The sequence below is a fragment of the Phascolarctos cinereus genome, unplaced genomic scaffold, assembly GCF_003287225.1.
Source record: "Phascolarctos cinereus isolate Bilbo 61053 unplaced genomic scaffold, phaCin_HiC Scaffold_7;HRSCAF=346, whole genome shotgun sequence".
NCBI classification, from domain to species: Eukaryota; Metazoa; Chordata; class Mammalia; order Diprotodontia; family Phascolarctidae; genus Phascolarctos; species Phascolarctos cinereus.
Genome location: NW_027556180.1, coordinates 98,915,029 through 99,203,386, shown reverse-complemented (window position 1 = coordinate 99,203,386; position 288,358 = coordinate 98,915,029). Strand labels below are relative to the sequence as shown.

At 35.2% G+C, this 288,358-nt stretch overlaps 1 protein-coding gene and 1 long non-coding RNA gene across 2 annotated transcripts; one reads left to right on the top strand and one right to left on the bottom strand.

Moving 5' to 3' along the window:
- Window positions 1–121,659: 121,659 nt before the first annotated feature.
- PCDH17 (protocadherin 17) lies at window positions 121,660–234,542 on the bottom strand. The gene is given in 5 exon segments (XM_020970109.2): window positions 121,660–126,365; window positions 198,041–198,213; window positions 198,345–198,403; window positions 229,475–230,538; window positions 230,541–234,542. Coding segments are annotated over 5 exon segments (3,501 nt in total). The 5' UTR covers window positions 232,063–234,542; the 3' UTR covers window positions 121,660–125,682.
- Window positions 231,975–245,584, top strand: LOC144454856 (uncharacterized). Its single transcript, XR_013483421.1, has 4 exons — window positions 231,975–232,056; window positions 235,793–236,000; window positions 239,128–239,183; window positions 243,908–245,584. It is a non-coding gene; the product is annotated as an uncharacterized LOC144454856 (long non-coding RNA).
- The last annotated feature ends 42,774 nt before the right edge of the window (window positions 245,585–288,358 follow it).

The window sequence follows — 288,358 nt, the reverse complement described above, 5'->3', positions numbered from 1 at the left end:
CTAGGCTTGTACAATAACTTTAGATCCAATTTATAGAACCATATTCCCTTTTGAGGCTTGCTAGAACCTTGTGAATATTTGGAATAAATGCCCTTTGTAAATAAATATATTTAATTCTCTATGAAAGAATTAAAAGTGCCTCTTTTGATTTCATTCTCACTGCTTACCACCAAGGCCAGGTTTTTCTCACTTTATGCTTTGGGACTGACTTCTCTTTCTTCCACTTCTTTCTTCAATCCATCCTGCCCACTGCTGCCAGATTCATCTTCCTTAAGCATCACTTTCATCACCATACTTCAGCACTCAAAAGCCTCCAATAAATCCTTATTTCCTCCCACATCAAGTCTAGGCTTTGACTGACATTTGAGACACTCTACAATTAGGTCAAGCCTACATGGTCAATTTTATTTTTTATGGTTATCATATGCTCTCCACTCTACTTAGTCAGGCTACTTTCCTCAATTACTACGTGCCTGTCTTTACTTCTATTGCCACCCTTACCTGAAATGACCTCTTTTATCCTCTTTACTGACCTTATCCAATCATATCCAAGGCCAACTTCAATCCCCCTCTCCTCTCTGAAACCTTCCATGATGTCACATGACATCATTGACTGTCTTCCTCTGAATTGCTACATGTCATGCAATTTAGCATTTAGTTATGGACTATCTTTTAATATTGTTTATTTTTATTATTAGACTTCTGTTGCTATATTTTATGATCCTTTGTGGCAAGGACTGTGTTTTGTGCTTCCTTTACAATTGCTAGGGCTTAGCACATTGCTGAACATATCATAGATAACCCAGTAAATATTTGTTTTGTTTTGTTTTGTTGTGGTGGGGGGGGTTGTGATTGTGGTGGTAGAGTCCTTTCAGTCCTGACTCACTAATTCATCAATTGGTAGTGAATTCATAGTTTAAAAGGATTCAGTGAAATTAAGGGGCACCTTAGGATAGTGGGAAAAGTGTTAGATTTATAGTTCATTGAGACTTGAATTTAAATCTTGTTTCTCTCTTACTAACTGTGTGATATTGGGCATATTATACTCTCTGAAGCTTAGTTCCCTATCCATAAACTATATATCATAATAGCTGTTGTAACTACTTCATAGAGTTGTTATGAAGATCAAGTTAGATCATGTACATAAATGTGCATTATTAACATTAAAATGTTTTTCCATTTAATTCCTATGTGACATTGTGTCAATCACTTAATCTCTCTGGGCCTCATTTTCCTCATCTGTGAAAATAATGAAGACAGACTAGAAATCTTCACGGTCCCTTCCAGCTCTAAATCTATAATCTTTTGATTCTTTCAACTCTAAATCTATGACTTTATGATTGATCCTATTAGGTACTTAATGCCCATAGGATACTATTGACCATCTGGCCATATAGTAGTAGTTCATTATTGGACAGAATTATTATCATCCTAAATACCATTTCCATTCACTTGGGCTGTTCAGTTGTTCCTTTTTCCTGCTTCATTTTTGGGTGTGCGGCATGGCATAGGGGATAAAGAGGAGTCTTGGAGTCAGGAACACCTAAGTTTCAATCCTAACTCTGACACATATTAGCCAAGTGGCCAAGAGTTCATAATTTAGGCTCTCCACAACCTAGGCAACTCACTGAGACGTTAAATTGACTCATCCACACTGAACAAAGGAGTTATACACACACACACACACACACACACACACACACACACATACACACACACAAAATCAAGAGTACAGACCAAAACAATGCTTTTTTTAGCCTCTTGTGGGTATGAAGGCCCCTCTAAGGCTACACTTACATTCTTGTAGTTTGGGTAGCCTGAAGGACAACTATCTAAAATTCATGGTACTCTTATAGCTCAATAGCTTCCACCATCATGATCATTTCTAATAGCCAGAAGAAACAATTAGCTCAAAGCAAAGGCATCACTGATATGTCTTTATAAGAACAAAATGCACCCATAAAGCTGAGGCCTACTGTCCCACAATTACTCATGGTATAAGTGAGTAGAAGGAGTAAGTATATACTAGTAGTAAAGTAGACATGGAGTAAATACCAGTCTCAGGCAACCAATACCTCTTGAGCCATCTTAACCCTGGGCATGGTATCTGCTGTGCTTCTTGGACCTTTTCCTTCCATAGTTCAGCTCCTAATAGCAATGACTTACTCTTGGGGAGATCACACTGCCCAGAGCTATCTTCTTCCTTGAATGATTCCCTAAAAAAGTTTTCTTGCAGGGAGGAGGCAAGGGAATAACCATGTGTTAAGCATCTTCTCCATGCCAGGTACTATACTAAGAGTTTTATAGATGTTAACTAAACTGATCTTGTGAGATTAATGTTACTGTGTTTCCTTTTTTACAGTTGAGGAAACTGAGTCAGACAGGTGAAGGACCTGCCCAGAGTCATACAGCTTGTAAGTGCCTGAGGTTGGATTTGAATTATCTTCTTGACTCCAGATCAGCCACCAGAGATGTGGGTGATTCTTTTTTTGGGGGGGGGGGGGGGTTGGGGTGACTTGCCGACAGTCATACAGCTAGTAAGTATCAAGTGTTTGGTCTGAGGCCGGATTTGAACTCAGGTTCTCCTGACTTCAGGGCTGGTGTTCTATCCACTGCACCACCTAGCTGCCCCGTGGCTGATCCTTTGGCCAGCCAAATGTTATCCACCCTCTAATTCCATTAAGTTTAACCAAAGCGCTTTGCAGCATGTAAAAGGACAATGGACTGCAGATTTTTTTTTGTACTCTGTTGAAGACCTCAGCACTATGTTGTGGCTGATACCCATGCCTTTTCTTCAGTAATTTCAGTAACTGGGACTGGGGGATATCAATTAGTCTGGATTGTTCTGATCTGCTCCCTCTCTCCCACTGCAGAGGAAAAGCCAATGGTAAGCTTTTGTTCCATGATCACACTTACAAAAGCAACAACAAAACCAAAATTAAGAAGGAAAATAATTAAATTCGGGCCTGACTAGTTTTACTTCACTCTAAACACCTTCAAGGAAAGTTTAATAGCACCACATATACTAGGACTTTCTAGCAATATAAGGAAAGAATGCTGGATTTAGGATCCAAGGGACTGCAGTTAAATCCTATTTCTAAAATTTATTATATATAGGATATTGGAAAACTCATTTTAGATCATTGAGCCTCAGTTTCCTCATTTGTAAAATGAAGGATTTGGGCTGAAACATTTCCAGAGCTTCTTCTGGCTCTATTTCAGCATAGTAGCTTAGAAAACCTCACCAAGTGTTTCTCACTTTTAAACACAATGCTCTTACAGATAGCTCCTCTAAACAGATTTTCCTCTACCAAAATTCCTTAACTTTACTTAGCTTTTCCTTACTATATATGTGCTGCTGCCTTCATTTGTTTGGACCTTTGCAGACTCAGAATAACTAAGTAATAAACTTATCTAATTGTTTAAAAAGCTATTGGTGAGCACTTACTCTCTGCCAAGTACCATGCAAAGTATTAGGAATTAAAAAATAAATAAATCAGTGAGAAGCAAGGTCCAAATGTATAGCATGCCATAGCATCGTATATATAACAGGGTCTAATAAATGTTTGTTGAATGGAACGGAATTTAGAGAAATGTGACTATTGCTGAGCAGCAAAATAAGAAGTGGCAAAAAAAGAGAGAATTATCTGAAGTCCTATAATCAAAAACATCTTGGCTATTACAATATTCAATTTCATTCCATTCCATACATATATATCTATATCCATGCATATATGCGTGTATATATGTATATATATATATATATATATATATATATATATATACACATATATATACATATATACATATATACATATATATGTATATATGTATGTATACACGCACACACACACTCATGTGTGTGTGTGTCACCAATTTATAAGGCATTGTGCTCATGACTGAAGATTGGTTGCTGTCTTCCATTCTCAGAGAAGACCAAAATGACATCACTACATTAGAGTCAAGTTACAGTGTGTTCAACTATGGCTGATTGAATGATTCAAGCTCAAATGCACTACCGCAGATCAGGCACAAAAATTGTGAATACTTGGGGTCGATTCCTAAATTTGCACATCTCATGTTTCTTTTAAGCTACTTCAGTTCTGCTTTGCTTATAGAGCACAGTACCTTCTCTGATGAAAGCACACTATGTTGGGCAGTCCTGTGACAGTGTTCACACAATCAATTTGAAATTTCTTAAGAGAGACCTTGAGAGTGTCCTTGTATCACTTTTTCTGACCACCATGTGAGTGCGGGCCCTGTGTGAGATCTCCATAAAATACTCTTTGGCAAGCATACATTTGGCATTCAAACAATGTGGCCAGCCTATCAAAGTTGTGCTTTCTACGTGCATGTGTGTGTGTGTGTGTGTGTGTAATCACCAATATATAAGGTATTGTGCTCAGCATTAAATACACAGAGATGAAAAGTAACAGTTTCTGCCTATGAAGAGCTAACAATATGACAATAAATAAGGTATATGCATTCATAATATAACACAAACTATAAAGGACAAAAAAAGTTGTATGAGATATCTGAGGAAGGAATGGTCACTTCCAGATGAGGCATTTCAGAGTAAAGAGGTGTCACTAGAATTGGGAGGATTTCAATAACAGAAGGTAAGATCATTGAGGGAAAGAGACTGATTATGTTTGTTTTATCTTTGCATCCCTAGTTCCTAGTAGAATGATGGCACTTAATAAATGTGTTGATTGAACCTAATTGTAGTGAGGAGGTACTTGTGTGAAGGAGGATGGGGCTATGGAGAAAGCCATTATCTTATAGCAAATGGAATACATGTGTAAATGTGTAAAATCAGGAAAAGATATCAGGAAAAAAAGGGGTTCAACTAACCTGCAATATTGTATACATGTAGTGAAGCAGCATTGTAGGATTTAAAGAAGATGGGTCTTTGAGTCTAGAGAACCTAGGTTGAGGTCCTACCTGTGACATCTACAGATTGAATGAACCTAGATAAGTAATTTACCTCCTTCTTGTCTTAGGTACCTCTCTAAGATACCTATCTATATCTAAATATCTATTTACCAATAAATACATAGATATGTGTGTGTGTATATATATGTGTGTATGTGCATACACACACATCTATATGTGTGCATATATATGCATATATGTTGCACTATATATATATGCATGTGTGTATATATATATATATACACACACATATGTGTGTGTTGCAGAAGAATTGTTGCTTTGAGTTTGTAGAAGGGGTTTCTTCATTATATGTTACCTGAACCAATAAATGTGCATCATGTCCAGACTATCTGTCTGTCTCTTTGTCTGTGTGTGTGTATGTGTACATATATATACATATCTAAATCTACATATGTATAAATGTATGTGTATATATGTGTGCAGAAACATTTAATGGCATGACATGAGATAAAACTGCAAAGATACATTGCAACCAGACTACCTGAGTTCTTGGTTAGGCTGTTTATGTAATCATTATGACAGTAGGGAGCTATTGAAGATTTTTGAGCCATGCAGTGACCTGATCATATTGGTTTATCAGTTCCCTTTTCTGGCCACTATTTAATGATTAGCATCTATTGAAAAGTGCCCTTTCCTGTATCCACAAAATGAGAGAAAGTAAAAGAAAGAACCACAAGGATATTTTTTAATTTTATGTAGACAGAGAGATGGATATTAGAGGGATCCCAGGGCATATGCAAATAATGCATAGGCAGCAGATCTGTGTTGTTGTTGGGGGGTTTTTCTGCAAGCAGTAGAAAAAAATTAAAAAGAAAATTCACAAGGGTATTAAAAATCTCTATTAAGCATGAGCTGGAGTGGAGTTTTCAGTAAAAGTAATATAGGTGCACATTGCCTGTCAAAGTGGTTTAAGAGAAGGAAAAACAGCTTACAAAACCTGCAGGTCATATTTCAACAAGGAATTATATTTTTCTAAATCATATATCAGGTATCCCATGATTGTTAAAATTCTCACTGACATGCATGCAAACTAAAATATGGGTCAATTTGTCCTCCTTATTTCTATGTCTAGTAATTTCAATCTGAATATGAATATGATGATACAAAAGCATATCCTCTATGTATTAGTGTGTGTGTGTGTGTGTGTGTGTGTGTGTGTGACCTGATGATCATATACTAGCTCTTATCACAGCGGCTTTAAGGAGAGATGGAGTTGTATCTAGAAATGTGTATTCTTGGGAAAAATATGTGAGTGACAGAAAGACGTCACCATGAGTGCCACAGAGGTCAGTCCCGGATGTGATACAGTTTGGCCTGGAGAAAAGTTAGCCTATTGTAGAGAATATGAAAGAATTGGGAGAGAAGGCACTGGGAGAGAAATAGACTAGAAATAACGTGACAGAACATATCCAGGAAAGGCACTGGGAAGGGTGTTGCCATGGGAAGGAAGCCTGTCCCACCTGAAGTCAGTACCCTGGAACAAAGCCTCAGCCTCCCTGTATACATCAAGGCAATGAGTATAACTCTGTTCTTTTAGATCACAATAGTCTCATGTTGTTGTTGATATTGTTGTTGACCCCATTTGGGATTTCCATGGCAAAGATACTGGAGTGGTTTTCCATTTCCTTCTCCAGCTCATTTTACAGACAAGAAAACTGACGCAAACAGGGTTAAATGACTGGCCCAGATTCACACAGCTAGTAAGTGTCTGAAGACAGATTTGAACTCAGGAAAATGGGTCTTCCTGACTCTAGGCCCAGCACTGTATCTAGTGTACCACCTAGCTGCCCCTACACCTTCTCCCCACCCCATACTTACAACAATTACTGTCAAAACATTGAGCCATCTGTACCATGTTCAACCAATTTTGATGATTAAATAAATCAAGGTCATTTACTTTAGTATCTAGGATGTGCAAAACATTCTATGAGCCATGAAGGTGGTGACAAAGAAAAATAGAAATTTTCCCTGACCTAGTTTTATAGAAAACACATATAAAAATAGATAGAAATGCCACCTTGAGCTAGTTAAGTGTTTAATTTTTTTTCAAACTGAGTTCATCTCTCATCGCATTTCATCCCTAAATTAACCCTGTGAATTCAAGAACACATACTTTATTAACCTTATTTTACGAATGAAAAATTAAGCAACAGAGAAGTCATAGAATCATAGAAATGAGAGGCACCAACAGAATCTATCTCTTTGTTTTACAGCTGAGGAAACTGAGGCCCAGAGAAGTTACTGAAAGCAACCAGCTATTTGATGATAGAATAAGAATATAGTCTTCTGCTTCCTTACCTTGATGTCTTACCACCAGACTATGCTGCATGAAGCCATGTTTTAGTGTTTGTGTTACCAAAGTGATCCTGTCCCCGACTATGCCTATATGATATGATTTGAAAGGTATAAGGAAGGCCACCTTACCTGAAGTTTACTCCACATATTAGAATTTCCCTTGCAATACATGAGGAGTCATTCATTTACAATCAAAGAGATGATGTCCCTATCCCTACTATTTTTGACAGTTTTAGAAATGCTAGCTATAGCATTAAGGGGAAAAAAAGGAAAGAAAGCTATACATACAGAGAAAGAAGAGACAAAATTGTCCTTATTTTCAAATGACATTGTAGCATACTTAGACAAATCCACAGAATCAGCAAAGATATTCATTGAAATGATTAATATTCTAAGTAAAGTAGCAGGATACGGAAAATTCACAGAAGTCATCAGAATTTACATATATCCCTAACCATAATCCAGAAGAAATTCTATTAAACATACATACACATATACATTCAAAATAACTATAAAGTACATACAATACCTAGAAACCCATCTACTAAGACATTCATAGAATTTATATATATCCAACTAAAACCATTCTTTATAGAAATTAAAGAAAAATTGTCCAATTTGAAAGATATTTACTTTTCTTGGTTTGCTTTTGTCAATGTAATAAAAATGATGTCAATTATTGTCTTCAGATTTAGTGCTAGTAACCAAGTTACCAACGGGGTACTTAATAGAACTAGATATAGTAATAACAAAGTTTTGTTTTGTTTTAAACAGAAACAAAGGAAACATAACACTATAAGACTTCAAATTATATTGTTACAAAGCTATAATCATCAAAATTATTTGTTGCTATTATAAAAAATAGAAAAGCTCATCAGAGGAACATATTAGATAAGTAAGAAACAGAAGTAATTAGAAACAGTCGATTTGTGTTTTATAAACTAAGGGGCATAAATTACTGGGGGAAGGATTCCTTATCTGACGCTAACTACTGGGGAAAACTGGAAAGGAGTTTGGAAGAAATTATGTTTAGGCTGATGTCTTGCAGCAAATACCACAATAAGCTCCAAGTGAATATGCAAACTGAATATAATAGCAGCAGCCACAGAAACAGCTAGGATTAAAACCTATGTCCACTGACTCCAGAACCACATAGCAGTTGAATGAACTAATTCTGATTTTTAATTTTAGGTTTTCTGTTTTCATACTTTTAACCCTAAAGCCCACCTGCTTCTTAATTTTGCCTCATTGGAAGTATGACTGCTTGGATATCCATGACAATTGGTCAATGTCAACTGACACATTTACTTTCTAGTTCATTGAAGTGGGGACTGTCAATACTGCTTCTCTCCCTCTCCCTGCTTCGGCTTCCACTGAAGCAACAGATCTGAGAAAATTAGAGCTAGGTTGAAGTCTCATCTTTCTGAAGAGGAATAAACATAACCCCTTTTGATACCTAACTGGCTTCTCCCTTAAGGATAGTTACTCCAAGATATTATTTTATCGTTATTAGATCTTGGATCAGAACATGGCATTTTTCCTCTGAGCCCACGAGGAGTCAAAGAGCAGTCATTAGAGCAGCCAGCAAGGGAAAGGCAACTTTTTTCCCCCACTCTCTTTACTTGACTAGGACAAACATAAGCAAAGGTTTAATCTTTTTCAAACTCTTGGGAGGCTGATACAGCTCTAAACATTATACACACATACACACACACATATACACACATTTATATACACACATACATGTATTCATACATATGCATACATATATGCATATATTTATATATACATACAGCATATAGGTTCTGACAGCCTAGCTCATCCACCTTGTCCTCTTCTTGCTGTCTGTTGGACAATTGTTATTAAAAAGATTTCTCCTTATATTTTTTCCTTTTGTCATAAACATTTACACCCAAACTTTCTTCTATTTCCCTTCTGGCATCTACCAAATGAAATGCAGACCTTCTTTCTTCCCTTAGATATTCTCTTAGATATTGATTTATCTCTATTTCTATTTCTATCTCTAACTATCTATAGTAGAAGAGGTAAATTTGGCCAAATACACACGTGTGTGGTGGATATAGATCTATTTATATTTATATCCATGACTATATATTAAGGAGCAATGTCAAAAAATATAGCAATAGCTTATTTTGGTATTAATGTAGAAGTAATTATATTTTTTCACAGAACCACAATTAGTTGAATTAATTAATATGTTTTATAAGCCTTATGAGAACTAGTCTTTCAACTATTTCTTAAATACTCTTTTTTTTTTTTTAATTTCAGGGTGTTTTACACGTATTCATTGAAGTACAAGCTAGATTAGATGACTTCCAAAAGCCCTTCCAGCTCTGAGAATTGGTGGAAAACCAAATTTACCTCTTCCAACATTTTTTTTCCTCATTAGAATCCTTCCTGCTTAGCTCTCCATGGTCATATTATTTATCTATTCCTGTTTTTGTGTTGTGTATGGGGTGGGTAGGAGGGGGAAGGGAAAATTCAGACCACAGCTCATTTGCAATGCACTGACAGCTCCCCTATGCAGCGGGAATGTTCAAGTTCTGGGCAGCCAACTTACTCTGTCTTTAAGTGGACATCAGCCCAAACAAAAGAGTAATGGTGGGAAAAATGATTCCTCCTCTACAACAGGAGAATGAGCATTTCCCAGTGCAAAGGGAATAATCAAGTTCAGTATCCATATTTATGTAGCACCTGACTAACTGGAAAAGCTTTATAAAAGGTAATCATCACAATAGAAATAAAAGAAGAAAGAAGGTAAGAGATTCAATTGAGTTTGCTTAGCAAACAGAAACAGAATCTAAGTCTCATTGCAACTATACCATATCACCCTGTGGCATTTGCACAGCAGTACATCTATAAAGTGAATTAAAATCAATTTTATTCATTATTCCATTCCTCAAGTTTGTGAGGTAAATGGTGCTGCTATTTAACAGTTCAGGAAAATGAGATGTTAAAGAAGAGGGGATTAGAACTCACACTTCTTTAATTTCCGATTCACAATATAGGCAAGGAGTTAGTATTACAGCCCTCTCTATTTAGGGAACCGTGGTCATAAGACTGTGATTCCTAAAGGTTTTTTCCTTCCTTAGAAAAAAATACAAGTAAATACCTACTTACCCAGGTTAGGTACCGTAAAACCCTATACAGAGATAGAGCCTTGCTTTAGGTTTTTTTTTTCTTTTCAAATTTTTGAAGATTGCTTCCAGCCCTATGGAAGCCTTTCTCATTTGTGATTCTTTGAAAACTTTTAGGCTAAGAAGAATCAATAGATGATGGGCAGAAGCAATTTTTTTTTCATTTTAACATTAATAATCCATAGTTCCCCAACTTAAATGACGAGTTCCCGTCCAATTGTCCATTCTTTCTTCTATGGGATGCTTTTCATGCTTTTCCAGGTTGTAGGCTTGGGATGTGGAGCAACTTATGTAGTATTGGCCTATACTTTACCACCAGCTTCCCAATTCGTTGTCATACTTGAACAGGTTCGTTTCATTATGAAAGCTCATTTATTTATTCGGGAGAATGTTCCCCAGGTATTGGATGCTGCTAAGGAAAAATCATACCCCGTTCCGATACCCCAAGTCAGCCAGTACTTATACTTTTTGTTTGCTCCTACTCTCATCTATAGAGACAACTATCCCAGGAATCCCACAATCAGATGGAGTTACGTAGCTACTCAGTTTGCACAGGTTTTTGGTTGCATGTTTTATGCATATTACATCTTTGAAAGACTCTGTGCTCCCTTGTTTCAGAATATCAAACATAACATAAAATGTAGATGAGCAAAGAGACAAGGACAATAGATGTAACCTATAGTTCCAGAAATAATTTTCAGACTAGCTCCAATATGTCATCTAATAAGTCTGTATTATGCTACCTATGAGACCTAGAGAAGCAGCTTCTGAGTCAGGATGATATGAGTTCAAGTGTTATCCCTGACACATACTGGCAGTGTGATTGTGAGTAACTTATTAATCTTCTTCCACCTCTCAAAAACTAAGACTATAATGTAGAAAAGTTGTTGATCTGCACTGTTGGAGGGAAAACTTCTGAAAATATAACATCACTAGTCCAGACCAAAAAAACAAACAAAAAAAGTAATAAAATCACTTGGCTATTCCAAGTCTCACTTAACCTTGTACTCTCCTTGTATCATCCTTCTGATATCCCCAAATTGTTTGAAATAATAAAAGTCAATGCTTTATTTAACAGGAAATTCTGACAAGGAAAAATGAGCACTAATTATTAACACTTAACCTAGAGAGATCAGCAATGAGTGAGGGAGGTGGCAAACAGTGAAAAGACAAGCTAAAGGGGAGTTTGATCCAAATGAGTGAGCAATTACTGAGAAGTCTTGTTTGAGCAGGAAGTTTGGAGTCAGCACTTGTAGGGGGTATTAGTTGAACCAAGGAATCAGCACTGATTAAGAACAGCTGGCAGAGGGTGGAGCTGAGAGGTGCATAAGCAAGCTAAGTATTTCTACATAATTGAGCCAGCTTCCCTTAGTAACCTAAGTTACTTCCTGGCTCTAAGTAAGACACCTTTGAAACTGAATTAACTCTTTCCAGCTATTAGGCAACTATTAAATGGATTGTAGTCACATGGTCCATATATTGATCCAAAGGAGTTTCTGTGCCTGGGAATAATCAGATAAAAAATAGTGTAACAATAAAAGCAGTACTTTAAAAATCCAATTTGGTGATTTTATTTCTATTTTCCCCCAAGAAAATGACACAAATTCAGAAAGGTGACTGTAGTCTAAGGGATTCCATTACCATATTTTGTATTTATATTATATCTGGCTTCCAAGGACAGCACATCAATTTGCAAGCATGAGTTTGACAGTCCCTCCAATCCCCCACAGGGAAAATAGAAGCAATTATTACTATCCTCTCTGCACTTATGGAGAAACTGAGACACAGAAAAGATATGTGTTTGACTTGCAAAGGTTATATGACTCGAGGTCTGAACAATGGAGAAGAGTAGAGTTTCTCTCAAAAAGAAATATGTGTAGTGTGAACATTAAAAGAGTATCCCAAAGTTATTGGAAGCAATTTACTAATTTTAAAAACCTACTACAAAAGAAGAAAGTTAATCAGAATATGCTCTGAGGGAATTTCATTTAAAGAATAAAATCATAAATCTGAAATAATTTGCAAAGAAGAAATTTTGGGATACATACCAGCAGATTTTTTTTATATCAACTAGGACTTCTCAAAAGTAGAATGGGGTATTATGGATTTTTCGTCGTTAGCAGTGTTTGAGCACAGGTAGAATGACCACTTGTTCATCCATCATATTTCAGTGAAGATTCTTTTGGAGGCAGGTGTTAAACCAGTCTTTTTCCAAGCTGAACATCCCCTTTTCCTTCAATTATAATTCATATGATACAAATTCAAGAATTAGTTAAAGGAATATAAGACATTTAGCCTGGAGATGAGAGAAATCAGGGGAGACATGGGAATTGTATTCAAGTATTTGAAGGCCTGTCCTATGAAGGAGGGATTAGACATGTTCTGTTCAGTTCCCTGAGTGTGGAGTTAGGAAGGCCTTAGTTCAAATCCAACCTCAGTCATTTACTACTTACGTGACCATGGGCAGGTCACAAACCCTGTTTGCCCCAAGTTCCTTATCTGTAAAATGAGCTGGAGAAGAAAATGTCAAACCACTTCACTATCTTTGCCAAGAAATCCCCAAAAGGGGTCATGAAGTTTAAGACATAATTGAAACAACTGAACAATAATTTGGTTCTCTGGGACATAATCAGTCACAATGGGTGGAAGGTGCAAAGAGGCAAATCCAGTTTTGGTGTTAGAAAAAGGAAACAGAACAATACAAAGTAAAATGCTTCCTAACAATTAGAGCTGACAAAGTAGAAAAGACCAGCTCCAAAATTTTCTTCTTCCTGGTGCTTTTTAGACAAAGGACAGGATGACCACTTGGAGAGGATGAGATAGCAGGGATTTCCTTCATATATGGGTTAGACGGCATAGCCACTGAAGTCCCTTCTAAATCTCAAATTCTGTGATTCAGAGGTTCCATAACTAAATAACCATAAAAACCTTTTATGAATCTAAAATTTTGAGATTTTATGAATTGATGTGATACCTAAATCAAGACATAAGGTGAATGTCCTTTCCAGTTGCATTTGAAAGAGGGTTCAAAGAAAAAGCTATGTAAAATGTAGAAAGCATAATTATCCATTGTTCAGGATACTATTATAATGGGAAGAAAGACTGACTTCTGATGTGAAAACAAAGTCATCAGTAAAATACCATCAGTGAAAATAAAGTAATATTTGAGAAAGAATAACAAATAATTAGACAAATTTGATAATATATTTCTTAAAAGAGGAAAGAAATTGATAAGCCCATTCACTAAATCATTTGTTTTGTGAAAAAGGACAATGAACTTGGAAAATGGAGAGAAAGCAATATGACCCTAATTCTCTTTTAAGGAATTCTAGAAGTCTCTCGGATAAATTTTGCATCAATAAGGGAAGATGAAATAATGGGAGGAATATGCAAACACATTTGGGGGCACCATGTTAATGAAATGTAGTTGTACTCACATCTGTCTTCATCCATCATGATTAAATTGTCTTATGCTTACTATGCTAATAGACATGATGAAGACCAGTCCTATTAAAATGTTCCTGTGAACACAGCTGAAAAGGTCCATATTGGCCCAGAAATTTCTTCCACTCCACATCCTCTGATGAGTCATTACTGCAATTGCTACTTTGCCTTCTAGACTTGCCATCAGACCAAAATCTCTGCCCAAAAATAAATGATTACCTTCAGTGTATATCAAACCACTCTCTCAATGGCCATTGCCTCTCTGCCAACCCAACACACAGTAGCACACTGGTTTGAGGTTCTATATCCCTATGTGAAGTCTTAATATACAAATATAATATTGGGCAAGTCATCTAGACACTCTGACCTTCATTTCTTTATTTTTGAAATTGAAAGTTTGGAACTAGATTACACGTAAGGTCCCCTATAGCTCTATGAAATTATTTATGCATTTTATCACCCTCTTTCCTAAAGTTATATTTCAACTCACTATGCAACAACTATTTCTGTGCCTATTTAATAACGAGGTTGGTTTGATATGGTGGGTACTGCTCAGTGCGTTAGACTAGCCTTGTTCTAGGATGTTATTGCTTTTCTAACACCGTATACATCTGAAACTTTCAGGGATATGGCATAACTGGACAACAGAAATGAAAGGATATTCCTTATTGAAGTGCAATATGATTGATTATTGCCATCTGCACATCATGCCACCTTTGCTATAGCCTCCACCTGTGTTGCTGCAACTGAAGGTGCTACCTCTGTGATCCCGGTCTCTAATGTGCTACCTTGTCTTGGTCAGACCCAGGCACGATATGTCTCTTCCATGGACTCTCCATGCCATCTCCTCCTCTTACTTCATCCCTTTCTCTCACCCCACACCCATGCTTTACAAATCTAGATCTAAGAATAATAATCAAATCAACACTGCCATTCCTGGAAAAGAATGCCTTTATGCCTATGACTGTACTCACCTTTTAATCTGACCATTACTGTCAAAAACCCTTCTCCCTGGCCACCATTTCCTCATGTGTATGATTGTTATTTTAAAATAAGTTTTAAAGTGAAAAGATTGTCTCATTTGCTTATATTTGTATCCACAGCACTTAGCTCAATGTCAAGAAAGATCAAAGATTTTTTCATTCATTCATTCACTCATTTATTTATTCAAACTTTTAAGAAAGTGTTAGAAAGACAATTCTGGATTGAACTGGAGTTCAAAATTATAATATTTGACAATTTATTGGCAAGTGAGAGTTAAGAGTCAAGGATGATATCAAGGTTGTGAACCTGAATGACAATACATGGTCTTTCTCTTGACAAAAAAAAAGGGGGAAATTCAAACAAAGGTGGGTTTGGTGGAAAGATGAGTTCTATTTTAATGATATTGAATAAGAGATGTGTATGAAATATTCAGTCTGAGATGTTCAATAGAATTTTGGCTATATGTAACTACATGCAGCTCAAGATGGAAAATACAGCCGGATGAATAGATCCGAGAGTGATCTGTATAAATAGGATAAGTGAACCCATAGGAACTGATGAGTTCAACAGGAGAAAAAATCAAGAGAAGTAAAAAAGACTCAAAACAGGGACTTGAGTTTACACTCACAGTTAGTTGGGGTGACATGGTTGGTGATACACCAAAGAAAGAGATACAGATAGAAGGAGAAACTTAAGAATTCTCAGAAAATAAAGAGTGTCCGGGAGGTAAGAGTATTCCACGTGTAAAATGTAACAGAGAATTCAAGAAGACTGGAAAATGAGAGCCATAGATTTTGTCATTAAGAGGTCAAAGTAAACTCTGAATGAAATTTAATAGCAATAAAGATAGCAACAATAAATGTAAGAGAGAGGGAAATAAGCAATTAAACTTATGTGGCTTGGCTGCAGAAGACAGAAATAGGAATGATGTGTAGAGGTTAGAGGCAGATATTGGTTTTTTAGAAGGAAAATATTCCTGATGATGAGAGCTATCCAGAAGTATAAAAATGAAAGGTAATGAGGTCCCTATCACTGATGATGTTCAAGTGGATGTAAGTAATTAATAAAATTATATAATTATATTACCAAAACTAATGTATTTTGATAAATGGATATATGATCATGAGAGGAGAGGGCTCTAATAATATGCAAAAAGCCATTATCCTGTGCTACTCATCACAAAGATATGGATAACATATTTTACAAATCATAGATGAAACAAAGCTAGAGGAGGCACCTAATATTTGTACAGTTAATTATTTAAATACCTGAATTTAAATTCTGTCAACAGCACAAGGAAAAGATGGAGGAGATATAGCTAGACTGAAAGTCATCTGAAAAGGACCTAAGGGCTTTAGATGATTGCAAATTCAGTGTGAATTAACTTCATGACACAGCTGCCAACAGAGTAAATAAAATTGTAGGTTGCATTCATAGGAGAAATTTCTAGATGATAGTGAGGAAAAAGACTCATTATATTCCACACTGGTCACAAGACCTATAAAATGTTATGTTCTGTTATGTTTTTCACACTTTAAGGGGGGCATATGCAGAAAAGGATGAACAAAATGAAAAGGTGACTTGAATGAATACTTAAAGAGTATTTGAATTGGCAGGAAAGGTGGCATTTATTTCAAATGTTTAAAGGACAGTCATACTGAAGAGAAGAACAGACATATACAGCAATATGGCAAAATTAGGGTTACAGAGAGAGAAATGCTGCTTTAATATGAAGAAAGCAATTGTGAAAGAGTTGTCCAAAAGTAGAATGATTCATCCTCACTTACTTTAATTTTCTCTTATTTATTCAAGTTTAACTCATTATCTTCTCAGTGGTTCCTACATGTCTTGACTTTGCCAACTGCACTATGTTTGTGTGGTGTGTCTTACAGTTAATTCACATTGAGTTTGTAATCATCTAAATGCCCAGGGTCCTTTTCAGATGACCTACAATCTAAGTATGTCTCCTCCCTCCTTTATTTGTGCTGTTAACTGAATTCAAATTCAGGTGTTTAAGTAATCAACTGTATGAGTATTAGATACTCCCTCCAGCTTGTTTCATCTGCTGGATTGGTAAGTATGTCATCACATGCCTTAGACAGACAGAACCCCTAGGAGGCCCCTGGAGTCTCATTCTGACAACTGCCTTCAGTCCAAGTTTGGAATCTAAGTGCTCCTGTAACCTAAGTCAATCCTTAGTATGGTGGCAGTTGTCATTTGGGAAGGACTGGCAGTTTGGACTAGATAACCAACTAAGGTCCCTTTCAACTCAAAGATTCTGTAATTCTTCGCTCTAATCCTCTCTTGGGACACTTTATAGACCTGATGACATTTCTTCCAGAGCTGGGTGTTCTGCTTTAGGGACCTTTAGGTTTGTCTGGAGTTTACTGCCAAGTTGGCACCACAGTCTGTCACTTTCCCAAAAGTTCCATTGGCATTCAGCATTTGTTTCTCTGCTTCCTTGGCAATCATCAGAAAATGTGTTGCCTATGTAGCAGATTTAGGGGCAGCTTCCAGGTCTGCATTTCCAATGACACATTAAGCCTGCATCTAGCATTTTCTCCTTATAAGCTGGTATGTGACCTCAGGTTTACAGGATCACTGTAGATTAACTGTGCTGTTTTGAAAAAGAAGTACTTATTAAACAGAATCAAAAAAGAGTTGCAAAGGATTGTAGAGATGAATTGGTACTATTCTGTCATTTCACAGATCAGTAAACCAAGGCCCAGAGAAGTTAAATGATTTAGTGGCAGAGGCTACCGCCTTTGCCCAGTCTCCTGGGTCTTCAGTTCAGTACTCTTTCTGTACTTATCCTCAATAATAGGATAATAAGATAATAGAATTAAGGCATTTAGACATGGAAGAAATCTTAGAGATCATTTTAGACAAATTCTCTCATCATTTAATATACCCATCTACTATACCCTTTAATATAAGACTATTTTTCTTAACTAGAAAATAAGCTTCACGAAGGCAAGAATAATGTATTATCTTAACTTTCCATCTCTTCTAGCACCTAGGAAGTGTTGTATATACAACAAATAATAAATGTTTTTGACTAACAAATTACTAAATGAGTATTTTCTTACCTATGCATTTCAAGAAGGCATATATTCAGGACTGTTCCCATGACTTATGTCACTATTTCTAGTTAGCTGATTTGAAAGAGCTACTGGGAATTCAGCATGGGAGGTTTACTCTGCTCAAACATATAGGTAACTTATTAATCATTCTTAGGCATAATTACAAAGAATTGCTGAAAAATGTTGAGGGCACTCTGAGCTCTTTCTACCCTTACCTAGTGATTGGAAATTAGCCCTCTACTTCATTACTCAGTTAGAGGAAACCAACCATAGAATTAAGGTAGTCACTCATAGTAAAGCAAGTGAAAAATTAACACAAACATATGCATTATAAAAAGACATATTAGCATTATATAATAAATACATTGACACACCTACATACACACATATATACATATACGTATGTATGTGCATACATACACACATTCTCCAAGAAGAAGTGACCCTTACCTCATCATACATCCTAGAATTTAATGGTCCTTTTATGAAATTATCTGTGGAAATGTATTTTTTCTCTCTTACTAAAATATAGTTGTGATTTACCTGAAGGGAGAGAGCATGTCTCTTTCAGTTCTTCATATTTGTATCTCCCTGGTGTCAACAGAAATGCAGGCACAAGAAAGGCACTTAATAGTGTTTGTTGAATGAATGAGAGAATAAAAGAATGAGAGAATAAAAAAATTAATGAATGAATAATGACTACGGTAACAGGGAAAAAAAGGAAAAAACGACTCAATATATGCATTTATTTGTCATAAAATAGTATAAGTATTCCATATACTTTATTACATTAATTAATATAATATTATAGTTGCTGATAAATATACACATATTATAATGGTATATGTTAATTGGTATATACTGATAAAGATATACACATTACATAATTAAGCTTATGTACACACATATATACACATGCACACATATTCCAGCTTATAAGGAGAAAATGCTAGATATAGGAGATAGAGACAGAAACAGAGATAGTGGTGTGTGTGTGTGTGTGTGTGTGTGTGTGTAGGTATGGTATATGCATTTGTATATATACATATATGTTGCATTGTATGTACATGCATATATGCACGGGGATATATGAGAATGTATACATCTGTACATATACTATGAATGTACATATGTGTATATAAATATATGTTATATCTAGCATTTTCTCCCTATAATCTGGTACACAGACACAGAGATAGATAGATAGATAGATAGATAGATAGATAGATAGATAGACAGACAGATGTGTATACACACACAACAGTATATACACACATCAGCTTAATGGTATTTCTTGGTCTACACCAATTAAAATATATTACAAACATACATTAATAGCATAACATAATGACAATATAATACCATTACTAAAATTATAATTGCTTACAATTATATAATATATTATATGTCATACATGTGTTACATATATCAGTAATTTATCTGTTACCATGACTGGGAATGTGATAAGGCATATTGACCCTTGGAAAAAATACTTTTTTTTGTACAATATTGTTTGACAAATAAGTGCATATATTGTGCCCAATTCCTTCTTCCTACTGCTACAGTCACCATTCGCTCATTCAACAAACACTTTTTAGTGCCTCTCTTGTGCCTGCATCACCACTGGTACAAGGGAGACAACAAATATCAAGAAATGAAAATACAGACTCTCATCTTACATAGAGCAGGACTATATTGTAGCAATTGAGAAAAGAGACTTTTGCATACATAAGTTCCTAAAAGGAGCCTTAAATTCTAAGCTGTCTGAAGACATAAGTATTATTTCCACAGAGGGAATCAGGAAACACCTCAAAGGTACAAAAAAGTACCGCTTCCCTCTTAAAGAAAAAGCTCCAGGTGGCATAATGAATAGACTGCTGGACTTAAAGTCTAGGAAAGGTGAGTTCTAATCCTCCCTTAGACATGTATTTGCATCATAAGTCTTGGGAAATCATATAACCACTTTCAGCCTCAGATTCTTAAGTTCTAAAATGGGGACATAAAACATCCACCTTTCAGGGTCATTTTGAGGTTCCCATAAGATTTAACTTTTCAAAACCTTAAAGCACTTTGGAAATGCTAGCTATTATAACTGTTGTCATCATCGTCATCATCATCATCATCATCATCATCATCATCTTGCCTTCATCTTTTTTTGTTTGAGTTCAGATAAGAAATCCTGCAATAAGTTGCCATATAATTTCATTATTTTATATTTAATATTCTGTGAACTATTAAGCATGTGGATAAAACAATTGCTTTCTTGTAATTTAATCACAAATTTGGATAATTATTTTATTGCTGTTACTATAATAGTCTTAACTAGAATAGAGAATACAGAGTATATATATGTAGAATATATATATAATAGAGAATAGAGAATATCACTATTCTAAAAACCTAAAGAGAAATAAAAGAAAATGAATTAGCTAAGAAAGCGAGTGAGAGTTTAACAAAAGAGTGGGAAAATAGGCAGTGACACATCCGGAGAAAAAAAAAAGAAATTGAAATTGAAACATTCAATGGACTGGAGACAATTCAAAAGTAGTCATATGAAAGATGGACAAGAGGTGACAGGGAACACCCAACTACATAGGCACAGCTTACAGGTAATATACCATTGACAAAGCCTAGACTGACAGGCAGGGGGAGAGTTGGCTGCACAAGAGGATGGGAGATCATCATCAATCTGTACATGATTCTCAAAAGAACGTTCTCATCACCACAGCGGCTTTGATTTTGACATTTGCGATATCCCTGCTGCAAAAGCTGGCCAAGGCCATCACAGCAGGGGACAGGCTTTAGATTAGTAGAAGAACAACAACCACAGTTAAGTCTCAGCATCATAATTTCTAAAACCCTTCAGTAAGTTGCTGTATGCTTTTATTATTTCGTATTTAATATTCTGTGAACTATTGAGCAGGTGGATAAAATAATTGTTTTCTTGTAATTGAATCACAAATTTGAATAATTATTGTTGCAGTTGCTACAGTAGTAGTCTTACTAGACCAGGGAATATCACCAGACTATTTAAATTTAGAACTTAAATTGCTTTTGCAAAGATCAAGAAATATTTTTTTTTCCTTAAAAAGCCTTAGCACCTCCTCCCCTAATCAAGGGACAATCTACATTTCAGGTAAAGAACCACTGAAATGTTGATTTAACAATATTTCTTTTGTCCTGTATCTATTTTCATGTGAGAAATCTTGTGCTGCATGTTCCTTAATTTTAATTGCCCAATTAGCCTGAGCCTGCCTTGTTCATTCCTAACAGGAGCATGCTGGCCAGATCATTTTAGTCGACAGCACAATAGTTAGGCCTGGCAATTTACCCATGTGTAGCTAGAAAGCAAATTACAATTGCTGACTTTTAAAGTGGTATTGTGGAAGTACTAACGGATACAGCAACTAAAAGTAATGAAGAGAAGAGATTGATGCTAAGACCCCATTATTGATTTGCTCATTAAAGTATTTTGTATTATTCTCTTGAAGGGGACTTTGTCAGAATGTATCCTTTCATTGCTTGCTATGTGTCTCTTTGATCTGAAGAATCTACATGTTGGGGAGGAAAAAGCAAAGATATCTGAACACTTCTCTCTAATACAGTAGTTGCGGAAAATTAAGAAACACTGGTTGTTTCTGTAGGAGACAGAGACAGACAGAGACAAAGAAAGAAAAAGATAGATAGAGACAGAGGAGAGGGAGAGAGACATATAGCCAGAGGCAGAGATAGAGACAGTCAGAGATAGAAAGAGAATGAGAAAGAGAAAAATAAATCATAGATCTTTTATTGACACATCAGGTGCTATTATAGATTACTACATATTCAAGCATTCTCTTTCTGTGTGGCTAGCCTATTCTCTCTCACTATCTCATTCCAAGGAGTTATTATCCAATACGCCAGGGGCCTTTTTTCCTTTTTGGGGGGGCTTCTGAGGTTACAATATTATAAAAAAAACATTTTTAGTGCAAAAATTAGTGCTACTATTATATAAATTGATGAAATTCTTAGAAATTCCCCCACTTTTTTCTATCAATGGTGAGCAGCTAATCAATTCAAGGTCCACTTGATAAACTTGGTGGGACAGATCATGCAATTGTAGCTCCAGTGTGGATTTTTGACCATATGTTTGCCAGAGCTCTACTCCTATGTCCTAAAGAAGAAAAAAAAATGCCTCCAGGTGTTTCAGATATCATCTTATTAAATAATTTTCTCTTAAAAAAAAAAACAAAACAAAACCTCTACAGAATGTCTAAATAGTATTTCAAACCTTAATTGGCCATGTAGTGAATTTGAATCAGGTTAAAAGATAAAATAAAATTTTTCCCAAGTGGGGCTACTCATATACATGTGTGTGTGCGTGTGTGTGTTGTGTGTGTGTGTATATATACACACACACATATATGTATATGTATATGCACATACACACACGTATGCATGCATATGTATATACATGTATGTATGTGTGTATATGTATACATAATCAGTGACATGTTATAAGAATGTCACCATTTCACCTTGAAATTTTTCAGTTGCATATTTAATGAAGGCAACAGAAATAGTTATCTTTGAACATTGAATAGTTGGGAATACAGACTTTTGGTCTGTCTGATTCACTGTTGTCTATCTCTACAACTATGCAAGCCCAGGGAACCCACAAGCTCTAAGCCTAGCAGTTTTGGAGCACTCTTCTTGAGTCATGGAAAATGATCCATTCACTGATTCTACCATGACGATATGGTGGAGATCTTGTTATTGGAATGCCTGATGCAAACTTTCCCATTGAGGAAACCAATAGTATCAAGAATGGCAATAAGATAAGTCTAAGGATGTTTTGTAAAGCTAGGTCATTTATTATTTTTAACAAACATGAAAACTAAGTGGACTAGTTCCCATAAGGAGAGTTCTGCCTCTGTAGTGTGCTGTAAAAAAAAAAAAATTGCCATTACACTCTATTGGAGTAGCCTGAAGATTGCTTTATGCCTGGCATAACCATGACTCTACTGTAGGTAATGAAAGAATATACTGCTAGGAACTAAAACATTCACATAGTTTCAGATTTGGAAAGGAACTCAAAACATCTACTTCAGCCCATTCCTGAACAAGAATCTCCTTTACATCAAACCCAGAAAGTGGTCATAAAGCCTTGAAAAGTAATGAGCTGCAGTAATGGAGTACCAGAATCAGAATCTGGAAGGTTTAGGTCTGAATTCCACCTCATATCCTTATTAACTGTTACCTTGGTCACCTGGCATTTGTGGGCCTTGGTTTTATCATATATAAAATGTTGGGTTTGGGTTCTATATCCTCTAAGTTTTCTTCCAGATCTAAATCTACAAATATCATCTTCCTTAGTTTAAAAACCTCTGTTGAAGGAAAAACTGCTATCTTTTAAGGTAGCCCCTTTCTACTTTTGAATAAATTTTATTTAATGTTTTCCTTGCATCAAGTCAAAATTTGCCTCCTTAGTTCTCACTGATCCTAGTTCTGCTTCGTATTGCCAAGCAAAACAAATTTAATTCCTGTACTTTGAGACAGCCCTCGCTACCTGATGATGTGAATCTCCTTTCACTAAACATCTCACTTTCTCTCAACTGGTCTTTACATTGTATTAACTTGACATCCTCACCACCATGGTTGTCCTTGCTATGCTCCCAGCTATCAATATCCTTCCAAAAAATGTGGCATCTGGTACTGAATATAATATATATACTGATAAGACAAAGCAAAGTGAAGATGTCTTCTCCCTAGTCTGGGACACTATACCTCCGGTAATACAAACTATTACCCATAGCTTTATTAGTTGCCATTATCATTATACACTTATGCTGAACTAGCCTATCATGAAAATTCCTACATCTTTTGTTTTCAGATGGAATGCTATGTAGCCTTGTCTTCCCCTTTACAAGATATGTGTTGGCTTTGTAAAGTGGATTTTTTTAATCCAAAAGTAAAATTTTATGTTTAATACCACTAATTTCATTTTGAGAGTCAGTCTGTGGTACATTGGATAGAAAGCAAGCCTCATAATGAGGATGATCTGAGTTGATGTCCTTGCCCTTGGCACATACTAGTTGTGTGACCTTATGCAAATCACTTACTTTCTCAGTGCTCTGGGCCCAAAATGTCAAGCTTGCAGCGAGAACTACAAGCAGCCCACAAAACTCCCTAGTATAGCCTGAACCAGCTTAAAATAGAATTGGAAAATGTGAAATACAATAAATAAAAATACAATACAACCTAGATAATGGAAATTTCTAGTTTTCTAAGTCAATGTTTACCCAACGGGGATCCATTTCTTTAGGCAACTATATAATTCTATAAATTGCAGAAAAGGTGCCAACCTGCATTGGTAGGCAGTTTCCTCATAGGAATGAAATTCTAGATCCAATCACAATTCCTATACTAAATTGTATCTGCTTCAGTTTAGCCCAGTCTTCTAGCCTAGTATTTTTTTTCAATCTTAAATCTGTCATTCAGTATTTACCTAGCTCTCCCAACTGTCCTGAACTCTGTGAATTTGATAAGTATTCCATCTTTGCCTTTATTTAAGTGGCTATGGAAATGTTAAGTAGCACAGAACCCCAGGTTTCATCCTCCCTGGGTGAAAGTGGACTGGTAATGACTATGCTTTGGGTACAGCTGATCAACTAAGTCTGAAAACTAGATCTTATTATCATCTAGCCTACATCACTCTATATATTTCCACAAAAATAAAGTGAAAGCCTTTGTCAATTGCTTTGCCAAAATGTAGAGCATTATTGTAAACTAATAGGAACACTCTCAAAGGTGGAAATTGAGTTAGTCCTTCATAATATATCCTTGATGGAGCTATCTTGTCTCTTTATGTCTTTCTTTTCTAGTTGTTCAGTAACCATTACTTTCATAGTGATTCCTAGAATTCTGCTAAGACTTGAAGTTGAGTTTAATAGCCTGCAGTTTGCAGACTCCATTTTCTTCTCTCTTTTTTGAAAATTGTGACATTTGCCCTTTTCCAGACTATCAGACTATCTAGTTCTCCAGGATCTTTTCAGAGATCACTGACAACGGGTCAGCAATCTTATCTGCCAATTCCTTCAACATTCTAAGGCTTACTTTAGCTGGGCCAGGTGAAATGATCTCATCAACAACAGGTAACTTACTTTGGAGATCAGTTCCTTATTTGTCATTTTGTATTGTCTTCTTTCTAGTGGATAGTAATTCTCCTAGACATAGAAAGCAGGAAAAAAAAGTTATGCAGTTTTACTTTTATTCTATTGTCTTTTAACATTAACTAAGCTGTGTTCCTTTGTTTTCTTTGATAATTCTATTTTCCTTAATATCATTTAAGAAAACAAAACAAAACCTTTCTTGCTATCGTTTTCTTTTTCCTTGCCAGCCTCAGTGTAATTTGAGCTTTAGCATTCCTGAAAGTATTCTTATAGGGATATGACCTGCTTTCATATTCAACCTCCATTACTTTTTTTTCCCTTTAATCTTCTGTTCGTGTCTTTTCTAAAGTTTAAGTTGGTTGTTGAGTTTTCTCTCGGCAGTGCTTTTAGGCAACATTCATCTTCTCATCCTTATTCAATTGTTTCTCTTTGAGTCTTCAGAATTTAGGATAGCTTCCATACTTTCTTGGCTAACTTCCCCTGGAGAATTTTAGTTTATAGATCCTACCTATCCCTTTCTGAATTCTTTGAAATCTGTTTTCCAAAACTAAAATGCAAGCCGAATGATGTCCAGATTTCTTCTACCTCTCTAACATTTATTGCATGATATACTGATTACTTGTCAAAGTTTCCCATGGTTTCCACTCTAGAAACTAATTCTTCCTAATTGGAGTGTCAGATGGAGAACAGAATTTATTCTCATTGGTCCTCCATATTTTGAAGAAGGAAATTAAGTAAAGCAATTATTAGCTGTTCCTTGGCAGTTCAAGTGATCTTCTGGTATATGTTCATATAATTGAAGTCCTCCATCACTACTGTGTCATTCTCTGTGCTATGCTTGTGATTTTTCCAAAAGTGTTTATTCATTTCTTCTTTTTGCCTTGTTGGTTTGTCTACACTCTGATATGAATATCACTTATGTGCTGGTTTGCATTGTCCTTAAATATTTCCTCTATGTTTCCTATGTCTAATCCCTGAATTTCCTCACATTAGCATATCTTTTAAATCTGTAATGCTACTTCTCTCTACTCTTTTGACTTACATTATTCGATTTGATTAAGGTATTTTATGTTGGTGCTGTATTCTAAGCTTGAGTGTAATCTGATTGTACCAGTGATATCTATGAGGTCGAATTTGTGTTAAATAAATTTCCTTTCTTTTATATGTGAAAGTCTTTCTTGTGTTTGCTTCATGAATTTTCTATTTGTGATTTAAATTATATTTAGCCACTGCATGGCTTAAAGTTTACATTATATTTGGTTGGGTTTGTTATTTTTGTTGCTGATGATGCTGTTGTCATTTTCTTTCTAGAGACAATCTATAGACTCTTTTCATTGGACCATTGTTTTCTGTGTTCAAAGATCTGAGCAATTTTCTTATATTAATTCTTCCATTATGTTATTCGGGTTTTTTGAGTTATCATATTCTTTTGTGAGGCACATAATCTTTAAAATGTTTCCATGTATCCTATTTTTTGAGATCAATATGTTTTCCTAGCATGGATATCATATTTTCTTTTAATATCATTTTTTTTCCTTCTCTTCTCCTAGATTTTCCTTTTCTTCTATGTATTTGCATTCTCAATGAGTTTTTGTGGGGATTTTTTTTGTCCTTTTTTTCCTTTGGTAAGTTTTGCCGCCATGGATTCAAGAGGTTTTTTTATTTTTTGCTTTTCCTGTTCTGCCAATAATTTTTGCTGTGTAAAAATAATTCTGCTTTCACAAAGCTTATTTCTCTCTTAAATGGGTTTGGGATATTTTACTGTATCTCCATGCTGTTTAAGGCAGAGGTGGGAAACCTGCAGCCTCAAGGCCACATGTGGCCTTCTAGGTGCTTGGGAGTGGACTGAGTCCAAGTTCATATCCTTTGATCATTTATCAATTGGAGAATGATTTGTATTCTTATAAACTTGACTCAGTTCTCCATCTATTTTTAAAATGAGGCCTTTATCAGAGGCACTGATTGTAAAACTTCTTTCCCAGTTTTCTGCTTCTTTCCTAATCTTGGTTTGTGCAAAAACTTTTCAATTTAATGTAATCATAATTATCCATTTTGCTTTTCAAAATGTTTTCTATCTCTTGTTTGGTCATAATTTTTTCCGTACTTTATAAATCTGACAAATAAACTATTCCTTGTTCTCCTGTGAAGTTTGGATTCAGTCAAAGGACCATAATTGAGAACCTACAGGGCCACATGTGGCCTTGAGGCCACAGGTTCCCAACCCCTGTTCTAAGGAATCCAGAGTGTCTTTGCTTCATCAAGTGTTGATTTACTTTTTTTTTTTGTAATATTTATTCATACATATCTGGATTCATTTAGATGACTTAGGTGAGCTGATATCCCCTTCTGTTATTAATACCTCCCTGTTGTTTTATGTGCCTTTATTCAAGATCTTTAGGTAAATTTTCTTCCTCCTCAGATCTTTGGTAATTTCGTTTTTCCCTCATATAATACTTTATTGATACTTTTTTAAATTCCTTACCCTTTCAGTGTTGTTTCCCCTATCACTGAACCTAATGGTGACTCAACTTTCTCTACACTGGGGAATTCAACATTAATAAGCTTCAGTTTCTGTGCCGGTGACTTCTGGAGAAACAGATCTACCACAAGAGAAAACATCTAAGAAAGAGAGGAATCTGATTTGACAATGTAGATTCAAGGTTATAACAAGATGGAGGACTAGACATTTTTTCAATCCTTACAACCTCTAAAACCTTTCCAAAAGAAGAATTATGTGAAAGTGATAAAGCAATACAAGTTGTCTCCACTAAGACACTAAAGATTATAACAAGGTAACTCAATGAACTAATAACAGAGAAGATGCCTAAGGGGACATCAGGTGAGCCTGAATCTTATTTGAATCAACTACTATCAATAAGTAGAGCAGGGGTCATGTCCTGTGAGGATCTAACCCTACATAACCATAGGACAGCCCAGTTTAGCAGTATAGCCATTCTGTCAACATAGATGTTATGTTCATTCATGAACTATGTAAGGTCAGTTCTTGAGAAAAAGAAGGGACATGAAGGCCTACATTCACTGAGGTATGAGCTGCTCTGGCCTTCTGTTTCCCATATATGTGCATCATTACTCTCGTAATTTAAGTTTGTGCTAAATCTCTCCCAAGGACACATTGTACATTTGTGTGAGAATGTGCCTTAGTGTGGGTAGGATATTAAGTAATTGTTATTCTTACTTTGCTTTCTGTTTAGTAAATGTTTTTATTAATAATTAAAGGAGTCACCTTGGCTGATTCATTAAAGGGAAATATACCAGTGAGAAGTCATAAGCTACAGTTTTAGCAGGATATTTACCTACTATGAATATCTCTAGGATATTGAGAATAGAGAATTCTAGCAGCTGCCTTCCTGCTGCAAATTTCTAACCCCATCTCAGGTTAGGTTCATGTTGGAGTGATGGAGAGAGACAGAGAGAGAGAGAAAGAGAGAGAAAGATAGGTAAGGTCTGGGGTAAAGATGAAAGTGAAAATCCTGATACTTAAGCTTTTAAATATACAATGGTACTCCCTACTCTTCTGACTTATACTATTTAATTTGATTAAAGTACTTTCTTCTGAGTATTCATATATCTGTCTATATGTGCGTATGTATGTGTGCGTATTTATGTATTTATATATGAATGAAGGGTAGTTTTGCCTGGTAATTCACAGGGCAAATGACAGAAAGTGAGGAGGAATTAAGAAGCCTCTTGATGAGGGTGAAAGAGGAGGATGTAAAAGCTGGCTTGAAGCTTAACATTAAAAAAAAAAAACAAGACCTTGGCAACTGATCCCACCTTCCTGGCAAATAGGGGGAGAAAAAATGGAAATAGTGTCAAATTTTACATTCTTGGGCTCAAAGATCACTGCAGATGGCAATTACAGCCATGAAATCTTTAAAAAAAACTTTCTCGTTGAATGGAAAGCTATGGCAAATCTGGACAGCATACTAAAAAGCAGAGACATCACCCTGCTGACAAATGTCTATATAGTCAAAGGTACGTTTTTTCCAGTAGCAATGTATGGCTGTGAGAGTAGACAATAAGGAAAGTTTAGTGCCGCAGAATTAATGTTTTCAAATTGTGATGCTAGAGAAGACTTTTGAGAGTCCTTTGGTTAGCAAGATTATATCAGTTAATACCTTAAAAAAAATTAATTCAAGCTAATACTGAATACTGAAGCTGAAATACTTTGGCCACAAAGTAAGAAGGTGGGACTCATTGAGAAAGAACAAAGACAAAAGGAAAAGATGTGGCAGAGGATAAGAAAGATAGATGGTATCATGAAAACAAGGAAATGAATTTGGACAGACTTGGAGAGATAGTGAAGAATAGAAGGGCTTGGCATGCTAAGGTCCATGGGGTCACAAAGACCCAGGCATGACTGAATGACTGAACAACTCAAAAGGATGGTGAGTACAATAAACAGCTGACTGACACACCCTTTCCCAGAGGAAAGGAGATGAAGACACTTGGCTTGTCTCCAAAGCAAATAAATGCTGCTATTGTCTACCAGATAAGTTTATGAATTTTTGTGGCAAAAAAAATAAAAAATAAAAATCTGGCGAGAATGTTCTCCAGAATCAATTAGGCTGGTCCTTGGAATACAGTCCATCATTACAGTCTGTAAATGAAACCTTTCTAGGTTCATAGATCTACTTCAATTCTCTCATCTGTAAGTTGAGGAAATTGAATTTCAGGGAAGTTAAATCCTAGGTCACTCCTGTAGAACATAACAAGCAATAATTTTTGACCCATGCCCTCAGACCTCAGAGCCAATATTCTTTCCATTGTATTGTGCTGGCTAATAGGACCTGCTTTTGCTTGTGATTTCTTGGCAAAGCCTTTAGGAAGCCAAAGTCCTACAGGCATCATGAGGAGGCATTGGAACACATATTCATTAGAGAGTCAAATGTCTGGGGGCAGCTAGGTGGTGCAGTGGATAGAACACTGGCCTTGGATTCAGGAGGACCTGAGTTCAAATCCAGCCTCAGACACATAACATTTACTAGCTGTGTGACCCTGGGCAAGTCACTTAACCCCAATGCCTAACCAAAAAAAAAAAAGAGAGAGAGAGTCAAATGTCTAGCAGCCATGAGTCCCCTGTTTATGTGGAACAATCAATGGAATGGTGAAAAGGAAGTGAAAGATATCAGAATTAATTCATCTATGTGTAACATTTAAAATCACTTTTGTACATTATACTGAGTAGAAACAAAAACAAGAACAATCATCAGCCAGAAGCCCTGAAGCGAAAGAAGTAATACTAAACAAGAAAAGGTTCTTTCAAAGCCTGAGAATGTACTAGTAATTTGAAGGATTAAGGAATGAACCAGGGAATATAAAAGAAAAAATATGATAAGGAAAGGAAAAGTGGTAAATGAAAAGAAGATTGCAGAAGAAGTTAAGATAAATAATCAGACCTTTTTCAAGCACAGAAGGAACAAGAGGTCAGTGAAGAAAGAGTAGAGTTTCTTACAGATGGCCAGAACGATTTAACTGACTGGAGAAAACGGCATCTCTAAAACAGAAATTGAATAAATTCTTTGTCTTTCAGTTCCCACTGAGGACTGGGGGGGACAGAAGTCAGAAATAGACATAAGTCTCAGGGGAATGAAACATAAAATATGTAAGGACAACTGGATCATGCCAAAACAAGTGTCTGAAGAATTAGAACATCTGAAAGCTAAAGGAAAGAGGGGAAGGAAGGAAAGAAATAGATCCAGAAAACATTTATTGTCCAAGTGGTTAAGAAAGAAACAAAACAATGTTTAAAGGAAAAAGAAAAAAATATTAAAAATGGCTCTGAACCCTTATTGGCACCAAAGTCAAGAAAAGCCAGTTGCTTATATAATGTGATTTCAAGGGTAAGATAAGGTTACCAGCTCCCACGTGTTTTCCTTATTGACTGGTCCCTTTTTTGGGGGTGGGGATAATAATGATCATACTTATATTTGTATAACATTGCAGTTTGTAAGACATTTTCACAACCATAGTTTCATTTAAACCTCAGAAAAGCACTGACAGGCAAAATCCTAGAACCTGATGATTAGAAGTATGTGAGTTTTCCCTTCTGCCTCCTAAATAAAATATGGATTGCTTTTGACTAATTTCCAGACTCCTTACAGCCATTTTAATTTAAAACACTTAATTTTCATCCTATAAGTCAGGTAGAGCATATATGATAAAAAGGCCCAGAAAATTGGCTACTTCCAGGAGAATAACCTTGATGGGGAATTATTGAGGGTTTTCTGGGGAATATGAAATCATTGGGTAGTTGAAAGGGGGAAATAGAATTGCAGAAGAACAGAATGTCAAAAGTAAACATGAGATGCTAAATCCAAATTTTGCCTCCTTCACAGTTCTGTCTGGGGCTGATCTTCATCCAAGAAATGCAGCCGCAAACCCCATTCTAGCAACATGTGTCTAGTAAGCAAGGAGTGTTGCCAATATACATTGGTCTTCTTGACCTCATTGTGAATTGATCATTATTAGAAGCAACAACTTTGAACGCTGAAACAACTCAACAAGAAACATTCATTAGTCGCTCACTGTGTGAAAGTGTAGAGGTCAGAAAGACCTGGGTTCAAGTTCTTTTCACAGATATTAATTTGGTGAGCATGTACTATTATATTACTATAGTAATATAATTATAATATAACATACTATAGGGACAGCTAGGTGGCACGGTGGATAGAGCACCAGCCCTGGAGTCAGGAGGATCTGAGTTCAAATCCGGCATCAGACACATAATACTTACTAGCTGTGTAACCCTGAGCAAGTCACTTAACCCCATTGCCTAACCAAAACCAAAACAAAACACAAACAAATGTAATATATTATAATATAATAATATATAATATATAGTAATTATAATGTAATTTCTATAGTAAAATAGTATAGTACTATATTATTTAACTTCTCAGGGCCTGAGACAACCTGCTAGACTTGAGACGAATGGTCACTCTCCATCAACAAAATAGTATCCATGTTGAAAGTCACCCACTCTAATAAACACACAAGTCTCTCCTTCATTCCCTCCCTCCAAAATAAAAAGAAATATTTTAAAGGCACTTAGCTAGGTACTAAGGATACAATGAACAAAAAGTAAATCTCCTCCCTTAAAGTGAATACACTCTCTTGGGGAACACATTCATAACTCTGTGATGTTGGGATTGTCACAGTTTCTGGGCCCCAGTTTTGCCTGTTTCTATTAATAACAAAAACAAAAGCAAAAACAGAAGCCTACTTTTACCTAGCATTTTAAATTAAAAGTACTATGAATAAAAGTAATAAAGTGTTGGGAGGATTTTATGCTTCTTGTAGGATATTGTAATTCATTACTGCTGCATTATCATTAATATTAGATTTACCAAGATCTTTTATGATAGTAGCAACCATTCCATGAATATGGTTTGAAAATACTACTTCAGTTCATTTTGGGAAACTAATAGCTTAACCTAAAAGTTCAAATCCATGAAGAATTTTACAATAACAAGAACACATTACTTCAACCCTTACAAGTTTTGGTAGTAGGTGGTATTGTTATTTCTTTCCTCACTCAAAGATAATAATTCTAAGATTTTCTCAAGGTCATTCAGTACAACTACTAAGAGGCAGAATCAAGACTTGAACACAGACTTTCTGACCAAAAATCAATTGGTTCTCTAGCTGAATTTCATATTGGTTTAAGAATTCATTTCAGTTCAACTCAACTCAACAAATATTTGCCCCAAAGAAAATGCTAGGTACATTTGCGCAATTGAATTCTGTGCAGGAACTGTATTCAAAAATATCATAAGTGTATATCATGCTTCCATAGTAGGCAAGCAGATGTGTTAACTAGTTCCCAAATCATTGCACAGACATCATTCTTGCCCTGGCTTAGCAAACCAGTTGATCTAATCTAGTCATTCCAGCAAAGATTTACATAGATTTTATCAAAGAAATCTTCCAGGAGCAACACCTGGTAGAAAGAAGTGACCTAAATTTGTGACTACTGTACATTCTTAGCTAAAGCTCTTAGATACTTATTTAGATCTGGAGGCCTGTTTAGGTTTAGAATGAACTCCCCAAGGCAACAGAAATCTATCTTGGTCCCAATATAGAGATCGAGAAATGGTTTGGAAGGGACACAGGTGCAGTCACATTTTTTGAATATTAGATTATTAATATTAGATTAACCAGGTGAGAATGGCACACACGCTCACACATACATATATGTGTATTAGGACATTATATGTATATGGATATAATATATACATATATATTATATGTTATGATATATAATATTATATATAATATTACAATATATTGTGTTATTATATATTATATATTTTATATATATGTATATATACATATATATTTTTAAATAAATGAAAATTGTATAGGCTGCACCATTAGAAACGTTTGAAAGCTGGTATATTTGCAAGGCTGTTGTGAAATCAAAAAACTGGATCTAGTTAAATCTGACAGATAAAAATAATAACAACCACCACCCCCACAACAATTTTACACTGTTGTCGTTACTTGAAAACTTTCATGAGTATAGATAGTTTTGCAAGACTCAGTTTCTAGAGAACAGATTATAGTTTATTAAGGCACCAAACCTTGAATAAGGATTCTACCTCATTCAAGTCTTTATGATATGGATCAAAAACTTGAATTGGATCAGGTATGGGATTAATAGCCAAAACAGAGTAGAAGACTATTTCATAGTTCTGTAAGAAATACACACTAAATGATTTCTTGGGGTTTCATTCTAGTTTAAAATCATTTTTTTCAAATCTCAAGTGAAAATGCTTTACTTCTCTGTTGATGTTAAGATAATAAATAGTACAATGTACATATTTAATAACATTTGCCTTTTAGATATTCTCCACATACCACAGCTATGAACCAGTGTCTACTCATAAACAAGCCTCTTTGAATTTCATCTATAACTAGAAATTTTGAGCAAGGACATATTTATCAGCATGTAAACAACTAGAATAGTAATGGATGCCTCTGATCATTTTCAGGAATAATCAATGAATGTAGTAACATAACATCTGTCCACTGGTGCAGTTTCAAATGGTTCTAATCTCCTGTAAGCAAGCAAAGGGTCTGGATACAACATTGACATTGTAACCAACATTTTTTGGTTGGCCTTAGGCAGATTGCAGTAATTTTACAGTAGTCACAAATTGAGACTCCATCCCTGCTTACCAGTAGAGTTCTGAATGTACCTTTGGACAACTCCCTGGTGAGTTTCCTAGGCAAGCTGATATAACCTGTGTGGGAAATAAGAAAGTATCATACAAAAATGCCATGCAAAATTCAACAAATTGCACTATAACAGTTCTTCATGATGACAAGAAAAGGAAAATAATTTCCAAATGGTTATGTTGCTAATACTTTTTTCATTTTGAATTAAAGAAAAATAAGAATTAGAAGTAGGGAACAGATTTTTACAAATCTTATTTTGCTCTCTAGGGGACTACTTTGAAAGGCAGAATCTTGTGACGTATAATGTATTTTTTTGCATTTTTTAATATTTTATTTTTTCCCAATTACATGTAAACACACTTTTTAACATTTGTCTTAAAATTTCTTGAGTTCCAAATTTTCTCCCTCCTTTAACCCCCATTGAGAAGGCAAACAGTTTGATTTAGGTTATACATGTATAGTCATGGAAAACGCATTTCCATATTAGTCATATTGTAAAGCAAAGCACAGACAAAAAAAAACACAAGAAAAAGTTGTTTTGTTTTTTTAATGTGCTTTGATATACATTCACACTTCATCAGTTTTTTCTCTGGAAATGGATAGTATTTTTCATTATCAGTCCTTCAGAATTGTCTTGGACCTTTGTATTGCTGAGAAAAGCTAAGTTATTCACAGATGATCATCATCTGATCCTGCTGTTCCTGTGCACAATGATCTCCTGCTTCTGCTCATTTTCCTGTGCATCAGTTCATGTAAGCCTCATCAGGTTTTTCTGAGAGGATCCAGCTCATCATTTTTATGGTACAACAGTATTCTATCACAATCATATAATACAACTCATTCAGGCTTTCCCAAATTAATTCCCCAATTAATGTTTATCCTCACAGTTTCCAACTTTTTGCCACCATAAAAAAGAGCTGCTATAAATATATTTGTATATATAGTTTGCTTCCCTTTTTTGTTTATTTGTTTTTTATCTCTTTGGGATACAGACCTAAGTAACGGAATTGCTGGGTCAAAAAAAAATGCATGCTTTTGTAGCCCTTTGGGCATAGTTCCAAACTGCTCTCCAGAATGGTTGAATCAGTTCACAATTCTAACAATGGTGCATTAGTGTCTCATTTTCCCCCATCCCCTCCAACATTTGTCATTTTCATTTTGTGCGTATTAGCCAACCTGATAAGTGTAAGGTGGTACACCAGAGTTGTTTCAATTTGCATTTTTCTAATAAATAGTGATTTAGATCATTTTTATATGACTATAGATAGCTTTGATTACTTTGTCTGAAAACTTCCTGTTTCTGTCCTTTGACCATTTATCACCTGGGGAATGGCTCTTATCCTACTATCTCTCTCTTTTCACTCTTTCCATCCTCAAGAGTATGTTGCTTCTGACAACTGCTTCCCCCAATCTCCTGATCTGCCCTCCCTTCTACCAGCCCACCCCTCCCTGCCTTTTCTTATTCCCTTCTCTTTCTACTTTCCTATAGGGTAAGATTTATTTCTATACCTGGCTGAGTGTATTATTCCTTTTTTGAGCTAATTCTGATAAGAATAAAGTTCAAGCACTCTCCCCTATGTCCCCTTTCCCACTCCCTTATAAAAGCTTTCTCAGGTGTCTTATGAGATAATTTATCCCCTATCACCTCTCCCATTCCCCTTCTCTCAGTGCATTCCTCTTTTTCACTCCTTAATTTTATTTTTTCAGATATCGTTCCATCATATTCAACTCATGTCCATGCCCTCTGTCTATTTATACTCCTTTTAACTACCCTAATAACGAGAAAGTTCTTAGGAGTTACAAGTATCATCTTCCCATATAGGAATGCAAACAATTTAACTTTATTGAATCCTTTATGATTTCTCTTTCCTGTTTAGCTTTTTATGCTTCTCTTGAATCCTGTATTCATATGTCAGATTTTCTATTCAGCTCTGATCTTTTCATCAAGAAAGCTTGAAAGTCCTCTATTTTATTAAATATCCTTTCCCCCTCCCCGAAGAATTCTACTCAGTTTTGCTGAGTAGGTGATTGTTGGTTGTAATCTTAGATCTTCTGCTCTCTGGAACATCATCTCCCATTCCTGCCAACCCTTTAATGTAGTAGCTACTAAATCTTGTGTTATCCTAACTGTGGTTCCATGATATTTGAACTATTTCTTTCTGGCTGCTTGCAATATCTTCTCCTTGGCCTGGGAGTTTCACAATTTGGCTATAATATTTCTGGGAGTTTTCATTTCAGGATAACTTTCAGAAAATGATTGACGGGTTCTTTCCATTTCTATTTTACTTATTGGTTCAGGCAGTTTTACTTGATAATTACTTGAAAGATGATATACAGGCTCCTTTTTTGGGGGGGGAAGGATGAGGGGTAGGTATAGTCCAAATATTCTCAAATTATCTCTCCTGGATCTATTTTTTAGGGCAGTTTTTCAAGCGAGATATTTCACACATTTTATTTTTTTTTCTTTCTTCCAATTTTGTTTGATTGTTTATTGATATCTAATGGAGTCCTTAGTTTTCACTTGCCCAATTTTAATTTTTTTATTTTGTTTATTTTGTTTATTATTTTATTTTATTTATTTTTAGTTTTCAACATTCACTTTCACAAGATTTTGAGTTTTGAATTTTCTTCCCATCTCATCCCCCCACCCCAAGATGGCATGCATTCTGTATAACTCTTCCCCTAATCTTTCTTCTCTTCTATCTGATCACCCCTTCTCTTATCCCCTTCCCCTTCTATTTTCCTATAGGGCAGGATAGATTTCTAAACCCCATTTCCTGTATTTCTTATTTCCCAGTTGCACATGAAAACAAATTTTTTAACATGCGTTTTTAAAACTTTGGGTTCCAAATTTTCTCCTTCCTCCCTCTCCACCCACCCTCCTTGAAAAGGCATGTAACTTGACACAGATTACACATGTGTAGTCACGCAAAACACTTCCACAGTAGTCATGTTGTGAAAAAATAAGAATATTTCCCTTTATCCTATTCTGCCTCCCTATTTATTCTATTCTCTCTTTTGACCCTGTCCCTCCTCAGAAATGTTTGCTTCTGATTACCCCTCCCCAACCTGCTCTACCCTCTATCATCCCCCAGCTCTCTTGTCCCCTTACCTCCCTATTTTTCTGTAGGGTAAGATAGATTTCCATACCCAAGTGAGTGTGCGTGGTTTTTTTTTCCCTCCTTAAGCCAAATCCTATAAGAATAAGATTCATTCATTCCCTCTCATCTTCCCCCATTTCCCCTCCCTTATAAAAGCCTTTACTTTTCTGTTTTATGTGAGATAATTTACCCCATTCTACCTCTCCCTTTCTCCTTCTCCCAGTATAATCCTCTCTCACCCCTTAATTTTATTTTCCAGATATCACCCCTTCATCTTCAATTCACCCTGAGCTATCTATCTATCTATCTATCTATCTATCTATCTATCTATCTACATATATATATATGTGTGTGTGTGTGTGTGTGTGTGTGTGTGTGTGTGTGTGTGTGTAGAGATATAGATATATACACATATATATAATTTTTACCTCCAACTACCCTAATACTGACAAAGGTCTCATGAGTTACAAATATCATCTTTCCATGCAGGAATGTAAACAGTTCAACCTTATAAGTCCTTATGATTTCTCTTTCCTGTTTACCTCTTCATGTTTCACTTGAGTCTTGTATTTGAAAGTCAACTTTTCTATTCAGCTCTGGTCTTTTGATCAAGAATGCTTGAAAGTCCCCTATTTCATGGAATGACCATTGTCCCCTTGAAGGATTATACTCATTTTTTCTGGGCAGGTGATTCTTAGTTGTAATCCTATAACTTTTGCCCTCCAGAATATTATATTCCATGACCTCCAGTCCTTTAATACAGAAGCTGCAAAATCTTGAGTTATCCTGATTGTGTTTCCACAATAATTGAATTGTTTCTTTCTGGCTGCTTACAATATTTTTTCCTTGACCTGGGAAGTCTAGAATTTGGCTACAATATTCCTAGGAGTTTTCCTTTGGGGTTCTCTTTCAGGAGATGATTGGTAGATTCTTTCAACTTCTTTTTTGCCCTCTGGTTCTAAAATATCAGAGCAGTTTTCATTGATAATTTCTTGAAAGATGATGTCAAGGCTCTTTTTTTGATCATGGTTTTCAGACAGTCCAATAATTTTTAAATTCTCTTTCCTGGATCTATTTTCCAGGTCAGTTGTTTTTCCAATGAGATATTTTACTTTGTTTTCTATTTTTTCATTCTTTTGGATTTGTTTTATGGTGTCTTGATTTCTCATAAATTCAGTAGCTTCCAATTGCTGTAATCTAATTTTTAAGGAAGTATTTTCTTCAGTAAGCTTTTGGACTTCCATTTCCATTTGCCAATTTTGCTTTTCAGGAAATTCTCTTCATTGGCTTTTTGCATCTCTTTTGCCATTTGGTTTAGTCTATTTTTTAAGGTGTTGTTTTCTTCAGTATTTTTGGGGGTTTCCTTTAGCAAGCTGTTCACTTGTTTTTCATGATTTTCTTGCATAACTCTCAGTTTTTCCTTTACTCCTCTTACTTGCTTCTCAAAATCCTTTTTGAGCTCATCCATGGCCTGGGACCAATTCTTATTTTTCTTAGAGTCTTTGGATATAGGAGCATTGACCTTATTGTCTCCTTCTTGTTGTATGTTTTGATCTTCTTTGTCACCAAAGTAAGATTCTATAGTGTGATTCTTTTTGCGCTGCTTGCTCATGATCCCAGCCAATTACTTGAGGTATAAACTCTTTGTTAAGGTAGGAGTCTGCTTCCAGAGTAGAGAATGTATTGTCCCAAGCTTCAGGGATTTTGTGCAGCTGTTTTCAGAGACACTTCCAGGGACCTACAAATTTTCAGTTCTTCCAAGGTGCTATGATCAAGGGCAAGGTGTTTACTCCTTTCCTGGCCTGTGCTCTGGTCTATGAGTGACCACAAGCACTCTTTTCCGTCTTGGAACTGTAAGAAGGATTCTCTCTTCACAGGCACTATGAGTTCCACCACACCAGTGCTTCTCCTTGCCCCAGGACTGCAACCCAGAACTGTGACCCAGATCCAAGCACAGGCAAAGCACGAGAATCCTAGACCAGCAGAGAGATCCCTACAATCCTCCTCTGATTAGCCACTTGATTCCCCCTCAGTCTTTGGGCCACAAGCTCTGGAAGCAGCCACCACCCCAGTACAGAGCTCAAGACTAGGCTGGAACCATGCTTCTCTCTCACCACAGACACAGACTTTTCCCCTGACCTTCTAAGTTATCTTTGGCATTTGTTGGTTGAGAAGTCTGGAAACCACCACAGCTGCCTGTGATTCAGTCCTCTGAGGCCTGCTCCAGGTCTACTGAGGCCTAAGTGACCATGCTGAACTGTGTTCCTCTCCCAGTCCAGTGCAATATGACTTTCTGATCAGCCATCCAGGCTGTCTTCAGCTGGAAATTGTTTTACTCTGTCTTTTTGTGGTTTCTGCTGCTTTAGAATTTGTTTGGAGCCATTTTTATAGGTATTTGGAGGGGTTTGGGGGAGAGCTCAAGCAAGTCACTGCTTTTACTCTGCCATCTTGGCTCTGCCTCCCCATTTTAATTTTTAAGGAATTATTTTCTTCAATGAATGTTTGTAACTTCTTTTCTATTTGGACAATTCTATTTTTAATAATTAAATAATTAATTTTTGTGTTTTTCAACATTCACTTCTACAAGATTTTGAGTTCTAAATTTTCTCCCCATCTCTCCCCTACCCCACCCCAAGATGGCATGCATTTTGAATACCCCTTCCCTCAATCTGCCCTCCCTTCTATCACCTTCCCTCTTCTCTTACCCCCTTCTCCTTTTTTCCTGTAGGGCAGGATAGATTTCTATACTTTATTGCTTGTATATCTTATTTCCTGGTTGCTTATAAAAACAATTTTTAACATTCATTTTTAAAACTTTGAGTTCCAAATTCTCTCCCTTCCTCCCTCCCAACCCACCCTCATTGAGAAGGCAAGCAATTCAATATAGGTTATGCATGTGTAGTCATGCAAAACAGTTCCATAATAGTCATGTTGTAAAAGACTATTTCCCTCCATTCTATCCCACCCCCATTTATTCTATTCTTTCTTTTCACCCTGTCCCTCCTCAAAAGTTTTTGCTTCTGATTACCTCCTCCCACAATCTGCTCTTCCTTCTATCATCCTCCCTCTATTATCCACTTTCCCCCTGTTTTCCTATAGTGTAAGATAGAGTTCCATACCCAAGTGAGTGTGTGTTATTCTCTCCTTAAGCCAAATGACAGTAAGATTTACTCATTCTCTCTCGCCTACCCCCTCTTTTCCTCTGCTCTAAAAGCTTTTTCTTGCTTATTTTATGCAAGATAATTTACCCCATTCTACCTCTCCCTTTCTCCTTCTCCCAGTACAATATTCTCTCACCTCTTAATTTTATTTTTTAGATATAATCCTTTCATATTCAACTTACCCTGTGCCCTCTGTCTGTGTCTATGTCTCTCTCTCTGTGTATACATACATACATATATGTATATATAGATATACACACACACACACACACACACACACACATATGTATGTATTTCCTTCAACTACCCTAGTGCTGAGAAAGGTCTCATGAGTTACAAATATCATCTTTCCATGTAGGAATGTAAACAGTTCAACTTTAATAAGACCCTTATGAATCTCTTTCCTGTTTACCTTTTCATGCTTCTCTTGAGTCTTGTATTTGAAAGTGAAATTTTCTATTCAGCTTTGGTCTTTTCATCAAGAATACTTGAAAGTCTTCTATTTCATTTAATATCCATTTTCCCCCTGAAGGATTATACTCAGTTTTGCTAGGTAGGTGATTATTGGTTTTAATCCTAGCTTCTTTGACCTCTGGAATATCATATTCTAAGTCCTCTGATTGCTTAATGTAGAAGCTGCTAAATCTTGTGTTATCCTAATTGTGTTTCCACTGTACTGAATTGTTTCTTTCTGGCTGCTTGCAATATATTCTCCTTGACCTGGCAACTCTGGAATTTGGCTGTGATATCCCTAGTAGTTTTCCTTTTGGGATCTCTTTCAGGAGGTGATCATTGGATTCTTTCAATTTCTATTTCACCCTCTGGTTCTACAATATCAGGGCAGTTTTCCTTGATAATTTCTTGAAAGGTGACGTCTAGGCTCTCTTTTTCATCACAGCTTTCAGATGGTCCAATAATTTTTAAATTCTCTCTCCTCCATCTATTTTCCAAGTCAGTTCTTTTCCACTGAGATATTCCACATTGTCTTCTATTTTTTTCATTCCTTTGGTTTTGTTTCAAAATTTCTTGATTTCTCATAGAGTTATTAGCTTCTATTTTCGCCATTCTAATTTTCAAAGAATTATTTTCTTCAGTGACTTTTTGAACCTCCTTTTTCATTTGATTAATTCTACTTCTTAAGGCATTCTTTTCCTCATTGGCTTTTTGGACCTCTTTTGACATGGCTTAGTCTATTTTTTAAGGTGTTATTTTCTTTAGTATTTCTTGGGTCTCCTTTAGCAAGCTGTTTACTTATTTTTCATGATTTTCTTGCATCACTCTCATTTCTCTTCTCAGCTTTTCCTCTACTTCTCTTATTTGCTTTTCAAAAACCTTTTTGAGCTCTTCCATGGCCATGGTACCAATTAATATTTTTCTTAGAGGCTTTGGATGTAGGAGCTTTGACTTTATTGTCTTCTTCTGGTTGTATGTTTTGATCTTTGTCACCAAAATTAGATTCTATAGTCTGAGGATTTTTTTGCTGTTTGTTCATGTTTCCAACCAATTACTTGACTTTTAACCACTTTGTTAAGGTAGATCTCTGCTTCCAGTGTGGATGGTGTTTTGGGATGGTCCCAAGCTTCAGCGGTTTTGTACAGCTGTTTTCAGAGATACTTCTCTGAAATTTAAAGGAACCTATAAATTTTCAGGTCTTACAAGGTGGTATGATCAAAGCAGAGGTTTTTCCTCCTTTCCTGGCCTGTGCTCTACGTGTGACCACAAGAACTCTTTCTGCCTTGAAATTGGAAGGAGGATTCTCTCTGCACTGCTGCCCCAAGCTTCACAATGCTAGTGCTCCTCCTCGTCCTAGGACCACCACCCTGGATAGTGACCCAGATCCAAGCATGGACAGAGCAAGAGATTCCTGCCTCAGCACTAGCAAAAAGATCCCTACAAATCCCCTCTAATCAGCCATTCAATCACCCCCACCATTTGTGAGCCAAGAGCAAGAAGCAGCCACCATCATTACCACCCCCTCAGGACTGTGCCAGGGCTGGGGCAGGACCATGCTCCTCTCTCACCCAGGTCTAACAGATCTTTCCTACTGACCCTCTAATTTTTATTTGACATTTGTGGCTTGAGAAGTCTGGAAACCACCACAGCTGCCTGTGATTCAGTCCCCTGAGGCTTGCTCCAGTTTTGCTGGGGTCCCATGTTTTCCAGTGTGGCCCATGCTGAACTGTGCTCCTCTCTCAGTCTGGCCCAACAGAACTTTCCCATCAACCATCAAGGTACCTCTTTTAACCTTTGGCTTATTTTGATTTTTAAGGTGTTATTTTCTTCAGTATTTTTTTGACCTCCTTTAAGAAGACCTTGACTCTTTTTTCATGATTTTCTTGTATAACTCCAATTTATTTTGCCAATTTTCCTTCTACCTCTCTTATTTTCTTCTTAAATTCTTTTTTGAGCTCTTCCAGGAATTATTTTTTGGCTTTGGATGTAGAAGTTTTTACTTTGTTGTCTTCTTCTGAGTTTATGTCTTAATCTTCCCTGTTCCTATAGTGACTTTCTATCATCAGATTCTTTTTTTTGTTCTTTGTTTAGTTTTCCAGCATACATGCATACACACACATATATTATGTATATATACATTATATATGTGGGTATGTATGTGTGTGTGTGTGTGTGTGTGTGTGTGTGTATATATACTTTTTTAAGAAGTTAAATTTGGACTCCATTCCTGAGGTGAAAGGGTTCCTGTCCCAAGCTTTAGGGGTTTTGTGTGTATGTGTGTGTGTGTGTGTGTGTACACCTGTTTTCAGAGCTAGTTTTGGGGGTCTGTAAGTTTTTAGTTCTTCCAATGTGGCATTATCTAAAGAGAGGTGTGTTTACTACTCTCCTGCACTATGCTTTGGTCTGTAAGTTACCTCAAACACTCTTTTCTGTCTTGCAACTGCGACTAAGGTCCGCTCTATCCTATGTTTGCAAACTCTGATATGACGAGGTTCCTCCTCACCTTGGGAACATGACCCAAGACTGTGACCTGGATCTGCATATGGGAAATGCAACAGAGTACTGCAACCAATGCCAGCAAATGATTCCCTATAATCTCATTCTGACCAGTTGTCTGCCCCTTTTACCATCTGTGGCCTGAGAGCTCTGGAAGCTGTTGCTAATTCAGATGCTCCAAGGCCTGATGCTGTCTTGAGGGGAATTGCCTGGGGTGGACTGTGTTCCACTCTTATCCCAGTGAGACAGACATTTCTTCATGATCTTCTAAGTTGTCTTGGGCTGGAAAACTGGATCGCCTTTTCCTTTTGTTTGTTCTACTGCTTTAGAATTCATTTGAAGGCATTGTTTGAAGTTGTTTGGATAGGAATTGGGGAATAGCTCAACTGAGTTTCTACCTTTTCTCTGCCATGTTGGCCAATACTTAAGTATTGAAAAAACATCCTTGGTTTATGAAAAAGCTGGGATTATTGAATCCCCTTGACCAGGAAGTTGGAGAGCAGATGTGCTAGAGGAGAAGAGAAAGAACAATAAAATTATTTTATGCATGTGTACAATTAATAGATCATTCAACAAATCATTTTATTTGTAAATTAGTGAATCTATCTCAAATTGGTAAATGATAATTGAGCTCAGAAAAAATGTTTGACCCAGGATTTAAATTAATCCATCAATTGTTATACAATGAATATATTAATACAGCAGTATGTAAGGTTCTCTGACAGCTTCATATATAAAAAAGACACAGTTCTTACCTTCAAGGAGATTCCATCCTAGTTGAGGAGACAAGATATAACACAGAGATAATTAAGAATAAAAACCTATATATGACTACTCCTCTCCAAGGTCCAACTTTGATGCCTTATTGAGATTTGGAAGTGACTGTGATCTCTTAAAGGCTATGCCAGAGAAGTGAAAGGATCTACCACGCTGACAAGGCTTCAAATACACTACTAACTCCATGTACACTTCTGATGTTCTTGTCTTCTTTTCTACCTCTAGCTCAGAGTAATAATCAAACCAGTAGCTATCAAACCAACACTGTCACTCCTGGAAAATAATGAGTTAATCAACTGACCTATAGGTTCAATCACCATCCATGTGAAATCTCAGACAAAAATATATTCCTTCTTGGCTACCACTGCTGGTGAATGGATGTTCTTGTTTTGTTGTTGTTGTTGTTGTTGTTGTTGTTGTTGTTTTGTGGGGGGTTTTGTATTTTTATCTCCAGAATTTGGTACAGTGCCCAACACATATACATTACAAGCTTGTTCTTCATTCATCCATTTCTGCATTGTGCAAGAAAAATGGGAGAAAGATGTTATCAAAGGGAAATATCAACAGAAAAGAAGTTGGGCAGGGATTGTAGTCAAAGTGAGAATAGTTGATGATGGATGAAATTTGTTCACTGCAATATAAAGAATATCAAAAGATTGAGGGGAATGTTTATAGAAGTCAGAAACCCCCAACCCAGACAATTTATGGGAGTATATGGACAAGACTAGAATAAAATGAGAAGGCATTGATGGTTGTGATCTATATCGCAGAGGAGTTCCAACGTTATTGACAATACAGAATCATCAAAATAGCAATGTTCCAAGCAAGTGCCCAGTGTACAATATAATGAAAAGAGTTATTTTTTTTAAAAATACCAGTTAGCCTGAAAACAATTGTGCTAACAAAAGTTTCACTACATTTTATACTCAAAAAGCTTTTAAATTAATCTAATTTTGATTTCATGAAAACATTTAAAATCAGTTTGTCTTAATAGAAACAGGATTTTAATAAATGCTTTTTAATTATGATAAGACTATTGAATTGAATACTATAAAAATGCTCATTTTCCCCTGATCACCATGAGTTGGTTGGTTCTATGTGATTTGTTTTATAACAAAATTAATTATTTTCTAAAGCTTGAATAAAGGTTTGTTCTGTATTTTCGCAGATTTCAATCTGGAAGCAGGTCAGGTTTTCCTTATGAACATATCTATATGCTATAATTTTAATAATAATAATAATAGCTTGCACTTATATAGCACTTTAAAGTTTGCAAAGCACTTCACAAATATTATTTACTTTCATCCTCACAACAACCCTGGGAGGTAATATTATTATTATCCACATTTTATGAATGAGAAAATTGAGTTATGCGGGCCAATGTGACTTGTCCAGGGTCATGCAGCTGCTCAGGATCTGAGACCAAATTTGAATTCATGACTTCCTGACTCCATTCCTAGTATTCTTTCCACTACATCACCGGACTGCCTATACTCTAATGGGAGGTATATAGCTAAGCAGATACTTGAGTTGCTCTATAACTGGGTCATAAGGTCAAATGAAGTGACTATGAACTGCAATCCTCAAGACACACCTTTGCTTTGTATATCTTCTCTCTTACAGCTGCTTTCAGAGCTTTGAAATGTTGAATTGGCATGAATCAATATCAATAATATGATTTCAGGGGTCCTAAAAAGCTCACAAGTATATCACAAAGAAACAGCAATCAATCAACAAGTATTTAAGTATCTGTTGCCCTCAAGGAGATTAAATTCTACTGGGCAAGGGTTATAAGGATCTTACAAGAGTGAGCAATCTCAGGGGCAGCCAGGTTGTGCAGTGAATAGGGCTCTGGCCTTTGAGTCAGGAGGACCTGAGTTCAAATCCAGCTTCAGACACTTAACACTTATTAGCTGTGTGATCCTGGGCAAGTCACTTAACCCCAATTGCCTCACCAAAATAGCCAAAAAAACAAAGAGTGAGCAATCTCAGAAAACAATATTCACCAAAATCAGAGAATGCATAATGAAGGGGAAAAAAAAGAATAAGTCCGTGATTGAATCATGGACAATAGCACCTGAAATTCAGTTCAGATTAAGAAGTGCAGGAAGTGACTACATGAGAGATTTGTAATTGTGGAGTGGAACAGGATTTATTGGAGGGACATAGAAATGAATAGCAACCAGCAATTACAAATGTTATGAGTATAGCTGATTGTAGATCCTGAGTTGGTAGCATAATCCTGAGCCATACCAGATCCCTGACTCCTGCTTATCAGGGACCATAGAAAAACAACCTTTCATGCACTGGCAGCAGTCAGGACCATTACCACAAACAGTAAGTGACTCATCCCCCACAACTACAAACCAGGGGATAGATTTTATTATACCACCAGGAACTGATGAGAAAAGTCTTGCCAGAAAGGGTTTTTTTTTCACTGAAGGTAGTTCCCATAAAATGAATGTTTATAGCCAAGTCTATGATTCTTGACTTGGTGTTTTGTCACTCTGTCAATAGGAAATTCCCTCTTCATAGGACCATAAGAGAATAAATTAGGGGCTGTAATGGATTGTACAGACTATCTATTCCAAACCTCACCTTCACCCCCAACTTTACAGATGAATAAACTCAGAGAGACAAAGTAATTTTTCCAAGGGTCATAAAAATAGTAAGTAGTGGAGCCAACATTGCCACCTGGATCCTTTGACTCCAACTTCAATGCTCTTTCCACTCTACAATTGGCATCATACGAGACATCTGAAAAAATGGGAATTCTATAGATTAAGAAAATCTCTACAAGTATTGCCTATCTGATGGGAAAACCAAAAGCTACAAGGAATTAATTTCTGGGAAATAGAAACTTGGGCAGAAAAGCAAACTTAAGACATGAATAAATGTCTGCCATATAAAAAGTAAAAGAATCAAGATTTGGGACTTGAAAGTTATTATGACTATAATATTAGTTATCAAATAGACAAATATTATATTAATAAAATATTTATAGTAAATATATTAATCAATTACCATTTCACAGAATCATCATAGCAGAATGCTGATAGGGACCTTAGTGGTCATTTGTTATAACTGATACTTAAATAGTAATCTATATCACATCCTTAATAAATGATTATCAAGCCTTTAATTGAAGGTCTTTAACAATGGGAAACTCACTACCTCTACTGACAGTCCATTTAACTTTTAAACATCCTGTTGGGAAAATTCCCTTAGGAAAATTCCCTCATGAGATTCTGAAATTTACCACTGTGCCACTTATACCCTTTTCTCCTACTTCAGTTCTCCAGGCTGAAAAAAAAAATAAGCTGAGTACTCCTTTTGATGCAATTCATTTTTTAAATGCATGAATATGAATATTGTTCTTCATTTCCTCTCTTGTAATGAATTAATATTTCTGGTTCCTTCAACCATCCCTTTTATGGTATGATACTGAGTTTTCTGACCATCTTGGTACTATATGCTGGATATACTCCAGCCTGCAAGCATTATTCCTAAAATGCATTGTGTCTAGAAGTGCTTTCAATGCTATTAATGAGATCTGACCATAGAAGAAGACAACAGGAATATAATCTCCCTTGTTCTGGCTATTATGCTGCTCATGCTTCTCTGAACTCTTCATGTTTACCATTTTTTTACATTACAACAAACCATTAAATTCATGTGCCATAATTTGTTTAGCCATTACTTAATCAATGAACACTTATCCAACTCCTAGTTTTGTTTTTTTTTCTACCACAAAAACCGAACAGAAAAAAGTTCTTACAGAACTATACCAGCTGAACTAATCCTCAGTTGCTTTAAAAAAAAAAATCATGCTCTATATCTACCTTTTATTGATCTATGAGTTATCTGTAAAGATGCAAGTTCTTTCAGGCCAGGAACTGTCTTACTTTTCCACTTGTATACCTGACACCTAGTACGATGCTTTGGACATAGGAATTACTTAATAAATGCTTGTGGTTTGTTTCATTCATTATCCACACTGATATTTCCCACTTGATCATGGGAAATATTTGTGACTATGTTACCAGGATTTTTTTTCTTTAAAGCTTTTCAAACTGATGTCTTCTCTGTAATAGTAATTATGACCCATTTTAATGTAGTATTCTCAAATTTACTGAGCAATTTCCCTGAAGAACCTGACAGATGTTATATTAATTTCATTTTATATTCAAGGAAACTGAGTCTCAGAGAGCTTACATGACTATAATATATGTCCGGATAGTTGAAGCTACAACACATTTTTCCATCCTACCTATGGACCATTTTTGTGATGTGTTGATTCTTCTCACCAGGGACTATATTTTGTGGCACTGAATTACTTTATGTATTTCAAATAATAGTATAAATTGCTGTTGTTATTTTTTTTCTGTTTTTCCCTTTATTGCAGGGCTTCTTAACCTAAGATCCATGGATAAAGTTGAGAGTGATCAGTCATCTGGGATAGGGAGGTAAAATACATACGCACGTCCACACCTTGTTACATAGGTGCTACTATTATCCCCATTTTACAGTTGATGAAATTGAAACAGAGGGTAAGTGAATTAACCAGGATCCAACAGCTAGTAAATGTTTGAGACTGGATCTGAACTCACGTTTTCCTGACTCCAGATCCAGTGCTCTATCTACTATACTACCTAATTACAAAAGGAGGAGAGAGAAGACTGCCTTTGTATATCTCAAAACAAGTGATTGTAACTAACATAGTCAATACAGTATAGGAAGAACAGCAGACAGCTGTCCTGCAATCCATAGGAGAATATATCATGACTAGCTTTTAAAATAATAACAAACATTTACAGTGTACTTAAATGTTTGCAAAGCACTTTAACAATATTATCTCATGTGATCCTCACAGCACCCTTGAGAGGAAAGGGGTTTAATTACTTCCATTTTGTAGATGAAGAAACTGAGGTAGACAAGTTAAGCGCCTTATCAAGGGTCACACAGCTAGTATTTGAGATTGGATTTTAACTTGGATCTTCCTGACTCCGGGTCTAGCTTTCCAACCTCTGAGCCACCTACCTGCCATGTATAAGATAGAGGCCATCAATTAAACCTATAACCACAGATCTTTACACACTAGTACACACAGCATGGATACTGAGCTAGAGATACAAATGCCAAGTATCATTAGAGGTATAACTGAGACTTAGTGGGGTGGTAGCCTGTCTCTAGAATATAGCTCAAAAAAAAGGTATTTATTTAAAAATAACAGACAAATGGGGCAGCCAGATGGCACAGTGGATAGAGCACTGGCTCTGTGATCAGGAGGACCTGACTTCAAATCTGACTTCAGACACTTGACGCTTACTAGCTGTGTGACCCTGGGCAAGTCACTTAACCCCATTGCCTAGCCCCCCCACCAAAAAAAAAGTAACAGGCAAAGTAAAAGAGGAAATGCAGAGTGATCAGCATTGTATATTAAGAATATATATCGACATGAGGAAAACTAGAAATTAGAGGGACAATGGTGAGAAGCATTTTGGTGAAAGTCAATAGAAGCAGAAAGAGAAGTGATATTGTCATCAAGCTATAGAAAACCTAATAGGAAAGGAATCAATAAGGAATTTGAGAAAGAGACCATAAGCCAGTCATGAATGCATGATATTATACAGGCATCCTCTATTATCAAAACATCCACTGAAGTATTTCACTACCAAAAGCAAGGAAGCTAATTTATTCACTTTCCTTAAAGATAATTTGATGCTTAAAAAAAGGAATAGGAATCAACTATTCACTTTAAGTTGACACATGAACATTTTGTCCATTAAGAGGGTTACTATTCACCAAGACTTACCTCTTATTCTATACTAGATCTCTGCTCGATTTCTTTTCTTCTAGATGAATCTGTGGCTCATTACCTTGGGGATTACAGTGTAAATCATGGACCAGAAACAAAGCTCTGGATTTGATTGATTGGAACCTTGGGGGCTTCTCATTAATCTGATTATTTGTATTGTTTTTCAACACCACATCCCCACACTTAAGGTTTCCGCCTGAAACTTCAGAATTTGGCTCTTTTTCTGCATGCAGGATTTTCTCTGTGAGTATCAGAATTTGGCTTCAGTCCATGCCTCCACAAAGAAGGGAGAAGAGTGCTCAGTTTTCATACAAGCCCTAAGGCTAACTAAACCTGAAAATAGGACAAGCATCATTTATTACAGCAGCAACAACAACAGAATGCAAAATGGCTTATCCCAGATAAGCCACAAATAGTGGCCACAAACCTCCTCCCCTCCCCTTCCCACTTTGGAAAATGCAACCTCTGCCAGGTATTTATATATTTCTTCAGATTTTAACTGCTACCTAACCTGGTGTTGATCACCCACCCCCATCACTCTGAGGGGAAAGCATTAAGTATTACTAGAAAGCCAAGGATTCCTCCCCTCAAGTGAGCCCCTGTGAAATTCTCCAGACATATACGTCTCTAGGATGGAACACTCCCTAAAAGAGAAAAGCACTAGCAGCCGCTAAATAATTTATTCCCATACCTTACCTTACATGAACCACATAACCCACAATACCAGTGGAAGCAAGTTTCGAATTTCCTCCTCTACACAATGATTTTATCTCTTGCTACTCCTTGGCTTAAGCTCCTATTTGGTCACTCCAAGGAACTCCTTGGTCACTTCACCACTGCTATATCATAGCTGCTGCCTCTCATTACTGCTTTGCTATTCAGTCGTTTCAGTTGTGTTTGATTCCTCATGACCTTATTTGGGGGTTTCTGGACAAAGACACTGGAGCGGTTTGCCATTTCCTTCTCAAGCTCATTTTACAAATGAGGAAACTGAGACAAACACGGTTAAATGACTTGTCTAGGGTCACATAGCTAGTAAGTATCTCAGACCCAATATGAACTCAGGATAAGGAATCTTCCTGACTCCAGGCCCAACACTCTATCCACTGTACCACCTTCCTGCCCTCAGTACTACAGAGCTCAGGTTGTTGTTTTTTTTTTTAGGTAATCCCTGTAGCTAAACTATTGCCTCCATTTATTGCTTGTCCCTGAAGCAGAAGGATTCTTGGAACACATGGTTCCCCATGGGAACTATATTGATATTCACACTTCCTTTAAGGGAAATACATCATTCGATTGGCTTCTCTCCCAGATCTTCAATAAATTAATCAATCAATTGATAAACCACACAATCAAGAAATATTTATTAAATACGTACTAAGTACCACATACTTATGCTGCTAAAGGGGATACAAGAACACAAAGGAAACAGTCTTTGATGATTTTTTCAAGGAGCTAACCCCCTTCAAAAAGCTAATATTATATCAAGGAGAAAACACATGTTTAAGTGTATAAAATTATACAAAATAAATATGTCAATTATGGAAGATGTGCTGGGCAAGTTGGGAGAGATCAGAAAAGATGTCATGTAGAAGGTAATACTCGAGGTGAGTTTTGAAGAAAATAAGAGATCCTGAAAGGAAGTGTTGAAAAGAAAAGTTACACCACAGAAGAGGAACAATCTCTGTTAACACAAGGAGATGAGAGGTAGAGTGTTGTATGAGAAACAACCAGAAAGCATAGAGTAGAAGGGGAATGAGGGCAGTAATATAAAACAAGGTTGAAAATACTGGTAGAAGCCAGGTTTTGAAAGGATTTCAAAGCTAAACAGAGGAGTTTATATGTATTACTGGAGGCAAAAAATAGCCATTGGGTTTACTGAGATGGGAAATGGCAGAGTCAGATTGGGTTTTAGGAAAATAACTTTAGCAGCTCTGCCATATGTATTATGGTGAAGAGATACTTGAGTCAGGCAGAGTAATTAGGAAGCTATTATAACAGTCTAGGAGAGAGGTGATAAGAGGATCTTGTATGGTGGTGGGGTGAGAAGAGAAGAGATATAAGAGATCTCATGGTGGTAGAAACTGGAACATTTGAGGCAGTATTTGGTGCCAGTTCTTCCGGACTCCAAGTCCAATGCTTTATCCAGTATATCAGCGATGTCAAATTCAAATGAAATTAAGACTATCCACACATAACTAATCCATACATAAGGGTTGCTGAAGGCAGCACATTGACTTAGTTTTACAATGTAATATTATTGATGTTTTATTGTATTTTTATTTATTTTGTTTGATATTTCCCAATTGCATTTTAATCTGCTTTGGGCCACACTTAGGAGTTTTTGAAGCCCATGGCCTCTTGTTTGATGCTTCTCCACTCCATTATGCTACCTCTTCATCTTTACATCATCATCTCTCAGCATCTGAGAACTGATGAAACATGACAATACTTTGAATGGTATGATTAAAATGTTAATTCATATTTTCAGGGAGTTTCTAATGTAGAAATAGTGGGGACATCATTTAGTCTATTTGGGCATCTACTGTTGTTGTTCATCCTTGGATTTAAATAAAGCAGAGTTACACAAAACCATCAGCTTTATTCTCTTTACCAGAGTCATCAAAGTCCAGTAGGATGACAAAAGTCAACATGACTAGAGATGGACTATGATACAGTGTCTTCAATGTCAGACCAAGCTCTAAGCACTCCACAGTGCCTATGTTAGCCATTGCAAAAAATTGTTCTCATCTGCCCATTCTTTTGGAGGAAGTCTCACTTGTTTAAGGTAGATATGCCCCTAACTCACCAATGAATTTCAGGCCTACCAGTTACCTTCAACATGTTTCAGCCCATCTGCCAAGATGATTTTACCAGGATTCTAGTACATATACATATACATATACATATACATATACATATACATATACATATACATATACATATACATATACATATACATATACATATACATATACATATACATATACATATACATATACATATACATATACATATACATATACATACATATACATATACATATACATATGCATACACATACACATACATGTATACATACATGTATATATACATCTACATATATACACACATATGTGTGTATACATATACATATATGCATGCATACATAATACACATATATTTATATATAGTAAAAAGAAATTGATTTAGAATAATACTATATTAATGGCCTTAGAATCCAGCTCTGCTACTTGTTGCTTTGAGTGATTTGGGGAAAATCTCTTCACCCCAAGAGTCTGTGTTTCTTTAGTTACAAAATGAAAGTATTGAACTAAATATGTTTTAAGGAATCTTACAAATCTATGAAACTTTAATATGCTTATACTGCAATACTCTGATTAATGGAATGAGCAATCATGACCTGGAAGACTAATGATGGGACATGTTTCCTACCTCCAGAAAGAGATGAGCATCCACATATTTTTAAACATAATCATAAATGTAAGCATAATTTTAAAATGATGTGTGAATTTGTGTCTCTTGATTATAATTATTTGTTATAAAAGAGCTTTTATAGGGCAAGTAGAGAATGGGGGGGTAATTATACTGATGCCAAAAAAGGAGAAAGGAGCATAAATTAAATAGTTCTTTTTAATACAGAAAAAAGAACAGAAGAGAAATAATAAGGGATTCAATAAAGTTAAACTATTTACATTCTTACATAGAAAGATAATACTTTTAGCACCTAAGAATTTTATCACTACTAGGGTAGTTAGAAGGAGTATATATAGACAGAGAGAGTGGTTGTGAATTGACTATGGGCTAATATTAAAAAACTATAAAATTAAGGGGTAAGGAAGAAGGATGCAATGGAAGAAGGGGGAAAGGAGAGGTAGAATGATGTTAACTACCTCAGTTAAAAGAGGAATGTAATGAAGAGGTTTTAAATGGAGGAGAAAATGGGAAAGGTGACAGAAAACACTTGAACTTCACTTTCTTTGGAATTGACTCAAAATGGAAATGCCATACACACTCAGTTGGATATAGAAATCTATCTTACCCTACAGGAAAGTAGAAAGGGAGGGGAAAGAGAGAAGCAAGGTGGAGGGACTTATTTAAAATAGGGCAGGTTTGGGGAAGAGGTTGTTAGAAATAAAACACTTAAGAGGTGTCACAGAGTGAAAGGACAGAGAAGAATAAACATGGGGAAAATAGGATGGAAGGACATACACAATTAGTAATCATAACTTTGAAGTGAATCGGAGGGACTCACCCATAAAATGGAAGCAGACATCAGAATGGATTAAAAACCATACTCCTAAAATATGTTGTTTAGAAAAAACACACTTGAAGCAGAGAGACACACGCAGAGTAATGGAAAGGGGCTGAAACAGAATCTATAATGCTGCAGCTGAAGTAAAAATTTTGAGAAACACATTTTGCTAAAAGGTATCAGAGATAAAAAAGTAATATTAATGCTAAACATATATGCACCAAATGGTATAGCATCCAAATTCTTTAAAGAAAAGTTAAATTAGTTACAGAATGAAATAGAAAGTAAAACTATCCTGGTAGAGTAGCTCAACTTCTCCCTCTCAGAATTAGATAGTACTAACTATAAAATAAACAAGAAACAAGTTATGGAGATGAATAAAATTTTAGAACAGTTAGATATGATAGACTTCTTAGAAAACTGAGTGAGAATAGAAAGGAATACACTTTTTTTCCCCCAGCAGTGCATGACACCTACACAAAAATTGAGCAAATATTAGAACATACAAACCTCACAACCAATTACAAAAAGCAAAAAGCTTAATGCATCCTTTTTTAATTATAATGCAATAAAATTACATTCAGTAAAGGTCTGTGGAAACAAATAAAAATTTATTGGTGACAAAATAATCAAATCTCAAAGAATTAATGGATCAAAGAACTAAGCATAGCAATAATTTCAGTAAAGGAATGAAAACAATGAGATAACATTTATATCTCCAAACACCTACACCAACAAAATAGAGAGAAAGCAGATCAATGAATTGGGGATGCAACTAAAAATACCAGAAAAAGAACAAATTTAAAATCCTCAATTAAACATCAAATTGGAAAGCCTGAAAATCAAAGGAGAGGTTAACAAAATTCGTTTAACTAATAAATAAAGCTTGGAGTTGTTTGTTTGTTTTTTAATAATAGATAAACCATTGGTTAATTTGATTTTTTCATAAAAGTGGAAAACCAAATTATTAGGGTCAAAAATGGAAATGGTGAATTCAGTACCAATGAAAAGGAATTTAAAGCAATTATTAGGAGCTATTTTGCCTCGTTATGTGGTAATAAATCTGACAAACTAAGAAAATGGATGAAAATTTACAACATATATATGTATATATATATATTTTATGATGTATTATATATATATATATATACATATATAATATATATGTTGCCCAGATTAACAGAAGAGTAAATAGCATACTTAAATAACCCTATCTTTAAAAAAAAAAATTGAACAAGAAACTGAGCTAAGAAAAAAAAAATCTCCGGGGCCAGATTGATTCACAAGGGATTTCTACCAATACTTCAAAAATAACTAATTCCATTACTATGTAAACTATTTGGAAAAATATGCAAAGAAGGAGTCTTACCAAATGCTTCTATGACATAAGCGTGGTGCCTATATCTAAACCAGGAAGAGTGAAAATAGAGAAAGAAAACTCTAGATCAATTTCCCTAATGAATATTAATGCAAACTTTTTAAGTGAAATGCTAGCAAGATTGAGAGCAATATGTCACAAAGATCATGCATTATGACCAGGAACACAGAGATGCTTCTTTGTTAGAAAAACTATCAGCATAATTGGCTACATTAATAACAAAAATCATATGATTATCTCAATAGATGCAGAAAAAAAGCTTTTAACAAAATACAACACTCATTCCTATTTGAAAACACTAGAAAACATAGAAATAAATGGAGCTTCCCTTAAAATGATAAATAGTATATATTTAAAACCATCAGGAAGCAGTATCTGTAACAGAGATAAGTTAGAAGTCTTCCCAATAAGATCAGCAGTGAAGCAAGGATGCCCATAATCACCACTATTATTCAATATTGTGCTAGAAATGCTGGCTATAGGAATAAGAGAAGAAAATAAATTCAAGAAATTACAATAGGCAATGAAGAAAAAAAACTATCACTCTTAACAGATACTTAGAGAATCCTAGATAATCAACTAAAAAACTAGTTGAAACAATTAACAACTTCAGCACTGTTTCAGGACAGAAAATAAACTCACATAAATTGTCAACGTTTCTATATATTACCAATAAAATCCAGAAGCAAGAATTAACAGTTGAAATTTCATTTAAAATAACTGTAGAAAATATACAATATTTGGGCATCTACTTGCCAAGATAAATTTGGCAACTATAGGAACACAATTACAAAACACTTTTCAAAAAAATCAGATCTGAATAATTGGAGAAATACCAATTGCTCACATGTAGGCTGAACCAATATAATAAAAAATTACAACTGTATCTAACTTAGAGTAATTATTTAGTATCATACTCTTGAAACTACCAAAAATATATTTTATAGAGCTAGAAAAAAATAATTAATAAATTCATCTAGCACAACAAAAGGTCAAGAATATCAAGTGACTTAATGATAAAAATGTGAAGGAAGGTGGTCTGGAAATACTAAATCTCAAACTGTATTATAAAAAAAAGTAACACTCAGAACAATCTGATACTGGCTAAGAAATGGAGTGGTGGATCAGCGGAATAGATTAGTTATGCCACACCCAGTAGTAAATTGACCATAGTAATCATATGTTTGATAAACCCAGTGATCTAAGCTTTTTGGATAAGTCTAGTTATCTATAATTTAGCGAACAGATAGATTGAGAAGACTTTATCATTTAGTAGCAGATAATTTAGAAGAATAAAATAATCATAAGCTTATAATGTTTTTCAAAAGTCTTTTTCAATAAAGTTTCTCTAACAGAAAGAGTAGTTGACCAGATGCTGTTTCCCTTTCTGGCAGCTGAAGATTGGTTAGTCAGAGGTCAAGTTAAGCCCCTTTTTATCTTGAGATGGAGTCTAAGTTGAGTAGTGGACTATTTTAAGGAAGATGAGGAGTGACTGCTAGCCACTGACCACAAGTTCCTCTTTCCCAGTACACTTTTCAGTTACAAAAGGTACCACCTGGAGGGAAAGACAAGAGACATAGCATTAGGAAAATATGGTAGAAGCTAACTAGTCAGGTGACTTGCCTTGTCTAATAGAATTATGCTTAAAACAAGTTTCTATAATTTTTCCTATTTTTTTATTATAAAAACCATTTCTGTAAATCACTCTGTGTCTCTGAACTCTCAGGAATCAGGTGACCTTGTTTAATATGCAAATGCAAGCTTTGCAAATTAAATCATAGATGGCTTGGTAATTTTAGTATCCTTTTTATTTCAGATAATCAATTTTAACACAGTGCATCAAGGATTAGAAGGTAAGCAGAAAACAGGGGGAAATTACAGCACGTTTCTCTGATAAAAACCTCATTTCTCAATATATAGAGAACTGAATCAAATTTATAAGAATATGAGTCATCCTCAATTGATAAATATTCAAAGGATATAAACAGGTAGTTTTCAGATGAAGAAATCAATTCTACCTATAGCCATGTGAAAAAACCCTTAAATCACTATTGATTAAATAAATATAAATTAAAACAACTCAGAGGTACTACCTTATACTTATTAGGTTATCTAATATGACAGAAAAGGAAAATTACAAATGCTGAAGGGAATGTAGAAAAATTGGGACACTAATGCACTTTTGGTGGAGTTGTGAACTGATTTAACCATTCTGGAGAGCAATTTGGAACTATGCCCAAAAGGCCATAAAATTGTGCATACCTTTGACTTTCTTAGGTCTGTATCCCAGAAGAGATTTTTTTAAAAGGGTCTTTCTGTACAAAAATATTTATAGCAGCTTTTTGCTTATAGTGACAAAGAATTGGAAATTAAGGGGCTACTCATCAACTGGGGAATGGCTGAACAATTTGTCATTTATGATTGTGATGGAATACTATTATGTTACAAGAAATTTTGAGCAGAATGCTTTCAGAAAAACCTGAAAAGGCTTACATGAACTGATGCAAAGTGAAATGAGCAGAACTGTAATATCGTTCACAGAATCAGCAATATCATATAATGATCAACTGTGAATGACTTAGCTATTCTCAGCAATAAAATGACATAAGATAATTCTGAAAGATTTATGAAGAAAAATGCTAACCACCTTTGCTGAAAGAACTGATGGAGTCTGAATACAAATCAATGCATACCTTTTTAAAACTTCATTTTTCTTGTTGATTATTTTAATGTTTTCTTTTGCAATATGGTCAATATGCAAATATGTTTTTCATTACTGCACATGCATAATCTACATCAAACTACCTGCCTTCTCAATGAGGGGTTAAGGAGGTGAGAGAAGAAGAGAATTTGGAGCTCAACATTTTAAAATGAATATTTAAATTGTTTTTACATAGAATTAAAAAAGTTTTCAAAAAAATTCATATGAACTTATTTGTTACTGTTGTTTTATCTATCAATGACTGCAAGCTGAAAACTTACCTAATTTTGTATCCTGTAAAAGGTCACTTAATTTCAACTTGTTTTAGTTTTTTTTAATTTCCAAAAATGAAATAATTATGTGACTTTATGATGCCAAATGAAATCTAAGAGGAGATGGTATGCTAATCATGCTATATAAATGCAAGAAGTGCAAGATTATTTAATAAATAACATAAAAAACAGCACATGGCATTGTAGAATTAATAGGTCAAAGAAACATTGTATGAAGTTCATTTCAGGCCATCTTCAGGCCACCATGACAAAATCGTGGTCATTGGTTCACCAAGTAAATAAGTTTTCAGTACCACAAATACGGATATTATTAACTTTTGAAAATTACTTTTTCCTTCAAGCTTGAAGCTAAAAATGCAATATAGTTGAAATAAGATTCATCTAGAGCTTCCAGTTCCATTTTTCTTAAAGGCCTCTTGTTATTAAGACATGAGAACATAAAACAAGGAATGTTTTAGTCCTTTATAACATATATTTAGTATTGGTTCCATTTTAGACTCTAAATTGGGAGCCCAAGGAGAATAAATGACTCTGGGATGCAAGAAACCATTTTTCAACTTCTTCAAAAGCCAATTAAGGAGCATTTGCTGAGAAAAAAAATAGTGACTGGCTGGTGATATCTTCAAGTTTTCCACAACTGTTGGAAATCTGGGCAATGGTCAGTTATTTCCCAGAAGCAGAATTGTTCCACATGCAAGATAGAAAGGACATTAGTCATGGTTGCATTGTATATCCAGCTTGGCATTGTGCCATTATCTGATATCATGTGCTCAGCAAGAAGGAATATTTGCTATACACATTGGCATGTAGGGTAAAGGTTTTTTTTTTCCTAGGAAAATTATTGAGATATCCAAGGAATAACTTGTCATAGTGTATGCCTTTAAGGGGTTCAATGTTTCCCGGGACCATTCTGTGTAAGATTGTGTCCAAGATTGGTGAGAATATTTTTAAACTATTTGTCAGAGGATCTTGGAACCTCCATCTTCGAAAAAGCAACATCCTTGGCTTTAGGAATACCTCTGTCTATTTCAGAGTAGTCAAGTGCACAATGATCAAGAGATCATTGCTGTACAGACCCTGAAGTTCCCGTTTAGTTTGCCCCTACCTCCAGTCACAGTTGTAATACAACTACCATTGAGAGTTTATTATTTAAAAGATCTGAAAATTGAACAATAAATTTGTTGGAACATATACAAGATGCTTTTCAATAAATAAGCAAAAGTAGCTTGAGCCACAGCAGATTAGATAGATTCCCAACTGGCTGAAGGAATGTATCTGCTTCCTAAATCATGTTAAATTAGAACAAGGTCTTGAATGATATGCCGCAGGGCTCTGTCATCAGACATTTTCTGTTCAACATTCAATTACACTTGTTTGGAACTACGGGTGACATTTTTCTTTAAATCAAATTTATGTTATGACATGAAGTTTGGAGAAATAAGTAATGCATTAAACAAAAATAAAAGGATTCAATAAACTCTAGAGAATTTAGAATAATTGACTAAATTTAGCAAAAATAAGATGCAGTTATAAGAAATAAAGTTCTGTGTTTGCTCACATAGTAAAATTATTTCAATAAGTATAAAATAAAGAAAATATGAGTAAGTGGCTTATTGATTATATGACAGTTGAGTGAAAACTCTGTGTCAAGCAGCAGTGTGACATATCTCATTCCTTCCCAGGTTACACTCCAGACTTTTTCTACCATTCTCATTCTGAGTACCTCTCTCTAGCCCCCTCATTTTTAGTTTTACTTTATGTGTTATCTTATCCCATTAGAATATAAGCTCCTAGGGGCAGGCAGGTGGTGCAGCAAATAGAGTACTGGCCCTGAAGTCAGGACAACTTGAGTTCAAAATCAGCCTCAGGCCAAACACATGACACTTTCTAGCTGTGTTACCCTGGGCAAGTCACTTAACTCTGATTGCCTCACCAAAAAGAAAAAAAAAAAGAATATAAGCTCCTTGAAGTCAGGGCTTACTTTTCTCCTTTCTTTCTGCTTGTATTTATATCCCCAAAACTTAGCACAGTGCCTAGCACATAGAAAATACTTAACAAATACTTGTTAAATAGCTTATTTGATCTGAGATTATATTAATAACAGTATAGTATTCATAATAAGACATGTAAGAGGCACATTTATCACTGGTCAAAAGATAACATAATTACTGTGTTCAGTTCAGCTGTGCTTTAAGAGAGATATGAAAAAATTGAAAGTGCTTCAGCAACCAGCATGGTGAGGGGGACATAAAACCATTTTGTATTTAGAAGAGCCACAGAAACTGGGGTGACAAGATTCAGTGAGGGAATATTAGCTGTTTTCAAACAATCACAAAGTTATCACATAGAAACTGGGTTGATTCTGCTGGGCTCCAGAAAGGAGCAGCCAGTTGGAAGTTTAGAGGAGAGAGACTTAAGACTCACTCTACAACAGAATTTCCTAATAATAATCCAAGAAATGAATGGGGTCATTCATAATGTAGTGAGTTCCCACATACTGAAGTTGATCAAGCAAAGAATGAAAGAACATTTGTCAGGGTTGTTATAGAGGGAATTCACAACCAGGTAGAGAATCAGAATTAAATAATCACTGAAGTTTCTTTCCACTCAAAGATTCTATGATTCTTTATTCTACCTTGACACATGTTTTAAAACCCCTTGTCATCAGTTCCAGGTGATTGTTAGAAAAATCACTTTAATTAACACAGCATCATTTTACAGATTAGGTCCACATCTCACCTTACCCTTCCTATCCAACATTGCTTTACACAGGGATTGATACCTAAAAAATATTCATCAAATTAAATCATTAAATTTATACTTGAATGGTAGAGGGCTGCTTGTGATTTCCATTCTATCACTTATTATGTTTAAAACCATTCAATAATATTTCCCTTTGCTCTTTGTCGAGGTCAAATAAACCTCAATTCCTTATAAACACACTTGACTAGCTGTACATCATAATTTTCTTTTGTCCATTTCTATGACAGAAAAATATAACGTAAATCATCTATACGTAAAAATGGTGCTCTTTACAAATAGAAAAACCAATTCTTCACTGCATAGTGGTGAATGCCTGTCAACCTCATGCCACTTTGTTTTCCCTATGCATTTTCAACAGGTTCTATTAAATATCTACTGCATGTCCAACTTTTATTAAACATCTACTATGTGTCCAACAACTAACTTTACTCAAGAGGGAAAAGCTGTATATGTGTTAGGGGATTAATAATGGTTTCATGCCTTGACAATTGTTATGAAGTAGATAAATCTTGTGGAGTACCAGGGAAAGGGAAAAGTGTGAAGTTGATTAAAGTTCACATAAAAAGTATTGTGGATAAACATCAAAACTGGTGTCTTTGAAGAGAAATGTTTCTAAACATCTCAATAGATGCATTTACTGGGAAATTTTAAGAGGTTTCTCTTAGCAAACATTTCATAAACCTGTCTTTGTTTAATCATAATAAGATTTATATCAAGTTTATAATTTATATGATGGTGAGAAAAGAGGTGGTAAATAGCCTGGTTAAGTTTTCTAAGTGTATAATCAAAAAGCTTCCTAACCTGAGGTCCTCAGGCACTGCTCCTCTCCTGGGAGTCCATGGATGGACAGTGAGTCTGTGAACTTGGATAGGAGAAAAGACTTCATTTTTTTTTTATTAATGTCTATCTGAAATTTAGCATTTATTTAAACAATTAAAGTAGACAATAAAATATAATAATATTAATAGCATTTCTTACTTGTCACCAATATAAATCACAGATATTTTCATATTACATCATAGTTGTTGCACATATATTGATATTTCATTTGTACTATTCACTGTTTTTATAGTTATTAAATTAGTTGTTAGATCACACTTGGTTATAGTCATCTTATCTGCAGACTATATTTTAATGTAATGACTTTCCTTTGTTATCCCATGCATTTTATTTTATAAGTTTAAAAGCACTTGTGAAAAGGGGTTCAGAAGCTTCATGAGAATTCCAAAGGAATCCAGACCAAAATATAATAATAATTATAATAATAATAATAATCTCCACTGTAAACATTGGAACCCCTTTTTTTATTTATCCATTTAACAAATTTGTCAGGTCCAGAACAATTTCTGTAACAACAACAACAACAATGATTTCCATAATATTTCAAGTTTTTCTACTTCTTTTTAAATTTTTCATTTCCAAATTCTATCCCTCACTACAACCTTTCCTCTACCCATTACGAAGGCAAGCAAAATAACCATTATGCATGTGAAGTCACACAAAACATATTTTCATATTAGCCATATTGAAAAAAAAAGCAAGAAAATTAAAGTGGAAAAAAAACTTCAGTTTGTATTCAGTTCATTAGTTCTCTTTCTGAAGATAGAGAATATTTTTTCATTATGAGTCTTTTAGAAATATCATGGATTATTATATTTATCAGAGTAGCTAGGTATTTCACAGTTGATCATAGTTACAATATTGCTGATACTACGTACAATGTTCTCTTGCTTCTGTTCATTTCACTTTGCATCTGTTCATATAAACCTTCTTAGTTTTTTTTTTTTCTGAAACCAACCCCTTTGTCATTTCTCATTACTTGTCACCAATATAGCATAATAGTATTCTATCATAATGATATACCACAATCCCTAAGCATCCCCTCAGTTTCTACTCCTTTGCCACCATAAAATGAGCTGCTATAAATATTTTTGAACTTATAGGTCCTTTTCCTTATTCTTTGATCTCTTTAAAATACAGAACTAGTAGTAGTGTTGGTGGGTAAAAGTTTCCACTTCTCTTTTGGGACTAGCATTTGTCACTTTCCTTTTCTATCACAATAGCCATTTTGATAAATATGTTGTAGTAACTCATAATTGTTTTCATTTGCATTTCTCTAATTATTAGTAGTCAGCTTTTTCATATGACTATTGATGACTTTGATTTCTTCTTCTGAAAACTGTCTGTTCATATATTTTGGGAAATAGTTCTTATTTTTATAAATTTGGCTCAGTTCCTGACATATTTGAGAATGAAAACTTTGTCAGACAAATTTACTATAAAAACTTACCCAATTTTCCTGCTTTCATTCTAAATTTGACTGCATTGATTTTGTTTATGCAAAATCTTTTTGATTTGACATAATAAAAATTATCGATTTAATCTCCTGTGATCTTTGACATGTCTTGTTTGGGAATAAACTCTTCCCTTATCCATATATCTAACAGGTAATTTTTTCCCCCATGCTTCCTTAATTTGCTTATAACATACTTTGTTTCTAAATAATTTACCCTTTTTGACTTTATCTTGGCATACAGTGTGAAGTTTTGTTCTATATCTAGTTTCTGCAAGACTGCTTTACAGTTTTTCCCTGCAGTTCTCTCAAATAGTGAATTCTTGCCCTCAAAATTTAGTGGGCTTTTTAAAATTAAATTACTGTGGTCATTTACTTTCATATATTCTGTACCTAATTTATTCCATTGATCAACCAATCTATTTATTAGCCAGAAACAGAGTGTTTTGATGATTGCCACTTTGCAGAATAGTTGAATTTGGTACTTCTAGGCTGCCTATCTTTATCTTTTTTTTTAATTGATTCCTTTGATATTCTTGAACTTTTGTTCTTGCAGATGAATTTTGCTATTTTTTTTCTTGCTCTATAAAAGAATTCTTTGTTAGTTTGATATGTATAGCACTGAGTATTTCAATTTATTTAGGCAGAATTTTCACTTTTATTATATTGGTTTGGCCTACTCAGGAGCAATTAATATTTCTCAAATTATTTAAATCTTTCTTTCTGTGAAAAGTATTTTCTTGTGTTCATATAGTTCCTGTATGTGTCCTAGCAAGTAGACTCTCAAGTATTTTACACTGTCTATAATTATATTAAGTGGAATTTCTTTTTCTATATCCTCCTGCTTTTTTTGGGGGGGTAGGAGTAATATATAAAAATGTTGATGATTTCAGTGGATTTATTTTTTATCTTATAAATTTCCTAAAGTTGTTCATTGGGGAGAAGTAGCTTTCTTTTTTTTTACTCAATTCTCTAGGTTTAAGTACACCATTATATCATCTATGAAGAGTGATAGCTTTCTTTTCTCATTGCCTATTATTCCCTCAATTTATTTTTTCTTGTCCTATTGCCATGGCTAACATCTATAGTACCATATTGAATAATAATAGTGATAATGAAAACCCTTGCTTCATCTTGATCTTATTGGGAAGGGATCTAGTTTATCATGATTTTAGATAATGCTTGTTCTTGCTTTTAGATAGACACTACTTATCATATTAAGGAAAGCTTTCATTTATTCCTTTCAAGTGTTTTAAATAAGAATAAATATTATATCTTATTGAAAGCTTTTTCTACATTTATTGAGAGAATGATATGATTTTTGTCTTGTTATTGATATGGCCAATTGCACTTATAGTTTTCCTAATACTAAACCAGTCTTACATTCCCGGTATAAATCTCACCTGGTAGTAGTGTATTATTTGGAGCTGTTTTGTCCAATTATATGTTAATAAAGCCGACAGACTAAATGAATGGATTCATATTAACAAAAATATTACAAAAAAGAGTGATGGGTAGTGAGGAAGTGGAGGCAGTGAGTGTGAGTTATTTTTTTTAGGAATTTAGAAGTGAAAATCTTTCCTCTACTATTCTTATTTTATTTTAAACATCATTTTTTTAAAATCATGTTCTTTAATGTTTCAATAATTCTTGTTGGGCTTATGTCCAATCTGCATTTTCATTGAGGCTTTATTTTAGATATTTTCACATCGTTGTTTTCTTTGCCGTTTGTGCCTTGAGCTTCCCTATCACTATAGTAACTTTTTGAGGTTACTTTTTTTTTTGTTTGGCAGCTTTTTTTTTTACTTTGAACTTTATAGTAGAGTTGGGCTCTGTTCACCTGAGGGTGATCACTGTCGCAAACTATCAGTTTTTTGTCCTCTTTTTGCAGCTAGTATTGGAAATCTATAAGTTTTCAGGATTCCCAAGATGGAATGATCCAGAGTCATGACACCCCTGGTCTACCTTCTGCTCCCTTCCAACTAAGAGTGCTAATACTCCTCTGTGACCTGGAAATATGACTGGGGCTGTTGCTCTTTTGTGACCATAAGCACCCTGCTCAGCTCTGAAATTGCACATTGGGACTGGGTAATGGGCAATGGAGTTGCCAAACTGTGCCTTGTCTTTCAATCAGTCTTACTGTCACTAAGTGATGAGAGCTCTGGAAACTGCTGCTTCTGCTGTTATGGCTGACTCCAAGGCCCACAGATGGTATAGCTATACTGCACCCTAGGCCAGCGCCCACTTCAGTTTCACAGATCTCTCCTTTTGACCTCCTAAGTTTTCTTGCGCTAAAAAAAATGTCTCACCTTAACCTTCTGTTGGCTATGCCTCTTCATAATTTGGTGTAACACAAATTAAAGTTATTTGGAAGAGACTGTTGGGATAGTTTGGCTGGAATGCTCCCTCTCCTCTGCCACCTCGCCTCTGCCTCCAGTAATTATAGACTTTCAAAATATCCTTAGATGTATAATCTCACTGAGACATGTAGGGAGTGACAGTTTTATCTTCAACCAAGTCTAAACATTCTTCCAACGTCTCCTGATACTTTTTATAACTTATATAATAATCCACTCTTCGTATAATGATAGGTGGTATCAAGACATGTAGTTTTCAGAGTTTTATAATTTAGGAAATTTCAGCTAGTTACACATAAAGACAACTAAAAATCTTAAACCCATATTAATATACCCTAAAAATAATGTTGCTGAATGAACATATCCTGAAAAAGCTTCCTGAAAATCTAACATGTTATTATCTGCCAGGTATTTCTCCCTGGGACAAACTAAAGTGGAAAGTTGAGAGTAATTTAATGAATCTGGTCAGTTTATGCAGCCAGAAGAGATAATATAGGCCCCAAATTATTGGCCTTTTCGCTAATCAATTCACCTCAGTTGGGGATTTCTTTGCAGTAGAAAAACCTTGCATAGAATTAAAAGATCATCAGAAAAAGAATGTTAAATCAAGCCTCTAAACAGATCCTAGAGTGACAGAACCCTCAAAAAGACAGAATTAAAGAATTTTCCAGCCCAAGAAAACTTAGAAGGATTTCAGGAAAGGTCTGTCTCACTTGGGTAAAAGGGAAGTACAGTCCAGAATATACAGCATCTATGCAAGCCAGCAGGAGGCTCTTAGCCGCAGCAAAGATCAGCACCTGAGGCCCTGGGTCCTGTCTCAATAGGCCAGCTGTGAGGCCACGAGCCCCAGCACTGACAGCAAACTACCAGCCCTGAAACCTCCAGCACAAAAGGCATGACTAGGCCAGGATACTCCAGTACAGTAGGCAAGCCCTAGCACAGAGGCCTCGGCACAGAAAGCCAGTGACCAGTCCCTGGGCTCCTAACCCAAGAAGCCTGGAACAGTGTCTCAGGAGCAGAGGTCAACTTTAAAAGTCATGAAATAGTCTAAAATGAACAAAACACAGAAAATAGTCTCAACCATAGAAAGTTACTATGGCAACAGAAAAAATCAAAACACAAACTCAGAATGAGACAACAATGTCAAAATGCCTCCATGCAAAGCTTCAAAGGTGAATGTGAATTGATCTCAAGCTGAAAAAGCTTTCTTGGAAGAGGTCAAAAATAGATTTTAAAAATCAAATAAGAGAGATAGAAGAAAAACTGGGAAGATAGAAGAAAAACTGGGAAAATACATTAGTCATGCAAGAGAGAGTCAATAGTTTGAGAAAGGAAGGACAAAAACTGACAAAAGAAAACAATTTTCTTAAAAAATATAATTGGCAAAATGGGGAAAAAATTCACTGAAGAAAATAACTCCTTAAAAAATACAATCAGGGGCACCTAGGTGGTGCAGTGGATAGAGCACTGGCCCTGGAGTCAGGAGGACCTGAGTTTAAATCTAGCCTCAGACATTTGACACTTACTGGCTGTGTAACCTTGGGCAAGTCACTTAATCCCATTGCCCACCCCCCCAAAAAAAAAAAACACAGTAGAAGCAGCCAAATGGAAAAAGATAACTGAAGAAAGTAATTCCTTAAAAATTAGAATTCAACAAGTGGCAGCTAATGACACTGTGAAACATCAAGAATCAGTCAAACAAAATCAAAAGAATTTAAAAAATAGAGAAAATATAAAACATATCATTGGAAAAACAACTGACCTGGAAAAAAATAGATCCAAGAGAGATAATTTAAAAATTACTGGACAACCTGAAAGCCATGATCGAAAAAAAAAAGAAAAGAAAAGAAAAGAAAGAGTGTGGAGAGCATCATTCAAGAAATTATTGGGGCAGCTTGGTAGCACAGTGGATAGAGCTCTGGCCTTGGAGTCAGGAGGACCTGAGTTCAGATCTGGTCTCAGACACATAACACTTGCTAGCTGTGTGACCCTGGGCAAGTCAGTTAACCCTGATTGCCTCACCAAAAAGAAAAAAAAATTACCAAGGAAAACTGCCCTGATATCCTAGAACCAGAGGAAAAAATAGCCATGGAAAGAATCCAACAATCATCTCCTGTAAGAGATCCCAAAATGGAAACTCCAAGGAATATTGTAGCCAAATTCCAGAACTGTCAAGTCAGAGAGAAAATACTGCAAGCAGACAGAAAGAAACAATTCAAATATCAAAGAGAAACAGTCAGGATTACACAGGACTTAGCCGCTTCTACATTAATGGATCAAAGGGCCTAGAATATGATATTCCAGAAGGCAAAGGAGGTTGGATTACTACCAAAAAACAAGTATCCAGCACAATTGAGCATAATCTTTCAGGGGAGGAGATACACATTCAATGGAATAGGGAACTTTAATTTTTTCCTGATGAAAAAACCAGAGAAGAAAAGAAAATTCTATCTTCAAATACAAGATTCAAGAGAAGCATAAAAAGCAAAAAACTGGAAATAAATAAATCCCTATTTGGGAAGATTCTTGTAACTCTTGAGAACTGTATCTGTATCATGGCAGTTAGAAGGATTATACATAGACAGAGTGTATGAGTATAAGTTGACTTTGAGGTGATGATATGAAAAAAAATTAAGACATGAAAAAAGAAATTGACAAAAATATTAAATACATCCTTTTCAGGTCAGGATGCAATAAAAATTACATGTAATAAATGGCTATGAAAAGATAGATTAAAAATTAGTTGGAAACTAAATAATCAAATCAAAAAGAATTAGTGGCTCAAGTCATAGAAACAATGAATAATTTCATCAAAGAGAATGACAATAATCAGACAACACACCAAAATTTGTCTGATGAAGCCAAAGCAGTACTTAGGTGAAATTTACAACTCTAAATGCTTACATTAATAAAATAAGGAAAGAGGAGATCAATAAAACTGGGCGTGCAACTTCAAAAGCTAAAAACAAACAAATTAAAAATCCCTAATTAAATACCAAATTAGAAATTCTGAAACTCAAAGGAGAGATTAATAAAATTGAAAGTAAGAAATCTCCTGAACTAATAAATAAAACTAAGACCTAATTTTATGGGAAAAATAAAATAGATAAACCTTCAGTTAAATTTATGGAAAAAAAAAAGAAAACCAAATTACCAGTATCAAAAACGAAAAGGATAAATTCATCACCAATGAAGAGGAAAGAAAAGCAATAATTAGGAGCTATTTTGCCCAACTACTTTTTTGCCAATATAGCTGACAATCTAAGTGAAATGAACATTCAGAAAAATATATATTCCCCAGATTATCTAAAAAGGACTGAAGTACTTAAGTACCCTCATTTTAGAAAATGAAATTGAACAATCCATCAATGCATTTTCCAAGAAAAAATATCCAGATGACATTTACAATTTACAATTCTACCAAAAATTTAAAGAACAGTTCATTCCAATGCTATACAAACTACTTGAAAAAAAATAGGAAAAGAAGTCCTAATTCTTTTTTATGATACAAATATGGAGAACACAGAATAGTTTACCTGTCAGATCTATGAAGAAGGGAAAAATTTATGACCAAACAAGAGGTAGAAGACATTATGAAATGTGAAATGGATAATTTTAATTACATTAAATTAATTTTTTGCACAAACAAAATCAATGTAACTAAGATTAGAAAAAAAGCAGAAAGCTGGGAAATAATTCTTACTGCCAATGTCTCTGATAGAAGCCTCATTTCTCAAATATGTAGAGAACTGTGTCAAATTTATAAGAATACAGGTCATTTCCCAATTGATAATTGATCAAAAGACATGAATAGGCATTTTTCAGATGAAGAAATTAAAGTTATCAATAATTATATGAAAAAATGCTCTAAATCACTGTTGATTAGAGTAATGCAAATTAAAATACCTCTAAGGTACTACTTCAGATTAGCTAATATGACAGAAAACAAAAAATGATAAATGTTGGCAAAGATGTGGGAAAAGTGATACACTAATGCATTGTTGGTGGAGTTATGAACTGATCAAATCATTCCGGAGAGCAATTTGGAACTATGACCAAAGGGCTGTAAAACTGTGTATACTTCTTGATCCAGCAATATCACTACAAGGTCTGTATCCAAAAGAGATAAAAAAGGGAAAAGGACCTACATGTATAAAAATATTCCTAGCAGCTCTTTTTGTGGTGGCCAAGAATTGGAAATGGAGGTAATGCCCAACAATGGGGAATTGCTGCACAAGTTGTGATACATGAATATGATGGAATATTATTGTTCTATAAGAAATGATGAGCAACTAGATTTCAGAAAAGGCTGGAAATTCTCACATGAACTGTGGCTGAGTGAAGTGAGCAGAACAAGAGAATTTTGTACACAGTTACAGCAACATTGTGCAATGATCAACTATGATAGATAGTTTTTCTCAGCAATACAATGATCCAAGACATTCCAAAAGACCAGTGATCTGGAGAAAGAACTATGAAGTCTGAATGAAGATTGAAGCACACCATTTTTTTCTTTTTTTGTTTTTTTTTCTTTCTCATTTTTTTTTCCTTTTCATTCTTATTTTTCTTTCACAATATGACTAATGTGGAAATATTTTTAACATGATTGTACATGTATAACCTATATCAGATTGTTTGCTGTTTTGGGGAGGGAGTAAGGGAGAGAGAAGGAGAAAGAGTTGGAACTCAATAACTTATTAAAAATGAATGTTGAAAACTATCTTTACATATAATTGGAAAAAAATACTATTAAGTGAGGAAGGGGAGAGAGATTACCTTAAACCAGGTATTCTGCCAAGTGCTACGAATGCAAATGCAAGTAAAAAGTAACACAGTCCCTCCCCTCAAAGAACTTCAAGCTTAATGGGGAAAGAAAATATATGAAAGGCAATAAAAAATAATCAGGGCTTGCATGATTCTGTAAAGTCAGAAGTGGACATCAGAAAGAATTGAAGGGACTGAACATGGTTAGTATAGGTTCTTCCATAAAATGAAGATTCCCAGAGGAACTGACCAATTAGAGGAAGGGAGTATGGTATAGAAGGATTTTCCCATGTGAGAAGACTACAGGGGGAAAGGGACACTTCCAAATTAGAAGGCTGCTGGGATATGATGGCAGAGTTATTTTCCAAGGTGAGAAGGCTGCTGGCATATGGTGGAGAAAGATTTCCAGAGAGTTAGGAATAGAGTACAGAAAGAAATGAAGGACCAAATTAACATTGAATAAAGAAATAAAATCTTTAATTATAGATTATAGAAATAGAATATAGATTATCATACATTTTCAATTTCCAATCCAGAAACAGAATCAAAAAATCTCAGAGTTGCAAGGAGCCTCACAGTCTATTTCATTTAACCTATACCTACACAAGAATCCCTAAACACAATAGAATTGACGTATTGGGGTATTGAACCCCTTTAAACAAGAGTTCATCCAATTTTTGCTTGAAGTCTCCGGTGTGGAACATTCCACCACCTCCCAAAGAATCTCATTTCATTTTACCCTAGTTGTAATTATCAGGATATTGTTCTCACTCACCTCTTTCCTTCAAATCTTAGCTCAAATACTACCTTTTATACATAGTATTTAATAACCATTCCAACTTCTAGTGCCCTCCCTCCATAACTACATTGTATTTATCATAAAACATAACTACATTTTATTTGTTCAATATTTATTCCATATGTACATATGTATGCATATGTATATATGTGTACATATATTATATATGCATATAAATTTCTCCTTTCGTAGAATCTAAGTTTATTGGGAGCAGAGCATGCTTCTTTTATTTACCCTGTATCCCTATCCAACACCTAGCACAATGCTTGGCACATAGTAAGTGCTTAATAAATATATCCTCATTTATAATTTTATTGATTTTATAAACCTTCATTTGCCTTTTTGCAACTTCTACTTTTCATTTTAGTCCTACCCTTTACTGAAGCAGATGGTATCTAACCCCTGTTAAATTATGGCCCCTTAAATACTTGAAGGTTCTGAGTCTTCTCTTGTCCAAGTGAAATATCCCCATATGGAAGTAATTAATATCAACCAACATCATGGTTGCTTTCCTCTCAATATTCTTCAGTCTCTCACTTCCATTTCTAAATTGTGTCAATGAGAACTGAACAGAATAAACCATATATTGGATAACTGGATAAAGCACAGTGAGACTACCACCTGCCTATTCCTGGACACCATGCTATTCTTAATGTGGCCTATGATTTTATTATCCTTCTTGGCAATCACACCACTTTGTTTTTTCACTCATAATTTTCAATACATTAAAACCCCTTGAGATACTTTCAGTTGGACTGCTATGTAGACATGCACACACTCATCTTGCACTTGTGAAATAGCTTTTTAGAATACAAATGCATGACATTAGAGTTATCCCTATTAAATTTTACATTATTCTTGACTCATTGTTCCAATATGCCAAAAGCATTTTGAATCCTGACTCTGCTATTCTATAATTTAACCATTAATCTAAACACTGTGCCCTCAGGAAGCTTGATAAACATGTCATCTATGCCTTTATCCAAGCCCTTAATAAAACTGTTAAACGTCCCTGGGACATGTTCAGATTCTTTGGGCACTCCACTAGAAAACTCCTTCCAAGTTGACATTGAACTAATACTTTTTTTTTTACATTCAATCAATTCCAAATCTCCCTAATTGTGCTAACACCTAGACCACATATTTCCATATTTGCCAGAGAACAAGCATGAGAGACTCTATCAAATGCTCCTAAATTACTTTACCAAATTACTACTAAAATGTAGCAAACTCTAACTTTCCCTTGATCTACTAGTCAAGTAACCCTAACAAGGAAATAAAATCATGCTGGCATGACCTTCTTTTGACCAAAGCATGGTGGTACTTTATGATGCCTGCTATCTTTCCTAGATCTTCACTCACCTTCTCTGCAAAAATATGCAATGGTCCAAGAGCAGATATCACCACTGCCAGCAATGGAAACTTTCAGTAGAGCTGCAATTTCACCAAAGGTGCCTGGCATTGGGTACAGGCAATGTCAAAGATTTGCAATGTCTGCAGTGAGAGGCAGTTGTAATTTCTTGGAGAAAGTGGCAGGGAACTGGAGGGCAAAGGGAGGGGATCCAAGAGAGAGAAGGAAGAGGAGACAAAGAGATTTAGGATGCATCCTATTCCTACTGGGCTACCATTTGGCTTCCCTCTGTTCATGCAGTGCTAACAATTTCAAATGTTGAAACAGCAGCACCTTTTGGAAATTAGGGCCTTATCACTTTTTTTTTTTTAATGTGGGAAGTAACAGTGCCTGGACTCCAAGATTTTGCTAGTCCATTGTCAAGATATAATAGCATCCTAGACAATGAGTAGTCAGCATTCATCAATAGGGCAAGTCATTATCACCTTTTCTTTTCCCTACCTTTTATTATTATTGTTGTTCAGTTGTTTCAGTCATGTCTGACTCTTCATGACCCCATTGAGAATTTTCTTGGCAAAGATACTAGAGCGGTTTGCCATTTCATTCTCTAGCTCATTTTACAGATTAGGAACTGAGGCAAACATGGTTAAGTGACTTGCCCATATTCACACAGCATGTAAGTGTCTGCGTCCAGATTTGAACTCATAAAGAGGAGTCTTCCTGACTTCAGGCCTGGCACTCTATCCACTGTGCCACCTACCTACCCTTCCTTTTAGGAAGGTGAAAATGTGGTGAAATGGGACTGGAGAAATAATATAAACTAGCTTGAGGAAACAAGTGCTAGCAATTTTAATGCTTTTAGTACTCCTAGTAAGTTCTTAATTATTTGTTTCATGTTCTTTTCCCATTCCTAGACAGTTTGTATTAGGTTTATGAGATTTTCTTTTTTGCCTAGGCAATGGGGTTAAGTGACTTGCCCAGGGTCACACAGCTGGTACGTGTTATGTATCAGAGGCTGAATTTGAACTCAGGTCCTCCTAAATCCAGGGCCAGTGCTCTATCCACTGTGCCATGTAGCTGCCCCTGGTTGATGAGATTTAGTGGGAGTGTGTGTGTGTGTGTGTGTGTGTGTGTGTGTGTGTGTGTGTGTGTGTGTGTGTGTGTGTGTGTAGTGTATAATGTATGTGGGGCTGAGACGGGAGGAATGGCCTGAGCAGAGGTTTTGAATAGAAGATTGAACTAAACAGACTAAAGCAATCTGAATATGACAATAGGTAGTTCCATAGTTCCAGAATTTTTGGCAGGAATAATCAAAGTCAAGCTCATTCTTTTTTGGTTTCCAAATTCTTCCCTCCAAATCATTTTTTTTTGGGGGGAATAGAAATCAGGACAAGGCTTACTTTTCTCCTGTCATTCTGAACCTTTTTCATTCTTCACAACCTTTCATTGACAATTGGCAGTGGTTTACCAATCACAACTACTATTTCTTTGAGTCCTTAAGAATGTAGTTCTTTTGAACTTTAGTGATTAAGCTCATTAAAGGCAGCTGAGAGCTCTCTCATTGTCTTCCTACTGGTGTCAGATTAAAGAGTGTGAAGGAAATTTAAAGATCATCAAGGAGTTGCCAAACTTTGTAGCCCAGGGCTTTAAAAAAAAAAAAAGGAAACCTTTGCATGCCATATAGCTTTTGTAGTACTTGTAGCCTAGGGCTTTAAAAAAAAAAAAGTAAACCTTTCCTAGCCTTATTTATATGAAAGAAAATAAATTCAAGAAACTACCTTGCATATGCAGTTGATAAATAAAATAGATTATTCAGTGTTTCTTTTCTAAGGTTGCAGCAGTGTTGATGATGGTGATACTACAAGTAATAATAACATTTATAAAGCATTTCCAGGATCTGTGCTAAGAATTTTGCATATATAATTTCATTTTATCCTCACAACAATCCTAGAAAGTAGGTGATATTGTTACGTCCATTTTACAGATGAGGAAACTGAGGAAAATAGAGGTTAAAGTTACTTGCCCAGGGTCACACAGCTACTAAGTATGTGAGGTTCAATTCCACAGATCTTTTTTTTTTTCACTATACCACACCTTTTCCTCAATGTCCTACTTTGTTTTTAGTTTCAGCCTGGTCAACTGTTTAAGTCTGTTATCACTTTAAAATTTTTATTTAATTTCCAGCACTTGGAGGCTAGAGGTAATAAAACTGAAAATATCCTGTGCACTAGACAGAACATTATTTCCTGTTGACACCAGTAAGTTTCAAGCAGGAAACTCACAAAGGGGTCATATTTGTCCTGGGTAACTAAGAGAACAGGGCAGATGGGTAGTGTAGTGGATAGAGCCTGGGCCTAGACCCAGGAACATTCATTTTCAAGAGTTCAAATCTGGGGAGGGCGGAGCCAAGATGGTGGAGTAAAAGCAGTGACTTGCTTGAGCTTTCCCCCAAACCCCTCCAAATACCTGTAAAAAACAGCTCTAAACAAATTCTAGAGCAGCAGAACCCACAAAAAGACAACCTTCGGATGGTTGATTGGAAAGATATATCGTGCCAGGCTATTAGAAGAGCGCAGTGGGGCATGGGAGCAGAGGCCTCAGCGAACCTGGAGCAGACCTCAGAGAACTGAATCGCAGGCAGCTGTGGGCGTTTCCAGACTTCTCAAACATGAGCACCAAAGACAACTTAGAAGGTCAGTGGGAAAAGTCTGTTTCTGTGGTGAGAGAGAAGCCCGGGGTCCCAGGCCCATTCCCCAAGCTTGGGGTATGGAAATCTATCTTACCCTACAGGAAAATAAGGGGGAAGGGGAAGAGAGCAGGGAGTTGATAGAGGGTTGGGCAGATTGGGGGAGGGGATAATCAGAAGCAAACACTTCTGAGGAGGGACAGGGTCAAAAGAGAGAATAGCATAAATGTGGGGTAGGATAGGATGAGGGGAAATATACTTAGTTTTTCACAACATAGATACCATGGAAGTGTTTTGCATGCATCTATAACCTGTATCGAGATGCTTGCCTTTTCAATGGGGGGGGGAGGGAGGGAGGGAGAAAATTTCTAACCCAAAGTCTTAAAAACACATTTTAAAATAGAAAAAAGAAAAAAAAAGAGTTCAAATCTGGCCTCAGACACTTACTAACTCTGTGACTCTGGGCAAGTCACTTAACTCTGTCTCAGTTTCCTCATCTGTAAGAGTAGCTGGAGAAGGAAAGAGCAAAGTAATATCTTTGCCAAAAAGCAAACAAACAAAAAACCAAATGGGGTCATGAAAAGTCAGACATGACTAGAAAATGATTGAACAACAACAAAGAGAACAGAGCAAAATTCTACACAATTAGACATCTTATGTCCAACAGCAAATTTAAGAGTTCTATTTTTTTTGACCTAGGATAAGAAGACTATGCAAGAGTTTGTCTCCCAGGAATAACTTATTTGGCATGTCGCAGGCCACTAGTGAGTGAAATACAAGTTATGTATATATGTCTTCAGTTTGAATTTGGCTAAATCCAATTTTACCTGATGTGCCTCAGATAAAACAGAAAAAAACAAATGAAAAGAGAGAAATCATACACCAAAGCCCAACCCACAACACATCATCAAATACATTATAATACAATCCTTCAGGATATTTTTTGTTTGCCCTTACACCCTGGTGGTTTTTCAATTTTCCAGATAACAAAACCAGGTTTTAAAATTCTTCCCTTTTTTTTCTTATTGCCTTACTTTTTTTCTCCCCATAAATCCTAAGCAATCTCCTAAGAAACCCCAAGGAAGAAAGAAATGTGGGAGTTCCTTCTGTCAAAGAGAGTGAACACTAATGTATAAATAGAAAAAGAAATTCTCTTGAACCATGTTAGAGTGTCCAAAAATGTTTTTGTCATTTCACATGTATATGTATTTATGAAGTATGCATGTATATGTACATGTAAACATGTATGTTTGTATATATATACACATTACTGTTCAATGTATTAAAAATAAAGCTACTAATAGTGACTTATCTATTTGTTTAAAAACAATTGTATACTCTAAATAATAGTCCCTTACATGGGCTTCTAAAGACCAATGTATTTGGTCACTGCATAAGTTGTGGTCCTTTCATTGCATCTCTATCTGCAGTTGGGCTCTGTCAGTTTGATGCCCCCAAAACAAAGACATAAATAGAAAAGAAAAAAATAACTGAAAAGATTAGTCTATATGGCACTAACATAAATCTATTTTAAAAAGCAGAAAACTAAATATGATAATTGTCCACCAAATATGCTTCTGAAACATTGATTTGATCTCTGCATCCTCTATACCACCACTAGTACATTCTCACAAAAAATGGGGTCTTTGGTTAACTAAATTCAGTTGTCCAATTCAACTAGCTAATTGGCAAATTTCTACTTCTAGACCAGCCATTCTTAAACCTACAATTGTGAAATTATTTTTAAATATTTTGATAACTCACTATAATTAGTTTCCTTAGTAATCACGTGCATTTTGTATATTTTAAAACATTATTCTGAGAAATATGTCCATAGGATTCATTGGATTACCACAAGAAATCATGACACAAATATGGGTAAGAACTTCTTTCAATGGAATGCCAACAACTAATTTGCACATTTGAAGTGAGTTTTCACGTATGAATTGATTGTCTTAGGCAGATATAGTAGTATGTATGTAGACATACATTAAATTTAGATTAAAATTGTTATTCATTCTCTAAATGGAAATTGATTGAGCCCTTACTATGAGTTATGTGATTTAGAGATCATCTAGCCTAATTTCTTATTTTTCCAATGTAGAACTGAGGCATGCAAAGTTTCAGTAACTTCCACTAGCTTTCTACATAGAAAAAAAATGGATTTCAAACCTAAATTTAATGGTTCCGAGTCCATTTTCTTTTCACTAAAACACTAAATACACTTTAAGGAGAAAGCATGATAAAGTAGAAAGTGTTTTGGATTTGGAGTCAGAGAACCTATCCTTAAATTCCACCACTATATCTTATTAGCTGTGTGATGTGAGGCACATAACTTAACTACCACAGAACTGAGTCTCCTCATCTTTAATATGAAAAGCTTGTACTAAATGGCCTCTTAGGTCGGCTCCTGCTCTAAATCTAGCTTATGATCCTATGATAAGCAGAATTTGGACAAGCAGAGAAGTGGGGCGGGATGAAGTGGATAAGAATGAGAAATGAGATAAGCAAAAATATTGAGTTGGAGATGTACATGGAGTATTTGGGTAACCAAAGATTAGACAAGTTAGACTAAAACATAATTTATATAAGGAAATAGTGGGTAATGAATTTTAAAAGCCAGGCTATATACTGATTGTGGAGAGGTTCCGTAGCATAAGGAAATTGTATTTTATTCTGTATGAAATGGTGGGCCATTTTCAGCATGCTAACAAAGGTTTGTATTTTGAAGAATATTTTAGGAAAATACATATATATCAGCACTGTGAAAGAGGGATTGAATGGGTAATGGAAGAAAAGGGAGTCAGGAATTCTGAAGTATATCATAAATAGATGCCTGAAAAAAGAAACACACCAGATGAGAGAAGATGAATGGCTGGGCTAGGATAATGGCACTGAAAATGGAAGGGAAAAGCAATAATCCCTATGAAGGAAGATGTCAAGAGTTGGGACTTTGGTTGAAGAGGGTGACAAAGAAGGAAGACTTTTGATATGAAGATTGATGAGATAGGGAAATGAAGAAATTCTAGGGGTTTTTTTTGGGGGGAGGAAGTTAATGAGTAGCTTTTTAGTACATATTGAGTGTAAATATCCAGCAGATGTTTGGGGGTGTATTATTTAAACTCAGAAAAAGAGACCGCAGCTAGAAACATGAAGTCCACTGTGTGCCATCAGTATGAATGGCAAAAGAAGAAAAGAAGAAAGAAGTAGGAAAAAAAAAGAGGGTGAAGAATAAGAGGAAGAGGAAGGTGAGGAATAACAAAGAAAGAAGAGGAGGATAAGAACAAGGAGAACTAGAATAAGAACTAGAATAAAAAAGAAGGAAAGAGGATCAAAAGGAGGACAAGGGAAGAACAAAAACAAAAAGAACAAAAAACAAAGAGGAGGAGGAAGAATGCCAAGAGGAGGAAAGGGAAAAAAGAAGTAGAAAGAAGAAGAAAAGCAACAAGAACCAGACAATAGGAAGAACAAAGAGCAAGAACAAGAAAAACAGGAAGAGGAAGAGGATCAAGAGGAGGAAGAGGAGAAGAATAAACAATATCTAAGCTTCAAAGTAGTATCATGTTAAGAATGAATTGAATGAGTGGAAACTAGGATTGAGCTCTGGCCTTGGAGTCAGGAGGACCTGAGTTCAAATCTGGTCTCAGACACATAACACTTACTAGCTGTGTGACCCTGGGCAAGTCACTTAACCCCCATTGCCTTACCAAAAAGCAAAAAAAATTTTAAAAATTTTAAAAAAGAATTGAATGATGATTTGCTAACCAAGTTTTCATGTTGTGGAGACAAACAGGTAATCTGTATGGAGGTATTATATTCATAGCAACGAAAGACCTAGATTTAAACTGCAATAATGTTGCTTGGAATAGAAACCTTTATGATCTTTGTCTTGCAACATAATTGAACAAGTTTTCATCTTTCTTGTGTCATGATAGGATTTTAAAAGTTCTATTTTCCATCCTAATGCATTTTTGTTGAAAATGTTAATTGATATCTTTTGTTTTATATCACTTATATTTCTCAACATATCCCTCTCCTCTCAAGGGAGTGTTATTCAAGAGTACCATTTCTGATAACAGTACAAAAATACTAAAAGAGGAAGAAAAATTTAGCAAACATCAAGCAAGTTTGACATCATATGCAGTCTTCCACACTGCAAAGAAGAGAGGGAGATGCTTTCTCAAATCTCTTCTTGTAAATAATCTCAGGCATCACAATTTTATAGCAGTTGGTTTCAGTTATTATTTTTTGTTGTTCTTTATTCTAAATGTTTATAGTCACTGTGTATACAGGGTAGTCAAAAAGTCTTAGCTAAAACAACACTAAGATTTTTGGGACACCCTATATCAGTTTCCTAATTATGCTTAGTTTAATTTTTATTATGTGAATTATTCAAAAGTAAATACATTTCAAAATTTGTTTTTTTAATCTATATACCTTTATGTCAGTGCTTTTTAAAAAAGAAATAAAATCCTAATATAAGTCTTTAATATTGTACAGACAGCCATTTTTGTGTGTCCAGGATATCAAAAATAAGCATTTCTTAGTAAATACAATAAATAAATGTGATGAGGCAAAGCTGTATGGAGTCTGAAACAGACATCTTTGGAGAATGTGTAGAGAAAAACACAAGAAAACAAATTCAGAACCTTTTAACAATACCAAAATCTTGGCTCAGTTTGCACATCTAAGTGAACAATGCTTCAGAGGAAAATACATAATTTGGAAAAGCTCCTACGACATATCCTTGGCTCATTCAGATTGTGGAGAAACATTTTGCACAATCCTTTCTCCAAAGTCCAAGAGGTTTCATTGTTCGAGATGTTCTGGCTTCAGCAATCAGAAAAGATACGCATCTTAGCTTTTTACTCCAAACGAACTAGTTTGCATCCCTTCAGACATTTTTGGCAACACAAGAGTATTTGGATTATGTGAGATAGGAAGTAAACAATAGACCTGCATTTCATAACCATATCACATTCATATCTCTCACTCAGATTTGTTTTTATACATTCAAGCTGTCCTAACTTTATGAATGCTTTGCATTCTAAAAGCTAATCTGAATTTTTTTTTAACTCAGTAACAAATTTTCAGGGAAAAAAAAGTCACCATTTCTTTTTGCTTTTCAGTTTAACCCACAAAAGCCTGTTTAACTCGTAATATACTTGATGCATAGCATTCTTATAATATTAACATATTCAAATTCAAAAAATTATATAATCAAATAGCAAATATTTATTAAACACCCATGCTGTTAGATGTGTGCCTATAAAGACCTCAAGGATCACACATCCTCTTGAGTGGAAATATGTGCATATATTTAGATAGGTAAAGGATTGATTAAATGCTTACTATACATCAGGCATTGTACTAAGCACTAATAAAGGAAGCAAAACGGTAACTTCTTGAAGAGGAGTTTTCACTCTAAAAAGAAAAGATAACATAATAGAGAGCTAGGAGGGATGGGGTGGAAGCAGGGTTGCTATGGCATGAAGCTCTGGTTTAGAACATGATAAAGTGAAAGTCTATCAGAGCCCAGCTTGCCAGATTTTGGTGAGAGGGAAATGAGGATGATTTCCAGAGTGCAGGGGGCATGTGTAAAGATGATACATGTACGTGTGTGTACATATCTACACAGAGACAGAATAAATACAAGAGAATTTGGGAGGAAACCGTGATATTTATAATATGTTGGTAGCAATCAACAGATCTAGGGCAAAGTTTGTGTGGTATACAAGCTGAGTTTGGAAGGAAACTCGGGTTTCTAAAAAGAGATGAAGAGTGAGTTCATTCCAGGCACGTTGATGTCCTGTATGAAAAGGTAAGAAGATAGCAGATGTGTTGTCATGCATGAAGAATAGCAATAATGAATTTGGCTGGGCTGCAGAATGTATGGTGGGCAGTAATTTATAATAAGCAGGTCAGAGATAGGTTATAAATGATTTACGATGCCAAACACCAGTATTTGAATTTATTGAGCAGATGAATGATATGGGCAGAATTGTGCTTTAGAAAAAATCACTTTGGCAATTTTGTGGATTCTGGTTTAGAAGAAAGGGGTAGTACTGAGGCAGAGAGTCAAAATAAGGGACTGTTGCAATAGTCCAGGTGGGAGATGATGAGAGCCTGAAATTGAGTGATGGCTATGTACATGTAGAAGAAGAAAATATATACCAAAGATTTTGCAAAGATAAAAACAGCAAGATTTAATAACAGACTGCCTGTATGGAATAAGAATGAATGAGGGGCCCAAGAAGATTACCAACCAGAATGATGGGGAAGATGTTGGTTTTCTTTAGGAAAACTGGAGAGGAAAGGGTAACAGAGGAAAGATAATGTGTGCTCTTTTGGGCATGTTAATTTGAGATGTCTATCGAATACCCAATTCAAGATGTCCAAAAGGCACTTAGTGATGTGGGAATGGAGCTCAGGAGAGATGTTTAGGGCTAGATATATAGTTCTGGTGATCATCTGCATAGAGAGGATAAATAAACCCAGGGGAGAAGATGAGATCACAAAATGAGAAAATAGGGAAGGAAGGATAAGAGAACCCAGAGAGATCCTTGGAATACATCCATTGTTAGTGTGCAGAAGCTTAAAGATACATCAGTAAGATAGAGATAGAGAAAGTAATCAGATAAGAGAAAAGGAAAGAATAATGTCATGAAAATCTAAATTGAAAAGAGGATCCAGAAGAAAGTGATCAACATTGTTAGAGGTTGAAATGAGGTTTAAAAGGATCAGAATTGAGAAAAGGCCATAGATTTGGCAGTTAAGTCATTTCAACTGAATATTGAGGCTATAGCCAAATTGCAGAGGGTTTAGAAGTGTGTGAAAGGAGAGGAAGTGTAACCACAAAGTACACAAAGTATATGGTCTATGCATATATCAAGGGTTTCCTTGGTGAAAACATGAAATCACAGATGATTTTAAAATGTAGACTACATCTTTATAGTCACATAATTGAGAGGTATAAAAAATATGTGATCTTGCTGTTGTTGGTGACTTCTAAAAATTAATCAGGACAAAATGCAATCTTAAATTATCTCCTAAAATTAAGCATCTTTCACATCAAAATAGTATAAAACTATCACACATGACAAGGAAGGTGATTTTGTCCAATGATTGCTTAAATAACACATAATGAGGACAGGCTCAATGCTGTGAATGCCATAGGTGAGAATATGCCACCATGTTTTATGCCTGTGTTGAGTTTTTGAATGAATTATTCTGGTTTTTAGCTTTAATATAGCTTTAGCAGCCACTCAACTCCTATTAAGATGAGTGAAAAGCATCTGTTTTGTTTTGTTTTGTTTTTTATATTGAGTAGCCATGAATAATATAAGAGTGAATAGAGCACACTATCCTTTGTGTGTAAGATCTGAATTTTGAAGAAGTCTTGATGAAAATATTCTTAGTTTTATTATATCACAGTAGACATGTTAAGACATTCTAAGTCTATCGATGTAAAACTTGACCCTCAGTTCTGAGTTTTAATCAGAAAAGGGCATTTTCCATATCATTTCTAACATGGGTCACATCATGTCAGGGTCCTAGGGCCATGTCACTTCTTTCAAGAAGAAATTCCTTGTATAAACCAAAAAAGCTCCCATGTTGCTAATTTCAAATCTATTGCCTTTAAATATATTCTCTTGCAACAGAGTAGACACTTTATATGAAATGTAGAACTTACATATTTAATTTGATCTATTTAACAACAATATCCTATTTCTTGATAATTATCAAAGGACAGAACCCTAAGAGTAACTCATGATATGTAACAAGAAAAGAAGTATAAATTCGTGATGTGCACAATCACATTTCCTTTTTCCCAGAAGAATTTATGATTTTGGCCACATATCTACATACCTATGAAAAAGAAAAGAAATAAATGATGAGGAGATAAATAAGAAGCGATAGGGAGGAGGGGAAGAGAGGGAAGGAAAGGGGAGTGAAAAGAAGAGGGAAAGGGAAAGGGAGCAAGGAGGTTAGTAGAAGTGGAACAATACTGGATTTCAACACTAGACTAGTTAATCTACCAAAATCTAATTTACCTAAAGCAATTAAAGGGCAACTGCAATCAGCAAGTCAATCAACACTTATTTTTTTTTAAAGTGTCAATTATGTACAGGAACTATTCTAAAAAGTGGGATTTAAGAAATTGTTTAGTTGTACATTGAGATAGTTTTTTAATCATCTAAGGACATTTTTCAATATCTGAAGAGGAAACCTGATGATTTGGACTTTATTCATGTTTTACTAGACAGGACCCATGAACGGCTTTTGATAAGAAAAATAAGAGTAAATTGGTTTCTCATCCCAGTGTAATGGAAAGAAGACTGAATCTGGAGTCAAAAGATTCCAAAATCAGAAGAATCTGAGTTCTCCCTCTTAGTAATTATGTAATCTTGGCTAGGTTACTTTACTTTTCTCACTCTCAATTTCCTCATCTATAAAATCAGGATAATAATAGTTACAGTACCTATTGTTATAAGGATCAAATCAGATAATACATGTAAATTGCTTTATAAACTGTAAAGTACTACACATTTAAGAGCTATTATCCCAATTTCTGATCCTGATTCTGGAAGTTCATCATGACCTAGAATAGAGGGATCTACCTCTCTGCTTCATAGTATTTTCCCAGGACTGGACCCTCATAGGTCAGTCCTCCCACTAAATTCAGATTAATAATAATTAATGAAATAAGAACACTATCTTTGTAAAATAAAGGGAATATAGGTAGTCATTTTTAATTTGTAGTGGAATGCTAAATAAAGCCATTATTTGACCTTTTTTTCTTTGACTTTTTTTTTCTTAACATGATACCCACAATTATGTAGCACAGTAATTCCTACTTAGGCAATTCTCCTGTAAGAATGTGCATTCTGAGATGTTCACATGTTTTTCTTTCAGCTGTTTAAGCCACTCTGCATGGGAAATGGTACTATCTTCACCATATCCTCAGTAGTCTGAATCTAGAACAGTGCTTAGTTCATAAAGCTCTGCAGTAATACAAAAACCAACTGGAAAAGCCAAATGGGCACGAAAATGTGCCTAAAGATATTATTCCCTTCACCAGTGCAAGTCAAGCAGCCTATAATAACTTGTTGGGGTTGAGAAAGTTCATGCCAAAAGCTGCTGATTTCCCTTGGGCCAATCAAAATGATGGAAACATTGGTGCAAAATCACAGCTGAGCGGGTTTAGTCCTCTCTTCACTAGCTACAGATGGCATGTAATTTAGGAATGCCCATTTGGTGAAATTTACCAGTTCCTCTAGAGATCTCACATATGGGTTTGCATTTAAAAAGCAATTGCACTACGGATAGCTTTTTAAACAACAGATGTAAGTATTGACAGTAAAAGGATGTCCAAAAAGCAAAGTGTGTCCACATAAGAAAAGGGAAGAGTTTATGTTATACTTTATAGCACTCTGTGTGGCCTTTTAACTTCATAAAAGAGGACAGAAAATAACTATAAAATCAATGTATACAGTGCTTGCCAAACCTTCTAAATTAGATATGAGATTTTGTCTTTACACTTTATGACTTTCCGGCATTTTATGTTGTTGTTTTTTTTACCCTAACTTCATATATCACAACCACAATCTTAAATCTTCAATGTGTATAGATGCACCTTTAGAAGAGTGGGAGCTCAGTCCTTGCTTTTAACAGTGTTGGTTTTGTTTCCAAGAAGCACACAGTCAAAGAAACAGATCAGATTCCATTATCACTTTGGGATTTTGTATGTGTGTGTGTGTGTGTGTGTGTGTGTGCTCGTGCGCGTGTGTGTGTAAGCATGCACGTGCACCTGTTATGATTGAGCATATAATTCTGAGTATACAATTTGCTGAAGGCTAAAGGTTATTAGTTGTAAAAGTAGCCAACCTATACCTAACTCCCTTCCTTCTTCCTTCCTTTCTTCCTTCACTGTTTTTCCCTTTTTTTCTTTCTCAAATCAGTTGTGTGAAGTAGCCACACTGGTGAAGATGAGCAGACTGAAACAGTTGTATTGACCTATTCTAGCAGCAAAGCAGGCGATCACATCTTCAGTGAATTTTCATAGAAATACTTGATTTGTGCACCATAGAGCAATAAAGTTTCCTGGAGAACTTTGCACCTAATTTCCATTCTGGTATTCAAGAGTAGTTTTGCTGTGTACGTCCGCTGCGGTGTGCAAGCCCTTGTTGGTTTTTATTGAAGGATATCAACTGATAAGTCTCTCCTCTTCACAATAGCATACCACATGGAATGGAACTATAATTAAAAGGTTGGTTTTGGACATAAGGCTTTTGATACTGATTGTTTCTTGATTGGATAAAATACTATGTTACTTTTTCTCCCAGCTTCTGATGCAATGGACTGGAATACTAATAGCCATGCAAATGATGACATTAACAGGAAGATTCCATTTTTTCCTGGCTGCTTTTGAATAGCATCAGCTGAAAAATTGCTAGGGATTGGACAGCTTTTGTTTGCAAGGTGGAAAGCTGGGCAATTGGTGCTGTCCCAGAAAGCAAGGGAAAATGAAATCAGTTCTGCAAAGCGATGAACAGATTTATATTAGTACTGAAATATTTATAACACCATTATATCTGTATAGTGAGGAAGCAGAGTATGGAATGCCCATATTCTTCAAGTACATATTCAAATAAGAGACCTGTTGTTATCATGCGTCTTCTTCCATAGCCAGATGCATTTTTATTCTGAATATTTCCATAGAAATGACAATATTGCCAAAGTTTTAACAAGTTTTGATTATTGAACTAGTTCAAGTGGTTTCCAGTTTGACAGAAAAGTGTACATCAAAACGATGAATGTGCGTATGCACCATATTGATAGGCATAAACAGTTGATTATTAAGCCTCCACCTTATGCCAGATACTAAAGAGGAGAATGAGCACTATGGTCTGTGCATTTTAGAAATTCACAATTTTAAAAATAAGAGATAAAATGATTTCATTTATGTGATGTTTTAAAAAAAATAGCTCTATCAGAAGTTGGAGAATCTGTTCAGGTTTCACTTTGTAAAAGAAAAGGACTTTGAGGTTAGTTTTGAATGAGGAGAAAGAAGACAAAACACAAATGCAGCATAGATCCAGAAATACAGCCTACAGAAAGAGAACTTGTACTGCCTTAAAGAATGAAGGTTCTTTCTGAAAATTCTGACATTTATAGGGTGCCTCTTATCTACAAAGCACTTAACATACATTATCTCTTTTGATCATCCCAACCCTGTCAGGTAATCAGTGCACGTTTTTATTGAGCATCATGGAAATACAGAACAATGAAAAACTATGATTCTGGGATCCATGAATTAACAAGGTAGCTTGAAAAACTGAAAGAATGATATATAATCAATACCAAATTTGTATCATTGAGTCATTTCAGTCACTTGCTACTCTTTGTGACCCCCATTTGGAGTTTTCTTGGCAAAGATTCTAGAGTGACTTGCCCATTTTCTTCTCCAGATCATTTTATTGATGAGGAAATTGAGGTAAACAGTGTTAAGTGACTTGCCCATGGTCATGCAGCTAGTAAGTGTTTGAGGTCAAATCTGAACTCAGGTCTTCCTGTCTCCAGTCCTAGTGTTCACTGAATAGCATGGTGATGTACATGTATGTGTGTGTGTGTGTGTGTGTGTGTGTGTGTGTGTGTGTGTGTGTGTGTGTTCTAGGTATTTAGGTGAGGGACAAATCAATGAGTATTGAAAGCTAGGGAAGTTTTTTTTTTTTAAGAAGCTGGTGTCATTGGCCATAGGGCCAGACTACTGGCCATGTTTTGCTAAGGCTTCCATTGCTTTATCACTGACATAAGAAAGTAAAGAAAGTGGGCTACTTAGGCAGGGCTAGAACATTGCTTATTCTGACAGCTGCCAGGGTAGGTAATAATTATAAGTAATACAAGTGACTGTAAGTGACATAAGCTGATAATGAACATTATCAGCTAGTAGTAGTCACTTACACTATCCCCACCCCCATCACATCTTTTAAGATATTAAAAGTGTTTTCTTCAGAGTGATGATTTTAACAGAGGTTGTTGCCATTATACCTTTGTGGTAATTATCTTGCCCAGGAACTCTGAATGCTCACTGCTTGTATTGACAGTTTTGAACATTGTTTATGTACTAGCCTTGATAAGAGCTACTGACACTTCTCCAGGGTAAGCAAGTGTTGTCTTTCACATGCCTGAGAGAAGGATGTTGACTTATGGGACCTTCTTGGTTGGTATACTAGAGGGATTAATCTTAGAGTAATAGAGCCATGACTTGCAGGCCTGCCTTTATTCAGATTCCTGTCAGTTCTGAGAATATATCCTCATCCAAAGAGCAAGAAAAAGGAAAGAGAATCAATCATTCAACATGCATTAAGCTTCTACTATGTGCTAGTCACCACGATAAGCCCTAGGGATACAAAAAGAGGCAAAAGATAGTCCCTGTCCTCAAGGAGCTCACAGTCTAATGGGAGAGACAAACAAATATATACACACAATTTATATATAGGATAAATAGGAAATAAATAACCAATTCCTAACTAGAATTAAGAGGAGTTGGGAAAGGCTTCCTGTAGTTGGAACTTGAAGGAAGTTGGGAAAACTAGTATTCAGAGATGAGGAGAGAAAACATTCCAAGCATGGGATAAAACGTGAAAATGCCTGGAGCCTAGAGAAGGGGCATTTTGTCTGTGGAACAGCAAACAGTCCAGTGTCATTAGATCTAAGAATATGTAGCAGGGAATAAGTTGTAAGAAGACTGAAGAGTGAGCAAGGTTTTTGGTTCTAATGAACTCTGAATGCCAAATAGAGGATTTTGTCTTTGATATAGGAGGAGATAGGGAGCCACCGGAGTTGACTGAGTGGGGTGGGTAGGGTGTGACATGGCCCAAACTGAGCTCTAGGTAAATCACTTTGTTGGTTGAATGGAGCATGGAAGGCAACGGAGAATTGACTTGAAGCTTGTAGACCCACCAATTAGTTATTATAGAAGCCCAGGCATGAGATGATGAGGACCTGCACCAGAATGGTGGCAATGACAGAGGAGAGAAGGGGGCTATCACAAGTGTATTTGACCTGGGCCTTGATAAGTTGGGAGGATTTAGAAAAGCAGGCAGTAAAAAGTATGGATGTAGAGACAACATGAGCAAAATCATAGAAATAGAGATAAAAGTACAATCTGTTTACATGGCGGCAAAGACCATCCTGTCAAGAGCAGAGATCTCATGTTGTGAATACTGAGAAAGAAGGTTGGCTAAAGACCAAAGTCTCCCCCCACTTCCTTATGATGGAGTAAATATTACTTTTTTTTTTGTAAAACTATTCTAGCAGTATGCAAACTCTTGTGAATCCAACAAAAATGGGGAAAAAAAAATTTGATTATGGGCAGACAGATTATTTTTGTCATCTGATGATCAGTCTAGCTAAATTCAGAGTACCTTATAACAATAGGTTGGACACATCATCATCATCATCATCATGATCTTTATCATCAACATCATCATCATTATTATGTTATAGAACCTCATGAATTATCTACTAAGAATTAGAGAGGAAAATTTAAGTTGGAAAAAGGAATAACAAATGTTAGCCTCCAAGCCTGAAGTGTTCTTTCCCTACTTCTGATTCTTAGTGTCCGTAGTTTATTTCAAGAATCACTTCAAGTTCTAGGAAATGGAGCCTTTGCTGCTGTCCCCACTCCCACCCTGTTAGTGATCTTCAGCTCTTTGAATTAACTTGTATTTAAGTATCAGTTTGCACAGTGTAACAATAAAAACAAGCTTCTTGAGGACAGGGACTTTAGTCAACTACATCCTCAGTGATTGCAAAGAATAGAGCCTAATTTATATTTTACTTCAATTCAGTGGAAGCAATCAAGGATAATTCATGGCTAAAGTCAAATACAGAACCATTGAGAGAAAGGTTTTGAGGGAAACTATTTGATTTAACTCTTCACATTTTCCAAATTATCCAGGGAATGGGTTAATCATTCATTTCATTGTGTCCTTTGAAACTGGGAAAAAGTGTACTATAGTAGAAAGTGTAAGTTACTTAGAATCAGGGAATATCTGTAAAATGGGGATAAAATATTTTTGCTATCTTCATTTAAAGGGCTTTTTCAAGGAAATTGTTTTACAGAACTTAAAGGCCTGAAAGATGTAAGTTTTGTTGTTGTTGTTGTAGTAATTGCTTATGGGATAAAATATAAACTCCTCAGTTTTGCATTTAAAGTCCTTCACAACCTGGCCACCTGTCCATGGTTGTTGCATATTGTCACTGTTGTTGTTCAGTTGTTTTTTCAGTGATGTCTAACTCTTCATGACCCCATTTGAATTTTCTTGGCAAAGATAATGGAGTGGTTTGCCATTTCCTTCTCCAGATCATTTTACAGATCAGGAAACTCTATTACTATGTTACTTTAAATGCTTTACATTCTAGCTGGTCTACTCACTGTTTCTCAAATGGAACATTCTATTACCCATCTCCACGTTTCTCCAGAGACTTTCCCCCCCTTCCTCCTCACCAGTGTCTGATAGAATTTTGAGCTTCCTTTAAGGTTCATCTCAAGTACTATCACATACAAGAAGCCCATGCTGATTATTCTCCCCACCCTCAATTACTAACATCTTTTCCCATCCCAGAAATTACTTAATATTTTATATACATTTCACATTTATATATCTGTGTTCACGTTATTTATCTCTAAAAGAATGTAAGCTCCTTGAGGTCAGCAACTCTTTTATCTATCTATCTATCTATCTGGTCTTTGTTTCTGATATACATGACAACAACTAGGACATAAAAGGTACATTATGAATTGTTGAATCAAAAACAGAGAAAAATGTTGATTGCAGTTTTCTTTATTTGGGCTTGAATTCATCACTAACGAATCATTACCTAGATAATCAATGTTTTCTGCATTTTGTCTTTTTGAAATTATAACATTTAAAAAGTTTCTTAATTTTTTGTCATAGATATAAATGATAGTTTCTGTTATTTTTCGGAACTTCCTCTACTATGTGCCTTAACTGGTCTCTTGATAATAAATAAATAAATAAATGAATGAATGAATAAATAAATAAATAAATAAATGAATGAATGAGTGAATAAATAAATAAATAAATGAATGAATGAATGAATAAATAAATGAAGGAAAGAAGGAATAACAAACAAGTAAATAAATAAATAAATGTGGTGATATGTTAAAACAGTAATTCCATATGAGGTCAAATATGCAGTTGCTTGGGACAGATCTCAAGATATTTCCTACTTAGATATTCTTTACAAATAGGATGTATTTATACATTAAGTAACAAAGATTCTTCTTCCTATGTTGTGGAGATGAGCAAGGATCCTAGTGTATTTGGGGCGAAATGTGTAAATATAAGAGAAAACAGATTTTAGCAGAAAAATCTTTGGGAAAGGTAGACTCATACCTTTTGTAGCTGTGAATTGGTCAGACCATTCCTGAAAATAATCAAAACTGCAGGAAAAGTGCCATTTAAAAATACCAGAACACAGATCAATTCAATGATTAATCTTCATGTCAGAAAATTGACAATGAAACATACTTCTGTCTTCATAGAAGACAGGTGGGGAACCACCAATGCAAAATGCAAAATATACTGCCAGATATAATCAGTGTGATGTTTCATTTTACTTAGCTCTACTTCGTCATTCTCTTGGAGGATTATGTGGGGGCAGAGGGACAGAAGGTTATTGAGAGATGACAGTTTACGTTGCTAGTGTGTTTTTTCATAAGAAAAATCATTGCATTCGGAAGCAGAAAACCTGGGTTTGAGTCTTGGCTCTTAAATTTCCTAGTTGTATGATCTTGAATAAGTCAGTTAATCTCTTTGATGATCTGTACACCTATTTTGATTTCCACATCTATAAAATGGGCAATATTGTTAAGCTATCAACCTCAGGAGTTGTGAGAATTAAGTAAAATAAAGTCTACAAAACACTTTGTCATTGTAAAACACTATATGAGCATAATTTTTCATTACAAAATTGTTGCCATGGAATATATACATGGAGAATCATCTAAAAGTAAAGCAGAATAGTCATCATTCCAAACTGTCACTTCAAAAAAATATAAATAATGATGGCTTAGATGTGTGTGATCCCCTTTTCTACTCTACAGATACAGCATGCCTCTGTAGAAATTTTTGCTGACTAACATCCAGCTCAGTGTTCTTAACCTTTTTGTACGTCATGTGCCCCTTTGGCACCTTTGGCACCTTATGGACCTCTTCTCAGAATAATGTTTCTTAATGCATAATGTAAAACATGTAGGCATACAAAGGAAACCAATGATATTGAAATATCGCTATCAATATGAGTCAAAGGAATTCCTATTATTTTATATTGAATTAAGATAGGTATATATAAAATGGCTTGACTAGGGATCTTCTAGTCTAGCTATACTCTGGTCAGAAAACAATGAGTACAACATATTTAATTCTGAGTACTATATTTAAAGTATTTGGAAATATTGGAAAACCGCAGAACATTCAGAAGAAGGGGGACCAAGGTGGTGAAGTACCTTGAGATCATGCCATGTGGAGGAAGCCTGGACAAAAGGAAACTTGGAAGACTTGGGTGAGCTGATAGTTAGTGTCAATTATTTGAAAGGCTGGCATGTGTCAGAGGAGTGTTCCGGGAGACTAGGGAGTAGTGCCCAGAATGAAACTAAAAATTCAGTCATTTTATTTTTTGCTGGTAGATAGGTATAGAATATAGACAGAGAGGTAGATAGGTACAAGCATAGAACATGGCAGGAGGTTTACAGTCCTGCCAACTTCATTGAGTACTAATGTCCTTTCCCATGATGTGTTTGCTACGTGGCCCCAATGCAGAAGATTAGGGAAATGGGAAGAAGTTCCAAAAAAAAAATGTATGTTTAGGTTGATGGAAGGAAACAATTCCTAGCAATCAGAACTATCAAAAAATGGTATGAGTTGTCTCAGAGGTAAGGGTTCCTTATCACTGCAGGTCTTGAGAAAAAGGTAAAGGATTTTAATTCTTTGGCAAATTTTTCTAATAAATTATTCTAGTTGTTGAGTATATCATAGAGTGAGTTCTTGTTCAGGTACTCTTTGACTAAATGGCTTCTGACATCCCTACTGACTCTGATTCTGTGGTTCTGTGAACTGATGTGATGATGTCCAATAAGGAAGAACCAGCCATTGAAGTAGAAATGATAGAAATCTAAGAAGTGACCAATGATATTGAAATATTGCTGTTAATCTAAGAAGTGACCAATGATACTGAAATATTGCTATTAAAAAGAAAAAGGTCAAAGACCCCAGATTAATAACCCCCGGTCAATTGTAAAGTGGGTGCTGGTCATTTCTACTAGTGTTTATTTTATCATAATAAAATTTTTGTAAGGCATGAAATACGTTAGAATTTGGGAATAGATTTTTTTTCTCCAGATTGCTTATGCATTTCTAATAATATCTTAATTAAGTTCATTTGCTAATTTTATTTCCTTTTGTCTTCTCTAATCTTCAATGCTTATGTTTAAACTCAGATATCAACAGTTGCACTTTAAACATCCAACATCTGGCAGTTTTCACAAATAGAACATGATCTACAGGCATTTGACCTTTGCCTTGACATTCTAAGGCTTATAGATTCATGAGGCAACCTTCAGCCATCCATCAAAATAATAAAAATTAAACAGTGCAAAAAGCATGGGACAATAAAAAGACACACTGCAATCCCCCAAAGATTAACACTTAAATAATGATGTTATTGTTGGGCAAATAAACATAGTTACAGAATATTTATGACCAGAATTAATATGATTCTGTGGGGAACTTTGCCTATAAACAAATGACTAAGAAAAAGCCAGCATATTTTCCTTAAGGACAGTGACTGTTTTTATTATTGCATTTGTTTTCCCCAAACCTGGCACATAGTACTTGGAAAATAATAAGTTTTTAATAAATACTTATCTTTTAATTCTTTAAATTTAATTTCTTTTAATTTTAAATTAAATCTTTAAATTATTTAAATTAAAAGTATTTAAATCTCAATATTTAACTTACACATAAGAAATAATGCTAATAATGATATTATTATTGATAATAGTAATAAATAACCTTCCTTAATTCCATACTATTATCCACATGATTTGGAAATGAGGGCAGGGAAAGTGCAGAAATGAAAAATTTCCAGTCTAGCAATTTGGAATTGAAAGTCTGATGATACATTGGTGAATCCATGTGCCCTGAGACCACTGTAGTATCTGTGAAGGCATGACAGGGAAACATCAGGAAATAGGGTCTTGATGGTTTGACTAATTGGGTCATCACTTCTATCAATGGAATGTAATTGCTCCAAAGAATTGAAGCCCTGCTCTAAGCCACTGTGATGATCAGCTTGATATGGAGGACAATAGAGTGAGTGACACTCCTTTGTGTACTAGTAATACAAAAAAGGCTAGACTAAAAACCATGGTCCTTTGTAGGAAAGATAGACCAAGCTTTAAGCTATCAAGGAAAATGTTCTAGCTCTGTAAATCAAGCAACTTACTGGGACCCCAAAGTCAAAGCTCAATGGAAAGAACATGTTTCAAGCAATCAACACCTTCACAATACCATTCTTATGCTGGAATATAATGGATTTATCAAGTATCCAAATAAAAACTCACACAATATTACTCAAACAGAGTCTGCTGCCCCCCCAAAAAAAGAACTATCAGAAGATTAATTCTTCCTTATCCAAAATATGGAAGAAGACTCTCCAGATGTCATGCTCCCAGATTTCATAAGCATTTCAACATTTACAGCCATACTTCCTGAATAAGCAGATGCAACTTTCCAGAACTATTGTGAACGACGATAATAGATATACACTACCATATAGAATGTAAATGATATTGCTTTATCTCCAGATGGAGCTTATGTGAAGGCTAAGATCCAAAAGTATAACAAAAAGATCCTCCATTATTAATATTTACGAGAATATAACAAAAGATCTGTCAACAAAGATTCATTGAAAAGGCTGAATCAAGCAGATTCATATGCAATAATGAGCTGCTTCATGATAATGACATAAGACCATATCATTGACATCAGAAATTACAAAATAAATTATCTTTGATGACTCCACTTATTAATTGTGAAAATTGTGCAAAAAAAAGTAGAAACTGAAAAAAATTCAGGATACAAAAGTTTATATCTATTGGATATCTAGAATTTCATGATCAGGTGGCCTATATACCAGAAGGCTCCTACTCTTAATTAACTAAATCAACAAATCCCAGTACTACAAATAAAAAATTCCAAATATCCTGGCGATAAGGACTGGTGATAGAGAATGCTCAAATTGTCTTCCTACAATCATCTGGACATAAAATTAAATCATGAAAAAAATTTAAAGAATTTATTCAGAGATGTTTACATATAAAAATTCCAAATTATGTATAATGAAAACTCTTAAAATGCAGAGACCTAGCAGAAGAAATTAAAACCATTCTAGAACAGGGAAAAATATATGTAAATTTCTATTGTCCTGTCTGCTACTAGCGTGGGTATGTTTTCAGTGAATCTATAGATTAGTGTACAACCAAATGCTTTCATTTTAATTTTTAAAAATCAATTTTTCTATCGTACTTAGTAATATTATTCCAAACATTAATTATAAAGGAACAATACTAGGATAATAATTTGTTACAATCCAGTTTCTATCTGAGCTTGAATATAAAAATTAGCATAGAGTCCCCTGTCAAATCTTAAGTACTCTGATTCTGCAAGTTCCTTATGCATATGATATCACAGGACTAGACAACTTTTCATCCCTCAATATCCCCCAAAATGTGTTATACTTGGGTTCAAAAATCAACTTTGCAATAACAGGGTGGGAAAGATGTGGCTAGATGAAAATTCATCTAAAATAGATTTGGAACTCTTAGTGGACTGCAAACTCTAGATTAGACAATAGTTTAAGAGTTGCAATCAATGAAAAATTAAAAAGAAAAAAGAAAATGGAACCTTAAGGTATATTAATAGATGCAGAGTATTTCAGAGAAGAGAACTGCTCTCCGCCCAAGTTAAATCCAGCTTAAATTCTGAGTTTATATTTTTGGGGGAAAAACTGATAGGCAGATGAGGAAGAAGAGAAAGAAGAAAGAGGAGAAGGAGGAGGAGGAGGCAGAGAAGGAGGAGGAGAAGGGAATTGTTGAGATTTATTTATATAGTGCTTTTGGATTTCCAAAGCACTTTGTATTACATTATTTCATTTAATACTGATGGTACATATTGTAGGATAATTCTATTGTTATATACAAATGAAGAAATTGAATTTGAGAGAGGTACAATGATTCAGTGAAGGTCTCCAGCCAATAAAATGGCAATTTGAGGCCAACATATGTGTTCCACATACACATCCAGTGTCTTTCCCACCAATCAACACTCCTTCCATAAATTCAAAATAAAACGTTGCTATATCAGTTGAAGTACTTTCCTCACAACAATCTGTCAGGTGCTTATGCAAGCGTTGTCATTCCTCTTGTACAGTTGAACCTTAGCTCAAAATTGCTCTTTGGCTGTGACCTGTATTAGACTAAGGCTGAAAACCTGGTTGTGCAGTTATGAATTCAGTATTTTATCTTTCTCTCCGTTATACTTGTTACTTCTCAAAGGTAGAGTTGGGCAAGTACACAAAGATGGTACAGAGTGCTATGGGATTTGGAAGAATAATTTCTGGCTGATGGGGTGGGAGGTGGTTAAGTAAAAGCTTCCTGAAAAGAAGTGGTATTTGAATTAGTCCTTGAAATATAGATAGAATTGCAACAGGAGTAGATGGGGCCAAAGTGAAGCAACTGAATACATTTCAACTTTGAGAGACATGAACAAAGTCACAAAGGTCAGAAAATATGGAACTTTTTTTGGAAGAATAGCAGGTAATTCAGTTTGAAGACAGACAATGTGAAAAGGAGGAGAGGGAGATTAACTTGGTAAGGAAAGTCAGAGCCAGATTTTGTGTGTGTGTGTGTGTGTGTGTGTGTGTGTGTGTGTGTGTGTGTTCCCATATGGGATGGTGGTATTGAATGTCAGGCTAAAGAGTTTAGACTTTATTCGTTACAAAATGAAGTGATATTGATTTAAAATTTTTGAGCAGAAAAGTGTTCTAAACAGAACAGCACAATAAAAAATTAGTTAAAAACAGGGTTGAAGATAGAGGACAACAGAAGGTAATGAATCAAGGTATTTGAGACTGAGTTGTAGCCTATCTTACTATTCCAAATAAGGGGTGTCAGAGAATAGGGTTTCATTGCATTTTCCCTCTCGACACATGAGTATTTTTTATATTAACCCTCCATTTCAGCACAAATGGGAAATCACATCTAAGTTGATATTTTTGGTTTCCTTTGTTGTTATTGTTAACCTTCCTTATGTCATATACAAGACCATCTAAAGAATAAACGGAGTCCTCACTGTGTCACACTCCCAAGGATCATGTCAAATTACCAGATCACATCTCCTCCACGAAAAGATAACAAATTCCCCTTAAGAGTCAATGCATGGTTGGTTGTAAACCAGCATGACTATGTGTTTCTTGCATGACTATGTGTTTCCTGCATGATATAAATACCTTTGGGAACAAAGACACAGTTTCCTATGTTTCAACAGCTACTTTTCTCTAAGCGTGTAACTTAGTGTTTGGAATAAACTTATTTTTTACTAATTTTTTTCTTGTCATGACAGAGGCAATCAGAGTTCATAGTTTGTAGTTCACAGGTTTAGATCTGGGAAGATACCTCAATGGTTATCTAGATTCTAGCCTAGAGATAACAAAACTAAGTCTCAGAAAGATTTAAATTTTCCTAAAGTATTAGGGCCAAGAGATGAAAGGTCTTGTACTTGAACTCAGGACCTCTAAATCCAAATCCTGTTGTTTTACTACTGCATAGCAGTAACTGTTGGAAATTGGAATGCTAAGGATGATGTAAATGTGAGAGATAATCAATGCCTTCTATCATGAGAAACCAGTTGTGAGGGTTAAAGGTGAGAGAGAACTGAAGATAATTCTAAATAAAGTTAGAAGTATGATAATTGGAAGAATGATGGCATTAGTAACAAGCAGAAAGTCAAGAATTACATATTTGTATGATAAAATCATAGGCTCATTTCATGCATAACAATTAAATTTTATATAGGGAATATAAACAGGAACTAAGGGATCATCCTTGAATCTATCACAAAGGTAAGGTTCTTGGGGCTTATTGTTACAAACTCTCTGTGATCCCATTTTGGGGTTTTCTTGACAAAGATACTGGAGTGGCTTACCATTTCCCTCTCCAGTTCATTTTACAGATGGGGAAGTAAGGTAAACAGGGTTAAGTGACTTGCCCAGGGTCACACAGCTAGTAAGTGTCTAAAACTAGATTTGAATTCATGGAGATGAATATTCCTGATTCCAAGGCCAGTGTTCTATCCACTGTGCCACATAGCTGCCCAAGGTTCTTAGGACACTTTGCCCTAAGCCAGAAAATCATGTCACAGGCACTTTGGACAGAAATATTTTGTTGGAAACTATTCCTTAATGGAACATAATGCACCAGTATGGAGTAAACATTCTCCTGAAATGTTTCCTCAGGGACAACCAGTTCTGTTGTTCAAACACTACCACCCACCTCCATATGCACCAGTTTATACTCTGCCAAAATATTTTTTTAGTCATTTGTATAGTGTTACTTTTTAAAATTTGGGAGTGGGATGGGTATTTTTGTTTGTCCATTATATAGATAAGGACTTAAGCAGCTGGCAAATGTATATATCATACTTTAAGGAATAGTGAGAAATTGAATGGAAATGGGGAGTTATTTTACTCTCCTTCCTTAGAAACTATGGGAACCCTTGCTAGGTTACTAGGTTTCATAGCAGAGCTAAGTTGAGCTTTCCAGATAATTAATACAAATAACACTTTTGTGAAATATGCCATTTTCTCTTCCTTTTGAAATAACTTATTCCCTAGGAAAAAGTCTGTCATCTTGGAATATCTCTTTCACTGTGGTGTTAGCACATCTTCTTGGCAGTTGATTAAAGCTTCAAGTTGAAGCCATGAAGATTAGTCTAAATATCTTATTTTGCCTTAACACCAGATTTCTGTTCAAACTGAAGAGATCATTACATTCATTCATCATCATTTGCCTGGGAGTTTGCAGCATGCCAAAAATAGTAAACACTTGTGGAATATATTGTAACTGAGAGAAATAGTAAATTACACTTTAAGTGTTCATCAAGGTGAGAATAAGATACTTCAATGCCTATTCTTTTGTCCTTGTTAGGAGCTTTGCCAAAACAGAGAAATACAGAATTGTGAAGCCTGAGTCATATGTCATCTACCCTTCTTAGAATATCATCAGTCCACAGAAGCACTTCTGTCTCAACATAGACTTTACCTTGGTATGTCAAATTGGCTTTACCCAAGTGATTAACGTGGGTTCTGCTTCAATTCAAAAAAGTGCATTTTTAATGCATATTCCAAAGCCCAAACTAACTTAACTTGTTGGTAGTAAAGGCGCATTCGTTCTTTTGCCACTTTTATAGAACGCGTACTGCAATCTATGAACTTAAGGTGTTTCTTTCCTGGGGAAAAAATAACTAAGGAATAAGGTAAAAGAGTGAAGAGACAAAAGAACTAGGAGGACCTGAGGTCTTAGGAAATCTTTTTGGAGAATATAGGAAAGAAAGAAGTTTTGGACAAATGTATTTGGAAAGATAGGATGAATAAAGGGGCTTTCACTTTTAGCTATAGTGATAATAGCTATCTGAACCAAGGCAGCAGAACTATCAATTCTTGTTTACCTGGTAATGACCTTGGCTCGAATGTGGCCGGCCAATGGAAATCTATTGCAATGAAATATAATTACAACATATAATTACATATAACTATAACAAATAATTATATGTAACTATCATGATATAGACAATTATAATTATATGAATTAGTAATAAATGCCTGCCTGTGTGACTCTTTAGGTTGCCTACCTAAACAATAAAGGAATGCATTTATTGGTTTGTTGAAGAGCTAAGGATGTCTGAAGGTCTGCAGGGTCTTTATGGGGACTTCCCGTGTTGCTAGAAATGTGAGTTTATTTTCATTCAGTAAAGGTTTTTTTTAAACTACCATGTTGTAGTTCTTTCAGTAAGAGTGTTCACACAATTTGAATCATAGACCTCCATCCAGGTAACAGAAAGCTCTTCAACCTTTTGTGTGATTATAATTTCTTTCTGTTTCTTTTAAAGCTAGGCTTAGATCAACTACTACAGACAATCAATACCAGAGGCCTTATTTAAAAAAAATAAATAAATACAATAGAACGTCTTTCACATCCTTTAAATTATTGGAAATATGGAGTAAAATTTTGCTCCTGTTGTTCTGTCCCATTTTGGGGGGGCTGTTATTACCTTCTCTTTCACAATCATTGAGTCTAATTTCCTCCTGCACACTAAGTATGAAGAAGACATTTTTGCAAGCATTCATAGGAAAACAGTAGCCCTATTTATTTTTCTTTTGATATCTAAATAGGATAGATAATTTCTAGTGCCTACAATGTGAATTCTTAATCTGCAGTACATGAACTTTGAAAGAAATATATTTTAATGAAATTTTAGCATAAATGATTTTATTTGTAATTTTATATATCTTATTTTACAAAATAAAACAGAAACAATATGCTGAGAAGGGTTCCATAGTCTTCACCAGATTGCCAAAGCACGCCATAACACACACACACACACACACAAAATTAAGAATTCCTGGGCTGCTTGATGCCTGTATGTAGTGGGAGATGAAACTAGTTAACCATATTACACAGTATATGGAGTGAAGTCTCAATACAAATGCATATTGTTTTGGTGGATGGCTTTATCCCTGCTATAGTAGATACCATCACATTACCTGTATGCTCTAAATACACCCATGGAGTGTGGCACATCATTGTATGTCATTCTACAATTGGAATGTCAAATTGCCTTTATGCCACTACATTATTTTTGTTCCAAGGGCAGAGGAGAACTTGAGTCATAAAGTTATATATTTCTCTTTCTCACACCTTAATTTTATTTATTTAGATATATTCTCATCAATTCAGGTACTTAGGAGTTACATGTATCATCTTAGTATACCTTATTGAATCTCTTAAGATTTCTCTTTCCTATTTATCTTTTTTATGCTTCTGTGTCTTATATTTGAAAGTCAAATTTTCTACTCACCTCTGGCCTTTTCATCAGGAATTCTTGAAAATCTTCTATTTCATTAAATATGTTTGTTTGTTTTTCTACCCTGAAGGATTATACTCAGTTTTGCTGGGTAGGTGATCTTTGGCTGTAATACTAGCTCCTTTGCCTACCAGAATATCATATTCTAAGCACCTACAATCTTTTAATGTAGAAGCTGCTAAATCCTGTGTTATTCTAACTGTGACTCCACAATATTTGAATTATTTCTTTCTGGCTGCTTGAACTATTTTCTCCTTGACCTGGAAGCTCTGGAATTGCACTATGATATTCCTGGGAGTTTTAATTTTGGGATTTCTTTCAGGAGGTGATCAGTGGATTCTTTCAATTTCCAGTTTAACCCTGGTCTTAGTATTTCAGGGCAGTTTTTCATGATTTTCTTTCATCACTCTCATTTCTTTTCTCAATTTTTCTTTTACCTCCCTTATTTAATTTTTAAAATTATTTTTGAGCTCTTCTAGGAATTCTTTTGGGGCCTGAGACATTCCCATTTTTCTCTGAGGCTTTGATATAATCCTTTTGACTTTGTAGCCTTCTGAGTTTGTGTTTTGATCTTTATCACCATAGTAACTTTGTATTGTTAGGTTCTTCTTTTTTTATTTGGTTCATTTTTCCAGTCTATTTCTTGACTTTTACATTTATATTAAAATTGGGCTCTGCTCCCAAGGTGGAGGGGGTATTGCCCTAAGTTTCAAGTGTTTTTGTGCTGCTGTTTTCAGAACTATCTCTGTGGGGCTATAAGCTTTCAGTTTGCCCAAGGTGGTATCATTTGAGGAGAAGTATGGTCACTGCTCTTTTGGCCTGTACTGTAGTCTTGTGAGTGACTACAAGTGCTCTTTTCCATACTGGAACTGTGCCTAGGACCCCACTCCTCATCTGGTTCAGGTTTTACTGTGCTAGTGCTTTTCCTCATCCTGGGACTGCAATCTGGAATCATGTATGCAACAGAGTCCTGCACTTAGTGACAGTAAATGGTTCCCCATAATCTTCTTCTGAACAGTTATCTGACCCCTTTATTGTCCATGTCCCTTATTATCTGTCTGTGGGATGAGAGTTGTGGAAGCCATTGCTGCAGATTTATCTGCCCACAAGGCTTACTGATGGTTTTCTCAGGCATGGCCTTGGGAACTATTCTCCACACTCATCCCAGGAAGACATTTCTTGCTGACCTTATAAGTTGTCTTGGTCTGAAAAATTGTTTCATCCTATCCTTTTATTGGTTCTGCTGTTCCAGAATTTGCTTTGAGGTGTTCTTTAAAGTCGTTTGGAAGGGAATTTGGGAGAGTTCAGTTGAGACCTTGCTTTCACTCTGCCATCTTTGCCCCACCCACATTTCTTCTGACACATTCCTTCATCTTTTTCTTTGTTGCTTCAAGGACTTTGAACTTCTGAGAATCAAGGTGCTATAGTGATTGTCAAAAGTCTTTTATAAATCCTGGTAATGAGATGTTCATCAGTCAAATTTGCTGCAAATATATTTTCCAATTTATCTGTTTTTCTTCTCGTTTAACTGCACTGATTTTGTTTGTGTAAAACCTTTTTAAAAAGAACTATGGAGTTCAAATTATCCATTTTACCTTTTGTGATCTTCTCTTTCTTATCTGCTTATCTGGTCATGAATGAATGGCAATTTTTTTTCCTCTTGTACTCCTAATTTGTTTATGTTCTCACCTTATATCTACGCAAGGTACACATTTAGAAGTTATCTTGTTTTCCTGTGTGAGATGTTTATCTGCCAGAATGCTTTCCTGTTTCCTCTCAATTTTTTTTTTGGTTGAATAGAGTTCTTAGCCCAACAGCTAAGATCCTTGGATTTTTTAAACATAAGACTACTGTACTCATTTCCTTCCGGATACTGTTTACCTAAGCTATTCTACTGATTAATCTCTCTAATTCTTAATCAGTACCAAATTGTTATAAGGATTACTACTTTGTGGTATAACTTGAAAGCTTCTACTCCTGGACTGTCTTTCTTCCCCCTACCTCCCTCTACCTTATTGTTGTTGTTGTTATCATTATTATTATTATTAGTCCCCTTAAGAGTCTTGACTTCTTGTTTCTCCAGATAAATTTTATTGTTGTTGTTGTTGTTTCTAGGTCTACAAAGTAATACTTTGTAGCTTGATTGGCATAACACTGAATATATAAATTAATTTAGATGATGTTATTTTTATTGTGTTTACTTGGACTACCCATAAGTAAGTCATATTTCTCTTATTATTAAATCTGTCTTTTTTGTTTAAAGAGCATTTTACAGCAAGGTTCATATAACATGGTGGGTAAACACCAAATATTTTATATTTTCTGTAATTATTTTAAATGGGATTTATCTTTCCAACTATTCCTCCTGGATTTTGTTAATAGAAAAAGTGCTCATGATTTATATGTATTTTTAATATCCTGCAATTTTACCAGTTAATTATTTCAATTAGTTTTTTTAGTTGACTAGAATTCTCTAAGTAAACTGTTATATAATCTCCAAACAAGAGAGAGATTTTTTTATCCTCTTTGTCTATACTTATTTTCTAAATTTCTCTTTGTTTTTCTTTTAGCTACAACTAGCATTATGTTGAATAGTCATCAGGCTAGTGGACATCCTTGCTTTACAAAAGCTATCTAGTTTATCATAGTACAGATAATGTTGGATCTTGGTTTAAATTAGATATTACTTATCATATTTTAAAAATTATGTTATTCCAAGGCATTTTAATGTTGTTTTTTAAACAGGAATGGATGATGCATCTTTTCAAGATCTCCATCCATTGACAGTCATATGATTTTTATTGTTCTTATTATCAATATGGTTGATTATGTTTAGTGTAGTTTTAATAATGAATTAGTCTTACATTTCAAGTATGTGTACTATCTAGTTGTATTACCTTTCTCATGTTTTAGTATCTTTGTTAATATTTTATTTAATGTCTTTATCAGGATTCATTCATTAGGAATACTAGCCGATTTTTTTTTCTTTGTTATGCTCTGATTGAATTATCACAAATAATTTTGTATGATAGAAAGATCTTGGTAACAGTCTCTACTTTTATGATTTTTTCAAATAGATTATGTAATATTGGAATAAATTTGTTTCAACTAATAAACCCATATAGTCATTTTTCCCTATAGAGTTAAATTACCACTATTTTTTTTTCATTTTCTGAGATTGGTTTATTTAAGACATGAATTTCCTGCTCTGTTAATTTGACAAATTTATATTTTTGTTAATATTCATCCATTTTGTTTAAAGTGTCAGCTATATTTGCATATAATCAGGCAAAATATTTCCTAATAATTTATTTCGTATTCATTGGCTGTGAATTTACCATTTATTTTTGATTCTGGTAATTTGGTTTTCTTCTTTCTTTTTAAAAATCAAATTAGCTATTTTTTCTATTTCATTTTTTTAAAGAAATCAATTAGATATTTTGTTTTCAATTTTTAAGACTCTTGTTTCCAGGATTTATATATTAGTGTTTAATTTGTAGAAGTTTAGTTTGTTTATTTCCTGGATTTTTTTTTAGTTGAATGCCCAATTAATTGATCTAATCATTCTAAGTTTTATTGATGAATGTGTTCAGAAATATAAAGTCTCCCCTAAGGATTACTTTTGCTACATTCTAATTCTGAGAGGAGTGAATTGAAGTCCCCCCCACTAGCAGAGTTTTACTATTTATTTCTCCCTATTATTAATTTAACTTTTCCTTTCTGTACTTAGATGTTATATGATTTGGTACATTTATGTTAAGTATTGATATTAATTCATTACCTACAATATCTTTCAGCAAAATATAATTTCCTTATTATCAATTTTCATTAAATTTTATTTTGATATTCTTTTGTATGAAATGATAATTGCTATCCCTTCATTTTTTTACTTCCGCTTGATCATAATAGATTTTGTACCAGCTTTTTATATTAACTGTGTGACAGTTACATTTCTGTTTCAAGTCTGTTTCTTGTAAACAACATACAGTCAATCCTCAAGTTTTGTGAGAGTGATGTTCCTAGAAGACAATGTGAAAGTCAAAAATATAAATATTGACACATTGAACCTATAGAAAATAGGGATTTAGACTCCTGTGACCATCAAAAGTGTAATTTTCTGCTAGAGATTGATGAAAATGTATTTTTCTCCATCCAGTTCTTTATAACAAAACATTAATTCTGATAATATAAACTTTCCCTAACATAGTGACCATGAAATAACCCATAAAATGCAGTACACAAAATAAAACTGGTAACATGTAAAACATTTTTACTAGTAATTCCCTAGAATTCTGTGAACTTTTGTGCTAATATCTCAACAAAAAATAATTTCGGACAATGTTCATTTTTAGTAATACATGAAATCTATTGTCCATACTGTCAAGTAAATAAAATCCTTAAAGCTAAACAAATTTTTTAAAATATGAATCTCACCTTCCACTGTGTCAGATGGTAGTTTCAGGGCATTGTACTATACCAAATTATATATATAACATCTAAATACAGCAAGGGAGAAATTGCTGGCACTTTATTGTTATTGTTGCTGTTGTTATAAGATGCCAAGACTGGCAAGCTCTTAACATGACCTTCAACACTCTGTCCTTCATTGTTGGTGGATAACACTGGAGATCGTGAACAACACACCAGATTGAAATCAGCCAGCAGCAACGTCTACTTCCTGCACTGTTTGAGATTCTTAGGAGTCTCAAAATATGGGAGCATAACAGAGGTGAGTTGATTTAACCTTGAGGCTGTGATCAATGAAGTGATCCACAGCCTTTATGTCTCTAGCCAACTGGTTGATTAGGTTGACAGTGGCTTCAGACATTCCAGCATCATGTGTAACACTTTTATTTTCTCAATAAGCCACATCACTGACTTTGCACACTTAGACTTAGAGCTCAATTGAGTTGCACTACAATTTGAAAGCATAATTGGAGCACAAGACTTGAGTTTTAAAGGCAAAGAATGAAAATATTCAATGGGTGTTCAGGGAGCTCTTTACAATGGTAGGATGAACAAGACCAGTGAAACACCTATTATAATACCAACCATTACACGAACTTAAGGGCAAAGTGCCTCTCATTTTTTTCTCTACAATGCACTCAGGCTGTCAGGATAGCCAAAGAATCTATCAAAAAGGAACTTCCTTTGTGCCTAGGAGTTTTCTGGTCTTCTAATGGAAGCATGGTTTCAGATTCCACTCTTGACAAAATTATGTTTTAGTAAAACTAGGTGGCACAGTGGATAGAGAGCCAGGCTGGAGTCAGGAAGACAGTAGTTCAAATCTAGCCACAGACACTTATTACCTATGCGACCCTGGGTTAACCCTTTTTGCCTCAGTTTCTTCTTCTGTAAAATGAGCTGGAGAAAGAAATGACAAACTACTCGAATATTTTTACCAAGAAAGCCCCAAACAGAGTCACAAAGAGTCAGACATGATTGAACAACAAAAAGCTATATCCTTTGCCTTCTGGAATATGATATTCCAAATTCTCTCCAACATTACTGTGATTGCCACTAAAGCATATTTGATCCTGATTATGCTCTTCAACACTTGAATTCTTTGCTTCTGGCTACTTGCAGTACTTTTTAAAAATTTGAAATCTATGGATTTTGCCTATAATATTCCTGGGAGTTTTCAGTTTGAGGTTTCTTTCAGGAGGTAACTGGAAATTTTTTTCTATGTTCTCTTTGCCCTCTGATTCTAAGAGATGTGGGAGGTTTTATAATTTCTTAAAATATGATGTCTAGGTACTTTTTTTGTCATGACTTTCAGACAGTTTAATGATTGTTAAATTTTCCTCAATCTATTTTCTAGGTCAGTGTTTTTTGCTAGGAAATACATTTATTTTCTTCTATTTTAGGGGATTTTTTTGCCTTTCACATTTTTGTTATCTGGTGGAGTCATAATCTTCTATATGATTCATTCTAACTTTCAGGGAATTAAATTCTTGGATAATGTTTTGTATCTCTGGTTCCAGGCTGTTAATTCTCTTTTCAATTTTTTCTTCCATAACTCTCATTTCTGTTCCCAATTTTACTCTAGTGTTTTCACTTGATTTTTAAAATAATTTTAGCACTTCAAAAAAAGAAAAAATATATATTGGTAAATCTCTTCCAGGAATTCTATTTGAACCTATGACCTAGCTATGTTTTTCTTTAAGACTTGGCTTACAGATATTTTGGAATCGTTCTCTTCTCAGTTGTGTTTTGAGCATCCCTGTTACCAAATAGTCCTTTATGAGAAGATTTGTTTGTGTGGTTGTTTGTTCATTCTTATAGACTACTTCCTAACTTCAGACTTTATGTTAGGGCTATGCTCTGCACATGTTTAGAGAAAATATACGATTTGAACTTGTGTCCTCCTGGATCCTTGTGCTGCTTAAATCGGGTAATGAGTATTGTGTTATTATAAGATCTCAGGAACAGCTTAGGCTGAGAAACCTGCAAGATTTCAATGCTTCCAAGGTAGTCTGATGAAGGGGAAAAAATTGCCCACTACTCTACTGGTCTGAGTTTTGCAATTTCCTGATATGTGTTTGAGCCTGTCTGGCACAACTTTTGACTTGTTCCTTGAAGTTTCAGTAAATTGCTGTTGGACTTAGCCACTGTCAGCCAACTGGAAAATTCTTCAGGTTTAGAAGGATAGAACTACAGGGTTCTGAGATTCTTTATTCTGAGACTACTGCTCTGGTTTCTGCTGCAGGCTTCAGATGGGGCTAGACTCTAGCTACTAGAGAATAGAAACAAGACCTTGTTGTGCCCTTTGAGTCAGAACAATATAGCTAATGTTTGTTTCTGAAATTTCAACTTCCTCAGTACATAGCCTAGGGCCCACAGCCTTTCCTCATCTGAGAATGACCGAAGGACCTCTTCATACCTAGGCACAGGTCTTCTTCTCATTCTGTCCTGGACCTGTGGTCTAGAACTCAGTAGTGAATGGCAAAGCTGTCATTTGGCATCTATTCCTTCATCCTACACAAGATCATGTCCCCTCTATAGGTCTGGGCCCACTTATTTCCTTGGGGCACAGCTTGGTTCTTCTTTCAGTTTGTAGACATGGAACGTTCCATGCAGCACACTGCTGGCCAGATGCCCCTTCCCCATTGTCTACATCTTTATTTGTCTATCTCCCTCTACTTACCTGGGCTGAAAATATGACTTTAATACATACACATGTGTGTGTGTGTGTGTGTGTGTGTGTGTGTGTGTGTGTGTGTGTATCCCTTTAGATGCCTGGTCTTCAATTGGTCTGGTTCATTTTCTAGATATTTGTGGAATATTTGTTCTTGGGAGCTTGGCTGAACCTCTTATTTCCACTTTTCCAGCTTGACTCTACCTCCTCCATTTTGAGTTTAAAGGTCTATATAACCTGGTCCCAACTTATCTTTCCAGGCTCAGTGGATATTCATCCTCCCATTCTCTTGAGATGCAGCTCAACTGGCCTTATTCCTCTTGCTCACACATGCACTGAATCTCCCTTCTCTCTGTCTTTTCATTGGCCTTCATGCAACCTGTAATCACTCACTCTTTCCTGCCTCCTGACTCATAGAGTCTCTCTCTTACTTTAAGGTGAAGCTCAAGCAGCATCTTCTGCATGAACTCCTTCTGATCCTCCCAAGCAATAGTGCCCTACTTCCCAAACTTTCTTGCATTTAATTTATTTATATCTATATTCTGTTTATATTTATTCTGTATATCACCTATTTCAACAGATAGCTAAACATCTATAGATATAGCTATCTCTATATTCCCTATACAAATATCTTTGGATACATCTATCTAGCTTTATCGATCTATCTTTCTCTCTATTTCTGTATAGATAATTATATAAATGTACCTATAGACAGAGATATAGATACATATATGATATAGGTACAGTTACAGATAAATATGTATATAGATTTAGGTAGATATAGATGAATATAAATACAATCTCAAAAACTGAATATCAGTGGCTGTTGGTCAGTCAGTCAACAAAGATTTATTAAGCACCTAACTGTACTCCAGAAACTGTGCAAAACATGGAGAAAATAAGCAAAGATAAATGTAGTCCTAAACTCTGAAGGAACTAATGTTCCAACGGGAAAATAATATGCCAATAATTAAGTACATAGAAAACACATGTATGGACTTATATGTTGTACATGGAAGGTGTTTCTGAATAAAGATGAGCATTAACGTGGACCAAGAAAGACTTCATGCAGAAAATGGGATTTTAGCTGAGATTTGAAGGAATTGGGGGGGGGCAAGAAGGTAGAGAATTTCAGTCATAGAGGAAAACCAGTTAAAATGAAGGGAGATGGAGTGTCTTTTTCAACAAATGTCAAGGAGGTCACTGGATCATGGAATTTGTGAAGAGAAGTAAGGGTTGAGAAAACTGTTAAAGTAAGAAGGTGTAAGGCAATGAAAGGCTTTAAAACCAAGAAGAACATTTTATATTTGGTCCCAAAGGTAAAATAGAGTCACTGGATTTTATTGAGAAGAGTTACAAAGTCAGACCTGCCTTTAGGAAGATCACTATTATATTGAGTAGAGGATAGAATGGAGTGGGGAATGATAAAGATCTACATCAGGCTGGTGGCAGTGACAGAGGGGAAAAAAGAGGGTATAGAGGGGGTGTTAAGAAGGTAGTATCTACAGCATTTGGCAACAGATTGGATATGGGTGGGGGGAAGATATGAGAACGAGCTCTTGAAGATGATACGTAGGTTATAAGCCTACTGAGTAACTAGGAGGATTGGTAGCACCCTTGAGAGTGGTAGGGAAGATAGAATGAGGAAAGGCCTTTGGGGAAATTTTAGCTTTGTGTAAGTTGGGTTTAAGATTCTACAGAGACATCCAATTCAGAGATGGGGAGAAAAATTAGGGCTGGATAAAACTGAAACTCATCTAGCTGATGAGATCAAGAAGAGAATTAGCATAAAGGGAAAAGAAAGGAAGGAGAGAGGGAGAAGAGAAGAAAGCCTATGACAGCCTCGTGGGATGCTCATTATTAGCAAGGCACAACTTGAATAAAGATCAAACAAAGGAGAATTAAGAGTCAGAAAAGTAGGAGGAAAACCGGTAGAGAACAGTGTCATGAAAACTAAAGAGAAGAAAATTTCAAAATTAAGAGCGTGATTGACAGGGTCAAAAGTTTTAGGAGATCACAAAGGATAAGTTATGAGAAAAAGCCATTTGTTCTGGTAAGTAAGAGATCCTTGGCAACTTTGGAGAGTCCACTTTTAGTTAAAAGATGATGTCAGAAGACAGATTGTAGGGAGGAAACAGGAAACAACGTGGAAGTACTGATTGGAGGTAGTTTTCTTTGGTTGTGTTTTTTGCAAGGCAATTGGGGTTAAGTGATTTGCCCAGGATCACACAGCTAGTAAGTGTTATTAAATGTCTGGCCTGAGACTACATTTGAACCCAGGTCCTCCTATTCCAGGGCCAGTGCTCTATCCACTGTATCACGTAGCTGCCCCTGGAGATAGTTTTCTTGAAGAGTTAAGGAATAAAATAGGAAAAAAAGATATAGGATATTAGATAGTGCAAATGGACAGATGAAGTAAGGATTTTTTTAAGGATAAGGGATATACAGAAACAGAGAAAAACTCTTAAAAATGCATCAACCAAATATGATGGTATATATAATGCTGTATTATAGTCCCTCTGCAAAGAAATATGAATTTTCTCATCTCTTTTTTGAGAACAAACTTTATTATCATAATTACAATAGCATTCAGTTTCATTTATCTTTTTTTTTTTGCCCTTCCATTCCTAGCTCTGTTGTGTGCCCTTGGACAAACTATTTGCATGTCCTAGGCCTTAGTTTCCTTATCTGTAAGATGAGAAATTTGGATAAGAAAACTTCTCAAAAATAATCCCATTAATTTAAGGTTTTGTTTCTGTTGTTCAGTAGTTTTTAGTCATATTCTATTATTTCATGACCTCACATTTGGGGTTTTCTTGGAAACTGGAGTGTCAAAGCCATTTTCTTCTCAAGCTCATTTGACAGATGAAGAACTGAGGCAAGCAGAGTTAAGTGACTTGTCCAGGGTCACACGACTAGAAAATGTCTGAGGCCAACTTTGAACTCAGGAAGATAAGTCTTCCTGTCTTCAAAACCAGCACTCTATTTGCTGCACCACCTAGAAGCCCCAAATTTAAGGTTGGCCTTTTATATTAAATTTAGGTAATACTGAAAATTTTATAAGATTTCTTCTAACAATTTTTAGTTATTTTTGTGAAAGGATATTAAGAGAATGCCAAAATGACAGAATATCTTCCTTACTCTAAAGAGCATGCTATGTGACCTTCAGTTTTTGTGAGATGGAGGGGGAATGGAATGGGGAGGTAGGATGATAGACCTTGAAATCAATCAAGACTATGTTTCCTGACTTGTCTCTCAATTTCTGAGTGACTTTGAAATTCTATTTTTAAAAAATTTTTCCCCTTTGGAAATTAGCTTAATCATATTTGCTTACTCTGTGTGGGTCTTAAGATGTCAGTGCTTAGTAAAGAAGTCCAAGAGAAGTAGTTGCATTTTTCCTCACCATAAGCTTTCCTTTCCCTGCTAGCATTTCAAATATTCCTTACTTTAAAAAAAAATATTTTACCAGTTTCTTTCTCTATAACACTGTCTTTTTGTAAAAAAAAAGGACCCTCTACCTCCTTCTCCAAATCATTCTATATGACAGATACATATCTATGCACATGTGCACACACACACACACACACACACACACACTCATGCACATACACTTTTGGATGATTCTCACTCTCACCACCTCATTCATTTGTGATCTTGTAATTGCAGGTACTAGATTTTACACAAAGCTGAAATCAAGGATAATCAGATGCTTAATGCACTACTTTCAGCACAACATAATTATAAATGATTTTAAGCAGAATCCGAGGAAAGGTCAATTCATTATCTTAAATCAGGAATAACTGCTGTGGAAATACTTATTTATCTAAAATTGCATTAAAACAATATTCTTTTCTGGTGGTTGACTTGACTTTGAAAAATCCATAGTTTTAACAACTATCTGAATGACATAACAAGACTCAATTACACCAGGTGGTATTGACTGATGTATTTAATGATGTAATAAATATGCCAACCCTGACAGAATTTGTTAGTTTGGAAATAGGGCAAAATGCCATTTGCCTGCTAAGTTGGCTAATGAAAAATATTGCTCACAAAGTGATGAGACCTGTCAAGCAAATTTATGGTATACAATATTCATAAGCTACCACATATTTTACAGAGGCTGGCAACGTGGGCAACATGCATTGTGCCCACTATATTTGCAAAAAAAATAAACAACCTTGACGGAGTGACTAGGAAGGACTGACTAGGAAGCAATCCATATTATACTCTAATTGGACACCACTGAGGCTATTGGTATTTCTTTGATCCAAAATCTTCTGCCTTGTGTGTGTCTATATTTTACTAGAAATGTAGTCTTTCACTTTCACAATATTCAGCCCAAGGAACTCAAAGAGATTTTATTCTCTTGAAGGGGCTTTAACACTGCCATTCTGATTTAGTTGCTTCAGGCCTTAGCAGAAACTTGGCAAAAGATTAAATCAGTTTCTGGGTTGCCAGGATTAGTGGCCTAGAGCCAGTTTCTAATTCTGAATGCGTGGCATGCATTGCTTGGTCTCAATTAAGCCATATTTGCACTTCTACATGCAAAACTCAGTGACAGCTTTATATAACACACGTATTAAGGTACTGGTCATCAGAGATTCCATTTCAGTCCTGAAAATATAAAGCAATGTGTTTTGGGGTGTGTGTGTGTGTGTGTGTGTGTGTGTGTGTGTGTGTGTGTGTAAGGACTGGGAAGGGAACAGCACATCTCCTGGTTTATCCGCCTCCTCTCACCACATCCATACTAAATTTTCATACAGCTTACATATAGGGAAAGAATTTGTCCAATTCTTCCATTAAAACTAAAATTAGAGAGCATATAAAAATGATTATTCTTCACTGTTCTTTGCTTCCTCCAATCTATGTTAGACATAAAAGCCTTTCATAAAATCTCAAGTATTGGTTCTTTAAGCTAATTCTGAAGAGTTATAAAAACAACATGTAAACTGCAGACCCGAAAGAAATGAGTTTTAGTATCCAAACAACGGATGAGAAAGTTTGATTGGATTATCTGTATGGCTGCCTAATTTGCATCACAGTGCTGTTTTACTTAGTGGTACCTGACTGGAATATTTTTTCCCCTAGAATCATCTGGGAAGAGAAGCAAAGGCTTTTGGGAGCATGTATAAGCCTGCTGGAAGCAAAACATTTTCAACTGGAACAATGTAGTATACTAAGCCTTGTTTGGGGGGAAGAAATCAACGTATTCTTTCTTCCTCATTCTTATATACTAGTTTAGAGGAGAGTGAGCCAATTTTTTTTTAACGTGGTTGATATTCCAAATGAAAAATGAGGGTTAGAGCAACAGGGACACATAGTAGATTGATGGACTGTCTTAATGTACTGGCCTTGAACTCTATGAACTTGCCTATGAATCCACCCCAGATTAGGAAGACAAGAATGAATCAGATTCAGATGGCCGTAAAAGTCACAATAAAACAGACAACTCTTGTATGTTTATGGTGTGGGAGCCACACACAAGACCCCTGCTGCAGTAATAATTAAAAACAACCACAACAAAAACTCTCAACTAAGGAGACTAACTTGAAAAATAACACACAAGAAATCCTGACCTTTTTATTCAGACAAGAAAGCCCATTAGTTGAATGATTGATTTTGCTTTTAAATTCTTTTTTATTTTTCCTCCTCAGCATTTATTTTTGTTCCCCCTTTCTGTCCTCTTTCTGCTCCTTTTGTGAAATACTTTTAAGTAGTTTGTCACCCCTGTATGTTTAACTGGAAAGAGTGGATCAAGAAGGCAGGAGACTAAAGAAAAAACTTACATTGCATTGCATTCTTAGCTAAGCTTCTTTAACTTCCACATTCTATCAGGTGAGATGTCAGGAATTATCTTGCTTTTTTTTTGAAGAGAGAAAGCTCTCAGTCTAAGTTTTGTCATTATTTGCTAGTACGGTCACATTTTTCTGAAGTAAACCAAACAGAATCAAAATAGTCTTCCAAAGAACAACCCAGGGCAGCTTTTTGAAGTGGCCACTAGCATGACTTTGAGTGGACAAGGGTTATATTGTGTGTGCTGAGGTCATATATAATAATGCAGATGAGATTGGTAGGGACAGACATCTCTTAATTTATTCATTGTACCAGTGTAATGCCAGCCACCCCCTGCTTTTATTATACCAATTTAATGCCAGCCATTTCCTGTTTTCATTAGACCATTGTAGTGCTAGCCTCCTACTGTTCTCATTAGAGCAGGACTGTGTAATGGCAGCCACCTCATGTTTTCATTATAACAGAGCTGTATGGTGCCAGCTGCCACTTGTTTAACTTCACTGAAGAGCATTTGACCAGAGAGTGTCTAATTCCTAGGAACCAGTGGCAAGTGGAGGCAAAGGCCTTGGAGGTTCTTGGAAAAATGGTGGGGAGTACAGCCATGACATAGTGAGCATCGACAGAAAAGACCTGGGTGATCTTATTAACACCAAGAAAATTAGATACTGATATAAGATGACAAAGATTATTCTAATGAGCATCTTAAAAGAAAACTTTAACCATATGAGCTCAGAGAAATGTGTGTATATTTATTTGTATAAGTACCACAGTTGTTTGTTTTTTAAATTCATTTAGGGCACATTTTCTATTAAAACCTTGAAATACAGTCCCTTTAGAACTGAAACAGCCTCCACTTCCATTCACCTGGAAGCCTTAATGTTATATAGGATATCCCTTGAGAGAGGCAACCCGTTATAGGGGAAAGTACTGGATCCAGAGGACTCCTACTTCTGTCAAGTAACTTAACCTCGTAAGACCTCAAATTCATCATCTGAAAAATGAGAGGGGTTCATAAGATGGTTATAAGGTTCCTTTTATCACCAGACTTCTGGACTATCTAGAGAATGGCTATTTTACTTTTGTGTTTTTGTTGTGTTAGAACCATTTACAATGTCCTATGTTATGGTTTTCTTGTTCTTATTTATTGTATATCCAAGAATATTAAATAATCAACACTATTAAAGTGAAATATCTTTTTAAATGCCTGAAGTCATGCTTGAGTAAGGGGGGGGGGGAATAACTTTTAAATGTATGTTTGTTTCATATTCTTTATCCATAAAGAAGAGAAATGGTATAGATTTTTTAAAAAATAAAAGCTTTCTGTCATCCCCAGATTGCTGTATTATTAGCATTTCTGAACAGGGTAATTGACAGATGTGTATAAGTTTTGTTAAAATGATTAAAAGCTGTTGAAAATCATAACCTGACAATGTTCCCTGGGAAACAAAGACCTATCCATCTGTTAGGGGACTCTCTAAATGACTGTAATGAGTCACTTTTAAAATGACAGCTGTCACCCCAGGATTTGAACCTTGAAGCAGAAGAAAAATATAATTAATATGGTTCAGCTAAAAGGAAAAAAAAAATATATATATGTATATATATACATATATACATATATATGTATATATATACATATATATATATTTTCCTTCTTTTGATCACTTGCTGTGGACAGAGAGCAGACCCATGTTATAGGGTACTGTTATCTACAAGTTCAGATCTGGTCCAAATCAAGAAAAGACAGTTCTTCAGTTAGCATGATGTTCAGATCTGATAAGCCATGTCCTATCTGTTTATATCTCATCACTTGTCTTTCACATTTCACCTCATAATGACAGAGTACATTAGTAACATTTGAGAAAATGTGTGGTACTGAATTTTCCCAACTTAAAAACAAAACACCATTAAAATACGGAAATGAGTATTTTGTCTTTATGCGAAACCATGGGTGACCTATTAGATTTCATCAATGAGCGACAAGGTTAATATAGGTAGAGCCTGGGAAAGAGTGTGTCTTATTTCTTTCTTCTTCTAATTTATCTGCCCCCAATCTGATCCCCTCTATTGTGGTGTACTGTTGAAGGATGACAAGAGGACTCATTACATTCTTTGGGAAATAAAATATGAATTCTAGTATGCAAAGGGTCTATTAAGAAGTAAATTAGATTGAACAGTGGTGATAGATCAGCAATTATGTTGTTGTGTATTTGTTTTTGTTTTTGAATAGGAAGATTAAAAGAGAAATAAAACTGAACAAGTTTGCCACACACATTTGGGCTAATAGTGAATCACCAGCGGAAGAACCACCAGAGAGATTGTCATGCGTACTACTGAATCTAGTATAAGCTTTAGGATGCAGCCTTTAAAACCATGAAGTGCTGAGCAAAGCACTCCTGGTGAAATGGCAAGATGTAATATTAATTACTATTTATAATAACTTCCATTTTCACCTAATTGTTGTATATTTGGGCATCTTATGCCAAATAAAATCCTTAATGTGGACTGGGGATGGTGATTAATATTTATGCTAGGCTACCAACATGCATGCTTTTAACATTGCCACTGTACAGTCCTGTCGCCCTTTCAGCATATCGTTATTATTTTTAAACCAGTGTCACTTCAAGGTAAACTCATAAAGTGTGCATTTTAACTGCCTACCACCCCCTACAGACATGTAAAACAATAGATTAATTTTTTTTAAACTTCCTACCCTATGCCATCTTCCCAATCTCACTCAGAAAATCTAAGCTGTGTTTTGGGCACTCTATAAATGATCATCATGACAATCACCAAAGCAAGGATTATTATCTATATTTTATAGTTGAGTTACTGAGACTGTGAGAAGTTATGACTTGTCAATGAGGGGAATTATCATGGAATAATATAATTTCTCATGAAAATTGTCCTATTTACAATTCTCTCAGTATTTCATAAATTGTTTCTACAGTTTCTCTCATAGTTTGTTCTTGAGTCTCTCCAGTGATAGAGATGAAGGAACAGTCTTCTTTTTCTAATGTTGGAAAGTTCCTTTGCAGAGCTTAAGTCATATGTGTGCACGTATGCATATATACACACATTTACATACATATATTATGTATTTATGTATTATTACATATGTATATGTGTATGTGTGTTGTATACATATGTGTATGTCTGTGTGTATACACACATATGTGTGTATGTATATATATTAAAAAACAATTTTTAAAGAACTGTGCCATGACCCCTCTAATGGCAGTGAGAAGTGAACATGAAGGACAAAAGCTAGGTGTAAAAAACACCTAGGCTGTGTATATTAAGTACAGATTGCTGATTAGAAGACATGGTATATGTCTACTTCCATGCCTGGGACATAGGATTATGGGATCATAAATTTAGGTCTACATGGGCTTTGTGGCAACTGAGTCTAGCCTCTTTGTTTTATAGGTGAAGAAACTGAGGCACAAAGAGATTAAGTGATTTCCCAAGTTCATACATGTAATTAGTGCACTACTTTTCCCCTTTTTGCAGTGCTAGCATAGGGAAGATTGGTGAAAATGAGAGTTAATAAGCTCCACATCCCATCTATATTATTCTATCTTGTCACAAAGGATCATCCTCAAATATGTGATAGTTGAGATTGAAGTGTGGAAGGAAGCAGAAAACAACTCATATAAGGCATTAGCGCTGATCATAACCAAGAACTGAATGCCCCCAACAAAGAAACGAGAGTGAATTTCCATGGTGCCTCTAAACAGGAATACAAGGATGGCCAGGAGTCAAAAAGAACTGGGTTTAACTCCCTCTTCTTATACATATTGGCTGTGTGACTAGGGACAAGTAACTTCTCAGAGCTTCATTTAATAGCCTCTGTGATCCTAATAATAGATCATATTCATATTGTACTCAATGCTTTACAAATTTCGTTTCCCAACAAAATTCTATGAGGTTGTTAGTGAAAATGTCACATGTCTCCACAAAGAAATTAGTGTTCAGAAATTTGAAGTGATTTGCACAAATTCACTTAGCTAGCAAGTGGTGAAGTTGGAACTCAAACCCAAACCTTAACTCCTGGGCCCTTCCATCCTTCCAACCATCTTCTTCGTCAATTCAAATATTTTTTTTGGTTGGGTTGCAGCTAGAAGTTTTCATCTAAGTCTATAGCACCAATTAGACCCCACTCTACCCTTTATAATAGCAAAGGAATTGAATATTTTTTCCCCTACATGGCCTGGAGACTTGTTTGGATATAAGGAAAGATTTTTTTTTAAGTATACAGGTAGTTACCAACGTGCACACGTGCCTCTTATTGAAATTGAAAGTGATTAACTAAAATTAGGGAAGATGAAAGGAAAAGTTGCATAGGAGGCAGTATACAGAATACATTTCAAAATATTCAATTAATAGTATTGTGAACAAAAAAGAAATTTTGGATGAAACTAGAACTAAAAGGTTGTGGCAACTCCCTTCAAAGAAATGTATTAGCGTCTCAATATTAGTACCAAAGTGGAGAGTAGGTTAGAAAATAAGATTTAAAAATCTAATTGAAAGGGCACAGAGAAATTTAGCAAGCGGTTGAACAAGATAAATCAATCAATATATATTGCCTTTCATCAATACAGAACTTGGTTTTCTGAATCTTAAAAGTAGTTGTCATCAATGATGGATCATTAAAGTACATATATATATTATATATATAATATATATATATAATATATATATATATTATATATATAATATATATATATATTATACATTTTTTTTGTCTTTCTTATGGACTTATTTAGGAATCTTAAGTAAATATAACTTCTTTTAGAATGAAAGAAGTTTATATATTAATCTATTGTTTGGAGGGGTAATTGAAAAATATTATTTTTTCAGTGTTTCATGTTAAAAAATTAAAGGGGGGGAAGCTAGATGGCACAGTGGATAGAGCACCGGTGCTGAAGTCAGGTGGACCTGAGTTCAAATCTAGCCTCAGACCAAACACTTGACACTTACTACCTGTGTGACCCTGGGCAAGTCACTTAACCCCAATTGCCTAAATAAATGAAAATTTTAAAAATTTAAAAAAAAAGATGTAGTCCTTCTGGTTAGAGACAAGCTGAAATAAAACCAACTGACTAAATATTTTAGTCTTGTTCAATGCAAACTTAGATTGAACATGCCTTTGATTATCTTCTTCCCTTTGTGTATGTATGAATATATACGTGCATGAATGTGAAATCCTCTTTTAAGATTTTTGTTACTTTCTGTGCCTAAATTACTTGAAAGGTTGGCTATAAATCCTCAGGAAAGTAACCCCCACACACACACACATCTTCATATAAACACCCCTAGGAAAACATTGTTTTCATAAGTAATGATGAGAATATAGACTAGGCTGGAAAAATGTGTAGAAAATTGGTTCTGTTTTCTCCAATTATTTAAGGAATTAAAAGTAGCCACAATTTTTATATATTGAATATTAAAAAACATTCTTTGTTCCTAAAAAAAGTCTTCTGAATTTTTAACCGACACAAAGTAGAATTTGTGAAAAACAAAATAAACGTACAAAAATACACCTTCATATTGTTAGCATTTCTTATTTGGGAAGTGAATGTTACATAATTCTAGTGTCAATTTTCTGTTTGCTTGATTTGTAAAAGAATATCCATTTTGAGAAAATAGATGTTAATACAACATAAATTAAAAGTGGCAACTTGAAGAGAGTTATGTAAAACAATCTCCACATTTTAATCCTTCTTATAAGAAAATGCTATTCATTTTTATTTTGCCATGAAATTTGAGGAAAATAATTATTGTTGTAAACTAACTCTGAAATATGAAGACTTAGGAAACTGCATCTTCCAGGCCTGGATAGGCCAGAATCTAATCGCGAAATATAAAATGAGTGTTACCTGGAATTATTAGTAGACATAAAAAATGAACAGAAGGTGATATTTTTCCTTCTGTGAAGTCTGCTACAAGCATCCTGGAAAGTGTGTCTTAAAAGGTTTAAAGATGGTTCATTAACTTTCTGATCTATTTCTATGTGCTCTGCTGATACCATCCTGACCTTTAAGAATTCAGGCTGCACATCTCTGCAAAGAATATTCTGTGTTAGTGTCAAGGAAATTCAGCCATTGGGTACTTAAAACTGAGAAGATATGCTTTAGGTGGCTTTCATATTTCACTGACAGGGAATAAAGCTGGGATAGTAGTCCTGTAAGTCTCTATAGGATTTCTGAGTAAGTGAAGATCTAGGAACCTCTAGTTAATTGGCTACCTACAACATAACAATGGGCTCTCTACTGGATGGTTTTGATGTGCAAAGAACCATTCATGTGCTGGTTGAATTAAGAGCTCCATCTGTACATAAAATCAGTGACTGGTTTGCTATAAAATAGGCCTTTCCTTTATATAAAGGATCTAGCCAAATCATTTCTATTATACTTTCAGTTAATGACAGCAAGAAACCAAAACAAATGCCATGTACAACACAGAACATTCTGGTGAGACTATATGAAAATGATCTCTTTGGCTCTTGCATTCTGACTTCTATGAATTAAGTACTACATCTCGAAGTTCAGATAACAACAGAACGTTTTTCTCAAAGACATAAGTCCTCCTCCCTTTCATTATTATTATTGTCAGTTGTAATATTGCTATGACTTTGGTAGTAGAATCGTGGAAGGGAGGTTTGCTTATGTACCACAAGTTAAAAGAGAATTTGAAATGTGGATTGAGATAAAGGTAGAGTTCAAAAGAACTGAGTAAACCAAAATGGCAATCAAAAACAGAAAAACCCCTGAGGAAGTCAGCATATTATAAAGCACAGCACATTGGGCTGCATGAATCAGGAAGTTTTATTTTTTCTAGTTTCACTCTTGTGATCCTGGATATCACTTGACTTCTCTATGTGACACTTTTCTCATCTGTAAAATAAGGGGATTTGAATGTATTATCTCTAAGCTTGCTTCCAGCTCTAAAACTTAGAAGTACGATATTTCAGATGAGCTATGTGAATACTGACTAATGTAGCTTTTCCTGTTAGATGAAATCAAAGTCTTACCTTATGCTGTAGATCTATTATACAATGTAGACCTACTATAAAATTTTTTAAAAGTGTTTTTAAAATGCTAATTATATCTTAGCCATAGTGGTCTGATTATGATATGACCTGGAAAATGTTTTATTTTTAAAATTTTCCTTTCTCTTATAGATTTTTTACCAGGAGATTACAAAAGTCATTGTCACATGTTAAATATTTCATGCCTAGGAAACTTTAGCTGTTTTTCTCTCTCTTTCCAAAGATTAATGTCCAAATCTATCCATTCCTTTCTTAACCACATTAGTTACTTTTAGATTGGCCTGAAAAATGAAGTACCTCTTTTAAATCCCAACCATAAGAATGACTGTCATTTGATAATTTGAGCACTCAGGCTTGATGTCACTAGAAAGTAGCTTGCTCTTTCATAGACTTCTTTGAGGGTTGACCTGTTATGGAATCCATATTACTTTGTATTCCTTCAGCCCCACGGTCATGTATGATTGGCATTTTGGACCCCCTAAGTCTACTGATTTCAAACCGTCATGTTGAGAAAACACTGAAACATCACTTCTAATCAATGGAAAAGGAAGGTGCATGGTCTTGTCCTTTTCTTTTTTTGGATGAGCAGAGAACTAGCAGTAACAGTTGCATTGCCACAAGTTGCTTTTCCAAAGTAATTACCACCAAGCTCCCCGTGGTATGCAGTGTTTAACACATTGCTTCCAGTGTTAATGAATGCAAGAGGAGGAAACACAACTATTAGTAATTGCTTTTTATTCGTAGTCCTCATTTTCCAGATAGGTCACATTAAACACAGCCATTAGACAATAGCGTTGAGATAATCCATACAATGTATGCTGCTTTTGTTGTCCTTGTTCACCAATCGCTTGGTGCAGCTCAGAACTTTATGGGGATGATGAAGCTGATAAATGGGAATTGCCAACCTGTGGAAGTATGGGGCCAGGGGAATCAAGACTTGAATCAGGTCTCATTCAATTATGTTTCAAATCAACAAATCTCGATAGCCAAAACTCTCATCTGAATTAATGCTCTGACAAATGCTGTCTGTTGTCAAAAAGAATGTAATTAGACAATAATGAGTGCATGTATATTATGCCAGACCTCAGACTACTTGTTGACCTCAGCAACTTCTACTCCATTAAGCAACATTCTGTTTTAAAGCTGGTTTTAATAAAGCATCCTGCTCCATTACTAGTCATCACATGATTTTTTTTTTTTATGACCACATTTCTAAATGGGCACCATCTACAGGCTCTAATGGCACATCATAGTTAAAAAGGTCTCTGCTAATTGGGGGTATCAAGATAAAGTCAATTTTCTGACCATGAATCCAGTTAATTTATGGTGTGGTGAGTCAACCTTAACATACTATCTACAATAAGGTTCACTGAAGCCACTAAAGCAAGGATATGAAAGTATTCTTTGAAATTGTTGGATATTCCCCTTGAGCACTTACTTTGAGAAAGAGTTAAATAAAGCTGATTCTCCTTCCTTCTAACCTTATCATAGGCAATATCATTATTAGTAAATAACTGTTGGAACATTATCTTTCAAAATTTTCCACAGAATGCCATTTATTCTGCTTGACCTCAAAAATAGTGGTTTTTAGCAGGTGAGAAATGAGCTAATTATAAACACTTGTATGTATGTATGTGTGTATAGGAGGGTCAGTTTGAGGATGTGAGATTTTTTTTTCTCGTTTTATATATGACGTGAGGCCCCTTCAAATTCCACTGGTTGATAACGCATTGCCTGCTGATACAGGCTGTTCCAAAAATGTGAAGTTGGCAATCTCAGATGGCTTCATGGGAAGCAAAGCACCAGAGGTCTATGACAAAGGTAGCTGCTGGCCAAATGAATAGAAGCAAGATTCCCTCAACTCAGCTAGAAAGCTCAGAGTCATGGGTGCTGAATTACCTCAGTCAAGTAAATAAATAATCACTACTAAATACATATAATGTGTTAAACACCTAAAGCTAGTAAATCACTAGTGACAGAGAGCCTAAAGGTAAATTCTTCTTACATTGGCACAACCAATTCTTAAAATCCCACGTTTCACGGTTCATTTGTTTTGAACATATTCAGACACATACAATGAATGATGTAGCTGCTTATTCAGGGTTAGAAGTGGTGAAAAAAATGAACCCTATTCCGCTCTCAGTTGATTTCATGTAAACACCACCTTTGATTTTTTTTTCTGTTTACATCTCTGTGGCTAGTAAAAGAGAGACAGTGCTTGGTAGAATTAAATAGCAGAGTCACTTCTCCATCAAATTTCAGCTATCAAGCTAAATCAACCTGTAGTCTCCTGGCAAAATAATATTGTATAACAGAGACAACACATTTCAGATACATAAGTTGTCCAAAATACAGAGAGCAGCTAGGTTCAACATGTACAAGATCCCTTGTTTTTTTTTTTTTGTTTGTTTTTTGTGTTTTTTTTTCTAATTTAAATATTTAATAATATTAAAAAACCAAGAGCAGTGCTTTGGAAAAGCTATTACCAGGAACCAAAGACAATTCTTTGTAAGACTGTAAGGCTGATAAGATTTGATCACTCTTCCCTCTGAAAACAGTTTTGCAATGAGGTACTGTCCAAAATCACATCTGAAATTGATGGAAATAGCTTAAGTAGAACTTTGTGAGGTCTGAAATTGCAAAACTGAATTCACATCATTAAAAAAAATAATAATGTAAGGACTTCAATACATTTATATTTTTTTCTACACTGGCTTGGTGACCAGAAAGGAAGGCACGGAGTTCTCCACCATTCTCATAATAATGTATTTCTCTGTTCCAGTGCACAAATAGCTTTCATATAACTCTACAATACTTTTTAAGTTATGGTCCTGATATACTTTCATGAAATTGTAAAAAGCCAAATATTTAAAAAACTCAAGGGAAAAAAATAGTCAAAGTACTTTCTCATCTCCTGATTCCTCTGAATGGGTTAATTTCATGTTTTGACCATCTGAAATTGGAGGGTTTCCCATTCTTATTTGTAAGTACTTTGATGTTTGCCAAAATCCACAGCAGAAAGTAGAAAGAAAACATAGAGAAGAATTGGTCACTCTTAAGCTACTCCAACAAAGAGAGCAAATGAGCTCTTCAAATCAGAAAGAATACTATTTGTTGTAAAAGCTTGTAATCTTAAGTGAGATTGCACACAGGAAAAAAACCATGGGCATAGACAGTTCTGGTACCTAGACATGCACAAAAGCACTCTCATGCTCTGGAGACAGAATGGCAGCGTAAGTCTTGAAGTCCTTAAAATACTCGGAGCAATTGATCAGGGGCATAGTTTCTACACAAACAGACGCTAAGCGTATTGTCGTGAGGGGAGAAAGAACCCAAGGAAGTTCCAGGTATTGGTTCAAGTGTAATTTTTGTTATTAAACATGAATTTTCAATAAGAAGCTTCTACAAGGACTTGCACATAACCATGACTGAAGGATGTATTTTCTGACCTTTTCAGTTAGCTCCATCAGCTCACTCAAACACATTTTGAACAGATTATGTACTGTAGTACTTGCTAGACCATACATTAAACAAGAGACTTTGCTCTGAGGCACTGCTTCCCACACTCCATGGGGAAAAGGAAGCAGGAAAAAACAAAACTCATAGAGTTCGACAGCTACCGAGGCAACACTTGCCATTTACAATATAAGCCCAAATATTTTTGCAACACAACTATATATTAATTTAATAAAATACACAATATAGCTCTTATACACTCAACAATTTGGCTCATATGCACTGAATCTGAAATAAATCAATAAAAATATGTCATTTGATGTAAACACATTGAATCTTCTTACATTTGCACATTTAAATGGTCATGTGATTCATGTATGTCTAGGACATTTTCACTTTCCTGAGCTATTTTAGTGTCCACAAATAGATAAAAAAAGTGTTAATAATGTTAATTTTCTCTGTATAGTACCATCCAATGGTAACTATTTTTTTTTCTGAAAACTTCACTATATTTCAAGTTTAAAACATTGATCATTATTTATATGTTTGTTGGACACTAAAATGCTAAATAGGCATTTAAACCTTTAAAAATTTTCTTCTTTAATGAAGTGAAATAGTAAATGTGTGTGCAGGACAAAATGGACTATATCATTTTTACACTTAACTCTTATATGGCAGGAAGTGTATTACAAATGACCAGGATATGCTTTGTTGACTAATGATATGGAATGTTCTTTGTGTGTTCATGTGTGGCAGGTAACTTTATACAGAAACGTTTATCACAAATGTGTGTTAATGTTTGGCGCAGCTCGGACTACTGCAAAGATCTTTTCAGTACTTTCAGCAGAGGCCTGTGATGACTGCCGGAAATCCACCACACATCAAAATTTGTCAACCCTGTTTTTCACAGGGTTACAGGTAAACAGTAAAGTCAGCATTAACCATGGAGGACAGTCTTACAAGGATCAGAAAGATTTCATTCCTCTCATCTCATACCTTCTTAACAGATTGTCAAAAGATGTGTCTCCCTCCCTCTTTTTTCTCCTGTCCTTCGTTAAGCATACTTGACTCTGTCCTAGTGTAAGTTTGGTCAAAATGAAACCAGTGTTATCTGTGAAAAAGAAACAGCAGTGAAAAGAACATACTTGTGGGCACTTCAGATGTTCACTAAAAGCCTTAAAGCAGCATTGGTCTTCTTTCATCCCTGTCAAACTGTAATAACCAGGGGGGATTGTTTCTAAATCAACAGAAGAGGCAAGAAAATACCAATGCTTTTTTTTTTCTTTCACTTTCTCACAGCCACAGGGTCACTTCCCCGGCAATCTTGTAAAAGCTTATCAATTTCTCTCACAACTTCCTCTGCATCCACTGACTCTCTGCCTAGATCCCGGTTCGAATGGTCTAACTGCTCAAGAACAGAGTCCATCTCATTGGAGTCTCGACTCACTCGGGAATGCACATCCGCAAAGACCCTAGCCATCTGATCAGAAGCCATGAACGCAGTGTCTCTTGACTGTTTACTAGGAGACAGATACTGACTGTCAGCGGACAGGTACTGGTTGCTTGCTTCTGCCAGAGTTCCTGGTTTGGCGTCACAACCATCTATCGGTCCTTTAGTTGAGGTGCAAGGCTCAATGCATGTCTTGGTTGGGCTGCTTGATGCTGAGGGGACCTCTTGGAGAAGAGGGCTCAGGGCACGTTTGGCTTTTAAATAAGGTTTAACATTGGCAATGAGAATAGTGTGCTCTCTCTTGTCTTTTCCAAATGTACAAAAAGTCTTTTTCCCGGTGGGATTCACAGTTTCATAAGTCTCAGTCTCAACATTAGTTTCCACTGTGGGTACAAAGAGATTTGTGCGGTAATCTGCATTTTCAGCCTGATTGGTTGTAGGGAACTGTGGCATCCAACATCTGTCAGAATGACCAAGCACTCGGCATTCATCTGTGCAATTAACACACTCTTCTTGTTCTGCAAAACAAATGAGAAAACAACAAGTTCAAACATTAGATATCCCTTTAAATTTCTATGGAGGCAGTGATCAGCTGTCAGTGGGTTTGCTTGACCTCTGGTCTTTTAATTAAAAAAAAATAAGGAAAACAATAATTAAAACATGTCAGCAGGGTTGCATAAACCTTCAGGCTGAGACAATAGTTTTATTTAACATGATTCTCTAGATATTAAAGAATTCCCATAGCCCAGAGGAAGGGAAAGGATGCCACTGGAGAATTATTCTCAACAGAATTGAGGAAGCTTCACCATAAACTAATCTGCTGCAGAAATCAGTTAGTCTTTGTTCAGGAAAACTCATCTTAGAAAACGGTGAACACTACTTAAGCAACTCAAAAGGCATTATCTGGATTAATTTTTCAAATCAAATAACAGGGCAATGACTGACTTTCAGACTTTCATAAAAATCTTCAAGCTGGTTTTTCATGTTTTACCTCCACTTTGCTTGTAATTGTTATTTTGGGTGACAGTCATAAAATAAAAGGTTTTCTTAAAAAGTCTACTTTTCCTGCTGAGAAATGGAATTTTCTTTCAGAATGCATTATGAATAAGCTTGTCAAAAAGTGCACACTGGTATTTTATTAGACATGCGTATGGATCATGTAATCAGTTTTCTTCACTCCTGCTTTTTGTTTTTAGTGCAAGTATGTGAAAATGGTTTTGCTCAAGAGATAGAGCTCAGAATGAATGACAAATCATGACATTCTGTTTCAAATGATAACGCTTTCTGCAAGAAATGTTGCTACCCTGTTTTGCCAATAGGCATATGGAGTATCTAAATAAAACCTTTTTTTTTTTTGATGACTGCTGTTTCAAAGATACTGAACAAGAAAATATGAAGGAAAATCTCTTTCTCCTGCACAGTTTCATTAAGCTAATATTCTAAACTGCAACTCTGGCCCACTAAGTTGTCTAAATTGGTTCTATTGACCAAAATAATTACTCCTTTCATGTAGAGGGAGCTAGAGGACCTTGGTTTTAGAAAGCTGATATACTGCTATCTAACTGACCTTTGCCAACTCACCTTACATCTCTCAAGCCTCGGTTTCATCATCCATAAAATGAAGAGGTTGAACTAAAATTTGTAGGTTCCCTTCCAGCCCTAGATCTTATAATCTATGGAAATGATCCTTTCCAAGTCAATTGAAGTTCCTTGTGAAGCAAAGATGTATGTCAACATAAGGGAGCTAAGATCTTCTTCTGTATATTTGAGAATCCTAAGAATTACTCTTTAATTAATGGTAGGTAATAGCTTCAAGTGACCCATAACAGAGAAATTCCTATTAGCTTCTATAGCCAGATTTTTCTAAATAAAAAGCATATCCTTACCCCGTAAATGACATACAGAACAGGAAAAAAAGTACTTCAAAAGTAGATTCCAGATTACATATGAAATATATACTTATTTCCAGAAATAAAAAAATGACTTGTAAAATTCAACTTTATGAAGTTCTTTCCTTTATAAAGGGAAGCTTGTGAGTATCGTGACATTATAGAAAATCATGTCGTATTTCATAGCATGAAACATTCACACTTCTAAAATGGCAAAAAGTATTTTAGTACATTGTCTCACTTTCATTTAGGTCAGTTTTTAAATTTTATTTTCAGTGAATGAGCTAGAGTGTACATACACACACATGCACACGTATACATATGTTAAATACATATGCAAAAGACTTTAAGAGTTAGTTTGTAGTTAATTGGAACAAATAAGTTGATATGTTCTAAGTTTTACATAAATATATATACACAAACAAATATTGAGAATTTATCAAATTCTCAAAAATATTTATGGCCTTGTAAGGTCTAGCCCAAGATATTGTCATCATATACAGCTGATATTTGTGAAAACCATATTTGTTTTCTAGTCTGATGTTTTCTAGAAAACTTCCTCTATTTTTTAAGGTGTAGGAGGCAAAAAAGGACAGGGTATATACAACAGGGTTGTTAAACTAATATGCTTTAATGTGCTGAATTTGTATCTCTTCACCCTTGTTGAGCTGAGAATCACAAATCTATCTTCTCCTACATCTACTGTTATATCCACCTATCACAATCCTGCACAAAAACATTGAAAAAAATCCCTATCCATTATGCCTAGCAATATGTTTACATGTTTTAGAGCTTCAATTTCCAAGTTTTCAACACCTATAGAACTCCTTGAAATTGCATGATAAAATTTTATATTCTAATCTTGACTAATCCTTCATTTCTGTTAGATAGTCTGCCTGACACTGGCTGAATTAAATATGAATAAAAATGAAAGAAAGAAAAATAACAAAAAAATCTTGGAGGGAAAAAAGAAAATAATGTGGTCATGGTAAAAAAAAAAATCCAAGTTGAGCCTGAATGTGAAAGCATGAGCTCGGTCTGTATGAGCATCTTAAACTCTAAGCTTTGAAAATTGGTAGTTTGTTTGTTTGTTTGTTTTGACTTCACTCTTTACGTCACATCCTAGAAAGCAGATTTGTAGTCTTGATTATAATACGTTATCAGCAATTCACTTTGCCATTAGACTATAATTTGTACTGTTACAGTTCACAGACAGAGAAGTATACCAAAAAGGCACTTATGTACTAGTAGTAGAGACCATAAACCAAAGTGAACTATCACCACTTAGGGTCAGATCATTATTTATGGGGGAAAAAAAGTTGAAATGATGTAAAGGTAAACATAAAGAAATGGATACACAAAAAGATAAAACTAGTAAAAGCGTATATGCTTATTACTCACATACATGCATACATACATATTATAAATATATGCATAAACTAAAGGTTCTATGACAAGTTACTTCAGTGATCTTTGTTGTCTCTAGCCTTTCTGCCTCCTGTTAAAAATATACCCGTAACAATGCATTTGTGTATAATAAATAGGAATAGCATAGAGACTTTACTCAATCTCTGGAGCTTTGCAGGTAGACGATCAAAACTGCTTTCTACACTTCTGGGAGAACAAATTTTAAAATAGATGTGCTAAATTATCAGCTTTAAAAAGAAAAGGAACGTAAGCTCTGTGGAAAATCTGTACTTGCCTAGATTGGAAATTTATAAAAGTAAATATTAAGAAAAACTAGGGAGAAGAATTATAGGCAAATAAATTTGATTCAAAATTGGTTTTATCTTGGAACCAGACAGGATTAACAAGGCAGTGTCTTCTTCCCTGAGACATGGGGAGCTGGCCTGATATACTATATGACAGAGTCCAAATAGCCTTCAATTGGATTTCATTTACCAAACATTTATCTGTTAAGCACCTATACTACCTGCCAATCATTCAGTCAAAAATTTGACTGTTTGATTCATGCTTTGGTGCGTGCTAATCCAGCAGAAAAATAACTTTGGATGAGGGTGTAGGTAAGGAGAAAGACATTATTAATTCAGCAGGATAAAGATCATACTGCTATTGAACTGTTGGGATGCTGGACAGCCCTATCTAAGGAGCAGGTTCACATTCCCCACAGGGGGAAAAAAAAAGTCCCCTTTTGTAGTGGATCACATAATAATAATAATAATAAAAGGGGATATTACATCTGGAAGGAACAGCATGAAGGATACACCATCTCTTCTCAAAAAAAAAAAAGCAAGAGGACAGAGTGCTAAAACTATCTTGCATTGAGATGGAGAATGACCACTTTAGTCTATGACTAGACACCAAAGAAATGCATTTATACTGTGATTCAACTCTAGCAACAAGCCATGACTGTGTGGAAGCATTCGAGGACTCTGATGATGTGGCATTTTATTCCTAATCTATTCTTTGGTTGAACAGATAAAGATTTAAAGTTGTTAGTTTCTTTCAGAAGCTTTAAACTTAGCTGAGGTACAACAGACGATTCAGAAGACCTGCATTTGTGACGCATATCTACAACTAAATATTCATATATTTTAGATTTTCTGAGCTTCAGTTTCTCATCTATAAAATAGGGCCAATAATGCCTGCCCCTACTTATTTCACATAGTTTTTGTGGGAATCCAAAGTGATCACTTATGTGAAGATATCTTATGAACTCCAAAGCATCATATACATATAAAGAATGACTATAACTCACTGATAATTAAGAAGTATTATGTCTTAATGCACAGCAAGTTGAACCTGTAATTAGGAAGACCTTTGAGCAAATCCTACCCTTCTTTCTTCTTACCAAACAAATAATTTTTAAAAAAATCTTTCCATATTACTGAAATGAAAAAATTTTCATAATGCCTTCAGTACTTAAAGCATTTTTAAAAGTCTATTCTGATAGGCTTTATAGTGGAATTAGTGGAATCTCTAAAGCCTTAATCTTACGGAAAAAAAAAATCTATGCTTGCTCATTATATGATAAATATAGACATAGAGCTTGCTCCCACCTATTCCACAAATCAAATGTATTTATGGATGTGTGTCCATGTTCCAGAAAGACTAGATCCAAAAATGTTTGTTGAATACTGAGTCAGTAGCTAAAATCATAAAAGTTGTTGGCTATTTTATAACATTGGGATTTATTCTATATTTATGATGTAGTAACTCCACATTATTTAACTTGAAATTGCATACTAATTATAACATTTCTACAATTATTTAATTTTTTCTTTAGACACACACCTTTGAAAGTCCAAAAATAGTTTCTTCCAAATGGAATTCATCAGTTTTAGCACATTTCTAACAGAAAACAAGTAATATAAGCAGATTCCTACTATTTTTATTCATTTTTAAATGACATAAATGTTAATATGAATTTTGTATTAACTCTACAGATTCTGTTTTTTTAAAAATCTAGTTTTGCATGTAGATGAAAAAACCTAAGCCATCTGCAAAAATTCACATCAATGGCTCCTCAAAGAAGTAAAACCACATAAACTACTGGAGGACTGGGACTGGTATCTATGGTACCTTGGACAAAGTTCATGATAAATTAATATTTTTTATTAAACAGAATTGTGATGTATTACTATAGCAGCACAACTGACAATATATTTTCTGTTAATATATTTGAAATGATGCTTTTCATATGAAGATAATTCTTTTTATTGGACAATGCTATGAATGAAAAGGGTCAATTTTCAAAGGGGGAGGTGAGAAATCATTGACTTTTAAACTTTTAGGTATTGGATTACATGATACATATATTTAGTTAGTTCACAACTGCACTACATTTGATCAGAAGTTTAGATGTAATTCACTTCATTTAGAAATAAGGGGAACTAAAACACTACTTCTCTTCACAAGTTATTACTAAATAGACCTGTTGGAAATTTGAATATTCTTGTTGCCCTGTTCATCTGAGACACTCTTATAGCCAGACTCAGCAATACAAAACAGATTGTTTTTTTTTCTTTTTAGCTTCAGCTAGCCTTTGATTTTCCTTCTGCTGTGAGGATTATTAGTATGCATCAAAGAATTGTTATCTTTATATTTCTTTTTTAAAGTTAAAATGTATCTTCAAAAGAAATGAGTCACTGGAAAAGAATTTTATGCCACATCTATGAAAAGAAAATTGCATGCAAGTAAAACTTTAAGCAAATTGGCTGCTGTGATATCAGGTAATGTTGACAATTTTGCAAAAGGCTACCAGAATGATGATGATAAGAGTCCCTCTGTGCTCTGCCCTTAGCAGAACATTACTGGAGTGTCCTATGTAGTTTTGTTCAACACATTTCAAAAGAGATATTGACAATGTAGATTATGAATCAAAGAGGGAAGCCAAAATGATCAGGATACTAGAAAACCATGCACTATGACAATTCATTGCAGGAAACAGAAAAATGGCTTAGCATTTGGGTACTTGAAAAGCTGTATTTTTAAAAGGTCTCAGAGAACATAGCAAGGAAGTAGAGATGGAAGTTATAAGGAGATAGGTTTCAGCTCCATATATGAGTAAAAAAAAATTATCAATTTAAATTGTCAAAAATAGAATGGGCTGCTTAAGGCAGCAGGTGAAATTACTGTCACTGTCCATTTTTAAGCCAGACATGACCACGTGCCAAGAGAATCATTACCATTGGCAAGATGACTTCTAAGATCTTTTTGAGTATAAATTACTTCATTTATTGGCAGCTAGGTGGAAAGAATGACATAAGTGGATTCAGGAAGACCAGAGTTCTAATACTGTTTTAGACCTTTAAAATCTGTGTGACCCTGGGCAATCATTTTACCTCTCTCAACATCAGCTTCATCTTTAAAATGGAGATAATAATGACTAATAATAGATAATAATTATTTCATAGGTTGTCATGAAGATCAGATCAGACAGCCTGTATAAAGTGCTTTGTAAACTTTCAGGTGCTTTATCATCCTCATCATCATCATAGCTAACATTTATACAGCATTTACTATGTGCCAGGAACTGCGCTAAGAGCTTTAAAATTACAATGTCATTTGATTTTCACGAAACCCTGATAGATGCTATTATTACTCCCATTTTACAGAGGCATACAGAAGTGAAATGGCTTGCCCAGGGTCATAAAACTAGCAAGCGTTTGAGGCTGGATTTGAACTCAGGTCTTCTCGATGCCAGGCCCACTGTTCTATCTGTTGTTGTTGTTGTTTGTCCTTTGTTCTCAAAGAGAACCATCTGTGCCATCTAGATCATCATCATCATCATCATCATCATCATCATCATCATCTTGCATCTCCAGCTCGTAGTACAGTGCTTAGTATGTATTAGGTACTTAATACTTTTCAATTAATTGATTTTCCCCCCTCCAGGATTCTATGATGCCATTGTTTCAAACTGGAGTAAGTTTTCCATAAATTTAAGATTTCCATAGTGCAATATTTCCTTTTCCTTATGCGTTGGATGTCTATCTTTAATAGATGAAAATATCTCCAAACCTATAAGTAAATGCCTAAGATTCAGAGCACAGAAGTTATTGCAAAGGTTGAGTGATTCTACGTTGGGCTCCATTTGTTTTGAAAAAGTGTGGGAGGGTTTCTTTTTTGTTTGTTTGTTTGTTTTTAATCTACTAGGATTATGCTATCCTCCCAGCTTGAGGTAAATGTATTGTGGAACTCTGACATGCAGTGTTACTGTGCCCCTGCGTTCATATTTCAGTACTGATACACGGCTGTATCACTGTACTTTCTTCTTAGCTCCGAGGCAGACAGTTAACTTAAAAGAAACAAACTGGAGGTTTAGACTTCCCTTCCATGTCATAATGCCCCTGTGCAACTTCATCCAGGGATGGATGCTAGGCAACTCATTTTTAACCACCAACAGGAAACACTGAGGAACATAAAATGATTCCATTCCCTTAGTTTCTAATGCCCTGGGAGCCCACGTATTTGTAAATCAGCAACCACACATATGGTTCGAGCATAAGAACTTCTCATATACATATGCTATCTGCCTTTGCAGAACAGAATTAATTGTCTTCTTATGAAGACATAAATCTCTGTCACAGAAATTTGAAAACAAAAATAAAACAGGACATGAATGAGGGCATTCTGCTTCTTGGTGGCTAAGGCAGTACCCAGTTTGAGAGGGAATTTTCTCCACTTCATGGCTGTCAACAAAATAGTTTTATTTCTGCTTTGTGAATAGCTTTAAATAGAAAGAGTGCTCTTTTCTTAGCATAGTTGGTGCTGTTTCTAGCAGGATCTGAAACTCAGTGTTGTTTCCAAGTAGAAAACTCTATAAATGGAAGTCCATTTTTCATTTGTTCTCATTTTTCTTTTTTATTTCCAATTCCCCTTCCTTCACCAACATAAGCTTTCATAGCACCTAATTAAAGCTGTCTGAGAAAGTAGGAAGTAGTCGCCTGTCTCTATTTATGGCTAGTGCCAGTGTTCAATAGATGAATGCTATACCTATGTGCCCCATCTCAGGTTCTCCCTGACAGAAAACCATGAAAAGTCAAGCCCTCTGATGCTGGAGTTCAGGGGTAATAGTAGAACAGATTGCATGTTCTGTGAACCTAAGCTAGTGTATAAGCACAGATAAAATGGAAAAGCTAAAAATTAGAGCTGGAAAGAAATCCCAATATGCTTCCAAAACATAGAGATCCGCTTTTAGGGACAAACTTCTACAAATGTCTGGAAGCCTGCTTCCTCAGGAAAAAAGAGGTCTTCCTCTACTGGTATTGATTACTAATCCATATATTCCACACTGATGATGAAAGGAATGGGCAATGTCTTCCTGCAACACGATAACCTATATGCCTATATTCATCCTTTCCATCTATGAGTCTGATATTAGACTTACCAAGTATACTAATCCTAATATGGCTTTAGTTTCTCCTCTGCCTGATTACAAGAGAAAAGAAAAATATATTTCACTTTCAATATCTCCGTCTATTAACACTGCTTAAAGAATTACATGTATAAAATATACTTTGGAACTCAGAAAAAGAGAAAGGATCATTAACATTGCAGCAAACTGTGTCCTAAGCTTCATCTATGTAGCCCTTCTTCCATCCCCTACCATCCACCTACTCAGTATTCACCTGAGTAGGTTTTAAAATTATTTTTAATAAGCTAGGTTTACCTCTGGGGCAAGGGAGAAGAAGAATGGGTGAAGGAAAATGTGACACAGGTGGAATTAATCACTTTACTTCAGCTGAGTGATCTTTCATATATTGCATTGTATTACCCATGATTCTCAGCTGTGCATGGGGAGCAACAGGTGGTTAACTAATTAAGTAAGTGAATTACAGATGCAGCAGTTTGACTCCTTTCTGGATGTGTGGGAAAAAAAAATGGAAACGGTTACAAGCAGTTCATCTCATATACCTCTCCAATAACAGCCTATTGTTATGTCACAGTTAATAGTTATTATCATGAATCCTGAGATTTGATTCTTTTTCTTCTGCTTCATTAATAACCACATATTGATGAATGTTCAAATGATTTACATAAGAAAAAACAATAAATATCTAAGGCTGTTGTAGTTGGGAGTTTAAACTCTCAGAGTGTCATTTGCCCTAATTGTCAGTTGTCTGTCTTCCACATGTTCATCTCAGATGTGTGTATGTGTGAGCAACTTCTTAAACCATGGTCAAGTTGGAAAAACATGGGCAGTTCTGAAACGGCAATCCTGAGGAATGCACCTGCATTGTAAAATTTTCCTCTGATACATTAGCATGAGTGCATTCAGATGCTAGAACCTACTGGTCTACACAGTATTTGAGAGAATCCAGCAGCAGCTGGATGTTCCAAGCTGCCTCAAACATTTGCAGCCATTGCTGAGTGCATCTGCATGCCTTCGGGGAACATTCATGAGTCTCCGTGACCCTCTGGACAGAGTACAGGGACTAAGATCCAGGCTATTATCTGAGATTGCATTGACAATTAGCAGCATATCTTTGGGATAGAAGAAAACTAAGTAGCAATTGCACAGAGAAAATTTAAAGATAAAAACAGAGGAAAAAAATGATTAAAAAGAAAACACAGCATCTAAATCAGATATTGGCAATTCATAGTCCTGGATTTAGGAAGATCCTAAAGTGTTTTTGTTGTAATATTGAGATCAGAATGACTTCCTACTTGGCCTAGGACCCTGATGGAACCTCTTGGCAGGGTGAAATTCAATCCATAAGTAAAACAACAGCTGCCATCTGTGGATCTAACACTAGCCTCAAAGAACCTTTCCACGTGTCCATCAAGACTGGAACTGCTTTAGGCACCTGAAGGGGATATGGAAAACAACAACAACAACAACTACTACTACTACTAAATGTTGTCATTGTCCCCCAGGAGCTTAGTCTCCCACAGAGGATTCCAATATGAGATAATGTGAGAAAAATTACCCATTAAAAAGTATGATAATTACTACAGTACAAAAGGAATTCAGAAGGAAAAATCAGGAAAGTTTTGAGTAGTTGACCTAATCTGAGATGGATTTTGAAGGATGTAGAGAATTACAAATGGAAGAGACAATAAAGGAATGCATTGAGGATCAGAGCAAAACACCATAGGCAAGGGTGGAGAGAAAAGGGCAAGTATGCCACGAAGGTGAAAACAATAGGGGAAGAGGGTATTTAATTTGTATTGGGTAGTAGTGGTAAAAACCAGGCAAAAATGTAATGTGAAACTAAAATATGAAATGCTTTTGAGAATCAGGGAGAGAAGCCTCTCAAAATGGTGCAGGCCTGTGATGCTTGCTACTAGGTAAGCCCCAAACTGGTGGATTACCTGAATTTGGGACACCTGTAGTTGGTTTAAATTGGAGAACTACAGGATTGCCTATAGAAGTGTCAACCAACCTCCAAATCAACCCAGAAAAACAGAAGAGATTGCTGCTTTCGAACTGATAACATTGGGATCATCCATGGGTGACTCTTTCCAGTATGGGTGAGATAGGGACACCCAGTTTCAAAAGAAAAAAGAAGACAAACCAAAACATAAAAACCACAACAACACCAGGGAGAGAAATGTTGGTTTAATTCAGAAGACAAGGAGGAGTCAATGTTTGATAAAAATTATATTTGAGATTTGAAAGGGTAGACAGACTGATGAAAATAAAGGTTTGAAGGCTGTTGTACAATGATGTGCTGGGGCCTTGGTGGTGGACTGAGAACAAGGTTATTTATTATATCAAATAATTTTGAGAACAAAAAAGGAGAAATCCTAGAGAATTTTCTAAGGGAATGAGCACTGTTGACATAGGCTGTAAGATATAAAGAAAAGGGGGAAAATGAAGATGAAGTAATAAGCCAAGCATCAAAAACTGAAAGAACAGTGATAGAACATGATTTTTCTCTTGATTATAACTTGTTTTGCTTAATAAATGCTTGTTGACTGTTTTCTAATTATTTCATGTTTGTAATTCTTGTCTCTTCAACAAGTGCCCTTCAGGACAAGGATAATATTAGCCTATTCTTATATCCCATAGTCCTAAACATAGGTAAATAATTGAAGACAATCATTAACCTAAATTTCATTCCACCTCCTATAACACAGATATGACCAAAATTAAATTTGACTTGAGTGGCACAGGTAATATTAACCAGTGTTGCCAATAAGAGCAATGCTTTACCAAAATCAAAGACTGCTGAAACTTGTTCAATTTCAATTAAAAAAAAGTAATCTATAGCACAGAAGCAAAACTGGACATATAATCAAAAGACTTGGGGTGGGTGAAGGTAGAACTAGTAGTGATGCATATAAGTTGCAGATGAAAATTCATGCTTGAAATTAAAGACAAAAAAAAGATCTCAAGAATTAATACTGTCTAAAAGTAGAATAGTTGGTATTCTCAGGAGGTAGTTGGTTTTCCCTCACTGGAATTCCCCAAGGGCAGGATGACTACTTGTTGAAGATAAAGATAGAGTTTTGGGTTTTGTTTTGTTTTGTTTTGCTCAAGTCAACAAGCATTCATTCATTGTATATGTTAGGCACTATGGTAAGCACTAGAGATACAAAAAAAAGAAAAGCCAAAAAAAATCCCTGTTCTCAAGAAGCTCAAAGTGCATCAATAATGGACTGCATCACATGGACATGAAGTCCCTTTCAATTGTGATTCTGTAATTGAGTCTGAGCACTGCCATTTAAAAGTCATGGAACAGAGGACAAGTCATTTCACCTCTGTAAGTCTTGGTTTCCTCATTTATGAAATAAGAATAATAGTAATAATAATATATCTGCCCTATTTATGTACCTACTAGGGTTTCTGTGAGATTCAAATGAGATTCTGCACGTACAAGTTTTTAGTAACCATAAAGAACTATATGCAAACTGTTACAATATTTGTTCTCATGTATTACTGTTGCAGAAAGCTACCCCCATTCCATAATATGTTATTAAATCTATTCAATTCCAAACTGGTCTAACATTAAAAAAAATGAAAACTTTAACATTTTGTATAATATTCTGACCCCCCCATCTCTCTATAACCATCACAACTGTGGATAATTAATAAATGCATGGCATAGTTGAAAGAACTCTGTACCAGGAATCAGGAGACCTAGTTTCTAGACCCACCTCTGGTCCTACTCCTAATAACTTAAAGACCCTTCAGCAAATCACTTAACTATTCTGGGTCTCAGTTTGCTCATCTAAAATGAGGCTGGACCAGAAGACCTCCAAAGTTCCTTCCTGCTCTAAGATTTTATGAGCTAGAATGTAACTTCTGCCTAAAACTTCATTCGAATAGGGAGGTCAAAAGGTTTGCCTCTTAGGTATTTTTTCACTCTATTTTTACTGTTATTTAAATCAAAACCAATATTTAAATAATAGCTCATTTATGATATAAAATTATGGAAAACCCTATACTTTGACACATAATCATAAGTATCCTCTCACCCTGGCTTCCTACTGTTACTTTATTCAAAATCTACTAATTTCTCATTCAGGACATCTTCTTCAGTGATTGTCACTCAGAAACCCCTGGAAGTTTCAGTAACTCTCTCTGTCAGGCTCTGAGCCTTCACATTAGTAATTTACTGCTAGAGCATTTCCCCAGTACCTTCCAAAGGGTTAACACAGCTGCCAAAAGTGTCTGATTTACATGCAGGGAGGAACTGATGCTTTGGCACACAATTCACAAAGATGCTATTTGGCTTACAAGGCCAAATTTTAAATTCTAGCCATTGAAACACTGCAATGAAATTCAGGCAAAAAAGGATGTTAACTCTATTACTGTTTTTTCATCTTTAGAAGCAGAGAATTTCCCTTAAGTTTTCCGTGTCTCTGTTTGCTAGTTCTATCTCGGATTGATGACATGAATCTTTGATGACATGGATAAATACATCTAAAATTCAAGTCATCCTTCTGGCAAAGCTCTAATCCTGTAAGGAAGGTCAATGAAAACACATCTATTAAGTCTAACTTGTTGTAAGTAACAAGCAGGATATTCACATTAGGATTTTTTCTCTCTGCTTTGCTACCTGATTTCTATGGGGACATGGATCTATTTACCAGCATAAATCTTGTTGTTCATATTCTGTTACTAACACATGTTCTTTGTTCAATTGCTAGAGGTGGGTAAACAGAATCGGTGTCACTGTTAGCATTCTCTACAGAGTTAATGCAGATGTAGCTAATCCTCTCCTGCTTATTATTCAGCAATCAGTACCTGCCAATAAGATCTGGGAGTCCCCGAAGATATATGGATATATCTTAAACTGAAGGGTTAAATTTTAATTTTTTAACAGTATTTCTGCCGCAGAGGATATTGGCTCAATATATAGAAACCTGGTCTATAGAAATGTCTGAAGTTTCACACTGAGCTCCTTTAAACTAGATGGACATGTACAAAAGGAATGCAAATACTATAATGCTCTAAAGCAGTGTTCTTCATTGCAAAGTTCAAACAGTGAAAAAAAATTCTCTAAAGATAGCTGTGGTTTAGCCAAGTCTTTTTGTGAGCTGTGGGGAGAGTGGTAAGGAGGAGCGAGTGGGAGAGAACGACATTTAGAGTGATGTTTCCCTACAATTCATTCCAACATGAATAGTATGGGGAAAAAATAAACTTAGTGATTGCAACAGACTCCCACGAAAAAGTAAACAGTCCAAAAAATCAGTGGTTAGTAATTATTTTGTAACTGAGTTTTATCATCTGCCTCTCATGAAAATGATGTCAATAGCCAGAAATGTTTACTTAGTGTCTGTAAAGGGAAATCCATGAAACAGGTACAGACAGTACAGCTTAAAGATAAATATATTGGTCTATAATTCATCTTGAAGTAGGCACTCTGTCTCTGCATGTTCCTACAACTGCTAAACTGCTATCATCATTGTATGAGGTAGAAAGTATCTTTTAAAACCTCCAACTCCTATCTAGTCTCTACTACTTGGCTGCCACGTGTTATAAAAAGACATTTTGTGACCTTTCCCCCAAGTCACTGTGCATTTATTTTGTATATGTCATATTCAAATGTCTCTGATGTGTTATATTCTTACTGCTGCACCACACTCCCAGCAGAATATAAGCTCCTTGTGCAAAAATTGTCTCATGGTTGTATTTTTACCCCTAGTGCCTACAGTTTGCATGATAGTATGTGAGACAGAGACTTAGAATGAGGGTGGACTCATTCCAGAGCCAAAAAAAGACCTGGGTTCATGCCTCTCCTCTGATACTTAAAGGCTCTGTGATGCTAGTAAGTGACAACCTCTCAGTACTCCAGGAAAACACTGCAGAGAACCTGTCCCACCTCAACTGGTAGAGGGAATTTGCCCATCTAGGAGATCCCTACATTAATGAAATCACAGATTTGGTCCTCATCCCTATCTCCAGCAACTAACATAGTGTTTGGTACATTATAGATGTTTAATAAATGGGAACAAACACATATTAAGCATCTACTCTGTGCCATGCCCTTTGCTAAATGCTTGTTAAATTGAAGGGAATAAAAGTAAATGACAGCGTAACTTAAAAAAAAAAAAACTTCAGGCACTATAGATCCTGAACTTGAGCATTGTAAGTTTAATACAAATGACCTTTTTTCTACTGCATTTGGCTTGTTCTAAGAGAGAACTACATGTTAAGCAAAAAAAAAAAGTGCTCACAATCCATGAGGATGTATGCATCTATATGTGTATGCATATATATATTATATTGACTACACTGATGTGTTTTTGGAATGTAATACACATTCTAAACAGTGAAATGCCATTTTTCTGGGAACTGTTCTCATATTCTATAGTCATTAGAGTACACTGAGCCAGTAAAGAAAATGGGAAAATAGGTCAAGGAACTGACATGCAGACAAACAAGCGATGTGACCCTTTGGAAATCATTTACTACATAATCAAGCTCAGCCAACAAGCCATTGATGGAGGCAACCATTGAACCAAAGTTACAAGGATGATATGGTTCTATAGAAAAGGTTGGAAAAGCCCCACGTCAAAAGCAGAAAATACATTACAAACTGCTCCAGAACTTAAAACATTATTTTATATTACGGAATAGTTTCTACATTACTGGGGATGTTAAAACAAAATAAGGCATTAAAAATTTGAAGAGTAGAGAAAAATAGCACAAATATAAACATAAATAATTTAAGGCCATTTCTCATTTTAGATCAAGAACATGACCTATGTCAGAAGGTTTCACAGAGAGTTGTAAGACTTGGAGTTTTAATATTTTAAGGATTCTACTTCCAAACTCTTTTCTAACCAGTAATAACTTTGCAAGTCCACGTTCAATTTGGAAAGCTGAAAGATGAGTCTGTACTTCTAGACCTTTTACGCCCATGTTAAAAAATATTTGTTATCCAATGCTTCTAAAATAAAGGCCAAACCCTCTTGCTAGAATTCAAGGCTTTCAGGGGCAGCTAGGTGGTGCAGTGGATAGAGCACTGGCCCTGAAGTCAGGAGGACCTGAGTTCAAATCTGGCCTTGGACCAAACACTTGACACTTACTTACTTACTAGCTGTGTGACCCTGGGCAAGTCACTTAATCCCAATTGTCTGAAAAAAAAATAGAATTCAAGACTTTCCATAATCTTTCTCCAATTATTTTTCCAACATTTTTTACCCACTTATTTCTATCATCAGTCTTTTATTTCAGTCAAACTTGAATAATCACTGCCCTTTGTAATTCTAGACTTGGGCCTTTGTTCATAATTTTCCTGATCTAAATTGCCATCATCTTCCTCTAAATTTAGTTTCTACCTTGCTTTCAGGGTTCAGTTGAAGTCCAAAGCTTGCTAGAAAGCTCTCTATGAAGACCCATTATGACTTCTGATTGATTGTATTTCCAGTACTGTCTGCACTACTCATTTCACTTGACAATTATAGATGAAGATAGAATGTTTTAAATCTCCAATAAGACTGCTAGTCATCTGTTAAGCTATATGTTTTTTTTTCACCTAGACTTTGTTTAGGGCAAAGACGCCATATTATATTCCTGTTTACTTTCCACAGGATATAATGTCATTTATAGTATCCAAATATCCATTGATTGAATCATTAACTTGAAAAAAACCAAAAGATTTTGTCATCCTTATAATTTTCTTGACACAGTGTCCCAAGAGCAAAAGGAAATAAATTCTAATTCTAGATTAACTAGACACTAACCTAAGTAAAAAAAACTCACTTCTCTATCTAAAGCTCATTCTACTTATTTTTAAAAATCAAATTTGAAAATTTTTAAGCCTACTATATGTGAGGCATGGTAAAAAATAACTATCTTTTCTAATATAGGAATATTACCACAAAAGTCATTGATGTGACATTGATTTAGCTCTCTAAAAGAAAGACATTCTTAAAAATGCAATTGGTATTCTCTGATTTTTAAAAAGAGAACCTTTTCTCTTTGGGGACAGCAAGTTTTCCCTTAGGGTGACCCTAAATCCACTTTTCTACAACTTCTATCCATTTTGTCTACGACCTCCCTCTGATAACAACCTTTTCCTCATGACAATCCTTCAAGCAGCTAGGTAACACAGTGGATAGAGCTCTGGGCCAAGAAGCAGCAAGAGCTGAGCTCAAATTCAAACTCAGTAACTTTCTAGCTGCTTGAGCCTGTGAAAGTCACTTAATCTCCTTCTATCCACAGTTTCCTTGACTGTCAAACTGGAATAATAGTAGCACCTACCTAATAGAGGCATAAGAAGGATCAAATGAGGTAATATTTATAAAGTACTTAGCTCAGTGTCTGGTACACAGAACATATTACGTAAATGCTTATTCCCTTCCCCTTAAAGTACTTCAAGATAACTATCATGATTCTTCTAAGACTTTTCTTCTTCATGAAAACAGCACCAGTTTCTTCAACCAAATCTTCCTATGTATTTTGTACAAGGTCTTCACAATATGGTCTCCTTCCTTTGGAAACTTTTGAGTTTACTGATGACCTTCCTCAAATTTAGCATCTAGAATTGAACTTAAAGCTCTAGATTGGTAAGACCAGGGTAGACTTTGGCAAGACCATCAACTCCCTGGTTTTATTACAATGGCTTTCAAAGCCATTCAATATTATAGTAGCTTTTTCACTGCCTTATTTTACTGCTGACTCATTTGAATATGCAGCACACTAAAACCACAGATTTTTTAAAAATTGCTATCTAATCATGTCTCCTATTGTGTATTTGTGAAGTTCCATTTTTGAAAATGAATATAGAGCTTTACATTTATCACAATTATCTTTGACCTTGTTAGATTCAGCCATGTGGTCTAGCCTGGGAGGTCCTTTTAGATCCTTACTATCTAGTATCTTAGTTAATCTCAGGTTTGTTTAATCTACAAATTGGATAAGCATGCCATCAATGTTTTATGTGTTATTCTAAGTGTTAAATGGAAGAGCCTTGGAACTCTATACCAGAGTTATTTACAAGTGTACACTGAACCATGTGATTATTCTTTGGATCTAGCTATTCATCCAATGGCTCATATCAATCCATGTTGCTCACAAGAATTAAATTAAAGATTTTGTTATAATGCAGGTAACCTACAGCTATAGCACTCCTCTCCGCTAGGTGCCTACCAACTCTGTCAACAAAGCAAATGAGGTTCATTTGGTAAGACCTATTTTCAGTGAAGTCAGGTAATTTTTTGTGATCACTATTTCCTTTTCCCAAATATTCACTAACTTCCTTTAATAATAAGATCTGGAATTTTACAAGGACTTGTATATAGTCTGGGCCTATTCACTCTTTAAAAATCAGTGCATTCATTCTTACCCATTCTTGTTGCCCTTCTTTTTTTCACCCATGATCCTTCAAGGATCATGGATAGAGGCCCGGCAATCCCATCTGCTAATCCTGTTTAGTATCCTGGGATTTGTTCACCTGGGCCTACTGACTGAATTCATGAAGGGCAGCTAGGTTCTCTCTAAGTATCTCATTAATTATCTTGTCTTGTAAGTTCCTTTCCAAATACCAGTCTCCTTGGCAGAGAAAACAGATGAAAAAAGAGATGAGTAGTGCTGCCTTCCATATGATGTGCATTCTCTTCATCCTAACCACCCTTAGCAGTAGTTCTCTCTCTGTCTGGATCCTTCTCCTTCCTCTGACATATCATTTTTGCCAGTCTGGGCTGATTCTCAGATTGAGTTTTCTTGACACTTTTATAGGACCATGAAACATTTTTGCCTTTGTTATCTATTCCTCACCCTTGTTCCTAACTTCTGTGCATTTCTTTTAAACAACTCTAAGTCCTTTTCTCTCTCATTTTAATTGTTTCTGTTTGTGTCAATTCTCCTATACTTTATTTAATGGCTATGATATTGGCATAATTATCAGTCCAGATAAACAGAACTGACTAGCCAAACTTTAATGTTGTCTGATAGGGAGGAACAAGTGAGTATAAATCTCTTGATTCTTGAAGGGCGGGGAGTCTGGTGTATAACTAGAAAAGAGACATTTGACAATTATATTCTAAAACAATAGGGCCCAGGATTCTGTATATATGTGTTTAGGAAAACCGTGCTATGTTTTAATCTTCAGAAAAGTAGAAGGGGTTTGATGATTATATCCTGAGATTTCTTTAGTCATTCCATAATTATACATGGTGAGCTAAATATATATGACACTATCTACATATTTCTAATTGGGATAATGAGGTCTCAGCCCTCAGGAGCTAACTGTATCAGAAGCGCTTTTCTAAGAATAAAAAAAAATTTAAAAACTAAACTGATCTAAAATTTCTTGTGACATGTTAATTTGTCGTCATCCCTTGTTTCAAGTCACTAATTTAACATTTCACATAATTATCTAAATCCTTTATTCAGTATTTATTATATAAATCTTAAAGTAACTCTGACTTGAGAGAACTGAATTTTTTTGGTGGGTGGTTATATAAATTGAGTTGTTAGTATATCTTCACCCTAGAAAAGTAGCCTAGCTAACTGCTGTTATGTGAATCTAGATATTTTGATTGCTACAAATGTGACCCAGAAAAATTATTAAGTTAATAATTAGTCTGGGTAAGGCATAAACTTAGAGTTAGAACTCAATTCTCTTATTTTATTATTGAAAATAATTATGTATGTTCACAATGCTATGTGACAATATAAAAAGGTATTATAGAAATAAGCACCTAAACAAAGATGTAGCTTCTCTTTCAACTTAATGATATATTTAGTATGCAGGTTTATTTATGGATCATACAGTAATTCAAGTACTGCTTTGAAAAAAAAGTTTAAAAAACCTACAGGGGGAGAAAGCACAGACAAATTAACCAATGAGAAAACACACAAGGGAATTCTGAAATGGAGAGCTTTAGGATAAGATTCATAACAATGCAGAGTGATTTTTAAGTTTCATAATCCTGATGCCATAATGTCTTTTAAATGGACAGAAAACAAGGATATTCTAAGGATAAGGGATTTTTATTATAGTTGAGCCTGGTAAGGAAAAAGGAAACTTTTTTTATTTTAAAATTATATATCTGTGTATACATATGTCATATATATATATATATATATATATATAAACACACACACACACACACACACACACACACACACATATATATGTATGTATATGATGAACAGAGAGACAAGCAGTAAATGGAAGTCTCCGGTATATGCTTGCTCTGCTTAAGGGTCATAACTTCTAAAAACATTTACTGGTTGCAATAAAAGCCCAAACCACCTTTCAACACTCTCTGGTTTTCCCTGTGCTCAATCACAATTCCCTGCTAGCTCAGCTTATCACGTTGATAAACAGCCTCAGTTAAGAGCAGGTGTGAGCGTGTGTATATGCGTGAGTGTGTGTGTGTGTGCGCGCGCACGCATGTTATGTGAAACAGATGTCAAGCAAACTGACAAAACTTATATAGCATAGGGACTAGCAAAATTTCACACTGGAAATGCTAATTATTTTTTTTTAACAAGGCAATAAATGTGTCATTGATTCGCATAATTTTCCTCTTTTTTCAAGGTCTCTTACTTCCACATATTTTAAATGATTCTTGAATTTAAAAGCATCCATACTTAAGGTTAGCATGATAAAATATATATTTGAAAGATATGTTTAAAATATCAAACCTCGCATCCTAAATCATTGTAAGAAATCATAAACAATGATTATTCCCTCCTTCAAAGCTAACGTCTACTAGACTAGAGTGCTTAAAATGATTTTAAGTAATGTTTCATGTGTGGAGGTTGTTTCATTTCCATTTATATTTTATCAAGTCCTGACTGACACACATTAGCTTTGTGACCTTGGGCAAATCACTTGAACTCTTAGTGCTCTAGGCAATTCTCTAAGACCTAAGTTTCAGAGAAGGTGCCAACTTGCATTGGCAGAGGAAGTTTCCTCATTCTGGAGTTGCTGACACCAGTGAAATCATAAGTCTCTGCCTTTCTCTGTCCAAATTAGTATTCAGTTCCACCTTCTCTTTTTCTCTGACACTTAGAAGACAATATAAGATACAAGGATTTTTAGAGTTCTGGATTTGTAAACAGGATTGGATTTCAAGCATTGTAAGAACTACTAAAAATGATGTCAATTTTTCTTCAGCACAAAATCATCATGGAATTTTTTTTTTCAGGATAAATCAAACAACCTAGAAAGTAAGCTTACTTCCCATGTAGTTTCCAGTGTGAGAAAACATTGATTTTTATATAGCATAGAAACATAAAGAAAATAAAAAGAATGGTCAACCATTTAAAGATACCACCATAATTCAGAACACCAATAACTTAGTGGTGTCAAAGAGTTAAAGTGGTTTCCAAAGCTGTTTGATTTCTTCAGTTATTGGATTCAATTGGTGGACTATTTAAAACTCATAGGTTTTCTATGCTGTCTTTCAACAAGAATTTCCTTAATTTCAGGTAAGTAGTTTTGTTTCTACTTCTGAACAAATGATTTCAAAGTGATTTGTGTAGTTTTAAAGTAGTGTATGAGTAATTTCACTGGCAGTGTAATCTGTGTCACTGGAGGGCAAACTCACATTGATGATATTTCTATTCAGAGCCTGGGAGCTGGTATAGACTTAATATAGTCACACAAACTTCCATTTTGATTAAAGTTATATGATATGAAATTAGTTATATGTTGCAAAGTGTGACTGGCTTTGCGAAATGGAGAAAGGTGGATGAACTGTGTCACGTTCATCTTCTAAAATAGTGGAATCTCTTCTACATCTACAATTTAAACACAAAATGGGGGAGGGGTAATGAACAATGTCTTTGCTGCCAAGTTTAACAAGTTCTTCCACAGGGAAAAAGTATTTTTTTCCTGGCTCCATTAATTTCCTAATACTTGTAAAAAAAGACTACTATAAGATAATTGATAGGGTAGGTTTGCAGGTGTAACTACAGTCACTGTTGAGATCACTCACTCATACTCTCTGATAATTGATTAATTAGAAAGACTGGAATAAATACATTTAGATTAACTGCATACAACAGTTTGTACAGGATTTTTCCCTCCAACCTCTACTCTGAAGATGACATTCTGCAAAACACTAATGGTCCCCATGCAAATACAACAAGCTAATAAATTTTAATATTATTCAACTGAAATTGATGATAAGCTCATCTGGAAAAAAAACCACATTTTGAACTTGTTCTTTTCTTTTTTCCAAAAATATCATGTTATTTCTAAGACCACAGAGAAATAATCATCTACCAGTCACAAATTTAAAATATATTTGAGTATTATATCATATATATATATATGAGTTTCAGCACCTAAAATGTAATATTCTGATTATAAGAGAAGATAGCTAGCAGATGAAGTATTTGCTCACCTGGCAGAAGCAGATCAACAGATTGAAGTCTACTTGTGATGGTGTGTAGGGTGAGGATAGCAAAGGAAAGCAAAGTCGGGAATGCTTGAAAAATAAAATATTTTTAGTTAACAGATAGAAAAAAAAAATCAATGTGGAGAAAAGGGTCCAGCCCAATTACAAGGTCCTTCTTTAACTTGGTCTCCATTTCAGTATTACTCTTTCATAGATCACAAAAGATATAGCACTAGATTCTCATAGAATCATGAAACCTATTCTTATTATCTGAATAGCTCCTTTCTGGGAAATTTCAGTACAAACTAAATGAGAACAACTCATTTGCTAACCCTACATTGTTATCACATTCAAATCCATATTCTGTACTGGTATGGCAGTTCTTGCTAAAGGCTAAGATAGGCAGCCTCAGTCTTCAATATCATCAATGATAAAATGCTATTTTTAGGATGGTAATGAGTTCATTTTGATTTTTTTAGTTTAAGAAATTATCTCCTCTTTTAATGAGTGCTATGTGGGCATCAGGGTCATATACCTGGTAAGAGCTAGCAACAGGATTTGAATCTACTTTGCCGATTCCAGGTTCCAGGAATCTCTCCACTATGCCAAGTTGCCTCTCAGATCATATGTCACTGAAACTAAAATAACTAACAATCCATGGTTAAATAATTGAAATTAATAAGGCTTCCAACAAAAGGACTGCTAGAGTTCTGTTTGCTTGGATCTGGATGATGAGAGTAGCTGCAGTCATGGAAATTTTTCTGCCAACACGGACCAGAAACAACTCTGAAACCTTAGAGCCTTGGATTTAGTTGCCTAAGGTACTGAGAGGTGAATGCCTTGCTCATGTTCACTAGTGTCTGTTAGAGTTAGGATTCTAACCAAGGTCACGGCTATTCCATGCTTACTCTCACTGCCATTTAGTGAGATTTATTAAACATAAGCCACATAGTCAATATGCTACTTATGTTTAAATCTTTGCACAGGTTAAATACCATAAGATCTTAAGTGTATTTTGGAGACTTTAGAGAAAAAAAAAAACCAAAAAACAAAAAATAAACTCCAATAACATCTTATAGCATTTGGGGCCTACTTTTGATTAGTTTCATTTGAACAGAGACTATATGGCATGGTGGATAGAAACTTGGACTCTAAGACATGGACTAAATTACTACCTAGGACCCCTTCTGGCAGTGTGACCCTGTGCAAGTCTAGACTGTGAGCTCCTTGAGGGCAAGAGCTGTCTTTTTCCTCTTCTTGTATCCGCAGCCCTTCGCACAATGTCTGGTACATAGGATGGACTCAGTAAGCAGTTACTGATTAATTGGTTATGGCCACCTAACTTCTCAGTGCTGCACCTGCCTCTCCTAGGCTCCTAGCTAAAATTCTACATTTTGTAAAGGGAAGTTCCCTTTACTCATGAAAATATAGGAAATGAATATTTAATACATTTTTAAATTGGTGAAAATATGGATGGCAAGGTTAAGACGTTTTCTAGAAGGCTGATTGAGGGGTCACTGGAATTGTATAAATGTCCTAGAGATCAAACAGAACTACCCCCCACACACACACTTCCTTTTGCATTAATCTTCCTGAAATGGCAATGAATGTGAGAGAAAAAATAAAGACTGCTATCTAACCTTCTTGTTTTGCCCTCCCCATTAAAAAAAAAAAAGGTGTAGCTGTAAGCAAGTGTTGTTTCCCTTTTAAAGTCTCATTTTCTTATTTTCACTTTTTATTCAACATCTGTTGTTCCCCCTCCCCTGAAATGTAATTATGTAAAATTCCAATGTAAAACAGGTTGAGTACTTAATAACAGGCAGCTTAAACATTCCTTCGCACTGTTGCCCTGCAGATGTTTCTGTCATTTTTCTTTTTTCCTGGCTTCCTGTTTTAATTTGCGTCTGTTTCTCTCCCATTCTTAAAGTGCACTCCCACAACAGATGGAAACACCTGAAAATAAGTCTGGCTTATGCACATGTTTATAAGATACCTATTGTGATATTCTGCATATTGGAGAAGAAGAAAAAATACAGAATATTTGTGAAATTGAAACAAAAGAATTAAACTGTGATCCACATTGTTGCCACTTTTAGATAAAGATCCTCAGGCGCTAATGCAGCTCTTGCTAAAGGCATTTAAGATAGGAGCCCCTAGTCTTCAGTATTTAGACTTTCTCTCTTGACTTTGCTACCTTTGGAGTAGTTCCATTCCAGACTTAACTTCTGTATTAAATACTTCTCATTTTCAAACACTTCATTTTTAAAATGAATTTCAAATGAAATTTCACTTTCAATTTACAAAAGGTAGGGCTTAAGTTAGAATCACAGGATCTGAATTTGAAACCTGGCTTTGCCATTTACTAGCTGTGTGACCTTTACAGAAGTCACTTAAATCAGTACAGACCTCAGTTTTTTCATGTTTTTTTTTTTTTACAAAAAAGGTAACTGAACTAGATAATGTCTAAAGTCCCTTCCAGGTCCAAAATCTATGATCCTATGAACTGTAAAATGAGGGGGGCTGGCAAATTGACCTTTAACTTCCCTTCTAGCTTTAGATCTAAGAGTGTATGTTTCAAACAAAAACAGGAGATCTCTAAATGCTTCCTTTCCCATAATATAACTAGAGGCCTGTGATGCCTCTTGCCCTTTCATCTCCAGGCACAAGGGGAGTCTCATTTCAATGAAAACAACATAAATTGTCACATAAGAAAACTTAAGCTCAAAAATCCTGGATAGTCGTAAAAGAAACCTAGGAAGGGCAAAGAGGCAAATTAGAAAGTTGATGCTGTAAAGGACATTCTAGATGATATGGATAATATAAATCCAGTCTTCCTTTTCATGGATCTTAAATGAAGAAAGCCTGGTATGGTTTGATAAGAACATATGCTAGCAAGATAGATGTTGCTGACTACAAAGCTTAGTAAATACCTTGACTAAGATCAGCCAGTGGAACACAAATTATTTTATGCAAGATGGATTCAAACCATATTGAATAATTTAAAATGGAGTATTTGCTTCATAGGGTTATAAATTAATAGCTCTTCAAGCTTATGCTCTGAAGACCAATGGGGGTTCTCTTTTCATCTTGAAATAGGTTTGTTTTGTATAAAATCACATTTTAAATGCAATATGCAGAGTTTCAGTTTGTGCAATCTCTCACTGTAAACTGTCAGGCAGTTATACAAAATATAGATTTTAATCTTTACGGTTATTCCTAAAGTGAGCTTTACTTACATTCTGACTGCTTATTTTATAGCTGAAATAGATTACCATTATGGAAATAGATTTTCATATGACCTGTGTGTGTACATATAAACACACTAATGCATATATTTTACATGCATTCATGTAAATGTGTGTTTTTAGCTAAAAATCAGAATGCGGGCAATGTCTAAATAAGGGTGGAAAAGATGGAAAATCATATATTTGGGCTCAGTTTAGCTCAGCCAAGATGCCACCCAGCTGGATGTCCTGGGACAGAAAATGAATGTGAAAATGTGGATGGATCAACTAGAAAAGATTAAAATCACATTTTGATTCAATCAGTGTATCAGTTTCACTTTAGAAGAGTATAAATTATTATTAAATTTAATTCAATTTAGATAAAAGTTACTCAACATCTATCATGTGCAGAACTCTGTAGAAGGTACTGAAGCATTTAAGGTTAAGAATAAGAAATAGCCTTTCATTTCAAGAAGCATCTAGTAGATGGGAAGATACATTCACATGCCCACAAAATGTAATATGAAGAGCGCAAGTGTGTCAGAGAGGTATAAAAAGTGCTATGAACATTTGAAAGAGGGTAGAATCACTCTCTCCTGGGGAGGATTAAGGTAAGTTTGATGAAAGAGGCAGCATTTAAGCCATGCTTGGAAGGAAGATCAGATTCCAACAGCAAAAAATGTAGGGTGAAAACACTTAAGGAACAGGGACTAATGTGAACAGTGGTATGGATATGAGAAATGAAAGACATGAGGAAGATCTGATTTGGCTAAAGAATAAGGAATGCAAATATAAAAATATAAATCTATTTACAGAAACATAAAAGGAGGCCCTGAATGTTAGTAGTCAACAGTCATATTTACATGTTGCCATCATTCCACAGAATCATGGGATTTCAAATAGAGAGATTTAGAGATTTTGCCCAGTTGTTTCATTTTAGGGATAAGTAATCTGAGAAATAGCTCAAGTAAGATCTTGTACTTTATTACAGTTTTCAGCACATGAAAGTATGGATGTATTATGTATTCTTATGAAATACATGAGCTTACACCTTATTTAAAGCAGTTGAGTAGCTTTAACAATATAAATATAAACAGATTCATTATTTTCTAAGTGTTCTTCCTTGCTTGAGTTACTAGCAATCACAAGTTATGATTTTTGTGGCTAAAGAAAGTTGAATGAAAATTGAGTTCTCTAACTTTCCTATTTCCCTCATTAGTATATGCTCATTTGCCATGCCTCAAAGATAGTGCGATTTTTATTTCTTAGAAAGAAAAAAAAAAGCATGATGCTGAATTACTGGACTCAGCCAGAGATTCTTTGGAAGAAAGGAAAATTTTAGTGAATTATAGCTGGATAATGCAATAAAACTGTACCAGTGACAATTATATTTACATGATAGAATGAATGGCAAACCTCCCCCCAAAACACAGAGCAAAATCTTATTCAATATGATTAGTTTAAAAATGCAAATGTCAATCCTATCTCTCAACACTTGCATTAAAAAGGAGTACTATTGTATTTCAAAAGTTTGATGTCGTTGTACTAAAAATAATACTTATGAAAAAGGAGCCATGGGCTACTCAATTTTGTCTTTTATTAGGAGACTGGACAACCAAAAATGTTTTTAAAACATCTCTTTCAATAAAGTTATGGGGAAGTATATGACTTCCTTTTCATATATGAAAAGAGGACAACATGGGGAGAAAATTTTTCCTTAAGACCATAACACTGTTTTGCCAAAGCAAACTGTGAAGTTGGCAATGAGTATGTACATTATTAATAAAGACATTTCTTTTGAAATGTAAATTAAACTTCCATGAAAAACAATATTATTGTGTTTGGATTCTTTAATACGTGATATAGCTCTTTTGAATTTCATGTCTTAAAAAAATTCGAATATTCAATACCCTGTTTTTCTAAGCAATCCTTTCCTATTTTGAGAAGGAAAAAAAAATAGCAGAAGGAGCAGGGTGGAAATGTCAAAGAACATTAAAAGGATCTGAAACAAATCCGTACAGGAGGCTTATTTTGGAGCTACCCGAGAAGAGTGAAAGAAATCTACATTGTACAAGCTGCCACATGTCAGTACACAGGTAGTTATTGAGCACTCATGTGTGCCCAGAAAATGTGGAGCCTTGGAGTTGATCCAACCAGGTTATAAGTTGCAGCAAGGCTATTGAACCTAACAGTGTGTAAAAAATGACAATGGTATCTTCAATACAAATGCATGAAACTATTGGATACAACTGCGATATTGTTTATGGTAGAATTTTTCTGCCCCATTATTGCAGTTTCTTTGAATGAGAAAGCAATGCATACTGTACAGTAGCATAGCAAATTACACCCTGCTCACTTAGCTTCAAATAACCTCTTCCAAGCCCTGTGCACACATCTTAGGTTTCAAGGTTTCCTGGTGGGAATTCTATTCAGCTAGGCAGACTCCTCTATTGAGAATTACACAGCTATTTAATTTAATTTTTCCTGACATTTAGTCCGTTACTCATTATGTTGACCTGGAAAAAGATGCCGAATTTGATTTTTTTTTAATGATTCACATGATCAGAATTATGATCAAAGAGAGAAAGCCATGATCTGTATTAGGTTTTCTGCAAAATTTCTCTTTCGTATTAGAGCACTTTGTTGAGCAGACTTTGTAATGCCTGCAAAAAAAAAAAAACATCACGAAGGCATAATAGGCCATGTAATCATCATTATCTTTGACTATGGCTACAGGGAAGGGGAAAAAAAAAAGAATTTAAACCTTTTCATTTTAATGTCAAAACAAAATGGCACACTGACAGCTACAGACTACGTTGTGATTAAATCACAGAGACTATTCAGATTTTAGGTATGAAATCAGAGGACAGTTATCCAAGAGTATAAAAATATCTACCCAGCTCAAGGATAACAATTGTTTGACAATTTCTATCTGGGTTTTCCCATCTTTAAAACAGAGAAAAAGGAGAAGAAATGGCAAATCATCTTTCTATATGATGTAGAAGTGAAAGGGACCTTTTAGCAATCTTGTAGTTTAACACTCTCATTTTCCATATTTAAAAAACTGAAGCCTAGAAAAAGTGAGATAAATTTCCCCAGGTGATAGTTTAGTAAATTAGCACAGTCAAATTTCAAACCCAGATCTGACTCTTTCTTTAGAGATAACTTTTTATGTCCAAGCAAAAATAATAATAATAACGGTTAATAAATAGCATTTATATTGTACCTACTACATACAATACACTGTACACGTGCTTTACAAATTTCAATAGGTGATACAGGCTCAAATGCATAGTCTTACTCTTTCTTCTCAAGTTACAAATTGGGTTAGATTCCAAAGGTTTGTTTGCAAATCTGTTATTTGTATATCAGACTACATTGTCCTATAGAAACACCACTATGGAAATGGGGGTTAGTTTTGAGGAATGATTTTGCAACCTAGTTCTGTCATATCTTATTAGCTGTGTGACTTTGGTAAGTAAATCTTTTCTGAACCTTGTTTTCCTCATCTGTGAATGGAAATAATAATATGGCTTATCACCCAAGGCTGTTATGAGGAGAATGATTTTTAAATCTACATGTGAAGAGAGAAACATTCCCAGGTTGGGCCACAAAAGACTAATTTTTTTAAGGTTCCTTAAGGACATGCGTTGTTTGATTTCTGAATTGTATCCCCAACACATAGAACAAGGCTTGGCCCATGGTAAGCTCAATACATGCTTGTTGGTTGATTGTCTGAGAGAAGGTATCTGAACTACAGTATTAATGGTGATAGCCTGAGTTCTGTAAGAGGCAAATTTTAGATCTACACAAGCAAAATCTTCTAAAAATTAGAGTTGTTCGAAAGTGGAAGGAATTATCTGGATAGGTGGTGTCTTCCAACCTATAAAGTGTTCTATTTTGGGCCCTTTTCTTCCCTTTTTCTATTCTTATCAGTAATCTCCTCAACTGCTATGAGTTTAATCATTATCTCTAGTAGATAATTCCTAGATCTATGTATGCAGCCTGAGTCTCTCTTCTGAGTTTTACATAATTAACTGTCTATTGGACATTTCAAAGCAAATGTTCTGTTCAATATATCAAAAATAATTCACTATTTTTTTTCCCCTGAATTCTACTCCTCTTCTGAATTTCCCTATTTCTATTAAGGGCATCATCACACTTCTAGTCACCCGGATGTGGAGCCCTGGGGTTGTCTTCAACTTCATACCCACTCCACATAACCAATCAGTTCCCAAGTCTTGCCATTTCCACCTCCACAGCATTTCTCATTTATGTCCCTTGCTGCCTTTATATGACCACAGCACTATTTCAGCGCTCATCACATCCTGATATTATTACAATATCTTCCTAATTGTTCTCCCTGCCTCATGTTTCTGCCTACCCTAATCTATTCTCCACATAACTACCTTATATAGAAGGTGATTTCCCTAAAGCATAGTTCTGGTCTTGTCATTTACCTATTCAATAAATTCCAGTGGCTCCCTGTCACCTCTTGGATTTGCTATTCAAAGCTCTTCATAACTTGGCCCCAACTTCCTTTTCTGATCTTCTTGCCCTTTTCTTCCCCTCATGCACTGTCTGGTCTAGCCAAATAAACATTCTTCCTGTTCTTCATAGATGATGGTCCATTTCTTATCTCTGTGACTTTGCCTGGCATGCACTGCTTTCTCACCTCCACCTGTTAAAATCGCTAGTTCACTTTAAGACTCAAAACAAAAGCCGCCTTATGTGTCTCCACTGATGTATTCCATCTGGGAAGAAAGAGACCATGTAGCTTTTGTCTTTGTATTTCTAGCACCTGTTATAATGATAGGACTATGGTACGTTCTTAATAAATGCTTGTGGATTGATTAACTGATGGTCTCAAAAGTCTTCACCACCAAAGTTTTCTTACACTGCATGCTCTTGAATTCCTGGATCCTAATAAAGTACTATGTAATCACAGAATGGCATAAGCATTTTAGCTTATTATACATATTTATCATGCAAATTACTAGTTAGTCAGTCATCTAGTATTTATTAAGCACCTTCTGTATGCTAGGCACTGTGCCTCTCCCATATGGGAATTATGACATTTATTTACAAATCCAAGTGTAAGATTTAATATTTAATCACCATTAAATCTATTTTGTTTAGCCCAATATTTTAGCCTACAAAGATCTTTTTGAATCCCAAATTTTGTGTTAGTTGTCTAGCCTAGATTTATCCTATAAATCTGATACACATGCCATTTCTGCCTTTTTAGGTATCTAAGAAAAATAGTAAAGAGGACAGAGACAATGGTAGCAGTACTCCACTGTAGACCTTCTCCAAGTAGATATATAAATACAAATGACTGCTCTCAGGTCTATTTGTTCATTAAGTATGTAGAACCATTCTCTAATCCCCTATTGGTCTATCTCTTCCAAAAATATGTGAAATATTTTCTAGGTGCTTTGCTAAAATCTATGTTGGTGGACTTAATATATAATGAGCATATATTACACATACACACATATTATTTATATATATATAAAATATACATACATGCATATAAAAGTGTTTATGTGTATACAAACATGCATATGTGTGTATATAACATATAAAATAATATATACAAATAATGTGCATATATGTATATATCACTAAATACATAAAACATAATATATGTATGTGAATATAACATAATACATATATAACAGTATATATATGAATAGCATTCTACTCCTCGAGGAAGGAAGTTTTGTATGAATTATGCTTGATGAATCTATGATAGCTTTAATTGTTCATTAAACACCTTTTTAATAGTATTTGTAGAATTTTGCAAAGAATTAAATTCAAATCCATTAGCCTATTGTTGAAGACTTCATTTTCCTCTTTTCCCTCCCAAATTGAGAGAGCATTTATTTAACCTTCTATAAGCTTCTATAAGCCTTCCATATCTCATCTAGTGTCCTCCATGATCTTTCACAGATCACTGACAATGGGCCTACAATCATTCTAACCAGTTGCTTTAGTACATTAGGATAAAGTTCACCTGAATTACATGTCTTGACCTCAAGATCGACAGCTAGGTACTCTCTTACTATCTACTTACTTATTATCTATCTACTCTTCTTGGACATCAAAGCCCTGTCTGTCATGTTTATCTGACCTTCTTGAGGGCAGAGATTATTCCCTTTATCGGAAACAACAACAAGTGAGGCGCTTTGCATGCTTTCTCTCATGTTTTACTTGCCCCATTTGCTCTGCAAAATGGTTCTATCCCTTCTTTGAGACTCCTCTTTTTTACTCATGTTAACAAAAAACAAAAACAAAAACAACCTTGTCATTCCTAGCTTTATTTAGCATCTTCAGCTCATTCTGAGCATTACTAATTCCCTACACAATTCTTAAAGGAATAAAGTATGATTTTTAAGTCCTGTGTTTCCTGTCCTTGCTTTCTATTTTTTTCCCTGTCATTACTGGACAAAGATAGAGGACTGAAGCTTGCACAAGAGTAACATCAGCGAAAGAACTGGGGTTCTGAAGAAATAGATATCATACGTTAAAATAGCTGTCTTCAAATATTTTGGAAGGTCATAAAAGACTGGAATCTACCTGACTGGTATTCCCTCGTTTTGTGGATGAGGAAACTGAGGCATAGAGAGGGTAACTGACCTCACCAAGATCAAACAAGGAGTATCAGGGAAGGATTTGGACCCATGTGTTCTGATTCCCTGTGTTCTTTCCTCCATGCCAACCCTGGAGGGCTGTTAGGTGAATGAAGGATTATGCTTCTTTTTTTCACTTGGGCCCAGAGGGCAAAACTTGGGGGAGAGGGGATTGTGATGGTGGGAATAGTGAATCTAAAGAGTGAATTCAAGAGTTAATGTAAAGGGAAAAAAAACTAGTAAGTAATTTAAGCTGTCCCAGTATAGAATGGGTGGTACCAGAAATGAATAGGCTCTCTTTTAATGGAGATTTCCAAGGAGAAATTTAATGAGGATTACACAGCTGTTGCATGTCACATGTCTATTCAGGTGATGCTGCAAGCTAGGTGAACAATGGGGCCTGAACATTTGTCTACTACTCTTATGATGTGTAAATGAAACTGAATGTGAATTATTATAAAGCCAAGTGCAATGCACACACCTGGATAGATTTCTTTTTATGAATTCTGGTGCTGAAAAATATGCATACCCATGATATAGTCCAAATGCTTCATTTTATAGATAAGGAATGTAAGGCCCCAAAAGGCTAAATGATTTGCTAAAGGCCACACAGGTATTTACTTTGAAAAGTCAAGATTACAATGCCAGTCTCTAGACACAGCAAAAATTAAAATAAATAATAACTCATATCCTGAATGATACATTTTTTTCTTTCCATTCTTCTTTTGTCATTGAGACAAGACAGACTGTCTTAAGACTGCAATCAGTTTATTCTAGAAAAGCCCAAAGAAATATCTTAATATGTAAAACTGATGAAATGCTTCCATTTTCTTCAGAATATGTAAGCTTTTAAGCCTGGAAAAATAATTTAATTGTTGAAATAGGGAAATGTAGCAGGGAAATTATGTCACATATGTATAAAAACATGGACATCATTGAATCAAGATTTAAACTAGAAAGGATTTTAAAGATGACTTAGTCCAATTCAGAGAAAGGCATGACTTGCCAGTCATACATAGAGTAAGCAGTAGACCTGCAATTAAATTCCAAATCTAGTTTGTAACATCTCTTATGCTTTCCATGAAAGAAAAATAACCAAGGTAACAAAAGCAGAAAACTCATTCAAGTGATCAAGTAACAAAAAGCCACTTCTTCAGAAAAAAAAAATATATATATAATATATATAGGAATATATGTGCGTGTGTGTGTGTGTGCTCTAAAAGTTACATGAGACAAAAAAAGGAGAATTTTAAAAAATCAATCCAAAAATTTTTTTAAAGCTTTGTCATCCTAGAAAATAGTAAAGAGGGTCATGAACGAGTAGAATGAATGTAAAATTAGGAACTCAAGTAGGAATTAAGAGACAATAAGAATTAAAAATCGAAGCTAAAATGTCATGAAATATAATGTAAAAGTTTGATCAAGGGACTACAGTAGAGTTCAAATGAGTACTAGGAAGAATGACAGACTGGTAATTAGAATTACAAAGATGGCTGAGCAAATGATTTCTGGAAAAGTCAAGAACTTGTTACAACCTTTCACCTTTTGATTTTTGGCAGAAATAAAAAAGAGCAACAGAGAAATGAAAATTATTTCTCATCAGAGTCACTCTAATATGCTAGTGACACTCATATACAATGCACCTGAGTATATACTAGACAATGCCTCTATTTTTATATATCAACCAAAAAACTCACGTATTCCAATAATGTATGCCTAAACTACTCAGCTATACCTCAGATAACAATTATCTGGGACACTAAAAGATCATGGCAAAAGCTAATCTAATAAGTCTTCCCTTATCCTTTAATACTTTAACTCTGCCGTGAGCTAAACAGTTGTCAAAATTGAGCTCTGTTTACATCGAACTGGATAATGGTGAAATAAACAGAGATCACTACTGAGCTCTAATGATAAAAACAAATTGTTCTCTCAGTAATTGAACTGAAAAGGTTAGCTGGTATTTTCTTCTGCTTTTGTGGAAGGTGTAAAAGACAGATGAAAGACCATATAGCAGTTCTTGTGAAGGTATGTGGAACTGAGAAGACCTAATAGGAAGATGTAATAGGAAGATGCTTAGGGCTCTGGGCGTAATATTTAAAAGCTTCATGCAGCAATATTCTATGTAAATGACATAGCTATGTAACATATCAAAATGAGCCTCACAATGACAAGGTGAGCTGCATATATTTCATGAATATGTAAAATAAGTTCCCTATGAAATATATACAAATACACATGTATGTATATGTATATACATATATGTACATACAGCATGTATAAAATTTTATAATATACACGTGTGTGTGATTCACAGGAATTTTGCTTACTTATTTAACATCATATGTAAACGGCCTTGAAGCTGTTTTGAAGTTAGTATCTATATATGTCATCCATGCAAATCACAATAATTTTATGGGTCTATGATATATATTTTTGAAAAAAAAATAGCCAAGTTTAAAAATGAATCATGCAGCAGTACAATAAGACTTTAAACTGGATTTGGAAATGTGGTCCCAGTTCTATTGTTTTATCAAGTTACTGCTTGTTTATTGTCACTAGATGCAGGAGCAACTTCAACTAATTTGGCTAAATATGGGAGAGGTCAGTGCAAAATGCAGATTACAGGCATTTTTAAAAAATACATACTTCCCTAAGCGATATAAATTCTCAGAATTTTGCAATGTAAAAGGAATAATGCAATATTTTATACTACTATTCCAAAATAAGTGTTATACATCCAAATTACATTACTGAATGTCCACAAACAATCATACTGCAGTGTTGTGCATGCTGTTACTATATATCAGGTAGTAATTATTTCATATCTTTAAAAATGCTCTTCTGAGTCCAAAATAAAATATAGGTAAAACATGTACATACAGGTGAACACATATACACATGTTCAAATATGTATGTGCTCACACATGGATAATTATGCATGAATGAACACGTGCATATATTCATGTATGTGTATGAGGCATGAAAGACAACATTATAAAGTACATCAAATACTGGACATAAAGTATCGAACACCTGTTTTCAAATCTCACCTCTCACTAGCTGTTTGACCATAAGCAAGTTACTCAGCCCTCATAAGCATCAATTTGTTCTTTGTTAAATGGGATAATAAAATCTATGATACTACTAACAGGAGTATATGTTTGTGTTTGTGTAGACATGTATACATTATATACACACACACATACATATATATGTATGTATATATACAAAATAAAACCAAGAACATTATACAAATATTATTCATTATCATCATCATCGTCATTGTTATAAGTATACCTTACGAAAACCAGACTTAGATTTGTTTTATATAAACCATTATGTATTTGGGGGATGCAAGAAGTACTAAGTGTATCATCATGAACCTGTTGCTTACTTGGCATCATCGTTGAAATCTCATCTCTCAGTTGGGTCCTCTAGAGACTAAACCTATTAAAGTACAGCTCAAAGAAGATGACTTTAAAAAAAAATAAAGAGAAGAGTAGTATCAACTCTTCAAGAAAAAAAAAGCCATCTTAGATTTCTAATATGGAGCACTCATGCAAGAAGGCTGCTAAATTGCTGTTCTGCAACACTGCTAATCTGCATAAAAACAATTTTATTTTATGAATAAATAAAAGCTACTTTGTATACCCATGAAGGACTACAGTAAGAATAAATACCAGGCTAAACAGCACACACTTATGCATTTAATGAAAACAAGTGCACACAGCTCTAGCCAGGAAAGAAAGGGGTAACAGAAAACTTCACTAAGTGCTCCATTGGCGGAGGAGATTGTCTACATGAATGGTGGACAAAAAATAAGCAATTAAACCTATTTAATTCAACAATTTCTTCAAAGAGGCATCAGAAATCCCCAAAATTTTAAGGATCATTTATAACAAACCAAGTGGGCAATTAAAGGCTTGTTGAAGATGTCAATCAACTGGGGATGTGGGTGGAATTTAAGTATAGGAAAGTACTGCCAGCTTTCATATTTGACTCCTTTCTTCTATTAAACAGGAAAAAAAAAATTCAGCATCATTTTATCTGTCTTATAGAAGTAAAAACTTTCTTCCATTGTGGGCTTCTATTTATAATTCTTTTGGAAACCACATTTTTAATACCCAAGATTTGAAGAGTCTTATACCGTGAAAATAAGAACTACTGCCTTCCTTTATCCAGGGTAATTGATAAAAATAAAATTCAACCCCACTATTACAGCTTTGGAATATTTAATACATTTCACTCGGTATAATCTATAATGGCCATTACAGTGAGTTACGAGAACCTTTTCTGCTAAGAATGATAAGATACCAATACCCTGCAATCAAGAATGTCCAAACCTCCCCATGCCCCTGCATTGGCTTGTTTGTCAAAAGCACCGGTTTGTGTCATTTATTAGTGAAAGAATCATTTTGCAGCAATGTTCATGGTTTGTAAGAGAAATTTTATTTTTGCACCTCCCTTATAAACCATTTATCATAGTTATCCTAATTAAAATATCAGGGGTAAGAAGACATTATTCCAACTCAAATAGTATCTATTTACCTCAGTCTAGGGTACTTAAGCCTCTAAAAATAAGCACTTCTTTTGAGACAAGGAAAAATTGCTTTAAATCATTTGCAATTTGAGAAGAGGCATGCATTTCTAAAAGAACCAAAGAATAGGATCGTATCCTTTCTGACTGCCTACCAATTGGAAAATAAAGGGAAGTATTTTTTTTCTTAATAAACATTCAAGAAAACAGATTTTTAGACCGGCTTCAGATTGTTATTATGTTAGGGATGAGCACATTGTAGTGTTTTGTAATGTTCAAAGTGTTCTCATATGCATTGACCTTCAAAACAACTATGTAGGAATCCTTAATCCCATTTTATAGACTTTAGTTATAGAAAAAAATTGAGTGAGGGCTCATTAGCTTAAATGATTTTCCAGAGGTCACATAGGAAGTGTCAATGCTGGAATAAGAACTTAGTTGTGATTATCTGTATTCTTTTTATCTTCTATATTGAAATTTTAAATCTACTGTTACCACCACCACTAAAAATAATAATAGCAATAGTAGTGATGATGCTGATGATAATGATGATGATAAAGGTGTTATGATAGCAAATACTTATAATGTCTAAACTCCTGGAGATGAAAAACTTTCAAAATGTAGAGACCCAAAGTAAAAATTCAAAACCATGTGGAACAAAATTATGCATATATCCTCCATGTCATCCTATCCATATCATCCTGGAATTATCTTGAACTTATTTTTGGTGAGCCTAAAGAAGATGATTTAATATTCCAATATTTTGATTCAATTATCAAAAAAACCCCTTTATCCACCTATGCAATAGTACGCATATTTCATTAAATATAAAATAACAGCAAGATGGCAGTTTGTTTTAGGACTAATTCTATCAGAATACTATGAATGTAGATAAGAATGAGATGAACGATGATAAAAATTGAGAAGAAGTTCATCTTCATCATTTTATATTTCTGTGTGTAGATGTGTGTGTAGGAATAACAGTAAAAATAGCTGGAATTTTTATTGAAAAAAATTATATACATGATCTCATCTGAGCTTCAAAAGAGTGCCAGGGGCAAGTGATTCAAGTTTAAGTATTCTCCCTTAAAGAGCTTGATATAATTCTGGAAGCACATATTAATTTCTTCCTCCATGTTTGTCAGACTATTTTGCCTACATTTGGATTTTATCTCGCTTGCTCTCTATTCAAAGTCCGAACTCTTGCATCCTCACAACACCCAGGAGCAGAGTGACGGCTGCTCTGACTGCTGCACTGCCTCTTAACACATGGAGCGAATGGCAGAACATGTTCTGAGGGTTATCCAATTGATAATGTCGACCAAGAACAAATTCATCATGTTTATTCACATTCTCTGGTTAAAGCTTTCACAGAACATTAACAGCTCATCCCCAAAGCTCCCTATTCTAATCTCTCAGGGAAGTAAGCCAAGAAGACTTCCCCTTTCACCACTTATTTCATTTTTATATGTTACGAGTATGCAATGTTAAAATGCATCCAGCTTCAGCCCAAATGAGGCATTCTATACTATAGGAAAAAATGTACTTTTGTCCCCTGCAACCCTCTATCCCAACTTCATTCAGTTTTAATTTACTTGGAAAGCATAAAAAGGGTCTTGCCTGTTTGACTTTTTGATTCTGAAAAGGATGTTCTTTGAAATGATATTTACTTGGAAGGCTGACACCCCAAAGTCTGGCAGCTGCATAAGAGCAGAAGCGTGTCCTAATTAGTAAGTGCACAGGACAGCAATCAAGTAGTTAATAAAAAAGAATATAACTAATTTTATATGACAGAGAAGGAACAATATATTTGCACTCCTCTTGTGAGAATTATGCAAACTTTATAACCTAGCTCCTTGGACACATAGGATTTGCTATACACATTCAGACCCTTGATTAATCTACTCTAGGATAATACATCTGCAATGGCCTACATCTGATGCCTCAGAGGATTCACGGAGTGGAGAGTGGAAGAACATACCATATTAAACCTGAACAATTACAGTATCATACCAGCACACAGTCCCAAATACGCAACAGGAGATCTTTGCAGTTTATGCAAAACAAAGCAGATAAAATATGAAAAATAATTTTAAAGATTAATCAAATGCTGATCTAAAAGAAAGATAATGTCAATTTATGGCAGGGCAATGGAAGAGACAATGTGTATCATAGCCTTTTATTCTGAAATCTACAGAGTACTGTATTTACTTAGTATCCACAGAACTCAAGTAGCTTTTCTTCTGAATGATATAAAATCACAATCTTTGAAAATTGCTTCTTGCTCCAATATCTTTTCTTAAAAATAGCATTCTCCCAACCTACCTTGGTTGCATACTTTTCATGTGTTCTAGCCTTGGTGCATAAACATATGAATATCTTAGGTCTACGGTCTCGTTTATAGTTTTCAAATGTGTATACTCCAACAGATTTGAACCCAGGAATAATCCCATGATGATGCAGAAATAAAGTGTTATCCCTATACTTAAGGGAGGAGCATCTCATCACTAGCTGGTCTCTATCAATGGGTGATCAGTCTTTGTCTGTGACATGAAGTGTTGGACTAAATGACTTTCAAAGTCTCTTACAGCTAAATGTCTAATCATATAATTCTATAAACAAGAATTTATTATCATGCTCTGAACACTGTGGTAGGCACTGGGGATATGTTAAAAAATGAGTTAGTTTCTGGATGTGAGAAGTCTATGGTATATTAAAAAAAAGTGTCTAAGTTATTTGCATTTCCCTGGCCATATGTAAAGGGCCTGATGTAATCTAATTTCTTTTGCTAAACCAAGTTTGCCCCGGCCAAAAAAAAAAGGGTGGGAGGGACTCATTTGCCTATTTTCCTTGACACATCAATCAATCTCCCTATATTAAAAGGAGTTATTTTAAATTATATGTGAATAGAAGTTACTTATTATTGTTATTTCCTGATCTCAAATTGAACAAGACACAGCGTTTAAACTGTACAGCACCAGAATATCTTTTATCAATTAAATATCAATTAAATAGATTTATTTCTCACTCTTACTACTTTAGTAGTTGCTTCAATTCAATAGCCCTAGGCATCTAAGACAGGCCTTTATAGTTATGAGTATTTGTTTTTTCCTCAAAAATTCTTCTAAGGGTATTTTCACTTTGGTAAGGCTGTGGAAACACATATTAATTCATGTTTTAGGAAGAAGTTCTAAAATTAAAAAAATGAGGTGGCATATTTTATAAACCGGATTTAAATCCATGAAAATTTTAATTATATGTCTGGTAGAGAAGTGTTTTCCATGGAGGAAAAAGGCCCTAAATACTTAAAACTATTTCCAAACTTTAAGAAGGCAAACAGGAACTTTGGTGTTGTATAATTGCACTGGGATTTTTGAAACAATATATGAACTCCCAGAATGTATACTTTGAAAGTGTCAATTGTGGTAAAAAGAAAAGAAAATGACTAAGATAATAGGGAAGAAAAAATTCTAAGTAATCAAATAAATCATTATATGAAAAGCAGAAAAGTCATGTACAATGGTTTTAACCTCTCTGATGAAAGGTAATTCCCTGTGAGCCTGAGAAGTTTAGATTAAGCCTCAGTTTTTGAGTTATTGTTTCCCCAAAGACAGAAAGCCTTTGAAATAATAAGGTGCAAAAGCTTTCAATTGCCTTGCCTTTGTCCAACTTTGCCACCTAAGATAGAGAGCATCCATGACCCACCTGCAATTCCCTAAGAACAGTGTGAACCTCTAACAAAGGACTGTGAAAAGAGGGAGAGAGAGTTTGAATAGATTGCAGTCTTAGAATACGAACATTTATTCTGGCTGAGAGGAGAAGAAATGGGTCATTGGAAAGACATACTGGATGTTGCTGTCATAGCAAATGGACATTAGAGCCATGGTGCTCTTGCATTTTAAAAAACTATTCCTAGTCTCCTCGACCTACAGCGCAAACATTTAAATGAGGGCATGAAGAGCTTGATTTGTGCTCAAACACTAACCTCACTCCCTGGAGAGTCTTGCCAACACTTCCCATCCCTTCTGATAGGCAGTCAGAAACTGGAACCTTTAATCCAAGCTCTGCTCTGAACTAACTTTTTGGCCTTGGGTAAGCTGAGAGAAATGTATGTTTCTTCATCCATTCCTAAACACCAGACACGGGTCTTTGCAGGTTAATTAGTAAAGTGGACAGAAAGCGTTCTGAATATGCAAAGATCTATATAAATTCCAAATTTGGTTTCGTATAATCTAAGCCATCTATTTGAATACATTAACCCTATCCCAAAAAAGTGAAAATAATTATGCAATATTTTACAAGTCCAAAAGTATGGATTTTTTTAAAAAGGAAAGTGAGGTAAGCACTAGACTTATAATTTGTTTGTTATAGGGAAATCCTAGGTGAGGAAACTCCTTCTATTAATGCAGGTCAAAACCTTCTCTTCAATTTGCAGTCCAGGAGTGCTGACTAGAGCACTGAGAAACTGTGACTTGTCTAGGATCACATTGCCAGTACATGCCAAAGACAGGACTTACATCCCATTCTTCCTGGCAGTTATCAATCTACTACAGAAAAGTAGGAGGAAGGATTCCTACCCAATAAAAAAGCCAGTTATCAAACCACTACAGAAAAGTAGGAGTGAGGACTCCTACCAAATAAAAAAAAAGAAAGAACGGTTCTATGTGGTATGAAGAAACATTGACTATAATAGAATTTGCTTTCTACCTTTCTTTTCTAGACTCCCTGTCCCCATCAATTCGCCTAACATTACTTCATTTCACTGCCACTTTCCAGAAATGCATTGCATAAAAAGGATATAAAATTCATACAGCATTTTAATGTTCCTTGATGTAGGTCTTTTATATTAAGTAAAACATTTAAATTACTGTGGAAGTAGGTGAATGAGGGCTCATGCAGCATCTTGCTAACTTTTCATTACATAGGCTTTCACATCCATTATTTTGAACTTCAGTAAGTCTTTGCCAGTCAGCCTAGATAACCTCAAAGGAGGAATTAAATTATGTACAATGAAAAAAATTAAAAGCAAATGAATATTAACATTAAATAATGGTGGCTAAGCCTACATGCACATAAGTCTGCAGTAACACACAGCAGGCATTTTGCTGAAGAATGGTCTTATTCTTCCTGGTAAAATGTACTGGAGAGTCACTTACTTCATTGGTATAGAAAAGAACTAACTGTTTTATAATAGGCACACGGGGCTGTTATTTAAAGACATGAAAACACTAAATATCCATGTCAGAATCCTAGAGAACAGAAACACAAAGAAAAGGTAGGGAGAAATTTTCAACACTTTGATCCATTTAAAGATTAGCATTTCAACTTGAAGTCCTCCTTCCAGATTTTATAATCCTCAAACCAATCAGCTTTCATTGGTATTTATGAAAGCATACCCCTTTAAATTGGTGAATTTCAATGAAATTTTAATAAACTTCAATGTGGTTCCAAAATTTTAAAGGCATGGCCTGATGTTTATTCAAATGAAAACTCACATTAATTCAAATAAGACAATTTTTATCAGATCACATAGTGCATGCAAATCTATGGAGAATGTTAAGGGGAAATTTTTAAGGATGATATATGCCGTAGTAGGCATAGAAATTTTATACTCTGGATATCATGTATTAACATTGAATTACATTCCAAATTACTTTCTTTCCCATGAATTCCCTTTTATCCTAACCACTTCCACTTCTCAATACACAGGAGAGATATATGTTTACTTGTAAAGGTCTTAGGTTTGGAATTGACATATACAAATATTATATGATATCTAAGAATGACTAAAAATAGTCTCCATATGTTTTTTTGAATTAATGTGTAAACTACAAAGTCATAACTTTTTCAAAGAAGGTCACAGGGATACAAAGTTCTAACATTACCCATGTTTATACTCTGGGGCTTTATTTCCTATATCCCTTTTTCACTTTACTGTAGACACCCCAGTTTGTGAAACACTTTAACTTACTGTACATAACCCAGTTTGTAAAAGGAAAGCCTAGGGATGCTATGGAAATAAAGAGATTGGGAAATGAAATAATGAGATTCATTTCAAATTGTCAATTCAGTTGAAAATTTAGCACCTAATAAGCACCTACAATGTAACAGTAACTATGCTGTGGAAATATATCCTCTTCCTGGAAATGAAAAAAACACATTAGAGAAGTGAAAAGAGTTGCCCAATGCCACATAGCTAGGACCTGGAAAAACTAGGTACCAAACCTGCCTTCAGTCTGCAGGCCCTTAAAAGCATGCATATATTCACAAATATTTGTGAACATGCTACATTTTTGCTAGGCAGATACTCTAGAATTTTGGCTCAAATTATTAGATATTTGGTTTCAGATTAAAACCTTTCATTAATGTTATATGGTTACTCAGAAAGTAATGAACTCATTAAAGTTCAAAAAGTACATACTGAAGTTATCTACCACCTCACAAGCATTTTTCAAAGCATGTAATTTTTAACAGAAGACATGTAATGAAAAATTCCTATTAGATTATTCCGCCAAAATGTTGATAAGTATCCTGAAAAATGACTGACAGGGGATCGTATTTTCAAAGGTCATATAGCTACACGTCAAATGAAATGCATAAAATATGCCAACAAAAGCAATGAATGCAATGAGTGAATATGCCACCACTGGATTATTTGGGAAAATCAGACTTGACATAAGGTAAAGAACATATGATTTATTCATTAGACTTCCTTTTATGACCAAACAGAAATAAAATACAATTACAGATATTTAATGGCTTATATTTTGATGGGTTATATCTACATAACTAAATAAGATATTGATCCTATTCTCTCTTAGCATTCATAACTAAATATTTGGCAATGTTAACTTGGTCATCAGTAGTCTCCCGCCTTCATTTTAAGATATGTAGAAATTAATTTAATATACAAGTATGTTAAAACTTGTTAGAAGACTCGAGGTTGATCATGAGAAACAATACATTTACACATATTTCCATCATTGACTGGCTTTTCCTTTGCGGAAATATTCGCAGTCATGTGTGACTTTCTTTAAGTCACTGTACCTCCCAAACACATTTATACAATTGGATACACTATTATAATTACATAGTGATCTCATGGAATCATACTGTTCTGTACTTGTTTTTTGATTCAGTCCTTTTCAACTGTGTCTGACTCTTCATGACCCCTTATGTTTCTCAGCAAAGGCAATGGAGTGGTCTGCCATTTCCTTCTCCAGCTTATTTAACAGATGATGAAACTGAGGCAAACAGCTTTAAATGACTTGCTCAGGGTCACATGGCTAGTATGTGTTGGAAGACAGATTTTAACTCAGATTTGAGTCTTCTTAATACTAGGCTCGACACTCTCTCCATTCTGCCACATTGATGTATTGCTAGTATACAATATTGGTTTCTTTTTCTAATCCCTACATTTGTTATGGTTGATTCTGTTGCTTCTGAACGTCACTACAATATCATATTATAAGTATATCTGATCAGCTGCTTACCATGATCTTTATGCCTCCTGAAATGAAAGTTACCTTAGCACTGACTAAAACAAACAAACAAAAACCCCTGCATAACTTACGGAGAAAATGCACTTTTGAGATTGGCACCACCAAAACTTAAATCGCTACATAGAGAACTATGTCATGAAAGTTCTGTATATTTATGTGTATTCTAAGGTGCACTACTCGAAGTTATAATTATGTCAAACACAGGCATTGGTTCCAATCCAATGGAAAACTGCAGCATGAATTCAAATAATATCACCACTTTACAGGACTCATTTTTCACACTAATCAGGACCTAGATGGTAGTTTCATAACTTCATTAAGACAAACATACAGAAAATAGTTTAAATATTTTTCCCAAATGAAATGGAATATATTTCTACCTGTTTATTTTATTAACCATTGGTTTGCATATGTTAACACATATTAAAATGTAGTTCTTACTTAAGGATGTTAAAAATAGTAAGACTGAACAGTGACAACAACAGGAACTGAGCTATCCTACACAATATTTCCATAAGGATTTGAATGTGGAATATAGTTTCCTTTTGGCCATAATCCAAAGATTCTTGTGTTTATGACTTTAATTAAACCATACTTCAATAATACCTCTTGCTTGCTCTTCCCTAAAAATATTATATCCACAATAGTTCCAAAAATCCTAAGAGTAATTTGGATTCTACCTAGGTTACAGAATATATCTAAAAACAGAATCTATTTTAGTAAGTTTTTTTTGTGATATCAAATAAATTCAAATTGGAATGTCATATTATATCCTTTCTTGAACACCCCCCAACAAATTTTAGAAATAGAACACATCTTGGGAGTTACCTTGTCTAATATATACCTGAACAAGAGCACACCTGGCAAGTGGTCACCTAACTGCCAAATTGACCCAGTCCCAGTGACAGGGAACAGATTCACTCCCAAAGCATCTCATTTCTCTTTATGAAAACTGTAATTTTTTACAAGTTTTTTTCCCCATACGTTGAAACAAATCTGCCCCTCTTCAGTTTGGCCCCTTAGCCTGACCTTTGGCCTTTTAGCACCAATCACAACAAGAGCTCCCCACTCTCCCCACTCTTCTGCCCTAAGTCTTATTTTTTTTGCAGACTCTTAGTTTCTTTAACTATTTTCAATTTAGCATGATCACTATTACATCCTACACTTGTCTCCCTATTTTGGATATATTCTAGTTTATCAATATCCTTTCTACAATGCAGCATCCTAAACTAAATACAGTACTCCAAAAATAGTAAGCATGTCTCTTAACTCATCCAAATATAGTAGTTTTTTGACTGACAGTTCACTCTTGCAGCCAAGGAAGAAGTACATCTCTCCCCCCCACCCACCATATGCACACACATATACCAAAGTTCAATTCAATAACCATTTATTAAGTGCCTACTACTAAATGATTAAAATACAAAGATAAAAATAACTTTTTTTTTTCATTCCTGCACTCAAGGAGCTTATTCTACTGAGAGGATATAAGAGGTACACAGGTCAGAAAATATAAAGTGTATTCAAAATAATATGAAATACTTTTCCATGAATTTGCCTCATCACATCTCCTTCTATTAGATTTCCTCGTTTATGATTTGCTTCTTTACTCTCTCAACTTAAAATCTTCTGGAATCCTGATTCTGTGTCCCATGTTTGCTATTGTTCTGGTAGCTGAGAAGTTAGGTAGTATAGTAACTAGTGTCCTTGGCCTGTAGTAAGGAAGACTTGACCTCAGACCTGGCCTCAGACACTATTAACTCTGTAACCCTGAGAAAATAACTTAACCTCTGTCTGCCTCAGTTTACTCAACTGTAAAATAGGTAGTTGTGAGGATCAAATGAAATATTTGTAAAGGCCTTTGCACAAGGCCTGGCACATATGAGATATTAAATAATTGCTTGTTCCTTCTATTCTCTTCCTCTGTGTCCCACCAATATCTTACATTGAGGCAGTATTTTTCAAATACTGTCATTTGTCAAATACTGCATTAAGATAGCATGTTCTAATCAGGAGACAGAGAATTAGGGCAGGTTCACCATTCAACAACTTTCCATGGCCTCTGTGGACTACTATACATTTTGAAACATCTAGAAGATTCTTCCAAGGCAACATATACGTGGACTTGAAGCATTCAAAAGTCTCTCAGATAGGCACATGAGCATTCTAATCTACAGATTTCTGTGTTCTGGAAGTGTGTGTGTGAGTGTGTGTGTGTGTGAGAGAATGTGTGTGTGCGTGCGCGCATGCGCACAAACATATACACACATAAACTCAAAATAAGACACGGCAGTTGATCACCAACTACTATGCAGAGTGGGTACTATTCTCAGATTAAAAACATTTAGTTTACAAATCAGCCTGAACCAGAGACACCTACCACACAGGATAAGTTTTCCATTCACAACATAAAACAGAAAGCTGTCCCTCTTCTAAGGCTACAAACCAAGTACATTTTCTAATTATGAACACCTCAAACAAGTCATTTGCAAGGGCAACATGTTTTTTAAGAGACTGCCAGGCACAGTGCTGTGCAGTTGGAACTTCAAACCCAAATAAAGCCCTAAACTAAACTCTGAAAGAGAAAAAAACTCTTGAATCTCCTCTGTATTTGGAAGACATACCTAACATGGAGATTAATTCAGCTTCCTAAGGAGTTTCAACAATATCACTTAATGAACATGGGAGGGCACTAATAAAACATAGCTATTCTACCAACTCCTAAGTGGACATCTTAAGAAAAGGCTACTGGTTTGACCATGAACACACAATTGACAACAGTGAAATACTGAAGCAGCTGTGGTGAAGGACTGTGCAAGTTGAAATCAGGGAGCCAGAAGAAATGCTTTCATGATTCGAGATCTAATCCTAGTTTCATGAAAAGGTATGTAATAGCTGGGGAACTTACAAGAGTTGACCAGAATCTTGAACAAAACATAAGTCTACAAAGAAATCATAACATCACTAAACAAAAACTCAAGATTTTGAGGTCATAGCTTTAAATACAAATCTTAAGAAAAATCTCATTTGTATTCTGCATGGAGAGGACTATTTTGGTACCACATGTTCTTTTCTGTCGACCACAAACATACCACCTTTAACCCTCCACTAAATAAACAGCATAGTGTAACGATAAGTGTATTGGCCTCAGAGTCAGGAGAAACCTGGGTTTGAAACTCACTTTCAATATTCACCAGATTTGTGGCTCTGAGGAAGTCATTTAACTTCTCTGATCTTCTATTTCCTCATCTGTAAAATGAGGATAATAATTCTTGCAACAACTTCTTAGGCTAGTCATGTGGTTCAAAAGAAATAACGTATGTAAAGCACTTAGCAGTTCTTAATATGCTCTATAAATGTGAGCTATCATTATTTCTTCATTAATAGCAGCAGTGTTGAAAACATGGTTCAACAATGAATATTTCTCGTGCTAATGATTTCTGAGATGTTAATATTTTCATTTCCCACACTAATGAATTAACACGTTTACCCCCACTTCCCAACAAGAAAATCATGTAAGAAGTCATTGCTATGAAATTTGGTAGTTTTCTATACTGATAAGTTAAATAGTGAGTTTCTCGTCTAATCATTAAGTTAGTCTTACTGACAAAGTTTTACATTGACTATAGCTACTGCATGATATTCTCAAGGTCTAACAGAGTGTTTGGCATACAGTAAGCACTTAATAGATACTTGATGATTGATTGAACTATAGAATTTTAAAGGTATCAGTTGTTTTAGACATCATTTAGTGAAGGTCTCTTATTTTTCAGATGAGAAAGTGAATTCCAGGCAGGTCAGGGCATTTTTTTTTCACGGAAACATAGATCTAGCAGTGGAATGGACCTTAGAGTTTATCTAGATAGGTCAACTTTCTCACTGTCGGGACGAGGAAGCTGTGACTCAGAAAACTTAAGGCACTTGCCCAAGATCACACACAAAATAAGTGGTAAAATCAGGTTTTGAAACAAGATTCTACATAGTTAAGCTCTTATTCTAGTATCAGGTTATTTGTTTTGGGTATTAGGTTATGAGTCATATACCATTGCAATGATGTGGCAAGATTTTCCTAAATCCCTTTTTTGCATACCTGGAAGCATTTTAATAATCACCAAGTGCTACTTAAAAGCAGAAAGTAGGAGGCTCTATATGGTTGAAATTAGTTTTAAATTGTTTTGGAAAATAAAATAAATTCATGGAAGTGTGCAAGATGAAAAAGACATAAACCCCTCCGATGTCCCTCATATGTTCTCAGTACATTCTTCCTTTGATGCAAAGGGATACTTGCTGGATAGAATTTTAAAAATAGCTTTATAAGTCAACTTGCTTGTTAGAGATTAACAGCTGCTTCCAAGTCAGTTGATCTTTAATGAACATATGATAACTGTCTTATTAAATCTGAGGAGTCAGATTTAATAGTATTGGGAATTATTTCAAGTCAACTGATGATAAAATGTCTTTATTAAGGATTAACACTAAAATAGATACACATGTTTCATGAAGTGGTTAAACCTGAGATTAATATATTTTTTAATAAAGAGGTGAGATTTAATTAGTGAACCTATCTTATCGAATTTAAGTATCCTCTTCACTAGAGAAAGAAAGTGATTAGTATTGTTAAAAAAAATGGGAAAGACTTTTGATTTTTCTAACTATAGCAGATAAATGACTTTCATGATCTCAGAATGCAATTTCTGAAAAAGAGCATCCCATTAGGGTAACAAAAGTAGGAGAAGACTACCCCCTCTTTCCCATATATAGATAAACATTAATGCTGAAGGAGGGAAGGTAGCTACTGGGAGTGGAAACAACCAAATTTGATTTTTTAAATGGATCTTTTTCCCAGTATACAGATTTAATATTAAAAAATGTGCAATAGTCCATTTAGAGGTTCACATCCTTGGAGTCTGTGAACTTTTCAAATATTTTTACAATTGTGTTTCAATATAATTGGTTTCCTTTATAACTAGATATGTATATATGTATTTAGGTGGCACAGATGATAGAGCACTGCGCCTGGAGTCAGGAAGACTCATCTTCATGAATTTAAATCTGGCCTTAGACACTTACTAGGTGTGTGACCCTGGGCAAGACATTTAACTCTGCTTGCCTCAGTTGCTAATCTGTAAATGAGCAGGAGAAAGAAATGGCAGACTAGTCCACTATCTCTGCCAAGAAAACCCCAAAATGGGGTCACAGAGAGTTGTACAGGACTGAACAACAACAACAAATTTAAAAACACTATTCTGCAAATGGATCCACAGACTTCATCAGATTGCTAAGAGAGTTTTTGACATACAAAAAAAGGCTAAAAATCTGTTCATTTAGAGGTTTATTTGTGTTTTTTCACAAGCCAACTCTGGCAAGAATAAAAACAAATCGTTGAACAAGTCATTGTTCAAAGTCATTTAAAGACCTCATCACCTCTCCTGAACTACTGCAAAAGCTTTCTATTGGACTTTTAATATCTAATCTCTCTCCTCTCTTCCTCTCATCATCTTCCAAACAACTGCCAAAATAATTTCCCAAAAGCATAGTTCTGACCTTGTCACTTCTTTGGTTAGTGATTTTCAGTGGCTCCCTACTGCTTCCAGAATTAATTAGGAACTATTAGATGACTAGCAAAGAAAGCCCTTGAAAGTTAGGCTCCAGTCTATCTTCTCAGGCTTTTTTCACCTGACCCATCCTTGCACACTACATATTCCAAGTCCAAAGGGCCTATTTCTCGTACTGCAAAACTGACAATGCATCTCCGGCTTTAGTACTTCTGCATGGATTATCCCATTCACTATCACTTCTCTGTTTTGCAGAACCCAAGCTTTCCACACAGTTTAGCTTACGTGCCACTTCTCAGGGTAAGTTTTTTTTTTCTTTCTAGTACAGTTTGGCATAAAAATCAGTGTTTAATAAGTACCTGTTAATTAATTAATTTCCTAATCTCCCAGTTGCCAGTGTTATCTCCCTTCTCAAATTATCTTACCTAACAAAAATATCAGATCAAAAATCTTTTCTATGTGTCTACACATGTAATTCAAACATTGTTGTATAGGCCATTTGGACATCACCAACATTCTCCAAAGGATCCAGAGACTCCCCAGAGATTATTAATATATCCCAAATCCCAACTATTCAAATAGAGAATTCACTTTTCCTTCAGAGATGTCAGATAGGAAAAAAGATTGCAGAATTTCACTGTGGGAAAATTCTCCAGAGAATTTGATAGCACCATGAATATTCTAATGGTTCATTCTCCAAATCTGTCTCTCTCATACCTTTCCTTTCTCTTCCCCTGCAGGTATCACTATTTACTAAGAACTCTCATAGGATTTTTGATTGTCCCTAATGTATTTGCACCTGACGGAAAAAATTCTATCATGTTCTAGGGACTTCTTTGTCCTCAGAGAAATCATTTTGCAGCTGGAGCCCTTAGATATCTGTGACTGTGGTGATGTGGAAATGCATTTTTACCATGCAGAAGTTTGTTATCATGATTCCCTTGTAAGTAGAGACATGGTCACAATAATTTAATGATAGGAGCAAACAGATTGTCCATATGAATGTAGTCTGCAAATTCCCATATCCTTAAATTCCAAAAATATTGTCAGAAGATATTATAACAACAATAATAGCTCACATTTGAACAATTGAAGTGTTTTACATCTGTTATTTAATTTGATCCTCAAAATCCTGTGAGGAAGGTATTACCTGTGAGGTATTACCCCCATTTCACAGATGAACAAACTGAGGGTCACTCTGGTTTAAGTTATTTGCCTCGAATTACTCAGCTTCTAAATGTCTAAGGTGGGATTCAAACCAAGGTCTCCCTGACTCTTAAGGTTAACTGTTGTCCCTACATGTGTCTAGTTTAGGTATCTTCTTTTTTGAAGGATGCAGGTTAAAAAAAAAAAGATTATGGAATAGAACAAGAATGAAATGTAAATAAAATGATAGTATCTAGGACCTCGAAGCAACTGGAAGGACACTACTTGGGGAAAAAAATTAATAAATATCTTCAAGTAATAAAGGATGAGATGGGAAACAATTAGAGATATTTTCCATATTAATACAGAGACCATTAATGAAGAAAATGAACCTAAATTGAAATAGCAGTTTAAGTAAAGGTTTTGCAGAAAACAAAAGGAAATTCTGTAATATTCATCACCAGGCTTTTAAAATTTGGTTAAATAATTGATAACTTTAAAAATTTAGATGCAGTATTATTAGTCTGGTAAGAGAGAAATGTACATACAGGGTGTCCAAAATATTAGTGCAATTTTAAGCTAATAGCTTAAAGATTTCGGGCCACTCTGTATAGCCTAAAGCTCCTTCCAGCCCAAGAATTTTATAATACTACGTATTATATTAGTATTCATAATTTAAATTTGCTTTTTATCAATTTTAACATTAAATTTTTATTTATACTTTACAGAATTCTGACAAAAGAAAGTATACAAGTTAATGAAATATGATATATTTTCCCCCTAAGAGTTAACACATACATAAAATCATAGATCTAAAACTTAAAGGGACATAAAGTTTCAACCTCTTATTTTTACAGAGGAGATTCATGTCCAAAGAAGTTAAGATACTTAATTTGAGGTCACACAGTAAGTAAGTGACAGTGCTAGGATATGAACTCTAAAACTTCTCTGAAGTAACAGTTTTTACTATAAAATTTTAAATAGGCTATGCTAGAAAGAATATCCGTAAAGAGCTATTCAGGTCTAAGAAATTATCTTTTTAAATGGTATTTTATTTGGCAATTGGCCCAGCTTATATACAGCATTTTATAAATCTTGTTGCATTATATAAATGTTATTATTGTCATGATATTATTATATTGAATTCATTACTCAAACTTTTCCACTGATATCAAGGGACATTTTACATCTAAATCAAGGACTAACTTTGTTTCTGAAGAATAATTTCAGATTCACGTTATTTTCAAATTTAATATTTTTAAATATTTTTACTTTTCCAAAGTTTAAAAAAATATAAATTTTTAATAGCAACCAAAGAACCCAAAGATTTACTTCTTTAAAAAAGTTATGTAATTTTATGTTGGAATAATATAAATTTTCACTATATTTGTATTCATTAGAACTGATCAAAAGTGTTATTTTTGGTCTCCCGTGAAGAAACAGATCACCCTTATCTAACACCTTACATATGTAGACTCCCCCTTTCTTCACAATAACCGAGTGAGGTTCCTAAAACAAACTTTTTTTCATTAGTACTGTAATTTCACTGGATTATGGAGCTTTACGGGGAATAACTCAAATAATGGAAGTCCACCCCTCTGCAACTATATTACAGAGCTGCCTAGGAACACTGTGAAGCTAAGTGAATTGACCAGAGTTAAAAGAGCTAGTACATGTAAAGGATAATGGAACATAATGGAACCCAGGTCTTCCTGGATTCAAGGCAGTCTATCTGTTTACTCATTGTGTTTCAACATGTACATTATCAGGTGTATATTATATAGAAATATTTGTCCAAGAAACATTTTGTGGACCTAGTTTGGCAAACTGGAACCATAATGATGCTTTGTAAACCTTAAATACATAAATGTGAGCCAAGTTACTATGGCAAGTGTCTAGAAATTATTCCATTCAAGGGCTAGTTACAATATATGATATTTAGCCTGGAATAGACTGAAGACAAAGGAGGGATGTAATAGCTTTCTTTAATGTTTTTAAGATGCTCATATGGAAGAAGAAAATGGCTGATTATTCTTGCACCAAGAGGGTCAAATTAGAAGCAGTAGGTAGAAGACATAGAGAAGCAAATTTCATATTGACATGGGGGAAAACACCCTGACAATTTGAGTTGTACAACAGTGCTTAGGTTCTACCTTATCCCTGGAGGTCATGAGGCTGAAACTGGATGACCACTTGCTGGGGATGATTTTGAGGAAGCATTTCAGTTTGAATCCTGCCTCAGACATTTACTAGCTGTGCATCCCTGGGAAAATCATATAACTTCTCTCTACCTATCTCATGGGAATAAAAATAGTACTCATATCCCAAGTTTTTTGTAAGAATCAAATGAGATAACATTTGCTAAATGTTTGGAAAATGAAATAATTATTGCTGAAGGAATAGCCAACTCTTTGAAGGGAGCAGACTTCAAGTTTCTATGCTTGATATTATTCTGTTCTTTCTCTACACTCCACTCTAGGACAATCTTATTCATTCCCATAGATAAGAACTATCATCTCTATGGAGGTGATTCACAAGTATGAAAGACTTGAGAATTTTTTCAAGGTTTCCAGACCTGTGCCTACAACAATGTATAACTATTTCTACCTTGATATCTCACTTGCACCACCAACTCAATATGTCAACAATGAATATCTCTTTTTCTCTAAATATTTTTATGCCACCTGACTTCACAATATTTTTTCAGTGATACCAACATTTACTCAGTCTCCCATGTTTAAAACTTAAGTGTGATTTGTGACATTTCCCTCTTCTCTAAATTTAATATTTAATTTGTTATCAGTTGCTGTTAAACTAAAATCACAAAATGTAAATTGTCCTTCTCCATATTATTCTGACAGGTACCCCCTTTTCCCTGTCCTTTCCACATCCCTCTTTGCACCATCTATTGAAGTTACCTTCTAATAGGTCTTCCCTCCTTAAATACATACATACATACATACATACATACATATACACATACACATGCACACATATGCAACTAAGTGGTACAGTGGATAGAGTGCCAGGCCAAGAGTTGGAACTCATCTTCCCGATTTCAAATCCAGCCTCAGACACTTACTGGGCAAGTCACTTAACCTCATCTGTAAAATGACCTGAAGAAAAAATGGCAAACAGCTCCAGCATCTTTGCCAAGAGAACCCCAATGGAGTCACAAATGGAGTCAGATGTGACTTAAGCAACTGAGCAACAAAATACAAATACACGTACATGTACATGCATATGTGTTTACGTATATATATGTGTGTGTGTGTGTGTGTGTGTGTGTGTGTGTGTGTGTGTATATACATACATATAAACACACATATCATCTCCTCCCAGTAGACTCAGTAGAAGTGTTTGGCTTCTGTATTTATATCCTCAATGTTTAACACGGTACCTGGCATACAGTAGGCATTGGATAAATGCTTATCGATCGGCTGATTAAAATTCTCCCCACTATACCTTTATGCCCTTTACCCCACAACCAAACCAGTCCTCCTTGTATATGGTCCTATAACTCTGCTCAAAAATCTTCACTGGCTTCTTCTGCTTACCAAAATTAAGTGTTAAACTTGGCCTGAAGACAATGAAAATTCTCCTCTTTCCAGCTTTATTTCACTTTTCTTCCTTTCTTATGTCCCATGCTCTGTTCAAATGAGATTCCACATCGTCCTAGTTGTTTACACATTGTCTCCCTCATTGGAATGTCTGCACCTTGAGGCCAGGGGCTGTTTTTGCCTTACTTTGTGTCCCTGGCCCTTAGCAAAGTGCCTGGCACATTACTGCTTGCTAACTGACTATACCCTGAACAGAGTATTCATTCTTTTCTGCCTCGAAGTTTTAATTTGCATTCTTTCTTATGCATGAATACACTGTCCCCTTCTGTGCCATTTAAATTTCTACTAAAGCCCAATTCAAATGACAATTCCTCCATGAAGTCTTCTCTGATCCCCTAAAATCACCTCAAAACCTATATACACTTTACACCTTCACTATATCCCTATTAAAATCTTCCTTTGATGCCTCATAATTTGGTGGTTTCCACAGTTTCTCAAGGGCTATTTTGTTCCTACCAACTTCAAGCATGGGTCAACCTTATTTGTTGTAATAAGATCAGCCTACCTCCAACCAAAAAAGTTCATTATATGGCTGACAGCAGAGTGAGTTTTCAGCTAGCTACCCAGAACATCCACTCGGATATATGGGGGCTAGGACTTGCATTAGCAAAAAACCAATATTATACCAACACATTTATAGATCCCAAAAGTATTGAATCAACTGTGAATTCAAAATAAAATGTTTACATGTTTCAAAAATCTGTAGCTCCTAACTACCAAAGGCAAAATGCCTCAACATTTTTATTTTAAATGAAAAAATATTCTTTGGAATCTAAAACATTTCTCTTAAATGATTCTCTTTAAAGTGTTTCTGTCTTTCACCAATTAGTCTACAAAATAGATCTGATAGTACATTTACTTGCAAAGATGATTGCATGGACACAAATTTTCAACTTAAATAATCACTTATCTTGCACAATGTTTATGCATTTCATGATTTAAAGGGCAAGTCTAAAAGGCATCTTAAAATAATTTTAGTATAAGCATGATCAGTTTGGAATATTAGTTAGATATGTGTTAAAATACTTTTATAACTAGCTTAAACTCTGGAGAAAATTAGTTTAGGAATCAATTATGAGGGAAAGAAAATCAAACTTATTTTATAAAAATGCTTTCAGTATGGACATAGGTACCTAATTTCTAGGATTTTATCTAACCTAGTTTTAAATAACTCTAAAAAGTGTTGTTGTTTTTTATCCAGACCTATAATTTTGTGAATTTATGGTCATCCTGGTAAGGAAACTACCTTTACTTGTGCAGATCAGCAACTTTTCTGCAAATTTTAGTCTTATAGAGTTGCCCGTGTCACTGAGAGACTGTCATGTGACCTGGGTCACAGGGCCCATTCAAATATTAATAGTCAGATGGAGGGCTTACATGCAGACCTTCCTGACTTTGAAAAAAAAAACTCTTCGTTTGCTATGCATTTGCTACTGCTTCTCTTTTAAAAAGACTTAGTAATGGCAAATTTTGTAAAATAAGACACTAGGAAGAAGCAACTGTTATCTAGAGGCTGCCTTAGGCATTGGAAACCTGTTTAAAAGTTTTACATTTTCCTACTCTTGGAATTGGAAGGAAGCCTGATCTTTGAGGAAAACTCTGGGGCATTGCTCATTTAATATTTCAAAATAAGTTATTGCTAAATTTAGTTCAATTAGTTTGTTCCCTTTAAATAGGGAGAACCATGAGTACAAAGATAATTATTATTCCTACACTGCTGTTCAGTTGTTCAGACTCTTTGTGACCCCATGGACCATACTGCCCATGAGATTTTCCTGGCAAAGATACTGACATGGTTGCTATTTCCCTCTCCAGTGGATTAAGGAAAACAAAGATTAAGTGACTTACTCAGGATCACACAGCTAGTAAATATCTGAGGTCACATGTGAGCTCAAGTGTTCCTGACTACAGGCCCAGTGCTCTATCCAGTGAGATACCTTGCTGTCTCTTAAAATTATTCCCTATTAAAAGCTATACGTATAGTTCCCTATAAGCCAGAAGACTATGCTTATGGACCCCATTCTTTAGAAAATAATTCCAGGGGCAGCTATGTAGTACAGTGAATAGAGCATTGGCACTGGAGTCAGGAGGACTTGAGTTCAAATCCAGTCTCAGACCAGACACTTGACACTTACTAGCTGTGTGACTCTGGGCAAGTCACTTAATCCCAACTGCCTTGCAAAAATAATAATAATAATAATAATAATAATTCCATAGGTAAAAGTAATTTGCTGTCCTTCCTATTCTTGATGTGATCTCCTCATCCTTATGCTTGCTATCTTTCTGTGTCCTTATTTCTATTAAACATTTGGAGTTCACATCTTGATCCCTATGCTATCTCACACAGATATTCTTACCTCACTTGGAGTCTCTTCCTAAATCAATCACTTTCTTATGCCCTGTTTCATTTGTGTATTTCAAATGAATGTGCATCGTCTGATTATCCAGAACTGATTAATGTATTGCACATGTAAGTCTTCTCAGTCAGGTAAAAATGAACTATCACTTCCCAGTTCTGCGAAACCTTTACATACACAACTAAAAATAGCAACAGCCTCTCTGAGGCTTGAAAAATTTGCATCTACTTCTCTACCTGCTAGCTCCCCATAGAAAAATGTCTAATTTCATTCATTTCTCACTCGATTCACAATATCAATTTAATTACTTTTCCTAGAATGTACATATTCCCTGAAACATTTGCCTATACATTCATTTAATGCTATACACTAATCCTCTTTAAATCCCCTATTAGTTATAGTCATTCAAAAGAGCATTACTACACTGTCATCCATCTTTCCCTGACATCTCCTTTCAGGGCTGTTTCGTTCATGATACTAGTGACATGGAGTGGAACTGAAAGTAAAAATTTTGGTGGCACTCTACTTCGAGCTCTATTATTTTTTTTTCTTCTTTTTTCTTGCTCCTCCATTTCTCTTCTGCTACTATGTCAATTGCTTTTTTTTTCACCTTGCTTTTGCTTTCTTCTTTATTTGTCTATCCCGTAGGCCTGCCAGCAATGCCCAATGACCCCTGGGAATTACTTAACATTGCATTTGGCACTTGAAACTTAAGGGATTGCCAACACCAGAATATTCCTTTCTCAGGATGTGCGGAATCCTTCTTATGTATGATTTAGTTTGTGATCTTGAGAAATACCATTTTAACTCTGCATGTAACAAATGGGTCAATCATGACAAATACTAAGATGAAAAAATGTAGTTGTTTCTATATGCAATGGATTTAGGATGTTCAAAATCAGAGAAGATACCACGGTAGCATTTGAAAAAAGCAACAGCATATTGGAGAATTTTTACATGTTTATCCCTGTCAGGTCATATGATTATGCAGCCCTAATCCTTATAAATGAAGATGAACCACCATAGGGATAATATGACTATGGTTTTTTTTTCCCATTGTAATGGTGATGATTTTATACTAAACCATTTAGACTGTACTCATTTGTGCAATCTTCCTTTCGATCATTTGGAAAATGGCTGAACAGGGTTAGTCCCTGGCTATGAAACCTAGTCATTAATTGGATAAAGCTAACTACTTTGTAGAAGAATCAAAAAAAAGTGCTTGACCTCAGCATCACTCTTTCAGGAAATTAAATAATCAATCTATCAATGAATCATCAAGCATTTATCTAAGTGACCACTGCTTGCCTCAGTTTCCTCATTGGTAAAATGAGCTGTAGGAGGAAATGGCAAAACACTCCAATATCTTTGCCAAGAAAACTCCTATGGGGTCACAGAGTTGGACATGACTGGACAACAACAACAAAGCTCAACCTCATTATTTTATGGCTGAGGAATGTGGTATAGGATGATAAAAACGAACTGTCACATTCACACAGGTTTGTGAGTGGTATGTCTGGTCAGTTCTAAAAAAAGTCAAAAAAAATGGGATAAGTTAAAAAAGATCAACCTATATCATCTCATACAAGTGACCACAATATTCTGGTTCTTGGGAAAACAAAGACAAATGAAATAATCTCTATCTTCAAGAAGTTTACATTCTAATGAGAGATAATATTTCATATGTGAGTATATACAAATAAAAATAAATACATGAACATACATATGTATACATACACATACATAGATACATAGATACATACACATACATAGATACATATATATGTGTAATGAGAGGGCATACAGGCAAAGCTGGATTATCAATTTACACTTGAGTTCTAAAAAAAAATGATTGATCTACAATAGATTTAAGAAGAATAGACAGCCAAATTTTCTAGGCAAGACAATTTCCTTCACTGGCACGTTCACTTAAAATCCTGCATTAATGTAAATTGTTATTCATTCTTTTCAGTTGTGTACGATTCTTCATGACCTCATTTGGGGTTTTCTCGGCAAAGATACTGGAATGATTTGCTATTTCCTTCTCCAATTCATTTTCACAGATGAGGAAACTGAGGCAAATAAGGTCAAGTGACTTGCCCAGGATCACACAGCTAGTAACTGTCTGAGGCCAGATTTGAACTCACAAAGATGAGTCTTTTTGAGTCCAGGCTTGACACTGTATCCACTGTACCACTTAGTTACCCATATTAACGCAAATAAGAACTATGAGGATGAAAGAAAAGAAAGAAAGAAAGAAAGAAAGAGAGAGAGAGAGAGAGAGAGAGAGAGAGAGAGAGAGAGAGAGAAAGAAAGAAAGAAGAAAGAAAGAAAGAAAGAAAGAAAGAAAGAAAGAAAGAAAGAAAGAAAGAAAGAGAAAAAGGGAGACAGGAAGAAAGAGATAAAGAGGGAGAAAGGAAGAAAGAGATAAAGAGGGAGAAAGGAAGAAAAGAAGGAAGGGAGAGAGAGAAAGAAAGGAAGGAAGGAAGAAAACAGAAGAAAGGAAGAAAGGAAGAAAGGAAGAGAGGGAAAAAGAAAAAGAGAGAGTATAGATCAACATGTGAGCACATGAACCTCCACATTAAACAAAGTTTTCAGAAATAATACAGCTCACTGCTTAATTAGAAGTATGTAAACATGATAGATATTGCTATTCATTTAGCATTATTATTATCATGGCTTATAAGACCAATGCATACGTTGGTATCTAAATGGGTAATTGACAGTCTTGCTTGCTGTATGTTTTTAGCCTAACACAAAAATGTTAGGTGCAAAATTCATTTTTGTATTTCAGTATGTTGAAGTTCAGGGGCCAGATGCACTATAAGAGAGTCACACGGTCAAAGAGAACTTTATAATAATCCTTAGTTTCTCTAATGTCTATCAAGTCTCAGCTCAAAACCCACATTCTACAGGTGACTTTTCTCAGTCCCTTTCGTGCTAATTTCTTCCCTTTCAGATTGTCTTATATCTGCTCTGTATAGATTGCATATGTACCTAGTTATTTATGTCTTATCTCTCCCATAAGGCTTCATACGTGCCTTTTAAGAACAAAGTCTGTGTTTTGCTTTTGTTGCTTTTCTCAGTGCCTTGCACAGTACCTGGTATATAGTAAGTAAGCACTTTAAATAAATACATATTGATTGACGTGCTTGTCGACTAATTGACACAAAGAAACACTTCATGGATATTGACCCTCTTCCCTCTTAGTTTCTGTTAACCTTTTCAGGTGAACCATGAAAAGAATGGATCCAATGATAGTTTTTGATTAAACCAATAAAGCTTAATTGTCCTTCATAACAACATAAAAGGGAGAAATTCACCATATTTGAAGCCACAAGACATGAATCTCTGCCACTGACTAGCTATATGACCTTGGACAAAGTATTTTATGTCCCTAAGCCTCTCTCTTTTTAAATCTACAAAAGTGGCAAATTATATTTATCTTTGGATTGTTGTGAGGAAAAAATTAGATACCCGACGAAAAGTACTTTATCCACATAAGTGTCATACAAATAAATGAAAATTAATTGTTACTCTTCCCTGATCCATTTACCAGTTTGAAGGTCACTTCTAAAAAAAAGTAAAAAAAAATGGAATAAGTTAAAAAAGATCAACCTATATCATCTCATACAAGTGAGCAATGGAAATGAAGTGCAAAGAGCCTGGGTTCAGATTACAGACATACCACTCACAAACCTGTGTGAACATGACAATTCATTTTTATCATCCTATACCACATTCCTCAGCTATAAAATAATGAGGTTGAGCTTTGTTGCTGTTGTCAAGTCATGTCCAACTCTGTGACCCCATAGGAGTTTTCTTGGCAAAGATATTGGAGTGCTTTGCCATTTCCTCCTACAGCTCATTTTACCAATGAGGAAACTGAGGAAAGCAGTGTTAAGTGACTTGCGGAGGGAAACACAGCTAGTAAGTGTCTAAGGCCAGATCTGCACCAGCACTCTATTCATGGCACCACCCAGTTGCCCCATAAGGTTCCATTTAGCTCTAAATTCTTGTTGGCAATCTAAAGTTAACATTCAGACATTGGTATAATGTTTCTGGTACTGAACATTTAGCTGCACAAAACAGAGAAGCAACAATACCAGTAACAACAGCATGGAGAGCAGTGAGCAATTGCTAGTTCTAAACTTAATTAAATTCTGCTGGGTTAAAGGAAGTTTTCCCAACATAATAAGTACCTTGAATTTTCAGTATGTCATAAAAGCACTAGTGTTATCTTTTAACAATGTTTGTACGCTAGCCAAAAGAACAGCTCAAAAAAACAAAAACAAAAACAAAAGAAAACATTTTGAAGGACCATATATAAAGAGAATCATTAAATCATTAAAATTAAAAGAGAAATAACCTAGGTAAGGAGGTAAAGAGTGAGGGGAAGCACTTCATATTACAATATAAATTTCCCAAATCTAAAAAGTTTTCACATACACAAACTAAAAGTAAAAAATGCAAAAAAAAAATCACTTTGAAAGATAAACACAGAATATTAATTGCTATTTTTAATCAAGGAGGGTTTTTTTTTGACACTTTATCTAAAGAGTTAACTCTCCTTAAGCTTGTAAAGATTCTTAGCAAAATGGGAGTAGGCAGAAATTACAAAATTAAATGCAATTTAGTCAGTTTTTAGGTTTTGAGGTCAAATAATTGCAACTCCAAAAGCTACTTCTGTTTTATCAAAATGGAAAAATCCAGTATTTCTAAGTCATCACTTATGGTTTTAGGATGTTTTTCACTCAGATAAGTTCAATAATTCATGATTTTGAAGGATTTCTCAGGCTCTGTTTTTATTCTAAGCCTAAAACATTTTGTCTGTTTCAGGCTAGGCACAAGTTTACAAGGTTCAAGTTATATAAAATCCTCTTTATAATTTCTTTACCTACATGATTAAAGAGGACAAATTATTTTTATTAGTCATTTGGTATAGTGGTTGGAGTACTGAGCCTAGAGTTAAGCAGATCTGAATTAAAATCATATCTCAGACACTTATTAGCTTTGTGACCTTGGGCAAGTCACCTAACTCCCAGGGTTGTAGTGATAATCAAATGAAATAATATTTGTAAAGTGCTTTGCAAACTCTAATGCATTATGCAAATGCTAGCTACTGTTAAAATTATTCCTTAAGGTATTTGCTGCTTCATATATGGCCCCTGGAGTAGTCCTAGCTGCCTGAATGGCGACCTAGCTGACCAGTTTCAGTCGGGCAACTCAGAAACCTCTTCTCTCCCTTTCTCTTCCCTCCCCTTCCCTTTCCTCCCATCCTTTCCTCCTCTGCCCTTACCTGAGGGTGTTCTACCCAAAGAAGGGTAAATTTTGATGGTAGTAAACTACCTAGTTCACTTCGGGTTTACTGGCTAGATTTCTTTCTTAAGAAATCTAATGTTTCTTTCCAAGCCTTAAATCCAATTCACTCTGTATCTCATGGATTGGACAATAAATCCCTGCCCAAGCACCACTTAATGGCTATTTTTTTGGGCCCTCCAGGCTCAGTATGAATGCAATTTGGCCAGCAACTCCCAGTTTGATTTTTTTTTTTATTAAAGGGTCTGTCCCTTGACTCGCTTCTTAAAGAGGCCTATTCACTAAATGGGCATTGCTCACTCAGAGTGAAAACCTGGAAAGACTTTAGTTTAAAAAGGCCAAGGCCTTCCATTATATCCTGGGCCATCTCCAGTTGTCCTGAAAAATATCTGGCCCCTGGACCCAGATGGCTTTGGAAGAGAAAATGAGGCTGGTGACTTTGAACAGCCCTCCTTCACTTAAAGTCAATCGCAAGTCATGTCATCATCTCCCTGATGTCATGATCCTCTTCCAGAAAGAAGGGCAAATCACAGCTTCATATATGAACTACTTCAATTAACTCAATAAGAAGAGGAGTAAGTTCACAATCATTAGTGACTCTATGAAGCTATCCTTCTGAATTTGCTAAGCCATTAATGCTGTCCAGCAATGAGAGCTTTCCAGCTCTGTGGGAGGTTGCTAGCTGTCCAAGGATACTTTTTTCAAGTGCAGAAAGGATGTTTTTTTTCCTTGTCCGGCCCGAGGAAGGCAAATTGTTAACTCCCTCTCAGATTTCAATGGGTGACCTGAGCTTGCTACATTTAGAAGCAGACATATGCCCCTAATGCGAGTGGTTTAATCACATGGAGCAGTGTTGGACTCAGCTCAGAACACAAAATACAAATATTGGTTACACTTCTCAAAATTTGAAACCCTCTGAATGAAAGGCCAGATACTGCATCAAATAGCACAATTGTTAACCACATGGCAAATGTGAAACAAGACTCTTTATTATCTCAGGAACCTAGGTAAAGTGTTGAGATAATTTGTTCTTTGACACAACACAGATGAAAATGCTGGGTTGCAACTTCAATGGATTCTTATTAACAAAGACTGTACTTTTCCTATAATATAATTTATCCAAGAAATCAGAAGAAAAACATCTACTTTCACAGGAAAAAATAGGCCCTTTGTTCTTTAAGATGAAGGGGAGTATGTGATTTAGTACAATTGATTTGTTTTTGTATCTCACTTTCACTGGAGATTTCTCCTTAAAATGTTTTCTGACCTTGTATTTAAGAATTGGCTTGGCATAATATAATATAAATATTATACTATTTAATAGATTGGTTTCTTCCTATGATTATCCATTAAATAATACCAAATCAAAACTTCTGAGTCAGGGAATAGAAATAAATGAATTCAGTGGATTAAGGTAATATAATAATTTGGTATTTAACTTGTAGGATTTTTTTTTTGCCCATTAGGTCATAAATTCGTGAAGAATGGAAATTCTCCACCTTCCTGTGTAAAAATAACAAAAATAATAATAATAACAATAATGATAATACAAATGTATTATATTATGCAGAGGCAGCATTGCATAGTGGAGAAAGTCAGGCTTGAAGTCACAAAGACCTGTGTTCGAGTACTGCATCTGATACAGAATAGATGTGTGATCCTAAGTATTTTGAACTCTCGGTGCCCTAAGAACTAATACTGTAAATATCATAAATGTTGATGGTCTGTGTCGGTGGAATGAGTTTACATACCACCAGCCCATCTCCCCACACAAATTCTACAATATAAGTATTTTATTGTTAGTAAGACTTACGACTGATAATGATAAAGCATTTACATATCACTGAGGTTTGCACTTGAAATATACCATCCCTTGATCACAATACCAGATAATTGTCTCTGCTATTTATTTAGAAAGAAACCAGTAATAATGGAATCCTTGTTAGGTTTCCTTACCAGGTGCATCCCACTCTTTCATCCTTAAGACATCTTTTGAATTTACTACCATTCCATGGATTTGCAATTAAAAAAAAGAAAGAATGAAACCCAAATGTACAGAAGAGTGTTTTGTTTGGGCAGCGAGGCAGTGCAGTGGGATAGAGCACCGGCCCTGGAGTCAGGAGGACCTGACTTCAAATTCAGCCTCAGACATATAATACTCACTAGCTGTGTGACTCTGGGCTAGTCACTCAACCCCAAATGCCTCACACACACAAAAAAAGTATTTTGTTTAAAAACATTCTTTAAGAAGATCCCAATGACTATGTTTAATGGTGGTATTTGCTAAAGCATTCCCTCCCCAAACCCCTCCCAGGGTGAATATGGGAAGAAAACTAATGATCAGTGGCTGGGGATCGTGTTCCAAAGATTTCCGAACTAAACTGAAATCAATTCTATTTGTACTGCCTCTCACAACTTAGATTTTGTAACTGTGCAATAATTAAACAAAAAGGCAGGTAGGTGGCACAGTGGATATAGTGCTAAAGAAGACTCATCTTCCTGGGTTCAAATGTGACCCTAGACACTTACTAGCTGTGTGACCCTGGCCAAGTCACTTAACCCTCAGTTTCTTCAAACCTCAGTTTCTCATCTGTAAAATGAGCAGGAGAAGGAAATGGCAAATCACTCCAGTATCTTTGCCAAGAAAACCCCAAATGCAGTGACAAAGAATTAAACGTTACTGGAAATGGCTGAATAAAACAAAATGGCATCTTTCAAAGGGGCCTTCAATATGGTACAGCAGCTGCAAGTTTTAGGAGTTATGACTTGATGTCATATAATTTAGTATGCCTCCACTGCAGCAAGAGTGCCAAATGAAGATATGCAGGAGACCTGCTCAACTGATGCTAGAGAAGAAGCACATGAAAGAAAGCATGGCTCCACTCACAGTTTAAAAAAAAGGCAATTGCAATGACCCTCTTGATTAATATACAATAAAACTGCCTTTACCAAGAACCTAGACAAGTTGAATTTATTTTTACACATCTTATTTTAAATGGAATTAAATGTCTCTGCCTCTTGCTCCTCCCCTCCAATTTTTACCTATGCCCCTATTGCTCTCCACATATTTCTGTTTCTCTCAAGTACACAGAAAAAAAGGGGGGGGGTCACTAATTAGGTATAATTAAACTATTTAAGACTAATTTAATCACTTAACTAATATTAATCACTAATGTAGCTATAGACTACAGTCTATATCTATAGAATTTTACCATGGGAATACTGCAGCACTATAATGCCTTATTCACTAAACAAAGATTTAATTTTATTTATCATCCTGTACTTATTGAAGCAAGGAATTATATACCTTGTAAAGTTTTTCAACAATAATCTGCAATACCCAAAGAATTTCCCACTTAACACTCAGCTAACTACAAAATTCACTTAATGAGAATGCGCTGTTCTTTGCAGATTCTGGCTGACTAAATTCATTTACTGTAGCTCTGCTGATAGAGAAAGTCTATATTCATTTCATATGAGATCCGTCATATAAATATACTGAACTGTAACTACTCTAGCATTCTTTCATTCAGTTTATCTAATTCCCTGCTGTACTTTAAGGAAAGAATAGAAAAAAGAATCACAAAGTTTCACAGGTTTCTATATTAATATTAAAAGATATGGTAGACATTTTATCCACAAATTCCATAAGACCATTATGGTAAATGAAACAACCATTTGACTCTTTAGGTGAGCTAATTTGAAATCACCCTGTCTACCCTTCTCTATATCTAAGAAAACTAAATAACTCACTGTAATTATGATCTTGATAACAAATATATACATACATATGTGTACACATACATGTACATACATATGTGTATACGTATATACACACATGTATACGTATGTGTATGTGTGTCACGCACGTGCACACACACACACGTATATCCTAGAATTTCAGAGGAACTGAGAAGATGCACTTGTCAGACTAGATACTCTAGATCTACCAGTGAGATTCTTTGGCAAACTGTATCTCTAGAGCTTTCACACAGAAATACAAAGCCACAAAATTGGTCATCTCTCCAGGGTTCTTGGACCTGAGCATGAGTTGAAGCTAGTCTGGGACTCTCATGGTAACAATCAAAAGGTGCACATGTTCCCAACTAAATTGGTTCAGATCCCAAAGCTGAATGTTTTAGCCAGAATCTGACCATATTTGAAGAACCATGTCAGCACTCTTGAAATATTATTATTGATTACAAGAAGATAGCATTACTGAACTGAACCAAAAGATGTGGTTTCCTCTAATTAGATGGAAATCATAGGAATATTAGACCAAGTTTCCAAATAGTTTCAGTCCCTACAAGCCTTAAAACTATTTTACTTTAGAAAGGGTACTACTATGTTTACTAAAATAAAGAAGGTTTGAAAACCACTGCAAATCTACCGTAAATCATGAGACACTTTATAGAATCCTGCATAATGAGGAATAAATGTGATAATAAAAACAGCTCTTTCCATTCTGATGCTGCCAGCTACTGAATTCTACAAACAGACGTTCTCCATCAAATGAGAGTGTGTCACTGAAACTTTTTAAATGAGGCACCCACAAGACAGCTCCAAAATTTTGTAGTCATTCAGTACCAAGAATCTAATATGGAGTAACATGGAGATTCAAAGTTCCTTTGAAAGGCCTATAAACAGCATTCAGTGAACAGGATTAGAAACAGGAATTCCAATGTGCAACGAGGTAAGAACCAGAGTCAAAATTCAACAAATTTAGAGGAGTTGCTCAAAGCTACCTAACTCTGTACCATCTTCCATTCTCAGAGATGATTTCTTCCCAATACTCATAGTAGCAACATCTCAGCCTTGTTCACCAATCTTCTCACCAAATTGTATTCTTAAATCCATCTTTTCATAGTAAGTATATCAGCTTAAAGTATCATATTCCTCAAGAATATTTGAATTAATGGTAACATCAATTATCATACAGTCCAATTCTAGTAAAATCATATCATGAGGTACAAGCACTTTTCTGCCTGTAATATACGAATCTCACTATGGATATAAAGGATCATAGGCCTCATGGTTTTTGTCTGTTAATTAACTGCTGCTTGACCTTAAAGAAAACACACACACACACACACACACACACACACACACACACACACAAAATATGCTTTTGTTTTAGCATCTAGAATATGATCTAGGAAGAAGATAGAGAAATAAATTTATATATGATGTATATGTGTGTGTATATATATTCATGTAGAGAGAATGATAGACACAACATATATAAACATATGTGTATATATAAACATATACACATATATAAATTTAGTCCTACAATTCTGTAGGTTACTTGCCATATTAAGATTTCTGCTTATTTTAAGTCTTATTGGGTTTTAATTAGTGATTGCATTCTCAAAAGTTGACAACAATAATAATGGCTGGCATTTACACATGAATTTAAGGTTGGAAAATGCTTTGCATGTGTTATTTCATTTGTTCCTCACAACCACCCTGTGAAGTAGTTACTCTTATTATCTTCATTTTATAATTGAGAAAACTGAGACAAAGAGAGATTAAATGACTTGCCCAGAGTGCCCAGTAAATGACTGAAGCAAAATTTGAACCCGGATCTTCCTAATTTAAAATCCAAAACTCCATCCACTATGCCACATCACTTTCCAGTAACAAAAGAAAGAGCCAAGGGGATGACAGAATAGAAAAATAAATTAAATGAACTGGTAACATAACCAGAAGCTGATGGCAGGATCTCTCAAGGACCAGGAAGGTTCTGAGAATGCTCCCAGAGGAAAAAGCTGCGGACAACCCACCAAGCTTGCGAAAGCTGAGGGCAGCAGCCCTTGTCCTTTCCAGGATTAGAGGACAACAAAAATAACAACTTAGAATTCTTTTCCACTGGCTTCAAGCCTCAAGGCCCCAATTTCAGTCAATTATACAGATATTAGAGGACTGATTATCTGTGGGGAAATTGAGACCTGAGACTAAGTTAGCCATGAGGAGCTCACAGGATTCGTCAGTCAACGTTTCCGAAAAGTGCACACATTTATTATTGGAGAATCAATGAAGAGTGCTGACTTTCAGTCACTGATTATTGAAATCTTGCTTAGAGGGTAAAAAGTATCAACTGGAAGTCAAAAGCTATAATTTACAAGGCATGGTTAGGAAATAGATGCTCAAATATAAAGAATTTCCCTAAAGAAGTGAAATCCATAATAATGTTCAAAGGTGTATGTACTATGTAAACTTGATACATTTTTATTCTTCATTTTTTAAAGTGGGAGTTTTTATCCTTCATAGAAATATCACCTTATGCATTTTTATATATGTTGATTTACTTAATCACCACTTCAAACTTAAATGTTCACTGACCCCAAAATAAATGCATAATTGAACAAACATATAGGAGGCGAAGCCTTTATGCTTCATTTTCTGTGATCCTCTATTCTTTTTTTAAGTAGGAAAATATTTTTAAAAATTTAATAAAAAGGGGGGAGCTAGGTGGTGCAGTGGATAGAGCACCGGCCCTGGAGTCAGGAGGACCTGAGTTCAAAACCAGCCTCAGACACACAACATTCACTAGCTGTGTGACTCTGGTTGACTCACTTAATCCCAACTGCCACACCGGAAAAAAAAAATTAATATGAAATTTTAAATAGAAAACTTCATTTCTGTGACTTATTAGGAAGATTAAAGATGGTGATTTTAAAGAAGCAGATTATCCTTACGTTAAAGATGTATTATAATTAATAGGCACTGATTAGAAGTCCCAATTGCAAATTTGGTGGGGTAGGCGAGGTGGGGGTGAGGGGAGAGAGGAAAGGGATGTATACAGCTTCCACACTGACCAATTAAAAATAATACAGCCAAACATCATTTCCAAAGGAATGAAATTGAATTATTTGGCAAAGTAAACAAGCAAAAATAAATAATCCCCAACACTTCCCATTCCGGCGACAGGATTACAGAAGGTATTAGTAAGCCATTTTTGCTATTAACTAATGAGCTATCAGCCATGGCAGTATTTCAGTTATACCTCATTCTTAATTTAGCACTGATAATAAAGTTATAAAAAGAATTCCTAATTTTTAGGATTTCGCCAAGATGACAAAAACCAAGCATTCTAATACAAATGAAGAAGATTAATAAGCAAATAAACTAAAGATAACACTGATTCAAAATAAATGATGCTTCTCTTGGAAGACAGGACCCTACCTATAGAAATTCCAGGCGTTTTAGATATTGGCCACTTCAAGAGAAATTCATTATTTTAGTACAAAATTTAATAAGAGTAATGAAAATGATTCCAAGACTTTATATAAGCTAAAGAAAATCTTACCATTTCCCTAAATATATAAAAAAGTTCAAGGTAGAATTTGAAGAATCATTAATAAATGAAGACATTTAATTAAGAATAATAAGCCCACTGGTCTAGTTGAAGGATAGGGAAAAAATGGGACCCTACTAAAAAGTTTAAAATACTAATATAAAATAAAGAGGCGTGCCAAAGATTACTTGAGGTATAAGAGGAAGTTTAACTTAATTTCTATAAGATTAAAAATAGGAATAAAAATGCATAGCTTTATATTTGGCCCATTCTTTCTGATATACGTGTAGGTCCTAAATATGTCATCATTTATTCATCAACAAGATACCCTACTAAGCAACTAACATACAAAGGTGTTAAATAATTAAAATGGCATTTTAATATATTACTTAAAATATTATACAAAATTATTAAAATATTTTTTAAAATTTAAGTATTGTTTAAAATATAAAAATTATTTAAAAGCAATCTTTATTGCCTTTAAATAGCCTGTTGGGGAACTACATAATGCCATATAAATCAACATAATGCAACCATACAATTATATGTAAAGAGAGGACAATCATTAAGTGTGATAGCACCTCATTTATTGGTTAATGAGCATTAATTGCCTATTATGTGGAAGGAACTGTGCTTTTTTTTCCCCTCTAGGGGTTCAATCCGGTAGTTCACCTTTGCTCAATATGGTGGTCAGGGGACAGTGGCACATATTTAGAGCCATTTGTTAAATTGTTCTCCAATTTTGCACGTTCATGTAATGACACAAATTCACTCATTTTTTTCCTATGTAGTCAAAATGTCCTGAGTAATGGCTCTTAAGAATTATTTGCAAGTTTCCTTTTCTGATTGCACTATATTTTGAAAACTTCTCACACACACTGCACTCCAATTTATACAATTTTCTGTCATATTTGTAGGTTAGGCCCTGAAATGACTATTTTAAGGGATCCATTTCTATTGATATTTTCTCTCTTTCATAAAAGAAGGATGCTTTTATTCTTAAAGGGGAAACAATGTCCAAGTCTGTTTCATCCTCAGTTGATTCTGTAGACTTTGTTTTTGCACATTTGAGTCTTGAAAAAAAATCAATAAACTGCCTATACATCATTACATCTCTGTATCAGTGCTGGAAGCAGAATTTCGGTTCCTATGCTAAAATTATATAGTCAGACAGAAAAGACCCTCTGCCGTCTTCCCACAGTGTTTTTTTTTTCTGGTATTTGCTAGCTCCTCTCTCCTAAGACCTAGAATTCAATTTATATATCAGAAAAAAAAAAACCAACAGAAATTCATGTGAATGAAGAGCATGAGCTGCTTTTTTGACGAATCAAGATATGATGATGAATGCAAACCTTTCACTGGCTTTGCAATTTTACAAATACGGGTAATAGGAATATTTGGCAAAATGTGCTGAAGACAACACTGCAAATATATATCATTATAAGGTGAGTCAAACGGGCCATCATTTAACCCTTTTCCATGGAAGCCATATATTTAATTTAGTGCAATGTCTTACATCTCACATAATATGTGCTTTTTTTTTCATATCAACAGCTAGTAACTCTAAGTCACCTAAGAAGAAACTTAGAAAACTTATCAGTACTTAAATTATTTCTAAAGGGGAAGGGGGAGGCATTGCATCTTTATATAGATCAATGTCCAATTATAATTAGAGTCACTGTGGTAAAGAGGTAGGAAAAAAATAATCTTTCTGGTGCTTATTACTTGGAAAACATAGTCTTTTGTGAGGTTAGCCCTTATAACATACAGAATAATTTCACTGCTGCATTCTAAATATTCTACACAGCAATAAAAGAAAAAACTTCAACTTGAAAAAAGTGAAAGTGTCGTGTTTGCTTATTATTATGATTACAAATCAAACACAACTAAAAAATCTGGTTCCAATTAATAACCAATTAATAAATATTGCTCTTCAGCTTAAAGACTCAACTTAAAATATTCTTAACTATTATAAATCACTTTCTAGATGACATCTTATGTCAACCATCAGCATTCCAAAGTCTAAGTCAGAATAACATAACCATGCTTTTGCCTTTTTTCTTTGTGAGACAAGAAAACCATAACAACATACTCCCAAATCATCATTAATTAATTTTAACAGCTTAATTATATTTAGGTGACATTTTTAGCAAATGTTTACTTCTTATAAAAATTAAAGGTATTAAAATTAATAAAACATCATTTTAAGAAAATGAATAACATCGACTCTTTTTAAAAAGAAAACATTTATAATAATTTATAATAAAGTAATATTATTGCCTTTGTCCAGCATATACTTTAATTTATAATTTATGGAGTTTATAGAAACTTCTATTAGTTGTAAATGGATGTTTTAATGGGATTATGCCATTACTATATGCTGTATTTCTTAAATATTTCAGACAAGGAAATTCTGATAAAACATGGGTTTTGTTTTTTTCAATATCAAATTTAGCCAATATTAACAGAATTTGTCATATGTATGTATGTTTATATTGCACAAATACATGCACACATATTATAAAATATATATTTAGTATAGTTCATGTTTGCCTCAAGAGAAACATAGCACATGTTGTACCCAACTTAATACAGCTTGGATACTTTTTATAGGTACTAGGGGGTTTCTTAATCATTGCTGTTTTAAAGAAGAATTCTGAGTAAGATGAAAGGCTAAGAACCTTGGAGACCCATACTGTGTTGTTACTGAAATAATAAATAATTTTTTTTTTCTGGGACAGTTGCAAGATTGACAGTTTACTTTGATATATTATCAATGGGCCACCCCCCCCATGTGATAAACTGTGAATGCAGAACTGAAAGATTTCTAATGATTGCTTAAGCTTCCTTTGTATTTTATAGGCTTTGGGAGACTTCACTCACCTTGTTCAAGTGGTTGGCTTTTAGTTGAAGTAGATTTCATCTTGAGTGCCTCCCTAACAGACATGTCACAGCAGGAGCCTTTGTTAGTGTCTTGGTCACTGTCAGCCTGATCACTGTCCCCATGCCCACTGTCTCTCAGGCTGGCTCTTTCTGGGTCCTTGAACGTGGAGCTACTGTAATGCACAGAAGAAAAGATGACAAAGTGTTGTTTCTACTAGTTTCAATCTGAAGTGTAGTGTCTAGCAAAGCAATTTTGACAAGAATGCAAATGGGGAAGTGGATAAAGTTATTTAATAGGCCTTACCTTTGAACAAACTGCTGCCTGCTGCCCATGTAATTGGGCTCTGCGGGAAAATTGTCTGTCTGTGAAAAAGAAGGAAAAAAAAAAACGAATAGTTGTACACTGGACAAATCTCCTGCAGAGCAACAAGATTTCCTAGTGGAGAAATGATTAATAATTCAAAAATTCCCTTAATCTTTAGATTTGTACATTTTAATTAAATTGGAAAATGCTGACATGTAATTATGTACTCGGAACAATTAAATGATTCTGGTCTACAAATTACCTGCTAAAGTAAACAATGAGGCTGTCATAACTGGCATTCTCTGTTAGGAACCTGATGGATGACACTGTTTATGTTGTTTCATTAGTCAGATATTAAGATTGAATGTTTGTGGGAGGAGTGGGAAAATGACCTAATTTCTGCATATTAAAAAAGTGAGTTGTTTAATAATGCTGGTTTTAGTCATAATTATATCATCGGTGGGGATTCTGATGCCTTTATTGAGATAATATAATTTCAAGTAACCTACTGCATTGGCCTTCACTGAAGAAAAATAGGGTGATCTTCCAGGAGTCTTTGCATCAAAATGTGCCCATAACAAGTACAAGCACTGCCCATATGGTTGATCTCATCTCTACAATTAATTCTCATTCTTATTAATAGGCATGTTCAAAGTATCGAAATGGCAACTGAATAATGCCATTGAAATGCTTGTTACTGACAGTTTCTTCTAAATAATATATATGTATGAATTTATGTGTTAATAATGATTATAATGCAAAAATAAGGGAAGAACACATGTTATTTCTGAAGTGTAACTAACACTTCAAATGACCAAACTGTGGAGCTACAACTATTTTTTTTCCTTTTCATCTTTTTTTTTTTAAACAGTAGCCAGGCTAATGTGGAGATCTGCCAAAAAGAACTGAATTCTCCTTGTATCATCAACCAGAGTCCTTTTGGAGAAAGAGACTAGATCTTTCACTGAACTCCCTATACTGTACATTCATACACATCATTTCTCCTTGCAGCTGACTTAGAGACAAAGCATCTCTTGTTTTCTGCATCACTTCATATCACGCCATTATGCTGTGAACAGCTATGGCTTTTTCAAAATCTCTTCTAGCACATAAGTACCAGTAATGTGGAAAATGTACAAATATTGAAGCAAAAGGCTCAAGGTAAAGCTAAATATTGTATACTCAATATTAAAATAAACAACTGATTCTAAATATCATGGTACATTTTACCTCTCCATAAACTACTTCCTTAGCACTTGACTTCCCTGAGTTATGCTGCTGAAGAGAAAAGGCTTCTAGGAACAAAAAGTTTCAAAGTATTTTCACGGCTTATTCTTGTCTTAGAAGTTTGGAAAAGGTAGGTGGGAAATCACCCAATGGTTAATCTGAGCTATGCAGTTTTTCTCTTTTGTCCAACTGCCTGTTTTGCAAGCTAAACACCAAGATGAAGGCAATGAAAAGTGTTCTGTCCTATTGGGTTTTTTTCTCATACTTTACCCCTTGGCACCAGCCTTTGGTATTTCAGGCATGTTTTCATTAACATACTGCACTGGGTTCTAATTTTGGAGATGGCGTCATTAGCCTTGTCTCCATAATGAGGAAATACAGGCTTTTCAGGAAATACTTGATGTGCCAGTAACAAAAAGCTGTGGTAACCAATGCCAAAGTTAAGACTGTATGTATGTAGAATATCACGGATTTCATTGATATTTTGTGAAGCTCTCTATTTTGAAGGTTTTTCACAGATCATTTCTGACCAGATACATAGGCCAACACATTATTGTAGTCAGTGAAAAATAAAAATTGGATGCTAGCAACAAGTGTACATTTATAAAGAATTAAAATTCCTGGCAAGAGCTATATATTGCAAGGTGAGGTTTTAGTTAGCTTTAGAATATTTCAGGTAACTAGAGTTCTAACATCTTAAAGAAGTTCAATTATGCATGAATCTATACTATAGGATCCCAAACATTCTTCAGGTCAGAGGGAAAGAACCTGTCAAACATTTGCTTATCAGATTAGTAAGGGGAATAACTCAGAATCTTTTCTTTATAATTAAAGTTGTAGGTATGATCAGTGAAATAAGGATCACACACTGATAATTTTTAAAGAAGAAAAAAATTAGTTCAATTTTTAACAAGTTTTTAATGGTTATAACTTTAAAACAAATTTTATATATACATATGTGTATGTATATGTGTATACACACACACACACACACACACACACACACACACACACACACACACATATATATATATATATATATATATATATATATCTACCCATCTACTGCTTGCATCAGAATCGGAGAAAAGGGAAAAGAGATCTCTCATGTCATGTTCTCTTTACACCCATTTTTCTCAATTATTTTATATTTTATGAGATAATACTACTTATAATCTTCAAGTGTACAACAGAGCAAAGAAAAAATCCTCAGCAAATTAGCAAACAGAAAAAAAATGGAGGTAAGAGGAGAGAGAAATTTTAAATAAAAATGTAACTGAAAAGAGTAAAGGAAACAGAATAAGAGAAGGGAAATATGAAATAATTAAGGAAAGAGAATGTACAAATAAATAAATAAATAAATTATTTTAAGTAAAGGAAAAAGCTGCCCATGAAACTGAAATACAAAGCTACTTTCAAAAAGCTCAGGCCAGTGGGCAGAACTTAGTTTTAAATTGTTTTCACAAAGTATTTTTACTATGGCTAAAGACATTGGCCACCCCAAAGTTTAGCTAATTAGCTTGTGGATGATAAATATAAATGAATTGAAGCAGGAACCTAAGAATCTATCACCCCGCTCTTATAGAATCTATTGCCTCTTTCTTCTCTCTCTGTCTCTCTCACACTTGATCTCCGACAGTCTCTAGGACTAGGTGTCAGCCAAGACAATTCCTAGGTGGTGTTTTTGTTTGTTTTTGGTTTTATAGCTGGCTTCATTGTTACAGTCACTTAATAAAATGACAATCTTGGAATGTACTATTGTATATGACAACAGCCTCACCACATATTCAGGTGCAATTATGTTTAGAAAGAGTTTCAGACTGTTCCTATAATGAAGGGGGGAAAGAGAAAGAAGGGAGAAGGGGGAGAAGGAGTATCTTTTTGAAAAAATGCCAAAACAGAAAGACACACAGAATAAAGGTAAAAGGCTGGAGCTGAACATATTATGCTTCAACTGAAGTGAAAAAAAAAAGCAGGAGTAACAATCATCTCAGACAAAGCAAAAATAAATCTAATTAAAAGAGACAAGGAAGGACAGCCTGCTAGAAGGTATTATAGACAATGAAGTAATACTATTACTAAACATATAAGCATCAAATGGTATAGCATCCAAATTCTTAGAGGAGAAGTTAAGTGAATTACAAGAAGTGAAAGCAAAATAAGTAAAATGGACAGCAAGGGGGACCTCAACCTCAACCCCCTCTCAAAACTAGATATATCTAACTACAAAATAAACAAGAAAGAAGAGGTGAATGGAATTTTAGAAAAATTAGATATGATAGACCTCTGGAGAAAATTGATTGGGGATGGAAAGGAATGTACCTATTTCTCAGTGGTACATGGCACCTACACAAAAACTAACTATGTACGAGGGCATAAAAACCTCACAACTGAATGCAGAAAGGCGGAAATATCAAATGCATCCTTTTCAGATCATGATGCAATAAAAATTACATGTAATAAAGGGTCATGGAAAGACAGACTAAAAATTAATTGGAAACTAAATAATCAAATCCTAAAGAATGAGTGGGTCAAACAACAAATCATAGAAATTATCAATAACTTCCTTAAAGAGAATGACAATAATGAGACAACATACCAAAACTTATGGGATGCAACCAAAGCAGTTCTTATGGGAAATATTATATTTCTAAATGCTTACATGAATAAAATAAAGAGGAGGTCAATGAATTGGGACTGCAACAAAAAAAAGCTAAAAAAGAACAAATTAAAAATCCTCAATTAAGTACCAAATCAGAAATTCTGAAAATCAAAAGAGAGATTAAATTGAAATTAGGGAAATTATTGAACTAATAAATAAAACTATGAAAATAAAAACTGTGAAAAACAAAACAATACAAAACAAAATAGATAAACCTGTGGTTAATTTGATTTAAAAAAAAGAAGAAAACCAAATCACCAGCATCAAAAATGAAAAGGGTGAATTCACCACCAATGAAAAGGAAATTAAGGCAATAATGCTAATAACTCTGACAATCTAAGTGAAATGGATAAATATTTACAAAAACAGAAATTGCCCAGATTAGCAAAGGAGAAAATAAAATATTTTTAAAACCCCATTTTAGAAAAAAAGAGTTTGAACAAGCTATCAATGAACTCCCTAAGAAAAAAATCTCCAGGGCCTGATGGATTTACAAGTAAATCCTACCAAATATTTAAAGAACAATTAATTCCAATACTATATAAACTACTTGGAAAAACACTTGAAGGAGTATTTTTTCCCCGTAACTTTTCTCTTTTGTTTTGTTTCTTCTTTCACAACATAACTAATGTGGAAATACATTTACATGACTGCGCATGTATAACTTAGACTGCTTGTCATCTTGGGGAGGGGGTAGAGAAGGCAGAGAGAAAAAAAATTTTAAACTCAAAATCTTATGTAGAAAAAAGAATGTTGAAAACTATCTTTACGTGTAATTGAAAAAAAAAACCTCTATTTACCAAAAAAAAAGAGAAAGGAAGGAAGGAAGGAAGGTAGGAAGGAAGGAAGGAAGGAAGGAAGGAAGGAAAGGAAGGAAGGAAGGAAGGAAGGAAGGAAGGAAGGAAGGAAGGAAAGAAGAAAGAAAGAAAGAAAGGAAGGAAGAAAGGAAGAAAGGAGAAAAAGAAAAGAAAAAAAGCCAATGGTTACAGATAGCTTTGCTTGTATACACAGAGAGCATTAGGTAGAAAATCAGTGTGAACTTTTCCCCTAAATTTACAGGTACTGCCTTCTGCATTGATAACAAGTATTCTTTTTGCCAGGTAGTGAACACAAGGGAGTGTTAAGAGGTGAATAATTCACTTTAAGCCTTTTCATACTGACATAGCTCCTGATGGCTTTGCCTTCGATGGAATATATGGTGTGCTTTCTCTATACACCTACAGTAAACAACAGTTTTGTAAGCCACCACTTACAAAGGTATCTGACAGCATCTATGACTCTAGAAATATATTTTAATACAACATGAAGTGTGGCAATAACTATATTTATCAGTGGTTTCTAAAATAACACATTTTGCACAAGTATAGTATAGTCAACATTTGTATGGGGTTTTTTATTAAAGGATAGAGAAAAATTCTTTCTTCATTCAGAATAGAAAAATAAAGTTTCCTCCAAACTAAAATTTTTACATAAGGACTCAATACCTTAGAGCGAATATAGGGTTAATTAGCCTAAGCCTCATCAGTAGAACATGAATTTCAAGTAAGTTAGTGAAAGACTAAAAACCCTCCCAAATTGAAAAATCAGTTCTATATGCCATTATTAATGCTAGTGATATCTTCAGTGTTGCTATATAATTGTGTAATTTATGAATCGTAAAAGACTACTTTACAAATATGAAAGAAATTTAGAAAATCAAAGATATAGAATAGGTTTGTCATATGTAATTTAATCTCAAATAATACTGAGAATTGGTAGAATGGTGCCTATAACTGGAATATGGCTTTGGAGGCATATTCTAGATATGGGAGTGGGTAGTGACACTGTATATTAGTTGTTCTCATAGAAAGGCATACAAAATGAAAATAGGAGATAATGGTAGTGTATATTAGGGTGAAAATTAATGGAGAAAAAGGAACTGATATTTTCATCAGATTATACAATGATACAGGTACTTATCACTTGGACAGAAAGAGGTAATACATGAACTAAAGAAGCAGAGCAGAAGCTTTATATGGAATCACAATATAAAGGAAATTTCAATTATGTTGATATCTACTGGAAATACAGAGCAGCAAATAAATCATGGGTTTGTTTTAATGATAATTTCATTTTTCAAAAGGTGAAGGAAGTCATTAGATGTTAATACTCTGGACTTGAATCTCACTAGCAAGGAGGAACTCAACGATGAAGTAGAAATGATAAAAATCTGGGGACTGGAAAAAAAGTGATCACCATCATTGTAATAGAAGAGAGAAAGGATGGGTATTGTCTCATGAGTACCATAGATTTGTGAGAGCAAATTTCAAATGGTTCAGAGAAAATATGGTCATTATCCTATTGCATAAAGTTCAACACAGGAAGTCATCCCAGAAAAATAGTAATCTGCCATGAATTAAATTCCAAAGCTTCCTTCTACCTGAAAAAACAATGCTGAAGCATTGAGCTGTTTACAGAGATTAATATAGAGGTATAGGTAACTTAATGACACTCCAATTTTTAAAAAAATACATCTACAGCTTCACTTTTTCAACATGTTGGGTAACTTTCTTGAAACTTTTAATCTTTGTTATAAGAAACATCTTGGTGTTTCTTATCTCTGGTAAGGGAAAAGTGAAAGACTACATTGGGAAGTATAGATGATACCAAAACAAAAAATATCAATGAAATTTTATTTTAAAAAATGATATGCATGTATGTCAAGATGTAAACAAGGACAGTTAACAAAGGATTAATGCAAAAATGTGGCATAATCCTTTAGGAAGTGTACAGAACATCATTGTCAAACTCAAATAGAAAGAGAGGCCATTAAATTGTACCTAAGGACCCCAGAAGGTGCTTATTGATTTTAAAAAAACACATATTAATATTATCTATGTTTTGTTGTATTTTTATTTATTCTGTTAAGTATTCCCCAACTGCATTTTAATCTGACCCCAACAAGAGTGTTGTCGACCACAGTCAGCCTCTTTGAAATTTCTTAACAAGAAAATAGAACAATTTGTTATTGTTCAGTTGTTTCAGTCCTGTCTTGACTTTTTGTGACCTTATTTGGGATTTTCTTGGCAAAGTTACTGGAATGGTTTGCCATTTCCTTCTCCAGATCATTTGACAGATGAGGAACTGAGACAAACAGGGGTAACTGACTTGCCCAGGGTTACACAGCTAGTCTGTATCTGAGGTCAGATTTGAAGGAAGGAAGATGAGTCTTCCTGACTCCAGGCCAGGTGGTCTATACATTGCCCTAACAATAGAACAATAAAGTAGATTCAAAAAACTGATTGAATGGACAAAAGTAAACCTTATCAATTAACTGTTCTATTTAAAACTGAAATGAACTCTCTAGTGGAGGCTCTCAAGCATGTGCTCTTGGCCCTGTGCTATTTAACATTTTTATCACTGTCTTGGATAAAGGCATTGATGATATAGTTTTCAAATATGTGGATGACACAAAGCTAGGAGAGATAGAGAAAATGCAGTATAACAGAGTCAGGGTTTTGAAAAGTCATGAAAGGCTAGAACTTGGAGCTGAACCTTTTAAGATGAAATTTAGTAAGGAAAAGTATAAAGCCTTATACTTGGTGGTGGGGGACTTCACAAGCTTAATATGGGGAGTACTGCTAGAGAACAGCTTGCCTGAAAAAGACCTTTGGGTTTTAATTCATTAAAAGCATAAAAAAAGTTAACAATATGACATAGTGGCAAAAACAAAAAAAGAACTAATGAGAAACTTATGTTTTCTTAAAAAAGAAATAACATTCAGTATAAAGAATGTAATAAGTCCTGGTGCATACCACCTTGATCACATTGAAAATAGAGGGTTTTTTGTTTGTTTGCTCTTTGTTAAATTCACAGCCTCAGATTTTGGGAAGGAAAAGGACATTGATGAATTGGACAGGTTCTAGAGTGTGGGTGACCAGGAGCATAGAGAGATAGAGATCATGACTTAGAAGGAACTTTTTAAGGAGGAAAGTGGGGTTAGGATGTCTTCCTAAGACTTCCTAAGAGCTGTCTTCCAAGAATTTGAAGGACTACTATGTAGAATAGGTTTGTCCTGAGCTCCACAGGGCAGCATAAGGAGCAAAAGTGGAAAATCCCTGAGAGACAGATTAAGGATCGATCCAAGTAGAGGTGTCCTGGAGTATGAACATTTATACCTTGTAAAACAGTAAATGCTACAAATCAGGGCTTGATTTATCGTTTTGTTGATGGTCTAGCCTTAAGAAAATGACAAAGAAAATATTAATGATGCAGATTAAATTTAAAAGGGTATCCATCTTTCTCCTCCCAGAACCAGTTGCTAAATATTTACCAGCACATCTCTGGTTTCAAGGATAACTCCTAACAATGAACCATCCATAAGTATAGTGAGCTGCTTCAGAAGACAACCAGTTCCCCTCACTAAAAGGGAACATAGAAAAGCTGAATGACCATTTATTGGAAATTCTAGACACTGGATTCGTGTTCAGATACGAGTAGGACTACATATTCTCCTTGGTCTCTTCCCACTTTGCAATTCTGCAGTTCTGTGAATTATTAAACCTAATTTTGAATGAAAACTGAGAGGCTTAAAACACTTTCCAAAAGTTGTCCATCTCAAAGCCAGTTCACAACAGAAACAAAATAACATTTGCCAGTTTCTTAACACCTGCTGCCATGCTATTATTCAGTAGAAAAGGTCAACAGTGATGAGCCACCCTGAAGACTGCTAAAAACTACCTAATAACCATCACTGTGATAATAACAATTACGTTGTAAAGATGAAGTGATTTCAGAATTATTTGTAATTTGTAATTGTAAAATGTAATTGTAAAATTGAGATAATTATTCCTATAACTCACGGGGTTGTTAATGAGGATCAAATGAGATATTTGTTAAATGCTTAACACAGTGTCTGAAACATAGTAGGTACCTAATAAATGCTTGATTCTTGCCTTCCTTCTTTGGTTCTTTCCCGCTTTCCTTCTTTCCTTGCTCCAAGCCCTCTATCCACTATGGCATGCTGACTCTTTCATTATGTATCAATTGATCGATCTATCTGTCCCTCTATCTATCATTTATCTGAACTGGAAATTGATTAAAATTACAAAATAGTTTAAGTAAGCACATGTTAAATTGTGCAAATTATTTTAATCAACATATATTAATTTGTTTTTAACATATATTTTGTTTTATTTTATATCATCAAAAGTAAATCAACAAATTAACCCTTCAAAAAATGGAATAAATGGATTCAACATGAAATGAGATAGAGCTGAACTTCCTGTTTAATAGTTTGGTTGTAGTCTCTTTAGTTGTCTCAGTTCTTACCCTCTGTTAGGCATCCTTTCCTTCTGCCCCACTGGTTAATGCCTTTCTCTTTCAGATTACTTAATATACTCTATTTCTATCATTTATGCAACATGTCATCTACCTAATTAGAATGTGTGCTCCTTGAAAGCAGAGACTTTGTTGGGGGAAGAGGGAAGGACTCCATTTATATCTATGTGCACAGTGGTATTTGGCACAAAGTAAGAGCTTAATAAACACTTCTTGACTGATTAAACGACTGACAACCAACTGCTTTCTGCATATAAAGGAATAAAAGCCTTCCTGTTGGATGATGAATCATTTATTCATCTAGTAAGTAGATGTTTACAACCTTTAGCAGATATTTCAAACCATTTGTAGGTCATTTGAAAGAACTCTGATATCTGACAAATCTGAAGAGCTTTAGGGCCCCAAAAAGGTCTTACTTAGTGCTAAATTTTAGTCAGAAGCATTAGTATACTTGCTTGAATAATTTATAAATCTTAACAAAAATGAAGTAGAAAATTTTAAATATCCCATTTCTTATGGATTCTGAGTGGGGGAAAATGTAAAGAAGACAATTATAGAAATTTTGAAAATATAAAACGCAAACATTTGGATAAACTATTCTGAGAAATAACTGTCATAAAGGAAAATACAATCATAAATTAAGAAATAAATTAACAGCTTTAAAATGCATGAGTCAATGCAAGTCTATTTTATGTAGGTGTTTTTAACCTGAAATTAAAATGAAGTAAAATGTCTTTACCGACTTTAACATCTTTTAAATTAAACATTAGTAGCAAATAAAATGAAACATCTCTCCTCTTTATCAGACTGTCACTTAATATGTAATTCAAACATCTTCTGCTTCTTTCTTTTCCTGAAGACCTTAATTCTAAGTATTTTTCTGCTCTTGTGAAATGAGTGATCTTATATAATGGCAATCACTTTACAAAACAATAGGCCTATATCCTTCCAAATCTAGTTTTGAAAGAACAGACAATGGTCTTGATTTTGTTAGAAACTGTTTATAATCTACATGATACATTTTTTCTAAATGAAGATTTTTAAAAGGAGACAGATTCTTTGAAAAGACTGCTTCTGCTGAGTGCCTTACCGTACAACTTTCAAATCCATTCCATAAACCTAGATCTGAAATCCACAACTAGCTTTCTATAAAGAAATATACTTTAAATAAATGATTAATGAATGCTTTGCCTATTTAGAAAGCTAAATCAGTTAACAGTTTAGGGGGAAAAAGACAATTCTGGGATTTAAAAAAATACATATTTTTAATTATTCATTTATTTTTCCATGCTGGGATTTTCCTCTTCTGCAAGGTACCAAAGTGTCCCTTATGTAATCAGTGCCTGGGTTAAAAACCTACGTGAACACATTTTTAAAGTGGGTTTTACTGTTAAACAATCTATAATATGTTTATATTCAATCCCACACCATTTAAACTATAAGAAAGCTCAATACCACCAGGGAAACCCTTGCAGGCAGAAAGTGCTTAGAGACATTAAGTGTCCTGGTGTACTATTATTTACAATAGATTATATTTAAAAAGACTTTCAGTGACCAAGTCTTGTCCAGAGAGATATCATTCTGGTATTGGCCTAGAGATGGCTTCACTCCTACAGAATTTACGTGTTGCTCTTCCCTCTATTGTCTTACCCATTTTCACAGTATAGTATAGTATCAGTACGACATCTAAATATCCAGAGGCTCAGCAGGTGACACAAGGAATATCTTGCACTTGTACATGACCCAGTTTTCACTGTGGCTTTGTTTAATATTATTCTCATTCTAAGAAACTTGTCCATACTCCAGGTTAAAAGTTGATATTGGGGGAATAAGCAAATTCATTCGGGGTATTCAAATCAAATTACGTGTTCCAATTCCAAGTCTCCCACAGCCTCTGTGTGCCTCTTTCAGGGAAGAACAAGAGAAAAGGACATACTGGGACCTTTGGTTTGGCTTTGAAATGATGTGTATCAGCCTAGGGATCTCCTAGGACATCGTCATTGCTTTGAGCAAGCTCGATAAGCCTCTTTAGTTTGGGAAATCTACTCAGGACACAGGTTCTGTGTCATTTCAAGCTGAAAATAGCTTCCCATCAGTACTCCCCACAGTAGTGTTTTATTTCTAGAGTCCAGTAGAGATTCTAATAGGTTTAGGGCATATTTGAAAACTCTCTACCATAAACATATGGAATCAGGGTGGTACCTGTTTAGCTCACATTTATAAAACACTTCATGGTTTTCAAAGCTCTTCATACATATTACCTCATTTGATCCTTAAAATAACCCTGTGAGGTATCTGCAATTAGTACTCTCAACTCACAGATGAGAAAAATGAGACCCAAAGGGACTTATGCAGTCGTACAAGTAGTACATATATGAAGCTGGATTCCAATGCAAGTCTTTCTGACTCTTGTCCATTATACTATATTGCTTGTAATAATAAAGAATTGTTTTGAATTCGATTTTCTGATTCTGCAAATTAAATTAATTTTCCATCACAGCTTTGGACTTGATAGGATTATACAGATCCACTTTTGAACCCCAGGGACTTATGATACAAGGTCAAAGATAGCAACAACAACTAGAGCAGGATTTATATAATGCCTTAAGATTTGTAAAGTGTTGTGTATAGATTGTCTTATCTGATAACACATCTGAAGACATCACATTCCATTACTATTATACAGCAATTAGCTGTCCTGTAAAATGTTATAGAATCCTGTGCTTCCCAAAGCACCAGAATTTAATAAAGTCTTATAAATCATGAAATGTGCTTTGGTTTTCTAGAAAAAACCATTAGTAGGAGTTAAAAGAAATGGATTCAAATCTCAGCTCTATCATTAATTAATAGTGACTTTGAGCAAGTCATTTTCCCTCTATGGATAGCGATTTCCTCATATGTAAAATGAAGGGATTACACTAAGATCATCTCTAAGGTCCCTTATAGCACCAAACAGTTAAGGATCTACTCTTTATTTCACTCCTGCTTTATTCCTCTTTCTCAGTTACTGTTCATGCTTTCCTCATTGCCTAGTGCTTCTCTTCCTTAAGTGCAGTCTAAATGCCAACATAAAGCCCAATTTCCTATTGGGAGAGTTTAGCATTAGAAGCCTTTCATTTTTTTTTTTAATCATTAGTGAGATTAGTTCAAGGAGGTCTCTAGGCTTCCTGAAATCAATAAATTAGGAGATATCACTGTAAACACAGACCATTATCTATCTTGTCTTCTTTGTACCCTGCCCACTTATTTCCAGTGAGAGTGATCAACCCCAGCAGAGGCATAGCAGTTTGCTTAGGCAGATAATAAGAATTAACATGTAAGGACAAAGACTTGTATATAGTCATAAATTAGGACAGCAGGAACCAAATAATTTCCTCACTATTTCTTTCCTTTGATTTATGATGGAGGTCTGCATTTTGAAAGCCTAAAGATTAAGTTAGGCACTGAGTAGAACACTGTAGACAGCATCTTCCCTGGAAGTCAGGAATCTTCCTGAGTTCAAATCTGTCCCCAGACACTTACTAGCTGTGTGACTCTGGACAGGTCACTTAACCTTGTTTGCCTCAGTTCCTCACCTGTAAAATAAACTGGGGAAGGAAATGGCAAACCACTCTTTTTTGCCAAGAAAAGCCCAAATGGAGTCACAAAGAATGGAAATAACTGAACAACAAAACGACAAAGATTAGGTTGTCATGTAATGTCACCTACCAATTGCTCTAAATCTAAATTCTGTTAAACACAGCATACAGAAAATAAACAGCAGCCTTCTCTGGGTGCAAAGTGCCATGAGCTTTTGCATGTTGGGATTTTTTTTTTTTTTTGCTTTTGCTTTTGCCAGAGGGAAATGTAGTTTTGTAATGGAAATACGGACTGGCCAAAAAACAAAGCAAATCAAACAGATGCCTAAGAGTTAGGAGAGGAATAACTATCCTTAAGGTAGCAGACTTAACACACAAAAGTATACTCTCCCCATGGAGGCTATGGCCTTCCTGCTGACCTTCATAACTATTAAAAAAAAAAAAGACTTCCTGGGACAGAGGATAGAGTGCTGGTCCTGAAGTCAGAAAGACTCAGCTTCCTGAGTTCAAATCCAGCCTCAGGCACTTCATAGCCGTGTGACCTTGGACAAATCACTTAACCCTGGTTGTCTCAGTTTCCTCATCTGTAAAATCAGCAGGAGAAAGAAATAGCAAACCACTCTACTATCTTTGCCAAGAAAAGCCAAGATGGGGTCACACAGAGTCAGACATGACTGAAACAACTGAACAACAAACAACAACAACAAAAAAACTCAACTAAAACTACTAGAAAGCAGAGAGTTTTCAAGAGCGGCATTATCTTGCAAATACCAGCAATTAATGGCCTAACAAACTTGTAGTCCAAAGGCTAATTCTCCCATCTGATCTCTACCTGATCAACTATTATTGAAGATAGTATCGCTGGGCAAAATAGATGTCTATCTAACCTATGAATTAGCTCCATCTTAATATAAATTTAACAAACAATAAACAGTAGTTATCTAGTAAGAAAATTCATGACAAATATAGTAGCTATATTTCAGTATAATCTACTCTTTCTTCCACCTCTTCAGCCAAGATTATTTCACCATATTGCCTTGTATTTTGAAAAATAATCACCCTCCCTTTTTTCCTCCTCTTATTCTTAAAGCTTATTCCAATAAATTTCAAGTAACTTAAAATTTTAAGTATTTGCCCCCAAAGAATCCAAAGGACAAATTTTTTTACCCTATTTAATCTGATTTGTGTATCCATGATTCTACTTCTCTTAAGCCATCAGAACACATCCCATATTCAAAAGTGCTTCCAGTACCATAGTGCAACTTTAGCTCTTATTGAAAGCCTAACAATAGTTCTGCCTGTTATTGCAGAGCCAATAAATAAATATAATGAAAATCATGACACATTATTATATTACTCTGAATTGCCTCTATTCATTTAAAAAACTGATGAGTACATTTAAAACAATTTCACAACATGTCAAATTCTAGGAAGTCTTTGCATTCAAGATGCTCCTAAGTCTGCAGGTTGGTAAAGATCATGCATATAGGCTTTTGGTGCCCTATAGCAAAGTGAAAATGAAGTTTGGGATACCTAACAATAACCCCTTTATTCTTACATAGTAGTAGTGGCACAGCATTTAATACATTTATGTTATTCATCAAAAGTATGTACCTACTGACACAATACTGTCAATAAAAACCACATTAAAAACCTTTTGAAAGAGCTTCCCTGTCAATTAGCCTGCAGATGGATTCTATCATCGTATTTTCCCCTGTCAATTTAATATACTGAATCATATTAACAGCACTGGCTTGTCAATAAGGCAGATCTGAATCCTATTAATGGAGTTATGCTGCCAATATAATCGGCTTCCTATTTATTGAGCTCCCCAGTATTTGGAAAAGCTGTGAAATGGGATTATAAGGTTATGTTGTGTACATCTGGCTGTTTGCTATATAAATATTTCAAGAAATTTGATTCCACAGTCTGAAGAAACACCTGTCTAATCACTTTCTTTTTCCCATCACACAAATTTCAGACAACAGAGCAGCAAACCAAGACTTGGAGAAAATTATACTCCCTTGTCTTAGCCCATTTCCTTTTTATCCAAGGAATCCAGTCATTATTCTAGATATCCCAAATGTGTACCACATAATTTTAAAAAATAACCCAACAACTCTAATAGGGATGTAAGACATAATGTATATGCCAGAAAAGAAATGAGATATAGAATTTTTTTAATTAGGAAAAATACTTGAAGTACTCCATAATTTCGTACTTATTTAGTTCCTCTGTCATGCTATATAATCGTGGTGTAATTGTAGCTTGTAAGTATAATTTTAGTGTCACATGGACCCCTGGAAATAATTAATGAGAGGTAGTAGTTCATGCATAAAATAAGAGTAAAAAGTTCAGTAATCCTTCTAGTTAATAGAAGCCTTAATGAAGTTGAACATTAGTTGCTTTTAACCACATCCAGTATTAAATAACTACATTGACTGGATTAGTAGAATATACATCAGCCCATTAAGTCTGATTATGTATTTAAAAAAATCTTTGCTTAAAAAAGTAATTACATTAAGAACGTATTGGGTTTTGCTCCAATCAAATTAACTCCAGGAGCCTAACTTGAAAATGCAGATTTTAAAAACTGGTCCAAAATGACAGCTAAAGGTCAATGAATCAAGTTACCAATTATATTCCCTGGTAGCAGATGGGTGCAATGAAACTTAATGATTGAATTTGAAATGCTTTAATGCACCTTTTATCTATGTTTCCCACCATGTTGATTCTACCTTAGTGTTCCTAACAAGATATTATGTTTATTGCAATTAGCTAACTGGAATGGTATCTCCACTCTTCCATCATTCATATCATATTACTTTGGAACAAAACCACTTCCCCCTCTCCCTTCATTCATCCCACCCCATCACTGCCAAAAGTATCAACCAAAACCATTCTGCCTTGTGATACTGTAATGTTTCTTTACTTGTGGTCATGATTTCCACAAATAAGTAGTGACTTTTAATCAGTGAAAATGATGGAAGTTACTAATACAAAGCCTCTGGTGCCCAAATGAATGCATTGCAATCAACAAGCATTAAGCACTTACTGCACAAGGTGTCATTAATATATCCTTATCAAATTGAAATTAAATTCAAATTATAGAGGAAAACTAAACATAAATACTAGGAAATTAGAAATGAAATAATATCTTTGAAGGTGATTTTCCATGCAGTAAACTGTTTTCAACTCGGCTTCCCTTGTATTTATGGCCTGTGCTTTGCAAGCTCGAAACTTGGCCCTTTTTCTTCTACTTCTGATCAAAGAGAATATGCTTTATTCTCTTACTGCAGATTAAAGGTCCAGGTGGCATAAACCTGTAAAGAGGCTTTTTTCAGAGAGTAAGAGAATTCAACTCTCTCTTTGAGGAGTAGCAGATGGAAATTTTTATTCCCTAAAGTATCTTAAGAATGCACATCGTTATGCCCTGCAGAACAAACAGGAAAGGGAAAATCAGGCTGAGGAGTCTATTTTATTGCTTCTTAGGTGAATCAAACTGTCAGCATTTTATTTACTTCTTAAAGATTACATTTAGGCTGTTAATGAGGTAAACAAAGATTTCCCCACCATAAAAAAAGCTGATAAAAATGGTAAAATTTACATTTTTTATACAAGTTACACTTCTTTCCAGTGCCCTACAAATCTCCACTGACATAACCTCCCTCCCTTTCAAATCCATGGAATAACTAGGCCTAAAATTGAAAATAATAAGTAAAACCATATTGGAACAAGATTACCTATCATCATTTTCTATTATGCATTCAGTGAGTCTACAGAAATTAAGCTACATTATAACACTTTTATTCAATTACAAAAAGTTGTCATTCTATTTACCTGATCAATATTCCACAGGTCATTAAATATAACAATAATTTCAAAATACTGTCTTGTCCTAGGACAGTTTCTATCTGAACTCTACCAAAAAAGATGAAAGGAGCAAGATAATATAATAGTAAGCATTATTATTGCTATTATTATCACTCCCTAACAATTACATTATGCACTGACTTTTTAAAACTGCTTTACTTAGATTATTTCATCTGAATCTCAAAGTAACCCTATATTAGTTAAGAGAATCAATCATATCTGTGATTTTGAGCATTACTATTCCCTAAAATTCTATACATAGAAACAAAACTCTAACAAGACATATCCTTTTCATATGTCAAAATTAGATTAAGAATTTTCAAAAGACATAGCAACAGAGATAACTTTCATTGATGACCCTCTTATAATCAACATCAAATGAAAGATAAATCGGGTAGATGTGTGCTCACCAAACATGGTCTTCCTTGTCATGGCACAGATACAGTAAAAAGTTCAAGTCAAAGGAAGATTGCTTGCCTAAAGAAAGTGAGATGCTCCAAATATTCCTGTTTGCCGATGACATCATGCTGACTGTATCAAGCTCTAGAACATGGCAAAGTCACCAAAATGAAATCCATAATCACTCAAAAGTTTACCCTAACTATCCATAAAGGGAAAAAAAATCACATCCAGATCATGATATGTACCTGAATGGACAATCAAACCTGTGACCTGTGGAGCATTCATGTACACCTGTGTGTACAGAGAGACAGAATGTGTGTGTCACACATTCTATGTATACATACACAATGTGTATATATAATATAGACATAGATTATCTACCTATCTATCTAAAGGGTGGAGTGGGAAATGGCATTATGAATAAAGCCAAAATACCCAGGTTAAAGTCTGATTTCTGCCATATATTGTCATATGTAGTCAGGCAAGTCATTTAACTTTTCAGCATTCTAGGTATTTCTCCAATGCTATAAGTTCCGTAGAGGTTGTTGACATGGACAGGCAGAGCTGGGGCTTTCCCTTTATCAATGAAATTACAGTTTTAGTCTCGGTTCTATCCCTAGGGGAGGAAGTATGGTGCTAAGCTGAACATGAGTTTTGAACTTGGAGTCATAAAGGATTGTATGTGTGGATGGCACCAGTGGTGACTAACAGAATCAGAGACTAGATCGAAAGAAGTGTCAGCAGGGAAGCATGTACATAGCTGACACTGACAAAATCTTTGCTCAGACCACAGCAAACTTGTACTTCTTTCCTGAAACAATAATTAAGGACAGCATCCAGCATCAACCTTATTCCTGATGAGCAATATTACTTCTCTTTCAAACATGCAAATATTTTAGGGTAAAATTATGATCGTTGTTGAATTGCAGTGATTAATGGTGCATTGGCATAATGCTACAAGTAAAAAGATAATTTGGGGTAGCAAGGCAGGGAAAGAGGTAGACTTACTAAAACATATTCTCCCTTCTACTTATTTTTTTTAGGCAATCCTTCATCTGAATTTCTTACAGTTCTTCAGTTTCTGACTCCAAGCCTTTTTAGTTTTATATATCTCTGCTACACATCACTCTTGATCCACTTAAGGCCCAAAAAACTTTTAGGCTAGTAAACGAAATTTAAGTGTGATAGTTCTTCTCTAGCTCAATCTGAATTATAACTCTGGTTCTATGTTTACATAAAATCATATTCTCTTCTTTTTCCCCAAAACAAACTTCAGGACTAATCTATATTCAAAGTCCAATTGAAATTTAAAGAGTCAATGTAGTAAAATTTCAATTCAGAGAGTTTTCTACAGGCTGAGCTTTTTTTTTCAATAGTGGTTTTAAGTCCTTATTTTAGTATTTTTATATTGTTATCACAAATTGAGTTTGTTTAACCATGCTGGTTTGGGAGCCACTATTTAGCATATAGTTATTATGCCTTATGGTCACTCAGGACATATGTATATTTTTCATAAACCTGAATGTAAACTGATTAGTGGGGCTGCTAGCTGCCACAGTGAATAGAGTGCCAGGGCTGGAGTCAGGAAGGCTCATTTCCTGAGTTCAAATCTGGCCTCAGACACTTACTAGCTGTGTAACCCTGGGCAAGTCACTTAACCTTGTTTGTCTCAGTTTCCTCATCTGTAAAATCAGCTGGAAAAGGAAATGGCAAACCACTCCAGTATCTTTGCCAAGTTACCCTCAAATGGGATCAGGAAGAGTCAGACACGACTGAAACGAATGAACAACAGAAAAGCTGATTAGTATAACTCTATAATGAATTTTGGGTAATGGAGGAAGCATTGATGAAGCTTGACTATCCAGGAGCAAAATGGCAAGTGATGAGGTTTATAATGTTCGTATCATCAAACTGCATCAGCAACTAAAATGAAACATGATCTTATACCACTTATTTATCTGTAATTTATGAGGAGTTAAAAATTATTCAAATTATCTGTTAAAATACAGTCTCAATTCTTTTCATAAAAGGTACACAGAGCTACCCTTTAATGTCATCCAGGAACAGATTTAAATAATACAGAATAAAATCAGTGACATCTACAGAACTAGTACCTTGTTTCCTTGATTACCCACTAAATAAGACCTTCTCACAAGATCACATTATGTAGAAAGAAAATTATACTTGATTTAAAAAAAATCATTTTATCACCCCCAGAAGGAAAGGGTGGTTATAACACTAAAAACAACATTATATCTCCTGCATAGGCTGTTTGCAAAGTGAAGCCACATGCTGGATTCCTGTCTTGAAGCTAAGAAGTTTAGACCAGGTCATCTAGATGACTTTGTTCAATTATTTTCATATATAATTGGATTTAAAATCATATGGGGATATTTGTGCTTATTTTGAAAAAGTATTCACAAATGTGTTTTGAAATTATTAAAGTATGCCCCATCATTTTGTTAAATGTGATTTTTTTAATACTCCAAACTACTGCAAGATGCATCTTTCAGTGCTGTCTACAATACAATGTATAAAATAATATGCAAGATAAAGTGTTAGTATTATCTAGAGTGTTTTCCTGGAATAAATATACTCTTAAATTATAACTTAATAACTAATATATACATATATATTTTAAATCTATTTATGGAAATCAGCCTTTAACAAACTGTCAGTTTTAATTACTTCCATTTTTCCTAAAATACTCCAAAATTCATAGATCATAACTATTTTTTTTTAATGGCCTCCATGAGATTATAGGATTGGTGCCTCTTCTCATTACTTGGTAGATGGGGTGGGTGTTACAAATATCCTTCAACTGATAAAGAAATATAAGTCACTTCTCTCCCCATTCCCTCTCTCTCTTTCCCCAGGATCAGAGACAAATTCTTTTACATTTAAAATCAGGTACCATTTGGCTCATTAAGAATTTACAGAGCTCTAGGAAAAGTATTTCCAGTGCATGTCAATTCCTCAAATGCATACTTACTTATAAGAGAAACAGAAGTAGAGAGGCTTCCTTTCTTCTAATCTCTATTTTTTTTTAGATTCAGAAATATTAAGTACTATAATATACTTTAGGTAAAAATCAGATCACAGATAGCCCTTAAAATGCTCTCTGTAGGGGTGTTTTTGCTTTCTAAAGGGCTTCTTAGCACTTGCCTGCTAAATAATTCCGACTGTCTCAACATTGGCAGTTAGCCCAACTTTCTTTTCTTCAAACTTGGAGGGGGCAATAGGAAAGGTTGGGGGAATGAGGGAGTTAGAAGTTAATCTTTACTCCCTTCTCAGACCTTCTTTACATGTCAACTTTTGCCTAGAGCAAAATTTAATAGGAGATTTGTGGATCTCTATTTCTAGAGATTTACTATGGAAACACTGACATAACCTTTAACCATAGCAAACAGTGCCACTCTAATGAGTAGGCTATACCAAACCACTTGCAAACTGAAAACTACACAAGGAACAGACAGATCCTGGCAGGAATTAATCTGCCATTTTCACACATCTGCCCAAGGGAGGTATTGTAATTGCAAAAATTTACTCTTAGACTGCTGAGACTCATAGTAATTATGTTTCTTTTTTTAATAGAAATAGCCACAGGTGGTAACAAATTGGGTTTTGAGATGGGAAACTGGGCATGCATTCTAACCCAAATTACTATGTAATTGTCTTGATTATAAAATACTGTGGAAAGCCTATTGCTCAAAATTTAAATCAGAACAAAAAAAAGTATCTTTTAAATGTATTCCCCTCCTCCCCCAGCTTCTCAATATGTGGGCCTGCTGCCTCATTTGTTGGTATAGCCACATCTAATGCCAGTGCAGGCAATTTACAATAGATTTGCACCAATAACTATCCCAAATTCCTGTGGTTTATATTTGTTTAACAGCATAAATTCTCTATTTCCTCTCTTACTCTCATCTGGGGATAAACAGTAGCTTCACTAAGAAGGTCAAGATCTGGAAATTTAGCTAATAATTACCATGGATGCAAATGCCAAAATTGAAAATGTAAAGTTGCATTCTTTATATCTAAGTGTTGGAATTAAAATCTTATTTGGTCATTTGTTAAGTCTGACAGAAATTTGCTTACGTACTGATGCAGACAGACAGATAGATAGATAGACATAGAGAGATGGATGGATGGATGGATGAATAGATGGATGGATAGACGGATAGATAGGTACATACAAGTACCAGTTTATTATTTATCTAATCCTGCACAGTATGTATAATGTTTATAATGATGACTGATATTGATTATACTACTTTTGGTCAATTTTTTTTTAAAAACCAGCTATTTTATCCATCAGGGCAATAGTCATAGAAGAGTAAATATGACAATAATAATGGAATGATACTTTGTCCCAGTACCATTTCTATCTAAACTCCATCTCACACCCACTGGCTAAACAGCTGACTGATTAGTACTTTGCCTTAAAGCTATTTGAATTCAATGTGTACTTTTTAATACCCACTGTCATTAATAAAAATGAGGGAGGGTTGATTACCCTGTACTCCACATGACTTACACTTTTTCTTCATCATTATTCTCAATCCTGAAGGTTGACAGTGGGACATGTAAGTTTAAGGAAGATGTATATCCATAGCTCCATAGTAAAAATTAAAGCTTTCCTGCTCTATGGCCATCCCCAAAAAAACATGACAACAAAATTCATCTACAGTTAGATGACTTGTCCTATTAGCTACTGGTAGGCTACTGAACGTCTAATAATGTTTTGAAGCCCATTTAGAAAATCTCTATGAATTGGGGTGTGTGTGTGTGTGTGTGTGTGTGTGTGTGTGTGTGTGTGTGTGTGTGTGTGTGTGTGTGTTTTCAATGAAACCAATTAGAAGCATATTGCTAAATATCAACCTTACTTATTTTTAATATGGCAGGTTTTTCTTTAAGAAAATCCTTTTCATTCTTGGTTGGAAGGGCAGTATAAATATTGAAATAATTCACAAAGATTTTTATAGCAATATTTGAGGCTTTTAAACTTTTTTCCAAGTACTAAAAGTCATGCTTATTCTTATTATTTTTGATCTACTGAAATGATGAGATCACAGTAAGAAGCATACTGACTAGATACTGTACACCTGTGTCTAGATAATCCTGCTCATGATCATTAAAGGTGGATTGTATTTTATGATCTTCAGATTTGCATATCAAATTATACAAGTGTTATGCAAAACAGCAAATCTATCAAATTAGCTTAATAAACTACTATCACATGCACTATGAAGCTAAATGAAATTAACAGATTTGGGGGAATATATTTGTTTGGCCATTTGTAGAAAATGGAACGTTAAGTTACTGTTTAGGTTAAGCAAACTGTATGCTTTGAATATAAGTAGGCTCTGAGAACAACTCTTTTTATGCTAAATGGGTTCACATTTCTAAGCTTCTACTATGTGCGTCAGAATCATACTTTGTATCTTTGTATCTTATAGACATTGACATCCACATACATTAAAAGACCTGTAGCTTGACTATTTTACAGAGTTAAAATATTGGCACTCGGGATGCTTCCTAATTCAATTTTGTGTACTTCAGCAGGTTTTATTGAACAGCAGGCTACAATTTTATGTTTAAATGGATGCTTTGTAATCTGTAATGATGCAGGTAGAAATATAATAAGTAACAATATTGATTAATGTCTTTTACTTGAATTACCATGTTTAATTTTTTAATTACTGCCAAGAAAAGTTAAGAAAATCTTTAAAAAGGGAATACTGTTATAAGGAATAGTTTGAAGGCTTCTTAAAGCCTTCTGGTTCTTAAAGAGTTACTTTTGAAGATGTCATTAGCTATCATTAAGAATACATTTAAATCTTTCACAATTATGACAAAGCCATTATTTACTGTTTATTTTAGTTTCTTTGACAAGCATGCATGCAATGGTTTTTAAAACAGCATATATCTACAAAGCAAGTAAGCGTTTATAGCTTTGAAGACTTGAAATTGATTTTTAATGCTTCAGCTTTCAAACAGTACAAAGGCTGCTTTTAGCTGATAAAGACAGTAAACAAGAAACTGTCCCTTTAATGTTTTTCTTTAATTAAAAATCAGTCAAAAAGGCATTTCAAGTTTTTAAAACACTACACTTTTTGGACACACAATGTGTTCAAAAACTAAATGGAAACTTATGAAATGGTATTTTTGTTTACCTGAGCTGCTTCACATCGTCCTTCCACCATCAATAGTGTTCCTGGCTATTGAATTGAATAGAAATTTAAGAAGGAAAAAAAAAAGATGGTGTAAGTCTTGACGTTATAAAAATGACTGAAGCAAAATGTTTTTAACGCCACTAAATTATTTTAATATATTCCTTTCCTCTAATCAGACCAAAGCCTATTTATGTAGATTAGTTACATCTAGAGTCTCATTTATCCAACCTGTATTTATCCTTTGATCACAAAGCTTGTTAACTTAAATGGTCTTTTATTGTTATGATTCGTTTTCCCATAATTATGCAGTTTAACTGCCTGATTTTTTTTGAATAAATATATGCAAACGCGCCAATCATATTCAGCAATGTTATGCTGGATGCTCAATGAACTGTAAGAGCCATTTCAATACAATAAAACTGCCTGGAAGAATTCCAGGGCAAGGACTGCAAATACCAGTAATCATAGTGTCACTAATACTGGAACAGACAAATAAAACTATGCTACACATATATCAATAGATTTTCTCAGACACAGTCTGAAGCTCATTTCATATGTCTATCACTGAAAGAACTTGCAGTACATCAAGAAATGATGCCACCCACACAGCAAAATGGTACATTTAATTTTGATCATTGTTTTTTCATTTTACCTTGAAAATACTGGGTTTGCAGTTTTGCGATAGAAGGCAGAGGAGACTCCAGTACATTTTTGCTTAGTCACAGAAGAGACTGTTGATACCATTATACCCTTCGCTATTAAAGGTGATTTATTTTAAGTAACTGGAGGACCATGATACGTCAATGTCAAAATTACCAATGATGGTTGTGACTAACTGCAAAATACTAAGTTCACTGGAAAGACATACTTATCTGTATCACCATGGCTAAAGTGGATTATCAGTAGATCAGGGAAGGACTGATTAATTTTAACTGGGGGAGGGGTAAGAACCATTCTATCTTCAGAGTGACAGTGTCACACTAAAAGGTGAAGGCATTATTTACAGCATCCATGCTTGCATGTATCCATGCATGAATCCATACACGTGTGTGTATGTGCACCTGTCTGCATGCCCACATGTATATATATATATATATATATATATTTATATATATACACACACATGCATACACACATAGACATATATATACGTATATAATCACATGTATCATACAAAAATATAACTTGGAAGTAGTGACCTATGGGGTTTATTAAACAACAGCATTACTGTAGGGAATATATTCTAAAGCAACAACTAATATCACAATCAGCTGGGGACTTGTAAGAATTTGCCTGCTGTTGAGTATATTGCATAAGTTGCCAACATTTTTAAGGAGCTAAGTTTTTCATTTATAATTGTCAGGAGCCTAGGGCTAGTAGTTCGTTTCTTCTTTATGTATTATTCTAACAATAGCTTTAATTTCCAAACATGTGTGTATGGCAATACATACATATATGTATGTGTATATATATGTATGTATGTATGTATGTATGTGTGTATATATATGTATGTATGTATATATGTATGTGTATATATATGTATGTATGTATGTGTGTATATATATGTATGTATGTATATATGTATATGTGCATGCATATACATATAAACACATATACTTATGGCATAAACACATGTATATCTAATGTTCTTTTTTATATATTTATCCTTAAACTACTTAAAGAATATCTGTAATACCACTATATACGGAGTTCTCTGTTACTTAGACAGCCCTCTCTCTTCTTCTAACTTATTTAACTTCAGGATTTTTTAAGGTCTCACATGTCATCATAACATTAAGTCCCCAAACTATTTCCTGAAGTGTGTATCTCCTGAGGGGTTGGAAACTATCCTAGTAGCTATAGTGATATAATGGAATTACTTATGTAATGAGGAATAAGCATAGGAGTGTGTTCTCGTGGGAATTAATAAGTGTGTATGCATTACATGTACACATGCAAATATATTTACATGGATTATATATCAAATCAGTGCTTCATTATATTTAGATATGACTTTCCTTTTTCACCAGGTATACAAGCCATGATCAGTTTGGATCTTGTCTATAATACATTCTGATAATTTCTTAATGTATATATTTACTAACAAAAAATTGTGATGATATATTACATAATTTATACACTGCCAGTAGCAAAAACAGATTAATAGTTTTGATTAATCTGTAGAAATGAAACATAGCAAAATTTGGTTTTAAATATTGTAATTGAGAAAACGTTAACGGTGAATTTCAGAATTTTTCCTTGAATATATGAAACTGACTTAATCCTTTGGTCAAGACTGCTTTTAGAGTAATATATGTAAAGATTTAAGATTATATATGTAAACTTTAAGATAGTATCAATGTTTGCCTTTACAATAATCCTATGTGCTCATTATATTCACACTGTTGAGAAAATAAGTTTTTAAGTATATGTGTCTATTCTCTCCCAAGTGAAGTTATATTTATTCATCAAGTTGTGCCTCATACAACTTACTTAAAGATTCTATGAGTTAAATTCTCACAAATTTTAATTTTTTATAGGATTAAATGAAATTTCAAAATTCTTTAGGTCAGACTGAAAGCATTTCATTTTCTTTAGAAAAAAGGTTGTTGAATTTTCACCTGGGGGCTAAATATGGTTCCTATGTAAATGTAGATAACATCTTGCTAATTTTATTGAAAGCTGTAGCTAATCCACAAAGTATTTACTCATATCAAGTCATCCTATCAAATTAAATATTTGAAAATCAAATGTTTCTATGCAGCCTTTTATTTCTATTTATCTTAATCATTCATTTATTTCTGTAATTTCGTATTTCATATTGTGTACTGAAAGTCACATTTAATAGGATTATTAAACATTTGAAAAAAAATGAAGCAGAGTTCTGATTCTCAAATGATTAATAATAAAAAAATAATAATTTAGATTCAGTAAAAGTGTTCTTCGAGCACTTTTGTGCCTAATACATTCTTTTGTCTGATTTTTTAAACCTGATAACCTTTTCTCTCTGTAACATTTTAATTCCATCTTTAAAAATTTGTTTCAAACACTTAATTATACCAATGACAAAGGTAGGGTCTGTGTAGAGATTTATCAAAGGATATTCTCAGCCACACTAAGCCCCAGGTGTTCAAAAGAAGAATAGAAGAGAGGCATGAGGGTTTTGGGCTAAAAAACACTGCACTGGGAGTGAATAAACACAGGTTATGTTCTGAGCTATGGCACCAACTAGCAATATAACCTTTGGCTTGTCACAACCTCCCTTGGTCTTGGGTTTTGTTTGTTTGTTTTTGTGAAAAATGAGATTGGACTGTATTACCTTTAATGTCTGTTCTATAATTCCATAAATGTTGTGAGAGAGAAAAAAGTCAGGTTGTACATACATATCTGAATATTCACCAGATTAACCAGTGACTAAATCTTCCAGTTATTCTGTCATTTTATGAGTCAAAGGTTCAGAAAGGTTAGTTTACCATATAATACTGAATAATATTTTTGGTGAATTCTATATAATTAGCACAGTATGAATACAGTGAATCTCCAAACTCAATATTTATGGCTCCTGAGGATTTAGAGGGGTGAATATGTACAAATGTCCAGCAGAGTTGACTGTACCACATCCCCAGCTTAGCTTCTAGCAACTCAAAAATCATCCATTGCCTCTTGGATTGCATTAGGCATGGTCCAATGGGATCAACAAAGCAGATACAAGTTCCTCCTTACCTCCTTTCACTCAAAAGTGCTAAGGCTGCTTGTGAGCCCCTTCATTCATCTAATCCTCACTCACTTTATTCCACTGAGATTTTTGTGCAAGTGTTAGAAACTACCTCAGCTAAATGCTGCATGTTTCAAGTGTGCATTTTCCCTCTGAAAACATATACTTCACTTTCTTTGACTGTAAAGTCTACAAACATAGATCAAGAAGATGTTACTCTCTTTCTGCAAAGTCTATAAAGTTAAAGTCAATGGGAGTTGTTTGAAATTGGAATTTTAAAACACTGGAAGAGAATGCAGCTGCCTTTTTTTTCCTTTTAATTATTTCAGTTGTACTAAAAATGTAGGCTCAGCAGCACATTTCCGTCTATGGGTACACATAAAAGCTGCATGTAGTAACATTACAGAAAGTCTGAAGACATTAGAGCAGCAAGGAAATTTGGGATTCCCCCAGCTACTCCAGGACTGTCTTCCTCCCCCTCCCCAAATCAGCTCCTGATAGAGTTACTCTGAGACTTATTACCTTTGCTGACAGAGCATGACCAGTGACTGCTTTCAAGTATCAATAATGATTGGTGCTTCATTTTAGCATGTCACATGAAAATTCCCTAAGCTGTGCGTATTTGTCAGACTGCAGAAAAGAAGATACTTACAGCCCCATTTGATCTTTTCTAGTAAAATTGTTATCTCAGGCCCAAATTCCTTTTGTCCCATCAATGTTCCCCAAAGGAAGTGACTATAGTATGTTTTCTAATCATATACTTTAAAATAATGAAATATTTAAACATATGTCAAAATATTTCTACTTCTGGTGTACATTGACTAAGCTTTGGAATATAATTAGATAATATGAAAGATGTTATTTCAATTTATCCATCTTTACATTGTCATGCTTTTCTATGAAGAATTCGTGGGAAAAACACACCTGATAATTAAATGTTGCTGCACAAAGTCTGGTTTTCTACTACTCTAGCTGACAAATAGCATATTAGAATTTATCCTAATCTTAACAGTGAATAAAAAAATACATTATTTTGGATGTGGCACAAGTAGAATTCTTAATGTTGTATGTGAATTCAATTAAAGCATGGTTTTCCCACAGACGTGCCTACAAAATATAGCCAAGTTTTTTAATCTGTGAAGTTCTCATATTGGTTTTATGTATCACTCTTCTTTGGACCCAGACATAAAATGTGAGATTTAATAGTTCTGTTAGTCCTTAACATACTCATATGTGTACCTCAGTGCAAGGACTGAACTTCCTTTGCTTTCATAAGTAAATCAAACATGTATTACATAGCTATAATATCTCCCCAGAAGTTCATGTCAAGTTTTTATTCAGAGTTGTATATTTCTGCCATGTCAGTTTAAGAGCATACAACCAACTCATTGACCTGAAATAAGATGATGGTGTACCTAGGTGCTTAAGGTATTATGCTCCATTTTAAAGCATTTGCAAAACATAACTAAATTAAAAGGATCATTCATTGCCCTTAATTTAATGCATCGTATGCACTATATTTAGGGTTAAACTATATATACCTAAAAGGTAATTAAATATAGGTATGCAACACAGGCCAAAGTGTCCAATCTGGATCAAGTGGGCAAATAAAGGAGGCAAGTCCCCAAGTCCCCAAGGGTGTTTTTGAAGGCATTCTAAGTCACTTATAGAAACACCAGAAGGACAAGTTGGCAAAAAGAAATTATAAAGATGAAAATTATGTTGATAAAAATATTATGAAAAGATAGAGGATAGGCCTCAGAGTTCTGAAAGACTGAGTTCAAGTCTCACATAGGATCTGACTTTCTGTCTCACTGTGCAAGTCACATAACCTCTCAGTGGCCCCTCTTCATCCCAGACAAGTGTCAAAGGCTTTATAAATTGCTGATCTGCTTTCGTGGAGGTCCCACACCAATGAATGCCATGTTTGGACAAAAACTTGTTTCAGGGTCTACACTAAAACTAATTCCATAAACAATGTCTATTATATATTTTGCTGAAATGTATTATGATGGGGAAGGGGGGAAGAAGGACAGAGCTGAGACATTCTTTGCTTTCTGCAAACTAAATATGAAATTTTTTTGTGTTGGAACTTATTAAAAAAAACTGAACTCAGTCTACTGACTATATTCTACTTTAGGATGGATCAAAGCCTTCCCAAGTGTTTATGGAAACACTTGGAACCTGTCCCCTCAAAACTGTCTGGCTGATTCAATCCCAGGTGTATCCTGATCAGTCTGTTTAGGTATTCTGCTACTCCAATTCCATTTCCACTGGTACTCCAATAAGAATTTGACTTGTGGAAATAGATGGTGAGAGACTGGGCACTTATTCACCATGTTACCCTTTTTAGGCAAGGAAGTTTTAAAAAAAAATGAAGGCAATGTATTTGTGAATTTACCTGGTGACTGCCTATTACAAATTTTTTTTAGCATAAAACTCTCTTTCTTTTAGAGGCGTAGATGACCATGAAAAGCAGATTTAATAGCCACAGAAGACTTTCATAGAAACCACAAAACACCTTTTTAAGGGAGGAATTTCCTCTTTCAGTTTTATATAGATCTCCAAAAAAAAAAATCATGATTAAGTATACAGTAAACACTGTAAAAAAAAATCTCCAACCATTGGGATTTAACACTACAAATGATAGCTTCGTATTCAGTAGCATTAATCAGTACATGTATTAGTTACTTTATGGAGACATTACATGATTGTGGGAAAATATAATTTGCTTCTTTTAAGTAACTATTACAGTTATATGCAAAAATAAAAACAAAAAAAGAGTGGACTTAGCATTTTGAGTACTCAAGTTTAACAATAAAAAACCTACCCAAAACAAGTGCCATCAAAAGTTATGACTTTTAAAGCACCTAAGTGTAAATCAGATTATCTTGCTTTTACCCCCACATTGTTCATCTTCCCTAAATGTCACTTTCTGATAAATTGAATTTTAGATTTCAAGTATTTCTCCACTAAAGTAATTGGTAGCAATGCGAATGCATGATAAGCATAAAATGAAGTTGCTGCTGTGATACAACTCCACAATGGCTTCAGGAATAGTTCCAACTGACTGGTGCAGATGGAGTTTTCCTGCAATTATCAAAATACATACCTATATTGGATCAAAGATCAGGATTTTTCCCTTTGCCATGTGTCAATGGCCTTTAATTTAAAGTGTAGAATATATAAGTGTATGTATATATATGTATTTATATACACATATCTATTTAAAGTATTAGGGAATTTGAAATTCTCTGTTCATATCAAATATACAATTCATGAATTTAATTGCATTCTAAATTTTTTTTTTGGTACATCAAGTGACTATAGTGCAACTTTTCCTCCCATTTTCAGGGAACACAAAATGAGTCTGTGTCACTTCTTTCTGATACACTCAGTTCACTTCTCCAAAGACTCAGAAGAGAATATTAGGAAAACAAGTGGACAACATAAATGGGACATTTCAAATATAGTAACAGTCATTATCCAGAGCCTTTCTTCATCCAAACTTTTAAAATGTAGTTTCAAAGCATATCTGTGATCTGAAAGCTTAAACTACACTAGTGAATTAAATGTAGTTCAAGCTGAATATTAAATTAGATCCATGTGTTTTTAAAATGTGCTTTGATAAAACTATATTTAAATATATTAGTGTAAACGAGTTCACATTGATTCAGGCTACTGGAAATCTGACTGCTATTTTTCTTGTTCCAATATGACAACCCTTTCATTTTGTAGCATAACATTTATTATTATTACTATTTTGCAGTGTTAACAAAGAACCATTAACAAGTCAAACAAAAGTTCCCAAAGGTGGGAGGGTTCTTTGTTGTTTGTTATGAAGTGTAATATATCCTAATAAAAGATGAACCAAACCAAACCACAAACACTGAACACTGCTCAATGACTTTCTTAAATGAAGTCTATTTAAAAAAAACACGTTAAAATAAGTAACAGAAACAAGACATTTACATCTTGTAATTTTTGTGCTGTTATTTACATACATGGATGATACTTCTGTGTATATCTTATAGTATGTACACACACAGTATTCAGAATGTAAACCAGGGGGTTTCACTGCTGCTGGCAGTGTCTCAAGTCCTGTTCGATAGGTGTCAGGACAACTCCAAAAACAAAGCTTTAAAGTCAAGTCCCAGGTTATGCTAAAAGTCTCCTACCTGAATTATGGACATCCGAGTGGAGGGGGTCTCGGTTGCATTAGTCCCTTGTCCAGTGAAGCTGGTGTGGCAGCCCCCATGCCCCTGAGGAACAGTCAGGTTGTTGGAGGCAGGTTTCAGGTACATCACCTCAGACCTGGGCGAGCTGAGGGGCAGGCGAGTCTGATAGTCAAAGTACATGGGGGAGGTGGCCAGGGAGGGGCTGCTCACCACATTCATGACATTCATGGCATTTCTCTCCTCCACTTCACTCTGCACTAACATGATATCGTTCTTGTTGATCTTCTTCTTTTTGCCCTTGCCCCCACCTAGCTGCGGGTGGCTGTATTCTGCGATGCGGCAGTTGTAAGTCCGGATCTCCTTGTTCTCCCGCTTGCACTTGATCGCGACGGTGATCATGGCCGCTAGGAGGATAATGGAGATAGTGCTTAGGGTGACTATCAGTGGCAGGGACATGTCCCAGCGGCGCTGCTCGCCGTTCACCCGGGGTACACCCTCTGGAAGAGAGCCGCTCACCGAGCGGATGATGAGCCTAGCCACGGCTGAGAGGGTGGGCTTCCCGTGATCCGTCACCTTCACCACTAGCTCCACTACTGGGGTCACGTCTTCCCAGAAGGGGTGCAGGGTGCGGATCTCGCCGCTGGACGGGTCTATCTCGAACAGGTTGTCCTCATTGCCGTCCACAATCTCATAGGTGAGCCTCCCGCTCTCCCCGAAGTCGTTGTCCAGGGCTCGCACAGTGCTCACTAGATAGCCCAACCCGGCATTCCGGGGGACCTGCAGCTCGGCTGTGTCGTTTTGCAGGGTGGGCAGCACAATGACAGGTGCGTTATCGTTCACGTCCATGACAGTCACTCGCACCGTGGCATTGCTCTCTAAGTGAGCCGGGGCGCCTGAGTCCTTAGCTAGCACTTTGAACTCAAAGGCTTTGGTCTGCTCATAGTTGAAGGAGCGCAAAGCATAGATGGCCCCGTTCGTGGGGTTCACAGACACGTAGGTATAGATGGACACATCCCCGATATGCGAGGGTACAATGGAGTAGGAAACGGTGCCGTTTTGGCCCAGTCGGGATCGTGTGCCAGCACAGAACCCAGGTACTCACCGGGGATGTTATTTTCATGTACCTGCAGTAGGTAAAGCCCCTTGGTGAAGCGGGGCGGGTTGTCATTCTCGTCTAGGATTTTCACATAGAATGACTTCGTGGAATTGAGAGGGGGAGATCCTCCGTCTCGGGCCACGATGGTAACATTGTACTCATCCTGGGTCTCCCTGTCCAGTGGCCGGTCAGTCACCACAGTGTAGAAGTTGTCATAGTTCTCTTCCAGTTTGAAGGGCACTGGGCCTCCGACCCCGCTCCCTACAAGTCCTCCTCCCGCCCCTCCTCCGCCCAGGACGCGACACTGCAGCTGGCCGTTCTTGCCTGAGTCCCTGTCAGTGACCCGCACCAGGGCGATGACAGTGCCCGGCGGGGCGGCCTCGCTCAGCGCCCCCTGGCGCACCGACACGAAGCCTATGGAGGGCGCATTGTCGTTGCGGTCTACCAGCTTGACCGTGACCTTGCAATGGGCCGGAATGGGGTTGGGCCCCAAGTCCCGGGCCTGTACGTCAATCTCCACCAAGCTGTTCTCTTCATAGTCGAGGTTACCCTTGACGCGGATCAGTCCCGTTTTGGGGTCAATGGAAAAGAGCTCGCGCACCCGGTCTGGCACGTAGCTGCTGAAGGAGTACAGCACCTCTCCATTCTGGCCCTCATCTGCGTCTGTAGCGTTGAGGTCAATAACCACGGTGCCCAGTGGGGAATTCTCGGGCACCTCCACAAGGTAAGAGGGGGCCTCGAAGACCGGACTGTTGTCGTTGGAGTCGATCACCTTCACGTTAATCTGCATGGTAGCGGAACGGGGCGGTTCTCCGCCGTCCAGGGCGGTCAGCACTAGGGTGTGGTGATTCTGCTGCTCTCGGTCCAGTGGCTTCTGAATCACCAGCTCCGGGAACTTGGTGCCATCTCCGCGGGACTTGACGTCCACGGCGAAGAGGCCGTGGTCGTCGCGGGTGAGCAGGTAAGTGCGGAGCCCGTTGTCACCGGCGTCGGGGTCGTGGGCGCTGGTGAGTGGAAAGCGAGTCCCTGGAGCGGCGTTCTCTGAGATTTCCATTTCTATCTGGTCGGAGGGGAAGGAGGGTGAATTGTCATTGATATCTTGGATTTCCACCTTGATCATGCAGATCTCTTTGTCGTTGGCGAAGACCTCTAGGGAGAGCTGGCACTTGGCGTTGTGGCGGCACAGGGACTCGCGGTCAATGCGCTGCTTGGTATAGAGGAGCCCGCTGTCAGCGTCCACGTCCAGTAAGTGCGGCGCCGAGTTCTCCAGGACACGGTAGCTGCCCGATTTGCCGCGCCCGGCTCCGATGCTGACACCGCCGCCGCCGCCTCGCTCAGGGGGCAGAAGCCCCTGCTGCGGCAGCCTCGCATCTTTCCCGATGTTGCCGATCACGGTGCCGGCCCCTTGCTCCTCGGGCACGGAGTAGTTGAGGTTCTTGAGCGTGAGGGCGGGAGCCCAGAGCAAGAAGCAGCAACAGATGGAAAGGTACATCCCAGACCAACGGGGTGGGGGCAAGAGCTGCAAGATTGTGCGTGTCTGTGTGCCGCGGGCGTGCAACACAACAGGGCTGTGTGTGTGTGTGTGTGTGTGTGTGTGTGTGTGTGTGTGTGTGTGTGCGTGCGTGAGACCGGGTCTGTCTCTCCTTCTCCCTCTAGCTGCTTTTTGATTCAGGCTCTTCTTATTTCTTCCCCAAGTTCCTTGAACCTGTTGAGCTACAGCATCTGCCCAGAGCGAGGAGCAGCAAATGGACCGTAGCTTAAGGGTCACTGAGTGAAAATAAAAGCAGCTTCCGAGCGCAGGGGTAAAACAAATGCTTCGTATCTACAGGAAAACCCCGGCTCTAGTTCAGGCTCCACAAACTTCAGTGATGAGGTTGCTGATAAGAAGAAAAAATCGTCCGGGGCGGGGGGAGGGGAAGGAGGAGGCAGCGATAATGGGTTTTAAAATACGCAGGATTTTTCTTTTCTTTTCTTTTTTTCCTCTCCACCAGTGCGCCGAAAATCCACTCTCACACGCAGTCTCCGAAATACTATTAAAAATAGAGGCGGAGGGAGATAAAGAGAGCGGGGAGGTGTGTCTCTAAGCAGGATTGTAAAGTGAAATCCTTACTTGTTACTCATCTCCCGTGATGAGATTGACGGGGATAAGGAAAAGGAAACAGACGAGTCTCGGAAATAGATTTGAAGCCCTCCCTTGTGTACAGAGAAATGTCTGGTGGCCCCGCGGGCTTGTTGGTTTTCAGGGAGTGTTTTGCTGCATTTAGAGATCTAATCTTGCATTGCTTGCAGCGACGGCGGCGGCAGCGGCGGCGGCGGACTGCATCTCGCTGGCAGGCGTAGTTCTCTCCCTTTCCTTTCCAAGCAACCCCAGGGAGGAGGGGGGGAAATGCAGAGCACAGAACTAGTGTCCGGATTTGTAGTTTCCTCCCTTTACCAGCCTCCGCCCTCTCGTCTTGAAAAATGCTCTCCCGAAACCAGGAAACCCCCAACCAGATCAGCAGCAGCAGTGTGTATGCGTGTGTGTGTACAGGAAAGAAAAAAAAAAATCTCAGTCTATGTTCATTCGCATATACACTCTTGGATTTCTCTAAGACAGACCAGTAGCAGCCGCCACCACCGCATCCTCTCAGGAACAGCACTTTGCTCGATGCAGTTTAATTCCAGTTTGCTTTCCTCTCCAATAGAAAGGAAATCAACAGGCAACCCATGGCTGAATGCTCAGAATTGGGGGAGGGAAAAAAAAGAAGGAAAAGCGAGAAAATCCACCCAGTACTCACACACATACATACACTCTGTAGCTAAAAGGGAAACAGTCTCTGCATTCACAGGGCTGTGCTGTCAAGTGCTTCTTTTTTCTTTCTATTCAGCATCTCCTTCCAATGGCACTGCCGACTCCCAATCCTCTTCATTTAGAAAAGAAAATCTTGGAGATGAATAAAAGTGGTAAATATTTTAAGCGAACAAAGTATGTCCTTTTTTGTTTTGTTTTGAAGGGGAATGGATTAAACAAACACAAATTAACGCTTGGTGTAATGCATTCTGCAGTCTCAAGCTCAAACAGTCTTTCTGGACATCTTGGTATAGGGAGTAGCAACAGCAGCAGTAAGTCAAGTCAGGACGATTTACCTTTCGAAGGGCTATTAGATAGAAATGTTTTTTTTTTAATTTCAGATTCTTAAAACACCCTCAAAATAAGTGAATGACACATCCAGAAATTCAGGTGTTCTAATCTGTTGGATGAGTCAGATCCAGGGGAACAAATCGCATTCACTATCGCCTCATGTTCCTCCCTTCACAGACATTAGTTGCAGCTTCTTCCTAACACTTCTCTGACTCACTCTATAGATAGAAAAATCAGAATCATGTTTTGAAGAAGAAGAAAAAGGAGAAAGGGAGGGGGTGTTGAATCCAGCTGCACTTTTACTATACCTCTTTCTCCGGGAGGCTGAGGATCAGGAAAACAAGGCTGTTATCCACAGCACCGAGAAGGCGTCTGCTTTCCTGGGAGTATTTTTTTTTTATTCTGTCCTCTATTTTAAGCTTGAGCCACCCCAAGATCTTTCTGATTTTTAGGGAAATAAATATATATGTATATATATATAGTAGGTTTCCAGTAACTCTCCACAGCTCAGTCTCGGCTCTCAGTTCGGTATTTCCCCCCCAATTGTCCTCTGTTCATAAAAGTCCAGACCCAATGTGCATAATTAATTCTGCAATCTGTTGTAGTGGGGTATTTCCCCCCTTTCTGTTATGGGTGGGTGGCCTCTTTCAATCAGGCATTCATCAGGATCAGCCAACAGCATGCAAAAGATGTTCTGATTTCAGAGGAAATAAATCCATCTCCGAAACGAGTGAGTGAAGAAAATTAAAATTAATAATAAGATGAATTCAATTCAACAGTTGGAGTAGCGTCTCTTCCGCCTCCCTTCTGCTGCATTTGCTGGGCTCCCAGCTTTCTCGCTCTCTCCCAGTGCCTCTTGCTGACTGACTCTATTCACCTCACGCCGCTGCTTAAACATTGATACTGATTCCCTGCCAGCCAATCAACGTTAAGAAGAAGAACCTGCCTCCTGTTCCAGCTTCCAATGAAAAAGAGCTAAAACGCTTGGGGAGGCGGTGCTAGAATCCCCAATGCTTCAGTGTCATTGATTAGATCAGTTAGATTGGAGACTAACAATGTGAGAAGGGCTTGTAGCTTGTAAACTGTAGCGCCTCATTTCTACACTGCAGAGTCTCTGTGGCCTTTTAACTACATATAAAAGGCTTTCTCCGTGGTCTTCCACTAGAAAACGAGGGTGGGGGGGTTTGAAAGCAATTTAATTTATCTCAGTGTCAAAGGTACACAGAAAAGCGGAATCCCAGGGTCTGTGTAAAATTCGGAACCTTGCAGTAGATGTTGGATTTTCTATTAGGTATCTATTTCTCTAACGCACACACACACACACACACACACACACACACACACACACACACACACACACTCACACAGAGACGCATGCACAGACATTCTCAGAAACACACATACAGACACCCTTCTTGTCCACACTTCAGTTGTCTTAATGTGGCTTACTCTGAAAGCAATGCAGCTAGACGTGTGTGAGCGCGCGTGACTGCACGCGTGTATGTTTGCAGCTTGTAACAGAAATCGATATGCAACTTTCTTCAGCCTTGGGGAAAATCGGCTGTCCCCTTATATCCGTGCAGTAATAGTCAGTCGACTATTAAAGTGTTTTAGAAGAAAAGATGAACCGCAATTATAGATATACCGTATCAACAATGTAAAACCGCCTCTCTTTTAAAGAGACACACTCATCATCGATACCGGAACCTTAGACTGCCACAAATTAAATCAGGTTTATAATACTCAGGGGCCAACGCCCCTCGGTTACCCTTATTTCAACCTAAGGATCAACCAACAGCGATCTCCCTCCTAGGTTTCCCGATGGCCAGCGCCCTCCCCGCCCCTAGACATTAGCTATGGGACTTTCCCTCAACCCTCCTTTTAAAACCTTTACAACGTAGTTTCAACTTGTCTTCGAAAGAGCATATCACCTTTGGTGCTAATTTTGCAAGTAGCTTCCACATTCTTCCTGCATCTATTTTTCAAATGATAAAGAGGAATGTAAACCCCAGTGAAAATAAGTTTCTCTGCTCGTAGCTTTGGAGTGAGAGTGCTTTGGGTTGTTTTGATATTTTCTTTAAGCCTTCTGTTTTCTAAGCAGCACCATGGTAAAAAAAAAAATCCTGCTTCATTTCATCTCACTTCTCTACGACTGTGCTTCATTCCCGAATCATGGAGACTGCCTCGCTTTCCAAACTCTTCGAACATCAACATGTGGGGACTGAGGGATGATGAATTTGTCTGAGATGCTGTCATCCTGGGGAAAGGTTTAGTGGAAAAAGAAAACTGGAGTATTGAAATAGAAAAAGGTGAGTGTTTTGATTGCGGGAGTATTGATATGGATTCATAAATATGAAGTTGAGCTGCCATTTATAAATTGTGAATCATAAATGTACAAACCTGTAATATGAATCATTCCGGATGCAAAGAAAACCAAATCTAGACCTATTACAAGTAAGATATGTATGCATACACACACACATATACATACATACACACATATATAAATTATTCTGGGTAGTATTGTTTCAAGGTTTAGGTAAAAAGAGTTTTGTTTTGTTTTGTTTTGTTTTAAATTACTCTGAGGGCTTTCCTTCAAAGGAATAGCCTTTAGCCTGGAGTTAGAGTCAGCATTGTGTCCATCCATAAATACTAGGGAACCAAGAGATCCTTTAATGGTTTTAGAAATTAAAATTGATGCTCTTTGTAGTAAGATTTCAAGTCCTAAGGTGTCTGTGTTTTCAAACTGGGTAGTTTCTTCTGGGGTGGGACCTTGCAGCCAATCATCACGAATGCAATACTGTGTGAAAGCTGGGCTTGTTTTGCAGATAAGTTGGATGCATGAGTTGCCTGTAAAGTATAATTGAAGGACATGATTCAAGCATTGTGGTGCTAATATGTACAGGGCGGTCCTTGTACCACAAATGTGGAAGATGTTGTTTTATGGATATTAAAATCACTAGATAATTTCTTAATTATAAAAACGGATGGACTATATACAACTTAAATAATTGATTTCTAAGCATTTCAAACCTTTTATTTTCGGGGGCTATAAGTAATTCAAGATAGAATTACAAAGCACTTCAGATAGTCACACACTCCCTTGCTGTTTGTGCTCTACCTCCTTTATAGCAAGATATGGAAAGGCATGTATATGGTAAAAATGAGCTGTTGCTAGGCATGCATATATGTACATATACTCATATGTGTATGTGTATGTTAAAGCCCTTATGTAATTATTCCCTTACTCCCTCTAGTGTATTGAGCAGGAATAGTGTGTATTTGTGGCATATGCTGATGGAAGTGGGGCCAACTGGAGAGCAAATTAGATTTATACTAAATATGCTATACTTTCTCTCTAATCTGCAGGAATGAAGAAAGTTTGTTGCGTACCAAAATGAGTTTCCCTCTTCATCTACTTGTTTTACTTTATTTTAAAGGGAAATTTTACTTTTTTGAAATGGTAGTTGAGAATTAGTGGCCTCCCTTCTGTGAGTTCCCTCTTACTTATAGTTACTCCTTGCTTTGAAAATCGTATCTTAAGCTCTGCCTTCCTTTCCCTAACAGGTGATTTCTTCTCATAGGACTTTCAGGGATGATTCCTGAGGCATTACTCTTGATTACCTTAGTACTATATATACATTCCTCAAATTGTAAGGTTCATGGAAAATGTGTGAGGAAAATATGGGCATGTGGTCTGATTCTCTTATTCCTCCCTCACTCCTAAAAGCATAAAATGGGTTTGCTGGGGACAAATTGCAGTAAAGTGGCAGTTTGCATATGTATCTAACTCTTGATTTAACCCCATACAATCTTATGTAGCTCAATTTACACAGTTACAAACAGAGAAGATTCAAACTGATTCGTAATAATTACAAACAAATGCTTCAGCATTCTAATGAAATTATATTACCACCATTGTTAATAAATATTTATTGAAAATCCAAAGAGTCCTGGGTGATTTACACAACATCAATGCATACACATGCTTACTGAGAATAAACAGTTTAGAGTTTCTTAGAAGAAAGCTGCTATATAATGAAAGAGGTTTGTACGTTAAAATATTATGCTAATCTGGGGGAATTTTCAAGTATGGATTGTTGACATGTGTTAAAATTGCTTAGACTAGAGAGTAAGTAAAACTTCCTTTTTATGCAGGCTCTTATATTTAAATAATACAATTAATACCCCTCCCATTACTTTGATTACTGACACTAATATGGTGAATGTTAAATGAAGCAATATTCTCCCCTCCCAGGGGAAAGTGATGGGACTTGTATTTCTAGGCAAAATAATTTGAAAGAATATGTTTCCTTGGGGAGAATGGGGGAAAGATTGAGGTGGTATTCCTATACAGAACTGTGTTGCTTTTCTGAGTAATTGAATTAAATGTTATGCCCCAGACAGGCACTTCATAAATACACAGTCAAGAAGTCCTGATGATATGGTCCTAGTAGCCTTAATAGCAGCAGTAGTAATATGATTCAAAAACTTACCCTGCTACAGTTCTTCTGAAATAAGATGTCTTCCTTGAAAGAGGATGTTTGGTGCCAGTTTATTTTTCAAGTCAGCTAGTACCCTTTTCCATTTAGCTGAAGCTATGAAGAGTGAAAAATAATGTTATGACTGAAATGCAGTTTCTTCCTTATTTCCTTCCTTGCCTTTTCTCCTGTTAAAATTTTACCTGTTGAGAAGAGATTTTGATTTTCTTTTTAAAGGAGTTTTCCCAATACTTAAATAGTCTTGGGGTTTATAATTGTTAAAAAATGTGTGTAATCATTTCACATCAAATACTAGAATGACTGAAATGTTTTTGGTAGGGTGATGCTGAATGTTATTAGGTTCAATATTTCCTTTCATCCATCATAGACAGTTTTTAGAGCATTCTGTACTTCCCTGATAAACATGAATTTTCCTTCTTTTTGGGGGGTAAATTAAGTCCTTTCTTCTTAACAAGTGATCATGTCACTAGTCTCATCAGGACAACTGCTAACATGAGTTACTTTCTCTTTAAGGTTTTATTTTAATTATGATAATAGATTACACTTGAATGCAACTTTTAAGGAAAATTATAGCACTTTAATCTTAGAGGTATTCCCTCTTTAAATAATTTCATCTTCTAGCACATGCAAACGTGAGCACACACACACACACACACACACACACACACACACATCCCATAACCAAATTGAAATCTCAATCTCAAACTAAGATAAAGCTAATTTTGGTATTTCAGATATACTGTGATTTTAATATTTATTCTAGTTTTAAAACTTTTGTTTTAAAGTCTTGGAATTTCAGATGAACTAGGAAGGTTAGGTCAGGCTATGTCTGACATTTATGCTGCAGAATATGTATGCTATAATACTAGCATATACATTAACATAAATAAAAGCATTAAATTGGAGCTCTTCTATTGTGAAATTGTTCTTACAGAATGCCTAGAAGAAGAGAGATTCACTATAAATAGAAATGAAATTTACACCTGTAAGGTAAGCATCTTTTACTTCATTGTAAACATATAATCAATATAGATTCAATATGGGTAATGTTATCTTAGAATTTTCCTGTTTGGAAATCACAAGTAATTTTTCATGATTAGTTGCCAGTTACTGACTCATATATTTATGAATCTCAGGTGATGTATCCTGGAAGTCAGTTTTTAACTTTTATAACGTTAAGTAATCTACCAGCTGTATGTTATTTGATAAGTAAACTGTATTGTCCTTGGATATACATACATGTGTGTGTTATAAGATTTATAAATTGGATCTTTGGAACCAAATTACCCCTTGTGTTGATGAGGATGCAAAGAGGAATTGTTTTACCTTAATTAAAAATTATTATGTAGATAATTTTTTTAATCCTGATTTTTACAAAACCTACTGACAGAATTTACTATCTTTCAAGTTCTGGACTCCAGAAACAACTGATTTTAATTAAATTACCCAACCAGGACTTCAGAAGATAGACAAAAACAAGTTACACATTAGCTCCCCCTTGTGGGTTGTTAGTAATATGCAGATAAGGTGGGGTGGGGTTGTTTTCAAGAAATCTGTTTGGAAGACTTTGTACACGTTCATAAATATATTTCTTTTTAATCCAAAAAATTAATTGTGAGTCAAATGCATTTATATAACAAAAATGAATTTCTGCGGTTTTAAAATAAACTTTAAAAGAGGGTAGCTGAATCGTTGTAATCATAATTCTGCCAGAGGTTACCATTCTGGCAATTCTTCCCAGGAAAAACAGGATAGGAAAGAGCTGAAACCGAGAGACCAGCCCTCACAGGCACACCCGGGAAATTTGATTCAGTAGGTGGCACTCTTCCCTCAGAGTCAGTATTGCAATGATGACCTAGCGTAGATATTTCTAAGAGCTGTGTCACTGGAGGTGCTGTCTTTCAGGAGAGGCAAACCAACAACCTGACCACTTGTGATTATAACGGATCCCACATTACTTTTCACAATAAGGATTCATTTACACTGCCTTTCTGTCATATAGTTCCCTCACAGGGATAAAGGAGAAAAATATCCAAGGAGCACATTGAGCTTCTCTGGAAACAGATGCTATAGAAAGCCATTGTACATTATTAGAGATCATAATTATTAACCCTCCCCATTCTCAGGGATAAGGTCTCACTTTTGTGATTATATTCTCACTATAGGAGTTCTTTTTCAGGCAGTTAAGCATGATATTTTCTCATCTTAATTTTTTTCCCCTTAAATTGCAGTTCAATTGAAAAAAAGAAAACAAAAGATAAAAAGAAAGACAAAACAACAACAAAAAAAAACACAACCCAGTGGTTGTATGTCAAACTAGAAAGAATAACATTTAGTGTTACACTAATTACGTGCTTTATCTTTCACCTAAAATATATTATAAAAATCTTTCTTTATTAGAGTGCTATGAGAGTTGCAAACCCATTTCACTTACCAAATGAAGGAAATCAAAGGAAAAAAATGTATTAATTTTGCCTATATTGATTTAAAGTTAATGGCTTTTTGTGTTTGCTATCAGATTTGTGAACTGAGTGTGTGGTCTAGATTTTCCGTTTCATTACACACACACACACACACACACACACACACACACACACACTACAACGTAAAGCCCATTGGCCATTTAATAATAGAAAAAAAATGCCTTGCAAATAATAGGTAGCTTAATGTACTTAGGTTACACTGAATTTAATACATGGAGTAAGATGTGCAGAACCTAAAATGCAGACATTAACTGAGCAATGATGATTCATCACATTCCCAAATGAGATGTAATAGTGTATTTTCATAACTGTTAACTCCTTCAGTGCATTGTACAAGATTGTAGAATTAAGTAAACAAAGCTATTATGCCTATGACAAAAACATAGTTAACTACTGGACACCAAGTTTTATTTAAATAAGTTAGAATTCCAGAAGATAATTGGGCATTATAGTATATGAAAAGAGTTTTGCAGTGGCATTTGATAGACCTGCATTTGCTTCCAACATTTACTAGGTAAATGACCCCAGGAATTCATTTACCCTCTCTGTACTTCATGTTTTTTAAATCTGTAACATAAAGGTGTTTGTCTCAACCTCTAAAATCTTTTTCATTTCTAGATCTGTGATCTTATACTAATCAAATAAAGGGGAGGAAAGCTCTTTTTTGTGGGGGGTTTTAAGAAATACTTCTCTGTAATAAAGAAGTTATAGCCTCAGATATTAAATATAATTTATAAATTTATTAATTGAAATGACAGTTTTACATATATAATTTGAATTATATTTGCATATATATGTGTATGTGCATATGTGTGTATATATGTGTATGCACACAGAGCTATGACACATTAAAATTGTAAAATTTGGAAACCATTTGAAGGCTATTTTATTCTGCTAACACCAGAATATTAGAACAGGCAAAGTTTTGTTTCTCTTTTCTGGGGGGTGAAAAGGGTATGAAAATTGTATGTTTTCAATTCCAGGGTCCTAGCCAAAATGCCTTTGAAAAATTTAATGATGTAAATTAAAAAAAGACAAAAATCTCTCTTAAATTGTAATGAGTAGCATATAATACTATAGCAGCTAGCAGTTATACCTCAAGTAAACCTCTTAAGAATCAATGGAAATATAAGACTGACCACACTGTGACTTATTCACTTCATTATTCAGGTCTATAGTCAACATGTCCACTGAGAAATAGAGGTCTTTCTCTTTTTACCTGTTGGAAGACTGATGTGTAATTCTGTCTAGTTAGAGGTGAAAGGCAGTGTTGATGTAATCAGGGTAGAAAGAAAGAAAAAAAAGGGGGGGTTAAGATGATTGAACTTAATGGCATGTCCACACATAAGAAATAACCCAATTGTCTAAAGGCAGGTCAATGGAAAGGGGATGGACTGTTCAGTGTGGCAGACCACCATGGAAATAGAGCTGCAACTAAGTTTGTAGCTATAGCTTTGACTCAGTGTTCTATATTGAATAGGAGAAAAGAGAAGAGCACTCACTTCTTCCTCCCAACTCCTCTCTCCACCTACCACTCTTTGATGAACATTCTACAAAAACAATCCTTTCCCCTTGCCACCTTCCTCAGCACAAACTGAATTTTCCCCAGGGGTCAGTATTCTTAAATATAAATTTGAATGCTAGATGAGTCAAGGCTACAAATGAAAATATCTACCTAATTATTTAAAATAAACAAGTATATTAATATATTTTTTTTTTGCTTTTTTAAAGAGTAGAGCAATGCTTAGAATTTGGTCCCATCTGAGTTATACAAGTTAGGCAGATAGGTGACACAGTACATAGAGCACTGGGCTTGGAATCAGGAAGAGTCATCTTCATCTTCATGAGTTCAAATGCAGCCTCAGACATTTACTAGCTGTGTGACCCTGGGCAAGTCACCTAACCCGTTTGCCTCAGTTCCTCATCTGTAAAATAAGCTGGAGAAGAAAATGGCCACTCTAGTATTTCTGCCAAGAAAACCCCCAAACGGGGTCATGAAGAGTCAGATATGACTGAAGTGACCCAATAAAGATTTATACAAATTTACTTCCAGCTACTCCTGTTGTACTCTTCAAAGTGAACCTTCTGCCAGATTATTCACTGACCTCTCTACGTACAGGAAGCTTGTTCTACTTTCATGGCCTTGCTCATATTACACTGCTTCCCTCATAATTCTGTCTCCTCTCACCTATCCCAATTCAAAGCCTATTCTTTGCCACGACCCACCTGAAGTATGCCCTCCTCCACAAAGACTTCCCTAGAAAATTCCAGCCCACATTTCTCTCCTCTCCATCAAAAAGCCTTTTATTGTTGCTTGTATATAAGATATCTCTTCATAAGTACAGCTTAAGAACTTTGAGTGGGGAAACTTTCCCCAACCAAGCTATGCTTTTTACTTTTCCCACATCACCTACCATGGTGTAAGGTGCATAGGAGGTTCTCATTAAAAATGTGTTGATAAGGGGCAGCTAGGTGGCACAGTGGATAGAGTACTGGCCCTAGAGTCAGGAGGACCTGAGTTCAAATGTGGCCTCAGACACATAACACTCACTAGCTGTGTGAGTAAATCACTTAACCTCAGTTGCCTCACTAAAAAAAAATAAATAAAAAAAAATAAAAATGTGTTGATAGATTACATGCTATTGGGACAGCAATTAATACCATTAAATAGAGCTGAATTTATTGGCTTTTACATATCAGTTCTGTGATATCCATAAAACCGCTTCTTAGTTTCCCTCTACATGACATCACTTCATAGATAAATGAATATTGAAATTAAGTTATATATAACGTAAGAGTCAGTTATTATCATTATCAATGTTATCACATCCTTCTCGTCTTTTTTGATGAAATTAGGATAGAAATAGTCTTGGTACAAGGTTCTGTTTTCCTTTTGTGTTTAATATTCTGCAGACTGAATAAAATAACTGCTTTTTATAATCAATGTTTTGCTATTTTATTACCATCTTCTATATACTCATTGGAAATGCATTTTCTGAATGATTCTAATAGCATACGGCACAAAAGGGATGGCATGTTCCTTGTTCTTGTCTTAAACAATTTTAACGTCTTCCACAAGATTTCTATATTACGAAGGGATTCCATTCCATTTGATATGTAGAATATTAGTATGGTACATCTATTAAAAACATTGTTGTAAGCTTTTTTGTGGCTTGTTTTATCTGAGCAGTTGAAGATAACACTTCTGTCCTTGTAATGCTTCCGTTCCAGAAGAATTTATCTGTGGTATTCTCAAGTTTACTTGAAGCTTAAATACTTTGCCAACATATTGAGAACACAGGACTCATTGGAAAAGACCTTGATGTTGGGAAAGTTTGAAGGCAAAAGGAGAAGAGGACAGCAGAGGATTAGATAGGTAGATATCACGGAAGTACCGAATATAAGCATGGACAGACTTTGGAAAATAATGAAAGACAGAAAAACCTAGCATACCATGACCATGGAGTCATGAAAAGTTGGATGTGACTGAATGACTGAACAACAAGAAATTTACCTGGGTGTTTATATTTGGAGTGTGGGGATTATCATTGCTGTAATCATCAATTGTACTGAAAAGCATTAGTTTGATTTTAATGTGGGTAGAATGAGGGCCTACTGGTACTATACAGGGGAAGTCTATCATCTGGTTAAGCACCATAAGTATGCTATTCTTCCTGTACAAAGATGTCATTACTGACCCATCTTCAGGAGGTTATGCATACTTTGTCCCATACTATGAACACTCCCTTTTGCACATTTGTGCAAATACATCCCTTTCCTTACATAAACTCCATTTTGTCAAAAGTACTAAGCATCCATGAATGCATGAAATGACCGCCTAGTGTTAGATAGCTCTTGGCTAGTTGTTCCAGAGGGCCTCATTAGCACAAACTAGTCTTGTGATGACAAACTGCCTATATACCCCAACCCAGCTACTGGGTGGAAAAAATCGTGATATGGAGTGAGAAGACTTCTGATCAAATTTCCTGTCCATAACTATATGAGCTTCAGCAAATCAGTTCATCTATAATAGCTTCAGTTTCCTAACACTGATCACCAAAGATCTTTGAAGATCTAAGTGGTATCATTTACCAATTTATTTTATGTGTTATAGACCTAGTTCAACAGTACTAAAAAGTTTTTCAAAGAAACAATAAATGTAAAGATAGTTTCACTGAATGATGGTATAGTGTATTAGGTAACTATAGTTGAATTATGGAAGGATGGATGAAATGCACCATCAGGAAACTCCAAATTATTTTGCACCAGAAGAGAAAGATATTGGACTTATTTATAATTCAAATTCTATAGCCATCCTGCTATGCTCCCTTCTACTTCAATGGATATTACTGTTAAGTGTTTCTCAAATTAAAGAGTGTGGCTTTTTAGGCTGATAATATTCTATTTGATTAAGATTTTTACATAGTTGGCAATTGTTTCTAATTTATGCATTTATCTGTTACCAGCCAATTAGATCAGTGTTTTGCTTTTGTGAATTTTTTTTGTGTGTTTCCAAGTATGTGGCAGCATAAACACAACTGTAAAGAGCACAGATAAGCTCTCAAAATGTTATGTGGCATTTTACCCAAACATCTGTCAAGTAAAGGTTAGGAATTTCACTTTTTAAAGAAAAACATATACCAATTAGCAGCAGTGCTCTGCTGTCAACCAGTTGATTTGGGGGAGGGTTTGAGATGTTTTTGATAAAAGAAAAAGGGGTCTACTCCTCAACAGATATTTCTGTGACAGATATATGGTGTATATTTAAGAATAACAGCTATAAAAGATCAATTAAGGTGGGATTATTTAATATGATGCATTAAGATTCAATAAACACAGAAAAATTGACTACATATTGGACTCATCACATTATGAATTGTCCAATAAAATTTTCATTTGACCTCATAATAGTTATTTTTTAAAATATTTATAAAAGAGAAACTTCTCACCTATAAATCTAGTGAACCAAATTCAATACATTTGTTCTCATGAATGTAAGGAGGCTACAACAGATAGAGGAGAGAGAGAGAGAGAGAGAGAGAGAGAGAGAGAGAGAGAGAGAGAGAGAGAGGTATACAAATATATAGCTATAGACAGATATAACCACAACACTCAAGTGAATGACACTTATATACTATATTCAAAGCCCTGAATTTTAAAAAATCCTGGTAAGCTTTTGAAGTAGTTCAGAAGTCACAAAATCCCCAAAGGAAACAATCACTTAGAAACATTGACAAATAAAGAAAACTATTAATTATCTTACTGTGACCTAGCTTCAGGAGGGATTTTATTTATCTTGTGTTATTCTTCCCAATTAATATCCTTTAAATTTCTACATATTTGGATGACTATTGAATTATTAAGCTATGTAATGCTTCACCAAAGTGGCATTTAGTGGATAGAAAATTATCCTCTGAGTATGGAAGGCCTGGGTTCAAACTCGGTGTCTGAAAAATAATGGCTGTGACCTCAGCCCAACTCCTTTACCCCATCAGAGTAGGAGCAGATATCCAGATATCTTATATTTCCTATTGACTGTGCTAAATGAGGAGTTTGTACTATGAAGTGACCAAAAGACTTAAGCTTGGGTAATATGGTGGTGTAAGTGTGCAATAAAATTATACCTATCATGAAACTATATTTGAAAGATCTGATGATGAGTAATAAACTTCTGCTCAGTTTCTGTTCCATTTAAGTTTGGGAGGTCTCATCAACCCTTGCACAAATTCTACATTTCAATTTCTTAATACCAGAAGACACTTATTAAGTCTTAACCCTTTTTAGCTTTCTGTTCTCTAGACTGCAAAACTATGATTCCTTTTTTTTATTGTCCTAGTTCCAATTTCTGTTTGAATTGTTTTGTTTCTTGTCCTACCACAGTCCTAGAACCAGCATTCTTTAAGTTCTTGCATATATAGGTGTCCTCCCTACAGTGTACTCTAATAAAAAAAATCTAATTACATTGATATTCCTTAATGCTTTGCTTCTATTTATACATATGTAAGCATGAGGCACAGAATCTATTTCAGATGAGTCATAACTCTCAAGAGAAGCACTATTTATTGATATCATATTAAGTTGTAATAAATAGATCTTTTTTTTCCATCCTTATACATGATCCCTTCTCATCTCAGATTACTATCTTCATTAGATTGTTATCTCTGTATTTCTTCTTTTATTTTTATTTTAGTCTTCACATTTCTCAAACTGTTAAAGGGAATTTTAAAGTACATTCAAAGGTTATAATACTAATTTTGTTTAGTTATTTTTCAGTCATGTCTGACTCTTCATGATTCCATTTGGAATTTTCTTGGCAAAGATACTGAAGTAGTTTGCCATTTCTTTCTCCAGCTCATTTTACAGATGAGAAAACTGAGGCAAACAGGGTTAAGTGACTTGCCCTGGGTCACACATCTGGTAAATGTGGGAGGCCAGATTTGAATTCAGATCTTCCTGACTCCAGGCCTTGCACTATGCCACTATGCCACCTAGCTATCCCATAATACGAATAATAATAGTAATAATAATACTAACAATGGTAATATAATAATGATAATAATAACATAATAATAACTAGCATTTATATCACTATTTAAGGTTTGCAAAGCACTTTTACAAATATTAACAAGTTTTATCTTATAATAAATTGGGATGCTACTATTATCCCCATTTTACAGGTGAGGAAACTGAGACTGACAGAAGGTAAGTGACTTGTTCAGGATCACATAGGTATTAAATTTCTGAGGCTGGATTTGTACTCAGGCCTTCCGTACTCCTGATCTAATGTTCTAGTCCCTTGTCCCACCAAGCTGTCAGTATATCTGTTCTCTATCGTTAGAGAGATTTGGCATGATTAGAAAATTATATGAGAGAAAAATGCTCCCAAATTAGTGTTATTGGTAAATTTATTACATCTAAAAGAAATGTATCGACATACAAAAACATTCTCTCTCCCTCTCCTTTTCCTTTCCTACTCTTTTTCCTTCTCACTTTCCTTTCTTCTTCTTCCTTTCCCCTCCACATACCACACACACACACACACACACACACACACACACACGATTAAATAAGTAAAGAAACATGGAAAATGAATACTTTCTCAATAGTGAAATATGTGTACAGACATACTATATTTATATACACATATGGTTGGTGGTTGTCCTTTGTTCTCAAAGAGGACCAAAATGACATCATAATGTTAGAGTCAAGTTATAGTATGTCCAACTGTAGTTGATCAGACCAAAAGGAGCTCAAAATGCTCTACTACAGGTCAGGCACCAATAGTCCACATGAACATTTAGGGTGGATTCTCTAAATCCATATCTATATCTACATACAAATAGAGATATGTAGATATATAGATTTACATGAGTATCCACAAATGTTTGTGTGTATAATATATATAGATGTAGATATGTGTGTATATATACATATATACACACATACATATATGCAGTGAAATTTTCTGATGATTTGGATTTGCTATTTCATCAGTATAAGGAACTTCCAATGTGGAGACTCCCTCTACTAGTATAGTTCTACAACTAATAAGTACAGTCTTAGAGAGTCATTTGGGAAAGTAAGAGGTTAAGTACCTTGTTCATTGCTACAAAGCCAGTATGCATAGATGTTGGATTTGACTCTAGTGCTGAATGTAAGGCTGGCTCTCTATCCACTATCCTCCCTGCCCCCCCCCCACTTACTTCAATATTATCAAATGAAAGTAAACTAACATATATTTGCCTTTGAGGCAGCTGGGTGGTACAGTGGATGCCAAGCCTGAAGTTGGGAAGACTGAGCTTCCTGAGTTCAAATATGGCCTCAGATACTTAGTAGCTATGAGACTTTGAAGAAGTCACTTAACCCTATTGGCCTCAGTTTCCTTATCTGTAAAATGAGCTGGAGAAGAAAATGACAAAGCACTCCAGTATTTTTGCCAAGAAAACAGTCTAATGGGATCATGAAGAGTCAGGCACAACTGAGACTACTGAATGATAACAATATTTATATTTGCCTTTACAAACCTGGAATAAATTTATCTGACAAACATCAATTTTTGTTTAGTTATGTGAAACTATTTCATCATGGAAGATCTACCTAGCTAATTTATCCATGTGAAGGAGATATTTCATTTCCATTTAATAAATATTTACTATTCACCAATTATATGCAGAGAACTCTAAAGTTCTGAGTGAAATCCAATTTAGGTTGTGTTCTATTCTGCAGCTTAGGACTGTTCTTATCTATTGAATCAATGTATTTTAATTACCAAAACCTTACTAAAGATAACATAATTGAATAAATTGGCATAGAAGGTCAATATTTTAAGATTGAATTTTCAGGACATTGTTAATATAATTTATATTACAAACCTGAAATTCACCCAACACTATGATAACCAGCATTTATAAAGAGCTTTAAGATTTGAAAAATGCTGTACATATGTTACCTCATCATGTTATTTTTTTTTACCTTGACTAGTTCAGACCATCTCTGCCTTATATATTTGAATCAGAAATTCTGAGATTTGCTGGGATTTTTGCTGTTTTTGTTGTTTTTAATTTACCTTAATGGAACATACAAATTGCCATGGAGTGATTTTGAAATTCACTAAAGTGGCTGAAACTATCAGACTGTGACACAACTCTTTGTTTCAAGTGAACAATGGGATTGGGAAGCCTCAAAGCAATTGGTTCAATATTTCAGGGATAAGCCATTACTTAGTCTAACATAACCAAATTTAATGTAGGTTGATTCATTCATTTGGGTTAGATAGACATCACCATAATCTAAGTTAAATTGTATGCATAACAATTAGGATGGGGAATTCCATATAATAATCTGGAAATATAGGTATTTAACAAAAAATGCAGCACGAATCAAAACCTATTTCAGATGAGCCAACTCTGAATCAATAGGTAGAAAAAGGAGCCCTGCAGAAAAAAGACTTACACAATATTTAGTACCAAATGTTTAGCACTTAATGTTCTTTTAAAATTAAGTAATCATGGGGCAGCTAGCTGGCGCAGTAGATAGAGCACCGGCCCTGGATTCAGGAGGACCTGAATTCAAATCCGGCCTCAGACACATAACACTTACTAGCTGTGTGACCCTGGGCAAGTCCCTTAACCCCATTGCCTAAAATAACAACAACAACAACAAAATAAAATAAAATAAAATTGTGATCAAATAGGTCACCCTAAGTTAAAACAAGAAACAGAAAGTTCATTTTGTTTATATGTGGGCATATTTTACCATGGACTTACATATGTTTTTTTTTTCTTTTAAAATCATCTCACCTTCAAAGAAAAAAAAATTGAGTTATAAAATGCAATGACCCTACCCATGTGGATCAACAATGTGGCCTCCTTATTTCTAATAATATACCTCCAGACTCCATGTAATTACACTAAGTATTTTAGTTAAACATCGATTTTGTTCAGGATACATACGTACACTCATACATATATATATGTATATATATATATATATATATATATATATACATATATATATATATACATATATATATACATATATATATACATATACATATATATATACATATATATATATATACATATATATATATACATATATATATATATACATATATATATATATATATATATACACACACACACTCATACATATATATATATGTATATTCAGAATCCTACCACAAACAAAGGCATGGAAAAGCACCTAAAAGAATATAAAGTTGAGTCACAATGCATCATATTTCATTCAGACAGCTATCTAAACAATGGTGCATGCATTCTAATTTTTTTTGGATCTTGTTTATCTAACCAGTGGTTGCTGTCATGTGTGCCATTAAATATTTTATTCTAGAAGTTTGCCCTTTTTTGATTAACATAAAATATATTAAGTGACATAGAATACAGCAATTAGGTTAACACTTACAATAAAAAGCTAATGTTTTTGAAAATGAACCTATATGTATAAACATATACACACACACATATACATTATATATATATATTTGTTGTCATATTGTAATAATTTGACACAGAAATAGAGACTCATGTAATTTTTTCAACTGACAGATATATTAGAAACCATATGTTCCAACAGTAAGAGTTTTAGAAAAGTTGAGTTCCAGATGTAAGTGACTTGAAGAAGGTCCCTGTAGCTGGTCAGTGCAGAGTATAGAATATTAATCTGTAGTTCAAAGGCAGCATAGTATAGTGGATGGAGAATTGTATCTATAGTGAAGACCTGAGTCAAATTCTATCTTGGACATGTAGTGGCTGTGGTCTTTGGCAAGTTACTTAATTTATTTGAACCTCAGTCTCCTTATCTTTAACATGCTAATAATAGCATCTACCTCACAAGGGTATAGTTAGGAAAATAAAATTTTAATAATGCAGGGTAAGTTATTTGCAAACTTTAAAGTGCTATGAAATGCAAGCCATTTTTTATAATGACTTAAATAGCCTTTTCTGTCTCAACATTACTTTTTATGTAATAACTTCCAGTTATGGTATTTAATTACATATTACTTATGGTATAATATGGACTGTTTCCACAATATGAAGGAAGAAAAACTAGTGAAATATCATTAACATTGTGTTTTGTTTTTTAAAATGCAGTATTGGGGGAAATGCTTTGAATGACACTAGTACCAATACATTTTGAGAATTAAGAAGCGTCAAATACTAGTATATGTGAAAAGTTTAATTAATCTATTGCCCTATTAAAAAAAAGAAGGCATTAAAATTCATGTTAATTTATATTTGCATTTGAATTTTCACTAGATGGTTATCAGTTTTGACTTCATATGTTAAATACTTGACAAAATTAATTTTGGTATCATTTTATGATCTGTCTTTTAACATGTTTTATTGTTTCAATTATCTTTATGAAGTTAATTCATTTTTTACAATAGTGTCAGATGCACAAATTTTAGCAAACTGCTTTAGTCATATAAGTCATACACATAAATGACTTGATGTTACATTTTAATCTGTGTTATTGTTAATTAATCAAATCCTTAACTGGGCTTCAAGAGGAAAACTCCAGTAGGCATTTTTATTTCCTCAGTTAAGTTAATGTGGTCCCAGTAAATATTAAAAGGAAAGGGACAGAAGGAAGGAAGGAAGGAAGGAAGGAAGGAAGGAAGGAAGGAAGGAAGGAAGGACTAGATATCAGCTTTATATTATAAGAAAAATGTGTTGTTTGAAGACTGTTTTTCTTCCTCAAGTAGTCTTTACTATTTCAATAAAAAATAGTTTTCTACATATCCTTAAAATTTTACAAAATCATCAGTGATAAACATGTTACATGATTACTGACTCTATTTTCCTTTTGAATCACAGCTGCTGAATAATTTGGTGTGTTGGTTCACAAACTTAATAAGAATGAAGAATAAAGGTTAGAGTTGAGTATCATTATGCTTTCAAAGGCTGGGAAATGATTTTGTAGAAATTGGTAAAAAAAATCACATGAGGAGAAAGATAAAACTTATCAAAGATATTCTATAACCTTCCTGTTCATAGGGCCTCTTTAATTATACTTGGCTTTATAAACTTGCCGTCAAAAACATTAGAGAACGTGGCCCTTAGTAGCCTCTGTTATATGTACTGGGGATATTGTTGTTATTTTTTTTTCCTGTGAATCCATTCAGTTTTACATCTATTACCAAAAAAAAAAAATCAACTTTTAAAAAAAATGATTTTTTTTGCATTCAAAACCTAGAAGCTTTGTAATTACATTTAATGGTATCATAAGATATCAAGTATTAAATGCTATAGAGTCTAAAATACAGAATAAAATTAGATGTATAGCTAGTTATTTCAATATATTCCATATTGAAAAAGCAGACATCTAAAACAAATTCCACCTTTAGACATAAAAACCTAGGGGCATTGAAATACCCCAGTGGGTGAGCCTAATATTCCTTTTCTTACAATAAAAGAAAGGAATGTTTTTGGAAAATAATTATTTTTCTCCATGAAGGGAACATCAAAAAGTTGCAGATATTTCCTTTTACCTTTTTAATAACCTGCTGAGGATCTGTTATTTGAAACTATGATTTAGCCTAAGTAGTCCTGTTTGAAGAACAAAATGACATGTTCATGTACACACAAAATATGTAAAATAATTTCAACTTTTAAACAAAACTAAAGTCATTTTACACAATTAGCAGATGTCAGTCAGGAGAAACAATAGATTATGTACCCAATGACTTTCCTATTTCAGACAACAGTTTGCAATCAGTAGAATGTGTGATGAGGTTTAATCAAAGATTAGAACTTTTTAATTAAATAGAGCCTTTTGTGACTAGTCATTTGACATTAATTACTATTTTAGTTGGATTCTTTTTGATTTGCAAAGGGCCCTGAGCACTGCAAAAATTATATTGCACTACAGAAATTGTTGATAATTAAAACAAAAGCTTGTCTTCATCAGTCCATCACACACCTTTAAAATGAACATAATTTCAGATGTTAAATGACTGCTTTGGATAAACAGACTAGTGGGTTTTAAAAGCAAAATAACAGATGGCATGTCCATATAGTTGCTTTGGATGGGCAGTCTGAAAGTATTTAATCCGTGATTGATAAGCTGTTTCTTAATGCTCAGCAAAACTTTTAGGGGGTTAGATGTTGAGCATGAGGTACATGTACAGTTTTTAGCGGCCCAATACCCACTGGGTATCTTAAAGCTAACTCACACTATTGTTATTAATAGAGGTCATCAATCAAAACATAGGACTGAAACAGTAACTGATCTAAAACCTCCACTAACAGTTTAATGTGTTGGGCCACAGAAAATAGGATCAATGTTTAGCATTTTTCAGGTACTATGATGACAATAGTACTTGATTCTGCTTTACATTATTTTATTGGCCAACACCAATTCGCCAATGCAAACTGTCTTGAGGGTTAATGGAATAATGTATACAGAAGGACTTTGGAAAGAAGAAAAGGGGGAAACACTAGTTCTTATGGTAATTTAGAACAAATATGCTATTGATACTTAAGACTATCATGAAATTGATCCAGAGGAAGGATCAGAGTAATGCTATTGAGAGAAACACGTGAAATGATCACCATCACTGCACCTAGAAATAAGGCCTTTCAGTTTAAGTACTTTAAATACACTTTAGGGGCAGCTAGGTGGTGAAGTGGATAGAGCCCTGGGCCTGGAGTAAGGAAGACCTGAGGTCAAATCTGGCCTCAGATGCTTACTAGCTGTGTGATCCTGGGCAAGTCATTTAACCATGTTTGCCTCAATTTCCTCATCTGTAAAATGAGATAGAGAAGGAAATGGCAAACCACTCCAGTATCTTTGCCAAGAAACCCAAAATGGGGTCACAAAGAGTCAAACATGACTGAAAACAACTGCACAACAAAAAAGTGTGTACTTTGAGTTGCTTGCCCAATAGTGGGGACAGATTTGCAAGATCCCTTCACAGTCCCTTGTCTCATCATTCAAATGATGAAGGCTATGCATTTCCAAGCCAGCTACCAGAGCATCAGGGCTGGATTCTTGGTCATGGCACATAGTAAAGTTAATTGACCCTTGAGGATGGAACTCATGACCGACTCATTATAGTCTTATGCTCTAACAACTGAGCTGAACAACCATAACAGTAGTAAATTTTCATATTAAAAGTACATGACTTTGTACACCAGACATATATTGCTTAAAGTTACTTATAAAAGCTTTATCATTTAAAATGTTCTTTGCAATATTCACTAAATACTATTAGCTTAAAGAAATTATTTTAAGGGTTGAAATATACTTCTAATAACAGTTGTAAAGTCTAGTTGAGTCATCATGGGAATCAAAATCATGACTGCTAATATCATAAAAGATGTCATGAGTTACCAAGAGATGTAAATTTAGTTTGATTTTGATTAGCAAACACTTTGAAGACAAGCTTACATTTCACTGTATTCATGCCCTATGGAGATTTCAAGTGAAAATATTCAAGGCAAGATATTGTTCATTATGTGGAAAGGCTGGAAGAGTTTTGGAGATGAGGCATTAGTGACCCTGATCCTCTCTCCTTCAGCCCTGGGGTGAAAACAGCTGGCAACTCTGCTAGAAGCCAGCTGCAATGCCAACCCAGCCAAAAAAATCAGTAGAAGAATATGCCATGCCTCAGGGTTATGCCAATTTTTTTAGTAAAACATACCCTACTTGTTTTGAATGTGTCATCCAGCCATCTAGCTAATGGCATACAGAATAGCAAGGTTGGCTAATACAGACCATTAGAGATTGTCTAGTCCTTTCTTGAAAAAGGGCTATAGGTAAACATTTGGGTAAGAACAAAAGTATTTTTAAGGACTTCTAAAGATTACATTCAAAATCTTCACTGCGAGTTTTGATCAGGAAGAATGTTAGAGCTAATTTAGAGATTTCATTCAACTTTATTGATGCTTAAAATGGGAACTTTTCCGGGTCATTAATACTTAATAACAGTAGCTAAAGTTTATATAATACTTTAAAGTTTATAAAGCACTTTATAAATATTATCTCATTTTATCTTCAAAATGCCCCTGGGAGGTAGGTGTTATTATTGCCCCTATTTGACTGATAAAGTGAGGCCCAGAGAAGTTAAATGACTTATCCAGGTTCACACAGTTAGGTGTCTAGAGTCAAATTTGAACTCAGGTTTTCCTGATTTTAAGCTTGGTGCTTTATCCACTGTACATCTAGATGCTTCTAAATTTATAAGCCACATTTATGAAAAAGTTGACAATAATAAAACGTTAGGTGTGAATAATATTCCTGTTAGTAAATGCTGCCTCTACTTATACTTTGATTTTTAAATATCCATAATTTAATCAGTGTTGATATTTCCTTTACTGCTATAAATGGTAGCCTCTCTATACCATAGTATTTAAATTTTATCAGTTACTATAGTCACAAAGAAATAATAACCTTTTCTGGTGACTAAACTTTGATTATGAGACTCTAAATTTAGCTGGGTTTTGGATAACATCAGTACATTTCTGTTCTTCTGCTCACCTTGAAGTTCTCCGTTCTCCCACAATGCCAGAGTTTTTTGTTGCACTGTTAGCCTTAGAGAACCTAAGTTCACTTCAACGCTACAATGAGACATCAAAAAAGGATTTTAGTAGGGGATGTTGCCACTATTCTTGCTGTCTTTAAACATTTTATGTCCCACAGATACAAATCAAGGACCTTGGGAATAGAAATCTGACAGAAAGACATAAATTCTGAGGCAAAGGCAGTTGGAAATAGATTTTAAATAGAAAGTGTTTGGTTTGAACTCTGCATCTTCTCTCTTATGAGTTGTAGAGAAAGGAAGACCAACACAGGTGATCAGGCAATAGATGCTAAATCATTTATATGGCAAAATGGGAGAGAAAAAAAAAAGCTGGGAACCGATTAGACCGAGGATGTAATCAGAAGAAAATAGCTGATCTTGATCTTTCTTTCCTATCAGCCCTTGTTTACTTTTGGCTAAGAAATAGGGGAAAAGCTGCTGACCTCACTTACTTTTACATGCCTCCCCAACAGCTGAGGAACAGCAGGGGCTAGAAAGATAAGAAGTAGGAGAGATTTCTGCTGATCCCGACTCCATATTATAGCTTACATATCTTTGGGTTTTCCATACCTTATGAGTGAAGATTGTTCCAGTTACATAGGCAACATGAAAGATAACTTCAAGTCCAATTTAAACATGAGATTTATGAAATTAAACAGAAAGTTAGATGAACAGTGCCAAAATATTTAGCACCAGAGGTAACTTACATTAAATTTCTACATATGTAGATATATGTATACATATATCTAGATATATGTATAATATATATCTAGATATATGTATACATATATATATATAATATATATCTTTACACATACACATATATAACTATACACATAGATATACGATGTAACTATTGTGTTCTTCTTTCAATAAAGAAAACTGTGGGATCCATAATTAGTATGAGAATCTTGTTTGTCATTGAAAAGAGTTATGATATTTGAAGAAATGCATTTGGAAAGAATATCAAATTAAGGTTGCATTTGGTATTCTTTGAATCAGTTGTTTTCCAAAGAAAGCCTATCAGTTAAGATGATGGATTTTAACCTTTTCCAGTGCTTCTAGGGAACATTCGATTTATATTCTTCAGGCTTTTTGATACTGCTTCCCCATACTGATGTAGAAATTATTGCTTTTATAATATTTACTAAGGTTTGGTTGCTGTGCCTTTCTCAAGGTCATATTTCACAATCCTTTTAATGTGTAATTCTTTGAGTATCACTTAGGAGAAAAAAAAAGGCCAAGAAAGAGTTATCCTATGGGCCTAATTGTGTGATTTAATGAATTATTGCTGATTTATTCCATGCTAAATGTAATTCATATGGCCAATAGGGGAAACACAAAGGTCATGATACCAAAGAATCCTAGAGGATCAAAACACTTACAGAGCAATGGATCTAAAAAATAGCCAGGTGTAAAATGTTCTTTTGCTCAGTCCCTGATTTGTCCTTTTCAAACTGACTGTTCTGAAAACACTTAGGAAAGACAGTAATGTGATTTTAGAATTATATGGCTATATGGAAACTCAAATTTGGAAAAAAAAAAACACACTTTGAAATGTTTGATTGCCAGAAACAATAAGGAGAAATCATTTTGTTTGGAGCATTAATTGCCTTTGGACATGCCCCAGAAGCACTGATTTAGAAGTATAAATTTGTGATCCCTCCCTCTCCCCATTTTTAAAAAAGCAGAGAAGGTTTTGAGACACATTTCTCAAAAAGGGTGTTGTCTCCCTTATTCTAAATATTTAACTAATAGATGGCTGGCTATCTGTGGAAGGGAGTCTACAGGCTACTTTCTTCATAGTGAATTTCTTCTTGCAGGCCCTTTGAACCTTATGGATATATGTTTTGGGAAAAAGAAAATAAAGCATGTTTTTAAAGCACAACCTTTAGCTCCAATACAATGTTTTTTTTTATGCACAATTTGGTCATTTTTAATGCATTTCTTGGCAAAAGGAGGATATAGGACACTTTTTAGCCTTAAATTACTTCAACAATCTTGTTATAATAATTCAATACTTTAGACTTTATATGCCACTATTTGTCCACGCACTTTACTGAAGTAAGGCTTACTTTATGTAAGGGAGTTGGATAATAAATATTGATATTCCCTTTTATAGATAAAGACATCATGGTGATAATTTTTGGTAGTAACCCAGAATTTCAGGCCAAACACCTACCATGATATCTACTGATACATCTTCCTGTCCCCTAAATGGTGAGAAGCAATATGGAGTAGTGAGGATAGAACCAGATTTAGAGTCAAAGGGCAAAAATTCGTATCCTGACTGCAACTGACCACCCGCATGACCTCAAGAAGTCATACGATTACAATGAGTCTCAATTTCCTCATTTGTAAAATGAGATGTTTGGATTGGCTGATCATTTATATTACTCCCACATATAAATGTATAATCTAGGGATTAAGGCTTTTCATAGATTTAAAAGAAAGTAACTTCCAAGATCTGACTCTTGCACCTATTTTTTTTTTCCTCCCTTCAAATCATCACACTGTTGTTGTTATTGTTATCATGGGCAGCTAAGTGGCACAGTGGATAGATTCTAGGCCTGGAGTCGAGAAAACTCATCTTCCTGAGTTCAGATCTGCCCTCAAACACTTAATGGCTGTGTGACCCTGGGCAAGTCACTTAACCCTGTTTGCCTCAATTTCTTCATCTATAAAATGAGCTGGAGAAAGGAAATGGCAAACCACTCCAATATCTTGCCAAGAAAATCTCAAATGAGGTCATGAAAAGTCAGACACTACTGAAACAATTGGACAATATATACATATATATATATATATGTGTGTGTATGTGTGTGTGTATACTTATATATGCACATATGTATGTATAGCTATTCATAACTATAGATATCTGTAGATATATGCACATGTCTGTATATGTCTGTATATATAAGTATATGACTAAATAAATATATGTATATACAGACATACACACATGCTTTTAAAACATGTGCACACACACACGTATGTGTGTGTGTATGTGTGTTATCCTCTTAGGTTTACTCATCACTCCAGCTTGAATTTCTGAATTTGGGTTTTGTGTTAGGCCTGGCTTTGTCTCCTGCTGCAGTCTGGAGTAGTATTGTTGGCCCTATTTTTTCTCGCCCTAGGTCACCTGGGTTCTTTCACTGACCCAGGCCTCCATCCTCCTGAATCTCTGAAAATCAGAGTACTAGACTTTCAGTTCCTTCCTTGGGGTCTCAGAAGAGAGTGGTATCGACCTAGGAAGCCCTGGATACTAGGTTGTTCTGGTCTGAGAGCTGTCATACCTCATTTGTCACTACTTCCCAGGGCTTCCAAGATCCCAGCTGTGGGTTTTTGACAATCCTGGAATTTCTGACTGCCCTAGAGCATTCTGGCCACTTTGGGCCTTTCTGAGCACCCCTGGATATTTTGGGGAACAAGGAGAGCTTCCGGTGTTATTGCCTCAAGATGGAATCTGGCAAGCTACACACATTTTTTTTTGCCTCCATCTCTGGTCACATTGCCAGACTATAGGCCACACTAGGAGGCTATAGCCTACTTTGCCTGCACTGGCACTGGCTTTGCTAGGGGTTCCACTTAACAACACAAATTAGCTTTTGGATAACTTTTTGTAAAGTTTTTTGCTTTGAAGAAGTCACTTATTCTGATTTCTCATTAGATTTACTGATCATTATTTGGTCAATTGCAAATTTCAAGTTTTTGCTGAAGTAGGAGGCATGTGGGAGCTAGATGGTATGCCTCCATTCAGGCACCCATATTGTCTGCCATGTATTTTATATTGTCTTTTGGGTTAGTTCTAGTTCTTCCGAAATGGTAAATTTTCCATAGTTCACATCCATATAACATTATTGGAATAATAATGACAATACTGAGGTGAGGTTTTTTTTTTTGTAGCAGTAATTTGTGATAATTGAATATATTGTAAATATTCCCATATATTTGCCTTTTTATTATCTTCCCCATATAATTTGGGATTCAGATTGTTGTCTTTTTGCTATGTGTTTGCCTAACTCAATAGGCTTCCTTTCAAACTTCAAATTATTTTCAGGGAAATGGGCATTTACTACTACTGTTACTACTACTACTACTACTGCTACTGTGGATGTTTAAACTAATGTTTTTCATATTAATCCACCAACAATTAAGTGTTTTCTTATAGCCCTGGTATTATGTTAGATACATAAAACCGTAACTGAAAAACAGATTCTACTTTCAAGGACTTTATATTCAATAAATATTATTTCCTACTCCTTGTAAAGAGATCAATGAAATTAGTAAAATATTTTCTGTGAATTTGGAAAACTTCACTACTGATAGAAAATCCAACTTTTATTTAAATTGGGCGTAGGCGAACTTCTTTGACACTGATGAATACGTTGAGTTGAGCATATGATTTAGCAATCATTTGATCACTGAGAAAAGTTGGCTGCACAGTCACATCCATCACAGAGTATTGTATAAATTTGATATATGCATTTGAAATACTCTGTTGAGATATTATTTGAGTTACTCTACCAAATCAAATGTTTTTAAAAACAATAAATAGATGAACATTATATTCTTTCTTTTCTATGTTCTTTCTATCTCTTACTCATTTGTATGACAACAAAGATGCATCTTGTATTGGAAGATTGTGGTGTAGACTGTAAGTCATCCTGATCTTAACGTTTTTGTACTTCTTTTCCAGATCTAAATTCTCAACAGTGAGTCTTTGATAGGGTGTATTATTTTCCAAATACAACACATGACCCTCTTCCTATTCAATTTTGGGCTAAGTTAATTTCTGTCTGTAATGTCTATCCAATATATGCATATAGAGAGACTGATTCCAATGATGTTACTGTAATTAAATATCAAAATCTGGGTAAGATTTGTTCTTCATTCCCATTTTTTAATGGTACTGGTAGGCTAATGTCTTTAGATTCACCATTGATTTCAGTGAGAAAGTCTTCAATGTTCTCCACCTCTATATACTCAGGTAATTGTGGTCTGTAAGCAGGAGTATCTGGAGATCCTTGCCATCCATAAATACTCATATTTTTGGAATTTGTGCTAGACATCCTCCCTGACACTATTGACCATCATTGCCTACTTGCCTGACTTGATTTTAATAAGTTTTTTATTTAGTAAGTTGTTAAAAATTTAATTTTATATTTTCATTGGTCATAATATCTTGTATGGTCTTAGGAGTCATCTTATTTAAGTCCATATTTTGCTCCACTGAATCAAATTATTTATTTATTTATTTGTTAAGCCATTTTTGTCATTGAGAAATGGTAGTTTTAACAAACAATAAATCACATGTCCTCTATATCTTAGTCAATTGTGAGACCGAAGATATGACCCGTTGCACAACATTTAATTTGTGCTAAAGTCTGCCTATTCCCTCCTTATTCTTTCATTATGGATTTTATAAATGTATGTATAACCACATTATTTTTAAAAGTTCCTATACATGAGAAAAAATTTATAATTTGGAGGTTATTGATGTTTTATTAGTTCCTTTTAAAATCTGGCAAAACCATTGTGTGTGGTCTTTTCCATTCTTTTCTCATCCTCCTTTCTTTGTAGCATTTTGAAAACATATTTCTGAGTGTCTTTAAAATTGTGTATCCTCATGTATGTCTTCTGTAAGTGTTTAATCAGTATTTTTTTTCCTGAATTTATCTTCTTAAATAGTATAAGACATCATGTAGTAAGGCAGTAGAATCCAAACGTGGTAGTTCCCTTTTTCATTGTTGAGATAAGTAAATTGAAATCTTCATCTTCCTTCAGGGCTGAGATGGGCTGTTAGCTCCTACTTGAAATCTTTGATCATTCTGCAGCTCCCCTCCTTTCGTTACCTTGTACTTACCTATCTGTGTACCTGTCATATCTTCTCAGTAGACAATAAGCTCTATCAGAGCACGTACCGTTCTGTATATTGTTGTACACTATCCCCAGCATAGTGCTATCATAACAGGTACATGTTTGTTGACTATTTTATGACAGTTTTTTATCTTCCTTCAAGTTCCACATATAAATGCTCACAGAATCTTCCTCAACTTGGTCACATGAAGAGATGCCTGCAGGTTTGTTTTCTCCTGAACTGCTCCCCCCACCCCACCCCTGTTCTGGAACCTTATGCAGTTCTCCATATTACAATGAGGGTATATTCAACGTGTAAACAGTATTTTTAAAGCCCTTGCCAGTCTCTTGGTATGGTTATTTTTTACGTTGCTTAAATGGTTCTAGAGCATGATACAAATGATATGTAAAACTCTTTACTTTTGTCCATTTTCCCTTTTTTAATGATGCTGTATTTAAAATTCTAAGGAATCTTAAGGCCCTTTTAATCAAAATCCCTCATTTTATAGGTGAGGAAACTGAATCCCAGAGAGATTATATTACTTACCCAGCTTTGTAGAGGTACCTTGGATTTAAACCAAGGTCCTCTTACTCTGGAAGCAACATCTTTTACCCTGTATTATTCTACAGTTTGTTTAAATAAATTGGAATTGGTCTAACCACCTGCAAGTTCTTCTCATCTTTATCCTTCTCATTTGTATTCCCTTGCAATTTTCTAACCAATGAGCAGATTTTATTCAGACAGTTGATTTGGATGACTATAACCAGTTATTTCCCTTATGTTTTTTTGTTTTTCGGTTGTGTCTGACTCTGTGACCCTATTTGGGGTTTTCTTGGCAAAGAAACTGTAGTGGTTTGCCATTTCCTCCTCCAGCTCCTTTTACAGATGAGGAAACCGAGGCAAACAGGGTTAAGTGACTTGCCCAGGGTCACAAGCTAGTAAGTATCTAAGGCCAGATTTGGACTCAGGAAGATGAGTCTTCCGGACTCTATGCCCAGCAGTCTGTATACTATGCCAACCAGCTGCCCCTGTGTTATGATATAGTAAATTTTATGTTGTGATATAGTAAATTTAGCTTTTAATAGAGTATGTACACAAAAAATAAAGAATAAATAGCATTGTGATCTACACTAAAAATATTATATTGAAAAAAATAAAGATTTATACTTAGGGTGGCACAAAGCAGTGATATCTTCACTTTTGTTGGTTGAGTATCTTTATCTGCGTTAACTCATTTGATCCTCACCAAAAAAAAAAAAACAACTCTGTGAGGAAAATATTATCACCTTTTTTTTTATATGAGGAAACTGAGGCCTGGAGGGGTTAAGAAATTTGTCTAAGGTGAAAACTAATTAATGGAGGAGCCAGGGCCACCATCTTACACTTTTGTTGCTTTGAATATTTTTTTCCCCACTATCCATGCTTCATTATGAAATGAAGATACTTTAATGAAGTGATCATCTTATTTAGCCCTGAGCTAAACATCTGGAATGTCACTTTAAATGTCATAAATAAGTCCTATAACTATTGGCTAATGGAATAAAGAATCTCTTCTCCATTGAATAGATTTAATCCTGTTTCTTATTTCAGGTGCTCCTGAAAAATGCATGCTGAAGAAAGGTAGTTTTGTAGGTCACTTCAAGTCTAGAGGCTATGAAGGTAAGACAGAGGAATTAGGTAGGAAAATAAAAACCAACTAGCCCATTGAAATTGAAAGCACACAACACATTTTTTAATTAGCACGGAATTTAGACAGGAACTACAGATGAACAATGAACCAGCCCAAAGTGTAATAAAAAAAGAGAAGAGTTAGCTAGAAGTGATTCTTTCTAGCTTTCTCAGTTTCACAAATTTGCAAAAAACTTAGCATTCTAAAGCTTTAGAGGTAGAGTTCATAAATATTTAACAACCAATATTCTCCCCATGATGTTCTGTTTATTTGAATCTCTATGAAGAATTAGTGGAAGAACATGCACTATAATTGCACAGGATAAGAAAATGTTAATTGGTGATCTGTACATTTGGAAGAAGGACTCATGCTGTGGAAATTCTGGATTCCAAGATTGGAACACCACATTTTCTATCAGGCTAGTATTGGTGATTGGAAATGTCAGTAATTATCTTTCCTTTTTCTTGTTCTCCTTCTACAGTATTGTCTTCCTTTGAACTAATGAAATGTCTTTATAGACATGGAAATCAAGGTATATGCTTATTACCTCTTCAACTAGCTTGTTTGCTGCCTCTTTCTCTGTATCTTTTTATCTCTGTGTATGTCTATCTCGTGGTGTTTCATTGTCCTCTTCTTTTCTGTCTCCTCTTCCCCCCCCATTCTCTTTGTATGTCATCATTCTCCTTCTTAACTCTCCTTTTCTTTGTTTATTTCTCAACATTGGCCAGTGTTGAGTATCTATTAATACTTGAAAATAGTTTCCATTGTTAAGTGGGAAAGCTTCATGAAGGAATCAATCAGGTGTAACTGTTCTCTTTTTGCATGAGGAGATTGTGTGAGAGCAGGAGCAAGTTCAGAAACAGAAAGAGATTTTGATTGCAGAAGGAGGGAGCAGAACAAGAGCTGATACAAAAAAGAACTGGTAGTCCAGGGGCAACTAGCAAAAGGAAAAAAGAGAAAGTGGGACTAGGCAGCTAGATGGCACAGCGGAGAGAGACTTATCTTCCTGAGTTCAAATCTAGTCTCAGATACTTATTAGCTGTGTCACCCTGAAGAAGTCATTTAACCTGTTTGATTCAGTTTCCCTTTGTAAGATGGGCAGGGTTGTTGTAAGACTCAAGTAATCTAATAATTATAAAGAACTTGACATAGTGCCTGACACATAATAAGTGTATATAAATATTAGCCATTATTAATAGGAGTAGTGCACTAAACAGTGGAGTAAAAGGGAGGTAGATACTCTTTTGAGGATTGTTTGCTGTTTCGGCCTTTCTTCTCGAAGAGGACCAGTGACAACAGGAGGGTTATGTCTTGACTTGCAAGTGAATTGGATTTAAGTGAGGCAGAGCTGTGCAAAGTCATCAGCCTCACTCTCTCCTCCAGAGTCAGAGTTCTAGTAGCTAAACATGGGTCGCAAGACTGGAGATGGCCACAGATGCATTTTTAAGCTAAGGTCTTTCCCAGGCCTTACTTTGTCTGAGGCAATACCCCTTCAATGATTAAAAGCAAGGTAAGAATTGAGGCAAAAGATGGCCTACTTTGCCTTCTCAAAAGAATCGGTCTGGGAGGGGTAGACCCTGAGTTTCTGGTCTACTTGCTATTTACACTTGCTCTGAGCCCTTAAAACCCTAACAATGAGCCCCTACTGAGGAAGAAGTGGAATGAAGCCACCAGTCATACTCACTTCCTTAAGTACTGATAAAAATTCCAAGAAAATGTCTGCTCTTTCCCGATCTAGAAACCCTGTAATATACTCTGCTGCTTCTTTACCCAATCATTTCTAGCAACCTGAATTTTTATTACAACAGAAAAAGGCCAAGGGTTAACTAGAGAAAGATACACATGTTTGAGGCAGAGAGCCAAAGCTTTGAAGGAAAAGTTAAGATATTTCATACCTAGGCACTCAGAGTGCTTTTAATTCACCCCTTTTTGTCTAATATAAACTCCCCAAAGCAGCAGAGGAGGGAACTTCATGGGCTTGAGGAGGTTCATTATATTGCCCCAGGTGAAAAATATGCTAATTAGTCTAGCAGGGTGTTACACATCTATACCATTCATTTAATTAAAGGATTGGAGCTAAATAGACACATGCCAATGCAAAAAAAAAAAAAAAGAATTAGGGAATATAATGAAAGACAATTCCAGGAAAAGTATTACATACATACTGTTTCCATAGTCAAGTCAATTGGGCTAATACTAGTAGCTAACATTTATATAGCACTTTTAAGGTTTGTAAAACTTTATAAGGAATCTCCTTATTTGAGCCTCACAACTACACTTTGAATTAGCAGCTGTTATTATATGCATTTTTGAAGTGAGGAGACTAAGGCTTAGAAAGATTAATGACTTGCTATGGCTCACACAGCCTTATACATATGTCACAGGCAGGACATGAAAGGAAAGGGAAATGGAATAAACATTTATATAGTGCCCACCACATGCCTGTACTAAATGATCTTCACAACAACCCTGGAAGGAAGGTGGCAATTATTGTACCCATTTTACAATTGAGGAAACTCAGGCAGACGGGGGTTAAGTGACTGACCCCAGGGTCACACAGCTAGAAAGTGTCTGAGGCCAAATTTGAACTCACATCCCCCTAACTCCAGGGCCAACACTTTTTTGACAACATATGCTTGCTCTGGAGTACACACACACACACACACACACACACACACACACACACACACACACACACAATATCTAGACACACAGCCAAATGAAGTATTTGAAATTAGGTCAAGTGGGGACTTAGGATTATAGGGAGTAAGAATGGATAAAAATGTAAGAAGATGCTTAGAACATCCCGCCTTGTTTGATGATCCAAAATGAGTAAGGAAAAGATTCTTATTTATAAAATGAGAGGGACTGCTTAGTTTACCAGAAATTTTTCTTATTCATTCCCTACCTTGCAATTGGCATGTCCTGCCATTTCTCTTCTGTGTCCTGAAAATGTTATTTAAATTAAAGGGACATCATTTAGGCTTCTTAAATACATGACAGGGTAATCATCATCACAATTTTATGTGAATAACAACAGTCAAGAGCACCAAAATGTGTTTTAATGAAATAATTTGTCATTTAATCTGTCTAAGCATTGTGCATGACAAAGTTGCCCTATCAACAGAAGAGTTAATTCAATTCACATGGATGAACAGTTTAAATATTAAGCAATCAATCAATCACCTTTTTTCCACTGTGTCTAATGAATATGAATATTGCTTCAGTTGTTTCTCCTCCTAGCAAAAGGATGAACATAAACAGAGTGGTCCTTTCTAGGGATGAAGCAAATTAACTTTTTGACTGAGATAGACTCAGATGTGAATAATAGTTTAGAAATATGATTAAGAGACTGAGGAGTATCTTTCAAATTACAATAATTTATTTTCACAATCAGAAAGTATTTACCAATAATCACCAATTATTTTATCTGAGCATCAAAGTTTGTAGGATAAATTGATGTATGCATTTTTCATATTTGTAGCGGTTTTCTCTCACAGTTAATGTTAAGTGAAGTGAATTGCTGGTATAAAGCAAAACATTTTTAAAATGTTAGTGTCTGAGTATGAAGGTGCCTAAATTCAGATTGACCTGAAGATGATTGGTACTTATATAAAAGATTTTATAGGGAAAAAAATGATTACTGTAAGATACTAACATCTGTTTTGGTTGCTTGGTTTGATGTAAAGGGAAAGATATTAGAAGAATTCAACAAGCATTTATTAAGCACTTACTCTGTGCAAGGTACTATGCTAGGTTCAAGGGTTACAAAGATAAAAATGAACTAGTCCCTGTTTTCAAATAGCTTACATGCTATTAGAGGGAGGTATTTACATAGATAAGTACATGAATACAATGAATACACAAGGTAGAGAGCACTAGTAACTTGGAGGAATATAAAAAGCTGCATTTGAGCTGTGCTTTGAAAGAAATAAGAGTTTGGTTTTTTGGGTTGTTTTTTTTTTAAGGTGATGAAGGATAGAATGCAGTATATGTGAATAGATAGCAGGACAGTTTGACTGCAAGGAAGAGTGTGTAAAGGTGAATGACATGGAAGAAGACTGAAAGGTAAGTGGGAGCCAGATTGTCTAGCTCGTAAAATTACAGGTTGTAGATTTTCTGCTTTATTCTAGAGGCCACAGGGAATCTCTGAAGATTTTTGAGTAGCAGAGTGAGAAAATCAGATCCATTTGGCAGCTAGGTGGAGGATGAATTGGAAAAGGAAGAGACTGCAAGCAGGGAGACCAATGAAAGAATTGATTATTGCAAAAATCCTTTCCTATTGTAGATATATAGACTTCAAAATCTCATGAGTTATGTGATTTTGTGTGATTGTGTAGGGGGATAATTGTATCTTCAGCCAATTCTAAGCCCTTCTCCAATACCCCTGGTACTTTTTTTTTTTAAAACCACATATTAGCTGCCTATCCAGGATTATATGGTTTTTTCTGTGTCCTTGATTTTTCAAATTTCAAAATTCCTTCATTTTACCATATATAACTTGATTTTTAAAATGTGATGGTATATAATGTAGAATTTACTTCATCAGTTGTTAATTTAATAGAAGCATATAGCTGCATTTTCTTCTAGTAAGAATTGAAGTCTATAAATATAAAACAATTAGCCTCCTTCAGTTCCTGCCCCACCCTCCTACTTCCAAGGCAGAAGAGAAAACCCTGTTTCCCTCTGCCTTTCCCACCTTTCCTTCCTTCTTTTCTTCTTCTTTTCTTTCTTTCTCTTCTTCCCTTCTTTCTTTTTCTCTCTTTCTTTCTTTCCCTCCCTTTTTTGTTTATATCTGTCTTTCTTTTCCTTCCTTCCTTTTCATTTATATATATATGTATATATGTATATGTATACACACACACACACACACACACACACACACACACATATATATATATATATATATATATATATATATATAATTTGCCTAATAACACTCCAAGAAAGTAAGTTTTACCTTTCATATGACCAGGCCAAATTTCTATTTCTTTTCAGCCAATATGGCAAATTCTTTTCAATCAAGTGTTTTCTCTTCTATTCCCTTATTATCTCATTGCACCTAGGACAGAGAGTAAGTAGTAAGTAAATACAGTTGATTTATAGACTGATGAGAAAGATGTATGCTCAAATGAAGAAGAGTCCATAGGAGTGAAAAAAGTTAAGGAAAATGGGAAGGGTGCCCTTAAGTGATCCACAGGGGGCCTCGGGATACAGGGAAACACTAATCCAATCATTTTTATGGTCACACAGCATTACACAAAGTTCAAGGCCAATTAACCTCAAAATAAGTTGAGAAATGTGGCGTCTTATGGTTCTTCTTTATTGTAGGCACTATTTATCAATAGGCAGCCTCTTTACCTGCCAAAAAAACAGATGCTCTGTGGGCTTCCTAGCTCTAAAACCCTAGGAGATAAGTGGGATTCTGTCAGGTTAAATAAATAAAAAAATATATAAAATTAAACTTTTGCTTTTTGGCAGCTGTGGATTGCCACATTAGGCATTCCACAGACTTTCTCTCCTCACTCAGCATGAAGATTGCATTTGGGTGTAATATATCAAAAACCTTTGACTGCCAGAGGCGTTCGAAATGCTCCATGGAGTATACTTTCAGAATCCTCATGGGGTCTAATATGGGGTGAGCTCCCCTGTGGCTGATTAATAGATTTCCTTCTAGGAGAGATTAGGGTGGGTTTACAATAGAAATCCATTGCAAGTAAATCTTTGTGGAATAGTCAGAAGAAGTCTGCTAACAGGTGATGCATAGACTTCATAAAGTTGGTACTGGAGAGACATCTCAAGATATGGCCAAAATTTGTCATGGAGAAACTTGTTCATTCAACCCATCACAGGAACACAAAACAGAAAAAAGAAAGAGATTTATATTGTAATCCCCTCTCCCCTTCCTTAACTTTGCATTTCTTCCTGCCCTAACCCCCCCACCCCCATTTAATGTCAACACTCCTTGGAAGTTGCTCCATTATTTGCTAGTCTTACAAATTGGTCTCGCACCCCAAATTAAATGAAGAACTTTCCTTTTTAGAAGCCACTCTTTTAAATTTTATGTACCTTTTTAATGAAGAGAAAGCCTCAAAGTGGCACTTCTTTTACTGCTTTGGCATCTGAGAGGGAAAGGGAAAGATGTATTTTTGAGAATTCAGTCCTTTCTCAAAGGGGCCTTCTGAGAAGATGGTGGAGTAGGTCAGAAATTTCCAGGCTCTCCAAATTTCCTGCATGAACAGAACATCTCCACAAAATGAACACAGAGCAAGAAAAGAAAAAAGAAAAGGATTAAAGCAGTTGTCCTCCTAAGACCTCTAGAGAGGACCTCAGAAAAGACAGGGTGGCCTGGGGGGGCTGAGGTTTGGCCTAAGTGAAGTATAAACACCTCCAGGCTGACTCCACTGAATCAACAAACAGCGGGCCCTGGCTCTGTCTGGAAGCTGAGTAAGCCTCAAGAACTTTCACCTCACAAACTTTCATGTAATGAACAGCTGGGGATCAAATGGCTGAGTGGGGGAAATTGAAGGACACCCCTGCACACACACACACACACACACAGACACACACACACACGCACACACACACACACACACACACCCTGCTGCTTCAGGAAGCCATGCCTAAAGATGCTGATCAGACGTGATGATCTCGTAGCTGTGGCCAAGAAGGAGTGAGCACACACCCAGTGAGTACAGTACCAAAGGGAGCTAGAACAACATTTTCAACACGCTGTGGCTTGGGGGAGGAGAGGAATGCCTGTGGTTGAGACCTTGTGCAAAATTCAGAAAATAATAATAAGGACAACTTGAGGCCTGAAACACTATTTCCCACAAGTCAGGATTAAAATGTGGTTATAATAATAAGCTGCTAAAAATAAAACAAAATAAAAATAATAATAAAAATTAGTAACCAAAGGAAAAAAAAATCTGACCACAGATTGCTACTGTGATATAAAAAGATCTGAGATCATATTAAAAAAAACTCCACTTCACCTCCAAAGAGTAACATCAAATGGTTACAAGCCCCAAAATAAGTCTTGGAAGAACTTTAAAAGGAATTCAAAATCAAATAAGAGATATTGAGGAAAAATAAAAGTAATTCCAAAAATATAGAAATAATAATTTCATTAAAGACAATGACAATAATGAGACAACATATCAAAACCTATGGAATACAGCAAAAGCAGTCATTTGAGGAAAATTTATGCCTCTAAATGTTTACATCAATAAAATAAAGAGTGTAGAGCACCAGCCCTGAAGTCAGAAGGACCTGAGTTCAAATCCGGTCTCAGACCAAACACTTGACACTTACTAGCTGTGTAACCCTGGGCAAGTCACTTAACCCCAATTGCCTAAAGGAAAAAAAAAAAGACAAAAGCAAAACAAAACAAAAATAAAATAAAACAAAGAGTGTAAAATTGAGTGTAAAAAACATGGAATTGATAAATAAAACTAGGAGTTGGCTTTATGAAAAAAAACAATAAAATAGAAAAACCATTGGTTAATTTGATTTTATAAAATGAGAGAAGAAAACCAAATCACTAGTATTAAAAATGAAAAGGATGAATATACCACTAATGAAGATGAAATTAAAGCAACTATGAGGAGTCATTTCACCCAACTGTGCCAATAAATTTAATGATTTAAGTGAAATGGAAGAATATTTACAAAAATATAAATTGCCTAGATTAACAGAAGAGGAAATAGAGTATCTAAATAGACCATGTTGGAAAAAGAAATTGAACAACTTATAAATGAGCTTCCTAAGAAAAAAAGCACCAAGACCAGACGGATTTACAAGTGAATTCTGTCAAACATTTAAAGATCAACTAATTTCAATACTGAATAAATTATTCAGCATACTAGGCAAAGAAAGGATCCTACCAAACTTCTTTTATGAAACAAATATGATACTGATACCATAGACCAATTTCATTAATGAATATGGATGCAAAATTCCTAAATAAAATACTAGCTAAAAAGATTATAACAATATATTACAAAGATTATACATTATGAGATAGTGGGATTTATACCAGGAAAGCAGGGAAGGTTTAATATTAGGAGAAAGAACTATTAGCACAATTGATTATATCAATGATAAAAGTAAAAATAAAATGATTATATCAGTAGATGCCGAAAAAGCTTTTGATAAAGCATAGAATTCAAATCTGTTAAAAAGCACTTGAAAATATAGGTACAAACGGATTTTTTCCTCAAATTGATAAAAAAGCATTTATCTAAAACCACCAGCAAGCAGTATTTATAATGGAGATAAGCTAGAAGCCTTCCCAGTAAGATCAGTTGTGAAATGAGGATGGCTGCTGTCACCAATATTATTCAATATTGTATTGGAAATCCTAGTAAAAGCAGTAAGAGAAGAAAAAGAAATAGAATCAAAGTAGAGAATGAGGTAATAAAACTATCTCTTTTTGCAGACGATATAATAATATACTTGGAAAATCCCTAAGACTCAACTGAAAAAAATTGAAACAATTAATAATTTTAGCAAAGTAGCAAGATATAAAGTAAATCTACATAAATCCTTAGCATATCACAAACAAAACCTTTCAAGAGGAGATGGTAAGAGACACCCCTTTAAAATAACTCTAGATAGTGTAAAATACCTGGGAGTACATCTGCCAAAATAAACCCAGGAACTATATAAACAAAATTATTTTAAAAAAATAACTTTTTATAAATATAAAACCAGATTTAAATGATTGGAGAAATATTAATTATTCATGGATAGGCAGGGCCAATGTAATAAAAACTACAATTTTACCTAAACTAATTTATATATTCAATGCCTGCCCAATTAAATTATCAAAAAAAAAACTGAATTAAAAAAATAATAATACAGTTCATTTGGAAGAACAAAAAGTCAGGGATATCAAAGGAACTAATAAAAATGTAAAGAAAGGTTTAGGAGTACCAAATCTTAAACTATATTATAAGGCATTAATTATCTTTTTTTTCCGGTAAGGCCATTTGTGGTTAAGTGACTTGCCCAGGGTCACACAGTTAGAATCAAGAATCTGAGGCTGGACTTGACTCTAAGACTGGGCCTCTATCCACTGTGCCATCTAGCTGCCCTAGGTAGTAATTAGCACTAAGGCAGCACTAAGGCAGTAACTATCAAAACTATCTGATACTAGCTAAGAAATAGAAAGGTAGATCAATGTAACAGAATAGACTTACAATTTACAGCCACAAATAAACATAAGAACCTTGTATTTCACCGTATTTCATAAGTGTAAAGACTTTAGTTTTGGGGATAAGAATTCATTATTTGGCAAAAATTGTTGGGAAAACTGGAAAGCAATATACATATTTGTGTCTAATGGCAGTCATCTCTAAGGCAGGGGGAGGGGAGGGAAGGGAAGAAGAAATAATGAAAAAAAAATTTACACAATAACTTTATTATATATTTAAAAAGAACAGCAAATTGTGCACAGTTTGTTGTACAGATTGTTGTACAGATTTGCAGTTTCATTTAGAATCACTTTTTTTTAAATTATACTGTGTTATGGAATGCTTGTTGTATTCCATAAATTAAAATAAAAAATAAAAACAACCCAGTTTAAGAAAATAATTTAGTGCTTTCTCAAAATGAAATATGGATCTATTAGGTCGAGAACAGTTTAAAGAGTGACATAGGCTATAAATTTAGAAAAAAAATGAAAAATTCACATTAGTTATACTAACTTTATAGATAGCCAAAGGTATTTTCCCCCTTGGATTTGTTTTATTTAAAAACCTATTAGTGTTCTGTAATGGTTTTTAAAATGTTTTTTCTTTGGTTAATATATGAGCTTTTCTAACCTCTTAACTTAAAGAGATAACATGGTATAGTGGAAAAGAGCGCCGAGTTCAAATCCTGCTGCTCTCACATACTATTTGTGTCAGCAACTTACTTAGTCTGTTTGAATCTCAATTTCCTCTTCTGTAAAATAAAGGAGTTGGACAAGATGGATTCTAAGACCCCTTTCCAGGTCAAAATCCATGATTACCTTATATTCAAGTCCTGACTGCCTCCTATCTTTCCAGTCTTTGTACCCTATACTTCCCTTCTGTAGATCTGTGATCCAGATGTACCAACATATTCTTTATGAGCACAGATAATTCATCTTTGTCATTTCACCTGCTGTCTCTAAGTCTTTGCACTTACTGGCTCCTGTGCTTGAAAGGCACCACCTCCCCATTTCCAATTTACATTTTCAGCATATATGAAACTTTTCCCTTTCTTCCTAGTTGTTAAGGCACCCCCTTCCCAAAACTACCTTGTATTCATTTTGTGTTTCTGTTTGTTAATATGTGTGTATATATTATGTCTCTCATTAGGATGTAAGCTCCTTGAGGTAAGGAAATTTTTCTTTTTTTCTTTATATCCCTGGAGCTTACTTTAGTAAATGGCATATAATAAGCATTTAATAAATGTTTGTTGATTTATTTATGTGTTTGTTTAATTTATACCTCCCAAATGAAGACAGTCTTTCCATATATGAGTTACTTTATTGATGCTGATGGAATAAGAAAAGATATTTCTCTTTCCATTGTAGGAAACCAGGAGCAATTATCAATATTCTGTATCATTTTACGTTATTACAGGGCTATAAAATCCAACCTCCTAAGTTGACAGATGTGAAAACTGCAAGAGAAAAGGGTGAAATGTCTAACATAGCCAGGGCACTTAACTCTGAATCTTGGGTTTTCAATTCAGCTTTATTTATTTATTTTTTTTTTTGGTAATTTAATCGGATGGCATTGTAATTAGTTTAGGTAAAATTGTAATTTTTATTATATTGGCCCTGCCTACCCATGAATAATTAATATTTCTTCAATTATTTAAATCTGATTTTATATGTATACAAAAGTTTAAAATTTTTTTTTACTATGCAATGCTGCAAGAATGTCAATGAATGACATTCAGTCATTGTAAAGGTATTTCAGGAATTTTTAAAACAAGAAAAACAGGAGTAGAATCAACTCTTAATCATATTAGCATAGACAAACCATATAGAAGTTTAACTCTTTGACCTGGAAATAAACAAATCATATAAATATTCAAGAGTCGAGTATAATAAGATTAAAATTTTTGGTGTTATATAGCCAGACATATAGCGCATTTCTTCAGTTATATACTTGGAAGGAAAGATGGGCAAGAAGGGTAGCACAGGAAGTAAAACATAGGAAAGAGCAAGTGAAAAAAGGCCTCTGCCAAACGCAGTCAGATGGTCACTGCAAACCAATGTTATGCAGATACCCAACTTAACAAAAAGAACAAAATTCCCCTCAAAAGGAACGAAGAAAAAATATAACTACCAATGAAAGTATCAAGAATAAGTACTAAAGAAAACAACTCTGAAGGGATCACATAATTTGTTGTATTAATATCAGATTTTTTTGTGTTAATATCAAATAGTTTAAAATATTTCAATTTTATGAAAGATCATAAGCTACAAATTGTGTGATGCCTGGAGCAGGGTAGAGGCAACAACTGAACTTAAACTGTTTAACCTGCCATTGCAAGTTGCTCGTTCTCAGATTATTAGCTGGTACTGCTACATTTTACTCCTTTTAATTACTTTAATAATATTGTGGCTTTGATATCATTCGAATTCATTTTTTTATTTATTTTGCTAATACTGTTATCATGATAGATCTATCTTTATAGGAGGCTGCTGTATTTCATTCAGTTTTGTGAGACAAACTTGATTTAAAACTTAATTCTACAAAGCTTTGCGTTAGTTTCAGGTTTGACTAAATGATGGAGTTGGATTTCCATTTGTTTCAGTGAGGCTTGCTCTGTCCTAGCTATGATTGTTGCTCTTTCCTACAGATGTTAGGGAAAGATAATCTCCAAGTTAGTTTTTTTTTTTATGAATGTCTGCTCATAAATAATAAATTAACTTTCTGGTGAAATAATAAATGAATATTGCCTTACTAAATATTCATAAGGTTGTCTTACTTTGGGTTTATTAATATGGGATCCCTTATGCCTTTAGTATGTTCAATAACAACAGAAAAAGATGTCTTATTTTCACTGTTTTAATATACTGAATAATATATCAAAATGTATTTCATATATTGGTAAGTATGTCAAACATATTTCTATGTATTGATTAGTACATCAAAACATATTTTGACATACAGATTTTCATTTTATATAGACAATCCCATCTAATTTCTGCTTTATCCTTATTTTTTAAATGTCTGTTTTATGCATGCTTACTGAAAAATATGTCACATACTAATTAAACTTTTCTTAGCTTTTCTTCTGTTTTCAAATGTGTGTGTGGTCAATGTCATAATATTCTATTCATTTCAATAAATATTTGAAGCCTTTTGCTTATGTCATCCTGAAAATACCATTCCTTCACTTCTGAAATCCCTTTTGCAAAATCAGTGATGGCTATCCATATCCAGAATCTCTAAATTAGTCTGAAAATAATGGATATCAGATTTATAAATCTGAGATGTTACTGAAAATATTTGCAGAATTACCATTGACATATGGTCCAACTTTCAACTATTAAAACTCTTGGTGAAAAAATTCATTTATGACATACTATACAAAAATATTAAAATTTCAAATTACCATATCATAAAATGCATCAGGAATTTCATTGAGCTTTCATGGAGCTATCTCAGCATTGATGACCTCATCACTTCTGGGTATTTTGTACAACGAGGTTAATGTGAGAGAAATTAATGCCTTCATTTGAGCTTCAGTGTTTTATAATCATTGTTCACTCAGTGTCTGAGTAATTTTCAACTCAATGAAAATTTGTTGGTACAGTAGATAGGTTGGAAAATAACTTTTTGTTTGTTTCTTTAAGCTTGGCTTATCGCATCTTGAAGTTTCACCTCTCTGTTAATAGCTCCTACCATAAATTTTTTAATTGAAAAATAAACTTTGAAAGCACTGTGATATTTCTAGAGTTCTTTAAAAATTTTATATATGCATATATTTATGTAGACTGAACATACATATTCTCATTATGGACTATTTATTTCTGGTAGAATATTAATATTTAAAGCCCATGATGTCATAAATTCACTCAATAATTATATAAATTTTTACTTTCATTCATTTGTAAAGAGGTGGCTTCCTAGTAAAACCAGTTGTCATAGTGAAGAGAGTAATCTGGATCCAAGTGAGCCAAGTAGAGGGGAGAGGAGGGACATAGGTCAGTACCATATGATATACATACCACAGTGCTTCAATTTCTTTTTGAAACCTCTCTAGTGATGCCACTATGAACCAGCTGGGGTTTTGCATGGTGATTTTGTTATCTAATCACTATTGGCTTTCCATCTTCAACACTTTAAACATATTTTGCATAAATAGTTTTGAGGTATATTTATTACTTTAAAAAAAAGTATAACTTTTTTTCCCAGTTAAAAAAAAAACCATTACTGGTTGTTGGCAAACAAATGTTCTCTACTGATGAGAGAAAAGCTGATTTTTAAAAATAATTTTGCTTTAATTGAGAACTTTCCTATTCAGACTGATACTGTAAGAAGATGTTTGCTCCTTTTCAATCGAAAGCAACCCTCTCAGAAAGTGAAAATAGTGTCACTCAGTAAAAACATACAACTTTCCATTTGCATGTTTGTGTGGTATTGTTAAGTGACATTTAGCAGCGCTTACCTCTTGGCTGCCATTTCCTCATCTTGTATAATATATTTTTTCTTACATTAAATACTGAAGCATAGGGAAATTTTAAAGTTGCAGCACACCTGTGGGATGACAGCATGATAGACATCTGTGTAATAAATGAAGACTTATGGTGTGCAAAAATCAACCACAACTATATACCCTGACATTTGTGCATAGCTCAGGCTTACAAGATGAAATGTTCAACAATTACAAAAGAAACAATGTATCACATAAAATGGTAGTATAAGAATAGACAATAACACTGTAGATTTGCCGTATGGTATGCCACTAACGGTAATGACACTTCTATCCCTTCTGGGAGGGCATTAAAAATATAAACTAGTGAACAAAGATAGCAATGAACAAATTTTGGGAGAAATTTGCTATTCTATGAGCTCTTTGACTCTTTACATTTATTTATCCCTCTCCCTAAAAATTCTTTAAGTCATATGGCAAGTACTATACTAAAAATACTTGTTATTAATACTACCTCAATTCTTACTTGGCCAGCTAAGTGGATACTACGGATATAGCTTGCTGGTCCTGAAGTCATGAAGACTCATCTTGAAAACCTGGCCTCGGACACTGACTAGCTGTGTGACCCTGAACAAGTCACTTAACCGTGTTTGCCTCAGCTCTTCATCTATAAAATGAGTTGTAGAAGGAAACCACAAACCATTGTAGTATCTTTGCCAACAAAACCCCAAATAGGGTCACAGTATCAGACATGACTGTAACAACTGAAGAACAACATTTTGTACTTAAAATTAGTTCAAATGAGATAAAGTATATAAAATGCTTTTCAAATCTTCTAATATTATACTGTTGTTGTTACTGTTATCATTGGTGAGCCAATAATAGAGACAAAAAAATGCACTTGTTACCTCAGATAACGTTGAATTGACTCAGCACCATAAGCATGTACGTGATAGTAATAAATGTTTGGCATTTGTTGAACATTTGAAATAACAACATTGCTGTCCCTGACATCACCATATATAACAATAAAACAGTAGTATTTCTTCCAGTGAGTGAATACAGTAGCTAAATCTCATGAATTATTGTTGGTTTTCCTTCCTTCTCAAAGAGGACGTGCATCAGAAAGGTGATGCCATGCATTGCAAGTGAATTGGATTTAAGTGAAGGAGGGCTGTGCAAAGTCACAAGCCTCACTTTCTTCCTAGAGCCATCTGGGCCCAGTGGCAACATATAGATCAGGATGACTGGAGAAGGCCTTGGATGCAGTTGGAGACCTTGGCGTTTTTAAAGCTAACATCTTTCCTAGGTCTCAGTTTGACTGAGGCAATGCCCATTCAGTGATTAAGGCTAGGTAAGAAATGAGACAGAGAATAGCCTCTTCTACCTAGTTCTCCCTTCCCTCCCCCCCCAAAAAAAAATCAGTTTGGGAGGGGAACCCCCTGGGGTTTCTGGCCAAAGAGAAACAATTGCTATTTACATTCACTCTGAGCCATCAGGACTCAAATAATGACCAGGTGGAAGTCTCAGTAATATGAAGGTATCAGAGGTGAATGAGATAGTTATGATTGAGGACAGATACTATTATCTTATAAAGTACAAGAACTGCAACAAACAGCAGATTTTGCTCATAAGTAGTACTTCTAAATAATTGGGTGAGTGTGGGAGTTAGTCCTCACATACAGACGGAAAATGAATGATCAGAAACAATTACCTATTAATGAAATACATTTAGAGACATAAAACTATTATGTTATTTTCTGTTGTGATAAAATAGAGTACTTATCTTTTTAATAAAGCAGCTTTTATTAGCTTTCAGACAACTTTATCACTATGTAGCTCAAATAATCTGAACCATATTTGTGTTTAGTAAAGCTATTCCTTAAATGTTTTACATTTTTATTATTATATAGAGTATATTAATTCTAATGTTTCTCAATTTCCTGTTGATATACATGCCATTTTCCCCATTAGAATGTGAGTTCCTTGAGGACAAGGATCCTGTTTTTTACTTTCTTTGTATCCCTAGCCCTTTGTCCTTAGTATATATTAAGAACTTGATAAGTGATTGTTGATTGGTCAATTTGATTGCTGTATGTAGAAGGATTCTGCATACACATAGACGTTCTTCTATTTTTTTTTTCAGTGGGGCAGTTGGGGTTAAGTGACTTGCCCAGAGTCACACAGCTAGGAAGTATTATGTGTCTGAGGCCAGATTTGAACTCAGGTCCTCCTGACTCCAGGGCCAGTGCTTTATCCACTGTGCCACCTAGCTGCCCTGACATTCTTCTTGAAGGAATGAAAAGGGAGCAAGTAAATTTTTGCAAAGTATTTTCTGCAGGAGGGCATATCTTTTTAGTTATATAATTGACAGAAATTGAAAAGAATAGAAGACGTCATTGTGCTTATTGTTTGGTGATTTAAAATGCATTTGATTTGATAGAAAAAAGTCTTCCAACTTACAGAGCCTTCCATGTATATCTTAAAATAAAATTTATTAAAAGTTTTAATAAAAATAATTTTGATTGACAGCCTTCTGATGATAAGTATCAAGCTAGGAGTGAAATTGTTAGACATATGTATGCCTGCCCTATCTGTTGTTGTCCAGGAGTGTGTCCAGTGCAGAACCCCCCCCAAAAAGAGGGATTTCCTGTAGAGGGTGGAGCCCTCCTTATGTTTTCATTGGTGGTATTGTGTTTCTTTCAGTAAGTCCTAGAACAAGGTAAATATTGCTAAATGGGATTCTTTATCGCTCAAGATTTCAGTCTATCTACATGGGGGAAAAAAGAAAAAAGCGGATGAAGAATATGTATGGTTCATAATGTGACATGCTTTTGGATGGACAATGCCTGAAGCTGGCCCATAAGTGTATGTGAACCATGATCAAAAAAAAAGATCACAGACCTTACCTTTCAAGAAATTATCAAAGAAAACTTCCCTGGTATCCTAGAACTAGAGATAAAAATAGAAATGGAAAGAATTCACCAATCATCTCCTCCTGAAAGAGATCTCAAAATGAAAACTCCTAAGAATATTATAGCCGAATTCCAGAGTTCCCAGGTCAAGGAGAAAATATTGCATATAGCCAGATGGAAATATGTTTTGAATGATTTTACATGTATAATAGATATCACATTGTTTGACTTCTCAGTGGGTGGAGGAGGAATGGGAGGAAGAGAGAAAATCTGGAACTCAAAATTTGAAAAGAAAAGAGTGTTAAAAATAAATAATAAAAAAAAAATTAAAGAAGGTATAGAAAATACCTACCCAAAAGCTAGAGTTTGTTTTCTGAAACAGAGGCTCAAGATTAAATGATGAGGTAGTTCAAACAATAGACTGGGACCTGAGGTCACTAACTACTTATCTAATCATGACCTTTAGATTTGTTCTAGAGAGCTTGACATTTTCAGATTCCTTGTGTGATTATCTCCAATTTGTCCTGTAACCATCTTATTATACATAGATGTTTGTGTGTGGTCTTTCCTAACATATCATAAAGTCCTTGAGCATAGGGATTGTGTTGCCTTTCCTTGTATACCCAGAATTTAGCACAGTGTCCAGCATACAGCAAGTGCTTAATAAATGCTTTAAAAATAACATAAGTAGACATTTTGAGCAAATCATCTCTATGTGGTGAAAAATCTATTCTAGCAAATATCTGACGAGAACAGAGATACTGCTCTTTTTTTTTAATGAGAAAATTGGGGTCAAGTGACTTGCCCAGGGTCACATAGCTAGTATCAAGTGATCGAGGCTAGACTTGAACTCATGTCCCCCTCACTCCAGGGTCAGTGCTCTATCTGCACAACCCAGCTGCCCCTGAGATACTGCTTCTTGAAGAAAAAGAGTTGGGAATGTTTTTCTTCCCCTAGGGATGGTAAGATAGTTGAGGGATGTTTTCTGAAAGAAAATCTCAAGGCTTTCAATTGAAAGAGCATGGCCATCAGGGATCATGGGACCAGTGGTGAGAAATCTGTATTATATATTCAGTGGATTATACCCAGAAAAGACTACATATAAAGCTCAAACCAGTATGAAGAAGGCAGAGGGGAAATAGTTCCATAACATCAGTCAGAGGTTTTGTTAGACTTGCTGTGCTGGAGAAGTGAGTTGCTCTCTATGTGTTTACCCTGGCCATATGTTTCTTCTATGTGTGCCCCTCAACATGTATTGCATTTGTGTATCTGCTCTTCCACATACTGTTGTTTGTGGGAAAGTACATATCAAGTTTGTGAGAGAAAAGGTCATATTGCTAATTTTCTTGCTATGTGATTTCCTTAGATGCTTTTCCTTAGAACTGACTTAGAACTGAACAGTAAAGATTAATCATGAGTAATGTTTATGAGTAGATTCAGCTCTATAGAGTACCTTGAACATGGGTTAGCCTTGTGTAGAGGTGACTTGACCTGTGAGATGAAAATTGTCTTTATCTCTCAATTTTTTTAAAGCCAGTTATGCTCTGAAATTTTTCATGATATACTAATCTACTTACCCTCCAAAAGGAAATGACATTTGTGTCACAATATTTCTTTTAAAACCTACTGTTGTTGAGCTTGTGCTTTATCTTAAGGATCACCACTGATTTTTCTAGATTAATAATAATAATGATAGCAAACTTTTAAAGTTAATAAAAGATCTATTTGCACATATATGTATGCAACATGTATGTTATATATGAAAATATATAATATATATGCATATGTAAAAACATATGTGCATGTATATAATCTCACATCATTTCTAAATATTATCAGCCCCAGAATCCTTTATAACAAAGAAAGAGTTGAGTAAAAATAACTATAGAGATCACTGACAATGTATACACCGATATGTCTCTGTAATCATCTGCTTCTCTGCCAAAAAATGTGAGGTATGTTTCATTATTACAGCACTGGATCTAAAACCAAGAAGACCTGAGTTCAAATGTGACCTGTAATAGGTACGAAACTCCGCCTAATTTACCTAACCTATATTTGTTCAGTTTCCTCATTTGTAAAGTAGAGACAATAATAGCATCTACTTCTCAGGGATATTGTAAGGACAGAATGAGATGATATTTATAAACATTTTGTAAACCTTGAAGCACTTTATAAATGCTAGCTTCTAATATGATTGTTATTTTTTTAAGATAGTTGTTTTAAATATTTCTATGAGCCCTTTTGAAAGTTCTTCTCCAAATCCCATGGTGGAGATGACAATGTGTTCTTAAAGGCTATGCCTTGAGAGTGAATACAGTGGCAGATCCCACCAAACTGGAAAGACATTGATCATGAACCAGTGATAGACTACGCATCTCTTGTTCAAGGACCTATTTAGTGAAATTTTGAGTAGCTCATAATCTATTTTTCATGGACTACCAATTAGTTGTCCATGAAACAGTGACCTCTTTGACCATAGTGAAGAGTGTCTACTAAGTCATGAAAGGATTGTAGTTCCATTACTGAAATCAGACAGATGAAATAGTAGATCTTTTGAGATGCTGAAGTATGGCCTTTTTTATTATTAACAATAAGGATATGTATATTGTTTTAAACTTTACTAGACAGTTTCTTCATGTCACTATGAGATAAGCAGAACAAGTATGATTATCTCCATTTTACAGATGAAGTAGCTGAGGCTGACAGGATAAAAAGTTTGCACATAGTCACACTACTAATAAGAGCTCGAGAAACAATTCAGACCTGAGTCTTCAGCTGTCTTCCCAGTAGAACTTACTGGCTCTCTGCTTCACAGATGTTGTGTATTTCATAAAGACTTATCTGTACTCCTGATGATCTGCCACCTTTTAACAACGTGGTGTTGCTGCATGCATACTTATGAGAGTTCAGATACTTCTAATAGCTGGGAGGAGATTAGAGCTAAACTACCTGATCATTTTACCTTGTACCTTCCCTTTTACTAAGTTTCCTTTCTCTTCATTGGTGAGAATATTCTTCAGTAGCATAAAAAATTGTGCATCACAGAAGAATGAGATGTCCCTGTAGGATTTGTAGTATAAGATATCCACCCATATAATTAGGACTTTTTTCTTAATGTTATTCTCATTATTCAGAATATTGCTTTTGTTAGACTGAATGATATCCTCTTGTGCAGTGAAATTTTATATTAACTTTCCCAGGATTTCCACACCTCAGTGCATGCCTGATCTGTAGCTCTAGCTTGCTCTATTGTAATATACTGTATTTGCCATCCAGTGGCTTCTCACTGTTTTGATCATTTTGAAGTAAAATGCTTTTCTCCCAGCAAGGACATTCCTTATAATGTTTCATCATCAACACTGTTTCTTCTAGTGTCAGTGAAAGCAGAATTTCCTTCTCTCTAAAATATTCTGAGACTGCACTAACCAAGGCTAATAAAAGCCGACACTGGAGATATGGGGACTGCTGGGATTCCTTCCAGCATTTTTCTGGGATGGTGTGCCCCTGTGAAACACTAACTGGCATCACTCAAGGAGGAAGTTACTAACTCAGTTGAAATGCACCTGGGTTTTAAAGACCCAGAAGGCAGACTCTGAATGCATGTAGTTCTCTTTGTATAGTGCCTATTCCAGCACTTCAAAAAATTAACTGATTAATTCAGTCAGTCAATTAATATTTGTAAAGTGCCTACTATGTGCCAAGAATTGTGCTAATTACTGGGATTACCAAAAAAAAGTCCCCATTCCCAAGGAGTTCATTGTCTAATGGAAGACCTCACAGTCTAATAGATTTTTCATGATAATGAAGAAAGGAAACATACCAAAACATAATGGAGAAAGGAAATTATGGGGATGTCATCCACTGTGACTTAACAATTGTGGAACGCCAATGATTTAACAATCATTTAACAATGATGCATAAAATGTATTCTTTAAAATGTTACTTGTGTACAAAACCCCACTTTGCTCATTAAAAGAATGCTCTGTCGGACGTGATACATCTTACTACTGAACCAGGAAAATACTATATTTAAATCAAATAGCCATTTTCTTGAATGACCCTACACATAGTGTGTATTCTCTTTACCAAGTTATAGAGCTATCATCAGCTGTTCAAAGTTTCATCCTTGCTCTAATAGATTAGTATGGTTGACTTTATGATTCCCATCTATTTTATTGGAGGTTGAGTTCTGCTTTTGTGAACTTGAAATCTGTGGGAAAGCATTTTCATCAATTGAGAACATGCACTTTGTTCTTTTAGCAGAATAAGTTATGGCAATATTGACAAGTTTTAAGTATATTTTATTTTCATTGTGAGGTCAAAATATTACTGAAAATAAGATTATTTGAGAAGCATCCAGTGGATTTGAATCCCTGCTGATTTATCATAGTCTATATTTGCTTATTTCATTTCAATCCAATATTCTAACTCCCTCTGTTAGCACTGTAATGTCCCATATTCTACAGCACATGCTTCAGCACATTATCATTAAGTTAGAACAGACAGGTGGTAGAGTAGCTAGAACACTGGAGTTAGGAAGAAAGACCTGAGTGTAATTCTGTTTCAGATACTTACTAGCTGTGTGACAGTTGAGCAAATCACTTAATGCCTGTGCCTCAGTTTTCTCATCTGTAGAAAAACTACCCACCCTGTCCCCTATTTTCTGGAGGGCAGGTATGTTACATTTCACCCTCCCTTGAGGTTTTCCAGTATCCTTAAGCAGAGGTGGGGAACCAGTGGCTTCGAGGCCACATGTGGCCCTTTAGGTCCAGAGGATCTGCTTAAGGGGATTAGGCTAGGCTACCTGAAAATTACTTTGGCACCTAGTAATGGTGTTTCCTGATATGTAAGGGAGTGTTCCTCTGCACTCCAGTTTCATTTAACCAATGATAGTTGCATTAGCTTTTACAAAGAAATATTTACTTCAAAGGTATAAAACACTTTTACAAGCAGCTTAGCTCAGTATCTATATATCCAGGTTCCAAGTCCAAAATTTCCATCGAGCCTAAGTCCTATGCATCCTGGTTTCTCAGGGCTTCCATGCCAGGCAGTCTGGCTGCACTATCCCACCTGCAATGCAGACGCCATGGTTGTCACTATGGCTCACACTTCCAGGATCAATGGGGATTACTGCTGGCACATGCAATTGAGAATAAAAAATTAAATTGGCAAGATAGTAGGAGATGCCTTGCTTTCCAGAGCTAAGGCTCAGCAAGCGAACTGTGCCCTGAGCTTGGCATAACAATGATCCTTTGCGCTCACTCTCTGGAGGATCTCAGCCACAGCAGAATCCCAGAATTGTTTAATTATTGTATTGCTTTGATCAGCACCAGGTATTCTTTGAGCTCGGACAAGCACTGGACAAGCTCGGACATGTACCCATGGTCCAGTCATGAAGTCCTGCTATGCATCAAACTTGTCTCATTGTTACTGTTACCACTCACTGTCAGGGCTACGGCTCACTGCAGAGCCATACATATAAGTATTGAGATCTGCCTACACTAAAGTGGGTCCCCCTAAGGCAGGGCTGTGGCACACGTGTCCTTGCTTGAAAGCCATTTCCTTCACTTTGAAATTAAACTTTTGTTTGATTCCTGACTCTCCTGTCTCTGGCCTGCTCTTTTTGGCTCTGGCCACAGGTTAGAGGACAGTTTGGTCCAGTGGGCAACAAACACCTCTAAATAATTTTTCAGACTCAGGATGAAAGAGGGAGTAGGGGATGGAAATCCACGTGCTCTCTCACCAGTTCATTTCATGGCACCTGTGCTGTAGGTGAACTAGGTCTTCACCCTCTGGTTGAGCACAGGAAAAAATATGAGCTAGCAAACTCAGCAGAAAAAGAACAACAGGTTGAGCCTTGCCAGTGTTACAGTTATACAGTCAATCAAAGGAGGCTATTCCTCACCCACGTGGCAGGGGACCATGAGTGTCTCCATCTTAGCACATCTGAGCTTGCCCAGGAAAGCCTTCATTGGGATGTCTTTGTGTTAGGGGGTCTGGGCGTGCCCAGACAACCTTGGGTTACAGCTGTAAAATGGAAACAAGAAAAGCACCTTGAGTAATTGTGAAAATAGAATGAGATATTAATAAAGTGTTTTGGAAACCCTAAAGTGCTATGTAATTGTTAGTTATGGTTGTTGTTAAAGAAATACTTCCTCCTTGACTGTTATAGAATCACACAGTATTGGGATTGTTTCAGAGATGCTAAATATAATTAAGAAGGATTATGCTCATTAATTTAAGTATGTCTTTGTATTCTCACTTGGAAAAAGTATTGTCAGCTATAAAATATGCTTTCATTTCTTTTAAAATATAAAACACACTCTCTTCCTGTAACCTGATTTTGCAAGTTATTTTATGCCGTACCATTTATGTATTAGTATATTTCCGTGGTTAGTAGAAGATTGTATTAACAATCAAAAAATACCGGTTGAATATTCTAACATCATTTGATTGAATAGCCTAGAATGTAACCACACACAGCCCGATTCTTAATATGACTACTCTTCACAGCTAAGATTTATTGTGCTCTCATAAGGTTCTTGATAATATTAGTTTTCTGTTTAGAGATATTACTGTAAATACTCAGCCATATTTTCACAATGTACATGCTATTCTTTGGGACTGACATAAGCTCTTTAAGGTTCACTTTTTCATATTCTCTCAGTCTGTTTTTCACTAGGATATGTTGTTTTGGTTCTCCTTTTTAATCACCCGTACACATAATCATCTATGTATACTTTTCAGACAAGAATTCTGTTTTTCACTAGGATATGTTATTTTGGTTCTCCTTTTTAATCACCCGTACACATAATCATCTATGTATACTTTTCAGACAAGAATTCACATTATTACTCATAACATCTTTATAAAGTGGGGGATTTTATAGTTAGCTTCATTTTACTAAAGTGAAAACTCAGGTTCATAAAGGTTAAGGAAGAGAAATGAAGTAAATTAATTGATAATCAGTCTAGAATAGAGTTTCCCAATCATTTGCTTTGCTTTTTTGTTCTTTGAAGTAAAGACTCTACACAATTTTTGTGAAGTCATGCTCCATATGCACCTCCTTTCCCCAACTATGTACAGTAACTATATGGTACTAGTATAATTGACAAAATGATGAATTTTAAATACATCCCATAAAATTAATATGCTTGAATCTAATAATTGTTCAGTAAGTCTTGTTTTAAAATTAAATAAACTTACTAAATGGGCTATAACTAGTTGTATCAGATACATGCTTTTAAAGACCGTATAAATAAAAAAAGATTCAGTTGTTTTAAGGAATTATGGAGAAGAAAGAAAGTGCTAATAGACTTTTAGAATGGGAATACAGGGATTCCAGAAATACAAGCCAATGAAGTTTTATAATGCATAATTAAAAAGATAGTGTAAGTATACAGAAAGAGAATGATAATCATTAGAATTCATCATGGGTTCACTAGTAAAGAAAATCATACCCAATTAAATATAATTTAATCTTTTGCAGTCATTAGACCAATTAATCAGGAGAATACCACAAAAAAAGCATCTTAGTTAAAGCAAAGCCATAGATTAAATGTCTTATAATCTTATGGACAATTGAGAGGGGGAAGAGCAGTGAAATAGTATAATTAGGTGAATCCCTAGTTGACTATACAATCATACTCAGATGGCTGGTTAATATAAACATGTCATTTTGGAAGAATGTCATTTTGGAAGAATGTCCTTACCAGTTTGTCACAGTTTTCAACAATTTCATCAGTGACTAGGTTCAAGACAATGATACAATATTTACCAAATTTTCAAAAGAAATTTTTCAGGGAAAGAAATGGCAATGTCAAATGGCAAACTCAGTGTTCAAAAACATGAGCACAGACTGTAATGATAGGCCAAGCAGCAACGGTCATTGTTTCCTATATTGGAATATGGGAGGGAAATAACAGGAATATACTCTATAACATACATTAAATTAAAACTTTTAATTATGAAAATACAATGTAAGAGTGACTTGGTCCATTGGCAGAGGTACAGAGTGGGGTGTAATTACAAATGTTCAGTCAACTATGAGTTCTGATTATGTGTGATGTGATTCCTGGGTGTGTTATATAATTGCAAGAGAACTACTGTAATCCTTCTGTACATGACACATGAATTAAAGAGATATAGCATTATGTACCTTTGCATGCAGTTTCATTGGATAAATTAGCCAAATCACATCACACTTTACAAAGTAAATGATACCTTAACAAAGTGAGAGTGTAATCAAGTAAATGATACCTTAACAAAGTGAGAGCATAATCAATCCATCAATAAATCAAGGATTTTATATAAAAATGAAAAGTCCCTGATCCACCACAGTGGGCACACACAGGAAACATGTTCAGATTGGCTAATGAAACTTTGCCATGCCCTATGGGGCATCTATAAATATGTAACAAGTTTAGGCCTGGGAGATTAGAGTGAGCATGAGCCAAGGGAAAGGATTCCAGCTAACCTGAGGAGGAACTGCTTTAGAGGATAGGGAAGGGAGTGTGTTTCAACTTGGGCCTCACTCTAAGTCTCT